At 50.2% G+C, this 203283-nt stretch overlaps 3 protein-coding genes across 3 annotated transcripts; all 3 read right to left on the bottom strand.

The window, feature by feature from the left end:
* On the bottom strand, nucleotides 9042-15517 carry CTRC (chymotrypsin C). The gene is given in 8 exon segments (NM_001244379.2): nucleotides 9042-9118; nucleotides 9839-9991; nucleotides 10845-10990; nucleotides 12034-12170; nucleotides 12992-13117; nucleotides 13978-14075; nucleotides 14180-14271; nucleotides 15455-15517. Coding segments are annotated over 8 exon segments (807 nt in total). The 5' UTR covers nucleotides 15495-15517; the 3' UTR covers nucleotides 9042-9103.
* On the bottom strand, nucleotides 22001-38539 carry EFHD2 (EF-hand domain family member D2). The gene is made up of 4 exons (XM_003127628.6): nucleotides 38151-38539; nucleotides 26100-26247; nucleotides 24812-24946; nucleotides 22001-23685 (listed from the first exon to the last, which is right to left on the bottom strand). Exons 1-4 carry the CDS (start codon nucleotides 38453-38455, stop codon nucleotides 23554-23556), a joined length of 720 nt encoding a protein of 239 aa, XP_003127676.1. The 5' UTR covers nucleotides 38456-38539; the 3' UTR covers nucleotides 22001-23553.
* On the bottom strand, nucleotides 48879-184590 carry FHAD1 (forkhead associated phosphopeptide binding domain 1). Its single transcript, XM_021097597.1, has 35 exons — nucleotides 184561-184590; nucleotides 182105-182348; nucleotides 178499-178605; nucleotides 159771-159977; nucleotides 147791-148061; nucleotides 137949-138058; nucleotides 133959-134195; nucleotides 129214-129337; nucleotides 126360-126490; nucleotides 124063-124152; nucleotides 122412-122516; nucleotides 118839-118946; nucleotides 115260-115343; nucleotides 114387-114539; nucleotides 113333-113528; nucleotides 100545-100615; nucleotides 97207-97359; nucleotides 92873-92980; nucleotides 92523-92630; nucleotides 89062-89169; nucleotides 85305-85412; nucleotides 79960-80133; nucleotides 77999-78224; nucleotides 76351-76438; nucleotides 74043-74149; nucleotides 71979-72138; nucleotides 70715-70847; nucleotides 66883-67012; nucleotides 65833-65957; nucleotides 62404-62499; nucleotides 61748-61968; nucleotides 61062-61227; nucleotides 55491-55571; nucleotides 52812-52865; nucleotides 48879-49457 (listed from the first exon to the last, which is right to left on the bottom strand). The coding sequence occupies exons 1-35, from the start codon at nucleotides 184588-184590 to the stop codon at nucleotides 49341-49343; spliced, it is 4731 nt and encodes a 1576-aa protein (XP_020953256.1). The 3' UTR covers nucleotides 48879-49340.

Raw genomic sequence — 203283 nt, 5'->3', positions numbered from 1 at the left:
GGCAGAATGTGGATCCCAGCGTAGGTTGGTCTGATTTCCAAGCCCCTTTACTTGATGGCACTGGGGATGGCGTTCTGAACGTCCTCTTAGAACTGCCATAAGCCCCTAGTTCTTGGCAGGGGAAAGGCTGGCAAAAAGGAGCAAGGGACCTCCTCATTTTCCTTAAACTTTTAGTCTCATAGCTTATGGTCAGAGCACAGTGCCAGGCCGGCCAGGCTCTGGTGAGACAGCCCTGCTCTGTGACCACAGAGTCTACCTTTTGGCCAGACAGAAAAGCAGAGGAGAAAGCAGATTTCAACTGCTAAGACCAGGGTTCAAGTCCTTACTGAGTAAGACCTGAGCATTGTAGCTTGGCCAAGTCACTTCTCTCCTGGGCTTGATTTTCCTAGATAACAATCTAGGCCTGGATTTAATTGTCATTCAGGCAAGAAAATAGATGTGAAAGAATTCTGTTTTTTTGTTTTGTTTTGTTTTGTTTTTTTGCTTTTGCTTTTAAGGCTGCACATGCAGCATGTGGAAGTTCCCAGGCTAGGGGCTCAAATTGGAGCTACAGCTGCAGGCCTACACCACAGCAATGCCAGATCCAAGCTACATCTGCAACCTACATCAAAGCTCATGGCAACACCGGATCCTTAATCCACCAAGAGAGACCGGGGATAGAACCCACATCCTCGTGGATATTAGTGGGATTCGTTTCCACTGTGCCACAGCGGAAACTCCTGAAAGAATTCTGTAATCGCCTACAGATGGGGCTAAGGTGAAGGAGGCTGGGGTGCAGAATCCCTTTACACTTAGACGTCAGAACACCTGGGTTCTAGTCCCAACTCCAACCTTAGCTCCTTGTAACAGTTTGGACTCTTGTTTACAGTCTGTAGCAGTCACTATAACAACAAACTATATCCAAAGTCTCCTATTTTATCTTAAATTAATGTGAATATGCTTTTTTTTTTTTTTTTTTTTTTTTTTTTTTTTTTGCTTTTTAGGGCTGTGTGTGTGGGATATGGAAGTTCCCAGGCTAGGTGTCGAATCAGAGCTGGAGCTGCAGACCTACGCCACAGATCAGACCCAAGTCTATGACCTACACCACAGCTCATGATAATGCTGGATCCTTAACCCACTGAGAGAGGCCATGGATTAAACCCGAATCCTCATGGTTTCTAGTTGGTTTCATTACTGCTGAGCCACAATGAGAGCTCCTGAATATGCCATTCTGCTCTATGTATTTGTGTTTGTTTTACTATAAAAATAAGATGTTTCCTGGAGTTCCCATCGTGGCGCAGCGGAAACGAATCCAACTACGGACCATGAGGTTGGGGATTCAATCCCTGGCCTTGCTCAGGGGGTTAAGGATCTGGCATTGCCGTGAGCTGTGGTGTAGACTGGCAGCTGTAGCTCCAATTTGACCCCTAGCCCGGGAACCTATATATGCCGCGGGCGCAGTCCTAAAAAGCAAAAATAAAATAAAATAAAATAAAAATTTAAAAAAAATAAAAGATTTTTCCTGTATGATGTCACCGAACAAATACCAGTTTGGTGCAGGTCATGGGCTTGCCATGTGACCTTGAGCAAGTCACACAGGTCCTCTAGCTTGGGACTGCCTATGAATGAAACACAGAGGGATATATACTCAATCTGTTTCAATACATTGTTGGAGGGTTTGAAAGTGACAGAAAACTTCATCAAATAGGCTTAAATCAAGGAGTCATTCATTCGGACATAAGATGGAAAAGTCCAGGAGCAGGGCTGGCTTCAGGTATAGCTGGATCCAGCACTCTGGTGATGCCCCCCTCCCCCGGACTCCACTTCTTTCCATCTTTTGGCTCTGCTTTCTACTGTGAGAGTCCACTCTTAAGCTCCAGTAAGTGGCCTGTAAAAGCTCAAGGTTGTCTCACAGGGATAGAATGTCTGGCCCAGGATTTCTCAGCTGAGGTACTACTGACATTTTTGGTGGTGGTTGTTATGAGAGCTGTCCTGTTCCTTGCAGGATGTTTAGCAGCAATCCTAGTTCCCACCTGCTAAATGCCAGTAGTCTCTCCCCTCCTCTCCCAAGTTGTGACAACCAGAAGGGTCTCTCTACATGGCTGAATGTACCCGGGGAGAGCAAAACAATCCCTTCTTCCCCTTTCCCCCCATTTTGCTGTTGTAGCATCACATCCCTCATCCTCAAACCCATCAGAGAGAATGAGAGCCTCCCAGTAGCTCCCACAGATATCCTGCAACCCTCTTTGATTGGACCTGCCTTAGGTCACATGCCCATCTCTGAACCAATTGTGATGGAGGGGAGGCAAGCATGGATTGGCCAGGCCTGGAGCACAAGTCCCACCCCCAGATCAGGGTGGGAGGCTCCAGGCGGGACAGCGCCAAAACAAAAATCCAGGCTTCTGGAGAGGGGATAGAGGTAGAGAGAGCCAAGAGCCTCTAGAGCCCATTTCCTCCAGTGGGCTTAGCTCCCCATTTATATGTTGTGGGACAACAAGGCAGTCTGTAGAGTTCTAAACTGGGCAGGGTCCTTGAGGTCTCAGTGGGGGCAGAGAGAGGCAGATACAGGCTTCTCCTGGGGGTTATGACTCATTCAAAAGTATTCCTCTAAGAAGCCCTGTGCTCCGTGGTTAGAGGCTTGGGTTTACACCTCTGCTTTTCTGGGTAGTGACTCTGTAGTTTGGATCCTTGTTACTCACTGTGTGGTCTGGACCAGCATAGCTTAAGATCTGGTTAGAGATGCTGACTCTCCCACCCAGACCTACCAATTCAGCATCTCCATTTAGCAAGAAACCCATGTGATTCTTCTACATGTTAGAATCTGAGAAGAGCTGGGCTAGGGCGAGTTTTCACCTCTCCTTTCCTCAATTTCTTCACCTATCAAATCAAAAAATAACCATCCCATCTAACTCTCAGGGATGTTGTTAGGATTATACAACAGTTTATTGTCTTAAAACACTGAGAATTGTATCTGTGCAATAAAATGTTTGCTCTGAAATCCTTAGACCTGCAGGCCTCAGATAACAGAGAACAGCGCAGAATTCTTCAAATTTTTCCATCAAAGACTCCCAGGAGATCGAGGGTTGGCAAACTGTTTCTATGAAGGACCAGAGAGTAAATATGGCTTGTGGGCCATACAGTCTCTGTTGCAACTCTTCAACTCTGCAGTTGCAGTGCAAAAGCAGCCATATGGGCAGAGCTGTGTTCCAATAAAACTTTATTTATAAAAGAGATTTGGTTTTGTAGGTTCTGGTTTGCGGTAAAGAGCTGGGGTCTGACATGTAGCCGTCATGACAAGAGCAAAATGTTCAGGAAATCTCATTCTTCACCTGGAAAACTTGACCTGAATTTTGCAGCTTATTCCAAAGCATAGCCGGGCTTATTTTAATATTCTTTTTTTTTTCCCCCATACAATCTTCATAGAAAACCAGTGCTTTGGGAAGATGCTCTCTGTTTATTCTCTGCCATTACATGGCCCTGGCCCATCACCAAGTGAAGCTTTGCAGACACGTGCCTCTACCTGATAAGCGTGAGTTTCAAGGAAACTGGCCCGCTGGGAATGAAACTCCTTCTCCTAAGAAATAAAAGGGAGAGGGAAGATTTGCTAATAAGTCAGAAGCAGTAATGATGGCTCCATCAGATGCTTCTGTTATTTTGTTGGCTCTGAAAAGGAGGGAGGGCAGGTGCCCATTTTACAGATGGGGAAACTGAGGCTCGGCGAGGTTAAGTCGACCACGGTAAGAGCCCCAACCCTGTGAGTGCCCTCCCTTCTGCCCTGCCATAGATTATGATATAAATTTGGGTCTGAGATAACATGGGGGGGTGGTAGATGGCTCTGATTCTTCCCGCCTCCCTGTACCCACATCTTTTGCCATGTAACTTTGCAGAGGCCCCCCGGGGGGGAGGATGGGAGCCATGTGGAGCTGAGCTGCCCCAGCCAGACCCAGACTTGACCCCTAGACGTCTGAGTGATTCCAGCCAAAATTGGCAGGGCCACCTAACTGACCCCCAATTGACTCCAGGTGTGTGAGCAATAAACACTTGTCATTGGATGACACTCAAGGTTTGTGGTTGGTTGTTATGCTGCATTATTAATTATGCAGGAAATAGTTGATACAGTGGGTGAAGGCCTTTGGGCATGTCTGTGAACAATAATTCTCCTCTCGGGTTTCTGTTGATGTGGGCTCACTGCCAGCTTGGCTCAGGCTTGTCAGCACACCCACAGCTCCTGCCCCTCCCCGGCAGGGCCACTGGAGAAATCAGTGTGAAGGGGGTCCTTGAGATTTGGGGATTAATGGCAGAGTGTCTAATTGTTAGTCACACAGACTCTGGGGTCAGGCTACCTGGGTTTAAGTCCTGGTGCTCCGTTACCAGCTGTGTGATTTCAGGTGAGTTTGTTTTTTCTCTTCTTCTTTTTTACCGCCACACCTGCAGCACATGGAAGTTCCCGGGCTAGGGGTTGAATCAGAGGTGCAGCTGAAGGCCCACGCCACAGCCATGGCAACACTGGATCCAAGCCGCATCTGTGACCGAAGCCGCAGCTTGCAGCAATGCCGGATGCTTAACCCATTAAGTGAGGCTGGGAATCGAACATGCATGCTCATGGAGACTATGTTGGGTTCTTAACCCACCGAACCACCATGGCAACTCCTCAGGCAAGTTTTTAAACCCCTCTGAGCCTCAGTTTCCCCATCTGTTAAGGGGGTTGGTAATCAGGGCTGTCGTGATGATTGAATGAGATGGAGTATGTGAAGCCCCTGTGGCACACAGATTACCAAGTGCTCAGTACACACTGGCCATGGTGCCTGCACACAGGGGCACTCTAGTGGGTCACTAGCAGGCGGGTCGTCAGCTCCCTCAGGCCAGGGGTTGCCTTGAGGAGGCATAAGGTGGAAGTGGAGGGTCCGTGCCCACGTGCCCACTCTGCCCGGCTCCCAGCCGCTGGTTTGTGACCTCTTGAACAAAGTCCACAAATCTTTGCTGTCATCCCAGCCACATCACAAGGAGTCCTTCCTGACCCCTCCCTTGCCTCTCCCTGCCCCCCCCACCGTGTACTTTAGATTTTGCCCGAAGGGAAGAGGAATGTTGCCTTTACTTCCTGTTGCTGCTTTAACACATTACCGCAACCACAGGGCTTAAAACAGAAGTGTACCCTTTGCAGCAACGTGGATGCACCTAGAGATTCTCACACTAAGTGAAGTCAGAGAAAGACAAATACTGGAGGATATCATTTATATGTGGGATCAAAAAAACTGATACACGTGAACTTGCAAAGCTAGATAGATTCACAGACATAAACAGGGTGATGGAAGAGGAAAGGAGGCAGAGGGATGAATGAGGAGTTTGGGATTAACAGATACAAAATGCTATGAATAAAATAAACAACAAGGACTTCCTGTGGTATTGAACCCTGTATTCAAGATCTTCTAATAACCTACAATGGAAAAAAATCTGAAAAAATTATGTTCAGATATTCAGATACATCTATTTTTCTATATTTGAATCAGGTGATTTTGCTGTATACCTGAAACTAACAGTAGTACTGCAAATCAACTGTACTTTAATTGGAAAAAAAAGACCCAGACATTTAGGAGTTCCCTTGTGGCACAGCAGTTTAAGGATCCAGCATTGTCACTGCAGTGGCTTGTGTTGCTGCTTGCAAGGGGTCGATTCCTGGCCCAGGAACTTCCACAGGCCATAGGCACGGCCAAAAAAAAAAAAAAAAAAAAAAAAAAGAGAGACATTTATTTTCTTATAGTTCTGGAGGTTAGAAGGCCACAGTCAGTCAGTGTCACTGGGCTAAAGCAGGGCTGGTTCCTCTGGAGACTCTAGGGAAGAGTCCCTTCCCTCACCCTTTCCAGCTTCTGGAGGCTGCCTGCATCCTTGGCTTGCACCCTTCCTCGATCTTCGAATTCAGCAGCATAGCATCTTCAGATCCTCTTCTGACTCTGACCTCCTGATTGGGTCCTCACATCTCCTTCTGACTAATCCCCCGGCCTCCCCATTATGTTGAGCCCACGTGGATAATCCAGGCTAATTACATCCCAAGGTCCTTAACTTAATCACACCTGCGCTATCTCATCTGCCACATCAGGTAAGGCCTTGCCCAGTTCTAGGGGTTAGAACAAGGACGTCTTTGCAGGGCTGTTATTCTGTCTACCGCAGACGGCATTGACGCTTGCACGTAACAGTGCATCTTGTCCTGGAATCTTGAGAATTTTACACTACTGTTGAACAAGCGGAACCGAGGCTTTGCTTTACCATGTGTTAGATAATAAAATGTAGTTTTGGTAATTCAACCACATTCCCAAAAGTTTATATAGATTTGGCACCAGGGGGGTGCTGTTAACACTACACATATGGCTCTTAAATGATTACTAAATTGGAGTTCCCGTTGTGGCTCAGCGGAAATGAATCTGACTAGTACCCATGAGGATGCAGGTTCGATCCCTGGCCTCGATCAGTGGGTTCAAGATCCAGCATTGCTGTGAGCTGTGGTGTAGGTTGCAGATGCGACTTGAATCCCGTGTTGCTGTGGCTGTGGTGTAGGCCGGCAGCTGCAGCTCTGATTCAACCCTAGCCTGGGAACTTCCATATGCCATGGGTGTGGCTCTAAAAAAAAAAATTGCTAAATTATTACTGAATTGCTGAGTGCATCTCTCCTTTCCATTTGCAGCTTGATGTTTGGGGCACTGTTAATGCCCAGAACATGTTAATACCTAGACCTGGCCTCCTTGCCTGCTCCCAATCAGCCCCGGTATAATTGTCAGATGAATGTTTTAGTGTGTAAATCTACCACAGTGATCACTTCCCTGTCTAAACCCATTCTGCAGCTCCCTACTGCCCTCAGAATAAAGTCCCACAAACCCCCTCTCATGGCTACGAGTCCTTCCAGGAAGGACTTTCCTCACTCTCCAGCCACATCTCTTACTCACCCCTGCTTGGGTGACCAGCACTCCCAGTTTGCCTGGGACCGTCCCAGTTTTAGCGCTGAATGTACCCCATCCTGGAAAACCACTCAGTACCAGGACCATCGGTCACCTTGTCCCTGTCCCATGCTTTATGCTCCAGCAATGCCAGCTGCTTGGCGATTCTTCCAAGGAGTTGCCATGCCCCTCCTTGGCCAAGAATGCAAGCCCTTATGTTATTCCCCAGGGTATCAGTTAGGAGGGTGCTGAGCTGCAAGTAATTGAACACCTGACTCCAGTGGTTTAAAAAAAGGCAGTTTTATTATTATTTATTATTTTTTTGCCTCATTCAGGGCAGAGATTGAACCCACCCCACAGCAGCGACCCAAACCACAGCAGTGAAAATGCTTGATCCTTAACCTGCTGAGCCACCAAGGCATTCCTATAGTTCTATTTTTTCACATAACTAGACGTTCAGAGAATGGTTGCTGGCATCAGATCTGCTGCTTGGTGATATCAGAACGCGTATCTCTGGAATTCTCTTGGCTATAAGGAGGCTGCTTTCACTCCAGGTATCATGTCTCTATCCACATTCATCGCGGGGTACTAGAGCATGGTGGTCAAGAGCATGGGCTCTGGAGCCAGGTTACCAAAGTGTGGATCCCGGCTCCATCATCTCCCAGTTAAACCAGCTTGGGAAGTCACTAACCCTCTCTAGCCTGAGTTTTCTCATCTGTGGAATGGGGATGCTGTTAATGACAACCTGCCTCTTTGGATTGTTTGGGGATTCAGTGAGGTAGGACTTGTAAAACCTGTAGAATGGTGCCTGGCACATAGTAAGTGTTCAATAAATGTTAGTTATTATTTTGCTATTATAACTGCAAGGACTCTGGGGACAACTATGTAGCATTTCCAGCCTCTGATATAGCCACAATTACAAAAGGAGATGGCTGGGAATGAAATTTGGGTCAAGCAACCCACAGCGTCTTCTCTTTTTTTTTTTTTTTTTTTATGGCCGCTGCTATGGCATAGGGAAGTTCCCGGGCTAGGGCATGAATTGAAGCTGCAGCCACTAGCCTACACCACAGCCACAGCCACGCTGGATCTGAGCAGTGTCTGTGACCTACGCTGCAGCTTGTGGCAATGCTGGATCCTTAACCCACTGACTGAAGGCCAGGGATTGAACCTGCATCCTCAGGTACGCTTTGTCCAATTCTTAACCACTGAGCTACAATGGGAACTTTAACCAGCAGCATCTTCTGTGTTTGTGTACCTTCTATTCAAATTTGAAGACTCAGCTTGGGCATTACCACCTCTAGGAAGCCATCCTGGTCTCCTCCTGCCAATTGACAGTGGTGTAAGTGTCCCCTTTCTGTGCTCCAGGACTGTATTCCTACCTTCACACTTACACCAGGGAACTCAATGATTTTTTAATGAGTTTGCCTCCAGCAGAGTAGGGCTCTTGTCTGGACCACCTCTGGATTCCCAGAGCTGAGTTGGTGCTGGGGCTCCTTGTAGGCACCATTGCTTGTCGAATAAATAAAGCTTTGAGAATGGGCTTGGCATCCTGAAGTGTGAGAGGTTCCTTCCTCCAGGAACCAAAGTCTGCTGAGGAAACTGGACAACTCATGGACCAACCAGAGGCAGCTATAGTCGACAGCTTTCCTAGGAGGGGTTCAGAGGCCCCCGGGTGGGGGCCCCTCCCTCTGTAGCTCAGCACATTCTCAGGAGCCCTAAGGTCAGGGGTCGGGGTCCCCGCTTAGATGCACCTCCCTGGACACTGGGTCCCTCTCTTTTTGGGCCCTACTTGCCCTCCAGTCGGCCTCAGGGACTGGAAAATTCCCTGACCCTCTTGCTCAGGCATTATCTGTCTCTGGCACCTGGCCCAGTTCTTTCTTTTAGGGACCTCAGTTCCCCTGCCTGTCCAGGGCAGTGTAAGCTTTCCCACCCCTGACCTGCTGTGACTGTGTGGAAACTGCTGTGATTTGATCAGGGCCCGGTGCTTTGCAGCTTATGAGATGTTGGGGGGCAGGTGCCTGGTGTGTCCTTAACTTATATCTGCTCAGGCCTCCTGGGATCCCTCCTCCACCAGCACCCCCGGCAACCCCTAGAAAGGTCCCCGCAGGGGACGCGCTAATCAGGGACACAGGTGGCTTGAGGGGAAAGAAGATTTATTGCAGCTGATGGGATTTTTGGTCTTGACTTCCAAGGCTGAATCACAGCTGGATTTTCTGGAGGAGCAGAGAAGAGAGTGAGGGACACTGGAGGGGTGGGTGGGAACAGGGGTCAGAGTAGGGAGCCCCAGGCCTTGACAAGCCAGGCTTACCTCTGCCGGAGGGATCTGGCCCACTTTGCATTTCAGGCCATCTTGCAAGTGAGGCTCAGGACACCTCCCACTCCCAGGGTGACAGCTCCCAGCCCCGGGTGACCCTCTGTCCCTCCACCCTCAAGACAGACATGGCCATCGTGCTGAACTGGGGTGACTTTTTGGAGCACTGATGGGGAGCCTGGGGACCTAGTATTTGCTGAAGCCACTGGGTGAGTGGCTGGGGCAGTTAACAACCATTCCTTCTGCTGCACCTGATTCTAAGCCTAAGCACTTAATCAATACCTCTTTTTTTTTTTTTCTTTGATTTTTGCTTTTTAGGGCCACACCTGTAGCATATGGAAGTTCCCAGGCTAGGGGTTAAATAGGAGCTTCAGCTGCCGGCCTACCCCGCAGCCACAACAACGCGAGATCTGAGCTGCATCTGTGACTCACAGCACAGCTCACGGCAACGCCGGATCCTTGACGCATTGAACCCACATCCTCATGGATACTAGTTGGGTTTGTGACCTGCTGAGCTGTGACGGGAACTCCCTCAATCAATACTTCGTGGCTGAGTGAGTGAGTGAGTGAAGGAGCGAGCAGGGGAGGGCGAGTGAGGCTGGGGGCGGGGAGGTGCACCCACCTGGTCGATCCAGTCGATGTAGGCGGACACGCGGGTGAAGACTGTGGGCTTCTTGTAGGTGTTGCAGCCCAACCCGGAGCCGAAGCTGACGATGCCCCGCACCTCCCAGGAGCCGTTCTCGGCCTGGCAGTTCAGTGGGCCGCCCGAGTCCCCCTGCACCGGACCAGGTGGGTGTCAGCCGGAGGTTGGGGAAGCAGGGCGGGTCTGGGTGGGGCATGTGGATTGGCCTTTCAGCCTGGGACCCCCTGTCTTAGCCTCAGCAGGCCCCTCATGAGGGAGGCAGAGAAGATGTAGCTTGGGGATGACTTGGCCTTATTCTGGAAGGCCCTGGGATGTCAGATGAGCTCTTAGTTTGCTGTGTGATCTTGGAGTGATGAGCACCCTCTCTGTGCTTTGGTTTTCCTAGCTGTTCAGGTCACCATGACTAAGACTGAGCTGCCTAGAGAGGTGAGGATGCTGGGAGAGTGAGGAAAGCGGGAGTGGGGAGAGGCTCGGGTGTTGACAAACAGGACAGTCCATGATTATTCTAGAAGTTTCTTTGTCCTATGTCAGACACTCTGAGTCCTCTGTCTCCCTGGACCAATGGAGCTGATGGCCTGAGGGCACATGTGCCCAGACTTCAAGGACGTCTCTTCTACGTGTGTTAGACTCCTTTAGTCCTCATGGCAGCCACGTGCTTACTCTAGCTCCATTTTATAGGCAGGAAAACTGAGGTTCAGAGAGGTCAGACAGTCTGCCCAGGGTTACACAGCTACTGAGTGGTGGGACTGGGACTCGGACTCAGAGACGTACGTTCAATGGTTATGATTTTACCATGGTGCTGGTGGGGGAGGGGGCATGGGGACAAGTTTTTCCCAAGCCTCCTGGGCCCACCAGGGGCTCCATCTCCCCTCTGCCAGGGAGAGGGTTCCTCAGGGGTCTCCCCAGTTCTCAGTCCTTTGCCCTCCTCACTGCCCCCTTCACTGCCACCTGCAGCAGGGATGGGGCACAGCGCCCGGACACTCACGTTGCAGGCTGAGATGACGCCGTCCCCCCCGGCACACACCATGGTGTCCCTCACTGTGCTGCCCCACCAGTCTCTCTGGGAGCAGGTGGCATGATCTACCACGGGCTGCAGGCCCTGCTGCAGCTCGGCGGCGATGGGGCCGTTGGCTGGAGAGAGAACAGGCAGTGACCAGATGGCCTCAGCCCAGCCCCAGGCCTTCGGGAACAGAGGGCTGGACTGGGCTGGGTCAGGACCGGGGGAGTTCTGGCTGGACTTGGCGGGACCCCCCCACACACACACACCCTTAATTGAGAGGCGAGACTTGGAGCCAATGGCCCCAAATTGGGTTAGAGACCCCTCTAAGGACGGGGAAGGGAGAGCGGGCCGGAGGCAGAACCACCCAGGAAAACCCTCAGGGCAGAACACCCAGGTGAATTATCTTTAATTTGTTTTCTGGAGTTTTGTCAATGGTTTCCTTCTAGTTTCCTGCCTTTGGTGTCATGCTTTAAAAAGACTTTCTCACCCTCAAAATTTCCAAGTATTGATCTGCATGTTGTTCTTAATTCTTCCATAGTTTCATTTATTTGCATTTACTCTTTTATTTTATTTTTTAATAGCTCTCAATTGATTGTCTTTCTAGGGCGGCACCTGCGGCATATGGAGGTTCCCAGGCTAGGGGTCAAATAGGAGCTACAGCTGCCGGCCTACAGCACAGCTGCAGCAATACCAGATCCCTAACCCACTGAACAGGGCTAGGGATTGAACCTGTGTCCTCATGGATATTAGTTGGGCTCATTACTGCTGAGCTATGAAGGGAACTCCTGCCTTTATCGTTTTAATTCAGCTGGAATTTATTTGGGCATGATCCACCACGGGCTCCAGGCCAGTAAGATCTAATCCCCACCTCAAAATGGTTAGTTTCATTTGTCTCATAGTCACTTGCATGGTGCTTAGTATGTGCCTGGGTCTGTTCTGAGCCATTGATAAATTCTAGTCCGTTTAATCCTTGTAACAACCCTTGTACGCACTTGGTAGAGTGTCTGTCACATGGTATGTGCTCAATAAGTGTTAGCTATCATTACAAAGTTTAAAAAGACATGAAGGTGTTTTGCCGAAAAGGAGAAGTGGTGGACAACTGGGAGTGGGGTGCTTACTGTGGGAGCCGCCTCCTCCAGGAAGGCTCTCATTATTTGCCAGAGGCTATACTCACTCCAGAGGCGGCCCCAGCCAGTGACATAGCAGGGGTAGTCCTGAGGCAGCAAGGAGCCCTCCTCCGGCAGGCATGACACCTGGATAGTGTCACTCAGTTCCACGGGCTCAGCCAGCTTGATAAGGGCAATGTCATTGCTGGAATCCAAAGTGGAGGTGGTGAATGGGCAGAAGGGCCTGGTCCCCCAAGGCAAGGCTAAGAAGCCTGCGCTATGAGCTGGGAGTCAGGTCAAGGGTGATCAGGGGTCCTTGATAAACATCCTGGACTGCCAGGTTCTTACTGGCAAACTGAGATGCCAGAGGACAAGTGATGTGCCTTCTAGCACCATCAACACCCCCATCCCCCCAGCAGATGTAGCTTTTACCACCTGTGTCTTCACATCATGAAAAACTTAACAAGGGAGACGAGCAGAAGCATGCGAACCACGGTAAGGTTATACATTTCAGTAGAAATTAAGCTAAAGCAAACTGGAAATAATAATGACAAAGATACTTATGGATGCATTTTAAAATGTGTTGTGTTGCAGAATGAAAGCTGACAACCCTAGACAGATTCTGGTTTGATTCCTAGTTCTGCCGCGTACTGGGCTGTGTGACCTGGATGTATGCCTTAACCTCTCTGATTCTCGGTTCCTTGTCTAGGGCTGTTGCAAAGATTAAATAAGACATGGCATGTAAATTGCTTATTGCAATGCAGGCATGCAGTCGTTAATAAGGTGAGTGCTGGCTTGTCCCCTGGCTGAGGGACTCCAGGCGATATACTGTGAGGGGGCCTTGGGGTCCTTATTCCCTGTATACTTTCCGGAGACCCTTGGCGGGTGATGGGGATGGGAGGGGAGGTCAGTCTCCACTTAGCATTTCGCCATTTTGCATAATGTTGGCACTTGCTGGCTGTTCAGGGTAAGAACGGGGTCCAGGGACCCCTCGTTCTGAGCTGCCCCAAGGGGCTGGGCACTCACCGAATCAGCAAGGAGTTCCACTTCTCATGGACAAAGATGCTATCCACACCCACGACCAAGGAGCCTTCCTCGTCTTCCACCTCCAGGTTGTTCTTCCCCAGGGCCACGCGGTAAGTCCGGGAGTTGCTGAACAGAGCAAGGGCACTGGGGTCAGGCTGGCCTCCAGCAGAGGGAGGAAAGCCAGGGCATTGGTGACCCAGCTCTGGGGCCACCACGGGACTCATTTGGGGGAAAGGTGTGTTCACCCATTGACCCTTCCCAGGGCACACGGTGAGGACACCGGACTTGGAGTCACAGTCCCCATGGACTCCTGGGTAGGAGCCTCGGGCCTCCATTCCTTCACCTGTCAGGTGGCCTTTGTTTTGGAACTTACCCCCCAGGGCTGCTGGGCAAATGAACTAGTCCACATGGCTTCTGGCCTGCATGATCGCCCCGAATTCCTCTTTTGAGCCCCTCCTCCCCTCACAGTCTGCTCCTGCCACACCGGCTTCCACATCATTTTTCCAACATACCCAGTGGGCCCCCTCCTGTGGCCTTTGCACTGGCTGTTCCCTCCCCCTGCAACACCCTTCCTCCCCAACCAATGATTTCTTCCCTCGTTTCCTTCAAGGCTTTGTTCAAACATCCCCTTTACAAAGAGATCACATCATTTAAAAGAGAACCCTTCAGACGTTTTATCCTCTTCCTGCTGTCTTTTTCTCCATTGCCCCTTGCTGTGTTATGCGGTTACTTGTTTAATGGCCCATCGCTCTGTCTTCCACTAGAATATAAGCTCCCCAAGAACACAGACTGTGTCCTCACTGCTGGGTTCCCTGGCACAGAGTAGGTGCATAAGAAATAGTTATTGGATGACTAAATGTACAGCTGAGTTACTGGATAGAAGTGGCTAATTTAGCCCAGTCTCTGGCATGTGTGCTTGATGAAAACAGCTTGTCGGATTCCCGCTTCTGGGTGATGGCGGGGGGTCTGGGTGTCATCCCAGTCACCTGATGCAGTGGGCAGCCGTGAGGACGTGAGTAGAGGTGATTAAGGTGCCGCCACAGGTGTGCTTCCATGTGTCACCGCTGAGGTACTGGAGGGAGATCTGGGGGAGGGTGTAGGAGGGAGGACCACGTGTCAGCCCCCAGGGACACCCCCCTCCCTTCTCCCCCCTCCCCCCAACCCCTGCAGTGGCGCAGGTGCACTTACCTGCCAGGGCCAGCTGTGGGGAATGGCGTTTTCTCCTCCCACCACCCGGGCTGATAGGTTGGGCGGGAAGCTGGGGACCCCGCAGCTGGAGGCTGGGGGAGACGGGAGAGGGGGGAGCACAGGTGAGTGGGGGCCAGCGTTGCATTGGGGAAGCAGGAGGTGAAAGAGCACACATTTGGAGGCAGGGCAGACACGGGTCTGAATTTTACACCGTGACTTTGGGGAAGCCACCTAGTTTGCTGGGCCTCAACTTCATTTTCTGTGAAATGGGAAGAATAGCACTGACCGGGTAAGTTTGTCCTGAGAACTAAATTAGGTGATGCGTATGAAGACGTGGGCCAAAGACCTGGTAGAGAGTGAAGGTTTGACCCAGTGAAGGAAACACAGAGGTGGCCAGCTTGTGTGTGAGCGCCCAGGGACACCTGTGTCCATCCTTACCCGGCTGCCACCTTTTAAAGCCACAGCACAGTGGGGGTGTGTGTGAGTGAGTGTGTGTGTGTGTGTGAGCAAAGAATCCACAGAGTTCCAGACTGTCAGAGCCGGGGAGCTGTGTGGAGCTGTCTGAGAGCCTGTGCTCAAATTTTGGCTCTACCAGCTGTGTGATCTTGGGGAAGGTACTGAGCCTCGGGTCCTTGTCTGTACCATGGAGATATTAATAGACGTGCCTCTCAAGGTCATCATAGGATCAAATAAGCACCTGAATGTCAAGGGCTTAGCACAGTGCCTGGCACATGGTAAACACGCAACAGATGGGAGTGGCTATTATTATTATTGATGTTAATTGGAGGACTCTTAATCAAGTGCTCTCATTTGCCAAAAGGGCCAGTGTGTTTTAGAGAGGTGAAGTGGCTTGTCCAGGTCCGGCGGAGAGTGGGTGGCATTCACACTAAGTTCCTTGATTCCCAATCTGGGAGAAGGTCACCATCATGGGGGAGCAAAGAACCCCCAAAGGAGAGAAAGGGAGGCCCCATTGGCCCCAGCATCTGCTGTGACCCCAGGCTCATGCTCCTTGCCTTCCACGCCTCATCGCTAATCCTCACTCTGGGAAGGTCAGATCACCAGCCCTACTTTGCAAATAAGGATGCAGAGTTGCCATGCAGACCAGTGGCTCATCTACTGCACAGCAGCTCAGTAGCATCTGAACCTGCATTGGACCCCAAAGCTCCTTTCCTGAAGCCCTGGAGAGCAGAGGGCCCCTGCCCCTAACCTTGTCCCTAGGGGACCACGGGAGCTCCCAAGCTGCTGGTTGCAGCTGGTCCCCAGCCCACAGCTTACCGTAGGCCAGGAGCGCGGCAAGGACCGTGATGCCCAGCATGTCGTGGGTGCTCAGGACCAAGTGGCGGGTAAGGTGGCCAGGGCCGTACTTATAGCCAGGAGCGGGGTAGGCACACCTGGTCAAGGCTGAGTCACCCCTTGGAAGAAAGCTGTTCTGCCAAGGCCCTTTCCCTGACCTTGGGTGGTTACTGTTTAATTTGGGCAGGAGATGGAGCTGGCTTGGATGCACGGATTTCTCAAACATCCTGAGACAGAGCAAATCCTGACTTTGCAGGATTTGAGGGCCCCACTACGCTGTTTGATCTGACTTATTCTTTTCTCTCTCTCTCTCTCTCTCTCTTTTTTTTTTTTTTTGCTTTTGCTTTTTAGGGCCACACCCGTGGGATATGGAAGTTCCCAAGCTAGGGGTGGAATCGGAGCTACGGCTGCCGGCATATGCTACAGCCACAGCAATGCCAGATCTGAGCTACGTCTGTGACCTACACCAGAGCTCAAGGCAATGCTGGATCCTTAACCCACTGAGCGAGGCCAGGGATCAAACCCAAATCCTCATGGTTTCTAGTTGGATTCATTTCGGCTGAGCCTCAGCAGGAACTCCTGACTCATTCTTCTGAGTTTTTATTTACTGGGTACCTGCTTATGTGCCAGGCACCGTGCCCAATACTTCTTGCATTCACTTAATTCTCCCAACAACATGCAATAGACACGCTTGTCCACTTAACAAGGTGATGAAGCTGAGACTCAGAGGGTCAGTGACCATCAGGGTCACACAGCTGGGCAACAACAGAAGGCAGAAACTCCTGACATCAGTCTAGGGCTGCAAACTGCTTTCCTCTCTGTCTTTATAGCTCTTTGTTTGCTTCTTGTCTTTTTCTTTCCTGCTCATTCAACCCTCTGCTCTCCAGCACCTCCTCCCCAGGCGGCAGATGGAGGCTGAGGCCTGGGAGAACCCTGGCAGGTGCTTGGTTGGCCAAATTCCTATGTGAAGCCAGCTCAGTGATCTCCCTGCCAGCCCCTCGGTCTCTCCATCTGTAAAATGGGCGGATAGAGCCAGCTGGAATCTCAGGCTCCTTTCAGTCCTAAGATTCCATGACTTGGATGTCAAGGTCAAGCACAGATCTGGGTTTGTGGTGTTTGCCCAGAAATCCACTGAGAGCCCTGGCAGCTTGGGCTCAGCCACCTGTTCCTTGGAGCAGCTGGTTTAACCCATTTGCCCTGAGGCCTGACTTCTCATCTTCTGTCCCCTTTTGACTCATCCATATGCTCTTTGGAAGTTGTTTTCTGAGCTGGGCCCATTGGTCACCTTAGGAATTATTTCCCAGTAAAGAACTTCAGAAGGCTACGCACCTGCTGGTTGTGGTGTTGATGTGGGGGGTGGAGGAGGAATTTAACTTACACATGTTTAGGATTCAATCATTTTAAAAAACATGCCTATGTTACTTTGGTGATTAAAAAGAACAAAACAATCAGTTTTGGTTAAAAAAACAACAGAGAGGAGGTCCCGTCGGGGCTCAGTGGAAATGAATCTGACTAGTATCCATGAGGACGCAGGTTCGATCCATGGCCTCACACAGTGGGTTAAGAATCTGGCATTGCCATGAGCTGTGGTGTGGGTTGCAGACTTGGCTCAGATCTGGTGTTGGTGTTGCTGTGGCTGTGACATAGGCCAGCAGCGATAGCTCCAATTTGACCTCTAGCCTGGGAACTTCCATGTGCCACATGTGTGGCCCTAAAGACAACCCCCGCAAACAAAAAAACAAAATAGACAGGGAGCCGGAGGGAGTGTGTAGGGGTCTATCCTGCTGTGATGACCTCAGGCCTCAGAACTGGGGCATCTGAGGGACCTCAGGCTGTGGAAACTTTCTGTTGCGTTCTAGAAGCTGATCAGTGGAAACTGCCTGCTGCATCTCAGACTCAGAGCTGTTGGTCACCAGACTCTGCAAAGAGTCCCCAAATATAGAAAGAGCCACAGAAGCACAGTCACGTAGGTAATGAGGTATCAGAGAGTCATTTGTTTGTCTTGTCTTTTTTGGAATATTCACAGAGAAACGGAACTTTTTTCCTTTTTTCTTATTTTTAGGGCTATTCTTGTGGCATATGGAGGTTCCCAGGCCCAGGGGTCGAATCGGAGCTACAGCTACTGGCCTACACCACCGCTACAGCAATGCCAGATCCAAGCCGGTCTGCTACCTCCACCGCAGCTCACAGCAGCGCCAGATCCCTGACCCACTGAGCAAGGCCAGGGGTCAAACCTGCATCCTCATGGGTACTAGTTAGGCTCATGACCGCTGAGCCATAATGGGAATTCCCAGAAACCGAACTTTTTTGGAGAGGGAGGTTGCTAGCCCTTCTGGAAGGTACAGACAGCATCAGCTTTTAGGGGAACTTCCTTGTCTTGAGACATTTACCAGTTTGGGCCCCTTAATCATTTATGTGTATTTTCTCCAACAATTACTTGGAGAAAACCGAGGTTGCCTTAATCTGCTTCAGATGCTGAAGACAGGGTGCTGAGAGCTCTGCCTAGTGCCGGACCATGTTCCCAAAGGAGGGAAAACCTGGAGCCATCTCTTCCTCACTGTGTGACCTGTTGCTAGTGACTCAACATCTCTGTGCTTACACAGCCTCATCTACAATATGAAGGTAAACAAATAGTACCTGCCTCGTAGCGCTCTTGGTGAGGTGTGCCTGGCATATGGCAAGCACGGTATGTGTGGCTCTTAGCGTGTTGTTATTGGTCGCTCTTGTTGTTGTTGGTCACCCAGTTCTCACAAGCAAGCTTGAGTGGCAGCGCGCCTTTTGCCTTTGTGAGCCCCTTCCTTCATCAAAAAAATACTAAAAATTATGTGTTATGACTGCCTGGGTATAAAGACTAATATAATCCAGTTTGGATTATATTCATTTTTTTCCCCTGCTTATTTTAAGAGAAACCAAAACATTTTTGTGGGTCTTAAAGGTTTTGTGGGAGGTCCTGTCATGGCTCAGCGGAAATGAATTCTGACTAGTATCCATGAGGACGCAGGTTTGATCCCTGGCCTCGCTCAGTGGGTTAAGGATCTGGCATTGCCATGAGCTGTGGTGTGCGTTGCAGTGTGGCTCAGATCCCGTGTTGCTATGGCTGTGGTGTAGGCTGGCAGCTACAGCTCTGGTTCGATCCCTAGATTGGGAACCTCCATATGCCACGAGTGCGGCCCTAAAAAAAAAAAAAATATTGTGGGCTCCAGGCATGGTGCCCACCATACTGCTGGACAACTTGGTCCTGGCTATGGCCCCTCTCTGTGTCAGGTTGTGTGTGAATAAGTGGCTGAGACAGACTTTGGGAGATGTTCTGTGGGTCATTGTGAGCACTTTCTATGAGCCTTGGAGATGCCTTTGGCTATGCCCCTGGGGCAGCCAGGGAGAGAAGTGTGTTCTCACCAGGAGCTGCCTCTGGGCATGTGCCAGCTTCACCCTTCCTGACCCAGCCCTGGTGCAGGGAGCCATCGATCGGAAGACACCATTACTTCAGGGGCTCAAACTGCCCCGGGTGACTTAGGTCCCTTGAGTGACCTGATTTTCTGGCGAGGGTAACCAAGACTGAAGACACAGCCCCAAGGAGTTCCTATTGTGGCTGAGAGGATTAAGAGCCCGACTAATATCCATGAGGATGCGGGTTCTATCCCTGGCCTCGCTCAGTGGGTTAAGGATCTGGTGTTGCCATGAGCTGTGGTGTGGGTTGCAGATGTGGCTCGGATCCGGTGCTGCTGTGGCTGGGGTGTAGGCTGGCAGCTGCAGCTCTGATTCCACCCCTAGTCTGGGAACTTCCATATGTTACAGGCGCAGCTGTTAAAAATAAAAAATAAGGCAGCCGTCCCAGGAGGGCTTGAGAGTATCTGCAGAGGGGAGCCCTGGGGGAGTGGATTGCCTATGATCGGAGGGCAGGGGGCTTGGTGTTGAATTAACTTGAACTGGAAGATGTGTCTTTTGTCTGCCCAGACAGGGTGGCACTGACTTACCAGGTGCACAGAAGCTTTTCATGCATTCATTCCTCAAACATTCGCTCAGCAGCTTCTGTGCAGGGGCACTGTGCTAGGGCTGGGGCCACAGAGATGTGTTAAGATCCTGTTGGCACCACCAGAGCTCCCTGCCAGGCAGGGTGATAAGAGCTCTTGGCATGATCCAGACCAAGGGCCAGGAACCCTGGATGAGGTTCGTTCTGGGTGGGAGTTTGATGGAATACTTGTGGGCAAGGGTTACTTCTCTGCAGCTTCCATGTCTGAAATGAACTTGAGGACGTGAGGAGGGGAGGATGCTGGAATCCCCACCTCCATCCTGCTGGACCTCGTGTATTCCAGGGCCTGGAGTGGGGCCTTCCAGGATCTGGGCACTTAGTGTTCCCCAGCCATTCAGGGCCAGACTGTGCTGGAAAAATAATGATGGGTGACTTGGCAGAGGCTGGGCTCAGGGCAGGGGAACATCAGGAGAAGCAATGCCAAGGTTAGGAGTCAAAGGGGCCAGTGGTGAGAACCTGAGAAACAGGGCAGGTGACACTGACTGGGGCCCATAATTTTTACTTGCTGGGACAGGACTCTGAGGTGACAGCTGTTACATGTTGGCAAGGGCCCACTAAGGAGGCAGGCCTGAGGGCTGGCAGGGCCTTTCCTTGAAACCAGATGAAAGTACTGGGCATTCAGTGAGGGTCTGGGGACTGAGTGAGGGATTTGGCATTTGGTGATTGGGGAAGGGGGGGGCAGGATTCAGCCTTGGGAAGTCTTACTGAGACCATGGGACTGGGCAGGGTTTTAAGAGGCTTTTTTTTTTTTTTTTTTTTGTCTTTTTAGGGCCCCACCTTCTGCGTATGGAAGTTCCCAAGCTAGGGATTGAATTGGAGCTGCAGCTGCTGGCCTATACCACAGCCACAGCAACACCAGATCTGAGCTGCATCTGACCTACACCACAGCTCACGACACCACCAGATCCAGGACCCACTGAGCAGAGCCAGGGATCGAACTGCATCCCCACAGATACTTGTCAGGTTTGTTGCAACTGAGCCACAATAGGAATTCCCAAGAAGCATCTTCTTTTCTCACTCTTGGTCCCTGATCCACCTCAGGCCTCTTCATTCCTTTACTTGTGCCCTTTGCCTGGGCCGGGAGTGGGGAGTCTCAGGCAGGCTGAGGCTGGGGCTCCCCTCCCAGCTGGACCTGTGGTGGAGGGACTGGCATGGGGCTGCCTGCTGGTATCTCTCACATCCACTGTTGGGCCAGCTGGGCGGGGGGCTCTGGAGCTTGAATTTTAGCCCTTCCCTGTCAGTATCCTCTGTCCCTCGGTTCTGAGACCCTTTCGCTAGGATGTCAGGGGTTCTGATATTCTACCCCGGGAAGGCAATTGAAAGGAGCGCTTAACCTAACATGCGGTGTTCATGATGGTGGCATCTCAGGTGACAGGTGGCATGTGGGTGTGGCCTTCCCTGGGAAATACCCTTTTAGGACACAGCCTTCCCTAAGCAGGACCTGGGAGGAAGCCAGAGGCAGAGGGCCTCCCTGTTGCTGTAATACCACCCACGTCCACCTGGGGGCAGTGATGCCCAGTCTAACTAATCCCAAACTCTTGCACACCTCACTCAAATTGCATCTGATTGAAAGGGGTGCCCAACCTGGAAACCAAAAGCCTGGGAAGAGCTTGAGACCCTAGCCCACTCTCGCACTGAAGAGATGGGGTGACAGACCCAGTGGGAGCCTGGCCTTTCCAAAGCCACAGAGGGAGCACTCCAGCTCTTTGCTCATCACCCTAGCCTGTGTGTGACAAGGGAGGCTTGGGGTGTCTCTGTGTGAGTGGGAAAGTCTTGGGACCTCCAGGGTGCATCAATCCAGAATCCCTGTGGCCTTGGTGCCTCCTCTGAATGAACTTGCCAGGCAGGGCTGCTGGATGGGTAGGAGACCCGGCTGTGGGCCAAGTGGCCCGGGGTTTCATCCCGCTGTCCTGCTTGCCCTTGTGCCTCTAGGAGACTTTCTGGGTCTCTCTGTTCTTACCTGGGAATAAAAATGCACCCCTATCATGGGCTGGCTCTGAGGATTCAATAAGTTGATTTAAAAATAAATTGGATTTCCCCTCATGGCTCAGCGGAAATGAATCTGACAAGGATCCATGAGGACACAGGTTTGATCCCTGGCCTTGCTCAGTGGGTTAAGGATGTGGCATTGCCATGAGCTGTGGTATAGGTGGCAGACTCAGCTCTCAGATCACTGTGTTGCTGTGGCGTAGGCCAGCAGCTACAGCTCTGATTCCACCCCAGCCTGGGAATTTCTATATGCCATGGGTGTGGCCCTAAAAAGACAAAGGTGATGTATGTCCTCTCCATCAGAAGAGTCCCCTCTTTTCCCTGGCTTGATGTGACATGAGGGCCACCTGAGCAAGTGGCTCCAGGACCAAGTGACCTCATCCCTGTCCACTTCTTTTCCAGCCCCTCCCCTCCCCCACCCCAACAAGAATCACACGCACATAAGAATATAGAATTTTATCTTATTTTAGTTAAAAAAAATAATCGTACCACTGAATGAAGAAGTAGTCTTTTTTTTTTTTTTTCTTTTTTGGTGAGAAGGGAGGAAAGAAAAAAAAAAAAAAAAAAGCAAATGAGCCCAAAGAAAAAGAACTTTTTATATTCATCTGTATAAACATATTCGCTAAGGCAAACGCAATCCAGGGCCAAGGCTGCCGCACTGGGGTCAGTACCTCTAATTCCTGCAGATTCTAAGGCCAAAAAAATAAAACCTCTGCAAGTCCAGCAGGAGTTTTGTGGACTCTTGGGGGCATTTTACTAAAATAAAGAGTTATCGAGTTTAAAAAGCAGTGACGCTGTCACGACACACACTGAAAGTTGCATAACTGCGGCCTTGGCGGCCATTCGCTTGTTGGGACGGGGGACGGGCACAGCTTCACGACACAGCAACGGACACAGACGCGCACACACACAGACACGCACACGCGTGAGCGAGCACATCGGGAGCTGCGTGGGGCCGGGCCGGTGGCATAGGCTGGGCCACAGCCTGTCTGTGGATGGGCACAGGGAGGCCTGGGGTCCCCATGCTTTCTCGGGGGAGGGTGTGACAGGACGGGTCCCATCGCTGGTGACAAGGCGGCAAACATCACTTGGGGAAGGAGGGTGTGAGAGAGCTGAGGGGTGGGGGGCCCTGCTCTCCACCCCCTAGTCCCATGCCAACCACTTAAAGCACTTTTTGCACGCCTCCAGGATAACGGAGATGTGCTGGTTTCCTTTCCTATGAGGGGCCAGTCCCTCCTCCCCGATTCTGCTCTCTCCAGAGCCCCAGGGACCCTCAGGCTGTTCTGGGTGAGGGGGAGGTGTGTGGGGGGTGACCAGGGAGTGGCGTTTCTGCCCCCAGAGCCTTTCCTGCCCATGATCCATGGCGTGGCAGGCAGAGTGTGGGCCCGTGAGGTAGTTTGGCACAGCTGCCTGCTCACCCGGCCTGGCTGGGCTTCCGAGAGCTGGGGTCTCCATATCAGCGTGGGGTGCCAGGGCCCTGGGTCCCTTCTCTAAGACAGAAGCAACCCCCCTTATACCAGCGGAGAGAGGAGGCAGAGCCGGAGGAATGGGCAGCCCTGGTGCCACTGACCAGCTCTAGGGAGCTGGCCATGATTCTTGCCATCTGCTGCTCCCCCAGTCTAGGGAGGGGCTCCGGGGGCTCCAAGGGCAGCGCAGCCTGGGGGTGAAGGGCTTCCAAGGGTCAGGGAGGAGGACGGGAGGACAGTAGAGTGAGTGGAGGGTTGCACGCCGGCAGGGGGCGCTCTGGAGCCGGGCGCTGGGCTCGGAGCAGGAGCAGCTGGAGCAGGCAGGCAGCCGGGATGCCAGAGGTGCAGGAAGGGCCAGGGAGGGCTGGGCCAGGCACGGAGGCGGCTGGTGTCACGGCCTCGGGAACAGCGGAAGGGAGCGGGAGAGGCCAGGCGGCTGGGGAGACCCCTCCACCGGCTCGTTCACAGATATGTGTGGCTTTTTAGCCTGGTCTCTTCAGACCAAGCCAAGGATCAGGCTTGGTCTCCGGTCTGCCCACCCTTGCCAGCCGGACCGGGTGCTGGGGCCAGGGCCAGGCAGTGGGGTGCACCCCTTGCTACTTGAAGGTGGACTGCAGCTCCTTGAAGGCCGCTTTCCGCTGCTTCATCTCCTCCGCCTGCTTCTTCCTCTCCTCCTGCTCTGCCTTGATCTCCTCCTCGAAGCGGCTGGACACGTTGATGGCCTGGACCTGGCGTGGGGGCAGAGGCGTGGTGCGTCAGGGCTGGAGGAGGCTCTCTCTGGGGTCTCTCCTGGTTGTGCTGCACCCCTGCTCCCCACCACCAACACACACAGCTCTGCCTCGCTAGCCTGGTGGTGGCCAGGCATCCAAGCCACCTCCCTGAACCTCATTTCTTCCATTTAGAGCCTGGTGCTCCGTAACTCTGACCTCACCAATATGTTGGGAGGATTAAAAGAGAGAAGGTGATAGTGGCTGCAGCAGAGCCTGGGTCCTGTAAGTGGGAGCTGCTGCTTTTTTTTTTTCTGGCCACACCTGTGGCATCTGGAAGTTTCCAGGCCAGGGATCAAATTCAAACAGCATCTGTGACCTATACCACAGCTGCGGCAATGCAGGAGCCTTAACCCCCTTTGCCAGGCTGGGGATTGAACCTGTGCCACCATAGAGACAAGGCCGGAACCCCAACCTGCTGTGTTGCAGCAGGAACTCCAAGTGGGAGCATCCGTCCCCTCGTCTTAGCTTGTCCCCTGTCCTGGGAAGCCTGGCTGCACCCCTGGTCCCACTGATGAACACTGCTGAAACATCCCATCAACCCCAGAGGCCCAGAGGAAGGTGGGGGGCGACCTTAGCTAACATGGGGAGGGGGAGAAACAAGAAAAGGCAGGTGCCATGGGGCCCAGGAGGGCAGGATCCAGGAGCCGCACTGTCCCCTCCGTCTCAGCATGTGCCGAAAGGGCAGCAGGCTGTGCACGGAGGTGGCCTCCGGGGCCCATCATCCTCCCTCCAGGCTGGGGCAGGCTGAGGCCCCGAGAGCCAGGGCTGCTCTCCTTTCTCCTGGGCCCACCCTTTAAGGCCCCATCCTTTGGAGAAGTGGCTCCGTGTGCCAGGGAGAGGGCAGCTCAAAGTGGTTCGCTGTTCCTTCTTGAAGTGTACACACCCGTCGCTCACTCCAAGGGCAGGGAGAGAAAGGGGAAGCTGGAAAGGGTCACGTGGGCCCTGACCAGCCCAGCTCAGGTGTCAGCTCCTCATCAGCTGTCTGTGGCCTCAGCAGGGACAGGAAGGGGAAGCGCGAACCCTCCTGGTGGACCCCGGCCACCCCGTCCTCGAGCTGGGGCCTCCCCCCTGCCCTGTCCCTTACCTTGGCCTCAAAGAAGCTCTTCGCTCCCTTGACACCCTCGGTGGACACATCGATCTCGGAGAGGCGGGCCAGCACGTGCAGCCCGCTGTCCTCCTGCAGCTCCCCGGCTGCTGCCTTGCGGAAAATCAGGAGGAACTGGGGCAGGGAGAACAGAACGACCCAGACGGTGTCAAGGAGAGAGGGAAAGAGGCCAGAGCCTGCCCACACCCGGGCTCAGACGGAGGCCTTGCCCAGGAAAAGAGGCACTTATAAGCCTCTGCGCACTTCGAGTCCCCACCAGGCCCCCCGTGCCCTGAGCCTCCGTTTGCCCATCTGTACAATGGGTGGCTATGTGACCTGTCTTCTGTGCCCCCCGCCCCCGCCACCCAGGAATGGGGCTACTGCAGGCTGCTCCGCCCAGGCTCAGCTCCCATCAAAAGCCTCAACCTACTTCTTACCTTTGTGTCCACTGTTCCCCCAAGCCAATCTGCTCTAAAATCCATTTAAAATCCTAAAGGTAAAGGACCGTGCTCATTTTACAGAATGAGGAAGGCTCAGAAACGAGAAAAAACCCGCCCCAAATTGCAGCACCAGAGAGTGACGGAGGAAGAATCTGAGCCCAGGTCCTGACTCCTAACTATTAATCTGTGCTGCCTGCACCTTCCTCCCCAGGACGCGGCTTCCCTGGGGGCTCCACCACCTTTCTCTTGCCCCTGCCTCCTCCTTGCGTCCCATTAGTTCTCCCAGGCCCAGCCTGAGCCCTGACACTTGAGGCCACCCTCTGACCCTGGGACCCGTGCCGCTGCCATATGGCTCTGAGCCTCTGCTTCCTCTTCCATCAAACAGGCTTGCTCCCAGCTCCTGTCTCATAGTGGGGCCCGAATGTGAAGTCACCAGCCCAGCGCCCGGCTCCTCTTGGATCCCCAGTCCATGTCCCTGCTTCTCCCCAGTCGTGGCCTCCTGTCATTTCACTCTCTGTGCATCTCTCCCTCTACACGCCAGGACCTCTGGAGCACAGGGCCTTTCTCTGTACCCCTGGAGCCCACACAGTGTCAGTCTACCAAAGTCACTCAATACATGCTCACTGCATGAGGGAATGGCTGTGCCTCCTTCTCACATAAGCATCTCAATCTCCCTGGGTACCAGCTCCAGGATCTGCTGAAACCCCACCACTCAACAGCCAACTGTCAGCCACTCAACAGCAGCCTTTCAAGAACAATGTTGCTCAATGACAAAGGGGGATTGGCTCCTCACCACCAAGCCACCCCCTGACCCGGTGTCGCCCCCCCAGTGGCGGAGCAGGGCTCACCTCCCGGAAGCTGAGCTTGCTGTCAAAGTCTTCGTCCACCTCCTTGATCATGTTTTTCAGACCCAGGTGGGTCTGAGGAGCTCCCAGTTTCTCCATCATGAGCTTGAGCTCCATCAGGTCGATGAAGCCATCCCGGCCGGCGTCATACCTGTGGGTGTAGAGAGAAAGGCCTAAGGACATCCGGATACCTCATACCTGACCAGTCAGGGGGTCACCAGCTGGAGGGCAGGGAGCCTGGGGGCTCAAAGGGCTCCTCCCACCTCTGTGTCATCTCATCATGGCTGGAGGGGACCTTGGCCCAGGTGGAGTCCCGATTCGTGGCCTAGCTATTGCTTGGTTACCTCTGATGGGGAGCTCACTATGTGGCCTGGCATGTTGAACAGTGCCAACTCTGGGCCAAACCTGCTGCATAAGGAAGCAGAAACCAGAGTCCCTCAGACTGTGATGTGACCAAGTAGGGAGGGAGCATTCACAACACTATGGGGGTACGGGTTTGGGGGGTTCTGGTGGTTCAACTATCTCCAGGCACCTCCAGAGGCACTTGAGGGACCCTTGGCTCCATCTCTCCCCCACTCCCTGTCCCCACCTAGGAAGGAGGCAGACGATACCACATGTCTCAAGGCCACAGGAGGCAGGGGCATTGCTAGTTTTCCAGGAGGAGGCTCAGGGTGTGTCCAGGGAACAAGTTACACAAAGTGCTTGTAGTGAGTATAGGGATTTGGTTGGGCACCTGGAACAAAGGCCTAGAACAGTGATTAGGTGATAAAAGCGGGAGTTCCCATTGTGGCACAGAGGAAATGAATCCGGCTAGGAACCATGAGGGTGCGGGTTCAATCCCTGGACTCATGCAGTGGGCTAAGGATCCGGAGTTGCTGTGGGCTGTGGTGTAGGCCAGCGGCTGTAGCTCCGACTTGACCCCTAGCCTGGGAACCTCCATATGTGTGGGTTTGGCCCTAAAAAGTGCCTCTGCCCTGCACATTTCAGGTCCCTTTTTTTCTACCACCAGAAGCCTGGCAGAGATAGTGACAGGGTGAGGGGCAGAGTCTAAACATCTCTCTCGACTGGCTTCCTTGTGGCAAAAGCTTGGGTGACAGCTGGCCTCCAGGGCCATCCCCTGACTGGTGCCACTGGTGCCCGGAGCACACAGCGTGGCGGATGTGGGTGCTGTTCCCACAGGCCAGCCTGGCCCTTTTATCAGGCTGACCAAACAACCGTGCCGTCTCCGGGTGGGCTGGGGAGACTTGTCTCAGGCTTGCCAAACAGGCCTTCTGAGCCTAAAGAACCTGGTGCAGCCCCCAAGGCCTCAAGCTAGCTGGGTGACAGTGTTGGTGACAGTAACGTGACATAGAGGGGCTGAGTTCCAGAAATTTCCTGGAGACCTGCAGTTCCAACATTATCACACATGTCATTCCTATGCCTTCCTCAGTTCCCCTCCCTCCCACTCCAGTTATAAATAAACTTCACAAGACTATGGACATTTAATAGCAGCCACTTTTTGAAATCCGTCTCTGTGCTGGAAACTTTATAATAGAGGCTCAGAGAGGTTAAGTGACCGGCCCAAAGTCACACAGCAGTAAAGGAAGAAGCTGGGCTTCGTCTTTTGGGCTCAAAACCCCGCACATTTGCTGTGCCCAGCCCCCTCCACGCGTCCTGGGGCTGCCAGCAGAACAGAGACGTCTGCCTGGAGTGCTGAGCTGAGCATTTGTGTGAGGGGTATAAATAGTTCACGAGCAAGTGAGTCAGTGGCTGGGAGTGACGCAGCATGGGGAAGACAGGTCTCTGGGAACTCGGCAGGGAACACAGGGTCCTGGGGCCTTGTCCCCCATCATGGGGTGAGGGGGCTGGAGTGAGGGCAGGCGGGCCACGTGAGCAGTGGCCACAGCCGAGGCGGAAGCAGAGCGAGAGGATGTGGTAGAGGGCTGTGGGACTTGGGAGGCTCAGGCAGGCCAACGGACCTGTGGTCCAGGTTCCTCTTAGAGCTGGAGGGACCCTGTGCTGGATGGAGCCCCCCTGCCCCCCCTTCCATCTTTGGAGCCTGTCTGCCTGTTGGCAAGGGGCTGGGCGGCTGCTGCAAAGCCTTAGTGATCAGTTCCGGAGCTGCCCTGAGCCACCCACGAGAGTAGTGGGTGAGGAAGTCTTCCCCCAGGCAAGTCACATGGACCCCTCACCCCCTCCGCCCCACTCCTCGGTGCCCCTGAGGAAGACAAAGCCCCTGCCTCTTCCTGAACTTGGGCTCCAGTGAGGGTCGGCAATGACACATCGGGCTGCAGCAGAGGGCCTGGGTTCCAGGAGACAAACCCTTAGTATGATGGTGACTCTTTCATAGGGTCACTGCAAGGACTTGGTGGCTCCAGAAATGGCAGCTACCACTTCTATCATGAGACTTTGATCCCTTTGTTAAACACCTACTACGTGCCGGGCATTTTCACTTTACCACCTCTGTGCTCAGCAGTCCTGGGAAGTCCCACGTCCCCACTTACTGATTACGGAGGTGTGGGCACTGGCCCGATATCCAGCAGGCCAGGGGTTTGGATCCCCGTCCCTACGACTCCCACCCCCCACTCTCTCCACCGCCCCACCTGCCTCTCCTGAGCCTCAGCTTGATTTACTGCTCAAGAGTTTCTCCCGCAGCTTGGGGTGGCTCAGTTGCAGAGGAAGCGCAGATAAAGTATCCAAACTTGGACAGAAACGTGGGCTCCGGCAGCTCCCAGGCCTGCCTGGGCTGCAGCTCAAACCACGGCCTGAACCGCTGCCTGCATCCATCAAGCATCAATCAATTACTGGGCCTGGGCTCTATCCCTGGTCCCCCAGGGGGACAGTGGCGGGGCTGGCTGCAGTGCCAGAGGATCCATCACCAAAGGGGAGGTGACAGAGGGTGGGGAGAGGCCAGGTGCTGGGCTGGGAGTGATGACACTGGAGGGGACTGTTCCCAAGAGACCCCTGGAGAGTGGACACCCACTCCGTGCCCTGGACTCTGATGTGGGTGGGCTCTGGGTCATCGGATCAGCCACGTTCCCGGGTAAACCCTGGAGCCTTGTGCTTGCAGCAGCTCCGCTAAGATGGATCTGAGTCCAAATCCCAGCTCAGCCTCCTGCTGGCTAGGTGACCCTGCTCAAGTCACATGACCTGTGAACCCCGATTTCCCCATTGGCCTCACGGAGATCAGACCCTTCTCGGGATGGTGACAAGAGTTAAGAGATGATCCAAGCAGATTCTGAGCTCAGAGGCTGGCCCATGAGAACTATTTCGTATATACACACCGACGGCAGTACGACTACCACTAAATTATTTTTGTTAACATTTACCTTTAGGATTAGAGATTAAAGGAGATTAGGGATATAAAATGCCTCGTACACAGGACAGGCCTATTATACGTCATCTTAATAGCAGCTGCTGAGAACTTTTTAATGTGCCAAATACTAGTTAAGTACTTTGCTCATATAATATAAAAGTGGTGATGATGGTGAGAATGATTGAAAAATACGATTTTCACCCTTAGGCACCAGTTTTGAGGGTGCGTGGCTGGGAGGGAATGCTTGTTGCACCCCCCCAGAGGTCCCTCCAGCATCTCCCCCTCCTCTGGAGGTCCCGCCGCCCCCCACCCCATGAGGCCTGACTCAAAGGACCCCGTTACTTGGGGAGGTGATGAGACAGCATAGAATCTTTTGCTCTCTCGCTGGGCCTCAGTCCTGGATTATCCTCCTGTTTCTCCGCTGACAGAGAGGGAGGTGACAAAGGGGGAGACTGTCACTGTGCCACGCAGAAGGAAGAATGGCAACCCAGGAGACAGCGAAGTTCTAAGACGCCTGGAAAGCAGGCCTGTCCCTGGCTGGGGAGACCCTCTCTTCCATCAGCCCTCCCCCTGAGCTGGAGCTGAGGATGCAGGTGGCTCAGAGGATCCAGAAAAAGAGAGTCCATACCCAAGATCCGTCTGGATGCCTGGTCCACTCACTTCCCCGACTTCATGTTACATAGTGACACTGGGGCCCAGGGTGGGTAGCCAGCAGCTCAGGGTCACACAGCGGCAGGATTCCAAAAGTTGTAAGCTTTCCTCCCTGTCTGTCTCCCGCCTCCTTTTGGTCCCATGAAGGGCCCTGGATTCTCAAGCCTGCAGGGCTGGGGGAGGCTGGACTGAGCAGAGAGGCCTGGGAGGGCCAATTCCAGCCAGCAGGGCTGACAACAAAGCTCCCGGGCTGGGAGCTCAGCACTTTTTTCCAGCCCTGGAGGGAGGCTGCTGCGCCTGGCACCGGGCCCACATTCCTACCCGCCTCCCCCCACCCCCCAAGTAGTTCTCAACAGGGAGCGCTCAGCAGCTGTCCCGGATGCTGGTGACAAAATCCCCTCCCATCTGCCCTTGAAAGTGGGGCAGCGGCCACCACCCAGGCAGACTTTGCCCCTTGGGGCTGCAGGTCCCATCCTGCTGACTGTTACTCCTCCGGTTCTGATAACCAGGAGTCACGGGGTGAGCAGTGGCTGGCTCCAACGACGTGCCAGGCTCACCCATTTCCTAACGATATTATCACGTGGCTCCTCTTGGCCAAGCACTTGCTATGTGCCAGGCACCGTACTAAGCGTTTCACATCCGATCCTCACAAGAACTCTGTGCAGCAGGCAGAAATATCCCCATACGACAGACAAGGAGACTGAAGCTCAGGGAGAAAGTGACTTGACTGACAAGGACACACCTGGGGTCAGAACTCCGGCTTGATGAAAAACACGTTACTTTTACCTACTATGCCATGTCCTGATGCCACAGACCCTGTACCAAAGAACCTCAGGTTGAACAGGGCCATGTCCTTTAGCCATTCGTGAGGGTCAGATTCCTAATGCAGTTTTCCTACTCGGTGTCTTGAATACCTCTGAGGACGGGAACCTCACTGCTTCCCTACAGCAGCCCATTTTGGTTTCGAAACTGTTCCCTAGGAAGTTGCACCTCACCCACGACCCTCCCCCCCGCCCGCCAGCCGGGCGGTACCGCTGGGTGGCAGAGTGAGGAGGGGTCATCATAGCCCCCCGCACAGGGGAAGGGTGGGAACAGCTCATTTGGGAGCTTGGGGACCCCGATTCTCTCCCTTCTGCTTCCCAGGCCTTGGCTGATGGCCCCTCTGCCATCATGGAGGACCCCCGGGAGGGCAGACATTTGGAGAGGGGGGTTTATGAACCACCGGGCCCCCAGGCCCACCTGGCTTTGTTCTCTGCATTCGTGGGCCTGGTCTTCCTCGTCCTGTCTGGGGAGGCCCCACGGGCCCCTAGGCCTCTATTCTTTGTCCTGCAACATGGGAACGTCCCTCTGGGCAGGAAAGTTCTGGACCACAGAAGGCACGTCTGGCCTCGCTCGCTGTGACAGCCAGCTTGGCCCTGGCCACCTCCCTGTGCAGGTGGACGCCCACGGGCTCGGTGATGACAGCCCAGGAGGGCCCACCCCTGCGCCCCCACCCCAGACTGCCTGACTCATGCGGGGAAAGCCCGGCCGCCCACCACTTCCTCCAGTCCTACTTGCCGGGGTGGGGGGGCAGGTCTGACACTCATCTGTCGCTCAAGGGCTGCTCACGCCGCCCACCCCCACAGCCTTCCAGTGAGTCCCAGGATCAAGTGGAGTCCCCCTAGGCTGATGGCAATCTCCTGGGGGCTGTCAGGGCTTGGGGACCTCCTAACTTTGGGTTCAAGCACCTCACACTGAGCCCCCGCTCAGAAGGCGTAGGTCGCAGCCGTGGCTCCGACTCAGTCCCTGGCCTGAGAACTTTCATTTGCTGCAGGTGCGGCCATAAAAAAAAATGCTTATACTAGTGATGGCAGAGAACCAGAGTTTGTTATTTAACCTAATCTTCCCTCTGCTCATCCTGTTCTTCCCTCACTGCCCAGACTGAATGACCCCAGCCGTGGGGTGGCCCAGTTCTTCTTAAATCTTAATGCGCACGCGTGGGGAGTCCAGTTACAATGCAGACTCTGATCCAGGTCTGGGGTGGAGCCTGGGCATCTGCATTTCTACCAAGCTCCCGGGTGATGCTGATGTTGCTCTCCTTGGGTCCTTGGAATCAGAAGGACTCCAGTTCCAATCCTGCCTCCGCGCCTCAAGTCGTGTAAACCTCTCTGAGAACCAGTCTTTTTTTTTTCTTTTCTTTTTAGGGCCACACCTCCTGCAGCACATGGACGCTCCCAGGCGAGGGATCGCATCGGAGCTACAGCTACCGGCCTACACCACAGCTCACAGCAACGCTGGATCCTTAACACACTGAGCGAGGCTGGGGATCGAACCCACATCCTCGTGGATGCTCGTTGGCCACAACGGGGACTCCCGAGATCCAGTTTTCTTATCCAGGAAATGGGTGATGATAATCTGACAGGAGGTTGAGAAAGGATTAAACGAGAGGGTCCCCGCCTCTCCCTCCACAGAGCTCAGGAGTCCCTGGGCCTGGCTCCATCCAGTGGCACCTTTCTGGCACAGAACCCTCACTTCTCTGGAGTCCTTGAAAAGCAGAAGTCAGCCAAGGAGAAGGCTGCTGGGCAGTCAGAGGGAACTCAGCTGTGGAAGGGGGTGGGGGGACTGTCCCTGCTGAGGCCGCAGGGTCACTCTGCCTCCCCTGGGGGCTGGGCTGGTCCTGCAGAAAGGAGCCCGGACAGCAGAGCCAGGTCTCCCAGGGCTGAAGCCAGGCCTCCACCCAGAGGCACAGGAAGAAGGCAGAAAGGTACAAACCCAAAGGGAACCAAAAGTCCCTTGGGGGTGGAAGGAGGGGAGGGTGACTCAGTCAGAAGGGAAGTAGGAAGAGCAGAGGACAAGGCCTCAGGCCGGGAACTCCTCCTTCCCCAGAAAGCCAGGCTCCTAGTCACTCCAAGGGTAAGGACCCAACCTCTGAACCCCTAGAGGGTTCCTCCCCCACCCCCGGCTCCAAGAGCCTCCCTGCCCCCAACCATGAACACGGCCCTCACTTGGCCTTGGGAGCTCCCCACAGGCAGTCCTGGTTCTAAGCCTGCGCCTGCCACTTCCTATAACCTTGGCCGAGTGACCGCCTCCTTGAGCCTTGACTTCCTCATCTGGCAAGTGGGGATGATGACAGCCACCACCCCCCACCCCACCCCTGCCCTGGGCTGTGGTGAAGATTACATTCAGCTCCTGAAATAACACACTGGGCCTGGTGGCTCCATTTGACAAGGAGAGCGCATGGAGGCAGGGGGCTGGCTGTGGACAGCTGTCCTCAGGCTATCTTTCCGGAGAACTTTCTGTCCTCGTCCTAAAGACACGGAACCTTCCATCTCCAGCCCTGTGGGCCCAGCCTCCCCACCCCCGCAGTCCCCTCGACGCCACTGCTCTCCTGGGGACTTGAAGCTTCTTGAGGCCAGAAACTGTTTGTGTCCCTGAAGTCTCTGGAACTTGCCCACAGAAACTGCAACAAATGGTCTGTTGGTGAATGATCGAAAGAGCAGCTTTTACGAGTTTTGAAAACATCATCTTTGTTTTTGAACAGCCCACAGACCAGACGCGATGGCAGACTCTACCCAAGCTCAGGACGTTTTAAACGTAATCCTCAGACCTTTTTAGCAGGCAGGTTCTTTAGCCCCCCCCCGGGGGGGGAGGCTCTGAGAAGCAGCGGCCCCTCCCCAGAGTCACCCAGGTGGCGGTGGCAGACAGGCGCTGGGTCCTAGTTTTGTGTCACTCCGGGGCTGCTGGGGCTGCCATTTGCTCTTCCCTTTTTTTCCTGCCACCTGCCTTCCACATAATGAAGTGATAATGAATTCGGTTCCCCCCTTTTGTTATTTATCAAAGCCATATGTAGCTGTCAATCAGAGCGGTGGCCCAGCTGGAGGCAAGGAAGGTTCTCGTGCTGGGTCCCTGTCACTTGGGCCCAAAGCAAGAGGCTTGTTGCCAGCCTGGGGTAAGTGGAGGCAGCCAGTGGCTTTTGTGAAGCAATCTCTGTGCCAGCTGCCACCACCGGGGCTGGGGATGGTGGTAGAACTTAATAAGTACTTATTTTGTGCCAACTACTGGGTTAAGCACTTCGCAACAACCCTGTGAGGTGGGTGCTATTACTCTCCCCCTTCTAGGATCAGGAATTGAGGCTCGCAGGGTTTCTGTGTCTTGCTCCAGGGCCCATAGCTGGGATTCCAACCCAGGGCGGCAGACTCCAAAGGCCCTGCCTTTAACCACCGCACCAGACAGCCTTCCTGGAGGGCGAGCAAGAGTCGGAGGGGAAACAGGGAGGTGGAGCAGGTGGAGAGGAGGGGAGGGCGGGCTGGGAGAAGACAGGGAAGCCGCCGCTCTGACGCAAGGGGTCATGAAATGATGTGGCTGGGGATAAGGCTGGGGACATCTTCCTCGGATTCCACAGCAGGTTCAGAATTACACGGGCCGCCTTCCCTTAGGGCAGGTTTTGGCTTACAAAACCCTGCAGAGTTCCACGCAGGCTGTGGCTAGCTCAGAGGCGGCCCCCTTGAGGCCCTCTGGGGCCACACCATTGCCCCTTGCCTGGGGGGGTAGTTTCCAGAGATAGCCCTGGATGGATGGGCAGACAGAGGTGGGGGCGAGGGTGGGATTAGAGGTAGCAGGTGCAGCCTGAAGCCAAAAGGGGGCGAAGGTCTGAGAATTCAGGGGCCTCCAGGGCCAGAGATCTGTCTGCATGCATCTGCTCCCTCCAGCCCCAGCCTGAGAAGTGGGGACCCCCATCCCCATTGTACAGAGAAGGATGCTCTGGTTCAGCCGCAGAAAACCTCCCCGTGACCCCAAGTGAGTCACGACACCTTCCTGGGCCTCGGTTTCCTCTTCTGTAAAATGGGGAGAAGGGATGGTGACAACCCCTGAGGTCTGTTCCAACTAGAAACCACACAGTCGCGGCGTGAGGTCAGTGATGGCAGAGCCTGTCTGTCTTCCCTGTGTCCCTTCTCTTCTCCCTCCGTCTCCGTCCTCAGGAAGTGTCTGCTGCTGAGCCCTGAATGGGTGCCCTGGAAGACCCCGGAGGGCAGTTCTGCCATTCAGAAGGGTTCGGGACTGCTCAGAAATAAGGTCATTGCTGAATCACCTTCGGGAACCATCAGCAACAGTCTGCTCCTTTTACAGGTGGGAAGACTGAAACCCAGGCAGGCTGCACACTGGGTCATTCAGAGGCAGCCGGTCCAGCTCCCAGTTCCCTCCGACCTCTCCCCCTCCTGCACTCTGCGGCTCTGGGGGTGGCTTCCCAGCAGGGCCGGGTTCCCCACCCCCTGCCTTGGGAGCTGCAGATCAGGGTGGAAGTCTCTCAGCAGAGCCCTGGCTGGGATCCTTGGGCCTGGCTTGGCCCCAGGAGGCTGCAGCCCCGCTTGGACAGCAGAAGCAGAACGAGGGTTTTGTCCAGCCTGAGAGCCTGTCTGTTGGCTGTTCACAGCCGGGACTCGGCTGGGCTGGGCTCCGCTGGCACAGTGAAGCCTTGTTTCCTTGAATACAAAATCTGCAGCCTTCGATGCTGGCCAGGGGCCCCCAGCGGGTGGCACTTCCTTCCCTAGAAGTCCAGCTCTCTGGGCCCCTCCTGCCCCCCACCCCCCAGCCCTTCCAATACCCCAGCAGGCAGTAAAGGTGCCAAAGGGCAAGCTTGCAGCAGTGGCGGGGGCAGGGGGGGGGTGTTCCGCTCCACTCAGTTTTCACCAAAGTACCCTTCGTCCAACTAACACCAAAACTGGTCTCTTTGGAAAGTGAGCTTGCTCTGCAAATGCACCTTCAACACCGGTCCCCTGGTCACGTGCCCCTTCCAACCAAGCTGCAGACTCTTAAGTCCGGGTGTGTTTTGGCATGTCTGGGTTCTCTGAACAGCTCCATCTTTTTCTTCGGCTGGGGAGGGGATGTCACCGAGCCCAAGAGGAAGAGGGCTCTGGTGGTGGGTCCATGAGGCAGAAAATCAGCCATGGACGCGGAAGAGGGTTGCAGGAGGGTATTTCCCCAGGTGGAAGCAGATAACTGTGATGGGAAACCCAGGTTCAGATCCTGACTCCATCATTTGCTAGCTGGGTGGCCTTGGCAAGTTAGTCAAATCTCTCAGTGCCCAGTCTGGGCCACTGCGCCACGGTGAGAATGACAGTTCTGTGTCATGGGGCTGCGGGAGGAATGAATGGAAGAGCTTCTTGGTCCCCAGACACTATTAATGCAGGGATCGTGGCGCATTGGAATAATCTCCCTTGCACGGCGGGGGGTGGGGTGGGGGGGCAGGCTCTACCAGGAAGTTCCCAACAGCTCTTCTATCAGGGCTGGAGTCCTGGACCTTCTGCTTTCCTGATACTGCCTGTTTGTGGTCAGGAGGCAACTTGAGAAGAACTTGCAGCCCAGACCCCAGAGTCAAAGAAGGAGGCTCCTCAGGGCCCAGGGGCCTCCACACAGAGGCCCCGAGGAGGGTTAAGGACTCAGTTCCCCTCAGGCTGATGCTCAGAAAAGCATGGTCCCAGCCGGTCCAGGTCTGAGAACCCAAACCCTCTTCCGCCGCATTGGGATCAAATGCAGAAGCAGCAGCTGCAGGGAGCAGTGAGAAGCGGGGAAGAGCCTTTCTCAAGCTTCGGGGTTGCAAAACAGCCCCTTCCTGGGCTTCCTGCTGTACCTGGGCACACAGTCCAGCCTACACTGACACCCCCCCCCGCCCTGCCCCGGGCCAAGAAAGGGCCAGCGCCCCTCCCTCTGGACCCTGGGCTGCCTGTTCCGGGCTGGTGGGGAGGAGACCTCCTGCTCCCAAGACTTGGCTGGAGGACGCTTCTACCTTTCGGATCCACCTCCAGATCCACTCCAGACCACACCCTGGGGCTGCTTCATCAGGGGTCGGGGGCAGGGGGATGGGCAACAAGACGCCAGAGGGGAAGAGTACCTACCTAAGGGCGGGGGTGGGGGGTGGGGGGGTGCTGAGTGCCTTCCCCCCTGCCCCACCCGCAGGCCCAAATGTGGCTGGGGTGGGGGGTGCAGTGTGGCTGACCCCCTCAATCCCAACTGGGTGAACCCAGGGATGGACCAGACGGGGACCGGAAGCCTTTCTCCCTAGTCACTTTACAGACATTTAAAGTTTTGTTGCTGTTATTGGGGGAGGGGTAAGCCCACAGGCCTGGAAGTACCTGTTCAACCTGCTGGGTTAAAAGGTAAAGCCAGGGGTGAGAGCAACTGGCCAAGTCAGACTGGAAGGTGTGGGGTGTCTGGGACCGTGTGTGCGGAGGGAAGGGGGCCCGCAGCGGGGGAGTGGGGCAAGGAGAGGTGGGGTGTTCCCACGGAAAGCAGGAGGCAGTGACTGCAAAGTGGGGGGAGGGCTGGCCAGGGCAAGAGGAGAGAAGGAAAGCCTGGGGAGGGAGGGGGGACTATGGGGGGGGTACATGCCTGCAGAGAAGGGGTCCCTCCCCAGCGTCAAGGATTGGGGTCCTGGCCAACGGGCTGGATGGGGGTAGAGGTGGGAGAACCTGAAGGGGCTTAGACCACAGTTTGCTGGCAGATGCCGAATAACTAGAGGGGGCGTGGGGGAGGGGTCTCGGCTCAGAACCCACGTTATGGGGGATCTGAGATAAGCAGAGGAAAGCAAAGGACCCCAAGAGAAAGACATGGTCACCTTTGCTGAGGCGCTGGAGGTGGGGTGGGGTGTTTCGGACCTGCGTTTGGGGGTGGGCTTGGAAAGGGAAAGGGAGGCCTCGGGGTCCTCAAGCACGATGTTTTGCAGGTGTGGAGAAGCATCGCTAACAAGGCAGGGATCCTAGGCCAGAGATCCGGAGTCTCCAGACCCGTGCGTGTGGTGCTAGCGGGGGCTCGCGGGGACTTATCTAAAAGGAGCCGCGGGGTCCCCCACTGTGTGTGCGCGCGTGCGGGGAGCCGGGGGCAGGCGTCACTGCGAGGAGGGGTCGCGTGCCAGGGGCCGCGGGTCCTCAGAGCTATATGCGTGGTGGGAAGGAGGTCCCGAAGCCAGCCTCGCGATTATCTGGAAGGGGCCGGGGGGTCCCCAGCCCTGCTGGGTCGGGGAGCTCGCCTGGCCGCCCGGGTCTCCACGGTGCGGGGTCCGGGCTTGGGGGCTCGGGAGCCGAGGCCGGCTCGCGGGGTAGGTGGGTGGGGGACCGAGTCGGGCGGGCACTCACTGCTTGAACATTTTCTCCATGTCCTTGATCTGCTTCCTGGAGAACTCCTTGAACTCGGTGTAGGGGTTGAAGACGCGGCGGCTGGGCGACTGGGGCTCGCCGATGCCCTGGTTGAGGTCGGCGCGCCGCAGCAGCTTGGCGCTCAGCTCGTCGTCCGCGCTGCCCAGCGCCTCGGCCGCCTCGTCGGGCGCCCCTGCCGCCGCCGCCGCCCCGTTCAGCCCGGGCTGCTCCGGGGCCTCGCCGCCGCCCTCGCCCTCCATCTGCAGCCGGCGGCTCAGCTTGCTGGCCAGCTCGTCCGTGGCCATGGTGGCCCGCGCGGCGCTCGCCTCGGCCCGGCCCCTGCTAACCGCGCGCCCGCACCGCCTCTGGCCGCGCTCTTCCTCTTCCTGACACTCCCCGGCGCCAGGCACCGCCCCCGAAGGTGGGACTTACTCCCCAGCCAGGCCCGCCCGCTCCCGCCCCCGCTCCCGGTCCTGCGCAGCCGGCGCGGGCTGGGTCTGGATCGCGGCGGCTCGAGTGTGCCGGGGGCGCGGGGTCCGCCACCATCCCGCCCCCCCCGTAAGGCTGGGGGGTCCCCGGAGAAAGCCACCCCCCCCCTCCGTCCTCACTGGGCCCGCCGAGCGCGAGAGGTCGGGCTGGGGGCCGGGGTTGAGGCGGGAAGGAAGAGGGGGTCCTGCAGTTTAGGTGAGGGTCTGGGGGGCGCCGCCCCCAACCCCTTCTCTGGAATCCCCGCGCGGTGGAGTCGTAATCCTGTGCGGCGTGACACCCTGTCGGTTGCCATGGAGACGACTCGATGTTACACACTGGCGTTCTCAATGAGGGTTGCAAGGGTAATGAAGAAGGTGGACCCAGGGAGCAGGAACCCCCGTTTAGATGTAACCGCAGCTGGAGCCGCTGCATCTTTTGGAAGGGGATGGACCAGCAGCTGCGAGGGAGATGGCGCTGGGCCTCAGCCCTGAGAGGTTCTTGGAGACCGCGGAAGACAGAAAGGGAGACGGGGCTGGTCCTCTCCCCCTGGGCCAGCACATCACATGAATGACTTGGCAGAACAGCTACTGGGCCACGCGGGTCGCCTGTGACTTTATTTTAGGGGAACTAGCAGGGAGATCTTGATGTTGCCGTTTTAGTGGGGATCCCAGAGGAGAGATGTCCCCTCCAAGGGCCCATGGGATGGGGAGTCAGGAAGAAGCCAGAGAGGATTTCTCTCTGTGCTCTGGTCTGTCACCTTAAAATGGCAAAGCTGTGGACCTCCAGCATCGGAAGAACGAAAGGGGTGGGGCTGGCTAATAAAACAGATTCCCAGGCTCCAGTCCAGACAGACAAAACTGATCTTTGGAATGAGGCCCAGAAATCTGCATTTCAACAGACACTCAGGGGAGTCTGGCTCCTCGAAGTTTGAGAACCACAACTATGCTTTGTGCTTATTCTCTAGGATGTTAGGATGATGCTCAAGATCATTTTGCAGAAATGGCTCCCACCAGCCAACATGCAGAGAAAAGATGGGGTCAGGGCTTAAAAAAAAAAAAAGCAACCCCAAAAAACAGTGCTCTTCAGGCAGAGAGCACTTGAGAACGTAGAAACTGTCAGCTGTTACAGACTGGTTTGTACAAAACAGATCCTCAATTGATATGTATTGATTTGCCATAGTATAAGAGTATTGCTAAATTCATTTAAAAATCAATTTTTAAAAAGGATAAAATTGAAAAAAAAGGCAAAATCCAGATAATACAAAATTTTCATTAATTTTTTTGTCTTTTGTCCTTTTTTTTTTTTAGGGCTGCACTCGTGGCATATAGAGGTTCCCAGGCTAGGGATCTAATTGGAGCTGTTGCCGCCGGCCTACGACAGAGCCACAGCAATGCCAGATCTGACTTCGTCTGCGACCTACACCACAGCTCATGGCAGCATGGGATCCTTAACCCACTGAGCCAAGGCCAGGGATTGAACTCGCAACCTTATGGTTCCTAGTCAGGTTCATTTCTGCTGCGCCATGATGGGAACTCCTCATTAATGTGTTTTTGAGACTATTTGAGTCCAATAAAGATGTTCGGCTTCAATGACATGATTTTGTTTCTTTAAAAGCTTGGTATTACGTTTCTGTTGGTCTTGGACAATTTGGTCCAGCTTCTTGCAAAAGGTGAGTTTCCATATCTTCATATATGTCCTTCAAGGACCCAACAGTAGAAAAAAGTTGGTTTTTTTATGGAATGCAAAAGACTAGGGACAGATGATATAGATCAAAACTTTAAAGATTATACTGCAAATGCTTGGATTTGCAGTCTTTGCTTTCTTTTCTTTTTTTCTTTTTTGGGTCTTTTTGTCTCTTTAGGGCTGAACCCACGGCATATGGAGGTTCCCAGGCTAGGGGTCAAATCGGAGCTGTAGCCACAGGCCTACGCCAGAGCCACAGCAACGCTGGATCCGAGCCATGTCTGCAACCTACACCACAGCACACGGCAACACTGGATCCTTAACCCACTGAATGAGGCCAGGGATTGAACCCACAACCTCATGGTTTCTAGGCAGATTTGTTCCCGCTGTGCCACGACAGCAACTCCTCTTTGCTTTCTTTTCAAAGCAGTTAATTATTTTTAAAAATCTGGTGAACCGCAGCTTGTCCTAGTCTATGACTTATAATGGGCCTGCATCAAATAGGGCTGCCTTTATTATGAAATGTTTTTGCATTTGGGAGCAAACTTCTAACAGTGAGGAGGTTAAATGAGGGTTTGCCTTCTTGAAAAACTTACATGTATGTGAAAAACCTGGGGTTTTGGTTTGAATATTGACATGGGCCGAATGTATGAAATGTCTGTTCAATTACCAGCTTGGCTGGTGTGGACACACCCCTCTGGAAGCAGGACAGGCTCCATGATGCACCTTTGAGGGAATTCCTATTCATTACATATTGCATCTTGTAAAGGGGGAGCCAGAGGCCCGGGCCTTGCCGCTATTACACTCAGGCAGAGCTCAGGAAATGCTGCCTGATGGGTGAGCCCTCTTAACATCTCTTGGGCTGATTTTCTCACAGGTTCTCAGGGGTTGAGAGCTCTGAGACTCCATGACTACTGGCTGGGAGCTCATGCTGCACTGTGCTCTGCCTCATTTTGGAGGACTTGTCTTTGTTTTTTTCTTCTTTTTAGGGGCCCCACTTGTGGCATATGGAAGTTCCTGGGCTAGGGGTCAAATTGGAGCTGCAGCTGTCAGCCTATGCCACAGCTACAGCAACGCTGGATCCTTAACCCACTGAGCGAGGCCAGGGATCGAACACACATCCTCACAGACACCATGTTGGGTTTTTGACCTGCTGAGCCACAACGGGATCTCCTTGGAGGCCTTGTTGATTGGCTCTAAAGCCAGAGATGCATGCTGGGAGCTGCATTTTATTTAAACTCTTTCCCTCTGAGGTCACTAGATTTCAGGAAAAGCACTTATTCAGAAACCAGAGAAGCCGTGGAGGAAGGAAACGCAGGGATAACTGAGCATCAGTGATTGCTGGTGGAACTGCCAGGAACCAGCCGTTGCCTGTTTGTTGGGGAAAATCTTTTCTAAGTGACCCTGAGCACTGTGCCCCAAACATGGATTTGAGCAGAAAGAAAGCGATCTGGACTGGTTATGCAGTAGAACATTTGGTCATTCGGAAAGAATGATCTTCAGGAAAAAATCACACCCTCGGCAAAGGATTTTTACAGAGGCAGGGGTGAGCGAGAGCCAGTTCTGACAATATTCCAGGGACAAGGGAGCTAGGCGGACTTAGTCATCATTGACTTATCTTTCTTTTCTTCCTCCCACACCTACTTGTGTAACTATCTTGGGAGGGGGTTGTAAAGTAATATTAAGAAAAACAACAGCACTTGGAAGACGAGGAGGGAGACACAGGGAGGGGCTGGGAAGAGTTCTTGGGGGATGGGGGCAGATGGAGAGAACTGCGAGGTGCATTCCAGAGCCTGACAGAACTGGGTGGTCCCTCCAGCCTGAGATGCTGGGAAAACAAGAGGGGATTAGGGAGGCCATCAGAGATAAAGTCAGCTCATAAACTCCAGCACTCACTTGGCACTTTATAAATACCAGTTTACTAATTAATCATCACAAACCTTCCGTGGTCACCAGGAAACCTGTGATGGATGGAGGAAGGTGCACAGAGGTCAAAGTGCAGGGACAGCTCAGATGCTCATTTGGAGCAGCTGGGGGAGAGCATGGAATGTGGTCACAGCCTGGTTGGTCTCAGAGGCTCTCTCTCACCTTCGGCAAAGCCTAGAGGCCATGCAAAGGGGTTGGCGGGGATGGAGGGTGGCGGGTGTGGATGGGGAGTGGGGGGTGGGTAGCTGGGTCAGGCCGGTGCTCTGGGATGCTGAGCACGGGAGGAGGGAAAGGGCACGATGGGGCCAAGAGCTGCAGGTGGTTGCAGGTTACTGGAAGCCAGCCTATCTTTCTAGCAAGCTCCTTTTTTGTGGTTTATCTTGGATGCGCTGAAGCTACTTGAAAACCAAGGTTTTCTTTCAAATGAGTTGCCTATGCCCAGCTGGGCAGGCTGGGAAAAAAAAATGCTGAGTGTGTTTTCTGCTTCTGTTAGATCCCAGGCAATTCCATGTTCAAGTTTAACACCTGACAGGGCTGAGTCTTTAAGATCTCAAAGAATAACTGTGTGTGTGTGTGTGTGTGCGCGCGCGCATCTTGTGGTTTAAAACCTAGCAATGTTGCATCTGTGGTGTCTTTCTGAACCCTTTCCAAAGATGGTACTTATATGGGCAGCTGATTTCGATTTTTATGCTCTGTGAAAGCAGGATGCACCTACCACCAAAGTGTGTGGGGCCCTGGGCCCTGGTCCTGGAATTCTTCTGGTTGTGGGCAAGATGGGAGTCAGGGAGGGGGGAGCAGGACCAGCCAGTCTGAAGAGGGAGACTTGTTGGTGCCCCCAGAGTCTGGGGGACTGAGACTCTGGGGGCTGTATCTGTTCTTGCTAAACCCTCCTCTGGCTGGGACTTGGCACTTGCTACAACCCACAGTGAAACTGTTAATAAAATATCTGACACCTCCTACCCCGCCCAGCACAACTTCCTGGAGGAAGGGACCTGTTTATCTGGCTCAACTTTGGCTCCTCAGGGCCCAGCATGGTGTCTGGCCCAAGGTCCTTGCTGGAGAAGTCAAGGTTGAGAGAATGCTTAATGGCCTGCTTTGCCTGAGAGCTAGGGCTGGATAGGGTATTTTTTCAGTGTTCCTTCCAGAGCATCCGGTGGCCCGTTTTCAGGTCTCAAGGTCACTGCCAAGAAAGAGAAGCTGCTAAAGTGACACCTCAATGCACCCACATGACTCAACACAAAAGTTAACAGGATCCCTTGAACAACAAGCCTCTCAAGTGTCTGTCCCCTGCCTCTCTGAGGACAGTGCATCAGCTAGGGATCGGGGCCGGGTGACCTGCTGGTCCTTGGGCATCAGGGTGGCGTGGAGGTCATTTAGAGCTCTGCTCAGCACTTACCTGGACACCTGGAGGGCAGAGGTAAACACTGCATGTGGCTGCAGGGGTACGTAAGGATTTGGGAGACTGGAAGAGAGTGTCAAATTAGCACAATGCAGACAGGCAAAGCCACTAGAAAGAGAGCACGGTACCTAGGCCAGGGACACCTGACCTCAGGTGGTGACCGAAGAACGCAGGGATCCTGAGAAGGGGCTAGTTAACCAGGATGCCTAGAGGAAGGGGTGTGTCATGAAGTCTTGATTCTTTCAGGCTGGGCCAAGTGGAAGGCAGCTGTCCAGACTCACAGGCAAAGCTTCCCATTGTCTGGATGCAGGGCTGATGGTAAAAGCAGCCTGGTGTCATGGTTAGGAGCTGGGCTAAAAAAAATCCCTTTGGGCGGGCCTCGGGCAGGTTAGCTTACCTTTCTAGAGGCCTCACTCGCATTGTCTCCACACGGTAAAAGTCCTGTCCTCCTGGAGCACTTGAGAGGATTAAACGAGAAAATCTATGCCAAGCGTTCAGTACAGTGTGTGGCACAAAGTAAAAGCTCGACACGCGCTCAGGGATGGAGATGATGCTAAGCCGGCTTCCTGGCGGTCAGGCAGCAGACAAGAGCCATGCAGACATTAACAAGCTAGCCTGGGTGAGAGTTTAACACGGGGGTTGGTGTATCTGGCTCTCTGCCTATCTTTATAAATAAAGTTTTTTTATTTGAACATGCTCATTTGCTCAGGTGTCGTGCTGCAGAAGCAGAGGTGAGTGGTGATGGCGGTGACCTCATGGTTTGCACAGCGAAATGGCCCTGACATAAAGCATTTGCCCAACCGATGCTTAGCGACAGCAAGCTGGTTCCTGGACGTCCCTGAGAAAAACGATGTCCTGGAGAAGTTGAGCATGAAGTCTGGGCTCTGACATTCTTGGGCCAGTCACTTACTATTTCTCTCTCTCTTTTTGTTTTGTTTAGGGCCACACTCACGGCATGTGAAGGTTCCCAGGCTAGGGGTCAAAGCAGAGCTGCATCTGCGATCTACAGCATAGCTCACCACAATGCTGGACCCTTAATTCACTGAGCGAAGCCAGGGATCGAACCGACAGCCTCATGGATACTAGTCAGATTTGTTTCCACTGCACCGCGACGGGACGTCCAAGTTACTTACTCTTCATCGTTTTCGCAAGAGAAGCAATGATACACACTGTGAGGACCGAGGGGGATAACGCCTGGACCGCGTTTAGGGCAGAGTCGGATGGCTGGCAAAGATGCTATAAAAAGTTTGCTATTATTAGCTATGAAACGTCAACTGTGGAAAGGCACAAAGAAACTCCCAGAAGAGGGTCACTGCTGCATGCGGCTCTCTCTAGAGAATGCCCAGCAGTTAATCCCAGAGAAAAAGCCAGAAATGAGACTGGGAACATGGCAGGTGAGCTCTCCCAGGCACCACACCCAGTGAATGAACCATTCCAACTCCTTTCCAGGAGAGCAGCAGATCAGAGCATGAAAAGAAAGGGGAGCAAAGGTCAAGGCCGAGAGGTCTAGCAGAGCGTCATTAGTATAGGGCACATAGTAGGGACCCAGGATTCGTTGCCTGAATGAATGAAAGCTGGTCGTTTAACCATAAAAGTGATTTATCAGTCCATGGGCACCTCTGGTCTCTGTGACGCAAAGACCACAGTGAGCCAGGAGATGGAGTTTTTGCCTCCAATATCTTAGGGGCTTGGAGGTGAAAGCAATATGCTAGAGATGAGGGCAAACTCAAACCAAGGAGCCTGCTAACACTTCTCACCGCAGGACAGAGGCATTGGGCTGGATTCCTGGGGAACAGATGGACCAAGAAAAATGTTTAAAAACAAAAGCAGGCACATAAGGTCATGAATGGGCCCAAAATAACTCAGGACATTGAGCAGACGGATGCAGGCAGCACATCTTGATGGAAATGAGGCCAAGCTGATAAGCCGAAATAGTCTACCTTTGCTGGGCGCCCTAACGCCTGGGCACAGAAAAGAGGGGCACCACAGTGCTAGAGTTTGGGGTTCCCTCTCATCATTCGTGTACAGCTTTTGTTCCTAAGACCCTAAAAAAATTGGGAACCCCTCCACTTACCAGAACACACTTTGGAATGCAGATCGGGCGGAAGCTGGTTTTTCCCGCAGACACTTCACGACTGCAGTTTCCACACCAGCAGGCATTGCTGGCTCTGCCAAATTGTTAGATAAAGGCACCTCATCTGCAAAGTCACGAATCCAAATGGGCTACCACGAGTAAGGGTGGAAGGAAGTTGTTTGGCTTAACTTCTTGGGGAATCAGAAGATTGGGAGTTTGTGGAGGGGGGGGAACTACAGGTTCCTTGGTACAAGGTACCTCGTCCCTTGGTACAACCGCAGGGAGAGGTCGCTGGCAGCTAGCAGTGGGGGCTGCGGAGTGTCTCAAATCAGCTGAATAACAAAACACAGACCAGCTGAAGCAAGAAGAGGCTCTCTGTGGGGACTCGAAGCCGGCTCCCGGCTGTCCCGCCTGCCCTCTGATTCTCTAACCTTCCTCATTTCTTTTCAATAAACTCCCTTTCTGCTTAACATCAGCCACCGGAGGTTTCTGTCGTTTGCAATCAGCGCGTCTCCAGTGATACAAAGGGTCCTAGTGGAACCCAAGTCTGGGCACTGGAACGGGCCTTTCCAAGGAAAGAAACTGGAAACCAGCAGGTCGGTCATCAGGAACCCGGGTAACATGCTGCATCGGTTGGAGTGCCTTCAGCTTCAAATAACAGAAACCTGGACGTGGGTAGATTGTAAAAAGTTGGAGCCCCTCCCAGAGAGCTCTGGCCACGGGGCTTGCTCCGTCTGATGAGATCTTAGCAAACACAAGGCAGGTGGAGACTTGACACGTGTTTGTGTTTTGGGGCTTGCTCTCACCGGCTGCTCTTGGGAACCCGTACCCATGCCGCACGGCCTGGTCTAGCCTGCTGGGTGAGGAGAGACCACACCAGGCAGGAACAGACACCGCAGCTGAGGCCTTTCTAGCCCAGGGGTTCTCACTCTCATGATCTTTGGGATCCAACAGTTCTTTGTAGTGGGGGCTGTTCTGCGCATCCCAGGATGTTTAGCAGCATCCCTGGTTTCTACCCCTAGATGATCCTGGCACCCCCACCCCACTGCCCTAACCCAGCTTGCTTGCCAATGACCAGGCATCTACATGAAGCCGTCCTAAAGCATCCAGCCCCAGCCCAGCCAACCCAGGACAGTACAGGTGTCTAGCTTGGAATCATGGGAAAAGTCACTAAGTTTTTTGGCTTGTTTAGGGCTGCACCCTTGGCATATGGAGGTTCCCAGGCTAGGGGTTGAATCGGAGATACAGCTGCCGGCCTGCACCAGAGCCACAGCAACGCCAGATCTGAGCCTCGTCTGCGACCTACACCACAGCTCACAACAACACCAGATCCTTAATCCACTGAGCAAGGCCAGGGATTGAACCTGCAACCTCATGGTTCCTAGTCGGATTTGTTAACCACTGCACCATGACAGGAACTCCCAGCACGGCCTTGCCTTTTCTAGAAGGGAAGCCCTGCCCAGGGCCTTCAGGTACATGTCATTGGCCAGACCTGAACAACGTGGCCAGGTCCAGCTGCAAGGGCGGCTGGGAAATGCAGGTGTTTAGCCTGAGGCTTAGAGAGTACAGGGAGGTGATGGCGAAGGGGCTTGTGGCCTCTGCTTCATTGTCTCTCTGGGGGCCTTGGTTTCCTGCTTCATCTCTCCCAGCCATCTCTTTCTAAGACTGGCTTTGTTTCTCCAAACACAGTGGGGAAAATGGGCCACCCTACCTTGGAACTGCATCGAGACCCTCATCTCTGGCACCGTGAATGATCTGTGGGGGGACCCCATGTCCCACTTCCAAATACCAATGGTAGAGGTGCTAACTGGCCCAGCTTGGGTTAGGAGAGAAACCTGATGGGTGTGGCCTGGGCCAGGGTATCTATCACTCAGCCAACAGCTGTGGTCGAGAGAGCAGCGTTAGGTTGGGTAAACCTGACGGTGGGGTGCATTCTCGGGGAAAGGGGTGTGTGGCTGAGGAGACGCCCCCAAAACGATCTAGTTCAAGGAGCGAAGGAAGGAAGCTGCTATCGTGGGTTGCAATGTTGATAGGATAAACATGAACGTGTCCTTGGAAAGGCAGTGAAGGCAGAGAGGCTTTATGTGTAACTTGTGCAAATTCAAATCTTTGTGTTCAACCAGACAAAGTTGTTTCCCCACCCCTGGCACAACACGCACAATTTGGTTTCTAAACATGAGCAAGCTACTTTACTGTCTGACCAAAGGATCTTTCTGGGGCTGGAGATCACTGGTTTGGACTTCGGGGAGGTGGTGCAGTAGGAAGTAATGTCACATTCATCCAGGATTTTCCAGAGTATTTTGAAGGTCAAAGGATGCTCACCTTTGAGCTAACCCTGTGTAAGATGAACCTGCAGTGGAATATCATGCAACGAATTTTTCCTATTTCCTTCTGGGTTTAATCAGCATAAAGAATGCATTTGGTTTTAAAACATCAAAATATTTTTACTGTGGCTTTTTAAAAATAAAAAATAAATGGTATTCATGCCTTCCGGCTCTTCTTCCCATTTTGTTTGCTGCTCTTGGCCACACGGGAAACGAAGGGAAAGGACACATGGCTGGAGGGAGGGCAAAAACGATGGCCTCTCTGGATGCCAGGGAAAAGGGGCGTGTCCACCTGGCCACTGTGTGCTCTTTGGTGACTGGGCACTTGGTGTGTCCTCATGGGCTAGGACTTGAACTACTGGCTATCTGGTGTGTGGCAGAATGGGCAGTGTGAGATGGAGTTAGGAACCTGGGTTCCAGACCCACCTCTTGAATTTACCAGCTATGTGATTTTTAGGCCATTTAACCTCTTTGGGCCTCAGCTTCCTCATCTGTAAAATGGGGAACATAATACTATTTACCTCCCAGGGCTTGGGGGAGGATTAGATGATAAGTGGCTTGCAAATTGCAGCATGCCATATAAATGGGAGTCCTTTTTTTTTTTTTTCTGTCTTTCGTTTTTTTAGGGCCGCACCCTTGGCATATGGAGGTTCCCAGGCTAGGGGTCAAATTGGAGATAACTGCTGCCAGCCTACAGCACAGCCATAGCAACGCAGGATCCAAGCCGCATCTGTGAACTACACCACAGCTCACGGCAACGCCGGATCCTTAACCCACTGAGCGAGGCCAGGGATCAAACCCACAACCTCAGGATTACTAGTCGAGTTCATTAACCACTGAGCCACGACGGGAACTCCCAAATGCGAGTCATTGTTCTGGAAGTGATAAAACAGGTTGGTGTTCAAATTTATTTTAAGAAACTCAGCTGTAAATGCACTATCCCAACAGCCCTGAGGTTACCATTCTGTCCTGTGGCCCCAGTACATGCCTTGGGTTGTCTGGTTTCTTAGAGCTCCTTGGAGGTGGGATGTTTGGGTACTCTGTGACTCAAGCATGGAATTGTATCTACCAGGCCTTGAAGTCTGAACTTCAAACTTATTCTTCAGATGCTCGAGTATGTTTACACACATAGGTATCTATAAAAAGAAGCCCCTCCCCATACACTCCAAGATACAGCATTGTGCAAAATGCCGGCCTGAGAAGGAGCACACCAGGGTAACAACCTTTGAAGTCCTAAAAATGTGTCTCAGTGTTTGGACATGGGAGAGTCAGGCTGACTCACGGAGGATCACATGAGGCCCAGTGGGACGACATTTCTAGCTCCTTCCACCCGGCTTAGAAGAGAGAAGGCTCTGGCTGGACTTGCTGGATACTTCTCGCTTCAGCATCTGTCTTTCTTGGTCAATCTTTGGACTGGCTTTTCTGGCTCCAACCTTCAACAAGCAAGAGCAACAATTCACAAACTCCATAATTACAGGGAGACCCCCAAATATTTCACTCATTTTTTTTTTTTTTTTTTCAGCCTACACATGTAGCATATGGAAGTTCCCAGGCTAGGGGTCGAATCGGAGCTGCAGCTGCTAGCCTACACCACAGTCACAGAAACTCAGGATCGGAGCCAAGACTGCGAACTTCACCACAGCTCACAGCAATGCCGGATAATTAACCCACTGAGTAAGACCAGAGATTGAACCCCAAGACACCGCTGATGCTGTTGCATCACAGCGGGAGCTCCAAAAATAAAGATTCTTGGTCTCAGGGTCCCCTGAGCCCCAGTCTGCCATGAACTTGGGGTGGGAAGCAGCACAGAGCAAGCTTTGGTCCATTTTTTCGAGTGATGAGGGTGAGTGCAGCAGAAGGCAGAGCTGGGAAATGGGAAATGTAAACTTGTAAATGGGGGCCGGAAGGGTGGAGGACCCCTTTCGGGGTCCATCCTGAACCAGCGCCCACATGCATTCAGCCTCTGTTTAGAACCATGTGCCCCGCCTTTAGAAGGACAAGGCAGGGACAAATGCCCATCATTGAAATAAATAATGACATCCAGATGGGAAATTTGGAAATTAATTCAGGGTGTCCTGGAGGGGCTGCTTTGGACAACTGCAAGCATTGGTTCTAGAAAGATCTAGTTCATTCCCACACCACCTCAGGTCTTGGTTTTGGTTTTTTGTTTGTTCGTTTGTGTCTTTTTAGGGCCTCACCTGCAGCTTGTGGAAGTTCCCAGGCTAGGGGTCAAATGGGAGCTGCAGCCGCTGGCCTACACCACAGCCATAGCAAAGCCAGATCTGAGCTGCGTCTGTGACCTACACCACAGCTCATGGCAATGCCAGATCCTTAACCCACTGAGCAAGGCCAGGGATTGAACCTGTGTCCTCGTGGATACTAGTCAGGTTCGTTACCACTGAGCCACGACAGGAACTCCAGGCCTTGGTTTTAAACATCCACACTTCAGGGAGGCCTCTCCTGGCCCCTGGACTGGAGGGGGTGGGGTGGGGCGGTCCCTGTGAAATATGAGCCTCAGCTCAGAGCACTGGCCTTTGTCCTGAAACATTTTGTACAAAGTAATTCTTTAATCATCTTATTTATTTACTGGCCCCAGAATAAAAGCCATAAAGGCAGGGAGTTTTATGTGTTTCTTCATTGATCTAATGCAGTATTTCTCTTTTTTTCATCACTATCTTTCCCCTAAGGAGCCTTTTTAGACATTTCGTTCCAACTGTTCTCATCTGCATGAAGTCTGAATGTCACAGAAAGTTCTGTGTGTATGTCTGTGCTTTCTACCTTAAAAAATAGAATTCTGCCCCCTCGGGGGTGATGCTGCGCCCACTGAGCATAGCGCTGAACTCACACCTGGATGGCACCTGCCACGTCGTAGGCTATCGACAAATATTCACTGAGTGAATGAGGGCTGGGGTCGCATCTCTTTGTTCATTCTTCTATCCCCTGGGCCTAGCGCAGTGTGTGGCCTAGACTAGGTATTCAATAAACACTGGTTAACTAGAAAAGTTTCCCCTATAATATATGACTGAAAATTATAGAAGGCTGCTAGCTGCAATGGGAAAAAAGAAAATAAAATCGACTAATGGCATTTTGGAAGACAGAAAACCAAAACCCCATGGGGCCTTAAAAAAGAAGAAGGTGCCAGTTTTTTGTTGTTTTTGCCACACCCATGGCATGCGGAAGTTTCCAGGCCAGGATTCGAACCCCAAGCGCGGGAGCAACCTGAGCCCCTGCAGTGACGATGCCAGATCCTTAACCCTCTGTGCCTCAAGGGAAGCTCTGCTGCTAGTTCTGAAGCTCACCAGAGATGGAGACTGAAAACACAGGTTTTCCATGACCCATCTTTTTTTTGGGGGGCGGGGGCATACCTGCAGCATATGGAAGTTCCCAGGCTAGGGGTCGAATCGGAGCTATAGTCCCTGGCCTACACCACAGCAATGCCAGATTCTAGCCGTGTCTATGACCTACAGACACCATAGCTCATGGCAATGCTGGATCCTCAACTCACCGAGTGAGGCCAGGGATCGAATCTGTGTCCTCATGGATACTGGTCAGATTAGGTTCCGCTGAGCCACAATGGGAACGCCCTAGTCAGGTTCTTAACCCACTGAGCCACAATGGGAACTCCTCCAAGTCCCATCTTTTTTAAGGTAGGCATGGTGACTCGTTTCCCTGAAGGGCTCCAGACATACTCTGCAGGAAGGAGACACCCAAGCTACACTTGGCAAGGAACCAGAAGGAGAGTTTTCTGTGCCTAGGAGATCCCAGACTCCAACCCTCTAAGCTCTGGCAAGAGGGCAGGGAGAGTGGGGAGCTGGCTCTTCGCTCATAGCTCAAGCACCATCTGCCCCCATTCTGTTAAACCCAGAGGAGCGTGAAATTCCAGGAGGCCCCACATCTCAGAGGAGCACAATGTTCCCACCGCATCCGCATCTGGGGCCCATCCCAGGACCTCCTCTTCATTTGACACCCCCAGGTGATCTTCAGACAAAACTGCAGGGCGGTTTCTGCTTCCTCCTGGTTCAGCCACATGTATGAGTGAATAAGCGACAAACGTCCATTCATTTCCACTTTGCAGGGTGGCTCGAGAGGGACCCTCAGGACGCTCTCTCTCCTCTTAACATCCTTCTCTGGGTAGTAACCGCCTTCTGGTCTCAGGACAAGGATGCTGGTCCCATCTCCCAAACACATCCCTCACCTAGAATATCTCTGTTCTTTCCCGTGATAGTTCGGGTGCCTCAAAAAGACCGAACTTGAACGTCTCCTCTCTCTCATTCAACAAAAATGTGTTCAGCTTTCAAACTTCCTGAGAGCTCGCCTCTACTTTCTGCAAAGTGGGAATGTGGATTGGCTTAATTCCACTTCCAGGGCTGATCTGTGAATGGCAATGTTTCAACATGTTCAAGATTTCATAGTCTTAATTCTCAACTTTCAAGAGAATTCTAGAGGATGTTTCCTTGATATTCAAGAGAAATGCCAAACCTGGAAATGTATCCGATTTATGACCTACAGGAGGGCAAGCCAGCACCTCACCTGGGTGTGAGCTCTGCACTGAGTTCCTCCTAGTAGTTGTGTGGCTCTTGACAAACAGTCTCTGAGCCTCGGACACCTCATCGGTAAACTGGGAACAATGACAACACCTCCCTTACAGGGTGATTGTGATGCTTAAATGAGATACTGAGCTCTGTGCCTGGCATGTGTGAAGTGCTCACAGCATCACGGATGTGGTACCACTGTCAGCTGGGCTTCCCTGCTGACCTCCTACGGTTTTCTCTCTTCTCCTGGCTCACCTGGAAATTTGAGTTCTGCATCTTGTTCTTCACCGCCTCTACAAACATTCGTCTCTTTAACACAGAAAGAATATTGACACAATTTAGCTCATGTTCTTCCTTGCCTTTTTATCAGAGAAGGATGGATGTGTCTCAACTTTCAGATGCTACCCACGTGGATGGACCCTGAGCCTTCCCAGGGGAGGAGGTGAGGACGTGAGGATGTGGGTCTGCAGAAGGGGAGGTGTGAGGATTGCGGGACTCTGCAGAAGGGGGCATAGGTTTTGGGCAATGCTACACTGTCCTGCTGGACCTCTTAGGGAACCTCTGTTCCAGATTCCAGAAGAGAAGGAGGTGGTTGATCAAGGAGGCAGGGAGGGACCCTATGTTCCTCTTGGAGGACGGATCTGCTTCAGCTGGAAGCAGAGCCTCCCAGATCAGTGCAATAGGCTGTAGATGTCCAGTGGGTTTCCACCCAGTGGTCCAGGCACAACGAAAGCCCCAGCAGCTAACCTTCCCAGGAGGGGCGGCAGGGGTCTATTCAGAAGCCAGCATCACTACGTATCTGGAGTTTGCTGCTCCCCTGCAGTTGGATAACTATTGCTGACCCTGAGCTACTCAAGACCCTGGACCTCAGGGGCAGTTCACTGAAGAAGGAGCATCCCACAGGCAGCGGAGACACAAAAGTGAGAGGGAGCTGGGGTCTCCCTTGCAGATGGACATTCAGCAGGTGACTGTGCAGGGGTGTCAGGAAGGGGACCTCCTTAGAGAGCCCCTGAGCATCCATTGGGGCCATCAGGGGTCACCAACCTGATGCCTACGGGGGCCAGGGAAGTAAAAGAAGTGGATGAGGTGGGCTAGGTGGGGATGACCTAGCAAACCCACAAGCCCAGAGCCTTTCTAAGGAGTCTGGAAGATGGTGGCTTGTGGGACTGTGTGCCTAGTGTCACCAGATCATCCCAGAGAGGCTAGAAATCCAGACTATTCTGTGAAAGTGCCCTATTTTGAAATGTAACTTAAAAAAAAAAATCCTGTCCACACGAAATACACCTGTAAGCTGCTATCTTGTACCACCTGTCTCAGAACCGCCCCCGCCCCCCCTGGCCTTGGTGTCTAGCTGATGTTCAGTAAAAGTCTGTTGCTGGGTTGCCATGTAACAGTGTAGGGTGGCCAATTAAATTTGAATTTCAGAATGAAAGCAAATAACTTTTTCTTTTCTCTTTTTTCTGGCCATGCCCCCAGCATGTGGAAGTTCCCAGGCTCGGGATCAAACCTGTGTCACGGCAGTGACTTTAGCCAGATCCTTAATTACTAGGCCGCAGACGAACTCCCCAAATAATTTTCTAGTGTGCATATGCTCCATGCAATATTTAGGACATATTTATACTAAACAACTGTTTGTTGTTTACCTGAAATTAAAATTTAACTGGGTATCCTGTTCTTTTTTGGTTTGTTTTCCCCTAAACCTGGCAATGCCATTGGGCATTCACAAAACTCATGGAGGAAGTGAGGCTGTCTTTGGGGACATGACACAGGGGCTTCTAAGTCTCTTCTGTCCCCACAGAAGGATGGGAATTCTACTTTCAGAGGGCTGACTTTGAGGGCGTCTGGGCCTCTATTGAACTGACAGTTGCCCTCCAGGCATCTTCCATGGAGAAGGCCCTGAGCCTGCAGCCACTCAGGAGGTGCCACAAACTCAGTCGAGACAGTCACCATCCAAATTCCCAGATGCTCTAAAGAAGTGGTTTTCAACCAACACCCCCCCCCCCTTTTTCCAGCAGATCCCTTTGTCCAAGCGAAATCCCATTAGGAGCTTGGCGTATAAAGAAAATAACGGAGAGCTTCTCTAATGGGAGAAAGGTATGTGTGTGTGTTGAGCTCACATCCTTCCATGGCACCCAAAGCCTCCAGGGAACTCCAGTTTGAACATTGCTCCAAAGTATCTTCCTGGATTAAGTCCAAACAGTGGACAGCTGGGCACTGAAGGGCAGAGGGTGGCTCCTGCACACCTGCTTTTCCCAAACTTTACTGAACTCACTGTGATGTGGGGCCATTAATCTGTCTTAAGAGCTGTTCTCAGACACGGCCCGGCCGACCCTGCAGTGCTGTTGTTAGGGGTGTCCTTCCTTCTATCACACAAAGTCCTCTCCGGGAAAAGTCCAGTATTGTCTTTGTTCTGTGAACACTTCGGACCATCGCATCCATTGTATCTCAAGGATGCTGTGAACTCTGGACCACACTGGTTTGCCATTTCCCATTGGCTGCCAGAAAGCCCACCGTCCAATGGGGCTCCCCTCTGGCAGGTGAAGAGGTCATTCTAATCGGCAGTTTCTATCCTGGCTCCACTGGGCACTGCTCTCCCCAGTCTTTGACTCACTTACTTCATTCTTAGGGCGGGGGCTCCCGGGGGTCCCTAAGCCTCCTTTCTTCTTTTCTTATGATTTTGTCTCTAGGTCTCCAAATCATTCAGCGCCCAGGATGACCCCCACTGCCCCTCTGCCTTCTCGCATTTCGGGGGAGGGGGGCGGTGCTTGCTACTCCCTTGGGTCATCTGTTCAGGTTGGAGGCAGAGGAGGGGGCAGGGGCCTGGGGCCGGGGTGGGGGAGGGGAGAGGAGTGGCATTTACCCACCATAAGCTCTTTTGCTTTGAAAATACTGCAGCTTTGCGTGTGGCTGCAGGATCAGAAAGCCTCTCCATACCTGCCTCTCTTTCTCTTTGAAGGAACAGTTGCAAGGTGCTGATTCTTTGGCATTTCTTTGTTCGAGATCCTCTAACCGTTCCTGAGTGAAAATACCAGGTGAGCAAGACAGCGTTTAGTGCGTCCCCACCTGTTCCATTGGGGACACACCTCTGAGGTTTCTAGGAGACATTGGGACTCACTGGGATTGGTGGGCAGAGGAAGGGGTCAGGGGAGGGTCTTTTTCTTTAGCTTCTAGCCCCCTGCTGAAGCACCCTGGCCACAGTCTACTACTTGGTCATTGTGATTGGGAGAGAACCACCCAAGCCCCTCCCCCCTCACATGTCTTTTTTCTTTTTTTTTTTTTTTGCCTCTTGAGGGCCGCACTTGTGGCATATGGAGGTTCCCAGGCTAGGGGTCCAATCGGAGCTGTAGCCGCCGGCCTACGCCAGAGGCACAGCAAAGCAGGATCCAAGCCACATCTTCGACCTACACCACAGCTCACTGTCAACGCCAGATCCTTAATCCACTGAGGGAGGCCAGGGACCGAACCTGTGTCCTCTAGTCAGATTCACTGCTGCCGAGCCATGACGGGAAGTCCCCAAACAACATTTCTACTTCTTGATCAAAAACACACAAGTGGCACTGAGGAAATCAGGATCCTGAGAATACCTGAGCCCAAAGAAATCTTAGAAAATGTGAGTTAAACAAAACAGTGAGGACAACAATAATAGCAGGTGAGCCTGTATCCTGTGTGGCCCTGCGCACCCAGAGTTTTGCATACATGCTCTCACTGAATGGAAGGCTATGACTTGGGTACCATTTTTATTATCATTTTAAGATGAGGGATCTTGGAGTTGAGTTCCTGTTGTGGCTCAGCGGTAATGAACCTGACTAGTATCCATGAGGCCACGGGTTGGATCCCTGGCCTCGCTCAGTGGATTAAGCATTCAGCGTTGCCGTGAGCTGCGGTGTAGACTGCAAACTTGGCTCAGATCTGGCGTTGCTGTGGCTGTGACCTCTAGCCTGGGAACTTCCACATGCTGTGGGTGTGGACCTAAAAAGATTAAAAAAAAAAAAGATGCGGGATCTGAGCTAAGCAAAGGGAAGGTTGGGGGCTGCTGCCTGGCTGAGCCCACAGGTTAAGTTGTGGCCACGCCCCTCACCCAGGACTTGATTGGCTGGAGAGGTGATTGGCAGGAGAGCCCACTGGCCTTCGCCCAGAAGCAGCCGGGTGCTTCAGCCTTTCTCACACTTCAAGCCCTAATAAAGGGCTGGCGTGCTTCTTAAATGGCAACTTCTGTGCATTTACAATTTTCCTATTGACAAACCCGTTCACGAAAAAAAAGGATCGAGGTCTGGTCTTGGCTGTAGCCCTGGCTGCATTCACCAAAGAGAAAACAGCGGCACACGAGAGCTGCTGGCTTTGGGAGGCCCAGGAAAGTGTCTGGGGGTTGTGCACCGTGTCAGCTGGCAGGAAGCTCTCCGAAAGAAAGACAGGAATCCCCACCCATCCCTGAGCGGCCTATTCTCTCCCCCTTAGTGACCGGGCTTGCGTGTGCCAGGCACCGCAGGCATTTTGGCATTTAACCCTCCAGCTGCCCCAGGAAGTAGGCCCCTTGTTACCGTTTTTGGTTGCTTTGGGGGAGGAACCGGAGATAGAAAGGTCAAGCCGCCTACTCAGGGTCTCTCTGGGCAGAGGTGAGGCTTGAACTCTATTTGTCTGACTGCAAAGCTGGCCTCTGAACTCTGAGTCACTGCTGCCTTCTCGGGTGATGGTGAGCATGGGCTAGAACACCGCCTGGGCCACGGTCACTGTGCCTCTGCCACAGGGAGAGAGTCACAGCCCCCGGCGTTCCGGGGTCCCCGCGCCCCGGCCACGAGGTTCTCTGGGAATGCCCAGCACTGAGGTTTTCCCAGCATTTTATATCAAGTCTCAGTTTCACAGCCAAAGGTAGTAGTGTGGAAGTATGACTTTTGATTCTGGAATGTTCTGCTTGGTCAAGTCAAGAGATGGTCAAATACTAGAACTACAAACTACATTTTGCGGGGGGGGGGGGGGCAGGATCCTGAAGCTTAAGATAAATAATCTCATCTCCCACTGCTTCAACCATGCCACCTCTATGAACAGGTGAACAGTTTCAAAGTTTTATGCAGGAGACTAAAAAAAACTATGCCTCCTTGTGAAAATACTAGGTGTAAAACTCAGAAAAGAGGAACTCTACTTTCTGCTAATTTCCATTTTAAACAATGATGATATATTCCCTGGAAGGATGCGATGCCAAGACAGACGTATACAAGTGGCCTTCGGAAACCAGCACATCTTTAAAATTTATTATTTTTGCTTCCTGACACGCAGGATTTTCTGACCGCATATTAAGAACAAGCCTTAAATGTAAACCCGAGTCCTGGCGTGGAAACCCCAGGAGCAGTGGTGAGAGGAGCTCAAGGGGCACCCTCTGGTGAGGGAGAGGCGGGGAGGAAGGAGTGAGGAAAAGTACGCTTAGCCTGGGAAGGGCCGAACAGGCAGGGAACGGTACCCCCTGTCAACTCAGCATTCCCCTCTCTTAAATGGGCCGGCCGTCGCCAGCATCCCTCGTGGCCCTGATGGGAAAGCGGAGCATGCGCAGTGCGGAGCGCTCAGGACGTGATGCCATCGACGAGGCCAGGCTTGTGGCCCCAGTTCATAGAAATCTTTCCCCAAACCGTCAATTCCACTAATTTGAAAATGCCTAGCTCTAGCTCTGCTGGGGACCCCGACATAGGTTCAACTTGGCCATTTCAGATCCGTCTTCGCTGAAGGATGTCTTTCACCTAAGAGGCTGGCATGGCTCCTGCATATTGTGTATGAATGAGGCAGCCCATGAATAATGCATGGGAAGCCTGATTATGTAAATCCTCAGGTTTTCATTACATGACAATGGCCTTTTTTGGGCCCTTTGCTGCCCCATTCTGTGGTCTGGTGTCTCTGCTTTGGGGCCCAGCCTGCCAAGCCCTGAGCTGGGGGGAGGGGTGTCTTTGGGGAGGGGTGAGCTCTCCAGAGGGCACATCAAAGGCAAAGTCAGAACTCTGTCGCCAGCCCAGCTCTCCCTGGCATTGCCTGGAGTGAAAGGAAACTGTCCCCTGCCTGAGGCGGCCCCATGACACGTGCAGATTGAGGCCTGTGATGTTTAATTCAGAGCAGTGAGTGCTAGAAATGCCACATCTGGGCTCCCTCAGAGCAGGACAGCCACTTTGTTTCTGAGGCTACAAGCTAGAGAGTGTGCTGGCTGGGAACCTGCTGTCTGGAAGGTTTGCAGGATGGAGGGCAGGCTTCTGCAAGGAACATGTCTGACCATCACCTCCTGACTGAGGAGCGGGGTCCCCCTTCTGTGACCCCCTATGGCGCATGCGACACCTAAACACAAATATATACAAATGCAGGCACACACAGCACTTACACACATGTATACACACACAAGCACGCATGTACAGATACACAGCCCCAAGTCAGAAAGACTCGCGGTTTTAAGAAGGAGCCTGGGGTCTAGGCCAGCAGAGAGCACAGGAACTCGAGTCAGAGAGACCTGGGGTCCGGTCTAGGCTCTACTTACCAGCTACTCTGTCAACTTGGGCAAGTTCTCTGAGGCTCAGTTTCCTCATCTGTAAAGTGGATCATAACCACCAGGCAGGGCTATCATAGCCTGGTGCCCACAGATGGCATGGGGGGGGGGGCTGTGGTGACTTTGCCTGTTCGCCTGACACCCACCCTGAGATCTGCTTTAACTTAGGCAAGAGCTGAGGACAAGGGAGGGTCTGATCTACTTAGGAGTCACTGTTCCAGTGCCCGGCAGACCTAGAGACATACTGCTGATCACAGGCGTGCAAGGTCATGGGTGTAAACTGCAAAGAAGACCCCTCTACTGACCACCATGCAGGCACAGGGTTGCAGCGAGCTTCTGAAGGGGTTTGTTCAGGTGCCACTCACACCTGCCTCGCTGTGGGGGAACTTTCAACAGTAGACCCTACTGGGTCCGAGGTAGCGCTCATCGCAGAGACCTCTGTGCAGGTGCTGGCCCCAGGGAGGAGGGGAGCATCCACCTGCTGAGTACCAGGCCCTGGGCTGGGCACTTGAGAGGCAGGGCAAGCATCCTGCAGCATCCGAGAAACTACATGGTTCCTGAGTTTAGACACTGAGAGAGCTTGGATAGGCAGGGTAACCTGCATTGTATATGACCCTCAGAACAACCCTGCAGGGCAGGTGCTGTTAGATGAGGAAAGCAAGGCTCAGAGAGGGGATGGGTTTGCACAAGGTCACATGGTTAATAAGCAGGGGAGGCGTTCTCGTTGCGGCATAGTAGGTAAAGAATCCAACTGCAGTGGCTCAGGTTGCTGGGGAGGTGCAGGTTTGATCCCTGGCCTGGTGCAATGGGTTAAAGGATCCGGTGTTGCTGTGGCGGAAGTCACAGCTGCAACTGGGATTCAATCCCTGGCCCCGGGAACTTCCATGTGCCATGGGTGCAGCCATTAAAAAAAAAAAAAAAAGCAAGGGGATTTGAACCCAGGACTGAGTCCTGGGCCGTGTGACAGATACCAGCGTGAGGGGAGGAGGTGTTCTCTTTTGGCTGGATCACCAGCCTGAACCTCAATCTTGGTTTCTCAGGCCAATGCTCCCACCATATCGACACCAGGAGGCAGATCCCCATCCTCACGCCTTTCCTCTGTGGCTCCTAGAGCCTGGAGTGCACACCTGTCCATCCCTTTGGTGGACAACCTCCAACCCTCCTCTGCCACACGAAGCGGGGATAACCACGTGGAAAGCGCTCCCTGAATGCTCCAGGCTGAGTGCCCTCCTCTGGATCTGGACTGAACCCTTTTTCCATTAGATCAGCCTCAAGTCAGCTCTTCACCTGTATGTCCTGCGCTGATGAATATGCTCTTCGAGGACATCACACATCCATCTCCGTCGTCCTGTTCATCCATATACCTGTCTACCCACTGATCCAGTGTTCATCCATCCATCCGTCTGTCCATCCATCCATCCATCCACCAAATATTTATTAGGTGTCTACTATATTCTGGGTACTGAGAATAGCCAACTCAAATCTTTATTCTCAGAGAACTTATTCATCTGTGTATCCCTAGCACCTGGCAGAACAATAAAAATAAGAACAATAGCCTCCATTTAAAAGAATTCAGGATGTTCAGCACACTTACTGGGATAATCATTTCATGAGGTATGTAAGTCAAATTATCATGCTCTACACCTTAAACTTAATAAAGTGCTGTATGACCAGTAAAACTGGCTGAAAAAACACTTATCTGAATAGAAAGAATACAATAAAAACACATGAATTATCAAAATTAAGAAAAAGTAAAGATAAGCTTGACGATGAGTCTCAGAGAGGTTAAGACACCTGCCTGAAGTCACACAGTAAATGGTAGAGTTAGAATCTAAACCTAGGTCTGCCTGAGGCTAAAGCCATGCTGCCACCTTCCTTTGCATCAGTAAATGAGTCTGTGCTGCCTGGATCCCTCGGGACCTCAGTTGGCCATTTCTAAAGGGAGCTGAGGGGCAGCCTCAGAGGCTCTGCTCCAAACAGGGACCTCTCACCTTCTGCTGCCTGATCGCCCTGTTGACCCTCTTCTCCTGGTGCAGCTGGTGCTCCATGCGCTGCAGGGCCTCCTTCAGCAGCGCCTTTTCTTCCGCCTGTTTGTAGACGTCGTCCTCCAGCTTTGCCACCTGTGACTGGTACATCTGAACGGACACTTTGCTCTGCCTGAGCGCACAGAGGAGACAAAGACCCTTCCCCTCGTCTTTCTCTCTCACACCAACGTCCCCGACCTGGGAGATTCTCTAAACACTTCCGTATCCGCCTGACGTGGTGGTTTCCTTACAGGCGGGAGGGGATGGTGGAGAAGTGGGAGCAGAGGCAGAATAAGCAGCTCATCGGCTGCGTAACTGTAGCACGAAGGGGGCAGAGCTTATGCTACCAGCCCCTCCCAACTCCCCAGAGAGGGCAAGGGAGCTGCCACCACTGAGAACACGATGGATTTATGACAAACGCACATACGGTGAAACAGACAAATGCATAAAACGTGCGCCTCATCCCTTAAGAGAGAGCAGGGCACTTTGCTTCTTTCTCCCCCAGAGACTTGCCTCTGTCAGGCCCCAGTCGCCAGCCCCAGGGCACACCCAGGCCTCCGTCCTCCCATCCTGGTCCCAGGGGTCTGCTGCCGCCCTGAGGTGTAGCCCAGTGAAGGGGGGCCTGGGCCTTCCCGCGGGGACACGGGCCCTACCTGAGCTGTTCAATGTCTTTTTCGTATCCTCTCAAAAGCTCCTCTTTCCTCTCCAGCCGGTTCTTGAGTTGGGTGATCTTATCGAACACCAGGTCAAGGTCTCTTTGTCGAAGCTGGTTGACTCTCTCCCTCTCTTTGGGGGAGAGGTGCTTCATGGACACGTGACCTGACATGTCTTTGATGTTCATCAGACTCCCAAGGGTTTTGCTCATATCCATGTACTAGGAGAAAGCGGGTCGCAGGTAAGAGGCCTGGCCCAAGACGGCCGGTGGCTACTTTAAGGAGGCAAACGTCTAATTCTGTTTCATTCATTTTCTGCAACTGCAGAGGACAGACACATGTTGCTTTGGAAATGAGGGCAGCTGGGGCTTTAGCAAGACGCCTTCCCCCTCCCACCCCTCCCCCCGTATCCATTTATGCTCTGCCTTCTTGAGAACTGGGGTGGGGGGATGACCATGGATAGAAACATTCATTTTTACTACCCAGTCTTCCGAGGAATTCAGCTGTGCCGTTTCCAACCCATGCTGGGATAGGAGAGGGGTCTGGCGGAGCTGTTGTAACAATAACTAAATATGACGTAGGTTTGATGTTTAGCTAACACTGCTGCAGGGAAGCTGGGTTTGGACAGCAGGGGAACTGATGCGGGTTGGACCTACCAGCTTTTCACTGAGATCTAAAGCCTCAGTCACATCTGTTTTCCCCAACTTCTCGGTGGCCGGGATGGACCCTGGGCTGGAAAGGCCATTTTGAGGCTGAAATAGAAAAAGAAATAAAAACTCTCTCTTGGCATTCCATTATGATTTTCCACATCCAGGAGACTAACCCAAAGAATAACCGAAGAACTGAAAAGTTACTAGAGAGTAACTCGCGGGAGTTGGTTTTAAATCCACTCTGATTCCTTGGTCAATCGCTGTCTTATAACTGTGCTCCTATCGCTTCAGAGCATGACTGTCTTTGAGATGACACATCACCTGTCCTGTTCTTTGGTCATGGTCCGTCTTCCCTCTGGACCTGCGGTTCTCAACCGGGGCTGACTTTGTCCCTCCTCCCTCCTGCGGGGACATTTAGCAATGCCTGGACACATCTGGGGTTGTCATAATTGCCACTGGCATCTAGTGGGTAGAGGACAAGGATGCTGCTAAACATCCACATGACACAAGACAGTCCCCCAAACAAAGAGTTCCCTGGCTCAAAACATTAGTAGTGCCAAGGTTGAGAAACCCTGGTCTAGATGACAAGTGCCAGAAAAAATGGGGACCATGTTGCTTTTTTGCTCATGATCCCCTTCCTTGTGCCTAGCATGGCAGCTGGTGCCGAGGCCATACGGTGGGCATGTTTGTTGAATGAATGAATGAAGGTTAAATAGAAAACAGCCTCCCTTCTCTTATCAAAGGAATCTAATTTCTATGCAGCCGAAATGATACTGCCACAAAATCTGGCCAAACTTTCTCCCAGCTGGATCCTGGTGGGTGGGCATCACTTCAGACCCTATCCAGAGACAATGCAGGTTGTGTTTGCAACTGTGTGCTAAGACCCCAACCAGCCAGCTGGCTGCTGAAAGCCCAACTGACTGCGTGGAAAGGCCGCTGGACTCAATAGGGGATGTGATCTGAACAAACGCTATCATAATAAATCTCCTTAAAAAATAAGGTGGGAGTTCCCACTGTGGCTCAGCAGAAACAAATCTGACTAGCATCCATGAGGACAAAGGTTCGATCCCTGGCCTCACTCAGTGGGTGTTGCCGTGAGCTGTGGTGTAGGTCACAGCTCAGATCCTGTGTTGCTGTGCCTGTGATGTAGGCCAGCAGCCACAGCTCTGATTTGACTCCTAGCCTGGGAACCTCCATATGCTGAGAGAGTGGCCATCAAAAAATAAATAAATAAGTAAATAAATAAATTGGATTTTAAGTGCTTGCCACGAGCACTTCTTAGTGCATAGCATTTGTTGGCATTATACTGCAAATCTTTGAGATTAAAAAAAAAAATCTACAAAAATATAAAGGCTCCCAAAGTGACTGTGAAGGATAAAAGTGGACATATTTGTCTATATATCTATAGATATCAGACTAGAAGAGGATAGTGAAATACAGCAGAAAAATATCACAACCTTGTAAATCAACTGCACTTCAATAAAACTTTAAAAAGTGAAAAGAAAAAAAAAAAGAGGGTAGCTGCAGATGGCAATAAACTGGGCAGGTCTGCTCCAAAAAGAACCTGAGATGCCTCTGGGTGTTTCCTGCCCCCCTGAGCTGTTCCTCTGCTCCTCTCCTGCGGCCCCCTCTTCCTGAGGGAGGGTCACTAAGGAAGAGCCTGGGCTACAGGATTCACTCATGCAGTCCCCACCCTGTCTCTGCAGGCTAGCAGAGAGGCCACCAGGGACACAGTCCGGGCTTCCACATTCATTACCCTGTGAACTTGGATGAAGTACTTGGCCTTCTGAAGCCTTAATTTTCTTATTGTTAAATGGAGACAACACAAGGCAGCCTAGAGGATTGAGACTATGCGTATAGAGGGCTGAGCTCAGTGCCTGGTACCCAGGAAGCCCTTATCCTTTTTTTTTTTTTTCCCTCTGGCCATGCCCTCAGCATGTGGAAGTTCCCAGGCCAGGGACTGAACCAGTGCCACAGCAGTGACCTGAGCTGCTACAGTGACAATGCCGGATCCTTAACCTGCTGCTTCACAAGGGAACTCCCGTAAGCACTTAATAGGTATCATTACTCTTCCTCCTGCTCCTTCTCTCCTTTTAATTACTGCCAGCCTTGGAGGACTGAGAGTTGGGAGGTTTCCTGCTCTATGGTGTCAGCGGTGGGATGAGGAGTTGTCGCCAAGGAGAAGGTAAATCTTGGAAGCAGCTCAAGACATAATACCCAGCTGAGCTCCCCGCCTGGAGAGGGTCCCTCCACTTCCAACCCTGGAAAAAGAGGGTTTGATTTTTATCAAGAAAATCAACACGTTTCTGAGGACTCACATCTCTAGCAAATGTCCAGGAGAGTTGTTGGAGAGAATGCTGGTACAGATAGGATGACTTTTTCCTGGGCTAGGGGGTGGAAATGGAGCTGCAGCTGCCAGCCCAAGCCACAGCTACAGCTACGCAGGATCCAAGCCGCGTCTGTGACCTATGCCATAGCTTGCAGGAACGCCAGGTCCTTCACCCACCGAGCGAGGCCAGGGATAGAACCCACATCCTCATGGATACTAGTCAGGTTCATAAACTGCTGAGCCACAAGGGGGAACTCCCTAGGATAACTTTTTATTTCTTCCAAAAGCCCATGGATGGTTTAGATCCAGCTGCAGCAGCAAACCGACAGATCCTGTGATGAATGCTGACCTGGGCTGTCCACCGTCATGTGTCAATCAAATGGCCAATCAAGCATCCATTTAGGGTATTACAGGGCACCTTCAACCTAACAGCTGGCATATTGAACTATGTCCCCTAAGAATGGGAAGTTTTCTTGACTAAAGCTGTTTAAATACTATTTAATTATAATAACAGTTACCATTTATTAAGTGTTCACCACAAGCTAAGCACTGGGATAAGCACTCTTCATACTTAGTGCCTTTCATTTTTCCATTATCATTTTACAGTGGGGAGACGGAGTCCCAGCAAGGTTAAGAGCCCACTCAAGGTCACTCAGCTTGCGGAGCTGGGATCAGGGCCCACGTCTCCGACTCCAGAACTTGTGTCCTCTTAATCGTGGCTCCTTTCCGCTACTCTTATGTGTTCATGTTTTTCAGTTTACAGCAAAGAGCAAACTTTGGGCAACCTCATGGCCATAATGTAGCCTGTTGAATATTTTCTGCAGAATACAACACATGATGTGAAAAAGGAGGGCCCGAGATGGACCTGGCCAACATCAGTGCAACGCTCTAGCATCCTGTGCATGAAGCGAGGCTGCCTTTCTATTGCAACTTCAGACGGCTGGGAGAGCCAGGCTCCAACCAGCTGATACGGGAATTAGCCCATCCGGGAGGACCTGGCCCCGGACCACTGATGTGCACTGCAGGGCCAGGGCCAAGGCTGGGTCTGCCCTCGTGCCCACCCTCTCCATGGGTCAGTCGCTGCAGAGATAGTTTGCTCTGCTTACCATTCGGATCTCTACTCTTGAAAGAGTTGGTAAATCAGGTTTTACATCCAGTATTTTCTGGGCATTTTTTTCCATCCTGAGAGTCTTTAAATCTAGAAATGATTCATCCATGTGTTCCTCGTGATCTAGAAAAGAAATTTTGGAGACTCAAAAGGAAGGCTCAGGAAGAAGTGGATGCCTGTAATAATCAGAGCTGCTATCTACTGGACACATGGCACAGGCCAGGTCTAAGCTCCACCATCCTCCCTTGGCAGGTGAGGAATCTGAGGCCAGAGAAGAGAAATAATTGAGGCTACACAGCTAATATGCAGCTGCAGCCACACAGGGCCGAGGCGCTGAGGGTGAACCATCAGCTGTAGGACAGAACTTGAACCCAGGCTTCTGGGTCCTAGCCCAGGGCTCCATCCAGCAGCAAGCTCGCTTTCTTGAGAGCCTGATCCTTCTTTTCATCTTTTGTCTTTTTAGGGCAGCACCCTCGGCATGTGGAGGTTCCCGGGCTAGGGGTTGAATCCAGGCTGTAGCCACTGGCCTACCCCAGAGCCACAGCAACGTGGGATCCGAGCTGCGTCTGCAACCTGTGCCATAGCTCACCGCACTGCTGGATCCTTAACCCACTGAGCAAGGCCAGGGATTGAACCTGCGTCCTCATGGATGCTAGTTGGGTTCGTTAACTGCTGAGCCACGAAGGGAACTCGAGAGTCCTATCCTTCTAAACAGGCTAAATTTATTCCAGGAAGTTCCCCAAGATCCATCCTTGCACCGTGTTGGTCCATGACAAAGTTTCCACTGGGCCACCGTGAAATAAGATAAAGAAGTACAGTGTAGTAAGTTTTTCATGAAACTGTGTTTATTTAATATCAAGGCCTGCCCTTGACTCTGACATCGTTTCTGCCCTCTTCTTTTTTGTGTTACTAACGTCCTTTCACTTAGGAAATGAGGGGGGTAGAAGATGGTGCTCTTGGCAAATGGATCCGTCCCCAAAGTGAACCCTCGAGTCTGGGGCCCATCGCTCTGAGCTCAGAGGGAACCAGTGGGAAGGAGGAAACTTACTTGACGAGCTGGCCTGCTCCAGCTCTTTAATTCGAGCACGAAGCTCAGATAAGGCCTTTTTCTGACGCTGAATGACTTCCTCGTGTCGGGATCCTTTGCACTTGGCCCCCAGATCACTGAAGGACTGCTCCTGTGGCCAGAAAGGTGCAGACGGCAGCTCTATTAGGGGTCAGAATCTCTCTCACACTTGAAGCAACAAGAACAGTTCGTGGATAGCAGAAACCCTGTCACTTGGTACCTTGGAAAATATCAGGAAGGGGCTTCAGCAGAGAAGGAATTTAAAAACTTCATGGCAAGTACAGAGTCACCTTTGGGAAGACTTCCCACTTTCCTCCCTACTTAGCGTCACTATAAATAAGAGATCTGCTCTGTGTTCCCTCCCTGTGCTTTATTTTTTTCTTCTAATATTCTTCTAAGCTTGGGTTTCCACTTGTGGTCCCTCTGGTCTCATCTCTGAACCACCGTATCAAATTCCATGCCTGGAAGGGCACTTTTTTTTTTTTTTTTTTTTGGTGTTTTAGGGCCGCAGGTCTGGAGAAAGGAAAACACTCCATCGAGACTTCCAGAGCCTCCGGAGCTGCATGGTCGGGCAGAACTTTCTGCAGTGATGGGAATATTCTCCAACGTGGCAGCTAGAGCTGGGTTTATGAAGGGCACAGACAAGGGAAGGTCGTCTTCATCTTTTAAGGGTCATGCACATCCTTTCGAGATTAGGAAGAGGGCAGGTTCCTTCCTCCAGAAAAATTCACACACAAATTTGCATACAACTTCTGGGACTGCCCCCCCAAGTCCAGTCACAGACTCCAAATTAAAGGACGCTTCTCTAGGGTGAGTCATTCATTCATTCGTTCACTCATTCATTCATTCACATCACCAAGGCTTTACTGAGCATGTCTATGTGCCATGCCTTGTTCTAGGCTCGGGGGACTCAGCAGTGAATGAAACTGGCAAAATCCCTGCTGTCACAGACTCTGTGTCCTGGTGATGGGGGACACAGCAAACAAACAGACAGATATGTAAATCATTCCAGAAATTGATAAATGCTACCAGGAAAATAGGACAGAGAAGAGGGAGAGAGGCAATTACTTGCTATTCTTTCCTTGAGTCATCAAATGCCAATTAAAGGCCCACATGACACGTGCCAGGCCCCATGCTGGCCAGGGAGGGGCACGAGGCCCACAGCCTCCCTCGAGGAGCCCAGCAGTGTCATCTGAGGTCCTCCTGGGGCTGCTCCTCCCCTTGCGTCCCCATCACTCGTTCCTTCATTTCATTCAGGCTCCGTTCCCGTCTCCCCCGGAGAGGCCTCCCCACCACCTTGTCCCAAAGGGCCCCTCCACGATGCTGCTCTGCCCTGAATTCTGCTGTCTCTTGCCTCAAAGCACTCCCCCACCGCAGACATTTCATTTGATGTTAACTTGTTTATTGCCTGTCTCTCTCCCTTTCCAGAATGTGGGCGCTGTGAGAGCAAAGGCTGTCTCTGGTGTAGGCTGTGCTGAGCATAGTAGGGTCTTGGTAAATATGGAGCCAAGAGGGACTGGGGCTCAGCCCCTGAGAGAAGGGGGCGCTCCACCCCTGGCTGCACTTAGTAGGACCTCTCTAGCCCCCGACCCTGGCTCCAGTCTGCTTACAGGCTGCAGGCTGGTCCACTTCCTGGGCCGTTTCTACACTCGGCCTCCCTCTTTTGGGGGGGTGTATGTTTGCCCTGGGAGTAACCGTCAGGAATGTTGTGTGTGTTCATTGGGTGCGGAGTGTGAGTGTGTGTGCACACACGTGCTGGAGCATGGAGAGGAGGGCAGGGGCCACTGGCCTTGGGGGGGCAGCCACAGCAGCGAGGCTTGGTGGCAGTCTTCCTCCGCCTGCAGAGCTCGCCTGAGCCCGATGTGACCCTTACTCATGGCTCTTCTGGGAATTTGTTTATTTAGAGAAGATGGAGATTCTTTCTCATGCAACTCTTAAGCCCTCTGACCCACTCTGGTTTAGAAAGCAGGAAGCAGCCCAAGTGTGGAAAGCCGTTCTGAGAAAGAACAAATCCTTTTTTTCCTTTTATCTTGCAGCCTCCCTCCCCCTTCCTCAACTAATCCTGCCTTATAATAGAATCTAAAAATCACAGGCATCCAGTAAACACATGCAGAGTTGGAAGGGGTCTGGCGTGGGCAGGGACCTGGGCAGCCTCCGCTGTGCCCAGCACAGGGCCTGGTATACAGCAGGTGCTCAGCAGCTGGTGAATGTATGAATAACATGGGCCGGGGCCAGTGCTGAGAGTTTAGCTTCTGACAGGAGCGGGACCTGCTTCCGGCCCCACGGAGCTCAGGGCTGCGTGAACCCGCTGCAGCCCCCGCACCGGGCGGCCCTCCCCAAGGAGCCACTTCTGCTAAGGTTCTCTGGACGGCAATTGGTGCCAGGGACAGCTGGCTGGGCCACCGAGCCCTTTGCTTCCCGCTGCGTGCGGCCCTGGCTCGCGCTGTTGGCAGGGGAAAGGCATCATTGAGAAAGCAGGAAGGCGAGCTGACACATTTGGCCCTGCTTCCGAGGGACAGTCCAAAGCCCATTACTGAAACCGCTCTCGAGTTTCAAAAGGCGAAGGGGAAGGGACAGGAAGCTTGGGCCCTCGAGGAAGCACCCTGCCCACGTCGGGCGGTCAAGGACAACGGCGAGCACCATGGCCCCGGTCACGGGCACAGGTGTGAGTGCCACCATGCAGGACGTCGCGCTGGAGGCTCTTCTCGCTCAAAGATGTGACCCCCGTGCTGCGCAGCTGGGACTTCTAGGCCCACAAAGGCTTCTGCGCAGAGGTTGGCAAGAGTCAGCCGCGGGGCATTAAGGGCACAGCTCTCTGGGAAGGCCGTGTGCCCCAATGAGCACAATTTAGGATGTCCTCTGGGCATCTCGGACTCTGTTCTACACACCTACAAAGATTAACGACTGCGGCAGCGTGTGGAAGGAGAAACAACTTAAAGGTCCATCGTGATGGGTTGGATAAAGGGTGGAATTCCCTGCTGCTGTTTAAAAGAAGGAGGGAGATGTTCACCCGCTTCCTTGAAAACAGACCCATTAAATAGTGTGATGTGGGGAAAAAAAGTTGCCGAATACATATGGCTTGATACCACAGTTTGCAAAAAAAAAAAAAACAACAAAAAACCCCCACAAAACCTCTGTTAAATAAATACATGTATGTATAAATTTGTGCGAGTTTTGTGGATAAATAAAATTTATTTCTCAACGACCCCATGAGGTGGTGACGGGTGTCACTCCCACTTTCCAGACCAGGGAACTGGCACCCAGGTGCGTCCCCAAGGTCATGGGGGTTTCTGAGTGGAGGAGTCAGGACTGGAACCCGGGCAGACAGGATCTAAGCCTGCTTGAACCACTGCACAGTCCGACTGTATGAGGATGTGGCCGTTTCTGGGACGAGAGGGGCTGATGGCACGTGACACGCCAAGCTGTCAATAGCCAAAGCCTCTGTGAGTCTGGACATGGGACTTCTACTTTTTAACTTTAAACATTTCATGTGAGCAAGCAATATTTTTAGAACTTAGAATGAAGATGTATTCAAAAGCAAAGAACGCCACCACTGGGGTCTTTCTTTTGTTTTTCTTTTTTGGCTGCTCCACAGCCTATGGCGTTTCCAGGCCAGAGATCATATCTGAGCCACAGGTGCAACCTACACCACAGCCACAGCAATGCTGGATCCTTAACTCCTGTGCTGGGTGGGGGATCGAACTTGCATCCCAGTGCGCCAGAGATACCACTGACCCCACTGTGCCACAGTGGGAACTCCTGGGTTCTTTCTTAACTTGTCCTTGTAGGGTCCCAGGATGGGGCAGGTACTCACCTCTTGGCTGCTCAGGAAAATATCTGTGTGGATTGGTTCTATCTGCACCGAGATGTCACATGTCTGGGTCGCGTTCCGTGGCTTGTGCTCCTTCTCCTTGTGCAGCTGGAGTTTGTGTTTCTCTTGAGAGGCCCTGGGGCAGAGAAGATGAGTCGCTGGGCAGCAGAGTGGCTGGCAGCATGTGGTTCCGGAAACCAGGACTTACCTTGGTGTCCGCCAGCAGAACAGGAAAAGGGACTGCATTTTTACAGGTCACTGAAGTCTTGGAGCCATTAAGCCTCCTGCACGAAGCTTTCTGGAGGACTGAGTTTCCGGGGACTCACAGGCTAGGGACCAGGCAGGTAGGCACCCTCCCACCCCTGCGCTCTGTACTGGGTCTGCGGGGCACCTGCTGCGGCATTTATGGGGTATTTACTCAGTGTCTGCTGTTTCTACACTTTGTATGTGTCAACCCTTTTATTTCTCATAAGCTGGGGACTCTCCTTGCCCCATTTTACAGACAAGGAAAGAGACATGCAGCAACCGCCTGTGGTCATGGAGCTTGTAGATAAAGGCTCCTGGCCTTGAGCCCAAGTGGCCTGGGTCTGAAGCCTTTTCTTTTAACCACTGGGTAAATCTGCCTTGGCCATGAGCCCTGAGGCACATGAGATATGAATTTTATTCAAACTTTTTTTGGGGAAGGACATTAATCTTATATCAAGATATGGATAAGCTTTTGATAAAAATGCAAACTCGTGTGTATTTTTCAGATGACTCCATGGGACAAGAGCAATATATTTGCTTTGAGCTGACCTGACCCCTCCAGTTTGTACACTTGTTCAGTCAATGTGTATGAAGTTCTGCGACATGCCAGGCACTGGGTGAATGCCGGGAAGTCAGGAGCAGGGAAGGTCTACACAGGGGCCTTTGCGGGGGAGGCAGACAATTCAACAGGCAGCGGCAGCCTGACTGTGTGAGACGGGTTAGGTCAGGAGAGTGCAGGCGCTGAGTGACTTCAGGCAGAACAGGAGCTCTTGGCTACTGTCGGGCGAGGGTGAGTGCTGGAGGGCTTCCTGGAGGAAGAGGCCTGCAAGCTGAGACTTATCTGGAATATTGGGCTGGAATGTCTGAGATGCACAGAACTCAGCAAAGCTTTGTTTTGAATGATGAGGTTGTGAAGCAATGAGATGCGTGTCATCCATTCAGTCATCTACTCACTTATTCAACCCTTCGACCAGCTCTGACTAAGCCCCCCTGTCTGTGCCAGGCAGACCTTCCAACACACCTGAGCGCCTGCTTGAGGACCTCTAGCTCCTTGTCCTTCTTCTCCACCAGGCTGCTCATCTGTGCCATCTTTTCCTTGAGCACACTCAGCTCGCTGCTCTGTTGCTGGACCAGGGCCACGTTCCTCTCCAGTTCCATCTTCTGCTTCTCGCTAAGTTCCCCTGGGAGCCACGTGAAAGCTAATGAGAGGGGTCTCCTGACTCGGGGCTCCACTGGGGCGGCAGCAGATCTGCCAGGCCTCCAAGAACCATGAAGCAGTCCACCCTCCAAGAGTCCTTGGGGGGCTTTCGTAATAACCAAGAGGCCTGTTTGTGGCTTTGCAAAAACCAGCAACCTAGCACTGCAGCAGTATTTTTTAGTGAGTTCTGGCTCCGTGAGGCAGCCTGGGCTCCTGCCTGACCCCAGCTGTCTGGGCCTGTGTGCCTCTGGCATTTTATGGCACCCTGGCGACCCGACTGTCAGCTGCCTGTTTCTGCATCTGTTTGCCCAAGGCATTCTAAGGCCTCTGGAGACTGCTCTGCTCCTGTGTCTGCCGGGAAACAGGGCTCCAACTAAGGACAGGTGGAGACAAGGACACAGCCTGGCTCCCTCCCATCTCAGGGGGGCACCCAGAGGCACGTGACCAGGCTGCCCCCCAGGAGCCCCTGGGGAGTTAAGCTGCAGTCGCCCACCGTGCCCACTGGCTGACCACACAGCCCTTACCTGCTTTCTTCTCTTTCCTGCCTCACTCACCTCCACCGCTATTATTTCTTGGGGACATTTCTCAAATAAACCAGCGGAATTCTGCTGGGGTCTGCTTCCAAACTAAGATAAGTACATTGCCTTGAATCTTCATAGCAACCCTGCAGGGCAGCAGCCGGTAACACCCCCATGTCACAGGTGCAGACTGAGGTTCTGAGGTTAGTGACTTGCCTAAAGTCACCCAGCTAATAAACAGCAGATTCAGAACTGGGGCCAGCGCCTCCTGATTCTAGCACTGGGAATGGCAGCCTCTCCGCCACGTCCTTACGCTTTAGTACGGAAAAAAATCACTCTTTGAAAATTTCTGGAGTTCCCACTGTGGCGCATTGGGTTAAGAATCTGACTGCAGCTGCTCAGGTTGCTGTGGAGGTGCGGGTTGGATCCCTGGCCCTGCACAGTGGGTGAAAGATCGGGATGTGGCCACAGCTGTGGAACAGGTTGAAGCTGAGGCTCGGAGGCAATCCTTGGCCCCAGGAACTTCCATATGCCGCGGGTGCAGCCATAAAAAAGAAAAGAAAATTTCTGCCATAAATGCCTAACAGGTCCAGACACGGGGAGCAGATACCACTGAAGGCTCAGGGCTGCACAGGGTTCGAGATGAGGACAAGACACGAGTTCCCCATCCTCCTGCCGCTTCCCCAAACTTCACTGTATCTCCCAGCTCCTCCTATCTGCCGAAGCCTTTTGGCTTGATGGAAGCTAGGGATGGGGAAGAGAGGTCAGCTCTAAGAAGCAAGAAGAAGGGAGGCAGAAATTAATGTTGGGGGAGAAGAGAAGAGGAGCCAGGTAGGCCTACCAGCCAGACTCACGTCCAGCCAGAAGAGAGCGGACGCCAGAGCTATTTCTTCCTGAAGCTCATGTCAACCCTGCAAGGCAGGTGTGCTGCAGGCGTTTTTGCATCAGAGGAAGGGGAGGCCCAGGAGAACACTTTACTGTAAGACACTGAGCTGGTGAGTGTCAGGGCTTGTGCAGGCTGGGCCGCCCGGGGGGCTCATGACTGACCTCCAAGCCTCTGCTCCCAGCAAAGTCTCTGCTCCCAGTGAAGCCTCTGGGGTAAAACGAGATTCTCCTTGAAAAAGAAAGTTACATTTCTGCCCAGAGGTCCCGAGCCATCTGAGAACACTCCCTGTGGCCCCGTATCAAGTGGAATGAATGTCACACCCAGGATAGAGCTTTCGCAGACCCTGGGTTTCAAGTCCTGTGACAGCCCAGGGAAGTGGGTTGAGAGGGATTTTTCATGGCCAGCTCTCCAACCCTTCAGACCCACTTCTTTTCTTTCTCAAAGTGGGCCAGGAAATCAAGAGACACAGGCGACTGCACCAACCTCTCAGGTCTGACATTCGGCTGTGGGCTTCAGTAAGGTTTTTCCTTAACTTCATGATGACCTCCTGCTGAGACAGGATTTCCTTCTGAGCAGTCAATAAATCCTCTCTGAAATTCACAAAAACAGACCAAGTCAGTTCAACTCAGTCTCCGTGGTGTCTCGAGTGCCCGGAAGGGGTCAAGTACAACGGCAAAGTGAACCTCAATCAACGGTGGTCCAGGTGATACCAAGATCCGAGCAAGAGCGATAAGCACACTCTTAAAAATTCTCAAAACAAAAATCCATTTTGATGCATATTCATTAATGACAAACACAAGGAGATAGAACAAAGGGTGCACTGGCTTTGCTCTGAGGTTGAAAGACAACTCCTATGAGGGTGACACCTGTTCCTGCTCAAGCCTCTATCAGCCTGAACCAATGCTCTAGTGGACTTTTGCTCTTTGATGGAAAGAAGAAGGAAGACTATTTTTTTGTGGGTTCAGGGGTTCTGTGAAGACGAGGAAGGAGAGAGGTGGAGGACACTATGGCATCTGTCCTCTCACCAGCTTCTTTTAATTCCTGGTGGAGGGAGGTGGCGCCATGTGAGTGAGTGGTGTTCATGCGACCCTTTGCGGAAGAGTGGGCTGTAGGATCCAGAAAACCAAGGGACAGAGGGTTGAGGGCTGCTCCTTGTGCCCATGCCGCCCCAGAGGGCAGGATATCTTTGGTACCATGAGGCTCAGGGTGCTTGACAGGGAGGATGGTTTCCATGGGAACCGGCACAGAGTGATGGTGGGCGAGGTGCCCCGATGAGGGTTGTGGGGAGGACACAGGATGTGCTCTGAGCAGGTGTGAAGACACTTCAGCCCCGAGGAAGGCACGGGTGTGTGTGTGTGTGTGTGTGTGTGTGTGTGTGTGTGTGTGTACAGGGCAGGAGGAAGAGCTGCAGTCTTGCACATTCCAAAGGGGGTTAAGAGCCTCAGTCTCTGGGCGGGTATTGATGTCACTTGAGTCCACAGGCTTCTGAAATCCAGGCTCCTCTTGTACGGACTTTTGAAGGTAGAGTGTGTATGGAATAAAGCAAAATACTGGCTGTCTGCAAACCAGAATAAAGAAAGAAAGATTGGTGGTGACTGGGAAGGATATAACTATACATGTACGTGCGTGCATGCGTGTGTGTGTGTGTGTGTCTGTGTGTGTCTGTCTAATCTCCTTGGCTTATAACTCTTCCAGCTCAGGGATGAAACTCTAAGACTCAAGGGTGTACACAGCTAATGACATGCACTAGAGGAGAGCGACGTGACGCTGATTCTTCTCCAGGTTGTGGCTCCCGCTGTCTTTAACTTTTTTTTTTTTGTCTTTTCTAGGGCCTCACCCACAGGCATATGGAGGTTCCCAGGCTAGGGGTCTAATCAGAGCTGTAGCCGCTGGCCTATGCCACAGCAATGCCAGATCCAAGCGTCTGCGACCTACACCACAGCTCATGGCAACGCTGGATCCTTAACCCACTGAGCGAGGCCAGGGATCGAACCTGCATCCTAGTCGGATTCGTTAACCACTGAACCACGATGGGAACTCCTCCTGCTGTCTTTAGAGAGAGTGTTTTCCACCAGGAAGAGTCAGTTAGGAACTTCTCAGAACACAGAGGCTGGGCTTCGGAGCATCTTTGTCTTTTGGGGTAAAACCCCTGTGACGTGAGACTTTGGTAGCTTGTACTTGGTGCAGGGCTCAGGCCAGTGGTTTGTATTCTTTGAGACCCTTCTGAACCCTTTCTCCACATCACCTTCCTGCCTTCTTGTTCGTCCACCGCTTGGCATAGCTCTCAGGATCTCTCCCCTCTGCGGGTTCTGTTTTTCTACAAACTGTCAGCTCCTTGAGGTGTGAGGTATGGATTTTGGGTTGGGAGGGAGCTTCAAGGTCACTTGGCCCAAGCTTTAACTTGGAACCTCTCCAGGACCCTGACTCCATCCAGGGTCTCAGAGGAGTGAAACCTGCTAATGATACAGGCTGGCTTTGAGCAGGTATGTGTCGGGGGTGGTGGTGGTGGGGGGGTGGGGACAGGTAATCACAGCATTAGCTGGCATTCCTGTACCTCCTGATCTCACAATCAGGGAAGCCGAGCACAGGAGGTGACGTGACCTGCCCAGGGCCACATGCCTGGAGAGTGCTGAGTTGGGTCAGAACACAGATGGACCCAGATCTTTCCATAGATTGACACCTGACTTGCTGAAGGAATCAAGAAACTCAAAGAGCAGCAAGAAGAGCCCAGACTTAACCCTTTTCATATTCTGACGATGGGGCCAGGGCAGGGGTTCGGCCAGGTACTCACATCAGATGGTCGCACACTGTGTCTTTGCCACTGTTCTCCAACGAAGGCGCTGCTGCAGGGTCCCGCTGCTGCACGTCCCCCTCCTGGGCTGAGTCAGAGGGACAGGTGAGCGTCATCACAGCCCTTGTGCAATGGACGTTTCCTTCCCCTTTGCTTATCAACACACCTGTGTCTTTCTCAACTTATAAACCTTCCCTATGCCCCCAGCCCTCTAATGAGAACCATGCGGGGTCAGTGCCCCAGGCTGCCCCGCCCCTCCCCCTCCACAGATGAGCGCCTTGGCCTCAAGTCTTTCCAGCTACTCACTAAGGCAGGGGTCGCTGACTCCACTGACAAATACGGAGATGAGCGCAGGAGTGGTGGACCAGCCCGGTGACCACTCAGCTAAGCGGTGAGAGAAGGAGCCTAACCTCTGGGTCTCACCTCCTGCCCTATTTCCTCTTCTCTGCTCAGGCAAGACTCTCGTCCTGTCCTCAGCTCCCTCTTACTCCTCAGCCCACTGCCTTCCTTTCCCCCCCAACTCCCCACCACCCTCCGAGACTCATTTATTCATTTGACAGGTACCTGTGGCTGGCAGGGACCTAAGGGTGGGGTGACAAAGATGTAGTCACTCTTGGGTCCCTTCGTAAACACCCTCCCTCTGGCTGGACCTGGGCTGGGAAACCGAGTCCTGCCCCAGCCTTGCCATGGTGCCCTGTTCATCCCGGGTCCCCGGCCAGGGCAGTGATTTGGCTGACTGCAGGGACCTGCCTGGCCAGGCCATCACGGAACCCCTGGGGCCCAGAATGAGCTTGGGACAGAAGAGATGCTCAGTTAAGTGTGTTGAATGAAGGAACGCATGAAGCGAGCCCTGACAGCTTGTCAACTGGCTTGAGACTAGGACCAGGGTTCTCAACTGGGGCTGAGTTTACCCCAAGGGGACACATGGCCCTCTCTGGAGACATTTTTGCTTGTTACACTGGGGTGGGGATGAGGGCTATTGCATCCAGTGGGCAGAGGCCAGGGGTGCCACTCAATACCCTAGAGGGCACAGGACAGCCCCTGACCAAGACTTGTCCAGCCCAAAGGCGGTACTAGTGTGAGGATGAGAAACCCTGGCCTGAGGCCTCGGCTTCCAGAACTCTTTTCCAACAAGCTCGCTGTTTAGTTTTATGCATCACCTTGGTCATTCAGGGCAAATCAAGGGCTCACAACTCCAAGTTCTTTTATTCAGCCTTTTTTTTTTTTTTTTTTTTTTTTTCCTCAAGAGATAAACCCCAGCTGGTTACGAAAGTACATTAGACAAAGTCGCAAATTGCTGATGGCAGAGAGACGCCCTGGAAAGGCCCCTGCATGGGATGTTTCCATGTGGAAACTGATTCCCAGGGAGCTGCTCTGACGCCCCAGCAGCCCCGGCAGCCTGTGTCTCTCGCTGGCTGACCGGCTTGGCACAAAGGCTGTCCCTGCTCATTGCTGTTACTTGAGTGAACCTGGCCTTGAGGGCGCCTAACCTTGCTGTATGACAAGAAGAAAAGAGGCCTCCAGACAATAAAGGGGCTTTTAAACCAGGCGCAGCAGACTCTTCTTGTCCATCAGCCCACAGGGACCCCCAGGGTCATCAGAACCTGCCCTGAACGCTCAGATGTCCTTGGCGTCTCTCTGGACCAACCTGGCTCGTTGTCCTTCAACGTTGCAATCTCTCCTTCTATTTTTTTATGATGCTCGGTCACTTTCTGGAGTCTTTCTTCCAGACTCACGATCGTCTGGGAGTGCTGTTTGATCTGCTCCTTGTACTCCATGATTTCGTTTTCAAATCCGTGCTTCTGGGATTCGTGGTCTTCCTGGAGGGCCCTCACTGTGTGCTGTAGCCGCTGTATCCGCTCCTCCATCATGATCTGGGAAAACAGACACGGTCAGCGAGAGCTTCGGAGCCAGACACGATGACAACAACAATAGCAACATTCACCTCTGCATCCGCCGGCACCCACTCGGCCCCACCCCAGGACCTTTGCATGTGCGGTTCCCTCTGCAGGGTACAATCCTCCAGCTCCTTGCACAGCGGACTCCTAGTGTGTCAGGCCTCAGCTCCAATGTCACTTCATTGGAGAGGCCCTCTCCGACTGCCTATCTAAAGGGGACGTCATCCTGTCTTCTCTTCCCCGAGGCACCTACCACCATCTGAATGATCTCATTTCTTGATTTCTCACTCCCACCACAAGATAAGCTCCGTGAGAGCAGAAACGTGCCCTTTCTGATAGACCCATGTGCTCTTTCTGATAGACCGATGTGCCCTCAGCGTCAGTGCCTAGATCCCTGCCTCAGCACTGAGACCTAGATGCTCAGTATTTGTTCAATTAATGAGGACAGTCTTACAAGAAAAAAGCAATGAATTTGGATTTCTTGAAAACAGAAATTGCCAGTGGTTGCCCCCCCCCTCCCCTCGACAGTGCTCTCTGCCTGCAAGTGTTCTCCCACCCTGGGTCTCGGTGTCTCACCTGCTTCCCTCCCACTTCTCCCCCCCACCCCCCTCCCAGCCTCCTCTGATCTTTGGATGACATCACCCTCTTGCCCCCCAATTCCTAGTTAACACGTTGGGCCTCTGACCTCTTTCAGATGTGAAGATTCTTTGCCTGAGACGCTCACACACGCCCACTCTTTTCAACAATCACCCCACGCCCCACGGGGATCTGTCTTTCACATTTAGTCCTCCTGTCTTGCCTCCTCCCCCCAATCTATTGTGCCCTGAAAGTTTGGCGATTTTTGAACCTTGATACCCTTACCCTCGCCTCCATCTGAATTCTTCATCATCTCTAGAAGAGAGTCCCTCCCCCGCAAGAGACCCCCACCCCACCTCTCTATGTCCACCACTTCCACGTGCCATCAAGCTCCACCGCCCCCACCCCCTGCCCTTGGCTCTTCCCTCCCCTCTACGCCTGTCCTGTCAATCGGTTATCAAGTCCCGCCACTTCTCCTGTAACTCTCTCGACAGCGACTCCCTGCTTCCCCTCCTCTGTCCTGTGATTCTGGCCTACATCGCCGGCCACCACATGCCACACCCCAAGCCGGTGTCTCCAGCTCTGGTCCATCTCAGATTCACCTGGTACACTTCTGCCAGATCCCATCCTCATCCTTGTCTACACACCTGTCTGTTCAATGTATGAATGACAGGTGAGTGTGGTATGGAGCCCTGCTGGCGGAGGGCCTTGAATGCCGAGCTAACTTTGAAAAACTTTATCCTGAAGGCTGGGGAATAGTCACTGATCCCTAAATTCTGGGGCTGCTCCGTCCTTCAGCCCCAACCCATGAAGACCTGGAATGACAGCATCTTAGAAGGCCCTCGAGAGAGGGTGGCACAGCCTCTGTTTACCTTTTATGCTAAATGAATACTTCTCAATAGAGGGTGATTTTGGTGGTCACAGCTGGAGGAGGTGCTGCTGGCAACTCATGGGTAGAGGCCAGGGTTGCTGTCACATATCCCCCTACCCCCACCCCCTCCAACAAGAAAGTCAGCCAGCCCCGAACACGGACAGTGTGGAGGCCAAGAAGCCCTGGTCTAAACCACGCATCCTCCTAGAACTGAGATCTTCAACGGAGGGGAAACTTCTCCCATCCCCAGAGGCACCAACTCACCATCTTTGTCTTGGCAGTTTCCAGTTCAGCTACTGTTTCCTTTAATTGCATGGTGAGGCTCTCTGCCTTTAGACACTCAGCTGTCTTTGTTTTCTGGGTCTTTTCTACCATGGCCAGTGCGTCATTTAATTTATTATTTAAGATGTCTTCTTTTTGCACTTGCAAATCTATTTCCTAGACAAACAGCAAACACTAAATTACCTGCAATTCGGGAATAACTACTCACCCTAGCCTCCCCCTCCCCTGTTTTCAGAGAGGAGGTGACCTCTGCTCTGTTATTGTTCTGTTGATCCTTTTTTAAGTCCAAGGTCCATGCTTTCTCTGGAAGGCTCCAATTACCAGGGAACTCTTTTATATTTAGCTGAGAGCTGTCTCCTTGAGATTTCTGGTCTCTGAGCTCAGTTCTGTCACCTGGAGCTCATTGAAAATGTTTTATTTCTCTTTTATGAGGCAGCCCTTTAAATATTTGAGGACGGCTGTCATGTCTCTCCCTAAATCTATTTTCCAGGATAAATGTGCCGAGTTCCTTCACTGCTTTGTCACAGGGCCTGCCTTGAGGACGCTCCCCCATCGTCCTCCGTGGCTTCGGCCCAGGGGTGACCTCCGCTTCTCCCCTGGGGCCCCGGCAAGACTCGACTCCGGGTGCCATGTCCTCAACATCTCCCCCTCCTCCTGGAACCCGTTCTTCCCATCTGTCCAAATTCTACACTCCTCCATGGGTTCACCCTCAACCATGGTGGAATGCGGGCTTCGTGACAGGCCCTCTTGCTGGGGCTGGATGGACTTTATTCGACTTCATTTTTTAGAGCTGTTTTAGGTTCACTGCAAAACTGAGCAGAAAGTACAGAGAGCTTCCATCTCCCTTGTGCCCCCACCGCCCGCACATCCCTCCCCACTCTCAACATCCCCCAATGGATTGGTACATTTGTTTTATATATATTTTAGGGCTGCACCTGCAGCATACCATTCCAGGCTAGGGGTTGAACTGGAGCTGCAGCTGCTGGCCTGCACCACGGCCACAGCAAAGCCAGACCTGAGCCCTGTCTGTGACCCTCACCACACTCACGGCCACGCCGGATCCTTAACTCACTCAGCAGGGCAAGGGATTGAACCCGCGTTCCCCATGGCTACTAGCTGGGTTCTTAACCTGCTGAGCCACAACGGGAACTCCACATTTGTTATAATTGATAAACCTACTTTGACTGTATCATTATGACCCAGAGTCCATAGTTTACATGAGGGGTCACTCTTGGTGTTGTACATTCTATAGGTTTGGACAAATGTATAAGGATATGTATCCACCGTCGTTCTATATCATACAGAAGAGTTTCACTGTCCCCTGGATCCTCTGTGCTCCATCTCTTCACCCCTCCACTTATTAATCTGATCTTTTCACTATCTCCATAGTTTTGCCTTTTCCAGGATGTCATATAGTTGGAATCATACTGGATGTCGCCTTTTCACAAATTTCATTATTTAATTCATTATCAAATACATTCTTGAGGCGCTGCGCTGGGCATCCTTAGACTCCGCTGATGGCAGTGAAAACCGGTAGGAACTTTCTCGGGCGTCATGTGGGAACGTGTACCATGAGCCTACAAATGCTCCTAGCCTGTGACTCCGGGATTCCACTCTTGGCGGTGTACCCTAAGGACAGCACAGGGCTGCTCAGCCAAGCATTTTTAACTCTAGTGAAAAGCGAGAAACAGCCCAGTGCCCGAGAGTGAATGCATCAGGGTTCACTCAACACAGCGCAAACCCAGGTCATCCTTCATCGGCAGGTTGTGGGGAAATGTTCAGAGATGTGTGGCCATGTTTGTAAATATCAAGCCGAAGCACGGCGTCCAAATCTGCGTGCACAGTGGAACAGTGCACATCACTTTGTGACAAACTGATGAACGTGATAATGATTGACATAAAGGTGACCTGCCAGGAACCACATCAAAATGTCACTCGTGGAGGTCCCACTGTGGCTCAGTGGCTTAAGAACCCAACTCATTTCCATGAGGATGTGGGTTTGATCCCTGGCCTCGCTCAGTGGGTTTAGGATCCAGGTTTGCCGCAAGCTGTGGCATAGGTTACAGATGTGGCTGTGGTGCAGACTGGCAGCTGCAGATCCAATTTGACTCCTAGCCTGGGAACTTCCATATGCTGCAGGTGCGGCCCTAAAAAGAGAAAAAAATGTCACTCGTGGGGACTCCACTCGGCGGAATCACAGGCAGTTTTTCTTGTCTTCTGAGTGATTTTCCATACTTTTCAAAAATTCTAGAGCAAATGCGTGCTCTTTTTATAATTGGGAAAGGAAACTGATTTTAGGGGGGAAACAAAACAAAACGTGATTTTCATCACACGAGGCCTGCAAGCCTCGTTCGGCAGTCACTTCATTTTTTTTCAGTACCGTTGCTGGGTTCAGTTTGTTCTTATTTGCGGTCTTGATGGGGTCACGAGGGTTGAAAAATCCCAGCGAGGACAGGGTGTAGGCCTGGGGACACAGGCTGGCATGCCATAGCACGACACTCCAGCTTCCTGGAGAATCCACACCAAGCCGAGCTGGTTTCTTGGATGGGCTGTGAAGCTGCCTAAGGGCAGAACATGCTGCCTGGCATCTTTGCTCCTGGGTGGCTACTCAAAGTTCACTGTTCCGGTGGGTCTGGATTTACTTCTTTCCTCCCCCTCTCCTCTTCTTCCCACATAAATCTTATTTTTTTTTTTGCATAGGTAAAATCCATCTTTCGACTGCCCTTCTGTGCATACAAGTAAAACAGCATGCAAATAAGCCACTCCGCATCCGAGTACTTCCTCGGTCTTTCCTGGTAAAGGGGAGCCCGTGGGGCAGTTTTTCCCTGTCTGCTGTGATGTCCCCAGCCTGCCTTGAGGGTTGTCACAAGACCTTGCCCTCTGGTGTCGCCATTGTCACCGAGGAGGCTGTTGGTTGCGTTTTACAGAGTCCCCTCCATGACGATCCTGAGGAGAGATGCTCTCTGGGTTGAGGATCCAGAGCGGTCTATTTTCCAGGAGCCCCTGGGCCATTTTTGTCTAGTGAACTGCACAGCCACTGGGCGTTCCGCTTCACTGTGAATGCTGGAACTGGACCCATTCATTGATTTCATGATACACACTTTTTTTTTTTTTTTTTGCATTAGTCTCACTCATCCATTTTCTCTCCTGAGTAATCTATTTTAAAATTGGAACTCATCGCGGTGCAGTGGAAACGAATCCGACTGGGAACCATGAGGTTTCGGGTTGGATCCCTGGCCTCTCTCAGTGGGTTAAGGATCTGGCGTTGCCGTGAGCTGGGGTGTAGGTTGCAGACTCGGCTTGGATCTGGCGTTGCTGTGGCTGTGATGTAGGCCGGCAGCTACACCTCCGAATGGACCCTTAGCTTGGGAACCTCCCTATGCCGCAAGTGCGCCTCTAAAAGACAGAAAACAAACAAACAAAAAATTGGAACTCCTTGGGAGTTCCCATTGTGGCTCAGCGGGTTAAGAACCCGACTAGTATCCATGAGGATATGGGTTCGATCCCTGGCCGTGCTCGGTGTGTTAAGGATCTGACATTGTCATGAGCTGCAGTGTAGGTCACAGATGCGGCTCGGATTTGGTGTGGCTGTGGCTGTGGCATAGGCTGGCATCTGCAGCTCCCACTCGTCCCCTAGTCTGGGAATATCAATATGCCTCTGGGGGAGTCCTAAAAAAATAAAAAAGCTAAATAAATAAATAAAGTGGGAACTCCTCCTTTTCTCCTACCCCTAACTGAAGTACTGTGTAGAAGAACCATGGTGAACCATTCGGGAAAACAAGGCTGTGTGTCGAGGTGGCTCCTGGCCTCTCCCAGCCTGCAGCATCCACCTGCACAAGGGGAATCCTGCACAGGTGTGTCAGTCCCGGGGCTGACAAATCTTGTATCACTTTGCCCAGCTCTGGTCTGCTTCCTCTGGACACACTCCAGCTGGACGAGGGCTCTCTTAAAAAGTGGTGCCTGATGCGTAATCCAGACGCGGTTTCTGGGCACTGGTCTCTCTTGTGCACCTCCAGGATTGTTTGTTAAAAAGGCAGATCTCAGAGTCCACCCTACAGACAGTGAGTCAGAATCTCTGGGAGCCAAGCCCAGGAATCTGGCCTTTAAAATACCCACCGCCCCTCCCCCTTCCTTAGTGACTCCCTGCATGTTGGTGTTGGGAAAACTTTCTTCCAAGAAAATGATCTAAGATTTTGCTGTGAAGAGACTTAAAAGACCTGTTTAGCTCCATCTGGTCTTGAAACGCCTATGAAATTGTATTTACCTATATTTAAATTTAACCCACTATTGCTAGGCTGTGTGTTTATCACCTGCCTTGACTTTTTGTTGTTTTTCCATTTTTTAACGTTTTACTGAAGCATAATTGATTTACAGTGTTGTGATAATTTCTGCTGTACAACAAAGTGATTCAGTTATACACATACACATAGCCATTCTTTTTCAGATTCTTTTTCACTTGCCTGGACTTTTGAGATAGTGGCCATTGTGTACCTGTGTGTCCCTTGCACTGCTGGGACCCAGGAGGAGTGGATCCAGTCCTCCAGCTTGGAGGTGCCTAAGACAGGGTCCTATGAACGGCTTCTGTTCCAACTGCATCTCCTGCTTCCAGTAATAACTGTAAATGTAGGAGTTCCCATTGCGGGGAGGTGGAAACGAATCCAGCTAGGAACCATGAGGTTTCAGGTTCGATCCCTGGCCTCACCCAGTGGGTTAAGGATCTGGCGTTGCCGTGAGCTGTGGTGTAGACTGCAGATGTGGCTGGGATCCCACGTTGCTGTGACTGTGGCGTAGGCCTGCAGCTATAGTTCTGATGAGACACCAGCCGGGGAACCTCCACATGCCTCAAGTGTGGCCCTAACAAACAAACAAAAATTAAGTGTGGTTTGATTATGAGGTTACTCTTGACGATGATGACACATTCCAGTGAAACTTGCATTGAGGGGATCAGACACTCAGGCACCATATCCTGACACTCCCTCTGGAACCCCAGGCAGCTGAGCCCACGTCAAGCTCAAGGACAGACACAGAAGGGGTGATGATGAGGGGTTCTGGAGTCAGACAGTCCTGGGTTCCGATTCTGCCCCTCTGCTTCCTGGCTGTGAGCTAATCATGATGATGACAAGGATGATAGATATTAAAAGCAGCCAAGACATGCAGCACGCCCCGAGCGCCAGGTGCTTTTCCCTGTGTACGTTAGCTATCAAGCCTTCCCGAACGTCCTCAGCCAGAGGGTGGCAGAGGTAGGATTTGAACCCAGCCCACCTGTTACCGGAGCCCCACGCGCGGCCCTGCTGGCCCTGCTGGTCTTTGTTCTTTGAGACTCATACCTCCTTCTGCTTGGTTATGCGGTTTTCTAGATCTTGCACCTTTTTCTTTTCCTTCTCTATGGCCTCCATTGCTTTGTGTTTCTCGTAGGCGATGCTGCTCTCTGCAATCTGGAAGTCCAGGACAAGTGATGGGAGGGTGTGTGCAGGAGAAAGGAGGGGAAATGACACGACAGGGGGAAGCCAGGATTAGTAATCGTTGACACCAGTGAGTCAGGGTTTGGGAGGAAGAGCTCAGGGAACGGGACGCCTGTTAGAGAGACAGCGGAGAAGTGTGGCGTGCCCGGCACGGCGAGAACCCGGAAGTCACGACTTGGTTAGTTATGCCCGTAAAAGAGAGAGTTATTTGTTATTCAGGATTTCTGGGCTGCTGTTCAGGAAGTGACAGGCTGGTAAGTGTTCAGGTCAAGGCATTTGGTGCTGAGCCATTAACTAAACTACCAAACTGATGTGTGCTGGCACCAGTGTGGTTCCTTGTTGGGAAGTACCTGGCTTTTGGGGAGGTGGGGCAGGAGAGGCAAAGCTGGGGGCAGGAGGGGGGGTGGGGGGACACTTCCTGTTCCAGCAGACCTGATGCCTGTGGCTTCAGAGGACGCTGGTGGTCTCGCTCCAGCCTCCAAAGGCTTGGGTCCGAAAATGGAAATCCAGGACAGGTCAGGACTGAGAACGTAAGAGCCCACAGATGTGGATGAGGAGGGGACTGGAGCCCAGCCTTAGCCACACAAGCCCCAGGAGGTACACAGCCAGAGAAGGACCGAGAAACTTTACTGCAGCTGTTGAAACCTTTTTTTCTCCCCCCCCCCTTTTTTTGCCACCCCGAGGCATGTGGAGTTCCCGGACCAGGGATCAGCTAAGCTGCAGTTATGTTGCAACACCAGATCCTTCACCCACTGTGTGGGGCCGGGGATTAAACCTGCAGCCCAGTGCTCCAGAGACGCTGTGGATCCTCTTGCACCACAGTGGGGACTCCTGTTGAAACTCTTACAGTTATGCCTTCCATACGAGTATTAAACTCACATGAACATCATTTCAAATAAATAAATAACATACGTATAAACCAAAGACTGGAAAGACATGTACTAGGCATGTAAATAGTGGCAACCTGGGGGGAGGCAATTGAGATTGTGGTAATTTATATTTTCTTCTTTTCGCTGGTCTATATCCTAAAATTTCTTTAAAGGAACATGCATTATTGGACAAAAAGAAAAATTATTGAAAATTACTATACTTTGGAGACGGCTGGCCCCGGAGAAAAGACTGTCTTGCCAGAGCCCCGCTGTGCCTGGCCTCCTTGCCCCACCTGGGCTCTGACTCTCCTCCCTGCATGGGCCTGGCGTTTTCCCTCTGCCAGGCCGGCCTGAGACTGTCCAGCCCCCACCCTGTCAGTCTGCCTCCTGCCTGTCCAACGAGGCCACCAAGCGCTTCCCTTCCCCCTCAGGCGGGTGACTCCTTCCCTTTCTCTTAATTTGTGCTGCTTGGCAAATTACCAAGGAAAATGGTAACGATGACACTGCCCACCCCCTAAAGGCTGCAACCTGAGTGCCTGCACTGCGCACTGAACGCAAGCCCCCCGTCTTGCAGGTGGGGACAGGGAGGTTGCAAGGGAGCAGTAAGGATGAGTGATGTGCCACTGTCACATCACGAGGAGGCCAGCTGGGATGGCGGTGCCCTGACCTGACCATTCTGCCCCCGGCTTCTGGACCTTGCCTGACCCGTCCTCCTGACTCACACGCCACCCTACCTGGAGGCAGGAGACATGCTTGACTATTCATACTTGGGCTGGCACAGAGTCTGCCACCCCGTACAGCGGCAGCCCACGCTCCAAAACCCCACCCCTGGCCCATCCGCATAAGGGACCACAGTTTGGCTTCCACCCCTTAACAAGGCTTGCCCTGTGTCGGTGCTCCCTCACCCTATGTGGACTCTGACCTCACTTCCCTGCATGGGCTGGCACAGTCCCACTGCCAAGGTCTTTGCCTGACTGTCCAGTGCCCACATCCTGCTGTGCATACCATCCTCCCCACCCGACCTGGACTCAGACCACGCCTGGGCAAGGGCTTCACAACGAATGTACTGATTCTTGGCAACAAACCTGTCACTATACCCACAGTACAGATGAGGGCACAGAGAGGGCAAGGGGCTTGACCAGGGTCACACAGCATGTTAAGGCAGAGCTGGAATTTGAACCAGGCTTTCTTGCCCTGACCCCTCATTTGGCTTCCGTTTTGTTCTAGCTTTACTTCATCTTTCCTGCCCCCGGACCCTGAGCTAACTCAGGTCCCCCTTCCTTTGCACTTGGGCCACCTGGCATAATGGCATCTCTTTCCCCAGATGTCCCCCTGGCATTCCCTTTCCCCTCCAGGTCTCACTTAGTGTCACTTCTCTGGGCCCCTGCCAACCCGCCCCTGTTTTGTCTTCCCTGATGCCTGTGGCTCTGGAGTCACCTGCCACTTGTTCACGTGGCCGTCTGTCCTATGCTCTAGAGTAGAAGGTCTGGCAGGACCTGGCCGTGTCTGTGTGGTGTGTTGCAGTGTCCCCAACACTCAGTAGGGCCTGGCACACAGTAGGGGCTTAGTAAATATTGGTGGATGGTTGGAAAAAACTGAATTAAATAATTCGCTGAGTCACCAGCTTTGTTTCTGGATGTTCCGTGAGGGCTGGCACGTGTCTGCGTGCGCTCCCTCCATCCCTGGAGCCCGGCTCCTGCAGGGGCCATAACAAGTCACAGGGGGCACATCTCCCTGGCCTCCTAGAAGCCTTCTTTGACTTCCAGGGTGGCTTGAGCACTCCGGCTGACCTGAGGGACACCCCTCCTCTCGGCCTTGGGGTCTGCTTCTTGCAGTGGCTCCGGGCATTTGTGGCTGGAAGGCCCAGTCCCAGGCTGTTGTGGGGTGGGGGCGGGGGGGGGGAATGTCTCCAACTCTGCCCAGGCCTGGTGCTTGGACACCCCCCCCCCATCACCCACTCCTTGAGAGTGTACTTAGTGGTTCCAGAATGCGCTGACCCCCAGCGCTTATCTGACGTGACCACTGCGTGGTCTGCTTATGGTCCTGTCTGCTCCATCCTACTCTGTAGTGTTTGCATCTCTACCTGCCCATCAGTCCAGGGAGGGTCTACTTTGGACTCTAAGAAACTAGGAGGCTGGAGCCAGGAGGGTGTTTCTCTACTATGCTTATGCTGGGTTGCATAATAAATACCATTTTTTATTTGTTTTTTTTTTTGGCTGCATCCGAGGTGTCAGGAGGTTCCTGGGCCAGAGATCGAAACGACATCACAGCAGGGACAATGCCAGATCCTTAACTGCTAGGCCACTAGGGCTCTCCATGGTACCTTTCAGTGAGGAGGAGGAGGACGCTGGCTGAGGGACTGATCCAGACTCCAACCCAGGGTTCTCCCCGGACTGCATCTCTCTTCCCCAGGTATTTAGTCCACCAGGTGTGCTCACGGAGAGGGTCCTCCATGTGCAAGGCGCAGTTCGAAGCACTCAAGTGCACTAGCTCATCTGATCCTGCGAGGCAGGGCCTGTCACCACGCCCGTGTTACAGAGGAGGAGACGAGGCTCAGGGGGTTCGGCCATCTGCCCTGGGTCATGTGGCTGCTGAGTGGTACAACGCGTGATGCTGGAGGCGCTGCTCCCACCCGCCCGCTTCACCGCCTGCTCTACATCAGGGCACCGACCCACGGCCTCACATCTGCTCCTGGAGCTCCCTGCAGAGGGTTTTGGCTGCCACAGCCCCCTGTCTCTCTCTGCTCCTCGTACCTCCTTCTGTTGGGTTAAGTGGTTCTCCAGATCCTGCACTTTCCTCTTCTCTGTCTCTAAGGCTTCCTTTGCTTTCCTTTTCTCACGGGCCATGCTGCTCTCCAAGACCTGAAAATCAATGACCAGTCTTTTTGGTTGCCTGCCCATTTAGGGGGTGCATTGCTAATAATGCCAATACTGATAATCATGGCAGCGGCTCTAACGTTGGGGAGCTGGTCTCACGTGCCAGGGCCCGAGGCCAGCACTGCTCACCCAGTTTTTGCTCAGGGAAACCTCACCAGAGACGCGTCTCCATTTTACAGATGAGGAAACGGAGGCACAGCAGGTAGGTGAGGGCCCCGGGGTCTGTCAGTGTTGAGGCCAGGACTGAACCCTGCAGGGAGAGAAGCCCGTTGCCCCTGAGCAGAGGCCCTGGCGGGGAGCGAGTGAGCAGGGACCAAGCCCGTCTTATTTCAGAGGCTGAGCTATTATCGCTGTGCCAGGCGGCCTCTGTGATAAGAAGGAGAATCTCATTAATAATAGAATTTCCCATTATTGAAATAAATCTCTTAAAGAGAATCAGGTTTTGAGAAAAGGGCAGTGCCTTGAATTAAAGTCACACCTAGCAGTTTCTAGAAGGGGTGGCAGCAAACCTCAGAGGGGACGCTCTGGGAGGGTGGCAGGGACATGGTTAGTGTTTAGGGCCCCTAATCAAGGAATTTTATCTGGGAAGGGAGCTGCTGATAAGCCCTTCGGTGAAATGGCTCATGTAAATCACAGGAGGATATACGTTTCCAGCAAGGCCCCTGTTTCTTGTCACTGGAAGAAAGGACACCTCGACTTGCAAGCGGGCTGTGTTTTAAACACCAGCTGGCCTGTCTGAGGGCTGGAGCTTGGAACGTGGTTTCCATGAGAGCCGGGGTTCAGGGCCCTACATTAGCCTGCGAAAATATTTAATTCATATGATGGATGAAATACTACATATCTTTATATATGTTTTCCTTTTTTTAATGATTTTTATTTCTTCCATTATAGTTGGCTTACCGTTTTCTGTCAATATTTTTTACATATTTGGCAGTGTAAAGTCATTTAAAAAACCCCCAACACTCAGCTCTTTGAATACCAGCCCTCGACGAAGCCGAAGAAGAGTGACATGGGCGTTTCGGTTTATTTTGAACCTTGGAGGTGGGTTTCGGGTCAGACACGTTCCCGCCAGTGGCTGAGGCTGGCTCCACGGCACCTGGTCTCAGGTCTACCCTTGGGACTTTGCTCTCGGCAGCTCTGCTGCCGCTGAGACGGGCACTCGGGGCAGGGCTGTCCCCACCCGACGCACACTCAGCTGCTGGCCCCCTCGGGCAGGTGAGGGGAGTCCAGCTTTAACGCCACCTCCAACCTGCTTTATGACCTAGGGATTCTGTTGCCCTTAAAGATTCATCAGACAACGTGAAGGAAAGTCTAAGAAAAGGAAAAATCAAATGACGGTTGGAGTTTGAGCCAAGGTTGTGCCTGGAATGTTCATCTCAGATTCCCTTGACAAGAAGCCATGGAGAGGTCCTGTCAGGAGAAGGGGGCCTGGGGTGACCTGGCCGCAGCGCCCTCCCTGCCATGGGGCTCTCCACCAGGCTTTCCTTAAATCTCTCTCCTGAAGTGCCCCGTGACCCCGAAATCCCTAAATTCAAGGGGCTTTCCCATCCCTGTGCTGTTGACCCCTCAATGGCATTTGGCCCCAGGGAGCCCTTGTGACACCCTCCTCCCCCTCCTCCTCCTCCCTTTCCCCCTCCTCCCCCTCCTCCTCACCGCCCCTGGGGGAACAGCTCAGGACCAGGAGTTGACACTGTTTACAGAGGCCTGCAGAGCACAGCGGCACAGAGACCCTGCATGGAAACCCCTTCCCTCTCTGGAGCAGATCAAACCGCACGGGCTCTGCCCAGCAGGCTCCTTATTTCCTCCCCGGTGGAGGGTGAGCCTGGATTTCACTCGGAGGGGAGGGATGGGCTAGGGGGTTGATAAAAGCGAGGGTCTAAGAGAAGCAGAAGTGAAGATATTAATAGTAATATTAATAGCAACCACTCATTGAGCGATGGACGCTGTTTACAGTTTTCCCAACTGGCGGTCAAGGCTTCATCGTACATTATCTCTAATGCTCATAGCCATGCTTTAAGGAAGGTAGGCATTGAGCCAGTAAATAGCCTAGCCAGGATTCGAACCCGTGTCCCTTCTGGCTGCAAAGCCTGCACTCTTCACTCTTCTGTGCTGTCTTGGGATTGAAGCGCTAATGAAAACATTTTGTAAAAACGACTCAGAGATCGGAGGGTGACCACAAGGTAAGTATGAGTGAACAATGGAGTAGGGCTTTCCCCAAAGCTAGTTTGGACACATCAACAGAAGTACAACATTTTCAACAAAGGAGGGGAGAGCCCTGCTCTAGGCCCCTAAATGCTAGAGAACCATAGCCAGTTTTGGCTACAAACACTTTAGGAAGAAAATAAATGATGAACTGCAAGCTCAGATGCCTAGAGGGGCTAGACAGTTACCCCAAATGAAGTGGGTTGTGATTAATGCAATAGGGAGTGGGGAGGACTGCGGCAAACGTTGGCTACCTTGGTTCAGTTCCAGTCCGTTTTTGCCAAGTGGAAAGGAGGGCCAGATTTTTTTTTTGACTTTTCAAAGAAGGAGGGAAATTTGGATTTTTCAGTCAATTTTATGAATTCAAGACAAAACACTCTAGGGCCAAACATAACATATCCACGGGCCCTTTTAGCTAGAGAGCTGCTGATTTGTGACTTCTGGAGAGCAGAGCAGCTCAAAGGAGGGGACCAAAGCCAGGTTCCAGTCCCATGAGGCAAATAAGAAGGAACAAGGGTGCGTGGGTCTAGAGTGGAGCAGGCGCCTTTGTTTTCAAGCATCTGAAAGGCTATCCTGTGGAAGAGAAAGCAGACAGGTCCTGCAGGAGCCCAGGAGGTGGGCAGAGGATTGATACCCTTCTGGGAGAGAGTTTGAGTCAACTTAACCGAAAGGAAGGATTTTTTGGCCAGCCCAAGGCATCAACACCGGGACGGACCATGCTGGGCTGTCAAAATGCCTCAGTGGTGGCGCTGAAGGCTGGATGATGATCGCAGGATGTTTCCGGAGGATTCGCGCTGCCCTGAAGTCCTAGGACTCTGTAATTTCTCCATCTCTATGTTTTGGGATGCCCTCTCCAGGCAGAAGATGCTCATGTCACCAGTCTCAATTGTCCCCTATCTTTGACTGTATTTCAAGCTATCTACAATTTTTCCAACTGGTGGTCAGGGCTACAACTCTCAGATTCTCTCCTGGATTCCCCCTTGCTTCTTCCCAGAGGAGCTGAGCCCTCCCATGGACGAATTACCCTAGGAAACCCCGCCCTGCTCTACCCCCCATCATCTGTGGTCTGGATTTACTTCTATCCAGCCCTCAAGTCGGATTTGGGCTTGAGCCGACTAGCTCCCCGAGCTGCATACCTCCTTCTGGCGGGCTAAGCGATTCTCCAGCTCTTGGACTTTGGTCTGTTCTTCTTCTAGTGCTTCCTTCGCTCTGTTTTTCTCCTGAGAAATGCTCTCCTCCAAAGCCTGAATGAAAACCGGTGACCACTGTTCACTAGCCGTAGTTACCAGGGCAGGACCCTGGACTCTGCCAGGCGCCGCACGGGAAGGCTCTTCACTGCCCTTGACATTCCCTCCCCCCTGCCCCCTGCCCCGCCCCCAGGGAGGCTGAGAGCTGGGGAGCCAGAGTGGGCCGCCCCAGGTCAGTCGGTCCTGGAGGCCCAACCTGGACTTGAGCTCAAGCTGACCCTGTCGCCCCAAGCTCATACCTTCTTCTGGCGGGTCAAGCGATTCTCCAGCTCTTGGACTCTCTTCTGCTCCTCCTCTAATGCCTCTTTTGCTCTGTTTTTCTCTTGAGTAATGCTTTCCTCCAAATCCTGCAAGTCATGACTGGTGTTTAACAGACATAGTTACCATGGCGGGGCTCTGGACTCTGGGCCAGACGCCACACAGCTGAACTCTGACTTCTCACAATGAGCCCACAGCAAACTGTGGGCAGGTCACCTAGGGGCTAGGAGCACGGGATCTGGAGTCCACAGGCCCCAATTAGAGCCTCCAGTTGACCCTTCCTAGGTGTACAGTCTTGGGCAAGTGAGAAGCTAGAGAAGCCTCAGTATCCCGATCTGCACAATGGGGACAGAAATAGCGCTTTCTGCATTGGGAAGGAGCAGGTGAGATGAGGAAGCAGGAGCAGATGAGGAGCAGATGAGATGAGGAACATGAAATGCTCGGCACGTGAGAACCTTTCACTAGTAAAAGTGAGTCATTTCGTCTGTCATTGCCACTCTGCAGAGGAGGCTTAGAAAGGAACCTGCCCAGGAGTTCCCATCATGGCACAGTGGAAATGAATTCGACTAGGAACCATGAGGTTGCAGGTTCAACCCCTGGCCTCACTCAGCGGGTCAAGGATCTGGTGTTGCCGTAAGCTGTGGTGTGGGTCAAAGATTCGGCTCGGATCCTGTGTTGCTGTGGCTGTGGCGTAGGCTGGCAGCTACAGCTCCGATTAGACCCTTAGCCTGGGAACCTCCACATGCCGCGGTGTGGCTCTAAAAAGATAAAAAAAGACAGAGAAGAAAAAAAGAAAAAAAAAGAAAGAAATCTACCCAGTTTACTAGTAAATCACATCACCAGCCATTTGAACCCTGGTCCCCTTGACTCTAGAGCCAGGGGTTGGCAAGCTATGGCCTCCAGGCCAAATCTGGCCCGCTGCCTGCTTTTTATTAAAAAAAAAAAAAAAAAAAAAAAAAAAAACTCTCTCTCTCTCTCTTTTCGCTCTTTTTTGTCTTTTTAGGGCTTCACCTGCGACGTATGGAAATTCCCAGGCTAGGGTCAATTCGGAGCTATAGCTGAGACCTACACCAGAGCCACAGCAACATGGGCCTTTACCCACTGAGCAAGGCCAGGGATTGAACCTTCATCCTCACGGATACTAGTCGGGTTTGTTACCGCTGAGCCACAACGGGAACTCCCGTAAATAAAGGCTTAATGGAACCCCTCCATGCTTGTTGTTTGTGGGTTGTGCACGACTGCCTTGGCACGGCAGCAACAGAGTTGAGAAGTCACAACAGAGACCACAACCTGAAAATATATAGTGTCTGGTCCTTTATGAAAAGTCTGTTGACCCCTGATCTAAACCACTGGCATGTGCACAAACCAGCAGAGCGTTGTTAACAGATCATAATAAATAAAGAATGCTAGCTCCTTAAATGACCCTAGAATTTCTTACCATTGAAACAGAGTGCTCAAACAAGTCGGGATTTGTGAAAAGCAGCTTAATTAATGAATTCTGACACACGTGCTTTTAGAAAGGGTGCAGGTGACGGTGCCATGCGGCGTGAGAGAGGTCTGCTTAAAATCGGGGCAGCGAACACTTCCAGATGAGTCCCTAGGGTCTGGGGAAGGCTGACCCTCGATGGGACAAGGGTGGACACGACAGCTGCACTGTCTGTCTGAGTGGGTCCCTGGCACTGTGTCCCCCTCTGCAGGGGGTGGCGTGCACGCTGAGATTTGCTGTGACTAAAGTGGGTTGACGTCCGCCCTCATAACCCCCTATCTGTTGGACTCACTGTTACAAATGGGCATCTGGGAGGCCCAGGCTGGTGCCCAAAGTGTGGTGAACGCACTGGGGCTGCAATACTGTACATTCAGAGTGGAAACAGTCCACCCCAAATTAAAAATAAAATAAGGCATTTGAAAAGAGAGAAGTTAAGCAGAGAGGAGGGAGAAAACAGGTGGAGAGTTTTGTGAAGGTTTTGGAGAATTTTAGGTTCTTGCTAGTTCTTCATTTTATATTTTATTTACAGCTGCACCTGCAGCATATGGAGATTCCTGGGCCAGGGGTCAAATCGGAGCTGCAGCTGTGGCCTATGCCACAGCTTCAGCAGCACTGGATCTGAGCCACACCTGCGACCTACGCCTAGGCCAGGGATCAAATCTGCATCCAGACAGAGACAACATTGGGTCCTTAACCCACTGAGTCGCAACGGGAACTCCTCTTTTTGGTTTTATTTCCCTCTCTGTTGGATGGTGCTGGCCTCTTCTAAGTCTGAGTGTCCTCCGAAAGGGATCTGCCTCCATCTCAGGCTGTCGTTACCACTGCTTTTATGTGGCTTACCCGTGATTTTGGTCAGGTGGGTCTTCCTCTTTAATCTTTTATTTCACAGGAGGCAGAAAGGCAGAGAAAGAGGCGCAGAGGAGATGAGATAGCTGGACAGGAAGGAGAGGATGAAATGAAGTGGGCAGAGGGCTCTGTCTCTTGGAGGGGCCTGGGGAGCAGAGGCGTGGGACAGGGAGGGGTGGTCTGAGCCAGAAGTCACCAAGCTGCCCCTGGTGAAGTCAGAGGCAGTATCAGGTCTGGTCCTCCTCAGGGGAAGAAAGGAAGAAGGGAGGTGCTGGGGCAGAGTTGGGGTCCAGCAGAACTGGTGCTGCTGCCTTGAGGGGGGTGGAGGAGGGGCAGCAGGCAAATGTCCCTTCGCTTCCACCCATGGCAGTGGCTCTCCACCTGCACATTGAACCGCCAGGGAGAGGTTACAAACCCCAGTGCATGAGCCACACTCTCACTCTGGTTAATCAGAACCTGGGGGGTGGGGGTGGATGGGGGGAGAGATGCAAGGCATTAGTCTTTTTTTTTTTGCTGCATCTGAGGCATGTGGATATCCCCAGGACAGGGATTGAATCCACGTCACAGCAGCAACTGGAGCCACTGTGATGACAATGCTGGATCCTTAACCCACAGCACCACGAGGGAACTCCAATATTTTTTAATCTCTTAGGTGACAAAAGTGCAGCCAAAGTCATGAGCCACTGATTTTGCATGATGGCAATTGAGGTAGTTAACTTGATGGCAGGTCCCTAACCACTAAAAAGGGACAACTTAGGAGTTCCCATTGTGGCTCAGTGGGTTAAGAGCCCGACTAGTATCCATGAGGAGGAAGGTTTGATCCCTGGCCTCGCTCATAGGTTAAGGATCCAGCATTGCCACAACCTGCAGTGTAGGTCACAGATGTAGCTTGGATCCGGCATTGCTGTGGCTGTGGCACAGGCTCCGATTTGACCCCTAGCCCGGAAACGTCCATATGTTACAAAATCAGCCCTATTAAAAACAAAAAAACAAGGATGAGAATCAGCCCGTTAACTGCAGTTTCCAGACCTTCTAAGATTCTGATTCAGTGGGTCTGGGGTGGGGCCCAAGAATCCGTATTTTTAATCAGCATCCAGGTGGTTCTTAGCAACCAACTTGGGGAAAACCCTTCCTCTAAGACTGTGTGGCTGAAAATGGGGTCTGCAGAGCCCTGCCATCAGCAGAGGCTGGGAGCTTATTAGAAATGCAGAGTCCCAGGCCCTGGCCGGCCCTGCCAGTCAGTATCTGCATTTTAACAGCCTCCCCAGGTGACTCCTGGGCATTTTTTTTTTTGGGGACCACACCCATGGCATATGGAAGTTCCCAGGCTAGGGGTCGAATCGGAGATGCAGCTGCCAGCCACAGCAACTTGGGATCCGAGCTGTGTCTGCAACCTACACCACAGCTCATGGTGATGCCGGATCCTTAAACTGAATGAAGCCAGGGATCAAACCCGCAACCTCATGGTTACCAGTCAGATTCATTTCTGCTGAGCCACAACGGGAACTCTGATTCCCGGGCACCTTTGAGTTGAGAGGAGCTGCAGTAAAGTATCCTCTAACTGGCTGATTTCTAGAAAAGGAAGTAGCAATTTTGGCCATTTGTTTCCCCTGATAAGTGTAAAGAGAAAGCCAAAGACTGAAATAATATTGGTTGGTCTTGCACACACTTAGAAACAGTTTGTCACTTGCAAACCAGGACCTGCAGCAACAACTCGGATTTGTAAAATCAGCTGCAATATATAAACAAATGAAGTACCATTTCCAGAAATTTCAATAACCTTGCCTGCTATGAGTTTCAGGACCCAAGTTTTGTGCTAATTCTTCCAACATCATCCACCCTCTTTAATTAATTTAAGTCCATGGCACCCAGCAAGGAATTGCTGAGATTCCACCACCTAAGTTTTACAAGCCTTTGGTTTCTCATAGGAAAAGCCATTTCATCAGTTTCTGCGACTAAAGAGAATGACAGGGGCCACCTTACCGCTTTCTCTTCCACCAGCCGCTTGATTCTGGCTTTCAGCCTCTCCTCCTCCTGTAGCCTTTCCATGCTCAGCTGCTCCTTCTCTGCCAGATGCTCCCGCAACTTTTCCTGCAGCAAAGACTGCTGAGTTTCCTGAGAACTACTGATCTTGATCTGAAATGAGAGGAAGGGAAACCTTAGCTGATGGGGGACAGGACTCTCGCAAGAGTCATTCCCACCACCTATGAGGTAGGACAAAGCTCCACGAAACTTTCTTCAAAGAGCAGAAAAAGGATGCTTAGCCTAGTAACTAGGAGGGGAGCAGCAGAGTATAGTGGTTAAGGGATCAGACTCTGGATCTAGATAGAATCTCAGCTCTGTTTCTAGACACTTTTTCATTTAGAAAATGAGGTTAACACTAGTACCTACCTCTTAGAGGTACAAGGATTAAAAGAGATAATGATAGGAATCTTTCCGTACAGGGCTTAGCACATAGTAGGTGCTCAGTACATGGTGGTTAGAATGATTAGTTATTATTTGCTAGTGTAAGAGAAAAAGCAGTGAGCTGGGGTCAGAGGCTCAGAGCTTTTGTCCTGATTCTTCCACCAACCAGCTGTGTGATGGCGAAACAGTTACCTAGCCTCTGAATTTCAACGTCCATATCTGTAAAATAAGGAAATGGGCTAGATCAGGGGTGGACAAACTACTGTCTGCAGGCCAAATCTGGACCACTGTCCATTTTTATAAATAAAGTGGTTTTGTTTGTTTGTGCTTTTTAGGGCTGTACCTGCACCATATGGACGTTTCCAGGCTAGGAGTCGAATTGGAGCTGCAGTTGTTGGCCTATACCATAGCCACAGCAACATGGAATCCAAGCTGCATCTGTGACCTACACCACAGCTCATGGCAACGCCGGATCCCCAACCCGCCAAGCGAGTCCAGGGATTGAACCCTCATCCTCATGGATCCTAGTTGAGTTTGTTAACCACTGAGCCACAAAAGGAACTCCCATAAATAATGTTTTATTGGAACAGAACTATGCCCGTCATGCCCGTTCACGTACAAACTATCCATGGCTGCCTCTGCTCCACCTCCGCAGAGTCAAATCTATGTGACAGAGGCTGCAAAGCCTGACTATTTACCATCTGGCCCTTCAGAGGAAAAGTTTGCTGACCTGGACTAGATGGTCTTTGTGGTTGGTCATAACGGAGATTCTGATTTTCGCCCTTCCTTGAATCATATCTTTGGCTATGTAACTTGCAGTGCACACCTGTATCCTGCCCCCGACACTGAACTCAGTCATGTGACTTGCTCTGACCGGGTCTGCTTTCTCTTTCTGAGTTCTGCTCTCTTGCTATCACCATGTGAACAGGAGACTGACACTTGCCATCTACCTCCACACGGATTGAATCATGAGCTGCTGCAGCTGCTGCCTGAACGCCCTGCGAAAGCAGCTCGGGGTGGAGATCAGGAGTGAGGCGCTCTGTGCTCTGGGAAAAGTGGCAGAACAGGTCTTCAGGAGAGTTAGATATTTTCAGGAGAAGATTTTATGAGCCCAATTCTTGCATCTCTTTGTGATGAGAAATGCACTAGAATCCTTCATGTTAACATCTGCTCCTTGAGACTAGCAGTGACCTTCTGTAAAATGAGTGCCTGCTACGCCACAGCCACAGCGACGGGGGATCCGAGGCGTGTCTGTGACCTACATCACAGCTCACGGCCACACTGCATCCTTAACCCACTGAGGGAGGCCAGGGACGGAACCTGCATCCTCATGGATACTCCTCGGCTTTGTTACTGCTGAGCCACGACAGGAACTCCAGTTGCCGAATTTTTTATGTTGTTCTTTCCTCTTGCTTGCATTTCTCATTTATGATACTTTTTAATGAAAGAACCCCTAATGTAAAGTAATGGTTGGGGCCTAAGACATTTCAACGTCCCCCATATGTAAAGTAGTAAAAGAAATGCTTTGCCAGGTTCTCCTGCTCCCACCATTTCAACTGTCTTTATACTTTTGGTTCCTTTGCTATAGCTTCACTTGAAGTCGGAACAGAAATTTATGTGCTAAACAGCATAGATTCTGTCTCTGTACTCTACCATCCCCACCAAACCATGTCCATCTGCGATGGCCTTCGCCCACTGAACAAGGAGAAGGCTTCTGGCTTTTAATAGAGTAGTTCCTGGTCCACAGCCAGATGATACAGGTCATTTATTTTTCTGCTTCCTCATTAGTCCTGTGGATAATGCTATCCTATTTTTGTGGGGGTTATTTAGTAAATTACGGATGGTAAAAGCCTTGAAAATGTTTGTGCCCCTTGGATTTTAGGCTTATTACTACCACTGGCTGGACAGAATGTCAAAATATTCAGTCACTTAAGGAGAATTAAACTTTCATAAAATACATTTATGACCATTAAAAAAAAATGTGTGCCTGCTTGCATGTATCTCCCCCTTCACCAAAATCACACATACTCTGAAATCCCCCATACTTCTTTGGAGTGGTATTTCAGAGCTATCTGAAATGCTGCCTCCCGGGCTATAGTCCTCACTTTCTCCCCCCAAAAACTTAGCTCTCAGCTTTTAAGTTGTGCTTATTTTAAGTTGACAATGGTGAGGACATGCCCAGGTTAGGCTACTGGGTGATGCAAAACACGTGGCGCTGAGGCCAGTGTAGACCAAGCAAGGGCCAGCCAATATCCAGACACATGAGCAAGCCCATCCGAGACCAGTGGATCCACCTAGCTGCTGGCCCCAGACATGCGAGCAGTGGACAGATTGCAGCTAAAGTTGTATGGTTGTTTATTATACGGTATTAATATGGCAAGAGCTACCAGAGTGATACAATCCCCAAGGATCATTTTGTCTCTAAAATGTTGACATTATGTAACTTTTGGTATTTATATTCTGCTGCCTATACTGTGGTAGCTGTACTTCTTCCACTGCATTTAACGAATACATTTTTTAGGATCTGATGGCATGTAAACAACTCTCTCTTCCTCGCTTTTTTTTTTTTTCCCATGCACCTGCAACACATGGAAATTCCTGGGCTAGGGATTGAAACTTTGCCTTAGCAGCAACCTGAGCTACTGCAGTGACAACCCCGGATTCTTAATCTGCTGCACCATAAGGGAACATCCATCAATTTTTCTGCTTTTTGACAGAGGAAAACAAGTCTCCTTGTCCTTCTGGGTGATCTCAGCTACCCTGTCTGAAGCATTTCGTGTGCAAATGCAGCCCTCATATCACCTTTGGGAGGCTGTGCACTGACTACCTAATAGAGAAAAAACGGAGTCTAAATGCCCAGTGCTATGTAAACGCTAAGGAGGAGCTAAAAGGAACTTTTGAATTTAAAAGATTACCTGAAGTTCCTGGGTCTGGTTTGCAATTTTTTTATAATGCTCCAGAAGATATTTCAGATACAAAGACAATCCTTAAAAAGAGAAGCAAGAGGAAGGCTATTAGTTATTATTTGCTGAGTGTTAGAGAAAGAGCAGCGAGCTCAGAGGGTCTGAGCTTTTGTCTTGAGTCTTCCACCTGCCAGCTGCGTGATGTTGAAACCATTTCCTAGCTTCTGAACTTTAATGTCTGTGTCTGTAAAATACCAATTCAATTCACCTCCTTTGCTTTTTGAACGCTGTCTTCACAGAGCTGGCTGACTGCGGAAGAGGACAATAGTGCCCTCCCATCAAGAAGGCATAAATGGCCGTCCACCTTGTGTTTTTTGGCTTTTTGTTTCTTTCGCTTTTCCTCTCTTTAGGGCCGCACCCATGGCATATGGAGGTTCCCAGGCTATGGGTTGAATCGGAGCTGCAGCTGCCAGCCTACACCATAGCCACAGCCATGCCAGATCTGAGCTGTGTCTGCCACCTGCACCACAGCTCATGGCAACGCCAGATCCTTAACCCACTGAGCAGGCCAGGGATTGAATCCATATCCTCACGGATACTATTTTGGGTTTGTAACCTGCTGAACTATAACAGGAACTCCCACCTTGTGTTTATAAAATGGCTGATCAGGAGTTCCCATCATGGCTCAGTGGCAACGAACCGGACTAGTATCCATGAGGACACGTGTTCGATCCCTGGCCCCACTCTTCGGGTTAAGGATCCAGTGTTGCCATGAGCTGTGGTGTAGGTTTCGGACGTAGCTCAGATCCCGCATTGCTATGGTTGTGGAGTGGGCTGGCAGATGCAGCTCTGATTCAACTCCTAGCCTGGGAACCTCCATTTACCATGGGTACGGTCCTAAAAAGAAAAAAAAAATTAAAAGTTTATCAGCTTTGCTTGGGCTCAAATCCAAATTTCTCTTGGCAGGTGGATAATAAAAGCAATGGAACTCCTATCGACTAAGTGTCAACTGTGTGCAAAACTGTGAGCTGGTTGTGGGGGGTGATAGGGAGCCATTCCCTAAGGGACTTATGGCTCAGTCTGAGAGACGGGGTCCATGTGCCTGATGGGAAACAGACAGGGACCCGGGTAGCGTGGAAGGAGGGGGCGTGTGAGAATCCCAGAGGACAGACCATTCACCCGCCGTGATGGCTGCTTGGCTGAGGAGCCAGTGGGCATGGGCATTGGTGGGAACGCAGCTGGAGGGGAGGGCGTTCCACAGTGGAAGGTGTGGTAGGATAAATGGTGCCCCCAAAGATGTCCTGATCCAAGGCGCCTATGAATGTGACCTTGCGGGGCAGAAGGAACTTTGCAGCTGTGATGAGGTGATGGAGAAGGTACCCTGGCCTCTCTCGGTGGACTCAGTAGAGTCACAGGGTTCTCATAAGAAGCAGAGGGAATCTGATTACAGACGGAGGAGAAAGCGAGGTGACAGAAGCAGAGAGAGAGTTGCAGGTGTGCCACTATGGCTTTGAAGACGGCAGAAGGGCCACGGGATAAAGCTCTAGAGCCTGATAAAGGTGAGGACACGGATTCTTTCCTAGAGCCTCCGGAAGGAACCAGCCTCTTGCCTTTACCTTTGTGAAAGTGACTATGGACTTCTGGCCTCCAGAGCTGGACAAGAATGAGTATGAGTTGTGTTAAGCCACTAAGTTTGTGGTAATTTGTCCTAACAGCCATAGGAAATGAATATGGGGAGTAGTGAAGGCAGGAGGGGAGGTAGGGAAAGGCAGTGCATGTTCTGGAAGAGGGTAGAGCTTACCTGGGCTGGAGCGGATGATGGGGGAGGGGAGGAGGAGAGGGAAGAGCTGGGGTGGATGGCTGAGGTCAATTTGGGGCCGGCCTGGAACAGTAGCCTCAAGAGTGTCAACTTGATTTAAACATCACCGAAGTGTCATGAATGTGACTTGCGTGCCTGGCCTTCCGCGACGAAATCAATGCATCTCCCTACTGTATCATCCGACTCTCAGCCCATTTTACAGATGAGGTGGTCGGGCTCCGAGACACGCAGCTGCTGGATGCCATACAGCTGGCAATTGGTTGAGCCAGGGCTTGGGCTCCTGGTGGTGTGACTCCAGGGTCTGAGTCACTGCTATTTCAGCTGCTGATGGAGCAGTGAGTTGGCTTAATGATGGGTGTTTCCCCCCCACCCCCGCCCAGAAAAATAAGTGTGATGAATTAGAGAGGAAGGAGCCAGCAGGGTTTCGTAACTGCAGCACTTGTGACCTCTTGGGCTGGACAAGTCTCTGCTGTGGGGGCTGTTCTGTGCACCACGGGACGTTCAGCAGCGCCCCTGGCCCCTGCCCACTGGATGCCAGGAGCACCACCGCCCCCGGCTGTGATAATCAAAGATGAGAGGGTTTCGAGGAAGAGAACCTGGAGGGGGAGGGAGGTGAGGCTCTACGTCGGTTCCTCAAGAGGCAAAGTACGAAGCTGGCATTGAGGACAGAGGGTGCAAAACACTTCACGATCTCAGTGGAACAGCGGTGTCAGCGGCAGAAAAGGAACTAAAGATGTGCCATCTTGAATGTTTGATGACAAAGGAGTAAAAGCGAGAGAAAGAGGCTGGAGATGCCGAAGAAGGAAGTCGTGATTTAGGACCTTGGGCACAAGATCACCCGGGCGGCAGCCAGGAGGGGAGGTGCCGGGAGGGAAGAACTGCGTCTGGGGAAGACGGAGGGAAGGGAGAGAAGATGGGTGCGGAGAGAGGATGGAGGGGAGCTGAACAGGCTCCAGCCTGGGCCCTTGACCTCTGACAACGCAATGTGCCGAGAAGGTCCAGCTTGGAAGAGTGAGGATAAGAGTTTTGCAGTAATAGCTATCAAGCATTCAGTACTTGCTGTGTGCCAGGCACCAGGCCAGGACTTTTACATGTGATATTTGGTTTCTTTCTTTTTCTTTCTTTCTTTCTTTTTTTTTTTTTTTTTAAATGCTCTTTAGGGCTGCACCTGAGGCATATGGAGGTTCCCAGGCTAGGGGTTGAACCGGAGCTCTAGCTGTTGGCCTACACCACAGCTCCTGGCAACGCCGGATCCTTAACCCACTGAGCAAGGCCAAGGATTGAACCCAAAACCTCATGGTTCCTAGTCAGATTTGTTTCTGTTGCACCACGACGGGAACTCCTACATGTGATGTTTTCTAATCATCACAAACAACCCAGGAAGGAAATGCCTTTGTGTTTACAGGTGAGCACAGACGCTCGGCAAGGTTAAGCTGCAGGGCTGGCAAGCAGTAGGATCAGAATTCAGACCTAGGTCTGGCATCCTCTTTTGAGAGAGGCTGGAGACTTGGGAGGGCTGGTTGGGCTGGCGGATGTGAAGTGTGCGTTGGGAGAGGTGCCGTGGGAGGATTCTGAGATGGCAGAGATGGGTGATGTTGGCTTGGGCCTTGGCAACCTGGCGAATGGATGGATTTCTGGGGCTAAATTGAGGGGAATCTGGGATTGCGCTCAGATGCCACCTGTGACCCAGGAACCTGAGGGGAAGCGTCAAATCCTGGGTAGGATCCGAAGAGGCTCAGGGAGAGAGGGAAGTTAAAGGTGCTGAAGGGGAAGGGGGAGTGTATGATCTCCGTTCCAGATTAGACAAGGAACTGTAATCAGAAAGCGATTTCCCAGATTTCCTGTCATGGCTCAGCGGTAACAAACCCAACTGGTATCCATGAGGATGTGGGTTTGATCCCTGGCCTTGCTCAGTGGGTTAAGGATCCAGCATTGCCGTGAGCTGGGATGTGGGTCTAAGATGCAGCTTGGATCCCAAGTTGCTGTGGCTGTGGTGTAGGCCAGCAGTTGCAGCTCTGATTCAGCCCCTGGCCTGGGAACTTCCATATGCTACAGGAGCAGCAGTTTAAAAAAAAAAAAAAAGCAATTTCCCTCTTTGGGAGAAGTAGCAATTCTTCTGCTTGTTCTTGCCGTATCTGTGGCATGTGGAAGTTCCCAGGCCAGGGATCAATCCTGCACCACAGCAGTGACTCAAGTCACAGCTGTTAACAACACCAGACCCTTAAACCATTAGGCCACCAGGGAACTCCCACAATTCTTCATTGTATTTCTTGGTACAAAAGTTCCATAGGCCCATTACACAAATCCAAACACTATGGAAATCTATAAATGTGGAAATCCAATGGAAAATGTTCCCTACTGGATCCTCAGTGGCCAGCACATAGTAGGCCCAGAAAAAATAGTTGCTGAATGACCTAGTGAGGGTCAAGGCCCACCCAGTCCCACCAATGCTGGGACAATACTGTCAACCCTTTCACGTCATTTTCTCCAGATTTTTCCCTTTGGTCAGATACTGACACTTAAAAAAAAAAAAAAAAAAAAAAAGAGTGGGCAAACACTGCGTATATTGTGTTACCACTTGCTTTTTTTTCACTTAAAAATACTGCTTATCTTGGCTATCAGAGAAAGAGCCACTTCTATGTATGCAGGGAAGGCTTTCATTTGTTAACAGTCTTGAAAAAATAGACACAGTCAACTGAGCTTGCAGAGAAAAATGTAAAGAGTCCTTTGTTTCCTTTATCAAAAGAAACCGAGAAACTAGGCAAGAGGAGAGAGGAACTAACTTTTAAATCTCTCCTTACACCTCTGAGCTTCCTGGCAAATCCTTCACCAATCAGATATTTTTATTTTAAGTCATAGATTTATTTTTTAAATTGAGGTATAGCTGATATAAAACATTATACGTTTCTGCTGTACAATACAGCGATTCATTCTTTTTTTTCTGGCCGCACCATGGCATGCAGAAGTTCCCAGGCTAGGGACTGACTGGCAGCATAGCAGTGACAATGCTATATCTTGAACTTGTTCCCTGACAAGCCACCAGGGATCTCCAAAAATTTCATTCTTTTTTTAGGGTGGAGTAGTACTCCATTGTATATAAATACCACATCTTCTTTAGTTATCCACCTGCTGATAGACACTTAGGTTGCTTCCATATCTTGGCTATTGCAAATAATGCTGCTGTGAACACTGGGGTGCATGTATCTTCTCAAATTAGTGTTTTTATTTTGGGGTGACAAGTAACCAGGAATTGAATTGCTGGATTATATGCTAGTTTTATTTTTAGGGTTTTTTTTTTTTTTTTTTTTTTTTGTCTTTTTAGGGCCGAACCTGCGGCATATGGAGGTTTCCAGGCTAGGGGTTGAATCGGCGCTGCTGCTGCCAGCCGACACCACAGACACAGCAATGCCAGATCTGAGCCACATCTGTGATCTATACCACAGCTCACGGCAACCCCGGATCCTTAACCCACTGAGTGAGGACAGCTATCAAACCTGCGCCCTCATGGATACTAGTCAAATTCATTTCCACTAAGCCACAACGGGAACTCCTCTATTTTTAGTTTTTTGAGAAACCTTCAAACTGTGTTTCATAGTGGCTGCACCAATTTACATTCCCACCAACAGTGTATGAGGGTTCCCTTTTCTCCACATCCTTGCCAACATTTGCTATTTGTGTGTGTTTTTTTTCTTTTTGCAGCCACACCCACAGCATATGGAGGTTCCCTGGCTAGCGAACGAACTGGAGCTGCAGCTGCCAGCCTACACCACAGCCACGGCAACACTGGATCCAAAGTGCATCTGCGACCTACACAGCAGCTTGTGGCAACATCGGATCCTTAACCTACCGATCAAGGCCAGGGATCAAACCCAAACCCTCATGAACATTATGTCGGGTTCGTGACTCGCTGAGCCACAACAGAAACACCTCGTTTGTGTTCTTTTTGATGACTGTCATTCGGACAGGTGTGGGGTCATATGTCAACCAATCAGATCTTTGGTAGCCACCCCAGCCCTTGAAATATTGTTGCATGACATCATCCAACAATATTTCAAGGGGTTGCCTTCCACGTAACTCAGCCTGGATTCCCCTGAGGGATTCTTTCCAGGAGTTTACAAACCTCCTTGTTACATGTGTTTTATCTCTTAGGACAATATTTAAAAAAATTTTTTTTAAACCCTTTAATATAATGATACAGATAGATTAAAAGTAAAAAGAAAAAGATATTCCATGCAGAAACTAATTGAAAGAAAATTGGAATGACTATATATTAATATCAGACAATGTAAATTTCAGAACAAGGAAAATTGACGGCATTGAAGGTGGCCATTCACATGACAAAAAGAGTCCATGTGCCGAGAAGACATAACAAATCCTAAAGTATATGCAGCTAACAATAGAGCCTCAAAAAGCAAAAGCTGGAATTCATTGGCGGCCTTGTAGGTTAAGAATCCAGCATTGCCTATTGCCGTGGATCTTAGGACAATATTTTAAAAGGGCAGGTGGTATGGTGGTGAAGAGCAGGGGCTTTGAGGTCTGAGGGGTCTGGATTGAGTTCCAGCTTTACCACTTGGCAGCTGGGACATGAAGCCCCCACCTGTCATGACCTTAGCGAGGTGGGGCAGGAGGAGTGAGTGTTCGTGGCTGAGAAAATCCAACTTGCTGTCAGACAGAGACGGGGCGGGGGTAAAGCCACCTCCGTGTGAGTAAATCGAGTGGCACTGCCCGTGCACACACACATCTGACTGTTAGGGTCACATCAAATCAGCAAGTATTTGAGGAGTTCCCTTCGTGGCTAAGCCATTAACGAACTTGATTAGGATCCATGAGGATGTGGATTCGATCCTGGGCCTCGCTCTGTGGGTTAAGGATCCAGCAATGCCATTAGCTGTGGTTGTAGGTCACAGATCCAGCTTGGATCTGGCGTTGTTGGCTGTGGCATGTGGCTGTGGCATAGACCAGTGACAACAGCTTCGATTCAACCCCTAGCCTGGGGACTTCCATATGCCGCGGGTGTGGCCTTAAAAGGAAAAAAAAAAAAAAAAAAAACCACAGAAAAACCCCCCAAAATAAAAAAACAAGTATTTGAGGCTGATGCTGATGGCAGCTACCATTTCCTAAAGGCTGACGTGTGACCCTGCGATTTGGTCCTTTAATCCTCTCAACTACCTGGGGAGGTTTTATCCCCCATTTTATAACCAAGTTAACAGAGGCACACAACTAGTAAGCACACACTTGAGATTCAAACCTCGGCAGCTGGTCTCCAAAGCCCGAACTCAGAATCACTCGCTCTAATGCAAATGGGGCTTTCCTGGGTCAGATGCCCTTCATTCAACCTGTTGATGAAACTCTTAGCTTTGTCTCTGCTCAAGTTAATGACAGAACCTGCCCTTTAGAAATTGGGGTGTACCTGGTACCTCTCTGGATCTTCAGAGGGCACATGGGGCGGGGGGGGGGTCACAGAAAAAGCACAGGCATGAGGATCACAACGATGTCCAGTTTGAGTCCTGACCCCACCGTGTGTGACTTTGAGCAAGTTTCTTAATGTTATTGATACTCAGTTTCCTTACCAGCAAAATAAAGACAGTAATAGTAACCAGCTCTTTGGGTTGCTAGAAGATAAAAGTACCCAAGATCTGTAGAACAACTAACACAGTGACAAGCACCCAGGAGGAGTCAAACAAACCATGGCTCCTAAACTTCTCTTGGGAGCTGTGGACACAGAAGGCTCTTGGGAGGGTGTGTGGATGCGGATGCATGGCTGGGGACCCCTGCTGGCCTCAGTGACGGGAAGTCCCTGGAATCACCTTATCAGGGTGGAACACGCAGAAAAAGTTTTTGAGCCAGTTTCTTCATTTCTAAAATGATGATAATGGTACATGCCTTATAGAGGTGCTGTGAAGATGAGCCAGGTAATCTGTGGAAAATACTTAGAGCTGCATCTAGAATATAAGTGCCCAATGGTGAATGATGACCGCCATCATCACTGTCCTCATGACCATCCCCACCAGCAAATTGTTATTCTCATCACATGACCATTTCACAATCATCAGCATCACCCTCTTCCTCAGCAGCTGCATCATCATCGCCATCATTATCCTCACCATTCTCTACATCCTCACCATCAGCATCATCCTCACCATCAGCATCATCCTCACCATCAGCATCATCCTCACCATCAGCATCATCCTCCTCACCATTATCATCGCCATCATTATCCTCACCATTCTCTACATCCTCACCATCAGCATCATCCTCACCATCAACATCATCCTCACCATCAACATCATCATCCTCATCATTATCATCGCCATCATTATCCTCACCATTCTCTACATCCTCACCATCAGCATCATCCTCACCATCAGCATCATCCTCACCATCAGCATCATCCTCACCATCAGCATCATCCTCCTCACCATTATCATCGCCATCATTATCCTCACCATTCTCTACATCCTCACCATCAGCATCATCCTCACCATCAACATCATCCTCACCATCAACATCATCATCCTCACCATTATCATCGCCGTCATTATCCTCACCATTCTCTACATCCTCACCATCAGCATCATCCTCACCATCAGCATCATCCTCACCATCAGCATCATCCCCATCATCCCCATCATCCCCATCATCGCCATCCTTGTCTAGATGACTCTAGGAATTAGGTGCCTAATTCAGAGAATATAGGCTCATCCCATCCTTTCAGTCTTTTGGGGCTTTGCCAGGATGTTGCTAGCACTGGAAGATAGAATGCCTTTTACCATCAACTCCTTCTCTTACTGACTGAAGGATGGCCACGCTCACTAACCTTTCCGGTATTACCCTCCATCCTTCTCTGACTTCTTAGATCCAGGGAGTTATAATCACAGAATACAACCTGTGTTTCCCCAACAGGTGTTCCACAGAGCATTAGTCCAAGAGATGTGAAGTGTGGGAAAGGGCAGCAAGAAAGGAGAAATGTATTATGGGAGCACTGTGTTCTTTGTCCCATCCTAACAGATCCACAGAGGATATTAGCACAGGAGGGATTCTGCAGAGACCTGTTCGGTGTTGCTTTAGTCTCCTGACTCTGAAGTCCGGAGAAAAAGACGGTGGGCCTGAGAAATGCTGCTTGAAAAGTCTCATATTTGCTGGACTTGCAGACTGGACAGCTTAACTTCATGACCCACATTTCTTTACAGTGAAATATGACTAGATTTAGAGGCAGAGGCTATGGTGACTCTTGGGAGCGGGGAGGGGACAGTTCACACTGTCCTTGGTCCCACTATTACTGGGATAGAGATCACGGTCTTTCCTTGATTGAGTTCCAATGTTGAACAACACCTAGAACTGTGGGACAGGTCTCACCTGATCCTGGGTACACTCAAGACTCTGCATGATTCCAGCAGCAGTGATGCTGGGAGGAAACCAGCCCCTGTCTTTTCTATGCTGTTGTGAGGGGAAGCCACTTTTATAAAGATTAATCTTGATTTTGCCTTTCTTTTTAAAAAACATTTAAAAGAAGTTTACACCACTTTCTGGATTACCTTAGAGATGTCCTGGCTGGGCTGTCTAATCACCAGAGTCGGACATCACTGCTCTGTTCTCATTCAGTGCTGTAACAATGTCAAATTCATGCAGCCTCTCTGGAGGGCGATTTGACAAGAAGTATCAACAATCTTCAAAATGTTGGCATTGCCCAGGTGTGACCCTGAGCTCTCCCTTCTCACTCAATACTGTCTTCCTTGGTGGTACCATCCACAGGTATGGCTTTCACCATCGTCTGTCCGTCCGTCCATCCATCCATCCATCCATCCATCCATCCATCCATCCATCCCACAGTTATTTATCAAGCACCCCTTCTCCTGCACGTGTTCTTCTGGCCTCTGAGCCTGTTTCTAGGCTAGATATCCAGGGTGACAACAGCATCCTTGGCACCTCATCTTGGGTGTCTACAGGCACATCACACCCATCTTCCCCCTCCAACCTGGCCCCTGCAGTGTCCCTTACTCTGGATTTTAGTGAAGGAACCACACCTGTACCTTTCCAAAAGCCAGACACCTGGAGATCTGTAGCCCCCTTTCTCTCCATCACTTCCCTTTTAACCATGTCACATCTATCCCTGAGGCCTGTGGATTCACATCTTAAATGCCCTTTCTCCTTACCCTCTGCTGCCATGGCGAGGGCCACCATCATCTTTGATGAGAGTCTCCTCATTGCTCTCTCGGTGTTGGTGCTGGCCGCCTTCACTGTCTCCTAATGCAAGTCGGTTCCATCAGATCCTTACTTAAAACCATTCACGGGCTTCTCTCTGCTCTTCGGGTAAAGCAGAGCTTCTTATCTGGGCCCTGCAAGCCCCTGACCCCCCTCCCCAAGGTACAGCCTCTGCCAACCCCCTCACCCGTCCTGCCCCCTCCCTGAATCCATTTCTTTCAGCCCCTTGTGTTCTCTGCACTCCCCCCTTGTACCACGCTGCCCCCTTCACCCAGAATGCCCTCCCTTCCCCTCTTGGGCAAAAACTCCTATGCATCCTGCGGATGCCCTGCCCTCCCTGACCAGGTCAGAGCCCTGCACTTCTCCCTTGAAGCAATTAAGGTGTGATGTGCAGTGATTTTTCCATTAGGGCCACCCTGTCCCTCCCTGACACCACAACATCTACAAGGGCAGGGATAGTACCCGTTTTCTCCCAGTATTTTATTATGAAAGATTTCAAATATACAGTAAAGTGGGAGGAATTTTACAGCCAACACCTGTCTCTCCCATCACCTAGATCCTACCTGTTCCTGACCCCATTACATCACTGCCCTGTGAGGTGCCTAGTGTCCAGCAGGCATGCAATCAATCTCTGTTGAAGGAAAGTAGTTCACAGCCTAGATCCCCACATCTGGGATGATAAAGATTCAGTGAGTAGACATGTGTGAATAATACTTATTTCAGTATCATCTGAAATGAATATGCACAATGGGAAAGGATTTGCTAAATAAATTACGGTACAGCCTGCACAATGGGACCCCTTGCCATCAGTGGCAACGATGAGGTAGACCTGTGTGTACTGACATGGACGGGTGTTCCTGCTGGACCATTAGGAACAAAACTAAAGAAAATTTGGTAGAATATGACATTATTCTTTTGTAAAATTAAAAAAATCAATAAACGTCTATAAATGGTGCCTATTCTATGCCAGGTGCTTTACACACATCAATGCCTTTCAATCCTCCCCTTAGGCAAGAGTCCTAAGGGGTGGCCAGTCCTTATTATCCCTGTCTGATGGGTAAGGAAACTGAGGCACAGAGAGGGAAAGTAACTTGCCTAGAATCACACAGCAAGTGGGAAAACGCCTTGGAAGTTATAAATAAAATATAACAGCAGTGACAACAGCAAATGCTGGCGAGGATGTGAAGCAGCAGCAACTCTCATTCCTGGTTGGGGGGAATGCAAAATACAGCCACTCTAGGAGAGAGTTTGGTGGTTTCCTTAAAAACTAAACATGCTCTAATCACACGATCCAGCAACCACGCACCTGGTATTTACTCAAAGGAGCTGAAAACATATCCACACCAAAACGTGCATGTGGATGTTTATGGCAGCTGTATTCATAACTGCCCAAACTTGGAAGCAACCAAGATGTCCTTCAGTAGGTTTAGATTGATGGATAACAGAGTACTACTTAAGGAGTTTGTCGTGGCTCGGTGGTTAACGAATCTGACTGGGAACCATGAGGTTGTGGGTTCGATCCCTGGCCTCGCTACGTGGGTTGAGGATCTGGAGTTGCCGTGAGCCGTGGTGTAGGTCGCAGATGTGGCTCAGATCTGGCATTGCTGTGGCTGCGGTGTAGGCTGGCGGCCACAGCTCTGATTCGACCCCTAGCCTGGGAACCTCCATATGCTGCAGGTGCGGCCCTAGAAAAGACGAAAGACAAAAAAAAAAAAAAAAAAAAAACTACTTAACATTAAAAAAGAGCTATCAAGCCATGAAAAGACTTGGGGGGCACTTAAATACATATTACTAAGTGAAAGAAACTAATCTGAAAAGTTGCATGATTCCGACTATACAATATTCTGGAAAAGGCAAAACTATGGCGACAGGAAAAAGATCTGCAGTTGCCAGGGGCTGGGAGTGGACAGAGGGAGCACAGAGGACTTTTTAGGGCAGTGATGCTTTTTTTTTTTTTTAACTTTTTAGGGCCGTACCCATAGCATATGGAAGTTCTCAGGTCAGGGGTCAAATTGAAGCTACAGCTGCTGGCTTATACCACAGCCACAACAATGTTGGATGTGAGCTGTGTCTGCGACCTACACCACAGCTCATGGCAACACTGGATCATTAACCCACTGAGCAAGGCCAGGGATCGAACCCGCAACCTCATGGATACTAGTCGGGTTCGTTAACCACCAAGCCATGAAGGGAACTCCGGTGACACTCTTCTGTATGATATTATAATGGTGGATACATGTCATCATACATTTGCTCAAATCCACAGAATATACAAAACCAAGAGTGGGCCCTCATGTAAACTACGGACTCTGGGTGATAACGATGCATCTGTGCAGGTTCATCAGCTGTGATACCTGTATGTCTCTAACACCTGTATCAGCTGTAGCACCTGCATGTCTCTGGAGCTGATGCTGATGATGGGGGAGGCTGTGCGTGAGTGGGGGCAGGGGGTATGTGGGAAATTTATCATCCTCTCAATTTTGTCGTGACCCTAAAACTGCTCTTCAAAACGTCTATTATATGTTCATGGTTACTTCTGAGAGAGAGAGGGTTTAGCACAATTTAGATTTTCCTCTGCCTCTGCCACATCTCATTTTTCTCCAGTAATCATGTCTCGCTTCTGTACTCTCACTTCTCAAGTGGCGCAGCCAAGTTAAGTCTAGAGAAGGGAAACGCTTGGCCGCAAACCTAAGACGCTCCCTCAACAGATGTCCCATCGTGATCAGACTCAACGCGACATTTGAGTCCTGCAACTGCGTGAGAGAAGAGTTTCAGTAACCTTTGTCAGAGCTGGAGAGCTGGATCCCGACGTCCCGGAGAAGCTGCTCCGTCTCCTCCAGCCAGGACAGTGACAGCCGCAGGATGTCCAGCGCCACCATCTGGAGCCCGGAGACCGGGGGGCTCACCTGCAGGTGCTGGAGGAGGGCCACCTCCTTCTTCAGGTCACTGCTACAGCAAGACATTTTCATGCAGGCCTGTAAAGAGATGAGGTCATGAGGAGCCCAGGCCCTGTTGCCAGAAATAGCACCTGACAGAGGTGACCTGGGAGGAGCGACATTCCTGACATGGCTGTGACGCAGGCAGTGCCATATGTTGGCTGCTCTGGGATTGCCCGGTCTTCGTTGCCCTTTTTTGGTGGGGGAGGGGGAAGGAAGCAGCTTTTATTTCGTGTGCATTCTAATTGGGACTTTGGGTGGTCAGAGAGACCCCGTATTCAGGCACAGGCCACTTCGAAGCCACACTGCCAAGGACAACCTGGCTGAAACGAGAACTGACTTTGACCATGGCATTCCTGCTGAGACCAACACCCAAGCTGGTCAGAAAGTGCGGTTTCCTGATTTGAAAGACCGCTGACAAGCCAACATTTGCACAGGCTCCCTGAATAGGAGCTGCTTATTTCCAGAGAAAGCAGAAGCAGCTGCCTGCTCCGATTAGCCAGCTCCCCGGGTGGGGACAGCCGGGGGTCGGCCAGACCCTCTGGGCCCGTCTCCTCCAGAGTCAAAGGTCACAGGGGTACAAGCACTGCTGGGACAGAAAAGAAAAAAAATCCATAGAAGAGCAGAATGCTTCTTTGGTTTCCCTGGAAACAACACGGGGCTGTGCCCCCCCCCCGGGGGGGTCCGGGGCCTTGGAGCGTCTCGGGCAGCTTGGCCTGGGCCACGCCAAGTCCACGTGGGAGGCATCTTTGGAAGGTCCTTGGTCATCTGGTTTCAAACAAAATTTTCCGGCAAAGGGAAGAGGTGGACAAAAGAGCAGAGCTGGGCATTTTCCCGAACGAGGAGCACAAAAAAAGGCAAAGAAGGGGACAGTTGGGAGCAGAGGGGGAGGGCCACCTGGCAGCTGGCCAGGGTCGTCTGCAGCTTCTCCACGGTCTCTGCCATCTCCTCCTGCCTGGAGCTGCTGTGCTGAGTCTCTCTCTGCAGGACCCACTTTTTCTGCTGCAAGTTCACGTTGTCCTCAGTGACCTGGGCGATCCTCTCTATTAACTGGTGAGAAGAAGAAGAAAAAAAAAAGAGAGAGATTTAAAATGCAGGGTGGCTCTATGGGGAGGGGCCGGGGCGGGGACTGGCAGTGTGGGGGGGGACCTCAGCCTACGCTCCCGTCTCCGCCGAGGGGGAGGGAGGCCCTGACGTGTCGTGGTGATGTCTCTGGAGGGGGACGTTGGCTTTGTCACTGGGACAGAGATGAGTTGTGAGAGTCAAAGGCCTGTCCTGGTGGCACGAGTTGGTTCTAGGTTCTTCTGCATCCTGGGAGGGATTCGTGCCGCTGAGCCAGATGCTGTGTGCCCCTCAGGGGAAGGTCAGGTGCTCCGAGAGCAGCTCATAGGACGTTGCTGCCCCGGGGCTGGAGAGGATGACCGGCAGGAGCATAAGCTGACCACTGCAGCCAGGGGCCCATCCTGGAACAGGCGAGGACGTGTCTATGGGGGCCGCCCCTTTCCTCGCAGCATAAATGCAGGTGATCCACGTGAGCCTGGCGGCCACACACAGGTCTGGGTGGTTTTGTTTAACTTTCCCAGAAGCGCTTCAAGGGAGTTGAACTGGCTCGTGCTTTGAAAGCCAGGAAATCCCGTACCATCAAAACAAATCTTTATGGTGTAGCAACAGTGTGAAAAATATGTGCCACCAGCAAAACACAGAAACACATACTCCCGGTGTCGGGAGTCCTGGGTCCCCGAAGAAGCAAGTGGGAAAGGGAGACGGCACCTGTTGATCAGAGACGGGTCTGTCCTGGAACGGCTTTGCTCGCCCGTAGGTGGCCTTGATGACTTGACTTCGGAAGTGCTCCAGCTGCGGCACAAGGAAAGGGAAGGTGACCGAGAGCGCGGGGCTGCGGGACCCCCGAGGCGGGCGGGATGGGGGTCAGGAGAAGTCAGTTAGGAGGGCCTGCAGGTCTTGAAGGGCCACGAGGGCTTAAGGAAACCTTCGCCTCTCGGGTGGGGGGGGGAGGGGCAGGGCCTGCGCAAGAGAAGGGGACAGCAGGGTGTTAGTGACGTTGCAGGCCCGCCCACCTAACCCAGCCAATGCCCGCCGTCAGCGAGCACGCATCTCAGGCCCTCAGAAGAGCGCCTGGCTGCCAATTATCCAGTGGGAAGTCCGGGCCGGGAGCGCGCTTCCATAATTGCTATACTGGCACCAGACTGTGAAATAAATATTGAGGCTGTCAGCCCGAGTAAACTGTGTAATCAGCAAGGGCGCCTGCGGGGAGAGGAGGAGGAGCTGCCTGCTGCCGTGCTCTGCCTTCCACTCTGCGTCCTGAAGACAGTGTCCGCTACAGTCAAGTCATCAAGAGCTTGGGACTGAAACATCTGTCCCGTCAGGTGTTCAAAGTCCTCTCCTTCTGGGGTTCCCGCTGGGGTGCAGTGGGTTAGGAATCCAACGGCAGAGGCTCCGGTGGCTGCAGAGGGGTGGGTTCGACTCCGGGCCCCGTGCTGTGGCATAGGTCGCTGCTTTGGTGCAGGTTTGATCCCTGGCCCAGGAACTTCCATATGCGGCAGGTGCGGCCATAAGCAAAGCCCTCTACGTCAGTTCAGTCAGCTTGTACTGAGTGCCTCCCTGGTCCTGGTGTTTTCAGATCACGATTGATGAACTAGCACAGTCCGATTAAATCAGGGCTTCTAGAATGACAAGTTTCAAGGTGTCCCAGGTTCATGAGACCTGAGAGGGAAAGAAGCCCAGCTTTCTCTGGAAATTTACCAGCATGATGGCCCTTGGCCTGGGGTTTTGGCTCACTGGCAAAATGTGGTCATGCAAGACTCTAAAGCAGAGCCCCAAAGGGACCACGAGGGCCGCGGAATTAACTTGAAAGTCAATGAGTCCCAAGAGGCAGGAGTGTACTGCACCCCAGGGAGTTCTGGAAAACCAGGCAGTGGAATTCTGACTCCCCCAAGGACACCTGTGGGGTCGGCCTGCCGGAAGCCATGCGGGGTGACTTGAGGGACTCCAGGCCATCTGCTGATTTCCTGGCCAAGGGGAGGGTCTGAGCTTGCTCAGGGGAGAGCTTCAGTGGCGGCCCTGTGGGTGATGGTCCCCTATTGCCACCAGAGGTGTCCTACGGGACGGCTCAGGGCAGAGGGACAGGTCCTGCTGGATGATGGGCTCAGTCCTGGGGTCACCGGCCTGGAGAAGGGCAGGTCCTCAGACGGGGAGGGGACTGTGGAGATGAGGGGGTGGAGCAGGAGGACCTGGGCAGCACGGAGGCCTCATCCTCTCTCTCAGTGTCTCTGAGGGTCTTCCTGGATGCCCTCTGGCTGGAGCCAAGACCAGGCCCCTGGCACTTGGGCAGGTGGCACAGATCACGCTCTCAAAGCGGGTGTGTTCTGGGGGTGCAGTGCAGGCAAGGTGGGGGATAGCCCAGGTGCACAGAGGGAAGCCTGGATGGGTGGGCGCCCTGCCCTTGCTAAGGGGTTGGCATTTAGCAGAAATGCCACTGGGGGTGAAGGTGGCGGATGTTTGTTGAAGGGGCTTTAAAATCTGTCCAAGAGGTAGCATCACTGTTTAACCTGTGGGTGCCTTTGAGGTTGTGTGTGGTTTAGGCTTGGACGCTACCAAGTGGAAGGGCTCTGGGAGCTGGGCCAGGTGGAGGGAGGGCTCCTTAAGGATTGTGATTCTTTTTTTTTTTTTTTTCCAGGGCCTCATTCTCAACATATGGGAGTTCCCAGGCTAGGGATCGAATTGGAGCTGCAGCTTCCAGCCACAGCCACAGCAATACAGGAACCGAGCTGCATCTTCGACCTACAGACGCAGCTGACAGCAACGCGAGATCCTTAACCCACTGAGCGAGGCCAGGGATCAAACCCTCATGGATACTAGTTGGGTCCGTTACCACTGAGCCACGACGGGAACTCCAGGATTGTGGTTCTTAACCTTTTTTTTGGTGGTGTACAGACCCTTCTGAGGATCCAACGAATAACGAGGTGGACTCACCCTCCCACAAAAAGAAAAGCACAAAGACACACACACACATATGCATACACACACTCCCACACATACGCAATGTTCTTGGACCCTCTGGAGCCATGGCTGCCAGGAGAGGACGCCTTGTGGAGGAGTCCAGGGTGGGCTGCCCTTGGTGGGCCGTATTCTGGAAGGGCCACTGGGCCGTCTCAGGAGAGAACACCAGGAGACGGCACCCCGGCCTGCCAGGTCAGGGCCTGCTCCCCACCCTGCCAAGAACACCTCCATCCGGCATAAGCTTTGACATTCTGAGTTTTACTTTATTAAGAAAAGTGGCAATTCCCTGGGGACACAGACCATAGCATCTGTTTGGGATCCCAGAGGAAGAAAAATTGCTGTAAATGTCAGGACAGATAATGTGAAAGAGTGGGAGTTCCCTGATGGTCTAGTGGTTAGGATTTGGTACTTTCACCACTGCGGCCCAGGTTCAATCCCTGGTCTGGGAATTGAGATCCCACATCAAGCCACTGCACTCTGTGACAAAAACCAACAAATAAACACCACCAAACTTAACTCCTAATGGAATAAAAACCTAAACAGAGCTAAAACTACAAAACCCTTAGAAGAAAACACAAGGACAAACCTTCATGATCTTGGTTTGGCAAAAGATTGTTAGAAAAATGCATGGAGGGAGTTCCCGTCGTGGCTCAGGGGTTAACGAATCCGACTAGGAACCATGAGGTTGCAGGTTCGATTCCTGGCCTCGCTCGCGGGGTAAGGATCTGGCATTGCCATGAGCTGTGGTGTAGGTCACAGATGCAGCTCGGATCTGGCGTTGCTGTGGCTGTGGTGTAGGCTGGTGGCCACAGCTCTAATTAGACCCCTAGCATGGGAACCTCCATATGCTGCGGGTGCAGCCCTGGAAAAGACAAAAAGACAAAAAAAAAAAAAAAAAAAAAAAAGACAAAAAAAAAAGAAAGAAAGAAAAAAATGCATGGAGAAGAAAAGAAAAAATAAGTTGGACTTGATCAAAATTAAAGTCTTAAAAAAATATGAAGGAACAAGAGCTAGAAGCACCACCAGGGTCAAGAGGCTCAAACACTTCTCAAGAGGGAACGGTGTGGCTGGTGCACCAGGCCAGGCCCCGAGCCGGGACTGGCTGCTTGGTCCAGGTCTCAGGCAAACACTGCAGTGGGCGGCTTCCCAGCAGGAAACCCCTCTTTAGGGTTGTCTGCTGGGAGGCGGAAGCCACGCAAAGCCTCTCTCCCTGAGATAAATGGGTGAATTACACCAGACTGTCCTCCTCCTCACTCACCCCCACCAGCCACGTGGGTGCCAGAGCCCATGGGAAGAGTGTGGGCCATGAGGGGGGCTCTGAAGCACGCCTACCTGACCTACTGCCCTCTCCAAATTGACTTTAATGAGGTTCTCTCTGTTCCCCATTTCTTGGAGCTGAAGCAATTTCCTTCTGGAATCTTCCTGAAGCTTCTCTTCAACCTGGAAGGATGATGAAAGCACAGACTTGCTGCTAATGTGATCACCACGCCCTCTGGGGAAACGCTACTAGGAGGGCTAATGGCAGTGGGGGAGTCCCAGAAGGGCAGGGACAGCTGCAGCCCAGTGGCGGGGGTCACAGGCGTGCACAGGGCAGAGGCAAACTCATAGGGAGTTGCCCCCTAGGGGCAAGGGCCTAGCTCTGCAGCCTGGGCTCAACCGCGTTTGTCTCAAATCCCAGCTTGGTCCCTAATGAGCCATTCGTCCCTGGGAAAGTTATTTCGCTGCTCTGGGACGCCAAGGTGGGTGGTGATACCAGTACCACCGCCTAGAATTATCGTAGGGATTCAAAATGTTGGCAATAGTGCCTAAGGGCTCTGTGAGTGTGCCAAGTACTGTTGCAACCTACAAAAAGTGGACGGGATGGTCAGCCTCGTTCTAATACCCACGATGGACACTTGGGAAATGTTATCACTGGGCTTATTACTGTTACTAATGCTTGCTTTTTAGGGCCCCACCTGAGGCATGTAGAAGTTCCCAGGCTAGGGATCGAATCAGAGCTGCAGCTGCGGGTCTACACCACAGCCACAGCAACGCCAGATCTGAGCTGTGTCTGCGACCTACACCACAGCTCATGGCAACACCAGATCCGTCACTCACTGAGCAAGGCCAGGGATCACACCCGCATCCTCATGGGTACTAGTCTGTTTCGCTATGACTGAGCCACAACAGGAACTCCACAACTTTTAGCACCTCACCTGTGGAAAGCTCTCTGGAGGTTTGGGAAGCAATGTCTATGAGGAGCAGCCTACAGAAGAAGGCATTTCAAGCGGACAAGACTGCCCATTTATCCTCCCTTGCTTGGGTAACAATGAGTGTGCCCGGGTGTGCTCCAGGCTGCCCTCTGCTGGCCAGTAGAGGCCTTGCAGCTGCTTAACTAAGGACACACACTGGCTGAGCCCAGAGCCCTGGCACTACTAGGAAATGAGGCAAACTCTCATATACAAATGAAAGGATTTTGTGCTGAAACAATTTCACAAGCCGCTTATCAGAGATCTGAAGAGGCGGCTCACAGAGATGTAATAAAAGACAGGGAAGAGCTCGCTAGAGCTTCCTTCTGAGTTGGACGGTACAGTGGGAGAGCCTCTACCCAGCTCTGTTACCTTGGAAAAGCCATCTGACTTCTCTGGGCATTAGTTTCCAGGTCTAAACATGCTCTGACCCCTAGCTCAGCAGACTGTTTCATACGCTGCAAAAGCAGAGTCCACAGGGACTGGAGGCAGATGAAGCTAGAGCCAGACAAAACTGCTGGTGTGATTGAGCTGGTTACTCATCTGCTACACAGAGAGGATGATGTTTAGATCCCAGCTGTTGTGAAGATGCGGACAGCTGAGATGTCTGGTACAATGCCTAATAATAAGACCCTGGCCATCGTCCTCACGATGGCTATGATGGGCCACGAGTGTAGTCACCCCAGTCTCCTGCTGAGAAGCCTCAGTAGCTCCTTGCTGCCCGCGCGGTACAGACCCTGAGTGCATGAACTAATGCGAAACACCCCCTAGAGATTCAAGAAGCCCCTGCGAACTCCGAACGAGGTAAATAAAAACAAATCCACACCTGGATAAATCAATAAAACTGCTGGAGGTCAAGGCAAAAGTTAATCTTAAAAGCAGCCAGAGAAAAGAGTTATTCGTAGATGCAAGTTAGGCTCGCAAATGACTTCTAAGTAGAAACAACAGAAGCCCAGAGATAACGGTGACATACCTAATGTTATTTCTACTGTGCTGAACGAAAATCATCGCTGATGTAGAAATCAATACATAGTCAAAATGCGTTTGTTTGTTTTAGGGCTGCAGCATGTGGACGCGTCCAGGCTAGGGGTTGAATTGGAGCTCTAGCTGCCTGCCTACACCACAGCCACAGCATTGGGAGATCCGAGCCACGTCTTGGACCTGCACCACAGCTCAAGGCAACACCGGATTGCTGGCCCATTGAGCGAGGCCAGGGATCGAACCCGCATCCTCATGGATCCTAGTTGGATTCGTTTCTGCTGCGCCATGATGGGAACTCCCCAAAATGTGTTTTAAGATTGAAGGTGAAATGTACATTTTCAGATAGACAGACACACATCTGGGAGAATGTGTCATCATCAGAGCTACGTGGAAAGAAACCACCAAAGGTGTTTTTCAGATACAGAAAAAGGAACTCAGATGGGTGATCAGAGATGCAGAAAAGACAAGCAACAGAAAGGGTAATGTGTGGACATTACATTGACTATAAAAATACTATGAGTCTCTTTTGGGGTTTTAACTGTAGAGGGAGTTTAGAAAATGACAATGGCCGGGGGTGGGGTGGGGTGGTTAGTGAAGTTAAGGAGTTCGGAAGTCACTGCACTGTCAAGCAGGAGGGCACAATTATCAACCAATACTGCATCCTGGTAAGTTAAGAATGCGTGCTGTGGTCTTCGGATGACCGCCAAGAGACCAGAGGCGTGGGAAACTTAATTAAGGGGGCATTTGGGAAAGCTGGGGATGAAGGCTACCGTCTTACTATGACTGAAAGAATAGTAAAAAAGTGAAACATTGCCAAGCTCGTAGAGAGGGAACGTGGAATGACAGAAAACCATCAATTCAGAAGGAGGCGGGAAAGGAGAGAAAAAGGAAATACAGCACAGATGGTACAACTGGCACTGAGCAAGAAGGTAAATTTAAACCCCAATATATGAGTAATTGCATAATATAAATGGACGAAAAGACAAAGATTGCCAAACTGGCTTCTGTAAAAGTGATACGCTATTCGGAAGATGTATGTGGAAAACTTAAACACGGACAGAGAAAGTATGAAAAAGACATGCTATGAAAACTCCAACCAACAGAAAGCCAGTGTGGAAACTCTATTAACGACCAAGCAGACTTGAGGGGATAAACACTACTAGAGACGAAAAGGGACACTGTAGGATGATTAAAAGTTTTGTTCTACAGGAAGTATGGAATTCTACATTTATATGCGCCTGGTGAGACAGCCTCAAAATACAGAAGCAAAAATTTTCAACACTAAAAGAAGAAATACACACTCTACAATCATGATAAGATTTTTTTTTAAAAAACGTTCCTCTCTCAATGAGTGACAGAACACAAAGACAAGAAAAATCAATAAGAGCATTTAAGTTGGAACCACATTATTGGCAAACTTGATTTCACAGATCGATTCTTTTCTGGGCGATTTCACGATGAAGGTTTAAAGGCAATCTCGGCTAGGGGTTTACACACAGGAGCTTTGGAGTCCAGAAGACCTGGATTCAAGTTCTGCTCCAGCTACTTTATCAGAGTGAACTTGGGTAACCTCACCTCTGGGAGCCTCAGCTTCCCCAGCCGTAAAGTGGGGTTAATACCAGTACGGACCACACGGGGTCGCTGTGGGGGTTACCAGAGAAGATGCGCGGGACGGGCTTGGCCCACCCTGCGGTACCTTGCTCTTTTCCCGCAGCGTCTTCGAGATCAGGCTCTGCTCAGTACTGCTCCTCTTCAGCTCCTCCCTGAGCTTCTTCACTTCCTTCTCCATGTCGTGGATTTGCTGAAAGAGTTCCAACAAGAGGCGAGTCAACTTCGTAACTCATTTCATCCAATGCATGATGGCTGACACTGAATCCGGGATTAGCTTAATTCCCTCCCTTGGGGGAAAACGCTCCATCTTTAAGGCAAGGTAGGTTTTTCTTTCAACGGATACACTGAGGGTGCTGGGAGAAGGAAAAGTGATGAGTCTCTTTTGAAGACCTGCATGGGTTCTGGATTCAACAATACAGGTCTCCATCAACTCATTAGAACCTCTTTCCTTGGGGTATTTCAATCGAAATAAGGGCTGTTTGGAAGACACAATGGGCATAGTTTGGAAGAAAAGACCAATGAAAAAAGAATTTCTTTCCCATTGGTGGCAGAGGATCGCGGCGCCCCTGGCGTGGAGAAGAGCAGGTCTCCTCCTTGTGTCTGAGGTGCCATCCTTCCCAGTGGATGGAATACGTGCCTGGTGATGTGCGAGGATTCAGCTGGCGCAGGGGAGGAACACGTACACTTACTGCTCATCTTTTCATTGTATTAATTTGTTGTTGTTGCACCCGCAGCATGTGGAAGTTCCTGGCCCAGGGATCGAACCTGTATTGCAGTTGCAGCCTGAGCCATAGCTGTGGTAATGCTGGATCCTTAAACCACTGTGCCACAGAGGAACTTCCTCATTGTATTACTATTATTATTATTATTGTCTTTTTAGGGCCACTCCCTTGGCATATATAAGTTCCCAGGCTAGGGGTCAAATCGGAGCTACAGCTGCTGGCCTCTGGCGGAGCCACAGCAATGCTGGATCCGGGCCATGTCTGCCAGCTACACCACAGCTCAAGGCAACGCCGGGTCCTTAACCCACTGAGTGAGGCCAGGGATCGAATCCGAGCCCTCACGGGTGCTAGTCAGGTTCATTACAAGTGAGCCACAGCGGCACCCCCATCATCGCATTGATTTTTACATTCGCCTTCCACATAGGCCAACGGTACATTTGCTTTTCATTTCGTTTCTATGAATTGGCATCAAATTGAATGTATTTAAGGAGAAATACTTAAGGAAGCATTCTGTGTCCATAACGGTGCCCACGGCTGCGATCAAACTTGTGATGAAAGTCTGGGCATCACAGTGAATTTCTAGAAGCATGTGGCTACCCATCCCCATCCCAGACCAGCCCCCGGGGAAACCGAGTGAGGGGCCTAGAGTCAGATGCCCAGAGAATTGTGGGAGTGTGAGTTTCCCGTGGTCTTTTCACACCTCCTCCTGAGGCTGGCAAATCAGAGAATTATGAGACTATCCCAACAGACACCCATAAAGCCTCAGAGCTTGTGCTGGGAAAGGGGCCAAGGAGCCTTCCCCGAACCCTGAAGGTTGGAGTTCCCTGGTGACACATCAGGGGAAGATCTGGCATCAGTCACTGGGGTCACTGCTCTGGTGCGGAGTTGATCCCTAGCCCTGGACCTTCCGCATGCCACCTTCTGCAGCCAAGCCCCCCACCCCAAACTCCCAAACCCTGAGGGTCAAAGTCTAGACTTTCTGTGGACACCTGGGGGGGAGGCGATCCAACGCACCGTTTTGTAGAGTTTTAACTCTTTCTCCTGGGCTTCGCGGTGCTCCTTCTGCGCGCCTTCCTTCTTTAACTCTTCTTTCAGCACCGAGCACTGTGCAGAAAAAGGACAAGGCCACAGGGGTTTGCCTGGGGGTCCCACGTCTCCCAGAGTGTCTCCTGCTGTTTAATCCAATCATACCCCTGAATTTGGGAGGTGAGACCGTTGGTGGGACGGGGGCGCAGGATCCTGCAGTCGTTCCTAGATCACCCCTCCGGGAGCTGAGGAAAAGAGCATCTCTTTCTGCTTCAAGAGCCAGCACTGTGCACGGCAGGAGAAATCCAGCTTTGCAGAGTCTGGCTGCTTGGGGATGTTTTCACTCTGTGACTAGCAAGGGGGTGGGGGGTGGCCCCCAGTGCTTTTGTGCAGGTTGCATCTTAAAGGTTATCATCAACCTGATTGAGGTGTCCCATGTTGTTGTGGTGGGGTAAACGGAGCTGCCTTTCCGGAGGGCAGTTCGGCAACAGGCATTAAGAGCACAAGGATGGATGTGCCTTCTTTGGACCCAGAAATGCCCACTTTAGCAAAGTACTCTAAGGACAACAACCGGAGAAATGAGCAAATGCGTAGTTTCAAGGATGTTCTTCGCAGGACTGTCCGCTGCAGGGAAAACACCCACCCAGGTGTCCGACACAGGAGACCACTTTGCAACGCTGACCAATGATAAAAGCACTGACTTATTAACACGGGAAAACAGAATGCACATTTTTTTTTCAATTGTGCATAGTGTAAATTTACTGTAAAATAACTGCTCTGAGGATTGATTTCCAGAAACAGAGCTGGAAGAACATACGGGAACACATGAACATTGATTTCTTGAGGTAGTATTTCCTTTCCTCTCTTTTTATTTTTCTTTTCAATGTCATCTACTTATTTTTCTAAAATGAACACACAGGACATACGTCATTAAAAAACAACAACAAAAAAAGACAGGCATCCCAAATGCTCACAAGGGCAGCACCCTTGGTGGCAAGGGGCCCAAGGGCTACCGGCTGGCACAGGCTAGAGGAGAAGGACTTCATCCCAGGGTCAACGAGGAAGGGGAAAGGGGGACAGAAATGACCCAAATGCTCTTCAGGGAGCAGAGGAGCCAAGCAGGTGCTGACTTTGCATATTCCTTTCCACGTAGCACTGGCTCCACAACCCCTCCCTGCCTCCAACACGCACACACACCCCTGTGGTCACACTTGCCTAGGAAGATGCCCTGCTTGGGAAGAACGAATGCAGGCAGCTGACCAGGGGCAGAGGGAGAGGAGCACAATTCAAACCAGCCCCCCACTTCTCGGAAAACGATTTTATCATCCTTGTTTCATGGGTGGGGAGATGGAGGCTAAATAATTTACAATGAAAGAAAGCGCTGGGAATGCTGTGGACACATAAAATAAAAGAATAAAATAAAGCTCTGGGATTGGACCCTGGTCTCTCCGACCCTAAAGTTCACGCACCGCCTTTCACCAGCTCCAAGCTGGGTATGGTACCAAGCACCAGGCAGTACTTATTCTGCCTTTTCCTTGGAACTTCAAGATGTATTCCTACCCGCGCACCCATGCAGACCTAACCACCCCATCACACGGGCAGCCGCTGGGGACTTCTGAGTTGCCACCTGAGATGAAAGCTTTCAGCTTTTACCTTGATTCACAGAGACAGACATATCAACATATCATGAGACATCTCATCCTACAGAATCAGGATTCTACAGTCGGCATTGAAGGCACGATTTGCAAAGAGTCAAAGTTACTTGTAAAAAGCTTGTCCCTTGGCTACCACGTTGATTTTACATAGAGAAATTCTACACACTAAAGCCTAAGGAAAAGCAAGAGTCCGTGTGTTTGCACCTGGACCTTCCAGCATTCTGCTTTGAAGGCAACTGTGAGGACCAGCAGTGCCGGGAGCGTGCTGCAGCAGGTGGGCGCGTCCGTGCCCACAGAGAGCTCCTAGTCTATTTCATACCAAGCTCTGCAAGGGCAACACACGCTCATAGGGGTGTTTGTTGCTGCGATTAAACCAACTCATTTATAATAGGGGTTAGAAAATGTTGGCTGGATTTGAATACACATCATGCTAATTCTGTGCCACCTACAAGCTGTACTTGGCAAAGATGCAGAGGAGCCGACCACCTGCCCAGCAGTTATCCTCCCTGTGCCCTTGGGCACTGGCCTCGTCTGGCCATGGGGCGAGGGAGGAGGGCCCCAGGGTGTCATGTGACTCCACTGTGCCTGCCCTTCCAGCTGCAGGTCCCGCGGGGACCACCTGACACTCACTCTGGAGCTGAGGGCCTCGAGCTGGTGATCCTTTTCTTTGTTCTCACTTTTTAGTTGATTCACCTCCTGTTTTAGTTGTTGAACTTGCTCGTCCTTTACCAACACGTCTTTTTTTAAAGATGACACCACCTCTGTAAAAAAAATGAAACAAAAGACCCACGGAGGTCAGAGAGGCAGGACAGGTTACGGTCATCGCCAGGGCTGTCGGCCAACTTTTGGACAAGACCTTCCAAGCCCGGGCCGCTCCCGGTGCCCGCCTGGAACTGGAGAGGCTGTTCTCCAGGATCCCAGAGCAAGAACGAGAAAGAGACAGAACGCGGTTTGAGGCTCCGCTGTGGGTGGGGGGCAGGTGGTCGGCACCAGTGGGAGAAGCCGTTAGGGACCCTGGTGGGCACAGGTCGGGCAGAGCTGGGAGGCGACCCCACACCATGGGCCTGGGGAACAAAGGCCCAGGACAGGGAAGGTCCAGGAATTCTCCAGAGGCCAGGAGAGGGGCTTGTGGCAGAGGGGACTGCTGGACACTGTCGATGGGGTAGCTGGATTCACACTAAGTCAGGACCCGTCCTTACTGTTTATCAGCTTGCTGGGCTTGGTCAGGTCACCTCGCCTCCCACTGCTTCTCTTCCACAGAGTTACCACAGGGGTTGAGTGACATGATGCGTCCCAAGGACAGCAGGTGACTAACTTAGGTCTGTTTCATGGCACCTCTTATTCTTCATGGCAGCCAGCTTCCAAAATGGCCCCAAAGATCCCTGCCTTCTAGAATTCTCACTCTTGTGTGGCCCCTCTCACTCTGAATAGGGCTGGCAGGTGTAACTAACAGGATACCATGGAAATGACGGGATGTGACCTCCCGGGCTGGGTCATAAAGATGCCGCAGCTTCCTCTTGGCCCCCTCTTGGATCAGGCATGCGGGGAGAAGCCTGTGTGGTGAGGAACGGGGGCCTCCGGCCAACAGCCACATGAGCAGCCGTTCCGGAAGGGGGCCCTGCAGCTCCCGTCAAGGCTTTAGAGGACCTGACTGCTGCCCCAGCCAACATCTTGTCTGTCCCCAATGAGTACTGTCAACTCCAATTCCTGAACTACAGAAGCGGTGAGAGATGGGCAATACTGGTTGCTGTTTTCTTCACTGCATTTGGGATAACTTGCTACGCAGCAACAGGTAACTACCCAATAGCTGAGTTATCACGGGGAATAAAAGTGGGGCGAAGGCTGCCTAAGGGCAGTAGCACGGGACTGCTGCACGCAGCTCTTTTCTTGGAGGAATATTAGGCCCCGTTTTAAGGATAGGTACCAACCAAGAAGGTATACAAAACAAAGATCACTATGAACCAGAATTCCATTTTAAAAGTGAGCTCTGGACCCTGTTAAGTGACCTGGAAATCCTTCTGGGCCCTTGCCACACCTGGAGTGGGTCCAGCTCATCCCAAGTGTTATCCTATCCCAGTGGTCCAGCTCCTTGATTGGAGGAAGTGGGATCTGAGACCGGCTTGATGCTTGGACGAGGTTGGATGGGTGGACAGAGGACATACGGGAGGAAGGCAAGGACCAGTAAGTTCATCCTTCCACTCCGGGTGCCCCCGACAGTGCCTGGCCTGTAGGGGGTGCTCAGCAACTATCTGAGGACACTCCAAGTTAGGGAGGAGCATAAGCAGAGCCCTGGGGGTGGCAGGGGGACGGAGTGGTAAGTTGCAGAGTCAGGCAGAGGAAAAGCCAGCGCACGGGTTCCTGTAGACACGGTGATTCACCTGTGGCTCAAGGCTATGCTGGCTTTGACTGCTGTGGGCACATTTCCTGCTGCATCCGGGGACTTTAAGGGTGATATCGACTCCTGGGCTCCCTGCCTTCTCCCTGTCACCAGCTTCTCTCCCTCCCCTGTCTGAGAGGGCTCCCATCCTCTTCAGGTCTCTATAGACACATCATTTTCTGCTTAAAATCCCACTGGCTTCCCGTCACCCTTAGAATAGAACCCAGACCCCCGGACCCCGCCCAGCCCGACAGGCCCTTGTGCACCCCACTCGGCCTCACTGGCCTCAGCTCGTCCTCCCACCCACGAGGCTGTTCCTCCTTCCCCTCCCCAGCTTGCTCTTGGTTTATTTTCTTCACAAGCACGACTGCTCTCTGGGTGGGCTTGTTTACACGTCCCTTTACTTTCCCTTTCTATCACCCCCTCCCAGATCTGTGTGTACCGAGTTCTGTCATGCTCAGGGCTCTCTCCCCAGAGCCTAGAACAAGGCCTGACACCTAGTAGGGGCTCAAAAAACACATTGAAGGAAGGGATCCAGGCTGAGATGCAGCAGCTGGGCGTTGGCTGCTCCCCACTCAGCCCAAGCCCTTTACCAGGAACCACCCTGCTGGTCAATTAGAAAATGTTTGCACTTGGGCCCAAGTGCACTCGGGTGAGATGGGTGGGGCCACAGGTGCCTTAAAGCGGCGACCCCAATTTGTCCACATTCTACTTTACTCAGCCAGGCTGGCTTACACAACCGCCCAAGCCACAGGGCACCCTGTGTTCTCCCTGGCAAGGCTGGTAGCCAGCAGTCCTGGTAGCCAAGAGATAACATTCTCTCAACTATTTATCAGGCCCTGGTCTAGGAACTGGGTGGCAATAACTTCTATTGAAGGAGAACTCGAATTTGCTGACACTGGTTGCTGAGCCAGCTGAGATCCTGAGACTGAACCCAGGTCAGTGAGCAGCGCTTGTGGTGGTTGATGGTGATGTCTGCAGGGGGAGGGCAGCAGCTCTGGGGTGATTGGTGATGTCTGCAGGGGGAGGGCAGCAGCTCTGGGTTGACTGGTGATGTCTGCAGGGGGTGGACAGCAGCTCTGGGGCCCAAGTCTGGAAGGAGCTTACCTGCTGTGACCGCGTGGTCCCTCCTTAGGTTCTCGCCCTCGTTCTTCAGGGATGCGATTTCTGAGTTCCTCTCTGACAGGGTTTGGCACAGCACCTGGCTGTAGCCTTTCTGTAGGGCGCTGATCTGTGGGAAGAGGTAACACATAGTCAGAGGGGGCCAGCCAGGTCTGCAGGACACACCTGTACTTTTCTGAGGCTGGACAAAGAGAGTCAGGTTGATCTCGGGTCAGGGTGTTGGAGAAACCGAGCTTTTTGGTGATAACCAATTAAAGGGACAGGAGGGGGCCCATTCCTTCAGTGACCACCATTTCATACATAATAAAGATATAATCAAGTCTTATCTTTGTGCCCACACAGAGGCTCGGGGATGGGTGGCTGCCGCGGGTCCCTTAATGTGCCATCCTATGACCTGTGGATTTTTAGTCATAAATAGACCAGCTGCCGGTTCCAGATCATCTAGAACCAACTGGATGCACAGCAAAGTTCAAGAGACAGGAGCAGGTTATAAAAGTAATTCCCTCTAATGATTTAACAGCAGATAGCTTGTACCTCATGGAACACGCCAGAGTTTACAAAGCCTGGGCACACCTGCTACATCCACACCCCTCACAGCATTGCTGAAGCCTGCGGTTCCCAGTAATGGCCCCATTTTGCAAGGGAGCAAATTGAGACTCAGAGAGGTGAGGTCTCATGCTCAGCATCCCATGGCTGGTCAGAGGTGGAGTGTGATTCAAATCCAATCTTTAGTTGCTCGGTTCCACCTTTCCGGATGGTTCTGGGAACCAGCATTAAAATTTGAAGGCTGTTGGAGTTCCCTAGTGGCTCAGTGGGTTAAAGATCCAGTGTTGTCACTGCTGTGGCTCTGGTCACTGTTACGGAGTGGCTGGATCCCTGGCCCAGGAGTTTCTGCATGCTATGGGCATGGCCAAAAAAAAAAAAAAAAAAAAAAAAAGGAGGAAATACAGGAATTGTGGGTAGGATGACCACAGGCCGGCCCTATCTAAGGATGTTGAGAGTACCCTCCAAGTCCATGGCTCAGAGCTCACCCACCCAGGGCGTGTCTCCATCGAAGGCAAAGTTGGTAAGCAGCTGTCAAGCCTTGGCCTCTGCAGGCAGGTGCCTGAGGCTGGGAAAGGGAGCAGAGCCCGGAACCCCTCCCTCTCAGTCTGCTGCGGCTGGACTGCTTGTTCTGTGCTGCTGGTCTTTCCTCTCTCAAGTTGCCCTTGCCTCTTTGATTTTTCAGATGTCAGCCCTCAGTACTCCCATGGGGACACGTTTATTGGGGCATAAACGCCAAGCAGTCCATAGACGGGACAAGAGCTAGCTTGTTTCGCTAGATCAAGATGGAAGTGAGGAGGAGTAGGATGTAATTTCTTTGCTCTCCTAAGACAAGGCTGCCAGATTTAGGGGGGAGGGAAAGGATGCCCACTTAAATAGGATTCCAGATAATGAATAATGTTTTAGTGTGTGTCCCATGCAGTATTGGGAACATACATGATTAAAAAAAGCTAAAATTCAAATTTAACTAGGTGTCCTTGTTTTATCTGGCAACCCTACCCTAAGAGAGTTCTGGAACATTGGGTCATTCAAATACCGCTTCCACTAATTTTGCCATGTCTCTTTGCTTATCCCACTGTAATTTCTTAGCGTTCTTCTTCGAAGCAGCTCACTTTTTAGACTTAAAAGCATGTATTAAATAAAAAATAACTGGTATAAGAGTAAATCGAGACCCATTATCTTCAACAAAAAAATAATGAAAAAGAGGAAATGCAGGAATCTCTGTTCGCCGTCAGACCAGGTTGCAGGCATTGCATAAAAAAGACTGCGGGGAGGGGGCGGGCATGCTGGGAAACTGGGGTAAGGGCGCCGGGGTGGGGTGGGGGGTGGGGGGTGGGGGGTTGGGAGGTGGACCTTGCCACCAGATGGCGCTCACGGCCTTTGGTCTTGGCTCCTGTTCCTGACAATCTTGTCACTATGACACTGGTAGGATGAACTGAAGCGTCAAGGTTGCACAAGTTTTTCTGGCTTGTTTCATGCACCATCATGGTTCAGAGATTATGGCCTTTGGGAAAGTTACACTTTTGTCCTGGGGCATAGGAGACATGGGCGAGGTGGACTATCCTAGAAGTTTGGGGGGAGGTATGAGGGGGGAGAACACAGGCCACTCTGCTCCCTATTCTCCCCACGTCTATATACTTTTGCATATTTGGCCTTTGGAAACTTCGAGTGAAAAAAACAACCCTTTCAGCTCTTACTGTTCTCTGTGGGGGAAATACAACTTTCCCTCAAAAGGCACTTGGTTTTATTTGCATGATATCAGAGGCAGAACACAGAGAGACAAACTTCCAGAAGGGCTGGGAAAACCTACTTTCCCCCTAAAGACTCCAGTGCTCTGGAGAGATTAAAAAATATTTCCAAGTGTTGCGTGTTAGGATGTTGGATTGCCAGAATAACTCCAGCCTTCAAACCTTACTTACTTGCGCTGCCAAAATAAATATCCATGTTGTCTGCAAGCGGCATACATCCCAAGATGTTCAAATGTCTGTTATGCAGCGTGATAAAATGAGCACTGAATCATAAGAAAGTTCGTAGTGCTAGGAGGAGTGATTGTTTCAAGATAAATAATTTGGCTTCTAATTAGCACAGGCGTACAAGAGCATGTGGAGGTAAGACTTTTCTAGTGACGTTGCAGCGGATCGAAGATCTGTGAGAGCAAACCGTTATGGACACACTTGCAGGGACCAGGGAGAACATGTAATCAGAACAATAAATCAACCGGCCAGGTGGCTCATACATCTGGTTGAATGTTCTGGAGGCAGCAGAATATTTCAGAAACTAAACTGAGTTCCTACTGTGGCTCAGTGGGTTAAGAACCCGACACAGTGTCTGTGAGGATGTGGGTTCGATCCCGGGCCTTGCTCAGTGGGTTAAGGATCTAGTGTTGCTGTGACTCTGGTGTAGGCCCCCAGGAGCAGCTCCGATTTGACCCCGAGCCTGGGAATGTCCATGTGCTGCAGGTCAACCATAAAAAAGAAGAAAATAGGAGAAGAAAGAAAAAACCAAAATGTTAGTGGATAAAACTGTATTTGAGTTCAAACCCAGGCAGCCTCTGCTGCAGAGGTGCCTTGTTATAAAATATCCCCAATCGGCTGTAAGCGAAGACCCAGTGGAAGGGGAGGCAACAGAGCCACCAATCAGTGCATTTATGTATTTATTTATTTGCTTTTTAGGGCCACACCTGTGGCATATGGAGGTTCCCAGGCTAGGGGTTGAATCAGAGCTGCAGCTGCCGACCTACACCACAGCCACAGCAACACCAGATCCGAGCTTAGTCTGCAACCTACATTGCAGCTTACAGCAACGCCGGATCCTTAACCCACTGAGTGAGGCCAGGGATTGAACCTGCATCCTCATGGGTGCTAGTCGGGTTTGTTAACTGCTGAGCCACAACAGGAATGCCAGTGTAATTATTTCCAGATAATTTATTTTATTTTATTTTATTTTTTTGCTTTTTAGGGTCTCACCTGCAGCATACGTTGGTTTCCAGACTAGGGGTCAAATCAGAGCTGCAGCTGCCAGCCTATGCCACAGCCACAGCAACTCGGGATCCAAGCCTTGTCTGTGACCCACACCACAGCTCACGGCAACGCCAGATCCTTAACCCACTGAGCGAGGCCAGGGATCGAACCTGCATCCTCATGGATACTAGCCGGGTTCTTAACCCATTGAGCCACAATGGGAACACCAGCCAACTTCTTTTTCATCAACTTTGGTGAGATAAAATTTATGTATGAGCTCAATGGCCAATTTTAAAGTAGTTCTTTCAAAAAATTATTTTTGGATCTAGTTTCAAGAGAAAGGAACTTGACGGGTAAAATCTAGGCATTCTGGGAGGAGAACTTTTGTACCAGCAGCTGCCTTCAGGGTGTGATAAAGGCCTCGGTGTTTGGAACGCTGAGGGATCCTTCTCCCGGTCTCCAGCTCCCTGGCTGGGGGCGGGTGAGTGTGAGGGGTGGTTACCGGAGCCTTAGAATTGGGTGAAAATATGAAGTGGGCATGAGAGCATAGGCTCTGCAAGGAGGTAGAGCTGAACTCAAATTGCACCGCCGCCCTCTCACTTCCTGTGCAAATGTAACAACTTCCTGGGTGTCTCTGAGCCTGCCTCAGTCTCCTCCTCTGTCAAATGATATGTGTCAGAGGACTGAGCTTTAAATAAGCTGATGCAGGGTTCCCGCTGTGGCTCAGAGGGGTTAAAAGCCTGACTAGTGTCCATGAGGACTCGGGTTCCATCCCTGGCCTTGCTCAGTGGGTTAAGGATCCAGTACTGCTGTGAGCTGTGGTGAAGGTTTTGCAGGTGTGGCTCAGATCCCGAGTTGCTGTGCCTATGGTGTAGGCTGGTAGCTACAGCTCTGATTCCACCCCTAGCTTGGGAACCTCCATATGCTGCAGGTGTGGCCCTAAACAGAAAAAAAAAAAAAATTAATAAATACAGTGATGCGTCTCGAGTGCCTGCCCAAGGGCCTGCACAGGGGAGGTGCTTCATCAAAGATGGTATTGTTCTTACAAGGCCAGGAACCTGCCAAGTCTCAACTCCCGGGATCTGTGCCCCTCTCCACCATGCTATGCTGATTACCCATCTCCAACTCTCTGGGGGCTCCCCTTGATGCTCCCCGGGCTCTACCTGAGAGCTGCTGCCCTGTGTCACGGCGCTGAGGCCCCCACCCACGTGTGTCTCCAAGCCCTACCTGGCTTTTCAGGCTCTGGATCTCTCGCTCCTTGGCGTCGACGTCTTCATCCAGAACCTGAAGCTTGGGCGGGATCACCCTCTCGTTCTGCCTGGAGGTGGCTGTTTCCGACAGCTTCTGACTCAGGTTGGCCACTTCGTTCTGCAGGTTTGCTATCACGGCGTCTTTGTATTTGGATTCCAGTTCAAAATCCGAGAGACGGCTGACTTCTTTTCCCAGCAGCAGAATGATTTCATCCTGGGTGGAGGCGAGATGGGAAGTTTACTACGTGCGGGTCTGGGTGCAAGGCGGACCCCGTTAAAAAAAACAGAGGAAAGGAGTTCCCATCGTGGTGCAGCGGAAATGGATCCGACTAGGAACCACGAGGTTGCGGGTTCGATCCCTGGCCTCGCTCAGTGGGTTAAGGATCTGGCGCTGCCGTAAGCTGTGCTGTAGGTCGCAGAGGCGGCTCAGATCTAATGTTGCTGTGGCTGTGGTGTAGGCCAGCAGCTGTAGCTCCGATCGGACTCCTAGCCTGGGAACCTCCATGTGCCTCGGACGTGGCCCTAAAAAGCAAAAAACAAATACACGTATATAGGAAAGATGTAGTCATTCTTTGGGGAAGGTGAGGGCAGGCAGGGAGGGAAAAGACGGATTTTCAAGGTTCTCTCTGTCCCTCGGAGAACCTCATGGAGACGAGAAGAGTTTGGTTAAAATGAGGTACCTGCACAGAGATTCCTGAAACGGTGTTGTTTACACCTCACAGGTAATGAAACTTTCCCTTTTCCCCAAATTATCCTTTCATGTTGAGAACAACCATCCCGCTTGGGAACTGTCATTGCTAGAAAGTTTATGTATAACATTTTTTTTTTTTTTTTTTTTTTGTCTTTTGTCTTTTTTGTTGCTGTTGTTGTTGCTATTTCTTGGGCCGCGCCTGCGGCATATGGAGGTTCCCAGGCTAGGGGTCTAATCGGAGCTGTAGCCACCGGCCTACGCCAGAGCCACAGCAACGCGGGATCCGAGCCGCGTCTGCAACCTACACCACAGCTCACGGCAACGCCGGATCGTTAACCCACTGAGCAAGGGCAGGGACCGAACCCGCAACCTCATGGTTCCTAGTCGGATTCGTTAACCATTGCGCCACGACGGGAACTCCTATGTATAACATTTTTATTTGTAACATTCGGCCTAGCACACAGGAGGGAGGTAATTAGGAAAACAACATTCTGCCTATAATGAGGGCCATTTTTTAACTTGAAAAACGGAATATGTTCTGAAGTATGGATTTCCCCCTTTCTTCTCTTCTAGCAATTCCTGCCTCCTTTGGCTGTTCATGTAAGAAGTCTTTCCAGGTAACTGAATCTGGGAAGTAACTGAGACGGCGATGATGAGGTATTTGTGTGGGCTCACGTAAACTTTGGGCTGGAAAAACAAAATCGCCAGCAGATTATACCTCCAGGTATAATTAACCCCAGCCTCCAGCTCTCCAAAGAAAAGGGTCTACAGCCAAAGAATTCATTAGGTTTTCCAAGAAAGGAAAAAAAAAATTCCCCCCACTTTTCAGCAGAAGTCATCAATAAAATATCAGGAAAAAGTGAAGAAAAAAAATTTCCCCAGATTCATTTTCGAATGCAGCCACGGCAGTTGGTAAATGGGCAATTTCTAGGCCAGCTCCTTCCCTGGGGAGCTGCCCAGTCGGCCTCACAACCCTCCAGCTCCATGACCTGGGGAAGGACAGGGTCTTGGGCATGAGAAAGCCTGTCTGACATTGCCAACGGCTGCCAAGGGTCTGCCTTTGGGTCCCGGCAGATGCCTGTGGCAAAAATTCAGGCAACAGCATCATACAGAGTCCATGCTCCTGGCAGCTTCCCCTGTTTCAGCCAGTCATGACCAGCCAGGTGCTTATTAATTATTCCTGCAACAGATGTTCACTGAGCAGCTGCAGCAGGCAGGCCCTGGGCTGGTGCTGGGGCATGAGACGTCTGCAGAGGGTGCCTGTAGAGCTGGGGGCTCTGTCTGCCTGGTGAGGGCCCTGCACCTTCCTGGAGGGAGTGCTCCCCCTTCCGTGTGGTCTGGGTAGGACTGCCGGTCTCGTGCCCTGCTTCTTCCTGTCCCACCTCCTCGTAACCCAAGCTGGTCAATCAGAGTTTTCTCAGAGGGAGAGGATCTTGCCTCCTTTTGCATCAAAGACTTTAAATGCATGGGTCCTTTACCTGAATCTGTCCTTCCCAACATACAAAGCTGGCCTTACGTAGAAAGCCAAACTCTGAAAAATGGCGGGAAGAGATAGCAGGGCGTGTTCTGATGATGTCATTTGAGCTCCTGGATCCAGCCATGCCTGAAGCTAGAAGCCCTTTAAATTTTCCAATAAGATGAGCCAATAAATGCTTCCCTACTTAAGGTAATTTGTTTACTGTCACCTGAAGGAGGCTGGCAAGTCAGGGCATAAATGGCTCATAAATAGGAAAAATTATAAATGTGGTTGCATTATATTTCCAGTTTTAAATTGAGGTGGTTTGAAAAATGGCTACAAATACTTTGTAGTTTGGCCATCAAGCAGGGGAGTCTATTTCCCCACCCTCTAAGTCCGGGCTGGCCCCATGACTTGCTCTGGTCAACAGAAAGCTGCTGCATCATCTCCAGGCAAGGCCTTACAGGCTGTGCTGCTTCTGTTCTGGCCCTCCAGGAGCCCTGAGACCACCATGCTGTGATGAAAAAACCACATGCAGAGAGGGGCCTACCAGCCCAGGCATCCTGGCTGAGGCCCCAGATATGGGAAGGAGGCCACGGGAGACCACCAGCTTGGCCCAGCCACCAGCTGACTACGGTCATATGAGTGAGGCCAGGCGACACCAGCAAAGGAACCTTCCAGGTCAACCCATAGATTCTGGGAAATAATGAATTGCTATTTTAAACCACTAAGCTTTGGGGTGGCATGTTATACAGTGTCTGAGCCTGGCTTCCTACCTTCCTGTAGCATTTCTCAGAGTCTCCCAGGACACCTGTGTTGGAACCCCTGCCTCTGACATGAGCCCCCAGTGGTTCTGCTCCTTACACACTCAGAATTGCTGCAGACCTGGGCCCTCCCTGGTCCTTAAGGAAAGCAAGATGCTGTGGACTGCTTCTTTCAGAACAGCTTTCAGATTGTGTCTAAGCAGGTAGAAATCAGTCTGGGCCCTCACCAGGAGGGCTTGAATTCACCTGTTCTACTCACACCCCTGCTACGCTCTAAACCTCTGCGGCTCTTCAGCGAGTCTCTTTCTCTGCTCAGGCCCCCCCCACCCCGGACTTCAGTGCTCATATCTCCCTGCCAGAAACGTGTTTCCCACCATTGCTCCATCAATCAAGGTGGACTAAGCTGCTGTGTGGGAGTTAGAAGTACCCATTTTAGAAGTTATCCAGACCTAGGTTTGAATCCTAGCCTCGGTCTTTCCGCTGGGCAACCCTGAAGAAGCTACTTAACCTCTCTCAGCTTCGGCTTCCCCATCTGCAAAGTGAATGTGATAAAAATCTATCTTGAGGGAGTGCCCTTCATGGCTCAGTGGTTCACGATCGCGACTAGGATCCATGAGGATACAGGTTCCATCCCTGGCCTCACTGATTGGGTTAGGGATCCCGAGTTGCTGTGGCTGTGGTGCAAGCCGGCAGCTATAGCTCTGATTTGACCCCTAGCCTGGGAACTTCCATATGCCTCGGGTGCGGCCCTAAAAAACAGGGAAAAAAAAACTATTTCGAAGATGATGTGGATTAATGAGCTAATGATAAATGCCAAGTGCATGGGACACAGCCTAGTCCACAGCAGGTGCTCAGTACCTCGTGGGGGTAGATGCTGTTATTTAGGCTAAAATGAGCAGGTAGCAGACTTTTGGCTGAATGTCGTGGGAGTTAAGAGGTGGTTTCTTGTAAGTAGCATAAGAAGGCACTTCTAGAGACACAGAGAACAAGAGGCAGCTGCCATCCGTCGGTGGTCCGTCTTTCGGCAGTGTCCCCATCCTTCCCCAAGGCCCTCACCTTATCCTGCTGGCCCAGGTCCTCATCCATGAAAATCTCCCCGGAAGATCCTGCCCCGGGAATTTCCTCGGCCACCGACTGTCCCGACAATTCCACGGCATTGGTCCACACTAACACACAAGGTCAGCAGAGAACACAGAGGAGACTGTGAGTTTCCCCAGAGTCTTAAAGTGTAGTTATATACATTGGTGTGTGTGCAAAAAAAAATATATATGCAAAATAAAGCACATATATATATACATACATGCACAAAAAATATATAAAATAATATATATATATACACACACGTACAACTAGGCATATTTTTGGCCTCACCTGTGGCACATGGAAGTCCCCCGGGCCAGGGATCAAACTTGCGCCACAGCAGCGACTCAAGCTGTTGTAGCGGCAATGCTGGATCCTTAACCCACTGCGTCGCAGAACTCTTTAAAGAGTATTTTCAAATTAACCTTCTCATTCACACGACCTTTGTAATGAAAGCATTCCAGGTGTATTAGAGAGGCAAACAGCCACCTCGTTCCTCTTCCCCAGTGTTCACTGGGCTGATTCACTTCCAGGGGTCCCTTGCCAGACGGTGGTCTGTGCCAAGTAAGAACCAATGACCTTGGCCAGGTCGTTTACTCTCAGCCTTAGTTTCCACATATATAAGGGGGGGGGGGGAAAGACACACACGAATGGTCTCTGCTCTAAAGGGCTTTGGGGGATTAAACAGCGCACTGACGGAGAGTAGGGGTTGGCCACATCTGGCCCCCTGCCTCTTGTTGTAAATAAAGCTTTATTGCAACACAGCCACCGTCATGCATGGCTGCTTCCCAGCTACAAAGGCGGAGTTGAATCTTTGAAATGGAGACCATATGGGCCCGCAAAGCCTAAATTAGTTACTGTCTGGCTCTTTACAGGAAAAGTTTGCTGGCCCCGGATACAGAGCATTTAGCACTAAATGTTAGCTATTTTTACTGCAGTCGTAGCTTTTGAGAAAGCACGAGTGGATTTACAGGACAGAGATGGTTCTCCAGCTTTTACTTTTCCATCCGACAATATCAACACCGTTTCCTGCATCAGCACTGACAGCTCTATTGCGTTCTTTTTCATGGTAGCCTTGTGGTCCGCTGAACCAGCTGTTTTCGAAGGTGGTGAAACTTTAATGAGTGTTAATATTAACAGGGAATGAAGCGCACGCTGTCGTGTTTGTGGAAATTCATTCCATAATTTATTCATTTGTGCACTTCAGAGCCAATGATTTTCTCCCCAGGTCTCAAACGTGTTTGTGGACCCCGGATCCTCTAGCGGACACAGCCAATGGCCCATGGAGCCCGGGGAACGCATGGCCTTGCGTGGTGGATGAGCAGCACTGGCCGAGGTGCTTCCTGGGCCACTAGGAACAGAGTGGCCTGGACTCCCAACCTCCCTGTCTGTGCACCTGGACATGCTGGGGTCACAGGCAAGTCCCGCCTCTGCCTTGTAATGGGTTGGGTTTCTTATCTCCTTTTTTTCTTTTTGGCCCAGCAGCAGCTGGAGGTGGGATCTCATCACGGACGTGGGATTGACCCTGCGCTGCAGTGGGGAAAGCACCAAATTCTAACCACCAGACCCCCAGGGAGCTCCCTCTTATCTGTCCCTTAGAGGCAGTTTAACAAACCGCTCCAACAAGACTCTCTTCGCAGCTGTGCCTGTCTCTTTCCCTGCGGTGGCGGGCGTTTCCAAAGGCAGACACCTCCTGCTGGAGTGGGACCCCTCCCTGCCTAACACCTGCCATCACCTCCTGTGCTCTTTTTACATGACCTCGAAGCACCTTCCTCTGGAGCACAGCCTTCAGCCCCACTCACCTCCTGCCCACTCCCACCCCCCCACCTAACATGTAGCCCCTGCACTCCTAACCCTTCCACCCCAATGCTGTTCCCTCTTCTCGGCACTTACCAATTGTCACTCGCCTTTCAGGGGCTCAGCTTGAGTGTCACTCCCTTGTGGATACCTCCCCAATCCCCCAACTAAGTCCATACCATTATGCACTCGTGGGGCACAGGTACCTCCCCTGCCTGGTGTTGTCATGGTTACCAGCTTATGGGTGTTTTCCTCTGATGGTTTTATGCCCGTTGGTCTCCCTGACTGGTCAGTAAGCTCTATGAGATTGGGAACCAGGTCTCAGTTTTTGTCCCTCAAAATGAGTTTAATAATCCCATTGTACAGATGTGCAGACTGGGGCACAGAGGGAGAAAAACCTGTGCCCAAACTCACCCGTGAAAGGAGGTCAAGGCCCAGGGGGAACCCCGACCCATCTCGATTCATTATGCGCCGTGCTGAGAGGGAAAGGTGCTCGGGGTGGGGTCTGAGAACAGAAGCGCAGCACCTGGCCCCCTACTCACAGAGGGTGTCCACGAACGGCTGGCCAGCCACAGTGCTCACGCCAGCCCTGCCAGGCTGGCGCTATTTCTAGACCTGTTCAGACCCTGGGAACCAAGGTCAGACCGGCTGAGGCCACACATCTGGTATGAGGCAGTCAGGGTCTGAGCCAGATGATCCGGTTCCAGAACAGGACACACAACCACCTGGCAGTAAGTCTTTCACCAGTGTGGACCTGTGAGTCAGGGATTCAGGACCCGGGTTCACCCCGACAAGCTCAGCAGCAGGAAGAGGGTATGTGGGGGCTGTGTGCGGGGAGGGGCTCTCTTTCTCCTGTGGGTCCAGGGCTGGATGTGCTTGATGGAATTTTAGGGGCTGCCTGATGAAAGGGTTAAGGTGACCAACCGCTGAGAGGTTCCCAGGATGGGAGGACCCAGGCAAATGCGGACAAGTCGGTCACCCTGGGAGAGCTGAGACCCTCGAGCTCCCTGCCCATCCGCCTGGGTTTCCTACCACCGCAGGACAGGCCTGCAGCTCCGCCAGGCCAGCAGGACCCAGGGAGTCGAGTCGGCCCTGCCGAGTGCAGTGGGTGCTCTGGCCACAGCAGGAGCGCTCGCAGCAGCGCTGGGAGATGCTTGCATATTCCCTCTGAGTTCTGGGCCACGTGGGGGCAGGCCTGGGGCCCTGGCCGAGCACCAAGACCGACTCCCTCTCACTGTCCTTCCCATCCCTCCTCCCCCCTTGACTTCTGGAAGGCAGCTGCCACCAGGGGTGAAGGAGAGGAAAGTGCTGAACAGAAGGAGGGGCGGCCGGAGGGCTTCCCCGGGGATTCCGGGAGCTGTTTCAGCAGCTGCCCACCGTCCCCCTCCACCTCCCCAACTAGTCTGTGATTAGAAAACTTTAATCTGAAACTCACTTCTGCCCTCGGACCCTTTTGGATTCTGAGCAGCTGAGCCCTAGCTGACTAGAGCAGCAGCGCCTGACAGAAAAGTAATGAGGCTACAGAACGCGATTTTCAGTTTTCCAGTTGTCACATTATAAAGGTGAAAAAGAGACATGAAATTAATTTCAGTGATATATATATATATATATTTTTTTTTTGGTCTTTTTGCCATTTCTTGGGCCACTCCCGCGGCATATGGAGGTTCCCAGGCTAGGGGTCTAATCGGAGCTGTAGCCACCGGCCTACGCCAGAGCCACAGCAACGCAGGATCCGAGCCGTGTCTGCGACCTACACCACAGCTCATGGTAACGCCGGATCCTTAACCCACTGAGCAAGGCCAGGGATCAAACCTGCAATCTCATGGTTCCTGGTTGGATTCGTTAACCACTGCACCACGATGGGAACTCCAGTGATATCTTTTATTTAATCCACTGTATTAAAAAATTATCATTTCGACATGTAATCACGACAACATTAAGATATTTTACCTTCCTTTTCTTTTTTCAAATCTAAAAATTAAAAAAAAAATTTGGGGTCACAGCATGCAGCAGCTTGCTGTGGGATTTCAGTTCCCACACCAGGAACTGAACCCAGGTCACGGGAAAGTGCCGAGTCTAACCAGGGAATTCCCCACATGCCTTTTCTTCTGGGTATGAAGTCTTTTTCTTTTTCTGCCTTTCTTTTTTTTTTTTTAATGGCTGCACCCATATGGAAGTTCTTGGGCCAGGGATCCTGCTGTGTAGCACAGGGAACTAGATCTAGTCACTTGTGATGGAACATGATGGAGGATAATGTGAGAAAAAGAATGTGTACATCTATGTAGGACTGGGTCACTCTGCTGTAGAAACTGACAGAAGACCATAACTCAACCGTAGTGGAAAAAATAAAAATCATTCAAAAAACTATCTAAATAAGTAAATAGTCACCCCACCTATTTTCTGTTCTTAGTAATTCTTTTCCCCCCACCTCCCATGAGCTCTTGCCATTAAGATTCTTGGACCTGAGGTTTTATTGCCTGTGGAAAAGGAAGGGTGGTATTCGCTGGCTCAGGCTGATTTTACCCCCAGGCAAAATGATATTTTTGAGTCTGGGCGACGTCTGGAGACATTTTTGAGTGTCACAGTTAACGGGTGGTGGTGCTTTGCTACTGGCCTCTGGTGGGGAGGCGGCAGGGATGCTGCTAAACATTCTATAGTGGGCAGGACAGGTACCACACCGAAGACCTATCTGGCCGCTAATGTCCTCCTGCCAAGAATGAAAAACACCGACCTGAAATAAATAGGTCCTTGGCTTTGGGTTTCCAGACAGCCAAGACTTTTTCAAGTCTCAAGTAAGGCGACAGTCTAACAGTAAACTAATTGTGTTTGAAGAGCCCAGCTTTGCTAGTAAGAGAGGGAAGGGTTTTCTCAGAACCCTCAGAGAGAGAGGTGTTTTCTATCAGGAGCCAGCCTGGACGACTGGGGCAGAGAGTTTGCTCCAAAGCAAGAGGTAGAGAGGCCCAGAGTCGGCCAGGAAGGGACGCCCCACCACCTGGGAAGATGAAGGCCCTTCTCTGGGGACAGAGTCAGGGGAAGCAGGTGGAAGCGTGGAAACAGCTGTGGCCTGGCTATTTCCACGTCTACCTGACAAAGCCCAGGTAGACGCAAGTCCCCCTGGGCCAGACCCTCCTTCACTTCTCCCTGAGAGAAGCCCCAGGTTCCACAGGGTGCCAGAGAGACCAGTGGGGAACCCCACCGATTTCAGTGGAAAAATTAAAATGGTGGCGTCAGAAAAGAGAGAGCCCCTATACCAAAGAATGGATGTTTAAATAACTCTGTATATACTCATAAGACAGAACAGACTCATGATCCACGCACCGAAACGGATGAATCTGAGAAATATTATGCTGAGTGAAAAGAGCCTCCCCCAAAGAGCATATACTGTGTGATTCTGCTGACTTGAGATGCTAGGACGGGAGTATCTAAACCGCAGCGGGGAGAGAACTCAGAAGAGAGGTTGTCTCTGGGAGGCGGGGGCTAGAGCTGGGAGCTGACTGGGAAGGGACGTGAGGGAACCTTCCAGGGCGATGGGGATGTCCTCTGTCTTGAGAGGAACTTGGGTTTCACAGGTGGGTGCCACTGTTCAAATTCAACAAACTTGCTCAAGATCCACACCTCTCGCCATGTGGCAGCCAGTCTCCACGGTGGCCCCGTGGTTCTCACAGTCCCTCCAACACTGGACGGACTTGACATGAGTCAGCTCGGGCTGCCATCTCAAAATGCCAGAGGAGGTTTTAATGACAACAGCAAAAAGTATTTTCTCACAGCTCTGGAGCATGGAAGTCCACAATGGAGGTGCCGGCAGGGTTAGTTTCTCCTGAGGCCTCTGTCCTTGGTGGGCAGACGGCTGCCTCCTTGCTGTGTCTGCACGTGGCCTTTTCTCTGTGCATGTGAAACCCTGGTCTCTCTCTCTCTTCTTACAAGGACACCAGTCAGACTGGATTAGCACCCACCCAAATGGTAGATAATTTTAACTTAATTATCTGTTTAAATACACCATCGCCAAACATCATCACATTCTGTGGCACTAAGGTTTGGGCTTCAACATATGAATCTGGGGGGGAACACAATTCAGGCCATAATAAAGCTTACCTACGTAACCAAGGATACTGCAGGCATGACAGAGTGATGCCTGAGGTTAGATTGAAAAGGACACAGCAGTCCTTGCTCTCTAGGACTGATCTTGGCTGGAAGAGCCAGCAGCCACGTCATGAGGACACTCAAGCAGCCTTTGCAGAGGTGCATCTGGTGAAAAACTGAGGCTTCCCATCAAAAGCCGTGTGGATGAGCCACACTGGAGATGGGTCCTCCGGCCCCAGGCAAGCATCCAGAGGACCACAACTCCAGGATCATCCCCTCACACAAAACCCCGAGCCAGAACCACCCAGCTAGGCTACTCCCAAATTCCTGACCCAGAGAAACCCTGAAATAATAAATGTTTATGGTTGTTTTAGACCCTCCCATCCAGGAGTAATGTGTTACTCCAAGAATGGTGCCAAATTTAAAAAATTCTAAAATGTGAACTGGTTTGGGATGGAACAGCGGCCAGAAGCTGGAGGACTTTTGCCAAGAGCCTTGGAGAAAGCCTGGAGAGGCTGTTAGTAGAAGCCCAGTGGCATTGAGGATGTGGCGAGGGAAGGTTTCTAGGAAAGTGAGGACAATGTTGCTGGGGTTACGGGATCCTTGTTAAGTGGTGGCAGAAGGTTTCCTAACATGCTGCCTGTGGTCACGAGGAAAAGTCGAAAATGTTCCTAATGAACAGAGGGACCAGGCTAAAGAGCCACCCAGGCAAAGTGCTGGAAGGTGCTGCCTGGTTCCTTCTTCCCCTTTGCAGTGAAATGTAAGGGGGAGAGGCAGTTAATGGAAGGCCTGTTAAACCAGGAGATGATGCTTGAGCTTGAAAATTCCCTGCCTCTTCAGGTGGCAAATGAAATGCAAGACACCGGTTCTGGGCAAAGATCAAGGGCGAGTTCAGGAAAACACGGTCTAAAGCAGCAGCTGAGTGTGTGACTATAAAATCCTTTGTTAAGAACACAGGTCCAGGGCAGTGTCCCAGAGAACCATTAGGTCAACTGGGCTTCTAAGAAGCTTCTGAGGCTGTTCCTTGGCAGTCTCAGCAGAAGCCCAAGGTAGAAAGGCTGTGTTAATAAAATCTGTGGGCATGAGTTTTGCCTAATAGGATGACCCCTCAAAACCAGCACTGCCAACTCAGACTGACAGAGACCCACAAAAGTAAAAGCAGCTTCTGGACCCCCAAGCTTCTACAGGTAGGAAGCAGACTATAAAATTATGCAGCTGCAAACATGTGATACCTTTCATTAGAAAGGCAGAATGACTCGGAGGGTGGAATTTAGGGACCAGAGGGCAGAGCCAGAAGCCATGGAGAGTCATTTCTGGGCAAGAGCTGGGATGAAGCCTAATCAAGGAACTGCCAAGATTTCGCCAGCTGGATTTCAGAACTGCTTTGGGCCAGTGACTCCTGCGTGTTTCCTCTTTTCCTCCCTCTTGAATAAGAGGAGTGACGCAGCAGCCACGCCATGTCTGTCTCACCACTGTATGTTGGGTGTGTGAGGGATGGACAACTTGTCTCTTAGTTCATAGGTATTCTCTTTTCTGGAAAAAAGGACTTGATGAGCTGAATTTAAGGAATGACACCCAGGAGCCCCATCTGTACCAGGGCTTGATTTAGCATGAGATTCTGGAATTCGAGGTCGTGTGGTAGTGGGGTGAGACTTTGGGGAGGCCTTTGGAGAGAGTGGGAGAGGGTGACTCATGGAGGACCAGAAGCCAGACTGTGGTAGCCAGCCTCCAAGATGACTACCAATAATTCTTGCCTCCTAGTCTTTAGGCCCAGGTGTAGTCTTCTCCCACAGTGGAGAGGGCTGCTCTGTGTAACAACAGGGTACTGCAGCAACAACAGAGTTGGTTGTTAAGAGAGGCGTGGTCGTAAGAGAGGCTGCAGTTTCCATCTTGCTTTCCTGGACCACTGGCTCAGGAGAAGCCAGCTGCCGTGTCACAAGAACACGCGAGCATCTCTTTGGAGAGGTCCCTGTGATCTCCTGCAGACAGCTATGTGAGTGCGTCACCTTGGAAGCAGATCCTCAAGCCCCAGTCAAGCCTTCAGGTAACCACTGTCTTACAGAGCCACAGCCATCCTGCTAAAGCTGATCCCAAGTCCCTGACCCACAGAAACTGTATATGATAACACTTGTTTGGTTTTTGCTTTAGGCTAAGTTTGGGCAAAATCCGTTATGCAATGACAATAACTAATACACATTGCACCTTAATGTTACATGAGACAAAAACTGCTGAATTCTAGTTAAGGGTATATGCTAAAATATTTAGGGGAGGACTACAGACATACGCAATTTATTTTGAAATGCATCAAAAAATAAGGTGGATTGAAGGACCAGATGGACGGGTGGACAGATAGATATGTAATAAAAGAGTGTAGCAATTTTTTTCTTTTGTCTTTTTGGGGCTGCACCCATAGCATTGGAGGCTCCTAGGCTAGGGGTCAAATCAGAGCTGCAGCTGCCGGCCTACGCCATAGCCATAGCAACGTGGGATCCGAGCTGCATCTGTGACCTACACCACAGCTCATGGCAACGCCAGACCCTTAACCCACTGAGCGAGGCCAGGGATCCAACCTGCATCCTCATGGATACTGGTTAGATTCATTTCCACTGAGCTACAATGGGAACTCCAACAGAATGATAATGGTAGAACTGGCTGGGGGGCTGTTTTGTGTAAAATTCTTTTTACGTTGCTGTATGTTTGAAAGTTTTCATATTAAAGTATTGGGGGGAAATGGCTGGGTCATTTCTTACCGTGGGTGGCAGGAACATGAGCGTTCCCGAGAGGAGGAGGAGGAGGAGGATGTAAACTGTAGAAACCCGACTTGTTTGCTACTTAGTTTGTATATTTCAGAATAATAACTTACTGGAAAGGCCGAGGGAGGTGGGTGGCTAGGTGAATGGCCTTGAGTGAGACCAGGGGAGGGTATGGAGCCACTGAGAGACCTGGGGACGCACAGGGGTCTGGGGCTGGGACTCAGAGGACAGAGCATGGGATCTTCACACCAGAGGCCACAGACGGAACCTTGGAATCGTGCCGGGACTAAGTCGATGCAGCCATTCTGCCGGTGAGGCTGAGGGCATGTGACAGGCAAGAAGTCTGCTCCCCAAATGCCAGGAGGGCTTCCAGGGGAGGGGGGGGAACCCTGACAGCTGTGTGACCCCAAAGTGACCAGGCTGTGAGTGACAGTCACCAAGATAACCAGCCTTAAATCTGACAGCAGAGCACTAGATTAGATTAGATTAGATTAGATTAGATTAGATGGAACATCTCACCTCTGGAGAAGTAATTTTCTCCATAAGCCTCTGCCTCTCCCAACCTATTGAGTGGTAATATAATATTTAAAAACCTCCTAAGGCAAGAGGGATTTTAGTTACCAACATTTCTGTACATCTGAGTTAAAGTATATAAATTTAGCTTCTGATACACATTCATATGCATGTACGTACACACACACACAGACACACACATACACTCACCCACCCCGGCGGCACTGATGTGTGCAGACGGGCAGAGCACAAAGTCTGGAGGGTGATGAGGGTGACAGTTGGTCTTTTACTGTTTTCTTACTTCTTGCTAAGCCCCAAATTTTCACAACTGATCATGTTCTACTTTTTTTTTTTTTTTTTTTTTTTTTTTTTTTTGTCTTTTTGCCTTTTTCTAGGGCTGCACCCTCGGCATATGGAGGTTCCCAGGCTAAGGGTTGAATCCGGGCTGTAGCCGCTGGCCTACACCACAGCTACAGCAACGCCAGATCCTCAACCCACTGAGTGAGGCCAGGGATCAAACTCGCATCCTCATGGATGCTAACAGGGTTCATTAACCACCGAGCCACAACGGGAACTCCACGTTCTACTTCAGAATGGAGAAAACAAGCAAGACCCAAGATCCATCCTCAGGGTTAAAGCCCATCCCCCAGCCGCTGGGGATGCGCCCACAAATACCTTGGTTGATGATGGGAACCCCGTGGGTGGGGCCATCCATCACAAAGGAGAACATCTTCCCGCCGGCGCTCACAGGCCGCTTGTGGGAGGCAGGTGGGACCATGGTGGGCCTGGGGAAGCCCTGGGACCAGCTCCTCTGCACTGGCGCTGGCCGGATGCCCGGGTGGAAAGGGATCTGTGATGGCAGGGGTGACTGGTTCGGCTGGTGTGTGGCCCGAGGTGGCTGTGGCCTTGACCAGGGTGCTGGGCCCCTCACCCATGGGAAGGAAACCTGCGGGGACAGACAAGAGGGTCAGGGGAGGTTACGGGGTGCTGGGGTGGTCTCTACCCTTCTGTCTCTGTGACACAATTGCTGCCCTAGGTTAAGTGGAGAAGTCACTTCCTCCAGGAAGCGCTCCCAGACTACCCCCAAGGTTGGGATGGCGGTCCCCACTATGGGTTGCATTGCACACCATCAGATCACTATTTGTCGGCTGCAGCCTTCATGCCAGGCACCCTGCCAGGAGATTTGCAGGTATTACTTCATTTAAGACACCTGACACTCCAAGATGAGGCTGAGGCTAGCAAGACCCAGTGACTTCACCCAGATTGCAGATTTGGAAGTGAACTGCTGAGCTCGTAGAATGTGATCTCTAGGAAAATAAGAGCTTTTTGTCTATCTGGCTCACCGCTGTATCCTCAGCATCTAGAATAAACCCCTGGCACACAGAGAGGAGGCCCCCAAATACTGGTTGAACAAATGAATGAACAAATCTCAGATCTGAGCCCAGCTCTCCAGGACCCTGAGGCCTTTCTTCCCATCCACGCTGAGTGTCTCCGGCACCGTTACTCCACTGTCCCCCAGAGCCAAGACCTTTGGGATAGCAGGCAGCCCCACGTGGTCCATTGACCTATGACCCTCAACATCCGCCACATCTGATTCCTGGCAGATCTTCCACCAATATCTCTGGAGGGAACCCGTCACCATCTGACCCCGTGGAAGATGCTTGTAGCTACTTTCAATGGAGGACATGGGAATCCACCTAAACCGGGAGGTGCTGACGCCTGGCTCTGTCTTGGCTTAACGCTGCCTTGGTGGTGGTTTCTCCCCGCGGCTCGCGGTTAAACCATGATGTCCTGCGTGCTACTGTTTCGTGTATTTTACTCATCTATTCCCAACAGCCCTGCAGGGGAGAGCCCTCCTTATGGCTGGTTTCCAAAGGATGCTTGGAGAGGTTAAGGAATTCAGCAACCTCAGGTGGTGGTGGAGAGGGTGGTGGGACGGGGCGTGATGCGCGCCTTCCCTCCCTCTGTCTCAGCCTCCCTCCTCTCTCCTCTCTCGGCCTCTCTCTCCCCTCTTCCCTCAGTGTCTTGGTAGAAAAGACATACTTCTCAAGCAAGAGGCTAAGTTCAAAGACGTGCCACCTGTGAGGTCACGTAACTCTTTCTGCAGATCGGAGACGCAGAATGAGGAACAGGGCAGGACACTTCCAAAACAGGAGCACTGGCAGAAAGAACTTCCTATAACTCCAGTTGGATTTTTTTTTTTTTTTTTTTTTTTTGTCTTTTGTCCTTTCAGGGCTGCGCCCATGGCACATGGAGATTCCCAGGTTAGGGGTAAAATTGGAGCTGTAGCTGCCGGCCTACACTTACAGCCACAGCAACACCAGATCCAGCCAAGTCTGCGACCTACACCACAGCTCATGGCAACACCAGATCCTGAACCCACTGAGCAAGACCAGGGATCGAACCCGCAACCTCAGGGTTCCTAGTCAGATTTGTTTCTGCTGCGCCATGACGGGAACTCCCCAGTTGGATTTTTTTATTCAAGAGGAAAGCTCTCCACTCACTTAGGCTCCCGAACCAGTCTTTTAGCTACAGTCTTTCCCAGCCAAGTCAAGAATCTGGTGCATTCCCCCAAAGACTCTTTTTTTGGAGTCGGTGAGAATGGTTTAGGGAACTCAAACTCCAATTGCCTGGGGACACCCAGCCCAGCATTTATCATGACACTGGCTCAGTTTAAATCTGTTCCAAGAACAGACTTGGCAGAGTTCCAGAAATCTGTCCTCTTCTGTTGTAGGTTTCTCACCACTGTTGATGTCTCAGTCTCCACCTAATCTCTCTTCCTTTCTTTCCTTCCTGCTCCTGCCTTACGCTAACTTTTCCAACCATCCCATCCCTTCCCTTCCCCTCCTCTGGGGCTGTCTTGCCTCGATCGTTCCTATAACCTTTCCCCAGCAATTTAATAAAGATTTATTGAATGAATGGGCTGAAGGTGGGAAGGGGTAGAATTCGAATGTGTTTTACCCCAGCCTGGTAGAAAACAAATCTAGAGACCACGAAGAGTGGTGGAGGGATTCCTTTTAGTGTTGGGACCCTCAGGTAAACATGCCTCATTGCCCACTAACTTTCCCCCACTAAAGGGAGTGGTCATATCTCCTGCCTCCAGTGCTCCACTACTGTAGTGGACAGGCCAAAACCCACTCAGCACTTTAGAAATTCTAGGAATCTCCTTCCTAGTTGGCCAGCCCATTGTGGTGGGTGGGGCTGAGCAATCAGCCAATCACATTCTCTGGTCATAACAATTGGTTCAGCCTGGGGCATATGATCCAATCAGAGCCAAGGAGACCCAAGAAGCCTTGGCTGGACACCCAGATCTGGTGGGACCTGGTGGGACTTGAGAATGCAGCCAGCATGAAGGGGTGGAGCCCAGACCTGGAGAGAGGGAAGCTGTTTATTTATTTCTAAAGTTGTGGTAAATAACATGCAACATAAACACAACATATCTTAGCTGTTTTTAGGTATACAGTGCTAAGTATATTCACATAGCTCTGCGATGATCTCCAGAGCTTCTTTGTCTTGCAAAACTGAAACTCTAGTCCCATTAAACCACAACTCCCCACATCCCCTCTCCCCCAGCCCTGGTGACCGATGTCCTATGTCTATGACTTTGACCACTCTAAGTACCAAGTACCTCAAATAAGTGAATCATCACACAAGTACTTGTCTTTCTGGGGCTAGTGTATTTCATTTAGTATAAGTCCTCATATCCATTCTGTGATATGTCAGAATTCCCTTCTTTTTAAAAAAAAATTAAAGTCTTACTGACATACAGCTGATTTACAAGGTTGTGACCATTTCTGCTGCACAACAGAGTGACTCAGTTGTATGTATACACACATCCATTCTTTTTGGTAGGATATTGGGTAGAGTTCCCTGTGCTATACAGCAAGGCCCTGTTGGTCAATCATACCATATACCACAGTGTACACATGCCAATCCCAAAGAATACCCTTCTTTTTTAAGGCTAAATAATATTCCATTGTATGTACAGACTGCATTTTATCCATTCTGCATCATGGACACTTAGGTTGTTTCTGCTTCTTGGCTACAGGGACTACGCTGCCATGAACATGGACGTGGAAATAGAGAAGACGGTATTGAGCCCTGGCTCTGGTGGCTCCTGAAGTGCTCTGTCCTAGAGGCCAGCTAGAGCTGGTTTCTGTTGCTTGCAGCACACAAAGCCCTGACGATGGCGCCTCTGGGCCAAGGTGCCAAAGATGTGTAACGTCAGCAGAGATTCCAATCTGCTCTTTGGGTTCAAACATTTAAAAATAAAGTTTTAGGGGTTTTTTAAATCTAAAGTTGTTGATTAGAGGGTGGCTTTAGTTGGAGGGTTAATGCTGCTTTTCTCTAGTTTGCAGGCTTGCTCTATTACAGGCAAGCTCAAAGTTTTCTCAGAAATTGCTGCTGGTAACTATAAGGAAACAGGCAGGGGGGAAAAGCAAACTAAGAAAAAGAAAAGCCATTAAAAGCCAGCTCTGGGCTGTACAGGGAGTGTGGGGTCAAGGTCGGTTATCAACAAATCTGTTTCTAGAAACTTCAGTTTAAAAATACATGTGAATGCCTTTTTCTTTCTTTCTGTTTGCTGACCATATGGTATGTTGCATGGTTACTTTTGAGGGACCATATGTTATATTCCTGATTTCTTCCGCACTGCCTTTAAAATAGCAGGTTGTCAACCACCTGGATTAACCACAACCACACCCGCTGCGGAATCTGTATCAGCTTGAACAAACACCAGTCAATGATTTACTCAAGAAATCACTACCCATTTTTTTTTGGATTACCTACTTGTTCTTTGTGTTCTCTTGAATATCTGCTTCTAGCCCTGTAAAGAGTACAGGTTAAATGGGAGGCCCTAAACAAACAAACAAACAAAATCAAGGACTTCCCTCGTGGCCTATAGCATAACTACCTGGCCTTGTCTCTCCACCGACTCTGGTTCGATCCCTAGCCCTGGAACTTTCATATGCCATGGGTGTGGCTACATGTTAAAAAAATCAAGGTAGTGGAGTTCCCGTCGTGGCTGAGAGGTTAACGAATCCAAGTACCATCCATGAGGTTGTGGGTTTGATCCCTGGCCTCGCTCAGTGGGTTAAGGATCTGGCGTTGCCATGAGCTGTGGTGTAGGTTGCAGATGTGGCTCAGATCCCGTGTTGCTGTGGCTCTGGTGTAGCCGGTGGCTACAGCTCTGATTGGACCCCTAGCCTGGGAACCTCCATATGCTACAGGTACGGCCCTAAAAAGACCAAAAAAAAAAAAAAAAAAAAATCAGGTAGCTTGTGCATAGAGTGTCTGTAGGACACATGGATTCTGCCAGGAAGCCGTGGAGCCTGTGGACGAAGTGGCGAAGCAGACCTTGCCCTTGGAGAGCTTGTCACCTGCTCTGCCATTTGTACGTAATTACTGACAATACCACAGTTATGAGCCACCACGTAGAGAAAGCACAGATGTGCCAGAGACTGTGCCGGGCACTCAATGTATGTGGGTTCATCTAATCGCCAGGATGACCTCAGGGAGGCATTTTTACTCCTCGCTTTGTGGATTAAGAGCCCGAAGCTCAGAGAGGTTTAGGTGACTTGCCCAAGGTCTCAAAGCCAGGAAGTGGTGACACTGTTTGACTCCAATACCTGTACTCTTAGGGCTGCTAGGTTATCTGATGTCATGGTTTATACCTGCTTTCCATACTCACGAAAGGATCTTAGATGACTGGTGAATGAACAGTAGGAGATTTCCGAGTTAAATAAGGAAAAGGAGCGTTAGGCGGTGTGAAAACCGGTAAGGTGTCGCACGGGCTCCTTAGAAACGGGATTTTCTAGGAACACCGATGACTGTCTTGTGGAACCGTTATTCACACGGTACATGCCGTGTTCTGGAAGCAGCTCAGAGGTCCCCAGCCTCCATCCAAGAAGGCCTGTGGGATGTTCACTGCGGTCCCAGAGGAGCGCTGGGCCAGTGGGCCCCCGCCCGTGAGAGCCGATTGTTAAATGTCTGGGAATTCTGCCCACTGGTTGGTCAACACAGCCATTAATAAAAATTACCTTACAGAAACTTACAGTTAACTTATATACCAGAAACAAAGGGTGATAACTCAAAACTCACCTCTTCCTAATTATTTTATTGCATTTTATGATTACCTATGTTCTCGAGGTTGTTTCACTCTACTGTGTGTGTGTGTGTCTATTGGAAATGCCACCAGGCATCTTTTGCCATCTCTGTATTCGGTGGTGTGCACTGGGAACTTGAAATTGACCATGGAGAAATCAGGAAATGCCATCAGTCAGAGCCTGATTTTTAGAACCTCTTATAAATAAGCTTAATAAGAGGTGTTCATATGGAGCTTGATTTTGTGGTTGATTGCTGACACTGAAGAAGGTGATGGAGAAACTGTTAGGGAGGCATATTATATAAAAAAAAAGCATCTCACGTCTCAGCCTAATTACATCATGCGTAGCACAGAACATGCTTCGCACTGCTAGGAAAAGCCTCTCAGGGACTTGGGAGAGCTGGTTTTTAATCCTGGCTCTGGCTCTATGTGACTGGTGTATATCACCCTTCGGAAATCGCTGAAACTCTTGGGCATCAGTTTATAATGACAGGCGTGGTCCCAGGGAGGGACCTCTCTAAAAAAAGCTGAAGCGGGAAAGGGGACCTGTGCAGAGGCTGGAAACTGAAGCTCAGAGAGGTAAAGTCGGTTGCAGTTGGCATTTGAATGGGGGTCCATCAAACTCCAAAACCCTTGCTGTCTCCACTGTGTTCTGCAGAGCCTCCCCATCGAAGCAGTGAGCATCAAGGAATGCGGGCCGACAGAGGGCGCTCTTCTCCCTGGGCAGGACCTCGTGACCTTTCGAGTAGGACCAAGGACAGTATCCAGAAGGTGGACTGGGAACAGGGCAGAGCAGGCTAAAGGGAAGGCCAGACACAGGCAATTATGGGGGTGGGGGCTGCTGCCAAGGAGCTGTCAACCCCTTCACGAAACAACTTGACGCTTCAGTTGTGGTGTCTGGCTTCCTTTCTTCTTTCTGGCCATCTCCACAAGTTTTGCATATTTCAGAGAGAAAGAGAAGTTTCTTTTGTTTTGTTTTGTTTTTTGCCTTTTTATGGCCATACCTGCAGCATATGGAAGTTCCTGGGCTAGAAGCTGAACCAGAGCTGCAGCTGCTGGCCTACACCACAGCCACAGCAACACCAGATCCGAGCCACAACTGTGACCTGCACCACAGCTTGTGGCAATGTTGGATCCTTAACCCACTGAGTGGGGCTGGGATCGAACCCACATCCTCACGGACACTATGTCGGGTTCTTAACTTGCTGAGCCACAACAGGAACTCCAGGACACCATTTATCCACTTGGGGCTGCTTTATAAAATCACCACCACTGTGACTAGGATGGCTTGTGTCTACACCTCCTTTCTGAGAATTCCGAAAGCACAAATAAAAGCAACAATAAATCCCACAGTGTGGCAGGCAGAGCCGACTTGTGACTTCAATGTCCCTCGCCTGGTGCCAGGGCAGAGACTCTATGGTATTACTGAACCATGGCCTCAAGGCACTGCATGAAGCCCTGCAGGTTATGTCCTGCACAACGCCAGGGGGCGCCACCTGGTCAGCAATGTGAATGGTGACCCTGGAGCTGTGCAACAGGGCAGCCCGAGGTAATACTTTGGCCAAAGAGCTATGATTTACTCGTGGGCACATCCTGGCTGCCAATGCACCTTGTCAAACAAGAGCTTTTCCTTTATATTTTTTTCATCTTATTCTACAGGTGATTTATCTGCAAACGTATCTATCTGCCAGTGGGGGTAGGTCTTGGGAGCTCTCCCCTCCAAAGGCACACTCACAAAGGAAGCATCCTGGCTGCTACATGCTGGTTTATTTGACTCTTTTTTTGGCTGTGCTCTTGGCATACGGAAGCTCCTGGGCCAGAGATCAAACCCATGCCACAGCAGTAAGCAGAGCCACAGCAGTGACAACTCGGGATCCTTAACCACTGAGCCACCAGGGAACTCCAGGTTTGCTTGATCCTAAAGCTGAGGGATATCATATGCCAAACGTTGGACTAAGCAATTCACAGTCCCTCCATGTGGTAGGAACTGTTGTTACAGGAACGGGAACAGAGGCTTTGAGAGGTAAATGACCAGTGCACGTCCAGTACAACAGCGGGGCTGGGACCGCTCTGGACACTGCTAACCACTGTGACATCTGCTAACTCATCTGGCTTCCTAACAACCCCCCAGCAGCCCCCAATAAAATGCTGTCACATTCCTCTCTGTTGGTGACGGTCATCACAGAGCCTGAGATAAATGTTTCCAGAAAGAACAGCTCAGATCTCATCCAACCTGTGTGACATGAGCACCGTCCTCCTGGGAAACTCTATGCGGGGTGGGGGGGGACACAGCGCCCTCACCTGGCACCCCAAATCAATCAGAATCGATAACATGCAGGAAGCAAGAGAGCCACAAATTTCTTAGAAAAACTGGGTCTCAAAATATTTGATGAGTGATGCTCTTTAATCCTTCTCCCTTTTCTCCCTCATCTTTCCTTCTCTTCTTTCAAACAGGCCGCAGATCTGGGTCATCAGGAGGTGGAATTCATGGGAACAGGTTACTTGGTCCACAGGCCGCCCTGGCTCAGGTCCTGCAAAGGACCCCTCTGTGAATAAGAGCTTCTCTCAACCTGGGGAGGCCCCCAGCTGATAGCACCTTTGAGGAGATGGGGTGGGAGGGAGGCCTGCAAAGTGCCCCACACACAGGCGGGGGGACACGTGCTGCTGCCCGCAGTCCCCTGCGGAATGAAGCAGGGCACAAGTGCATGTAGAAATCAGCACTGAAAAAACCCGTGTGTGTCCGAGTGACCACGAAAGCATGCACTGCTCTCTGTGAAAGCCGGTCGAGGACACGGTGCCGGCACCAGACTCTGTGGTTTTCTCCCCTCCTTTATCCGCAAGTGGGGATGGTGTTTAATGTGTGGGGACTGGCTGTGTGGCCCCTGGGAAATCACTTAACCTCTCTGAGTTTCGGATTCCCTGTCTGTAAAATGGGGATCACGGGACAGCCCAGCTCACAGGCTGCCATAGGCCTGAAATAAGGGAAAGCAGGTGGATTGCTTAGCACAGGGCTGTCGGCGTTGGTGGTTCTTCCTCCGCTGGTTTCTCTTCTTACAAAGCATCCTCTTCCTTCTCGTCTGGTCAAGGTTAGAAAGCATGATCGCTGTTTCCCACGCTTATCTAAGCAGCGCCTCATAAAATAAAGTCCCCCTTCCACTTGGCACACCCGCGTTCGTAACAACTTGCTCAAAATGGCCAAAAGGTGGAGGCAACCCGAGGAGTCGCTGATGGAGGAACGGACCTACACACTGTGCCGAAGCCACACAGTGACACGTTACTCGGCCAGGATGGACCTTGAGGACATCATACCAAGTGAAATAAGATGGTCGCACAAGGACAAAAATACAAAATTTCACTCAGAGGAGGCACCTAGAAGAGTCAAATTCACAGAGATGGAAAGAATGGGGGGGGGGGTTAATGGGTGCAGAGTTTCAGTTTGGGAAAATGAAAAAAGTTCTGGAGACGGACAGGGGGTGATGGTTGCACAATCATGTGACTGTGTTTAATGCCACTGAGCTGTTCACTTAAAAATGGTTAAGATGGGAAAGGTGAAGATGAAAAACGAAAAACAAACCAGTACCTCCGGGGTTTTTCCAAGGTTTGGGTGACAGACACGGATGGAAATGTTCTGGAAGCAGCGCGTCGGACGGCTGCAGAACCCGGTCAATGCACGAAAAGTGACGGTGCTGCGCACTTAAACAATGGGCGACGTTCACGGGACGTGACCCGCGCTTCCGTGAAGCTGTTAAGAGCAAGTGAGCAAACACGAGCTGTGATCCTAAGGGAACTCTGGGAGGCGAACGGTCCTGTTCATTGCCTTGATGGTGGCGATGGTGTCACGGGTGTAGACACATGTCTAAACCCATCCAGTTATTGACTTTAAACATGTGCAGTTTATTCTACGTCAGTGATATCCCAACAAAGCACTGGGTTTTAAAAGGCAGTGCTGCATTCTACATATGAACAAACATCTCATAATTTATGAAACGATGCCCCCTTTTGATGGAAATTTAGGTTTCAAGGTTTATGCCCACTCCTGGGCATCCTATCTGGAGAAAACCATGACTTGGAGAGACCCATGCACCCCAATGTTCACTGCAGCGCTATTCACAATAGCCAACACAGGGAAGCAATCTAAATGTCCATCAACAGAGGAATGGATAAAGAAGATGTGGTACATATACACAATGGAATATTACTTAGCCATAAAAAAGAATGAAATAATGGCATCTGCAGCAACACGGATGGACCAAGAAATTATGATACTAAGTGAAGTCAGATAGTGAGAGACGAACATCATATCACATCACTTATGTGGAATCTAAAACAAGGATACAAATGAACTTATTTGCAGAACAGAAACAGACTCACAGACTAGTTTTATGGTTACCAAGGGGGACAGGAGGTGGGGAGAGAGAGGTGGGCGGGGGGGGTTGGGATGGAAACGTTCTAAAATTAGGTTGTGATGATGGCTGTACAACTACAAAGCTAATAAAATTCATTGAGTTATAAAAAAATAATAAAATATCTGCAGAAAATCGTAATTTAATAATAAGTAATTTATCATCTATAAAATTTCAGTAACTATCTTCATATGAAACATGCAGATAATGTTTGTTGTCCCCCCTCCCCCTTCATGGGCAAAGCCATAAAGTCAGAACTTCCCAGGGAGATGGCCCGGGAACCTGTAATTTTACTGAACATTTTCGAAAAATTCTTATAGTCAGGCATGTTAGGGAAACATTGACTCAAACTTCACAAACTTGGATTTTTAGACTTAGGGGTTTGAAATCCCTTTTTCTTTGCTTCCTGAAAAATTCTGGGAGCGTTTCATACAAATGACTCTAACTTTGGGTTTCCCTCCTGTTGGGGGTGCAAGAGAATCACCAGGGAGCTTGTGAGAATGCAGACTCCCAAGCCCCGCTTCCAGGAAGGATGTGGACGGTTGCCAGATGGCACACAAGTCAATAAACAGACAAATAAATATACAAATAAAACATAGGGTGTCAGTTAAGTCTGAATCAGATAAACGCTAAATAATTTCTTTTAGCACAAGCGGTCCCTGGCAATATTTGGGACACACTTACACAAAAAATGTATTTGGTGATTACCTGAAATTCAGATTTAACTGGGTGTCCTGTATCTTATGTGGCAACCCTAAATATGAGTCCTCAGCCCTGGGGTGAGGCCCGGAGCCGTGTCATGGATCTGCTCCCCACGAGGTTCTGACAAGTGGACCCTCAGAACCTGTGCTGAGGAGCCCTGACCAGGTCAGGATCTTCGGGGTCAGAAGCCAGCGGACCCCCGTGCATCCCGGGAACGAACACACTTTAACGTTGGTCCACAGGGGATATGGAGGCCGAGCAGCAGCAGGAGAAAACTGCCCTAGATTTTCAAGACCAAACGTGACGGGTGGAGCGTCACGGCCCCTGCAGCCTGAGGGATGCTGCTGATTTTCTTGGAGTGTGTATTTAGGGCTGCCTAGGGCCCCCACACCCCAGGATTCTGTCCAGATTCTCTAAACCTTATTTATTTATATCCAGCCTCGTCCCAGAAAGGATGTTAAGGTGCAGAGGTCTCGGTCCCTGCAGCGCTCTTGGTGGTGGGGTGAGATGAACACACTGTCTCTCTGGGACACACACGGCAAGAATCAACTGTGTGCTCACCATGAGCGGGCACTGTGCCAGGAGCTTTACAACTACAACCATCTCATTCTGCCCTTGAGATAAGCCTGAGAGGTCACCGCTGCCATTGGCCCCACTTTGCAGATGAGGAAACTGACGTTCCATGGGGTCCAAAGGCTTGTGCAAGAGCACCTGTAAGGGGTCAGTGGCAGAGCTGGGGTTCTGACCCAGGCTTGTGACCTACCTCCTATCCTGCTTCCCTACTGAACTGGCTGATTCTTGTGACTGAGCTTTGATGGCTAAGTTTGGGGTTACCTTCTGCTTAACCTGGGGCCATACTTTAGGCCCTGGTCCTGGGAATATTCTGATCCAGGGTGTCATAACAGCTGCCAGATGCTGGGCATCTACTCCCTCTGGAAACTGACCTTGACTTTTTTTACACATAGATACTCTCTCAGTGCCTGGCACCTGTTGAAAGGATCCAGACCCGGGCATGCAAAGACCCCTGGCTGAGGTCACAAAGCTAAGGGGTTGCAGAGCACTGATCTGCCTAAAAAGGAAGCATCCAACTCCGAGTCTTCAAAAGCACACACCTGCTTTCCACCTCCCTTCCCCAAGCTTCACGTTTCAGGAAAATGCTCTAGTTTGGAGCGGCCTCTAGGCAACTCTCCGTGTAATTCCAAGAAATGCCCAGAAGAGGGCGCAAGGACTCGCTCCTCCAACGGATAAGATTGAACTTCGCAGAATCGCAGAAGCAGAGAACCAGGTGTGGCTGACCCTGGGCGCGCAGCGTCAAATTAGAGTGATGCACTTGGGACGAGCTCCACCTGTGACCGTATCCGAACCCCGGGGCTGCCCGGAAGGTGACAAACACGGTACCTCTGCACCCCATCCCCCACTCCCACCCTCACAGGGGCCCCGGACTCACCGATGATGGGTTTTCGATGACCAGCTCGTAGGTCAGCCCTGCAGACCCAAACCTCAGGATGTCTCCCGGTAAGAGCTTGACGGCCACGTTCTGAATGTGGCACCCGTTGACGAAGGTGCCGCTGAGGGAATTGAAGTCCTGGAGAACAAAGCTGCCCTCGGCCTCATTGAATTCGATGAGCGCGTGGTGGTTGTCGATGTCTGCAGACTGCAATGCAGGAGCCGAACAGTCAGAGCCAGGAAAGCAGGACTAGTAGGGGGCCCCTTACATTTACTAGTGCCACTGACACTGGTGCCCCAAGAGGCTCCCTGCTTCACCTGGCTGGACCGTCACTGCAATCCTCATTTTAAAGAAGGATGCTGAGGGTCAGAGAGGTTCAGTGACTTGCCTAAGGCCACAAAGCTAGTGAGCAGCAGGGCTGGGCTGTGGGCTCTGATACCAGACCCAGAACAGGTGCCAGAGTTGATGGGTAGGGAATCAGGCAACACAGAGGCAAGAGGGAACTCATGAGAAACCTGCCAGGAACTGGCCACTTTATATTTCTCTGACCCCACCCTTTTGGTTGCTCTGAATGGCAAGACGGAGAGTAGAAATGGCCCCAAACACAAACCAGAAAGGTCAGTTGGTTGGCAAGGACAACTGTCCATTGACTCCAAGAGTTATAGTTAAGGGGAGGTTTTGTAAGGATTGTTGTTCTCATTTGTTGGTTCTATTCATTTTTGTTTTTGTTTCAAAAAGCACATGTTTTTCTTAATACTGAGAAAATGAGAACTAGAGAGAAGCACAAAGAAGACATTTAAATCACTCAGACTCCCGGCCCCCAGAGGCAGACACTGAACACGGAGATTCACATCCCTCCAGCCTTTTTTCTAGGCTTTCAATCTTTTTAAAAAAGTTTAAACAAACTTGAGCTCATACCACACAAAGCAGTTTTATAACTACCTTTTAAAAGCTTTGGTGTACAATGAAGTTTTTCCCATGCGATTACTTTTTTCTGCTGCTTCTTAAAAGCTAGTCAGAAGTTATCTCACCAAAGATGATCTATTTTTCAATAGGGGCCCTCGTGTGACCACATTTCTCCCAAAAGAGAACCCAGACAGTGAGCGAATTGGCAGTGGGTGGCAGAAGGCGCCCGTGTGATTTCACTTAATAAGAAGGGTGAGCAAACCTCAGCACTAAGGAGGAAATACCACGTTCCCCCCGCCACCCCCCCGGCCCTGGCACCCTGCTCTGTGGGCTGCAGGGCATGTGTGATGTTGTCTGTCTTTTCAGGACACTGCCTATGAGACATCGGCTCCAGACCGAGATTTTGCAATTACTTTCTAAGTTATTCTCAGAGTGCTACATCCAACCTTCATAAAGAATATTTGGAGGGAGTTCTCGTTGTGACACAGTGGAAACCAATCCGACTAGTATCCATGAAGATGCGGGTTCCATCCCTGGCCGCGCTCAGTGGGTTAAAGATCTGGCATTGTTGTTAGCTGTGGTGTAGGCCGAAGACGCAGCTTGGATCCTGTGTTGCTATGGCTGTAGCGTTGCCTGGCAGCTGTAGCTCTGATTTAACCCCTAGCCTGGGAACTTCCATATGCCGTATATGCAGCCCTAAAAAGCAAAGAAAAAAAAAGAGAATATTTGGAAGTCATCTGTGGTGGGTTACGGATCCAGCATTGTCACTGCAGCAGCTCAGGTTGCTGCTATAGCACAGGTTTGATTCCTGGCCCGGGAACTTCCACATGCTGTAGGCATGGCCCCCCCCCCCAAAAAGTATTTGAACTTAGAAATCTATACTAAAGTCCCATAATATAATTATAACCAACAGCTTGTATTAATAATATAATAGCTTATGTTATATAGCCTATATTATATGATTATATGATATAATTGCTTATAACAGTAAAATATATTAATCTCACGTTACGTGTCAGGAAATTTGCTAAGCATTTTATTGCATTATTCCGCTTCATTGTCACAATAATCCAAAGGGATACTGCCTCATTTTAAAATTTTCTAATTTTTTATTTTTTATCAAAATATAGTTGATTTACTGTGTTTTGTTGGTTTCAGGTGTACAGCAGGAGGATTCCACTATACTATACATAATATCTATCCTTTTTCAGATAGATATTTCTTTTCCATTGTAAGTTATAAAATATTGAATATAGGTCCTTGTACTATACAGGAGGCCTGATAGGTCCTTGGTTTTTAGAATGATTAATCATGCCCATAGGCACTCAGCTTGACTTGCCTGGCTTGTACCCAAGTTCGCCTGATTCGAATGTCTATGCTGTTACTCACTTTGCGAATCTTACCAAACACTTTAGCACTTAAAATATTGAAACATAAGAAGAAAGCGGGAGTAGCTCTATCAACTTCAGGTAGAGCTGACTTCAGAGCAAGGAAAGTTACCAGGGATAAAGAGAGGTGGGAGGTAACAATAAAGGGGTCCTTTCTCCAAGAAGACATAACAATCCTTAATTGTACATGCATCACAATAGAGCAACACAATACAGGAGGCACAAACTGACAGAGCTTCGAGGAGAAATGGATGAATCCACTGCGATGGTTGTGGACTTCAACATCCGTCCACCAAGGAAAGGGCAGATCCGGCAGGCAGAAAACGAGTAAGAATAAAGCTGAACTCAATGGTGCCATCGATCATCTGGATCCTAACTGTTAACCATAAAACTTCCTCCAACAAAAAACAAAACACTCATCCTTCTCGAGCTCACATGGAACATTCACCAAACAGACCACATTCCAGACTGCAAAATATACCTCAACAGGTTTAAAAGAATATAAATTGTGCAAGTTATGCCTTCAGGCTTAGGCTAAACTAAATTAAAAATAAGCTAAATTAAATTAAACTAAAAATACCAGAAAGATAGCTGGAAAGTCCTCAAATATTTGGAGATTAAACAACACGCTTCTAAATAACAGGTGGGTCAAGAAAGAAGTCTCACGAGAAATAAAAAATCACCTTGAACTAAATGAAACTGAAGACACAACTTATGAAAGTTGGTGGGGTGCAGTAAAAGTGAGGCTTGGAGGGAAATTTATGGCATTGAAGGCAAACATTAGAAAAGAGAAAGGATCGGAGCTCCTGCCGTGGTGCGATGGGTTATGTATCTAGCATTGCCACAGGTGTGGCATAGGTTGCAGCTGTGGTTTGGATTCAGTCCTGAGCCCAGGAACTTCCATATGCTGAGGGTGTGGCCAAAAAAAGAAAAAAAAAAAAAGAGGAAAGATCTAAAATCAGTAATTTAAGCCTCCACCTTATAAAACTAAAGAACAATATAAGCCTATCACAGGCAGAAGAAACAATGAATGAAGTAAAAAACAGGAAAGCAACAGAGAAAAGTCGACAAAAAGCTGTTTTTTTAAAAAAGATCAATAAAATTTAAACCTCTAGAAGGATAAGCAAGAAAAAAAGAAGAGATGCGTATTACTAAAATCAGAAATGAAAGAGAAGCCATCGCCACTGATCCCATGGACAATGAAAGGATAATAGAGGAATATTATGAATAATTCTATGTCCACAGATTCTATAACTTAATGAAGTGGATCAATTCCTTGAAAGACAGAATCTGCCAAACTCACAGAAGGCGAAATAAATACTCTGAATAGACTCGTATCGATTAAATAATGTAAATCAATAATGAATAACCTTCCAGAATGAAAGACACTATTGAATGCTATCAAACAATTAAGGAAAGAATGATACCAGTTCTTGAGAATTTCTTGCAGAAAACAGAAGTAGGAACACTTCCTAACTCATTCTATGAGGCCAACCTTACTCTAATACCAAAACCAAATAAAGATATTACAAGACAGGAAAAAACTGCAGACCAGTATCTCTCATGAACATAGAGGCAAAATGCTCAACAAAATATTAGCAAATTGAATCCAACGATGTATAAAAAGAATTATATACCACCATCGAGTGGGATTTATTCCAAGTACGCAAAGCTGGTTCAGCATCTGGAAGTCAATCAATGTTATTCATCACACCAACCGTATATAGACGAGAAAGCACATGATCACGTCAGTAGATGGAAAAAGAGCATTTGACAAAGCTTAGTATCCACTCATGATAAACCAACAAACCACAACAACTCTTGGCAACTTAGAAATGGAAGAGCATTTCCTCAGCATGATACAGATCACCTACAATGTGACAGAACCCCAAACCTATCATCACATTTAATGGTGAGAAACTAGAAACCTTCCAATTAAGACCAGGAATAAGAGTTCCCGTCGTGGCTCAGGGGTTAACGAATCTGACTAGGAACCATGATTGCAGGTTGCAGGTTTGATCCCTGGCCTTCCTCAGTGGGTTAAGGATCTGGCGTTGCCGTGAGCTGTGACGTAGGTCGCAGACGCAGCTCGGATCCCGCGTTGCTGTGGCTCTGGCGTAGGCCGGTGGCTACAGCTCCGATTAGACCCCTAGCTTGGGAACCTCCATATGCCGCGGGAGCGGCCCAAGAAATAGCAACAACAACAAAAGACAAAAGACAAAAAAAAAAAAAAAAGAAAATCCCAAAGAACTGACCCAAAAAAGCCCAAAAAACAAAAAACCCTCCAGGAACTAATAAGGAGTTACAGTAAGGTTACAGGAAGCAAGATTAACACACAAAAGTCAATTGCTTTCCTATGTACCAGAAATGAACAACTGAAATTTGAAATTGAATACACCACCATTTATATGAGCCCCATAGAAATGAAGTAGGAGGAATAAATCTAACAAAATATGTAGCTACTTGAAGCTATATGAAGAGCTATATGAAGAAAGCTATAAAATGTTGATGAAAGAAATCAAAGTAGTCTAAACAAATGAAGAGATATTCCATGTTTATTTGAACTTCCTTAATGATACGTTTTGTTTAATGTCTTTTCATACACTTATTTGTGATCTATGTATCTTCTTTGGGGAGGTATCTATGTTCAGATCTTTTGCCTGTTTTTACTTGGGTTGTTTATTATTGTTGACCTTTAAGACTCATTTATTTTGGATACATGCTTATGGTATCTTTATTCATAATTGTTTACGTTAGCATCTTTATTCAAAATTGCCAAAAACTAGAAGCAACCAAGGTGTCCTTTAAAAGGTAACTGGATAAACAAATTGTGGTAATCCATATAATGAAATATTAATAATAAAAATAATGAATTATCAAATCACAAAAAAGACGTGGAGGAATCTTAAATACATATTGCTCAGTGAAAGAACCTCGTCTGAAAAGGTTACCTACTGTATGATTTCAACTGTAAGAAATTCTGGAAAGCTTAAAGCTATAGGGACAGCAAAAAGATCAGTGCTTGCCAGAGGCTCAGGGGCTCTGGATGAATAAGTGGGGAACAGGGGAATTTAGGGCAGTGAAACTGTTCTTTATGATGCCATCATGGTGGATATTTGTCACTGTGCTTTTGTCAAAACCCAAGAATGTACAACACAAAGAGCAAACCCTAATATAAACCAGGGACTTAGTTCATAATAACATATCAACACTGGTTCATCAATTATAACAAGTACGACACTAATGCAAGATGTTAATAAATGGGAGACTGCGTGTGTTGCGGGGGTGGATATATGGAAACTCATCTGCTCAGTTTCCCGTAAACTTAAAACGGCTCCCCCACGATAAAGTATTTTAAAAACGATTAAAACACAGGAGTTCTTTGAAAAATGCCACCCCCGTCATCTTCATCACCGTTCCCGCTGAACTCCGTGTTCTGTGAACCCTTGATAACCCATGAATGAGACAAATTCTGTGTGTTGCATTTTGTTTTTCTCTTCCCAGGCTTCATTACTTTCAGTTCCTCAAAAGCTGCCAAACCATTATTAAGAAATTAAAGCAAAGCAGGAAGTTTTAAATGAGTCCACAAAATTGGGCAAGTCTCTACCATATGTCAGCCCAGGAGAGAGCTTCCTAGTTCTGCCCTTTAATTCTATTCCCTCCCTTTACTTGGAAATTGCTAAATACGATTGTTGGACAGGAGCCCTGCTGATGATACGGTTTGACTGTACCAGCTCCATCTTGCTGAGCTGTCCCACTATGAGATAAACTGTTATTATTATTACTGCATAACAAATGTTGAGGGCTTCCTGTGAACTAGGCCCTGCTGCAGCATTTTGTGTGCATTCTCTCATTTAAGCTGCATGACAGCTCTATACAGTGATTCTATTATTATCTTCATCTTCTAGACGAAGACACTGACTCAAAAGGTGAAGTGAGAGGACAGCATTTCCTTGATACCAAAACCAGACAAAGGCACTACAAGAAAACTACAGATCGATATGTCTTATGAACACTGATACAAAAATCCTCAACAAAATATGAGCAAACTGAGTTCAACAGCACATTAAAAGGATTACATGCTATGACCAAGTGGGATTTATTCCTGGAATGCAGAGTTGATGGTTCAACATAAGAAAATCAATCCAAGTAGCATATCACATTAACAGAAAGAAGGAAAAAAGGATTGTTTCAATTGATGTAGAAAAAGCATTTGACAAAATGCAACACTCATGATGAAAGCTCTCAACAAACAGGAAATAAAAAGGAAATTACCTCAACCTAACAAAGGCCAAATATGAACAATGCAACCCGTGGGCTGCACTGTATTCAATGGTGAAAGACTGAAAGCTTTTCCTCTAAGATCAAGAACAAGATAAGGAAGAGTTCCCTGGTGGCTCAGTGGGTTAAGGACCTGGCATCATCACTGCTATGGCTCTCATTACAGCTGTGATGAGAATTTGATGCCTGACTCTGGGAATTCCATGCGCTGTGGGCATGGCCCCCAAAAAGATAAGGATACCCACTTCTGCTGCTTCTATTCAACAAAGGACTGGAAGTCCTAGCCAGAGCAGTAAGGCAAGAAAAAGAAATAAAGGTATCCAAATTGGAAAGGAAGAAGTAAAATTATCTCTCTTCATAGACAACATGATCTTATGTGTACAAAATCCTCAAGAGTCCACCAAAAAACATAACCCCGTGAGAACTAGTCAACAAAGTTCAGTAGCAAAGTTGTAGGATACAAAACCAACACGCAAATACCAGTTGTGTATCTATATACACACAATGAACAATCTGAAAAGGAAGTTAAGAAAATAATTTCATTTACGATAGCATGAAAAAGAATGACATATTCAGGGATAAACTTAACCAAGGTGGTAAAATATGTGTACACTGAAAACTACAAAGTGTTGCTGAAACAAATGAAAGAAGACACAAATAGGAGTTCCCGTCATGGCTCAGTGGTGATGAACCTGACTAGTATCCATGAGGATGACTGTTCGATCCTTGGCCTTGGTCAGTGGGTTAAGGATCCAGCATTGCCATGAGCTGCAGTGCAGGTTGCAGACGTGGCTAGGACCTGGCATGGCTGTGGCTGTGGGGCAGGCCGGCAGCTGCAGTTCTGATTCGACCCCTAGCCTGGGAACTCCCATATGCCACAGGTGTGGCCCTAAAAAAGCAAGATAAATAAATAAATAAGGAAGACACAAATAAATGGAAAGACACCCGCTGTCTGTGGATCCTAAGACTTAATATTGTTAAGGTGTCATCACTATTCAGCTGGATCTACAGAGCCAATGCAATGCCTGTCAAAAACCCACTCACATTTTTTGCAGAAGTAGAAAAATTCATCCTGAAACTCATATGGAATCTCACGGGACTCTTGAAAAAGAAAAACAAAGTTGGAGGGCTCACACTTCCAGATCTCAAAACTTACTACATACAAAGCCACAGTGATCAAAACAGCGTGATGTCGGCATGAGGTCAGGCATGTAGACCAATGCAATAGAACAGAGAGCATAGATATAAACCCTCATCTGTATGGTCAAATGGTTTTCAACAAAGGTGCCAAGACCATTTAGAAAGAACAATATTTTCAACAAATGATGCTGGGGAAAAAACCACAAAAGAATTAAGTTGGACTCTTACCTTAAATCATATGCAAAAATTAACTCAAAATGGATCAAAGACTTAAATGTAGTCTGAAACCATACAGCTTTTAGAGGAAAACGGGGAAGAGCTTTACGACATTGGATTTGGCAATACTTTTTTGGATATGATACCAAAAGCATAGGTAACAAAAGTAAAAACAGAGAACGTCAACTATATCAAAATCTAAAACTTCCGGTGAATCAAAGGACACAATGAACAGGGTGAAAGGCCATCGAAAGAATGGGAGAAAATAGCAGCAAATCATGTAGCTGAAAAAGGGTTAATATCAAGAACATATAAAGAGCTCCTATAACTCAACAACTATCCCCCCCACCAACTAGTCTGGTTAAATGTGGGCAAAGAACTGTAAGAGACATTTCCCCAAAGAAGATGCACAAAAATTGCCGAGAAGAATATAAAAAGATGCTCAAGGACAGTCCTTTGCGGTGCAGGTAGCAACTGTGGCACAGATTCAATCCCTGCCCTGGGAACTTCCACATGCTGTGGGCATGCCCCCCCCCCAAAAGGTGCTCAATATCACTAATCATTAGGAAACTGCAAATCAAAGCCGCAATGAGATATTGCCTCATACCCATAAGGATGGCTACTATCAAAAGCAAATAACAACAGAAAATTACAAGGGTTGGTGTGGACGTGGAGAAAGTGGAACACTTAGCACTCCTGGGAATGTAAACTGGTGCAGCTGATGAGAAAAACGGCACGGTGGGTCGTCAAAAGATTTAAAATAGATTTATCATATGATCCAGCAAGCCCACTTCTGGGTATGTACCTAAATGTACTAAAAGCAGGAACAAAATATTTGCACACTCATGTTTATCGCAGCATGATTAACAACAGCCAAAAAAGGTGGAAGAAAGTGGCCAGTGACTGACTGGTGACTAGAAAAGCAACATGTGCTCCGTGAGGAGCAAGAGGATGGGTTCTGGAGTTAGGAAGCCTTGGGTTCAAGTGCCCCCTCTGCCACTTTCCAGCTCTGCAGCCTGGGGCCTGTTTCTTTGCTTCTCTGCAGGTTGCTACCTGAGCTGCAAAAATAAGTCTGATGAGTTGCGCTTCATAGCACTGACAGAAGGTACTGTTTGGTGAAGTGTTTAAAGTAGTAGGATAACATTTTTGAAATTAACTGGTGTGTGTATGGATTTGATCGATTTCTTTTAACCTTTCGGTACTTGGCTACTCCATCCCGCAGCCCCAGCCCCCTACTGCCTCAGGAAAGGGATATAGGGCAGAAATAGCAAAAAATGGGGTTTTCAAAAGAATATGAGGAAATGGCCAAGCGCTGGTGAGACGAGAGTCTGGGCTGGAAGGAAAGAGGAAGCCTCTCCGCTTCCCCGTCAGCTGCATCCTTCCTCCTGCAGCCGGGCCAGGGTTCAGGAAGGCTGGCCGTGAGGTCGGAGCGCCCAAGTGTGGTTCCAGCCTCCCTGTGTGACCTCAGGCAGGGCACTCAGCCTGTCTGTGCCCCAACAGCCTCATCTGGAAACTGGCACTGGTGACAGCTGACCTTGTAAGGATGAAATTGAGTTAACACACAGGACACTGCAAAGCACGGTGCCCGGCACAAGGCGAATTCAGCAGCTGTCAGCTGTTTCTGCTATTAACTCCCCCGCCTGGCAGCAGCCCTTTGGCTGCCCTACCTTTCCGACTATTTGCAGGTCTCCTGCTGGGCACCTCTCCCCTCACCTGCCCTGTGGATGCGCTCCAGGTTGTGTCCACTTCCGCTGCACCACCCCCTCCATTCTCAGATGTGCATTTCCGACCCCTGGTTCATCTCCAGGCCTCACACTGCCCCGCTGCTTCCTGAGGTGCTCGCTAAGCAATCCTGCCTCTCCCCTCTCGGTGATGGCATTATTCCCCTGGCTCATCCAGCCATCTCTCTCCATGGCCCCTGGTATGGACCCTACGGATTCTTCCAAAAAGCTCTCAAACCAGTCCCACAGCACCACCCCCTCCCCATGGCAAGAGTCCAGGCAGGAGATGGTACTCACTGTGGTGGGCAGAATGGCCTCCCAAAGATGCCCGTGACCCCATCCCTGGAACCCCGGAATGTGCGCCATTACATGGCAAAAGGGATGGTGCAGATGGAAAGGTTACTGACCAGCGATCTTAAGAGAGGGAGACTAGCCTGGGTCATCCAGGTGAGACTAATCGAATCCCACCTGCCCGTATACGCAGAGAGCTTACTCTGGCTGGACGGGAGAGGTGAGATGGGGTTCTTGCTGGGCCTTCGCGTCACAGCCCCAAGGCTCCTCTTCCTGGGGAAGCACGGGGTCAAAATTTCCTCTTTACCCAAACCACCCTCCTAGGTGGCGCCACATCAGCCTGCTGCAAGGAGGAGAATCACAAGACCATTGCAAGCTTCGCTGTCAACCCCCCTCAGGATTCCACACAGTGGAATTTCCCTAGCTTAGTCAATCACCTTGTTATCTCCGTTGACTTACAAGGAACTTCCAATATTTAGATAGTAGATGTTCCGACAGCTAAAGTTACACTTAAAAAATGAAGCTTCTTTCTTTAGAAGCTTTGAGTCAGGTCGCCCAGAGTCTGAAACTCAGCTCTATCTCCCCGGACTAGCTGTGTGGTTTGGGCGAGTTCCTTAACCTGAGTCCCATTTCCACAGCTTCCAATGAGGATAATGATGAGAATCGTAGTCCCTGCCCCATGGGATTTGTTTTGAGGCTATAATTTCATAAATATACATACAGAACAAACACAGACTACATATATATATATATATATACACACATCTCTCCCACGACTGCAGTAAGTCGTCTATAAGCGCAGTCAGTTGCTGTCTGTATTATTTACGCTCTTCAAAAGATTATCATCTTTCTTTCACTTTGCATCCATCAGAATGGCTACTATAAAAAGAAACAGCCAATAGCAAGTGTTGGTGAGGATGGGGGGAAGATGCAGCCCCTGTGCACTGTGGGCAAGAATGTAAATTGGTGTACCTGCTATGGAAAACAGCAAGGCAGTGCCTCAAGCAATTAAAAATAAAATTATCACCTGACCCAGCAAGTCCCCTTTTGGGTACATATCCCAAAGAACTGACAGCAGGGGCTTGAAGAGGTATTTATACGCTCATATTCACAGCAGTATCTGCAACAGCCAAAAAGGTGGAAACAACCCAAGCGTCCATTGGCAGGTGAATATGGATAAACAGAGTGTGGCGGAACCGTACAACGGAATCCTATTCAGCCTTGAAACCGGAGGAAATTCGGAAACATGCTATAATGTGGGTGAACCCTGAGGGCATGATGCTCCGTAAAATAACCAGGCACGAAAAGACAATACTGTATGATTCTACTTACATGAAGTACCCAGAGTGGTCAAGTTCACAGAAACAGAAAGGAGAATGGTGGCTGCCAGGGGCTGGGAGGAGGGGGGATGGGGAGTTGTTTCATGGATACAGGGTTTCAGTTTTGCAAGATGAAAACAGTTCTGGGATGGATGGGGGTGATGGTTGCACAACAATGTGAATATATTTAACACCACTGAACTGTACGCTTAAAAGTGGTTAAAACGGGAAGTTCCTGATGTGGCGCAGCAGGTAAGGGTCCGACTGCAGTGGCTCGGGTTGCTGAGCAGGTGCCATGGGTGCAGCAAAAAAGGGGGGGGGTTAAGATGGTAATTTTTTTTCTTTTTTATGGTCACACCTGTGGCATATGGAAGTTTATGCGCTGGGGGTCAAATCAAAGATGTAGCTGCTGGCCTACACCATAGCCAGAGTAAGCCAGATCTGAGCCACATCTGTGACCCATATCACAGCTTTTGGCAATGCTGGATCCTTAACTCACTGAGCGAGGCCAGGGATCGAACCCAAGTCCTCATGAATACTGGTCAGGTCCTTAACCTGCTGAGCCACAATAAGAACTCCATGGTAAATTTTACGTTATGTGTATTTTATCACTATTTTTTACAAATGGCATTATGATCTAGCCCTTTCCCCTGAACCCTTTCCTCTTAGAAGCCCCTCCACATGCTGGAGAGAAATTGCTGTGGTGGGAAATGATCAATGAAATCAGCCCTAAGTTTCAGCTGCCCGAGCAGGGGACAAAGTTCCCTGAGGACTGGGGAGATGAGATAGGTGAACCCCCAGAGTGAGGAGGGCTTGGGAAAGAGCCAGGGTGGTGGTGGGGAGCACGACCCAGGAAGAACGACAGGTGGGGGTGTGGTGAAGATAGAGGAGCCGGCAGGTGCACCCCCAGGCCTGTTTCATTCTGTGGATCTCCCCATAGGGACTTCACCTCACATCTCCAAACATAGGAGTTCGCTCAGATTAAGAAACACGTGAATTAAAATGACATAGGTATCGTATTTCACCGTGTAGATCAGGGAGGACCCAATGAGTGGACAGCACCCTTGCTGGGGACAGAGTGGCAAACGCATCCACTGCTGGTGGCCATCACATCTGGAGACCTCCGGTGGGCAACTGGGCCACGACAATCAGAGTCACAGATGTATCTGTCCTTTGGTACAGCAGACATACCCACTTGTCCGCGAAGTGATGCAGATAACAGGATGATCACAGCAGCCTTGTTTGTTTTTTTCTGTCTGGGTTTTGTTGTTGTTGTTGTCGTTGTTGTTTTGCTTTTTAGGGCCGCACCCGCAGCATATGGAGGTTCCCAGGCTAGGGGTCTAATCAGAGCTATAGCTACGGGCCACAGCCACAGCCACAGCAGGTCCGAGCTGCATCTGTGACCTACACCATAGCTCTCAGCAAAGCCAGATCCTTAACTGAGCGAGGCCAGGGATCGAACCCCCAATCTCATGGTTCCCAGTAGGATTCGTTACTGCTGTGCCACAATGGTAACTCCACAGCAGCCTTGTCTAATAATAAGATTACGATGTATGCTCCTGATGTTTTCTAAGAGGCAGCCCAGAACTGGCAGGTGACAGGCAAAGGGATGACAGTCAGCTGGCTGTATGGGTTCTGGGGTATGTGCGAGATCAGTCTGGCTCTAGGACCCTCAGACCCCACGTGAGAAGGGCTGACACATGCTGGAGAGGCTGCTCTACCAGTGAGAAGGCAGCCGGCTGGCAGAATGCTGTTTGCCCAGGGCAAAGGTGGGGGCACAAGCATTTCACCTCCCACTCATTTCGGTTCTTATTTTTTCTCTGTCAGTCCTCTAGGGGATCCTGAAACCTCCCGGGGTGTGTATGTGTGGGGGTCTGGATGAGTTCGTGGGGAGGGGGTAGGGTCAGTCAGCCCCCTACTGTTGAGACTTCTCGTTTCCTCAAAACAAAGCTTACTGCAATAACTCTCTCTCTCCCTCTCTCTTTCAACGGGAGCTCTCAGAATATCACAGGGGAAGAAGCTCCACTGACCAGAAGGGAGCAGGAGGGAGCACGATGGTGGGGTTGGTCCTGGAACTGACTCCGGGGAACCCCACTCCCCGCACCTGAACCTGGGGAGCATTTTAAGTGTGAAGATTGCTGAGCTCTGCCCCAACCCCACTGGAAAGTCTGGCATTCGTGTTTAATAGGCACTCTTATGCATATGGAAATTCCACCAACCACTGGCTTGCAGTAGTTCTTCATTCTGGAAGAACCACACCCTTTTCTCAACAGAGTTTAAGTAACAGCCACAGAGAGCTCTAAAAATTACAGCACACAGGCCACATCATGGAAATGATAATTTGCAACGTTCAGCTGCAAAATGAGCAAGGCTGAGGCTTCTGAGTGTGAATCTCTGAGCTCCTGACTGTGGGCACCCGGCAGCCAGGGCAGGTCTTCCCCTTGCTCACCGTCCTTCGGGGCCTTCTTCCCATTACTCCTCAGATAAAGATCAAAATCCTTATGGTGACTGAAGGCCGACTTGTCCTTTGGCCCTCCTTCCCACTCTGACTTCTAGAAGGATGCACAGTTTTTTTGTCTTTTTTTTTTTTTCCCAGTCCCCTGCTCTCACAGTATGTTCTTCCACCCCAGGGCCTTTGCACATGCTGTTCCCTTCCCCCTCTGTCTAGTAAAGTCCCCCTTGTCTTCCATATTCATTCCCTTAGAGCTCCAATGTTGCAATGGAACAATACACACCTTTGCGGGATCCTTTGACTTATGTCTCTCTCCTGGCGGCCTCCTGACTGCAGGGACCGTGCCCAGTTTGGGCATTATTGTATCCCCAGGCTTGCCTCAGTGCTGAGGCTCTGGGTAAATATTATGGAATGAATGAGTGATGACATCAGTAAAACCTAGGCTGGCTCTAAACAGGCTTCACTGCCATTAGGAAGCCAAACTCCTTACAGGATGTATTTTCATTTAAAAAAAATAAAAAAACAAAAAAAAAAAACCTGCAAATACCAATATTGATTTCCCCTGAGCCGAATGATTACAAGTGACTTTTATTTTTCTTCCTTATACTTTGCTTTCTCCTAATTTTTAAAAGCAGGAAGCATGTAACCACCTTCCATTATCGGAAAAAGTAAATGATGTCAAAATATTACGATACCAGCGATGAATACACTATGTCAGCCTTGCCAATGAGTATAAATCTTTAGAAGCACAACGGCCTATTCTTTAGCATTGATCCAGGTAAATAAATATCTTTTTTATTTGCTAGATGTAACCTTTGGGTAATTTCAAGGATGCCTTTTTAGTAATATGTATTTCTGAATTTTACTTAGTGGCGTGACTTGTAGTGGCAGAAATAACATAAACTCTAAATCTACTGTTGAAATTATTCCTCAGGAGTTCCCGTCATGCCTCAGTGGTTAACGAACCCGACTAGTGTCCATGAGGATGCGGGTTTGATCCCTGGCCTCGCATGGTGGGTTAAGGATCCAGAGTTGCCGTGAGCTGTGGTATAGGTCACAGATGTGGCTCAGATCATGCATTGCTGTGGCCATGGTATAGGCCGGGAGCTACAGCTCCAATGTGACCCCTAGCCTGGGAACCTCCATATGCCGCGGGTGTGGCCCTTAAAAAGACCAAAAAAAAGAAAGAAAGAAAGAAAGAAATTATTCCTCAGGACGGCTCACAGCTGAACAAAGGCGATTCTTCTGATCAGAAAAGCCCAGTGGAGTCAGCAGAGGGGCAATTTTTACTTTGTCCTGTTTCATAAAACTCTAAAGTGTTGATGTGTCTGCATGTTTCAATTCTTCAGAATGGACCTGTGTCCCCACACCCCTTTTTAGAGCAAATCTCCTTTCCCGAAGCCGTGTAAGCGCTGGAAAGATGATGCGTGTAAGACAGAAGTGCCCATTAACAGTCTGTTCACGAAACACTTGGCAACTCATGGATCTTCTGTTCTCCCGGAGCCAAAACAAACTCTCGCTTCTGGAAATGCAACTGACTCCTTCATAAATCAATGTGACCACTGCTGGGGGTGGTGACTGACTCCTTAAACTAAGTCCAAGGAGCGGCAAGCAGTCAATTATTTTCGTGCAATGAATGCAGCCCAATTTCTGTCCATTTAATAACTGTCTTCCTTGGTTCCCTTTTCCCAGTGGCGTGTTAATACCGGTGGATCCTCAGCTCAACCCAGTGCACCTCTGAGGATCCCTCCCAGCCTCTGTTTTATGAGGCCACGACAATCACCCCGGTGTCATTTACTTAGTACCCTGTGCCAGGCTCTTCATGTGCATTTCCGACGTAATCCTCACAACAACCCTGTGAGGTCAGAGGCTTAAAGTCGGCGACCAGGAGCCCAGGGTGATTAAGTAATTGGCTGGAAGTCACACAGCCACAAAGTAGCCTGAGGAGAGTCAAACCCAGGTCTGTCCATCTCCAAAGCCTGTGCTTTTATTTATTATTTATTTTATTACTTTTACTTTTTAGGACCGTACTCGTGGCACGTGGAGGTTCCCAGGCTAGGGGTCCAATTGGAGCTACAGCTGCCAGCCTACACCACAGCCACAGCCACACCAGATCCAAGCCACGTCTGTGACCTACACCACAGCTCACGGCAACGCTGGATCCTTAACCCGCTGAGCGAGGCCAGGGATGGAACCTGTGTCCTCATGGTTCCCAGTCAGGTTCCTTAACCACTGAGTCACGACGGGAACTGCTAAAGCCTGTGCTTCTAAAAAGAATTATGGTTTTCCAATATCATAGGCAGGTTCAAAGCAGAGATCTCTGTCTGGACTTTGGCTAGACGGGAAATAAAACGACTGCAAATCTACCTATTGTTATGATAAAGAAGAAACTGCAATTCTTTTTCTCCCCCACCCTGTCCCCACTGTGCACACGGCACAGATTTTCTGCAGCCTTGAAGGGAGTCCACATCACGGAGGAGAAGCTTGGGCGGAGGGTGGGGAGGGCTCATGGAGTTTTTTCCTTTTTAATTTTTGTGGCTGCACCCGCAGCATGTGGAGGTTCCCAGACCAGGGATCAAACCTGCACCACAGCAGTGACAACACCGGATCCTTAATCACTATGCCACCAGGGAACTCCCGTGGAGTTATTTTTCCACCTGTTGAGTTTACAATAAACATTCTCAGAAAACCAGGTATCAAGGGGGGATTTTCTCACTTCGTAAGAACATCTACAAAAACCCTACAGTTAACCTTATACTTAATGGTTAGCTTTCTCTCCAGATGAGGAATAAGCAAACATAAAGATGTATACGGCTCTCTTCCACAGAGTGCTGGAAATCCCAGCCAGTGCAATAAAGCAAGGAAAAGGAAATTAAAGGCATTCAGATCTCCTTTTCTGAAAGGAGAAATAAAACTGTTCTTATTTGTAGACAACATGATTGTGTATGTACAAAATCCCAAGAAATCTACAAAAACCCTTGCAATGAAAGTTCAGTTAAGGTTGTAATAAGGTTGTAATAGCCCCAAATTGGGATAAGAATGCCCTTTGGTAAGTGAGGGGTTATTCATGTGGTGGTACATCCATACCATAGGCTGTTATCTAATTCAGCAATAAGAGAACAAGCTAACAACCTACATGGATCTCAAGGACATGACACTGAGTAAAAAAAAAAAAAAAAAAGAAAGAAATCAATCTCAGAGGTCACAGATTATATGATTCCATTTATGTAACCTCCTCAAAATGATGGGAATTACAGAGATGGAAAACAGGTTAGTGGCTGTCGGGGTTTGGGGATGGTGGTGGAAGAGGTATCGTGACCATAAAGGAATATCACAAGGAGGATCTTTTTTTGGCTGCACCTGCGACATATGGAAGTTCCCAGGCTAGGGAGCAAATCTGAGCCATAGCTGTGACCTACCAGACCCTTAACCCACTGCACCACAGAGGGAATTGCAAGGAAGATCTTTGGTGATGGAATAGTTTTGTATCTTGATGGCTACACACAGATCCACACAGGTGATAAAAGGGCACAGGCCCATCTCACTCCACTGTTTGTGAATCCATAATTATTTCAAAATAAAAAGTTAAAAAATTTGTTGAAGTCTGAGAAAGTCCTGCTTTTCACAGTCATAGAGAGATTTCATCACATTTCTCTTCCTGCTTCAGTATTTTAACCCCTCTTAGGAGAAAAGGGAGCCCTCCTCCACTGTTGGTGGGAATGTAAATTGGTGCAAGCACTATGGAGAAGAGTATGAAGGTTCCTTAAAAAACTGAAAAATAGAGCTACCATATGACCCTATAATCCCACTTCTAAGCATGTATCCAGATAAAAACATAATTCAAAAAAATACACGGCACCTCAATGTTCACTGCAACACAATTCACAATAGCCGAGGCATGGAAGCAACCTAAATGTCCACTGACAGACAAATGGATAAAAAAGATGTGGTATTTATATGTGATAGACTACTACTCAGCCATAAAAAAGAACAAAATGATGCTATTTGCAGCAACAAGGGTGGACCTAGGGATTATCATACTAAATGAAGACACAGAGAGAAAGACAAATATCATATGATATCAGTTACATGTGGAATCTTAAAAAAGATACAAATGAACTTACATATGAAACAGAAATAGAGCCATAGACACAGAAAACAAACCTATGGTTACCAAAGGGGAAAGGGGGGAGAGGGATCAATTAGGAATTTTGGATTAACATACAAACACTACTACACATAAAACAGATAATCATCAAAGACCAACTGTATAGCACAGGCAGTTATATTCCATATTTTATAATAACCTCTAAGGGAAAAGAATCTGAAAAAGATATATATATATATATATATATATATCACTTTGGTATTCACCTGAAACTAAAACAACCCTATAAATCAACTAGACGTCAATTAAAAAAAAGAAAAAATATTTTAACCCTCCTCAATATTTTAAAAGGCTCCAAGCCATCGTTTTTATCATTCCTTACTTCCTTCCAACTTCCTTGGCTGTCAATGAGCTGGGCCTGTGGCCCAAACCACAGCTAATTCAGGGAGTGAAATGAAATGAGAGAATGCTGAGACTATGCCTGGGGCTCACCCTGACTTAGTACTTGGAGGTTAGGGGCTCCAAGGTGCCCACCACAATCTCCAGAAGCTCTGGAAAGGGTGAGAGGCCATTACCCAAGCTGGGACTTCAGGTGGCCCTGGCTCCCAGACCTGGAGCAGGTAAAGGTCAGGAACCAGCTCTCTGCCCACCTTCCAAACCGCCTCATCAGGCTGCTGGGGAGGGGATGCTGGGTGGGAGCTCGCAGCCATGGTCAGCAAAGGGCTGAGGGCCCATCGCTCATTCTCACCGCATGTACTAGGAAAACCCAGCACATTCAGCAGCTGGTTGTTGACGGCACCTCGAGGAAGGATGTGGCTGACATCAGAGACTGGAGTCCACAGAACAGCAGGGACGTCTGGAGGGGCTGAAGGGCCGGAGATCGGAATGGGCACAAAGAAGTCTTACCTCTAAAACAAGGTCTGAGTCTTGATGCCTCCCAATCGTAGTACTTTTATTCAGGACAAAAAAGCCTTCTGCGCTCTTTAGATAGGCTTTCATACTCTCTGCTTTCCCTATAAAAGGTTTTTAGAAAAAAAAAATTGTTGGCAAAAAATACAATCTTCTAATTATTCAACATCACACTTGGAATGAATGAAACAGATTGCAACATCCAAAGGAGAAATCAGCAGAGGTAGGATAGATGGATTCAACAATGATCACAGCTGTAATTCTGCACATTTTAAAGACTGTCTTTTAAACAGTGGTATCTGGCATAGAGGAGTCTGGATCAGATCATCAGAAGACATGTTTTATGTAACTCAGAGCACACAGAGTCATGAAAACAACCCAGCAACAAATCGGAATTCCACGGATAACTGCTCTCCATCTCCATTAAGCTTAGTTTGGGCTTAGTTATTGGACATAATCAAGTGCTGAGTATGATGGACCCACCTCTTATTAGCTAGGTGACCCTGGATGACTTAGGTATTCTCTAGGCCTCTGTTTCCTCTTCTGTAAAATGGGGTTAATACTGCTCTGTATCCCAAAGAGTTTTGTGAGGAGTAAATGTGAAGCATCTAGAATGCTGCCGGCTACACTATACACATTTGTCCTGCTGTGATTATCACTGTTACTAACCTCAGGCTTCTCAAACTTTGATTCAAGGAACCCTAGCGCTCTCTAGAGCTTCTTCAAGTGCCGAGAGTCAGTCATCAAGGAAACAGGCATTAGAAGATATTCTCTTCTTGAGTGACTGCATTTCTTCATATATTTAAGTAGAAAAAAAATGATTTCCAAAGACAGAGTATCAAGATTACAGCTTGGCTGTAGGGTCAGGACTCTGCACATCTTCTTTTTTTTCCTGGCATTTTATTATGAAAATGTCAAACACACAGAAACGTGGAAAGAGGTGGATGGAGAAATCCTATATAACTCACCACCCAGATTCTACAGTGGATAATGTTGCTGTATTTGCTTTATCATACCTCTACCCATCTAGCCATCCATCCATTTGCTATTTTAATGCATTTTGAAGTAAGTCCTATACAGGTTTTTCAACATGAAAAGTTCAAGGACTTTTCATAGGTTCCAAAATGTTGGTATTTCATGTGCTCCCTGAATTCTGATTTGAGACATGTCCGACCACACAGCGTGACGTCCTCCATTTCAACGCCGTGTCGAAGCAAGTCTCCTTTCAACTGAAACGTCACTGAAATGTGAAGCTGTCGAACTTGTGGATAAAAACAAAAGTCATCAGGTGTGGCTGTAGACGGTCTCAGGTCTGGCTCTGTCGTCCCTAACATCTCCATCATCACGTACTGAATCCCTACCAAGGGCCTGGCTCTGTGCTACCCTCTGACCCACGCCGCCTCTTCTCATCCTTAGAACAACCCTGTGAGGTGGTGTCAGAATGGTCCCACCCTACAGATGAGGAAACAGACTCCGAGCGGTTAAGGTGACACAGGAGTAAGTGTCAGGGACCCCACTCTGGGGCCTTTGCACGTAACCACTGCACAAACCTCCACTGTTGCTGGTGGTGCAAAGTGGGGTGGGGGAGCTGAGATATCTGTTGACCCTTGGGATATGCAATAACAGAAAGTCCTTCAAGCCATTATTCTATCCTCTGAAAGGAAGAACTGATCCTACCTGGGAGTAAGGGAAATAAAAACAAGCCAGATAGTTTATACTTGTCAACTCTGAGGCTTGTGGATGCCCCATAGATACTGATGCTTTCATAGAATGTGAAATAAACTTTATCAAGTTCACTGTCATGAATATAGGGGGAAAGACACTTCCTCTTCCCAAAGAACCGTGCTCTATTGCCGTCAGTAATCTTCAATGGCCAAGGACCACATTATCCAGCAACACAGTCAAGCCTAATTAATCTAATATGTACACTTTTGAGAAATGTCTCTTCTGCAGGAATGGAACCTGGGATACGTCACTAGACTAAAATGTATGACTTGGATCATGTGCATATTTGGTTTTTAGCTCTCACCTGAGATGTCCCCAAGGCTGGTGTCTTCTCTCTGCTCAGCTGTCCCCCGCCTGTAAACACCCGACCACCCTGGCTAATGGTGCCCTCATGCACCTTACTCCCCTGCTAGCACTTTCCCCTGCTGTGTTTCCTTCCTTGTACTTACATTCTCGGACATGTTCTTGTTCCTTTATTTGGTTGTGTTTGCTGTTTGTTTCTCTTTCACTGAGATAAATATTCCCAGAAAACCAGAACGGTGTTGACTTTGTTAAGAGGCAATTCTGCATGAATATCTTGCATTTGGGCCCATGTTCAGAGCAAAGGCATTGACAGATTTTGTTCTGCACTATCTTTTCAAGGATGTTTGTATGGCAAACAGCCTGGGAGGATATAGATAATGTTATAATAAAGATCCCGGCTCCTTCTGGGGCAAAAGGTGGGCAGGTTTGCTAACAGCTCCTTTCAAAGACTGTGGTTTCCCAAGTTTAGACTTCTCTACCTGAGACATAAACCCAGTGTGTTCGCAGCACCCACCTTGGCTGTTCTGCAAGGGGGGACTTTCAGGGCAACGGGAACCAATGTGCATATGAAGCTCTGGCTGCCTATTTTTTGTGTCTGCTATGCTGTGAATAAAAACATTCTTTGTTTCTGGCCTTGACTTCTGCCAGTGCCTACAAGCTGGGCAGGCTAACTTTCAAACAAGGTAAAACCACTGTGGTTTCTGACAGTTCTGTGCATCACCCCATTTCCAGCGCTGGGGGCAGTGCCTGACACATAGTAGGTGCTTGGTAAACACGTGCTGAGTGAATGACAAATGACACCTCAAACCAAGTTAGTGCAGCCAGCTGGTCAGGAGCCTCTGAGGGCAACTACCTTCCATTTTTCCTTTTGGTATCTATCCTAGATGACTTCTTGGAAAACCTAAATTCTATCTCTTCAGCTTTGGGGTTGGACAATATTTTTCCACCCTAATCTTGCCCCGTGCCTCTCACCTCCCTGCCTGAAAACACGGAAGGAAGTAATCTGAACATGTTTACCTGTGAATTCATTTTTACTCAGTGCCATGGCGCACCAGCCACAGTAAAGAGTAAAAAAACTGCAATCATTTGCATTCCCCGACACTTGGGATGGTTCAGAACTGAGCTACAGGAGCAAACTTTCTTTTGAGGGCTACACAGTCTTCAGTGTCCTCAAAGTTCCTTAAAGAAGGAGAGGTCAGGCAAGGGGGGCGTGTCTCTGACCACTGCGTGGGTTGCTGTCCATAAATCACGGGAAACGGAGATTCCTCTCTTAATCCCAGCTGTACCCCTACCCCCACCTCCACCCCTCCGCCCCGGAGCTGGTGCCAAGGAAGGGCCTGAATTCCTGCGCAGGCTATGGGGGGGGGGGGGGGGCGGTGGGAGCTGTACTTAGGAGGAAAGGGATAGTGTTGGAGGCCTTTTCTGGGCTGTTCCTGGAGACCCGGGCCTGGATCAGAGAAGAGTTCAAGCCTGGGATGGGGCCTGGTCCCCCGCCTATCCCCTCAAGTCCTTGACTTCGTAGGGGCTGGGCCCCGTCAGGCCCACGTATCCGCCCTCCTTCCGTGCCGCACTCACCTGGCCGGAGGAAGAAGCCCACGCTCCGTCCTCCGCCGAGAGCCGGGGCAGCTCGGGAGGCGCTGGGCCCGCTCCGGGCGAGGCCTCCCGGCCGCGCTCCCGCGGAGTCTCCAGCTGGCTGCCCTCGACCCGCGCGCCCGCCCGGCGTGTGTACGCACGTCGCTATGGCAACGCCCGGCCCGCGCAGCTGGTGAGGGGCGTGGCCTGAGCGGCTGGCGGCCGAGAGCGGTGATGTGCTGATCACCTGGCGGAGGACAGCAGACTGCAGCCTAGGGGGCCCCAGCCCCGTTTCACGGACGGGGAAACCGAGCTCAGTGGTCATAGAAGTAGCCCAGAGTTTTACAGCGAGGAAGGAGCAGACTCAAGAATTCTTCCTTGTTGTACCTTCGCTCTGGAGTGGGTGCGTTGAAGCGGGGTGGGCAGGTGGATGAGGGTAATGGCGCTGAACCAGAAGCTTGGAGGCTAGTACCCCACCCAAATCTCTAGCTCTCGTTGCTGCGGAGGAGAAAATAGAGTAAGCTAGAGGGACCGCCACTTCTGGGTGGGAGACGGCGGGGGGGAGACAATTTTGAAAGAATGAGGGATTCTGCCTCGTGCAGGGGAAAGGAAATTTACCCGTCCACAGCCCTGCTATTCCTGTCCTTCCCGTCGTTAAAACTGACGTTTATCCTTTGATTTGCTCTTTTCTCCTACAAACGTCACCTGTGTCCCCACAAGGGTCAGACGGTGGCCCCAGCGCTGACCTGGATCAGTCACTAAAGAATTCCCCATCCACGAGCACAGGAGAGGGGGGATGGAGTGTGTTGAGAAGACCTGTAAATCCCCATCATCTCCCCTTAGCCCCGTGTCACCTTTTTCACATCAACCCCTTCTGCCTGGGAGCAGAACAGCCCTGCTGACTACCTGCAGGATGCATTTCCATGCTGGGAAATGACTGACAAGGTGCCCCAAGAAAAACTCAGAACATTTATCTAAGAAAGATGAAAGATGGCAGAGTCCATGCTAGTCAGTTAGGAAGATAGAAAAATCATGGAAATCAATACAGGGTGGATTGTATAGTAAAGAGGCTCAGACAGGCCCAGAGACTCTTAGAAATGCAGATCCTCCGAAGACCTCAGAAACTCCTGTTCGGCAGGTCTGGAGCATGGTCCAGGAATGTATTTGTCACAGCATGCAAATTCTTTGTGCATTTGTTACAAATATGGCAAAAACCTCAGAATTTATTCACCCCTTCAGTTGGATTGCTGACACCTCCCCCAGAACCTGTCCCCAGAAATTTCTGGAAGGTTCTGCCTGAGTCAGTTCCCTTTGACCAGAAAGATCCCAGGAAAGGATGAGGAGTGAGTGACCACAAAAGCTGGGGGCCTGAGTCATAACTTCAGAGGAATAGGGAGAGTCGGTCAACTCCCCAGGCACCCATTTTTTTTTTTTCGGTGGTACCCAAGACATATGGACGTTCCCAGGTCAGGAATTGAATCCGAGCCGCAGGTGCGGCAACACTGGGTCCTTTAATCCACTGTGCCTGCCAGGATGAAACCCATTCCTCCATAGCGACACTATTGCAATTGGATTCTTAACCTACTGTGCCTGCCACAGCGGGAACTCCCCCAGGCACATTTCTGCCTCAGGACCTTTGCATTTACTGTTTCCTCTCCCTATCAGGCACTTCCCCCAGGGATCTCCTTAAGCAACTTTAGATTTTTACTCAAATATCACCCTATTTAAAATTGGGTTTTTTTATTTTGTTTTGTTTTGCTTTTTAGGCCCTCGCCCATGGCATATGGAGGTTCCCAGGCTAGGGGTCCAATCGGAGCTACAGCTGCCAGCCTACACCCCAGCCACAGCAACACAGGATCCAAGCCGTGTGTTTGACCTACACCACAGCTCACGGCAACGCCAGATCCTTAACCCAAGGTGTGAGGCCAGGGATCAAACCCGCACCCTCATGGCTCCTAGTGGGCTTTGTTTCCGCTGCACCACAAAGGGAACTCCTAAAATTGTTTTAAAAAACAAACCAATCCAGTAAACAAGAGCAATGTTTTAGAGGTCCACATGACCAACAAAACAAAATAAAAACCTCCCTCTATCACTCGTCACTTTGTATAACCACTTATTATCTCACATACCATTTATTTAGTTTATTTATCTTATTTATTGTCTGTCTCCTCATCCCCCACCCTCCAGAACACAAGCTCCCTGAGGGCAGGGATTTGTTTCTCTTTGGGTCACTGCTGTGTTACTAATACCTAGAACAGGGCTTGGTTGAATGAAGGAATGGATGAGCCAGGGCAGGACTTGCCACCACTCCCAGCCTTGTGTCCTACCTCTTGAGAGTTTGAGCTGAACTGAACTTACCCCCGGACCTTGGCATCTCAAGCCAGGACCCCTCCCCCATCCCCATCTCTCTGCTTGGCTTTAGTGTAACACAAACTTGATCACTGCCAGCCAGACCCTACCCGAGGCCGGCCCAAGCTGGAGCAGCCCATGGCCCCCGACGGGCTTCAGAGAGCTCCTGTTCCCATTAGCCTGCCTCTCCATGAGGAAACACTAAACCAGGGACAAAGCCAACATTTAGACTCACTGGAGCAGAAATCGCCAAATCTCAATTGCCCTCCCACATAGGATGCCACAGTCATGGCTAAGGGTGTGTGAAAGTCTTAAAACCTGATTCCATTTCATTTAAAATTTCAAAAAGAGAAAGTAAAATACCCCAATAACTTACAGCTTTCTGATAGCATTTTCCTGGGCTGAGTGAGAGCTGTATTTTGCAGTAAAATTACTGCCCCTGAAGAAAAAAAAATAGAGATTTCTAGATTATTTGGGCTCCAGGGTGGACGCCTTTAATCAGTCAATCATGTTGAGCTCTGGGCAGCTACCAAGGCCGCACTGTATCTCCATCAACATCAGATTACTGGTATCTGAAGGGCCGGGATTCGGGAGTCCCATTCCTGACGTTCCCAGCTGTCCTTATAATAGTGGACCCGTTCCAAGCTGTCCTTATAATAGTGGACCCGTGATGTTAATTTAGGGCTTTCTGCCTGCAGGCACCGTCTCAGTCCTTCCCTCGGCCAGTCTCCAAGGACTGTGGTTTAGTTCTCAGCCTAATCGGGTGCAGCAGGTGTGTGTGAAACACCCACGATACTGACCTCTGCAGAGGAGCACTCAAAAATGTCTTGAAGGGCAGTATTTCTCTCAGATTACTCCCATTCTCACAGGAAAATAAGGCTCAAAGTGGCGCAGCCAGAAAATCTGGAAGGATTTGAATCTAGATGACAGTGACGGGAAGATGTTTTCCCCAGGGACTGCAGGTGACAGTTGTCACAACCACAAGACACCCGTGCTCACCACCTGCTTTCCTTCTGCTTCCAATAGGTTGGGCTCTTGTCTGTCCTAAGGCTTGGCGGTGCCTGAGGCATGAGGGTAAGTGGGCGCGGGGCCGAGAGGGGAACTTTGGGCTTGCCACCAAGCTCTCCTGCCACACACTGGGCTTGCTCCTGCAGGAGCTCTGCTCCAGTGACCTTCCCTGGGCTCTCTGTAACAGGGGAGACCCCACCTGCTGTGTCCCCACCCCAGACCTGCCTGTGGCTTTTCCTCTTGCCCCCCTGCATTCCAGCAAGAACTGAATGCTGACTTCCTGGGGGAGGAAGGGAGATTGCCCAGCCTTTATGGGTATGGGAGAGCCAAGGAAAGCACTGGAACAGGAGCAAGGGAGAGTAAGAGCAAGAAAAAGAACATCACCCCTGTGTGCACTGCAGCACTATTCTCAATAGTCAAGACATGGAAGCAACCTAAATGTCCACTGACAGAGGAGTGGATAAAGAAGATGTGGTACATATGTGTACACACACACACACACACACACACAATGGAATACTACTCAGGCATAAAAAAGAATGAAATAATGCTGTTTGTAGCAACATAGATGGACCTAGAGATTATCCTACTAAGTGAAATAAGCCAGACATAGAGAAATATCATATGATATTGCTTATACATGGAATCTAAAAAAATGCTGCAAATAAACTTGTATGCAAAACAGAAATAGACACACAGACATAGGAAACAAACTTAAAGTTACCAATGGGGAAAGGGAGGGAAAGAGAAACTAGGAGTGAAGAGTTAACACGTACACACTACTATGTATAAAATAGTGGACCTACTGTGTGGCCCAGGGAAATATACTCAATATTTTGAAATAACCTATAAAGGAAAAGAACCTGAAAAAAAATAGACATATATATGCATAACTCAATCCCTTTACTGTACACCTGAAACTAATGCAATATTGTAAATCCACTGTACATCAATAAAAAATAAAAGCACAACGAGCAGCATTGAGTAGGGTGACAAATGGGAGAGTGAAAAGCCACTAGAGGTTCCACTGCCCATTAATAACCTGACCCTATAGGCTAAGGAAATGCACGTTTGTTCGTTTGTTTCTTTTTATAGCCGCACCTGGGGTATGTGGAGGTTCCCAGGCTACGGGTTGAATCAGAGCTGCAGTGGAGGCCTACGCCACAGCCACAGCAACACAGGATCTGAGCTGCACCTGTGACCTACACCACAGCTTGCAACAATGCCAGATCCTTAACCCACTGAGCAAGGCCTCACAGAGACAACATCTGGTCTTTAACCCACTGACCCACAATGGGAATTCTGGAATACTGTCTTTTCTGTAAACTTTTTTTTTTTTTTTGGAAAAATAAGGTATATCTTGAACAGTGGACAAATCCTAAATGTACATTTGAAGAATTTTCACAAAATGTATGCACCCACTCTAACCATAACCAAGATTAAGTGGCAGAATATCACCAGCCCCCCAAGAAACCTCCCTGTGCTCCCTTCTGGTCCCCTAGACCCACTACTGGTCCGGCTTCCAGTATCAGAGACTAGTTCTACTTATTTTTTGAACTTCATGTGAGTGGAATCATGCAGATTCCACTTGCTGCTTGGTTTTGTTTTACTCAACTACGTGAGATTTGACCATGCTGTCTGGTGAAGCTGTGGTTCATTCATTCTCAATGCTGCATTGCATTACACTGTATTAGTTACCTATTCCTGCAGAATAAATTATGGCAAATTCAGTGGCTCAAAACATCACATACCCTTATCATGTCACAGTTTCTGTGGGTCAGGAATCCAGGTACTGCAAAGCCAAGTACTCTGCTCAGGGTCTCTGCCAGGCTGCAATCAGAGAGGTGGCCAAGCCTGGGGTCTCATCTGAAGTTCAACTGGGGAAGGATCCATTGTCCAGTCCTGGTGGCAACTGGCAGGACTCACTTCCTGAGGGTTGTTAATCTGAGAGCCTCCCCTCCTTGCTGGCTGTTAGCCAGAGGTTCCCTGGCTGTTTCTTGCCATGGGAGCTTCTCCATAAGGAGGCTTGCTTCATCAAGCCCATGAGAGTCAATCGAGAGAATCTTCCGGCAAGATGAGAGTTACAATCTTACGGAACATACTCACAGAAATGACATCCCCATCACCTTTGCAGCATCTCTTGATTAGAAGGAAGGTGCAGTCCTGCCCGTACTCAAGGGAAGGGGGTTACACAGAGGTGTGAACAGGAGGGATCACTGGGGGCCGTTGTAGATGCTTTTGGTGGGCTCATGTGCACATGGCTCTTGGGTATATATCCAAAGAGTAGAATTTCTGGGTTGTGCATGTGTCCAGCATTACAAGATTCTGCCAAACATTTTGCCAAAGCATGGGTACCATCTACACTCCCTTGGCAGGCCATGAGCTTTCCAGTCATAGCGCATGCTTTAAATACATTCCTCCTCTCTCTCCGTATCCAAGGGGTTTTTGACCTGGGGCTCCTTGGGACAGCTCCTGGCCCCACTGCAGAATCACCCAATTCTGGCCCACACCTCCAGACTTTCTGATCATTTGAGGCCTCGAATATAAACTGAAAGATATAGTCCACCTCGAGGTGAGCATCCCTTTGCCCTTGGTGTTCAGAGCAGTACCCTGGCATGCAGTTGGTACTCAATAAATATTTCTTTTTCTTTTTTTTTTTTTTTTTTTTTGTCTTTTTGGGGCTGCACCCATGGCATATGGAGGTTCCCAAGCTAGGAGTCCAATTGGAGCTGTAGCCACCGGCCTACACCAGAGCCACAGCAATGTTAGATCTGAGTTGCATCTGCAACCTACACCATAGCTCACGGCAACACCAGATCCTTAATCCACTGAGCGAGGCCAGGGATTGAACCCACAACCCCACAGCTCCTCGTTGGATTCATTTCCACTGCGCTGCGACGGGAACTCCGATCAATAAAATATTTCTTTGATGAAGTGAATGAGTTTAGGAACTATTGTTCGAGAGATGGGCCCCAGGGGAGGGTGTGAGCTGCTGAACTGGGGAGGAAGCTTTGATGTGTCTGAGCCTGTGTGCATTTTTCTGGGAAGAGGGCCCAGAGCCTCAGCCAGATTTCACCCCCACAAAGGTTAAGAACCGCTGCGATTGGAAACTTTCCAGCTGCGGTATTTTATCCCATGAAGAAAGAACTGGTCCTGGGGAAGGGGGCATGGGAACTGTGTCCTAGACACCATAGTCCTTTGACGTGAGAAGCGGCAGTGCTTGCCTGGGGCGGCTCATAAACAGACACCTTGCTTGCTCTGACCTTCGACTCACGGTGGCTCTTTCGGTACATCCAGCAACCGCTGGGCCTCCTGGGGCCTGCCCCAGGTCTGCGCATTGAATGGCAAATTCCAAAAGGCCTGGGTGCTCCGAGTTTCCGTGAGAGGCAGGGCAACATGAGCCCTACATTTGGAGAAAGCCTCTTTCAATCAACAGAAAGCCTCCCAGTTTATCTGGTTTGAGATGACCTCATTCTTTGTCACCTTCTCTCTTGTTTTCTGGAAGTTTCGAAGCGTCTTGCTGCTATCTGCGTTCTTTTCTCATGTGAACAGTGCACCTACTTTGAGCATTTTATTGTCGTTATTTTGGGCTATTCCCATCACACAGTTTTTATCTTCCTTTCCAGGAAACCTCATGCCTCTCTAGACATTTCTTCTTAGGTTTCCTCTGAATCACTGCATCGGGCCGAAATATGTCCAGTTTTTCCTCCTTCCTCACTGCAGTCCACAGGGGCCCACTCTTCCCAGAACAACTGTTCTTTTCTTTCTGATCCCTCACCCAGATCCTCATCTTTTGCCATGTTTTCTGACTTCTCCTAAGAACTGACTGTTTTTGGAAACTTAAGCCTCCAAGTTCATCGTTCTAATCTGGGTCTGAACTTGGATCACGGTCAAGAAGCTGGGGAGTCAGGAATGTTGCTCGGTCAACAGGATCCTAGGCAGAAGGGCTGACTGCTCCACAGGGGGCCAGAGGGACCTGGGGATGGAGGGGAGGTATGTGTCTCTTCCTGGGATTGGGGCTTGAGGGTGGAGGTGTCAAGAAAGACTAAGAAAAAAGGAAGCATTTAACTTGAGTTTTGAAGGATGGGTAAGATTTCAGGAGGTGGAGCAGGGAGAGAAGAGTATGGTAGAAGTAAGGGCAGCCAGAATAGAGGCTAGAAGATGAGTAATAAGAGATGCTAAGCACAATAATACAGAGGGAGGGGAGGCCAGGTGCTGAGACTGCACGCTGAAGGTCCATGGTCGGTCGATATATTTGTTTGGATTTCCCAGTGTGTTAAAAGATTTTTAATTAGTAGCTGAAAGGACAGGCTTCTTTCCATGGGGTGGAGGAAAAACCAATTCAAATTGGCCTCGGCTTGAAAGCAAATTCACTGGTTACCATAAATGAAAGAGGGAACAACTGGGTTCAGGGTCAGATGATTTCATCAGGGCTTGGCCTCTCTCCAGCTCCAGTCATGCTTTTAACCATGTGGATCCAACCTTAGACAGAATCTCTGTATAATGGTCACAAAAGGGCTGCCATAGCTCCAGCCCTTACATTCTCTTGCTTTGAATTCCATGAGGAAGGATGAAAGCCTGTTTTCCTCAAGTTCCCCCAAAGGCCTCACTGGTTCTCAGTTTCTCTGAATGGGTCACAAACCCATCCCTGAGCCAATTATTGTGGCCAGGAGACTGCTATGCTCTGATTGGCCAAGCCTGGGTCACAGGTCCATCTCTGCACCTGGAGATAGATTCAACACCATGTCTGAGAGACTGGCCTGAAACTAGGGGAAATGTGTGGTCCCACGGGGGAGTCATAACACCATAACATTTTGGAAAAAGGTAAATTGTTATTAGGTGACACAAACTTCAGATGTCTACCACAATGGCTGATATGTACAGATATTACCATCTGTTTTTATGCCTTTTCTTGGAAAATGGGATCATCTGGCAATATCTGGGCTCTATTCTTTTTTTTTTTTTTTTTTTTTTTTTGTCTTTTTAGGGCCACACGTGCAACACATGGAAGTTCCCAAGCTAGGGACTGAATTGGAGCCACAGACACTGGCCTCATGAATACTAATTGGGTTTGTTGCTGCTAAGCCATAATGGGAACTTCTGGGCTCTATTCTTGCCTAGGGAGCAACAATTTGTGGGGGCCAAGGAGAGGCTGCCTTCTTTAGATACAGCCTATGTTGTCCCTGCCCAATGTACAGCTTGAATTTCCTCTCTGGCTTTGGCATAATTTGATTCTGTAAGTAAATCTGGTTTTCCCACCAGCATGGAAGTGCCACAAGCACAGCGGTCAAAGAGTTCTCCTAGGCTCCCACAAACTTCTGAGGACAAATGCCTGGACAGTTTTGATAGTCTCCTTCCTTGCTCATTTATTATTTTTGTCCTTTTCTTCTTTTTTCTTTTAGGGCTACACCTGTGGCCTATGGAAGTTTCCAGGCTAGCGGTTGAAGAGGAGCTGCATCTGAGACCTACACCACAGCCACAACAAGGCTGGACCCTTAACCCACTGAGCGAGGCCAGAGATGAAACCCAAATCCACATGGATACTAGTTTGCTTATTAACCCGCTGAGCCAAAACAGGAACTGCCCCTTGCTCATTTAAAAAGTATTCTAAAGAAAAAAAAGGAAGAGAGAAAGAAAAAAGAAAAAGAAAAAAAAAAAAAAGGACTGCATAGTGATTTTTAGAATCTGTTACCCAATCATTCCAACTTCTGAAGTCCTTGGGTGGAAGTGGCGGGGTTTGGGCAGGGGGCTTGTGTCTCAGTCTCTTCTTTGTTGTTTCTGCTTAACATGGCTCATACTGACTTGTTTCTCTGACGCTTGGTAATTTGATTGTGATCTCATTTTTGATTGAACTTCACCTGTGGGAATCCTGAGGGGTCTAATTCCTGGCTTTCTCCAGGAAGGGTTTTTGTTTGTTTCAGCTGAACGCCAGGGATGCTAATAACCACTGACAGTTATTCCCCACTCCCCACCCCGGAGCCGTGCCCTCTGAATATATGGAGTGGAAACTTGACCCCCAGAGCCATGTGGTGACAAATCCTCAGGGTGATCATCACTGTCATTGTTGTTAATTTCCCTCCAGAACCACATGGAAAACAACAGGTTGCCACATAGGCTCCCTTCTCTAAAGTCCAGAAAAATTGTTTTAAAAAGCTCTCCTTTTGCCAGGATATAGATAGCACCTTTGAGGATGCAGGCTTAATATGGGCATCTTGGACTTGGCTAGCTGACTTTGCAAAGGCCCAAGGCTTAACCTCCCATTTCCTGTGCCTATTAACCCCCTCAAATTGGTAGAGCTGTTTATTCTCAGCAAGTCCTGGCTTCTTCATTTGCTTATGCTTTGGTTAAAAACTCTCTCTGCTTGTGGTGTGTGTCTGCATGCTCCTTTGGAATTGCCTACATAAAAATGGTTGTTTATTGTGGGATTTTGGAAACACAAAAATGGAGATGAGTGCAATGAACCCCATGTTCCCATTGTCCTGCTTCAATCTTTTCTCAATCTTTCATTTTTCTTCCCTTTTGATTTTTTTTTTTCTGGATTAATGTAAATCAAGTTGTCTTTTCACCCATAAATATTTCCTAATTGGAAGGAGGGTTTTTTTCCCTTTACATTATCTGTCTCCTTGATTATCACACTGAAAAATACTAATAATAACTTCTGGATACCATCTAATATTCAGTCCATGCTCATATTTCCTTGGTTCTCTGAGACATCGTTTTTTTACCGTGAGTTTGCTAGAATTAGGATCCAGACACATTACATTTAGTTGTTATGTCTCTGAACTCTTTTATTGGGTAATGCAACTCCCCCCGCCTCCCACCACGCTTTTCTTTTTCCAGCCACTGATTTGTTGGAGAAACTGGATCCTTTGTGCTGCAGAATATTCACGTCCTGGATTTGGCTGATTGCTTCCTCTTGGTTTCAATTAACTTGCTCCTCTCTTCCCTATGTTTCCTGTAAACTAAGAGTTAGATCCAGAGGCCTGATTAGATCAAAGGCTTTTTGTTGCTGAGATGACTTCAGAGGGGATGCTGTGTGGTCCCGCCTACGTCACACGGTGAACACATGATGTCTGGCCAGCCCATTTCTAACTGTACCAATGAAAGGCTCAGGCTATTAGCACTGCTCCTGCTGAGACTGATTAGTAGGAGCAGTGCTAACAGACTGAGCCACTCACTATAAGGTTCCCATCTGCTTTCTTTTTCCCCATAATTTTCATTTTTAAAATTTCTTTATTTTTTGTTTTTATGCTTTTCTTTTTACAGCGGCACCTGCAGCATATGGAAGTTCCCAGACTAGGGGTGGACTCATAGCTTCAGCCGCTGGCCTACACCACAGCCACAGCAATGCCGGATCCCAACCATATCTGTGACCTACACTGCAGCTTGCAGCAATGTGGGATCCTTAATTCACTGAATGAGGCCAGGGATCAAACCTGCATGCTCAGTCCTTAACCCACTGAGCCACCACGGGAACTATTAATTTTTATTTTTGTGATAAACTATACATAACATAAAAGTTACCACATTAACCATTTAAGAATAGACAGTTCGCTAATGTTAAGGCTAGTCACATTTTTGTGTACTCAATCTCCAAAGCCTTTTTTCATGAAAAACCACTGAGCCATGCTCCATTTTCCCCTCGTCCTCGCCCCTAGCAATCACCCTTCCACTTCTTTCGTTTTCTTTCTTTCTTTTTTTTTTGTCTTTTCTGTCTTTTTTTTTAGGGCTGCAACCTCGGCATATGGAGGTTCCCAGGCTAGGGGTCAAATCAGAGCTGTAGCCACCAGCCTACACCACGGCCACAGCAACACCAGATCCCAGCCGCATCTGTGACACACACCACAGTTCATGGCAACGCCGGATCCTTAACACACGGAGCGAGGCCAGGGATCGAACCCGCAACCTCATGGTTCCTCGTCGGATTGTTTCTGCTGTGCCACAACGGGGACTCCCCACTTTCTATTTCTATAAATTCAACTGCTCCATGGACCTCATGTAAGTGGGATTATGCAGTATTTGTCTTTTTTGTACATGCCTTATTTCACTCAGCAAAATGTCCTCAAAGTTTACCTGTACTGTAGGCCGTGTCAGAATTTCCTTCCTTAAAAAAGATGAAATAATACCTCATTGTGTGTATATATTGAATTTTGTTTATCCATTCACCCATCCACGGGCACTTGGACTCATGTACTTTTTACCTAATAGTTTTAGCATCCTTTGAGGTTCGTTTCCTAGATTCACGATTTCTTTGGGGGTCAATTTTTTTTTTTTTTCTGATTGTTATCCCTTTGGTAATTATTAGATAGACTCCTTCATCAACCATTTGTTTGCTTATCATAAGATCCAGTTGGTTCAGGAAAGGCGGAGTAACAGATCGGTTCTTTTCCTTCCATGGGTCAATATGCAAAGTAAGAAGCAACTGCCAAGTGACGAGTGAGTTTTTAAAAATATCATTAGGAACCTCTGATTTAAAAGAGATGACTGTGTGTCAATCCACTGAAGTCATTGTTTGGTTTGAGGTTCGCACTATGCTGTCTCTGGGGTTCATGCAGGTTGGCTCCTGTGTTTTTTGTTTTCCGGGTGGAAACCACACAGTATTTAATTGTAACCACCTATGTTTGTTCTGCATTGGTGTGGTCTTTGGACAAACAACGCTGGGTCTCTGTTCTCCTTCCCTGTACAAGGAAGTTGGACAAAATAAGCTCTGGAACCATTTCTGCTCAAAACTCTTCTTGTTGGAACATATTCATGACATAGAACATTTCTGTTTAGTCATTGGCTATTTCCAGTCCTGTAACCAAATGCAGTTATCAACAGCTTCATTTTAGTACATGGAACTTTCTCCCCAGTGGATACCATTTTATCTACTTCTCCATACTGCATTTTTCCCAGTAGACTTAAAGCTGTGGTTCTCAATCAGGGATATTTCACCTCCCAAGGGACTTTGGACAATGTCTAAAGACTTTCTGTTTTTCATGGCCACACCCATGGCATGTGGAAGTTCCCCCGGATCAGGAACTGAATCTTAGCCGCAGCTGCGCACAGGGATCATACTTGGCAGGATTGAGCTGCTGCATGAACTCTGCAGGACTGAGCTGCTGCCATTGGATTCTTAACCACTGCCCCACAGAGGGAACTCCTGGAGATGTTTTTGTTTGTCGCACTGGGAGCGGCTACTAGTATCCTGGAGGTAGAAGCCAGGGATGCTGCTAAACATTCGACTGTGCCCAGGACAGCCCTGCCCTCATGTCCCTGCTCCCCAAGTGACAGTGGTATCAAAGTTGAGAAACTCTGACTTGAAGCCGTCCACAGAGATAACATCATATTCCTTTTACTTGTATATTTAATCAAGGAAAGTAAGTACGTGGTGAAATGTGCACATATGAGAATTCAGCTATGCTTAAAGTAGGACTGTGGGATAACCTGTTTTTTTAGTCTATCCTTAGAACCTAGTCATTTGCTGTGCTTCTCCTTACTGTTTCCACTTCAGTCTTAATTCTGGCTCCTATTTGTCCCTTGAGACCTTTCTATTATTGGCCTAAGGAGGGATTAATGGACAGTTTTTACTGCTTTCAGGCCAATGGAAAAAAATCTTAAGTCCTAAAAAGATTTTTTTTTAACCTGGGAAATAAACATCAAAATCAAGTTTTACCCTAAATAGCAGTTAGATTTTTTTTTTTTTTTTGGTCCCAATTCCTCTTTGCCATTTTAATGCATGGAGTGGATATTTTCAATACATGTAGCATCACTCTTTAAATTATTGTGCTCTTCTGCTCACAGCATCTCCTGTGAGAGGTATATTCCTGTATCTTTTCCTCTGCTGTATTTGTGCTGATTTAAAAGAATCCATTTGGTGCAAACATGAATTTATCATTGGCAACAGCTAGAATGGTGTGTCCTTTCCTCTTCGGAAAGTCTCTTTGTGGATTCATACTTTGAATCTGATCTTTAGAACCGACGACTAATTTGTCCGAAACAAAATATGCAGCGTTTATCTTTGTTTTGTGAATGCTGTTCAGCTTTGAAAGAGGCAGCATTTAGATAAGGCAGAGGCATGTACTCACTTGTTTATGTCAGGTATTCACACAATTTCTCTCACCAACACATATATTCACAGCTTGTCATAGTTTACCCCTAAAAATGAAGGAAAGCCTCGCTAGCTCATGCTTATATTATTTTTCTCTCTTTTGTGTTTGGTGAAAGTAGATGCTGATTTTTTTTCTTGACTGGACGCAATCATCAGGGATGCATTCTGAAATTAGACATCTTGAGGATAAACACTAAGAACATTTTATTGGGTTTCAAGTTCCCAGGCACTTCCCAACTTTTATTTCAATTTTTCTTTTTATGGCTGCATCTGTGGCATATGGACGTTCCCAGGCTAGTGGTCGAATCAGAGCTGCAGATGCTGGCCTACACCACAGCCACAACAACACGGATCCAAGCTGCATCTGAGACCTACACCACGGCTTGTGGCAACGCCAGAGCCTTAACCCACTGAGCAAGGCCAGGGATTGAACCTGCATCCTCACAGAGACAAAGCTGGGTTCTTAACCTGCTGAGCCACGATGGGAACTACCCAACTTCTATACAGTACTGAGCTCAGCTTATCTCTGAGATGCATGCTATATTAGTTAACTTTTTTTTTTTTTCCTGATAAGGAAGAACTATAGCCCAGTAGGGTTCTTGCCATAACTTTTGTTTAGCTGTTTTATTTGTTCCATATCTTCCATTAGTTCCAAGTATGCTTTAAAATAATCTAAAACTTGTCAAAATCGACTTGAGCTTGTAGGTACTACTGATCATTTTCTTTCCCACATTTTTTTTATATTACAGTTAGGAAATTCCAAGTTTTGATGCACAGAGTTGGGCCTGGGGATGGAGAAAAGGAGATAGGGAAGAGATATCTGTTTATATCATGCCATGGACAATTAGACTTATAGCTCTAGACTGGGGAGGGATAGAAAAACAGTCTTTGTGAAAGTGACGGTTCTGTAAAGAAAAACGGTAAGTACCACACTCAGGCTGATGTTCAAGGATGCTTGTTTCCTGCTTCTTTTTGGTGGAGCTGACACTAGGTGGCCAGGTTCTATGACTGGAATCCTCACTGCCCAAGAGAATGGATTTTCCTTTGTCTGGAGCAGGGTTTTTTCAACCTTGGCACTAATGATTCTGAGGGTAGAATAATTCTTTGCTGTGGGGACGGTCCTTTGCATTGTAGGATGTTTGGCAGAATCCCTGATGCCAGATGCCAGGAGCAGCTCCCCCTCCAGCCACTGTGACTTTGCCAAATGCCACCCCCCCCAGCAGGGGGAGGGGCAGAGCAGAACCAATCCTGTTGAGAACCATTGATCTAAGGTGAAAACGCTCAGTTCTGGCATTGGCTCGAATCTTTAAGAGCATTACTGGGAGTCAAGAATGTCTTGTCACATGTTGTGTCTGGGGTTTGGTGGACTTGTAGCGGCATGTCATCCTCCTAGTGCCTTCCTGGAACGTGCAGACCTCATCCTGGACATGTGAACTTGGTCAGCAGGAAACTCCTGCTGCCAGGGCTACATTTAAAAGTGCACGTCTGGTGTATATTCTCTCCGGTGGCTGTTCTGGATAAATTTGCACCTGCATGTGGTGTGCTCATTCATCTGTGTTTCCCTCCCTCTCTTGGTCAACTTGCTTCGCGATGTCCAAAGAGAGAGCGCGCAGGTTTCCTGACCACAGCTTTCCATCAGTTACTGGAGGATCTGAGCTTGATGCATGGAGGCTCGCTGTCATGTACCCTCCCAGCTTCAGGCACTCTTGGCATCATTTTCCAGGCCTGGCTACAGAGACAGGAGAATGGCTTTCTCCTGTCAGCTCAGTGGGAAATGTACTTCTGAATGGCCTGACTGTGTCTCATAACCACCATCCACACAGGTGGCAAGAACTTTGGAAAGCATCCACCCCTCCATGAGGCTGTCATGAGGGGGTGCAGTCTTCCCGTCAGAGGCACAAGCTTCCCTATGGGGGAGCAGACACCTCTAAGCTGGAGGGTCCAGACACTTGTTCCTTGGTTCTCTCCCCGGCTGTCAGGTGCTGGGCCATCTTATCTTAGGGGCTTGCCCTCACTGGTGATCGGCCACAGGGTGACAAAGCTAAGGGACAATGAACTGCAGGGCTTGGGACAATACTTGCCTGCCGAGGGCTCATGTCTCCCCTTGCAGAATATCAGATTTGGCTCCATCACCGTCCCTACAGGGTGTTCCGTGAAAGCCGACCCTGGAGGATGCTCTGTGGGGGTAAAATATTCTGGGGCCACGCTATGGTCTTGCAGCATCTGCCTGGAGAGTCATTATGTGCATAAATGTATAAGAGATTTTCTGGAATTCTCTGCACCCAGATATCCATGGGACTCACTCCCCACTTTTTTGCAGTGTTACTTCCCTCGGAGACTTTGGCATCTCCAGGTGGGTAAGCCCCTTTTACCCCCCCCCCCCATTTTTTTTAAGTTGTGCCTGCGGGATGCAGAAGTTCCCAGGCCAGGGAGCGAACCTGCACCACCGCAGTGACCTGAGCCATAGTAGTGACACCACCAGATCGTTAACCACTAGGCCACCAGGGAACTCCCTCCTACATTCTTTATCCTGCCTCACTTTTTTTCCACAGCACTTCTTGTTTTCTGACATTATATATATATTTTTTTTTCTTTTTTTTTTTTTTGGGCCTCCCTGTCATATGGAGTTCCCAGGCCAGGGATCAGATCCGAGGGACAATTGTGACCTATGCCGCAGACGTAGCAACAGCAGATCCTTAACCCACTGTGCCAGGCTAGGGATCCAACCTGTATCCTGGCACTCCCAAGACATCACCACATTGCTGTGCCACAGCCAGAACTCCCCTTATATCATATTTTTATTTATTTGTGCATTATCTGTCCCACCTTCACTCAGAAGTGGCCTCTGTGTCAGCAGAGACATGGTCCCTTTGCAGATTATCCCTAGCATGTAGCACATAATAGGTGCTTAGTAAAAATGTACTGATTGAACAGACTTTAACATGGGGACCCCCGAATGCAGCTAATCAGGGACATTTTCCTCATCCACCCATTAAGATGCAGGGAAAGATGCTTGGGGACTCACCAGGAAGAGGCTAAATCCTTCTAAAATCCTGATAGGAGTTTCTCCTGTGGTGCAGTGAGTTAAGAATCCAACAGCATTGGCTCAGGTTGTTTTGGAGGTGTGGGTTTGATCTCTAGCCTGGAGAAGCGGGTTAAAAGATCCAGCATTGCCGCAGCTGTGGCTTGGACTCCATTCCTGGCCCAGGAAGTTCCATACCCAATGGGTGGAGCTAGAAAATAAAAGTAAGATAAAATCCTGAGAGCTGTAGTTCCCAGGACTCCCTTTCTTAGTGCCAGTCACTCAGTTCTGAATACACGGACAACTCGGAGTTAGATGGAAAACAAACAAAATGAAACTGACTTGTCCCCTAGCTGTGACAGGAGGTGCCACCACGTGCCTTGAGGAACCAAGCCTAGTGCAAGGCTGACCCCAGAGCTGCCTCAACGGGCCTTACCTAGTCGGCGCTGCTGCCCTTTTCCTGGAGATGGCTTTCTGTAAAGACTCCTTACAAACTCTTGGTGGTGCCTGGTGAATTTCCCCAGCACACATTTCAGACATACGTGTAAGACTCACGCTTGGAGAAGTGCCTGGATCTTCAAGTTCTCCTTTAGGAGCCTGCGGTCTGGTCACAGCCCCTGCTTTTTCCTGTGCCAGGTATAGCTTTTGCACTTTACCTGTGTTTTCCTGAAAATTAGGAACCTCTGTTTTGCTGGTACAGAGCTCAAGGCGCAGAGGGATCAGATTATTTACCCAAGATCAACCTTCTAGGAAGCAGCCGTGATAGGGATGGAGCAGGCACAGGTGATTGTAGACATCCCAATAGGGATCATAGATAAAGAGGGAAACCTGGGGGATGTTGGGAGACCACTGTAAGTTCAAGAAAACCATCAGAACAAGGCAGGCTTGCATGACAGGTGGAGGTCCGAGAATTGCCTCTGGTCTTTGGGTGGGGGGTGGGAAGAGGCCTGCATTCAGATTCAGACCAATGGGTAGGAGTTTGAGGACCGCCCTTCAGCTGAGTTGAATACACACCTTACCAGATACTTACGGATACTAAGGAGGAGCTGCTGCTCCCGAAAGGAAGAGGCAGGCCTTTCCAACCCCCACTCCCCTTGGAGGATAAAACTGTGGCCCACCGGGTCCTGGGGCGGAGCTTTCTTGCCTGCCTGTTTGTAGTCCCATCCAAATAAATGTTTCTTGCCTATCACTTTGTCTCTTGCTGAATTCGTTTTGCTTGGAGGCATAAAGAGCCCGAACCTTAGTGAGTCCCGACACAGGGTGAGTAACTCGAATTTAAAACCATGGGTTCGAGTCCTAATCTGGCTTTAGGTTGGGTTTGAGTCCCGATATGTGAGTTCAAGTCCCAATCTGAGTTTTGGCTAGGTTCAAGTTGTTAGTGCTGTCAGTTTCAGCAGTGCTTGGATTAAAACAAAGTCCACCCCCATGGAAAGCCCCTCTCTCCCCCTCTGCGCTTGCAGGCGGAACAGGGACCGTCCTTTTGTACCCCACACTTAAATACTCAGCACGTTTTGTCCTAGGAGCTAAATGGTCCTTGTCAGGGCCCTTAAGGCAGCAAATGAGACCATTAAGCCTCAGAAGAGCTCCTTGTGTGCTATCCTTTATGGGCTGTGGTTCAATTGATCCATTCATTTCCAGCAATAAAGCCGTGTCCCATTTTCAGTTTTGCTCCACACTTGCAGGTTTATTTTGGCTTTGTCATCTCACATTTGTCCATCTAGAACCAAGGCACCTCAGACATTTGGCATCCAGTAACAGAAACCCACTCCAGGAGTTCCCTGGTGGCTCAATGGGTTAAGGACCTAGTGTTGTCACTGCTGTGGCTTGAGTTGCTGCTGTAGTGCAGGTTGGATTCTCCTGGCCCAGGAATTTCCACATGCCTAGGGGGGGAAAAAAAAAAGAAAAAAGAAAACAAAAAAAAAACTTCATGCAAACAAAAAGGGAAACCCCCCAAAACCCACTTCAACTCATTGCAACCAAAAAGAAGAAAAAACAAAACAAAACAAAAAACACTTCAACTTATTTAGGCAAAGATAGGATTTTATTGAAAGCAGCCTGGGCCATCCTATAGCGCTGATCTCTCTCTTCTTAAGAAGGACCGTTTTGGCATTCCCTTCATAGCTCAGTGGTTAACGAACCTGACTAGTATCCATGAGGACTCAGGTTCGATCCCATCCCTGGCCTTGCTCAGTGTGTTAAGGATCTGGCATTGCCGTGAGCTGTGGTGTAGGTCAGACACCGCTAGGATCCCGAGTTGTTGTGGCTGTGGTGTAGGCTGACAGCTATAGCTCCGATTTGATCCCTAGCCTGGGAACCTCCATATGCCACGGGTGCAGCCCTAAAAAGATAAAAGACCAAAAAAAAAAGAATGACTCTTTTCTCCATGAACCTCTGCTTTGTTAGTTCCCCCTTGTAGATCAGCTTTCTCTGTGCACATGGTGCCCTGATGGCTTTCAAGTTTGTTACATCCAGTTTAAGTAGCCAGTCCCAAATGACCATGGTCATTATCACCCAAGGCCATGGGATCCACTTTGGAAAACGTGTCCAAGCAAGAACCCTTCCCACAGACATCAGGGCTTCAGCTTCACTGCTGTATGCCCAGAGCCAGAATGGTGCCTGACACATAACGTACCTGTGGAGCTCAATGCCTATTTGTGGGGGGATCCAGCTAGTTTAGCTGGACACACAGCAGGCAGTGCTCTGCACTGTAGCCACAGTCATTCTTCAGCACGACCTTTTGCCTCAATCTTGTGGCTCTTCTTTGTCAGAACTGTAACCAGCCCAAGAACAGTGAAAAAATTGAGACAACTGTGGGCCCAGCACTGCCTACGATGCAAAGGCAGTGCCCACCTTCAAGGACTTGGGCTAAATTTAGGATCAAAGCTAAAAAGGGGAATTTATTAGGACATAGCATCTCTTGGACCCAGGGGTAGAAGTATAGCTGTGGAGTCCCCATTGTGGCTCAGTGGGTTAAGAACCTGACATAGTGTCTGTGAGGATGTGGGTTCTATCCCTGGCCTTGCTCGGGGGGTTAAGGATCCGGCATTGCCACAAGCTGTGGCATAGGGCGCAGATGTAGTTTAGATCTGGCGTTGCCATGGCTGTGGTATAAGCCGACAGTTGCAGCTCTGATTCCCCTAGCCCGGGAACTTCCATATGCTGCAGGTGTTGTCATAAAACAAATCAAATAAATAAAGGAAGAATAATGGAGTTCCCGTCATGGCACAGCAGAAACAAATCCGACTAGGAACTATGAGGTCATGGGTTCCATCCCTGGCCTCACTCAGTGGGTTAAGGATCTGGGATTGCCATGAGCTGTGTTGTAGGTGGCAGACATGGCTCGGATCTGCTGGTGCTGTGACTGTGGTGTAGGCCAGCAGCTGTAGCTCAGATTTGACCCCTAGCCTGGGAACCTCCATATGGTTGTGGCCCTACAAAGAAAAAGAAAGAATGAATGAGAAAAAGAGGAAAGTGATCAAATAACTTTTTTTTTTTTTTAAAGTACAGCTGGGCTTCCCAAGGGACAGGGACCAAGGACCAGAAAGCCATCAGGAGACAGCCCTCTCTGCAGTCTCATTTTCACATCTGCCTCTTTCAGCAGCAGCTTCATTCTCTGCTGAGCAGCTTCCCTAGCTTCACCACCTGTGGTCCCCAAATGGCCCCATTATCCCTGAGACCACATCACTCAACCAGCCTCTCCATTCAGGACCAATTCCTGGGAGGGATGAGTACGGCACAGTCCAGCTTCTGATTGGTTCTCCTGAGTCAGGTGGACACATACCTGGGGGCCTATCAGCTGTGACTTGAGAGGCTGGTCACATGACACCAAGATGGCTGCTGAGATTCTTCCTTTTGGATGGGGTGGGATGCTCTTTCACAGCCCTGGGCCCAGTTAAGGCCCAAGAACAGGTGGGTGGCTTTTGACTTTTCTCCTCTGTCTCTGCCTTTGTTATATTTACCTCAAGAACAAAAACATGACGGAGAGAAAAGGAAGGGCTAGGGTCTTTCTTCAGTTTTTACCCTTAGAGCTTTTTTTTTGTTTGTTTGTTTCCCCTTGTAGTCCAAAGATGAAGGGCTCTGATAAATCTGAACCAGTGAGCAAAAACCATGCTTGTACCCTTGGGGATTTTTGAGGTGAAGGTGACCTGCTTTATTATTATTTTTTAATTCTTTTTTTTTTTTTGGTGGGGGGCCGCACCTGTGGCATATGGAGGTTCCCAGGCTAGGGGTCCAATTGGAGCTACAGCTGCTGGCCTACACCACAGCCACAGCAACTCGGGATCCTAGCAGTGTCTTCAACCTACACCGCAGCTCACGGCAATGCCAGTTCCTTAACCCACTGAGCGAGGCCAGGGACAGAACCCATATCCTTATGGATTCTTAACCGGCTGAGCCACAACAGGAACTCCTGCTTTGGTTTTGATACTGCAGATAACTTCCTTGCCTCTCTGCCTCTTTCTTGCACCCTGCCTTCTCCATGAGGACATGCTCACCCATGTCTGGCATGATCATACAGTTACCTAAGCCAGCTCTCAGGGGAGGAGATGTCATGAGGTGTTTAGACGGGCCGAAAGCTGCTGTCTAAATAACCAGAACTTTCTGTTGGGGATGTGGGTTGATGGGGAAAATCTCAGCTCTTGGGAGGCACAGGTTCTCATTCAAAGTCTAACAAAGCTCTTTGCACTGAGTGGTACTGTAGAGTGTTTAAGAACT

Source organism: Sus scrofa, chromosome 6 (genome assembly GCF_000003025.6).
Source record: "Sus scrofa isolate TJ Tabasco breed Duroc chromosome 6, Sscrofa11.1, whole genome shotgun sequence".
Taxonomy (NCBI): domain Eukaryota; kingdom Metazoa; phylum Chordata; class Mammalia; order Artiodactyla; family Suidae; genus Sus; species Sus scrofa.
Note: the sequence above shows the minus strand (reverse complement) of the source record. Positions and strands in the feature narration are given on the sequence as shown.

What these genes read in the sequence shown, in the direction of transcription:
- EFHD2 (XM_003127628.6), bottom strand. Translation starts at nt 38,455, where the DNA reads ATGGCCACGGACGAGCTGGCCAGCAAGCTGAGCCGCCGGCTGCAGATG. An exon ending in GCAAGCTCAGCTTCCGGGAG is followed by an intron (nt 24,947 to 26,099) that starts GTGAGCCCTGCT and finishes TCCCTGCCCCAG; the next exon opens with TTCCTCCTGATTTTCCGCAA. An exon ending in AGAGCTTCTTTGAGGCCAAG is followed by an intron (nt 23,686 to 24,811) that starts GTAAGGGACAGG and finishes CCCCCACGCCAG; the next exon opens with GTCCAGGCCATCAACGTGTC.
- FHAD1 (XM_021097597.1), bottom strand. Translation starts at nt 184,590, where the DNA reads ATGGGCTGCTCCAGCTTGGGCCGGCCTCGG. An exon ending in TCATCGAAAACCCATCATCG is followed by an intron (nt 148,062 to 159,770) that starts GTGAGTCCGGGG and finishes CTGTCCCCGCAG; the next exon opens with GTTTCCTTCCCATGGGTGAG. An exon ending in GTTGAAGGACAACGAGCCAG is followed by an intron (nt 76,439 to 77,998) that starts GTTGGTCCAGAG and finishes CCTCTGACTCAG; the next exon opens with CCCAGGAGGGGGACGTGCAG.